Source organism: Talpa occidentalis, unplaced genomic scaffold (assembly GCF_014898055.3).
Source record: "Talpa occidentalis isolate TD23 unplaced genomic scaffold, MPIMG_talOcc4v2.1 talOcc4.4, whole genome shotgun sequence".
Classification (NCBI taxonomy): domain Eukaryota; kingdom Metazoa; phylum Chordata; class Mammalia; order Eulipotyphla; family Talpidae; genus Talpa; species Talpa occidentalis.
The window spans coordinates 44,003,634-44,242,288 of NW_023604295.1; the positions used below are offsets into that span (position 1 = coordinate 44,003,634).

The following is a 238,655-nucleotide window of genomic DNA, read 5'->3' on the forward strand; positions in this document are numbered from 1 at the left end:
GGGGAAGGGCCGCGCCGCGGGAGCCGGTCCTCGCCCCCGCCCCCTGCGCGGACGCGCGGAAGGCTCGGCTCGGCTTTCGCCCGGGCCACGCTCCACTCTCGCCGCCGGAGGTGGGGGATGCGGGCGACGGCCCCCCTGGGCTCCAGGACCCTCCCCCCCGGGGCTCGGGAGCCGTTGCTCCGCCCGCCGCCCCCTCCCCCGTCCTCTCCACCCCCTATCCCACCTCCCCACCCCTCGTAAGAAAATAATGCTGGCAGGCGCCCGCACCTCCCATTCGCTCCCAGCCCGCGGAGAGGGAAGGGCGCCCGCTCGGTCTCCTCGCCGGGACCCCAGCCTCGCCGCGCCGGCCGCCGCCTCGCCGCGTGTGCCGCGGGGCTCCGCTTAGGCGACTCCGCCAGCGCCGCGCCGGGCACTGCCAGCCCCGGGGGCGCCGCCCGCAAGGACACCTCGCCGTCCCGCCTCGCCCGCAACTCCCGTCCTCGGCGAGCCCGACGCGAGTCGGAGTCCGGACACCCCGGGGCGCGCGCGCAGCAGCCGGAGCAGTCCCGCCGCCCCGGCTCGGAGCCAACTCGCCCTCGGACCTGGGACGCTCGACGCGGATCCTCGGCCGCCCCTCACCTCGGGGCAGCGCCCGCCGCTCCGCTCGCCCTCCCGCCGCCCTCCTCCTCCGCTCAGGACGGGGGTGCCAAGATGCCCCGCTGCTGCGCAGGGCCCCGGGCCGCCCCAGACGTGTGACCCCAGCCTGGTCCCCCTGCTCGGCCGGCCGTCGTCCCCTTGGAGACCCCCGCCCCGGCCCCCGGGGGAGGAGGAAGACGACGAGGCCGAGGGGGGGATGTCCGGCTCCAAAAGCGCGAGCCCCCCGGGCTACGCGGCGCAGACCGCAGCGGCGCCCGCGTCCCGGGGAGGCCAGGAGCACCGCTCCGCGTGGGGCGAGGCCGACCCCCGCGCCAACGGCTACCCGCACGCCCCCGGGGGCTCCACCCGCGGCTCCGCCAAGAAACCCGGGGGGGCGGTGACCCCGCAGCAGCAGCAGCAGCAGCAGCAGCGCCTGGCCGGCCGCTGGCGCGGCGACGACGACGGCGACCCCCCGCTGAGCGGCGACGACCCCCTGGCCGGGGGCTTCGGCTTCAGCTTCCGCTCCAAGTCCGCCTGGCAGGAGCGCGGCGGCGACGACTGTGGTCGGGGCAGCCGCCGGCAGCGGCGGGGCGCGGCCGGCGGGGGCAGCACCCGGGCGCCCCCTGCGGGCGGCGGCGGGGGCTCGGCGGCGGCGGCCGCGGCCGCGGGCGGGACCGAGGTGCGCCCCCGCTCCCTGGAGCTCGGCCTGGACGAGCGGCGAGGCAAGGGCCGAGCGGCCGACCATCTGGAGGCCGGCGCCGTCGAGGGCGAAGACCGGCCGGGGGATGGCGGCAGCTCGGCGGGCTCCGGCGGCGGCCCCGGCGCGGCGCTGTCCCTGGGCGCCTGCTGCCTGGCGCTGCTGCAGATCTTCCGCTCCAAGAAGTTCCCGTCGGACAAGCTGGAGCGGCTGTACCAGCGCTACTTCTTCCGTCTGAACCAGAGCAGCCTCACCATGCTCATGGCAGTGCTCGTGCTCGTGTGCCTCGTCATGTTGGCCTTCCACGCGGCGCGGCCCCCGGTCCAGCTGCCCTACCTGGCGGTGCTGGCCGCGGCCGTGGGCGTGATCCTCGTCATGGCCGTGCTCTGCAACCGCGCAGCCTTCCACCAGGACCACATGGGCCTGGCCTGCTACGCACTCATCGCCGTGGTGCTGGCCGTCCAGGTGGTGGGCCTGCTGCTGCCCCAGCCACGCAGCGCCTCCGAGGGCATCTGGTGGACGGTGTTCTTCATCTACACCATCTACACGCTGCTGCCCGTGCGCATGCGAGCTGCTGTGCTCAGCGGGGTTCTCCTGTCTGCCCTCCACCTGGCCATCGCCCTGCGCACCAACGCCCAGGACCAGTTCTTGCTTAAGCAGGTAGGGGCCCCACCGGCCAAAGGGACTGGATTGTGGGGCGGGCAGGCCTCTGCCAGACTCAAAAGAAACATCCCACCTTCACTTCCTTTCAAGTGCTGGAAAAAGTCAGAGACGTGAGTTTCACCTGTGTGGTGCCTAGGAGCCTCTTAACCCTCTCTGAGACCCAGCGTCTTCGTTTACAGGGCATGGCCTTGTGTTATGTGTAACATGCATGGCCTTAAACTGTAGCCATTACTGTTAGGTTGCTAGTTAGGAAGGGTGGTGGAGGAGATAATTCTGTGGAGAGGCCCCCTTCTCTCCCTCCCTTGCTTCTGTCCCTCTGCCTAAAGGGCCCTGGTAAGAGCAGTGGCACCCTGCCTCCTGAGAGTCACTGCTGGCTTGTTAGCCCATCCTGGGTAGAGGGTTGTGGAGTGGACCCTGGGCACCCCTTGTTTAGTCTTAAGGAGGGGAAATGATAACCCTACTGGTTGTCTGTGACTGGGGATATGGGAGCTGCAGATGTCCCTGAACCTGAAGGAAGACTGGCAAGTTTGATTCTGTGACCAAAGTACCCTGAACCAAAATGCTGCCTTCCACAGGATCGGAAAGAGCTGCTGAGATGTGTGTGGTGTCAGCCCCCACCTGGCCTAGGTGCAAAGCTTGTGTTGGATGTCATGACCCATTTGGGTGCGCCTGGCTATTGAGAGAGAGAGAGAGAGAGAGAGAGAGAGGTGTTATCTATGGTGAGCCTGGAATGGTGGGCTCAATAGAAAATAATCCTTCTGCCTGGTTAGCTGGTAACTAACTCCACTGAAGGCTTCTGGGAGAAGGGTGTGCTTGACATCACCACCTGGGGATGAGCCCCGCCCCTTTGGCATGCACACCTTCTCCCTTCAGCAGTCCCCTTAATTGTGGCTCCATGGACCTCTTGCACTGACCCTTGCTGAGATTGCTTGTTCACGTGAAGTTCAACTGTGAGAGTCAAACCGGCTGAGTCCCTTGACTGTGGACCTCATTGCCCAGCCCACCCCCTCTCCAGTGTCTGCCTTCTCTATTAGAACCTCTGAACATTATGTTGCTGTCATTGCCTTCCTTTTCCCCACTTCTGCATTTCCTCAGATTTTGCTCTTGTTGAGTACTGCCTCTTTCTTGAGGGGTTCCTCTGTGCCCTCTGGCTTCCTGGGAGCGGGGCACCAGCTGAGTGTCTAAGATGCTCTATGCGTTGGAAAGAGACTCTCCCTGCCAGTTGCCCAGGTTCCAAGTTTTGTTTGCTGAGAAGGAGAGGATTGTGTATGCCCCTTCCAATTCTAGCCCCCTCTATGCCATGCCTCACCTCCTGCAAGCAGCCCTCTCTGACCATTCCAGCCAGCTGGCCTCTCCCTCTTCTGCATGGTTAACGGTGAAGTCAGAGCCACAGCCAGCGTGGAGCTTCTGCTTACTCTCTAGTGCCCATTGGTGTTGCTCTCCATCCGGCTGTAAGCCCCTTAGTGCAGGAGTCCTGAGGTGTGTGTGTTTCCTCCTCTACCATCTCTCTTGTCCGGCACCTTACAGGATACTTAGTAGGGATATAGTCACTGCTAACCAATTTGGTTGGGTTCCGATGAGTGGAGGACGTGGGGTTGTTGATGCTAAATTAAAGATTTTCCTATGTGAGATTAGAAAAAAAAAAACAAATCTTTAGAGATCAGCTTTGAATTTGAGAGAAAAACCTACTGAGACGTGGTGGTTTAAAAAGTTAGCTACTATTGTTATAAAGATGTCACCTCTTTTGACCTGACCGGAGGACCCCTGCTATCACGTGGATGTATCTTTAGGGATTATTCCTGGCTTGGGTGGGAGGTATGTTGCTGGGGTGGGTGTAGCTTTTCTGCGGAGGGAAGGGCATGTCATTCACATGGAGCAGCAACAACCTACAGGACCATTCAGGTTCTTTTCCAAACCAGACTTGGGACACAGGTCTCATTGCAGCTCTAGGGAGCCTGGATTTGTGCTTCCAGGAGGCCAGCACCAGGTCCCAGACAAGGACTGCTGGACCGGCATGGCTCTCCAGCTCCACTAGAGCAGACGGTGCCCCTGCCCTTGCTGCCACTTGGGGAGTGTCTTGCTGACTATCCGCTTCCCTTTCTCTCACCTCCACTTCTGCTCACCCCAGCCCACATGACCTTTTGACCTTTGCTTGCTATAGCTTTTGGGTGGATTGACTTTTCATGATCTGTTCCTCCTGGTCCAGGACAAGGGAATGCAAACATTCTTTCTATTTGGTTTCAGTGAAACCTGTATTTTTTTGTATGTGTCTGCTTTACCGTTCTGATTATGTCTGATATAAAATTCATATTTCTGGAGCAAACCCTGGTTGCTGGTAGAGGATATTGGTGGGACTGTCCAGCTTTAACTTCTGCCTCAGGTTACCCCACAAGGCAGGTGTTTGAGAATGGTTGTTCTTTCCTTTGATGCAGAGAAATAGGGCAGCAGTGTGGTTTCTGTCGGGTCTGTGGGGATTCCCCTCAGTGGTGCACATAGGCCCTGTTTTTCTCTCCTTTTCCTGTGAGTGTGTCCCCTTGTCCCACCACTCAGGTCCTCAACATCATTATCTGACTTGGTATTTTGTGCCTCACCAGCCTCTCTTATGTTTGGGGCTCTGCCCTTTGCTCCAATTAGGAGGAGAAACACTTGGTTTCTTAACCCAAGCCTTCTGATGGTTTTTCCTCCAGAGAGAATGAGAGGCAAGGTGGGGCAGCCCTCCCTGGCGGGGGAGAGGGTTCTTCCCTCTCTACCTCTTTCTTTTGCTCTTCCCCTGAGATCTGGGGGGGGGGTACCCCGCCCCCTCCGCTCATTCTCTCTCCTGCTTTCTCCTTTTTCTCCTTTCCCCTTTCACTTCCTTTCTCCTCCCCCCCTCTGGTCCCCTGTTGCTCTCTGACCACCTCTTCTGTCCTCTGCCTGCTTGCCTGCATGTTCTGCTTCTCCATCCCTTACTCCCCATTTGCAACCTCTCAGCCTCCCCTTCTGTGCTCTTCTCACCGTTGTCTCCTCCATGGGGTACAGGAGCAGCGTCACGGGGTTGTTTTTGTCTCTGTCTTTGCCTGTTACAAGTCCCTTTGCTACACCCATACCATAAATAACACTCGAGCATCTGCCAAACACATTCCTCACTTGTGTTAATAGGCTGCAATGATGCCGGAGCCTGTTGCCATGGCAACCTCATTTTTGTTTGACTGTATCCCACCCTGCTACATAAAGCCTCTGGACGCACTCACACACAAACAAGCGTGCTCACACAACTATTACATATGCTTAGCTATTAAAAAGATTTTGGAGAAAACATCTTTGGCTAAGAAGATGAGCATTTCCGCTGTCCAGTGTCACTCAGTAATACTCTAGGATGGAAGACCTCTTTTAAAAAGTAAGGAGTTCTGTACAAATGTGGGGTATGATTATTCTGCAGCCACATTAGACCTGCCTGACATGGTTTCTGAGAATATTCTCAGGTCCCAGTGAGCTAGGGAGAGCTGTTAGAGGTGGCCCTGGAGAACTGTTAGAGATTGTGCTTGCAGGATGACCCACCTCCCCTACCTGACCTGTCTTGTAGGACCTTGGCAGTTTCCTATCTTTCTTCCTTTGTGCCTGTTTGAACCTTTTCCTTTGTCACCAGTTGTTCCAGAGATCAGAAAGGCACAGGCGCTGTGTGGGTGATGTTCTCTGACTGTGAGCACGTGTGAATATCTGTAGCAAGAAGGCTGGGCATGGATGGGGGTGGGGATACAGACCAAGAATCAACTCTGTGGCTGCTGAGTTGTGTGTGTCTATCCTGTGGGCCGGCCCAGGGAATGGAGGTGGGCCCAGGGAAGCCTTTGTGATGACTTTGAAAGGAGATCATTGTAGCTCTGTCCTGTTTATTCTTGGCTAGTGGCTGGTTTCCTGTAGCTGGTCACCTTTCTGATTCTTGATCAAGATTTCTGACCTTGACCTCTGGCTCTTCAGGGAAGTACCCTGGATACGTATGCCCCCTCCGCATAGGGAGGCTGGGGACTAGACTCAAGTGGTCAGCTCTCCTAACCCCACTGAGTTCCACCCTTCCCTTTAACAAACCTTCTTCTGCCCACCTGCGCAGTGGCCTGGTGATCCCTGCCAAGTTGCTGCCGTCTGGCTCTGCAACTTGGCCCAGAGGCCTGCGCATCCATGGGGCTGCCCCACGTGCACTACTGGCAGCTGCTGCCTCCCTACCCCACTGAGTGGTGTGGAGGAGGGCACACTTACAACAGCCAGGAATTGTCTGCCACCAATTACTTCCCCCACACCGGCATTTCTGAACAGGAGAAATCTGGTCGAGTAAACCAGCAGCAGGCTGGGCTTGGCTCTGAGTTTGGAGCTGAGGTGGGTCTGCTTGACTTGACTCAAGGCTAATTGTATTTGCCAATTATGTTTATAATTGTGTTTGATTATGTTGTCTCTTCTAGGCAGCTGGGCAGGGGGTGCTGAAAAGGAGCAGAAACCTCTGTGGGTGGGGTCCTGCAAGGCTTCTGGATAGGGGGTCATCTTCAAGACCCCAGAGCTACCTCAGTTCCTGTGGGGAGGACTTCAGGGATGGCTGAGACTCACCGCAGAGCAATCAGCTGCTGCATTTGTGGGAATGTTCACTGTTAATAATAATTCAATCTAAGTTTTGATCTGGAGCAGGAGCTTGAGGTCTGTGTGCTGTGGACATAGAGCAGTGTGCTCGTGCTTGTCTACAAAGAACACAAGCAGTGTTTTAAACCCCATCAAGAAACCCACCCAGCCTCACAGAAGAGTTAAAAATCAGCATCAGAGGCCTGGGCAGAAGCTTTCCTCTGTTGCCAGGTCCAGTGCACGAGTCACCGTGTTAGGGGGTGCAGCAGGCAGGAAAGCAGGGCTGTGTCCTGTGCTGGTGCTTATGCAGCTACTACCTGGTCCAGACAGAGATGGGAAGGTTTTGGGGGGAGGGAGCTGAAGGTGGGAGCCTCTCTGTGAGTGCCAACCTCTTGCTGGGTGACTTCTGTTCATGGCTGCCTGCCTGGCACCTCTATTAACTTTATTTATGCTGTGGTGGGTCAGCTCCTGGTCCTTTACTTCCCAGGAGCATACCCTGTATTGGGAATGGAAGCAGTTTGCTCGAGAGCTCTGACATGGTTGTCCCATAAATCCTTTGGGTAGAGTTACATAAGGTACGTTTTAACACATTCTCCTTTCATCCATGTGTGTCAGATGGGGGATCGAACTAGTGGAGGTCAGGATTAGCCTTCATTTCCTCTCCCCAACCCAAAACTTCATGGAGATAAATGGGAAACTGTACTGTGTTTTTTTTTTCTCAAGGCAATGTTCAAATGCAAGACAGAGGAAGATCTCTCTTTACCACATTGTGAACAAAACCTGGGGTTTCTAGTGGAGGACTGTGAGCTCAATGTGAGCCAGCATTTGGGGCTGGTTGTTAGAAAAGACCCACAGTGTCTTGGTTAGGCTAATGGGCATATGCCGCTTATAGGAAGCTTGAGGCCCCCTCTGACATACTATTTGATTCTGGAATTCAAAGGAGGGTACCAGTTGGTAAGGGGACCAGAAACACTGACTTCTGAGAGGGGTGGGGGATATTTAGCTGGGAGGAGAGGGCCAAGGCATTACTGCTGGGATCCCTATAGTTAATATTAGAAGAGGGACTAAGTTGACTTCCAGTTATTCCCAAGGGCCAAATTGGGGCAAATGGGTAGAAACAGCTGACATTTCAGCTCTGGGAAGCTGATACGCACCTTACTGGCTGTTGATGTTGCAGCCATCAAATCAAATGCCTCCCTGTGTCTGCTGTGTCAATGGGGTGTTCAAGTAGTTACTGGATGGCTGTTCACCAGGTTTGTTACTGAGGACATGGAAGGTTCTGCTTCCAAAGGTCTGGGATACAGCAAGCAATGCATCTATTTTTTTTTCAATTTTTAAAAAATGTATCTTTTTTTTTATTGAGGTAATGTTGGTTTACAACACTGTATGCGGTTTGAGGGTATAAGTTCACACCTCTTCAGCTGTAGGTTACCACACCCACCACCCATAATACTCCACCATAGTGTGTTGGGCCCCTCCTCTCGTCTCTGGTAGCCTCAATTCTACAGTCAAATTTGTAGAGGTTGTTTTGGTTTGGTTTTGCCTGTTCCTTTGCTTTGTTTCTTTATATTCTGCACATGAGTGAAATCTTCCCGTATCTGTCTTTCTTCCTCTGATTTATTTATCTCATATAACCCCCTTTAGTCAATCTGTTTTTTTTTTTTAAGATTTATTTATTTATGCATATAAGAGCTGGGGTGTAGGCTAGAAGTGGGGGAAGGGGAGGTGAGAGGGTTCACCAGAGACAGTGGTGAGCAGAACAGGCATATTGACTGAAATACACTGCTGAGGGGAGCAGCATGGAGACAGGAGAGGTCTGTTGTACCATGTGGGTATCTCCCTGGCTGGGGATCGAACTCGTGCTGCAGAGGCTGCGGGATAGCGTCACAGTGCTGAGACTTAACCCCTTGGGCCACCAGGGAGGCCCAGATCTGTTTTTTAAAAACAGGTTGGATCTAGTTTTCAAAGTTCCCCCTGTGAGCTTGATGACCAACTTTTATCTTAGGTTGGGAACATTGCTGATCAGGTGTTCACCCCCCAATCCTAGTGTCTTGCAGCAACATGACTGCCTCCTAAAGTCCATTGGGGTGTCCTGTCATCATTGCCATTCAGCCTCTGATTGAAAGAAGCAAAGTTGCTGCAGACCTCATGCCCACTGGGAGATGTCTGGGTGGGCTGTTGAGAATGTACTCTTTGGAAGGATCTGGAAGTGAATTGTTGATGGTGAAACAGGTGGGAAGGATGGCCCAGACTTAGACTACTCTTCTCATTCTCCAAACCTGCTCCTCCCACCCCACTACCTTCCTATTTGACACAGAGTAATTTGTGGTTCACCACTGGTGAGTGGTTAAAGGGTGGGTCAATAGAAAGACAGACCTAAGTTTGAGTCCTGGTTTATTCATTCATTTTCTGAGCAGTGGATGTGAAAAATAGGTCCAGAATGGATGGTCTAGAATGTGGAGAATGAGATCGGTATGTAGAGGAGTGAGGCATGGATAGGGAATTAGGAGATGATTGATTAAAGGAGGAGTAAGACTTGAGGAGAGGAAGATTAGAACTGTGAGTGTGGAGAGGGGAAGGGCTTGGAAGTGAGAAGAGGGAACAATGGGATATAGTCATCAGTAAAGGGGGGTAGGCAAATAAACAGGGGGAGACAGTACTGGCTTTATTCTGCAGGCCAGTCTCATGTGTCAGCGTGAAATTGTAATAACTCCCTTCCCCCACCGCTTGCTCTACAAGGGTTATAAGCTGTTATTTCTGAGCTTGAGCCATCCTGACATCATACTTGGGTGTCCCCCTGTCCCTCTCCTGAGGGTCTCCCTGAACTTTACCCAACACAGCTCATGCAATCCCCCTTGACTTTTGGAAGGGATCCTGAAAAACCCCGTGTCTGCTTCAGTAGGTAGGTGTTCAGTGAGAATTTGAATGAATGAATGAATGAATGAATGAATGAATGGGTGGAAGGTGGAAGGTGGGTGGACGACTGCAGACAGACTCTCAGCTGTGCCAAAGCGCTAGACCAACACCTCCACAGAAGGAAGTGATGCAGCTCAGTTTGTAAACCTATTTTGGTGGATTGTAATCCTAAACTCTGAACAGGCCTTCCAAAATCCCTCCTGCTGCAATTTAAAACGTGTGCCTTCTTGGAAAAAGAGCTGTTGCCTGGCACTGCCGATACTACATCACTTCACAGATTTGAAAACCATTATTAAGTCATCCTTCCAGCTTTCTCCCCATTCATTCAGACAACAGCCATTTATTAGGTACCTACTGTGTACCAGGCACTGTGCTAGGCCATGGGGATTCAAAGATGACTCAGTCTTCCAAGGCTTCCTTTAGTCCAGGCGTCTCCGTTAAGTGTTCTTTGGAGGGATATAAATAAATGTCTCACATACACAAGTTTGGTTCTGTGTCAGAAAAGTTTAGGAAATACTGGATTAAACTAAATTCTTTACCATGGGACTTTCAAGCTTTTAATATGTTTATATGCATGAAAAGTTGCCCAAGAGGGGGAGATTGTATGAATCCTTCGTCAAACATATTTTACCCCCAAATCAGTTTTTCAAGAAACATAATGCGAGGGGGGTTGCATATAACACACTGTTTTATGGACTGGGAGAAGCCTTAAGTTTCTAAGGGTCCAGGCCCCAACTCTGGGGTAGGCCCAGGTAAGGTCATTTAGACAGGGGCAATTTGTTTGATGGCTTTCCTCACAGAAAGGAGACTGCCTGCATTGGCTGGCTGCCTGTGTTAAAGTCTCATTTCCCATCTGGGTCAGAAATCCTTTATAAAATAAAATGATGGGCCTGCGAGGGATGAGGGAGATATCTCCTTGATTTAGTTTCAGTTTCTTTTAGGGTTTTTGTGGGTTTTTTTTTTTTTCGTCGTCGTTATTGTTTTGCTATCATTAGACATTGGAGCAGTTTTCGTTTCTGTGTGATGACCTTGGTGGTTCTGGGGTCCATGAACTGTCTTTCCAGAGCTTTTGCTTCAGGCACAGGGTGTGGCTGCCCATGGGAAAGTAGTGAGGGGGCATTCCAGATCATCCTGCTTCCCCAAATTTTGTTTCCTTCCCACCTCCACTTTACAAAAGGAGGAAGCCCATAAAGAATGTTGATTATAAACAATGAATATATATTGAGTCTTAACTGCATGTCTGGTACTAGGCTAATCCCTTATATACATATCCTCATTTAATCTTCATATCAACATTATGAGAAAGACATTTTTATCCCTATTTCAAGTCTGCAGAAAATGGGATAAGAGAAGGTAAGTGACTTCTCCAAGGTCTCACATAGCTAGTGAGCATAGCAAGTGGTTCAGCACCCTGCCCATAAACCTGGGTATGGACCTATGCACTGATGGATAAATACCCCATCTCCCTTGCCTCTGGTGTGAGAGGACTGTAAAGCTAAGGTCCAGTTCTACATTGCTCCGTCCCGCAGTGGACAGTGGTAATGGACTTGATAGCATTCCTCTGTGTGTGTGTGTGTGTTCTTCCCTCATCTTGCTTCTCCATGCCCCTTCTAGTGTTTCCTTGGGTCACCAACCAGATGCTCAAATCCTTGTCTCAGGATCTTTTCCTAGGGGAATCCAAAGAGAGAGTGATGACGCTGAATTTGTCTGGGTTTGATTTGAACATTGGGACGGGGTGTGTGTGTGTAGGGGGGCTTCAGAATTCTGGTGGCAGGCTCCAACTCCTTGTCAGGAGCCCTCACTCTTATTGGATAACATGTCTGTCACTAGCAGAGTTGTTGCTAGGCTAGAGGGATGATGTGAAATTTACAAAACAATTTAATATATTTACTACATATATGTTTGTATTTAAGGTTTTTAAAAAGTCTTATTTATCTTCTTATATCTTTGTTAATTTTTGGACAGCATTTGATTTCTCCCCTCCGGTGCAGTCCCTGTAGTTCTCTTACGAGCATAGCACCCGTGCACCATCACCACAGTCCCTTGTGCTCTTACCTCCCACGTTTTGACCCCTCTTCCTCCCCCTTCCCTGATGGATGCCTCAGGTCTGTGGTCAGCTTGCAAGTTTTGTCTTCTTTTTTTCCCCCTGATGTTTTGTTTGGGTTCTCTATCTTCTGCATATAAGTGAAACTATCTATCATTTAATTTTTTTTCCTCCCAAGTTGTTTTTTTTTAGGATTTATTTATTTATGCATATAAGAACTGGGGTGTAGGCCAGAGGTGTGTGTGTGGGGGGGGTGAGAGGATTCACCAGAGATAGAGTGGGGAGCAGAAGAGGTCTATCTACTGAAATACACTGCTGAGGGGAGCAGCGAGTAAGACAGGAGCAGTCTGCCACACCATGTGGGTTGTTTCCTTGGCCGGGGATTGAACTCATATTGCAGTGGCTGGCGATAGCTTGATGGTACTATGTCTTTAACCCCTTTGGCACCAGGGAGTCACTTCTCTTGACTTGTTTTGCTTAGTATAATCTTTCCCAGTTCTATCCATGTTGCCACAAATGGCATGAGTTTATTTTTTTTGATCGCTGAGTAGTACTCCATTGTGTATATATACCACATCTTCTTGATTTCTTTCATCTGTCTTGGGGCAATTTGTGTTGTTTTAATATTTTAGCTATTGTAAATAGCGCTATAATAAACATAGGAGTGCAGGTTTCCTTTCAAATTTATATATATTTAATTTTTTGTCCTTAAAAATGTGTTATTTTCTGTTCTCCGGACAGTGCCTCAAATACCAGCAGGAAGACTCAAATACTTTCACATTAGATTAGCATTTTATCAAAGACAGAGGACAACAATACATGTCGTCTCATTTGCTTCCATGACAGCTCTGAGGAAGTGATAGGTTAGGATGGGGAAAACTTGGTTTTTTGGCCCAGAATCCCAGGAGAAAACCCTGGGATTATATACTTCTGGCTGAAACTGTCTCAGTCAGTTTCCTCTTTGTAAACTGGGGATAATAAGTCTCTCATAGGAACAGGATAGTATCTGCTGTTTTGGTGGCCCAGACAAGTTAATGCATATGAAGGCACTCAAAGTTACAGGCCACTGTTGCTGGCTGTTTTGGAGAGGAAAACATAGCAGTTCAGAGAGGTTAAGGGACCTCATTCAGGTGACACAGCTAGTCAGTCAGTTTAGAAGCTGAGCCACTTCACAATTCCAGGTATCTGACTCCAAATCCAGGGTTCTTTTCACATTGTACCTTCAGAAGCTGTAAAGGCACAGCTGCTCTCAAGCAGCTGTTTGATTTTGGAATGCATGTTTTTTTTTTTGTGGGACCCTCGCCAGAGGCCTGGGAACGAACCGGCGGCAGCCTCACAACCCAGCGCTCAAACGCTGCGCCACCAGGGGAGGCCCTGGAATGCATGTTTTTAATTTTTTTTTTTTTTGTGATGGCCTTCCTTTCCTCATGGTGTCTGGCTCCTGTGGGCATTAGATGAGTTGTCATTTCCTGAATTTGCAGTGATCCTGAGAGGGAAACCAGTGCTGAGGTGTTCAGGGGTCACCTGGGGTCAGATGTTTGCCTATGGAGTCTCTGAGTGGTTTCATGGGTGCACGGGTCAGGCCTGAGTCCAGAGAGGGGTCAGAAAGGACACTAGCACAGCTTAGCTGGGGGCATGAGGCCACCTCACAGCCAGTCTCTAGTGGCATATGTGAAACAGGGGAGGGATGAGGGTGACCCCGTCAGGGTCACCTCAGTACAGTCTTGGAGGTCAGGGCTGGTTCTCTGTGGAGAATAAATCCAGCATTTCTAGGATATATTGAAAGCCTGGCTCCCTACAACCCTAAAAGTACCCCAAACATCCTGCTTCAGACCCACCTCTGTCCCTGTTGCTCTTATCAAAAGAACAAAAGGAAAAGTAACTCATATCTGTATACCATTCTTCTGCTAAGTAGGCTTTTGAGACTTTATTTTTATTTTCTTTTGGAATGGGAAGGCTGTTCATTTGTTCACTTAACATGCCTTGTCCCCAGGTTTCCTTTGACCAAGCCCTCTCTCCTGATAGCATTTCGCCATGCTGTGTGGAAGGGACCCTTCTGTCATCCTCATGACTGGCGCCCAGTGGGCCACATCGTTTAGGAGACTTGGCCGTAACGTCTCAGCTCAAGAGGCTGCTGGGGGGAGGCGCAGAGCTGGATCCCAGCAAGCAGGATGGGCTTGGGTCCCTCCAGGGCCCTGACTTTGCCACACCTGGCACTGTGCAGCTAAATGAGAAACGCTGGAATTTCATCTTGCTGAGTCTACCTACCTGTCTTTAGTGGGCAGTCAACTCTAGAGGTCAGGGGCCTTGTCTGTTTTAATATCCAGATATTTAATGAATTTTACTGACTTTGTGCCCCTTACTTGCCCATCACCATGGGGAGAAAGTGGGCTCTTCCATCTCAGGCGCTCAGGGAGTTCTGACTATCAGCAGAGAGAGGATCCTCATGGTGACCCCTCCCTGGACCAGAGCCATATTGTCCCCCTTGGGGAGAGGACTAGGTTCTCCAGGTCCTGGACTTTGATAGCTCCACTTTTCATCTGGACCCCTACCCTCTCTTGGCTTCCCTGCAGCTCTGTCAGGTGTCAGGTCATGTCTGGAAGGCACCTGTCTGCCTTCCTGCCCATCGTTTCTCCCTTTGCTTCTCTTCCTTCTGGTCTCCTTTCTAGCTCCCTGAGCGTCTCCCCCTCCTCCACGCTTTCCATCTTTAAGCTGTGAGAAAGACCTGAAAGATTCTTAAAGAGGCAAGTCCAGGACCTCCCCTGGTGGCACAGCGGTTGAGCACTGGGCTGCGAAGGTGCCTGCAGCCTCTGCAGCGCCGGTTTGTTCCCCGGCTGCCGGCGAGGGTCCCACATGGCGCGCAGACCTCTCCTGCCACCCGCTGCTCCCCTCAGCAGTGTACTTAGGTGCTTCTGCCTGCTCTGCTCCCCTCTCTGGCTCTGGTGAATTCTCTCACCCTCCTGCGCTTCTGACTGTACCCAGTGCATGTATAAATAAATAAATAAATCTTTAAAATAAAAAAAAAAAAAGAGGCAAGTCCAAACTGGAAGGACAATGCACATAACCGTGGGTGGGGTACCCCGCCAAGTCTAAAAAGTGTTCTTCATTCTTCCAAGCAGCTCCATGCGCTCACTGCTCCCGGGGCGCGCGGCAGCTGGGCGCGTGGCGGCCTGAGCCTATGCGGGCTCAGGTTTTTACTTCAACCGCCTAGACCTGAGACTTCAGCATTGGGGCTGGGTTCGGCTCAAGTAGCCTGACAGAGCTGAAGGGGTGGGAAGTGAACGCGCATCAGTAGTTTTTACAGAAGACCCGTTTCTCAGCTCCCCTGGGGTGGCCTAGGTCCCAGCACCAGGCCTCCCTGGTGATCCTGACACGCACCAGGGTTGAGAAGCACTGCCCGAGCCGCTCCTCTCTGCCGAGGGGTCATGTGGATGACACCGAGTCTGATTTATAGCCGTATTGAGAGGCGAGCTGTTTATATCTTGAGGATTTATTGTGGTGATTCAGTGAAGAGTGATGGCCACTAAAAATTACTGCCAGTGTGTAATAGAGGAAGAAAACTTGGTTGGTGGTTGGTATATAAACCCTTGTCAGGCAAGGCTGTGGCTGAGTTTATTTATGTTGCTCTTATCACCAGCAATTAGCCCCAAACGTGGCTCGATAAGTGCCCGAGTACAGCTCTGTAATAACTGCAAGAATATTTTACGAAATGACGGCGATACCATGTGCTCTGTGGAGCCATCTTGGGAGCGCAGCAAATCTCCCTGGACATTCCTGAAGGCCTGTAAGCTGCAGACAAATGCCTATTGATCGGTGTTAACTCTTCCCTTCTCTCTTTTTATGTGGCACTTCATGTTTGAATGTTGAGAAATTGCACAAACCCTGTGGTCTTATAACCTGCGGCAGCGTTCATTAGCCTTTGTGAATCTCTCTGACTAGAGTGTAAATTGGAACAGTGTCTGTAGTAGATGCTCAATAAATACTTGGTCTCCGGATGACTGCATTTCCTCAAAGTTACACAGCAGGCAAATAGCAATGTTAGTCTAGCTCTACCACCACTATTACCTTTTCTTCAACTCTTCAACTCCTGAAAAGCAAGGAATCATGTGGTTAGTAACTCACCATATGTATTTGCTATCAGCATGTGTGGCAGAGGCTTCAGGGAGTAAAGAGCAGTGATGTGCAGGGTGATGATGAGGTGTACCTGAGAGGATTTCCTTCCTGTCCACTCTGAGGTGACTTCTTTTTAGCACCTTTGGATCAGGGCAACAAGCACGGGGATCCTCCTGCAGCCCCAGTGTCCTGGGAGGACGGAGAGAAGCACATGAGACCAGGGTCTGTCTAAGGACGGAAGAGATTGGGTGTGTGGGACTGAGGCCCTGGGAAGCATCTTCATCCAGGACAGGGAGAGGTCCTAAGGTTCAATTCCCCACAATGGCCACATGTGGATTAAGATGTGGTCTTTTTTGGAAAGGGGTTATCTGGGGAGAGTTAATTTTGGATTTCACTTTACATTTATTTTTAAAGTGGAATATTTCTCCAGCATTGGTGACAGTGGCCTAGAAAAGCCAGTTAGTCACCATCTGACATCTTCCCCTCTGTGGGTGTTGCTGCCCCTGCTTCTTTCCCACCTGATGTCTGAGGGGCTGATTTCAGTCCTCTCTCTCTCTGAGGCTATTTCACTTGCAAACAGGACTGTGGAGAACTCTGCAGGGTCTGAAGCAGCCTCCTCCTTTGTTATGATCCTCAGGTATTGGGGGTGGGATGGGCAGGTTTGAAGGGGTGGCAGGCTGCTCTTTGCTTCTCCTTGAAGGAGGTAATGGCATCCAGGTGAGGCCTGTCTCTGCCAAGTCCAAGTGTGTAAGACTAGCTCCAGCCTTCCTTCCCCTGCAGTCTTTTTGTTCTTTACTTTTGCTCTGTATTTTCTTCTGGGAGTAAAAGAAAAATAACCCTATGCCTGGAATTAAAAAACAGACCTGATTTCTCTTAAGGGACCAAAAATGTGTGGAACACCTCATTCCCCTTCCCCCAGGGTTCTCTCCGGTTCCACTGGGGAACAGGGAAACCCTGGAGCCTCTGTGCTGTGAGGTGGGAGGGAGGAGGAGGCACTGGCAGAGAATAGTAAAGGTCTTGCTGACCGCATGTTTAGTTGAAAGGTGGAGTGAAGGGCTGAACCTGGCCTGGAGTGATGTGGGGCATTTACTCACTGTAGGCTTGGCTGTAGCCAACTCGGACTCCTGCTGGATCGCCACCCTCTCCACCCCCCCCCAGCTGTAATTAGCCCAATAGGGACAACTCACAGGGACTACCGGGAGGGGGGCAGCAGCTGGAGGCAGGTGAGCTCAGGAGGAGCAGTTGCAGTTGGGTGCAGGAGTGAGGTGTGTGCTCTTTCCCAGTAAGGAGTGCAAAGGCTTTGAGCCTTGGGTTTCCCGAAGCCTCTGGGATGGTCACACATGGAAAGCACCACCCTGTTGGTGCCCACACTCACCCACTTGCTCCTGCCCCCTCACCCAGCCCCGTTCTTCTCAGGTGTGAGTAATCAGATAGTCTCTGAGAAAGGTGTCTCCATCCATGTTCATGTGAACTATGACCCTTTGGACGCCTGGAGTGAAAAGCCTGGGGAGCTGCCTGAGTGGCAGATGTTGAGGGGGGGCAGGTGCCTTTATGTCCTTCTGCTGATTTTTTCATCTAAGGCTGGGGAGAAGCTGAGCACAGACACTCAGAGTGGGAGGGGGGACTCCTCCTTTTCCCCAGCTTCCCTCTGGATTTGCAGCCTCCTGACAGCCTGGTGTGGGGCGGGCTTCCTTTTGGAAGAGCATCTCCACTACCAGCCTTTTGCCACTACCAGTCTTTCCACCTTCCAGCCTTTGCCACTCTCCTTATGAACCTGTAGGTCCCTGGGACGGAGAGGAGAGAGGAGGCTTTATCCTTCCCCTCGGGGAATGTGCAGTCAGTTGGAAATCTACCTTTTGAGAACCCAGCCTAGAGAAAGAGCAGCACTACCAATTCTTCCCATTTGTCATGCTCTGACCACGTGCCAGGCACAGCACTGAGCACTTAGTGACTTATTTGACCTCCGTGATCTCCCATAAGGTAGGTATTCCTTTTTATTTGTTTGTTTTTGGATAAGAACATTTTATAGATAAAAAATTGAGGCCCACTCCCTGGTGGCGCAGGGGAGTGGGACGCAATCTATGAAGCTGTCCGCAGCCACTGCAGCACGAGTTTGATCCCCGCCCAGGGAGCAACCCACATGGTGTAGCAGACCTCTCCTGGCTCCCCCGCTGCTCCCCTCAGCAGTGTATTTCGATCAGTCTGCCTGTTCTGTTCCCTGCTCTGTCTCTGGTGAATCCTCTCACCCCCCTTCCCGCCTCTGGCCTGTGCCCCAGTTCTTGTATGCATAAATAAATAAATCTTTAAAAAAAAAATTGAGGCCCAAAGAAGCTAAGTGACATGCTTAAGGTCGCACAGTTAGAAAGTGGTACTATGTGGGGCTCTCATGTTTATTAGCCACTATTCCAGCAGCTCCCTAACTTGTATGGGCAACAATCCCTGAGGAAGTCTATTTAAAAATAAGGCCCCTGGGTCCCTTGTCAACACAGTGTGATCCAGTAAGTCTGGGGTAGAGCCCAGAAATCTTCATCTTAGACACCCCTAAATTTGAGGCACCCCCAAATTTGAGGTGCCCAAGGGGCTCTGTTCTACATGACAGCACCCTTTCCAGGTAGAGAAAGGATTGAGACAGATCAGGTTCCCCTTCCCCAAAGTGGTGACCCCTTGTGGATTTGGCTGTTTCTGTGTCACCCTCCCCAGGAGGTAAGCTGGGAAGGCAGAATGTGACCTGAGGCTGGGGCAGGGGGTGGGGAGGTGGGGCTTTCTGCTGAGCCTGTGCCTTGTCCGTTCTCAGAGGGCAGAGCTGACAGACTTTTGGAGGAGACAAGGGGGGGTGGAGATGGGGAGACTCTAATCTGAGGGCAGGAGCTAGGGATTGGCCTAGTAGCAGAACATATGTCAACAGCCAGAGAGAGGAGGGACAAAGGGATTTGCAGGTGACTGCAGGGACACTGGCTGTGATGCTGCAGTGTAATAACCACAGGCGCAGCAGCCCTGATAGGGAGATGTCGCCTCTGCCTCGGTTTCTTCTGTACAACACAGATCCGATGCTCTCCAAAGGGGGCACTGGGGCCAAGAAAGAAAGAATGTCACTCCAGAGACCTGGGGAGGGAGTGTGTGGGGACAAAAGTAATATAGGACATGCTCACATTGTCAATAGGTCCTTGGAAAGGGAATTTAAGCGAAACAATGTATAACAAAACCGTTTCTTGAATAATGTCACTTTGTTTAGTGTCGGCTGGGATTTTGTTTTGTTTTTATCAGTGTTATAATAAAACAACTTGAACAGAATGATGTTATTTGAGGACCTGCTGTGCAGTCTTGGGTGGGGGGGGACCGAGAGTCACAACCAATGAATGTGTACTTCTCAGACATTGCTTTCCTGTCAAACACGGGTCCCGGGTCCCCGTCCCTTGATCCTCCTGGGGAGAGTCCTTGTGCCGTCTTCCCATTAAACTCAGCATATCCCAAACCAAAATTCACCATCACCCCTCAAGTGACTTCCTGCTTGGCAGTGCCAGTTCTCTCTGTCTGGGTACTGTTGTCGAACTGAATTATTTAACAGATACCTACCAGGTGCTAGGCACTGGGCAACAGAGCTGAATACACTGCAGATCCTGCCCTCAAGAGCAAACCTGTAAATGGTGCCTCCTATGTGCCACCTTCCATTCTAGGTGCTTAATTGTATTAACCCCAGATCAGTCCTGTGGGGGATACACTGCTCTTGTCATCCCCATGTTGCAGATGAGAATTTTGAGGCATAGCTGAGTGGCAGGTATGGGGGGGGGTGGCAGCGGGTGCCTTTGTGTCCTTCTGTTATCTGTTATTTATCTAACCAGTTAGACTGTTAGACTGTTATCTATCTAACCAGTCAGGTTAGATAACTTGCCCAAGTCATCCTACAATGACCCAGGCAGCTTGGCTCCATCTGGGATCTTACCTCCCAAGTCCACTGGCCAGGCTCTCAGGCCTGGAGGGCACCCGGACACCTGCATTCAGCAGCAGAGACAAAGCATGCCTGGGGAGGGCATGGGAAGAAATGCGCCCCAGGCCTTGCGAGTAGCTGGGAGCAAGTAGACAAGAGTATGGATTTCTGGGTCAAAGTGGTTGGTTTGGGGGAAGGCAGAAGAGGTCTCTAGAAAGGTTTGATGCAGGAGAGAGAGTGGCCACAGCATTATCTGTATTTAGGAAGGTGATTATAGTTTCTGTGAGTGGAGCTGTAGGGAGGAGCCTCCAGGTAGGGGAGATTGCGGAGTTGGTGCCAAGTGGGGGTTTGGGGAGGCTGCTGCCATTGTTTGTGAGGCTGGAGAAAGAGAGTGGGGAGGCTTGAAGGTTGGGGCTTTCAGACAAGGGGGAGAGTCACAGGAGCAGTCGGACCTTTCCCTGTTTGTTTCTTGCTTTGTTTACCAGCGGTGCCAAACCCGCCTCCTCATGCCCCCAACCAGGAGACCAACTCCCCAGCCTCCAGGGAGCTAGATGGCAGGGATGCGTGTTCACTGCTAGATTCCTGCACCTACACAGTTCACATCCCAGCTCTGCTGCATCCCAGCTGTGTCTCCTTGGCAGGCAACTTGCCCTTTCTGAGCCTAAGTGTTCTTCTCCATAAAATGGAATGTGAAAAGAATTGTTCCCCCTGAGGGTTGTAGTGGACACCGCAGTGGTGTCTGCAGAGCACTCAGCGCAGGGACTGCTGAGTAAAACACCTCCACAAACGCCCCATGGTATGTCCCACTGGGCATCATTTGTGCTTTTAAATCCCCACACATTATAGGAGAGCCTGGAGTTTGTCTCCAATGCCTGTGTCTGACTGGCAGTAAACAGGGTAGGAGAAGATTACAGCACCTCCCCAAAAAAGGCTGAGTGGAAGAAGAATCAGATCCTGGATCTGGATTTTGTACCCTAGCCCTGCTTTATCCTTAACCTGGCTGGTGGCCACCAAGTAACCAGCAAAACCTCCATCAGCCAGGCTGCCTCCAGAGCCCACTGGGACCAGTCAGGGAGCTGGGCCAGGACTTGGCCTTGGAATGGACTGAACCTGGCAATGGACTGAACCAGCGCCCCCTGAATTTGGGGACTGCTGAATGGTCAGGTCTGTGACCAACATCCCCTCTGAGAACTGGATTAGAGAGGCTGACAGATAAACTGAGGATGGTTTTGAAAGTGTTAGAGCCCCTGCGGAAGAGGGGGACACATCTGCTTCTCCCAGATGTGCTTCCTTCTGCAATTTCTTTTTTTTTTTTTTTTTTTTTTTTCTTTATAGAGGCATGCTTTATTTATTTGTTTGCTGGTTTGTTTGTTTTGTTTATACATGCACTGGGTACAGTCAGAAGCGCAGAAGGGTGAGAGAATTCACCAGAGCCAGAGCGGGGAGCAGAACAGGCAGAAGGACCGAAGTACACTGCTGAGGGAAGCAGCGGGCGGCAGGAGAGGTCTGCGCGCCATGTGGGACCCTCCTCTGGTGGCCAGGGAGCAGCCAGGGATCGAACCGGCGCCGCAGCGCGGGCAGCTTCGCAACCCAGCGCTCAACCGCTGCGCCACCGGGGAGGCCCCCTTCTGCAATTTCATTAAAGACAGGCACACATGCAGCAAAGGATAACAAAACCACCCGTCGACCACCAGAGGCCTCAGTCTGGGAAAGCACTGAGTTGTGTGGCCTGTTGAAGAGAAGGCCTGAGAGCAGTCACAGGAACCTCTTGAGGCCCCAGGATGAAGAACAGCTGGAGCACTGAGTCAAATCCTTCCTCCCCGAGTGAGTGTCTAGGTGGGGCAGGACCCATGCCCGAGGCAAGAGATTGTGATAATGTCCAGAACATTCCCCTGGATGGTTGGACATTTGGGGCTGGACACAGGGCCGGCCAGCTGGGTGGACGGTTGGAAGACTGCTGGGAAGAGGCCTGTCGGATTCCTGCCCGTTCATAACCTTGTGTGCCCCAGACTGGGCCCCTTCTCTCCAGTACTCAGTTACCCTCAGCGAGAGGCCCCTCCTAGGGCTGGGGCTGTGTGCAGGATGCCTGGGGAGGGGCTGTGCCAGTGCCAGAAACCACAACAGACCCTGACCCTGGCTCATGGAGGCGGTCTTGAAACGGACCTTTTTTTCTTTTTGGCTAAATTAACATTTGGCATTTCAGGGTGCTGGCCCCACGCCCAGCCACTCTGGCCTTCTGCCTGTCAGCTCCTTTGAGGCTATTTTTGCCATTCACTTATTTATTAACTATTATTGCTCCCCAGGACAGATGGGCACACACACACACACACTGACATGCGCGTACACACATACACACACCTTCACACCCTTCCACCTGGAGCCCATTGCAAAAAGGCCCAGTGCAAAAAGCCCATTTGCACCCGCCAGACTGAACGTGGAGTACAAAAAGGGAGAAATGACCAAAAGGATGGTCCCCAAGTCAGAGTGGGTGGTGGGAGGCAGCTACTTCCTTACTTCTCATTCCCCAGAAAGACCCCCCCACCCTACACCCTCCAAGGCATCTCTGCTGCTGAGCTGCTGTTCGTGCTCCTGCAGAGGATTTCAGTCCTGGGAAGGGCTCCTGCATGAGAGGAGTGTGGATTCTTCCTGAACCATCTTTCCAGAGAAATCAGTGGGGGGCCTGAGAGAACTAGGTGCCCTTTTGCTAGGACACGGGACAGTACTCTCTCCTCCCACAGGAGGCCCGAGGCCCTGCTTCTCTGCCCAGAACCACTAAACCTCCATCTTTTAGAGGACCACCAGCTTCTGCCTTCAGAGAGCTCCCAGCCCCGGTGGGGACAGACTCAGGCTCTGGTCAGGAGATGAACATCCCTTGACCCCGATAGGAGAGCAAAAGTCTCAGAAGAAACAGGCTGAGCTGAGGGGCAGCATGCACACAGCGCTGTCACCATCTGAGCCTTCTCATAGCAGGTTGCTGGCAGTGCAGCAGATGCCAGCCCTCTGGCCACAGGGACCCATGAGCCCTCCTGTGTGCAGGGCCCTGGGTGCAAGGGTATTGGAGTGCCCTGCAATGACCTCCACCTTTGTTTCTAGTCTCCTCATCTTAGGGCCAGCCCGTCTGCTCTGGGGCTGGGGCCCCAGGCCGTGTTCCCCTCACCGGCCTTGTCACCTGGGCCCTGAAGGCCAGCCTGGGACCACAGGGAGAACAGAGTGAGCAGCAGGGAATTTCCACCTTAGGGTATCTGAGCCTTAGTTTGTGCATATGAGAAATGGGAAAGCTGCTCCGGCCGCCTACCAGGCAGTGAGGGGAGGTGGGGCTGGGCTGGGGGGTGCCCATAGGTGATGGTGACCAGGCCTGAGTCCTGGAATGGCTCCTGACTTCCCCCCACTCATTGGCCAGTCCCACCCTTTCCATCTTAGGATTGTCTACTTTCCTGATCCCCCAGGGCCTTCTTCTCTGCCCCAGGAAGACAATGCACTCCCAGACTGGATGCTGAACTGCAGAGGGATTGCCCACTGCTCGCGGGTCCTGTGGGGCCTTTCTGCCTCGAGGCCCCTTGCCAGCCCTTTTCGGACTGATGACATGGAACTCCTTGAGGGCAGGGGGCTTGCCCATCCCATTAACCTGGATGTTGGGGGCAGGATCTGCATCTTCCCTCTCAGGCTCTTCAGGACAAGCGACAATGTCTCTCCCATCAGACTGGGAGCTCCCTGAAGAAAGGATTGGGCCCCTTTCCTCCTCCCCTCACCAGAACCCAGTTTCTCCTGTGGGATGATGCAAAGGTGCTCAGTCCTGGGCAGCTGGCAAAAGGGTGGGACACTGGAGGCCCTGTGGCTACAGCGGGGGATTCAGGAAGGGAGAAACTTCCCACCTCCCCATGGGAAGACAGGACCAAGAATTACATCCCTTTAATCTACTTCCCCTTCTCCCCAGGGGTGGGGCAGATATGGATTTTATAACTAGGGTGGGAGTGTGGGGGTCAGGATTTCACAAGCCTGATCGTAGTTGAGAGCTAAGGTTTGTGTGAAGTTCAGGGTGTGGGTCAGGGAGGAGGTGGGTGCAGGTGTGCGCTGGGTGAGTGGTTAGGACTCCAGACTAAGTGTGCACTTGAGCACTGCTGCTTCTGAGCGAGGGCTAAAGTAGCCCCTAAACTAGCCTGTTTCATCCCTTTGAGGTTAGCACTGATGTTCCTCCCCAGGAAGGACAGTTGGGAACTTGTCCTCTCTGCTCTGTGTGTCCCTGCTGGGCTCCTGTCAGAATATGATAAATTCTGTACTGGAGAAATGGCTTTCTTATTAATTTGTGTCCTGTGCCCTCTTTGAGTATGGCCACAGCCCCTGGGCTCTCCTGGAGCCATCTTGTATCTAAGGGCTCCCGACGATGAGAAGGGACACCAAGCCTGCTACTGGTGGCCCCATCTGGAATCCATTGTTATCTGGTCTGGGGAGAAGCAGGTGCTTATAGCCAGGGGTTCTGTGGGCGTGAGTGAAGGGGATTTGCAGTCCCCCAGTCACGAGCTGAGCTCACTGCTTCTGTCCTGTGGTCGTGACTCAGTGGCCCTGTGGTTTAATGCCAAGCACTTGGGCTTTGCAGTCAGGCTGTTCTGGATTTGAAACCCAGCTCTGCCATCTGCCTGTGTACAAGTGCCATGGAGGAATGATCACAATTGTCTGACCCTCAGTGCTCCCACCCAGTCGCACAGGGCTATTGCTCGTCACTCCACAGTACAGTTTCCAGGCTTGCATAAGAGTGTGTGTAAAACACCTAGCCCTTCCTCGCTGCCCGTGGAATCCCACGGGAAGGAGGTAAGTCGACTTAATGTCTAGCTCAGTGGCCTGCTGTGACCCTGTGTACTTTAACACAAGAGATGCTCATCTAAACCTAGACTCAGCTTGTGCGCTTTGTCTAGAGAAGGGGGGGCATGTGGCAGTGTTAGGAGTGTGCAGAACCCTACTAGGGCCCCTTTCTGTCCAGCAGGAAGCTGCTAGTCCCAGGGTCTGCACAGTATCCTGCCTCCCAGTAAGGACTGCATTATCATGAGCTAATGTCTGTGCTGTCCCCGGAGTGGCTGGGGAAGAAACACGGAGTAATATGATTACTACAACAGTAATAATAACAACAACAACACCAACAAGCACATACAATTATGGAGAAGGCTGACTTGAGGGCCTGGCTCCAGGCCAAGACTGTGGTTAGTGCACCAGGGACAGCCGTGGGGCTTGAAGCCAGTAGTTTCAGGCATTTCATGCACAAACTTCTCTCCCATAATCTTCCTCATTAAATAAAATTAAGTAAAAAGCCTCTGGACAAATCATAAAGTCCCTTCCACTATAATGCAGCAGTTGGGTTGGATGTGGTAGGGTCTTATACCCACTGGGGAGGGCTGGCAGAGAAGGTCCCAGAAATGGAGGCAGTGGGCGCCTTCTGCCCTCTGTGCTCCCTGTCTCCTGCTCTTCACTCACTCTCCCAGGCAGCACCCACTGTAGTCCTGTCCCGCCCTTGGGTGGTGACTAGGACCAGGGTGCGAGGGGCAGTTGCCCTGTGAGAACTTCATGGCTCAATCTGATGGCTGGAGTGGACCCCACCCAGGTCCTGATTAGAATGAGCTGTCACAGCGAGATAATATCTGGGCTGTTGAGAACCGGCACAGATGTTCATTCACACCGTGTGATATAATTATTATATAGTACAGTGGCTAGGGACCACCTGGGTTTGAACTCTGTCATTCACAAGCTGTGTGACCTTGGGTAAGTCCCTTAACTTCTCTGGGTCTCAGCTCTCTCCTGGGGAAGTAGAGATAATAAAAGTAACCTCCCTCAGTAGTGTTATTATCTGTGCTTATATTATAACATTGTGTGCTACTTGGGTTAAGTCCTAGAGCTCCAGTTGTTTTGTAGTTATTATTTCAGTAGGAACAATAATGGTACTTTTAGCAACTCCCTCTCTTGGGGCCTGGTATAGGTGGAATTGTATCTTCCAAAAAGATGTTGAAATTTTAACCCATAGCACTTGTGACCTTATTTGGAAATGGGGTCTTTCGCAGATAATCATGTTTGATGAGGCCCTGGCGGGGGGGGGGGGGGGGGGTCAGGGGTAATTCACTGTGACTGGTGTCCTTATTAAAAAAATAATAGACGGGCCCTCTCTGGTGGCGCAGGGCTTAAAGACAGCATCATCAAGCTATCGCCAGCCTCAAGAGCACCCAACATGGCGCAGCAGACCCCTCCTGTCTCGCCCGCTGCTCCCCTCAGCAGTGTATTTCAGTCAGTCTACCTGTTCTACTCCCCACTCTGTCTCTGTTGAATCCTCTGACCCCCTGCACCTCTGGCCTACACCCCAGTTCTTCCATGCATAAATAAATAAATCTTTAAAAAAAAAAAGAGCTATTTGGGCCCAAAGATAGACATGCCCTGAGGGACCATGGCCTGAAGACACAGGGGAAGTGCCAGCTACAAACTAAGGAACACCTGGAGGGACTGAGCAGGCTGTGGGCTGGGGCCTGCTGTCAGACCTGGGCTGCCCTTGGCTCTCTGGCATCTGTCTCAGATTGTCCAGGCTCTTGACCTTGCAGGTAAATGGGACCAATTGTTGGAATGGGGCATAGAGAGTTCACTCCTCACCTCCCACCCCTCCTTCCTGCCCCTGGCCTCTGCTTCCTGGGGCGCTTCCTACCTTACTTGCACTCTAAGTAGGAGGTGTGGAACTAATAAATCCCTGCTCAGGCCAAGGTGAGGTTTTGCCCTAACCATCTCTGTACCTCTCCTCCCTGGTGTCCTGGAGCCTTCGCTCTGATCTCTAGGTGGGAATGGTGTGCCTGTCTGGGGTTTATCTGTGTGTCTAGAGAACGCCCATCAATAAACTGCTGTGGGCAGTGACTCTGACTCATAAACGTGCCATCGTTCTGCACTGGACAGAGAAGACCCGACCCTGGGTGGGTGATGCTAGCCCTGGCGCAGAGCACCTTGGCAGCCGCCCTGACTTCTCCCTCCGAAGAACAGGTTGTTCAGTGTCATTTGAGGGGACAGATAGGTGCGGAGCACCTCTGTATGCATGACCTGGCTTCCAGATTTCTGGCCTCTTCAAAATCAGGAGCTTGGAAGTTTGAGCTGTCCATCTCCAGCACTCAGTGAAGTGGACATCTGTTGCTTCAATGAGGGAAGGGCAATGCCTAGCACACACAAATATTTGTTCAGTTAGAAAATTGCAAGGACTTAAGGCAGTATCCTCTCTGGGAACCTGGCTGTCCAGGGCCTGAGGGAACAGGCCTGCCTGGACTGGTCATTAGGCAATTATTCCCCTCACTTCCCTGTTGGGGAGCCTGGGAAGACGGATGAGGAGGAGAGGATGGGGAGGGAGTGGACTTTTATTTTTCTCTCCCTTTTTTTCCTTGGAAATGCAAATATACTTGTGGCCTTTTATGCTTCCTACCCTAGAACATGCCTGGTTGTAAGAGGTGTAGGAGGGGCCCTGTGCCTATGGAGGCACTTCAGCCAGACACTTCAGGTCTGCCTGTTAAGTCAGATGGACCTGTAGTGCACTTTGGGTTTCAGCTCTAAGGATGAGAATGTACAGGTCAACTTAGGATTCTCACAATTCTAGAGGCTAGAAGTCCAAGATCAAGGTGCCAATGGATTCTGGTTTTGCTGTGTTCTCTTCCTGGCCCACAGATCGCCACTTCTCACTTTGCCTTTTCTCTGCACATGAACTTGGAAAGAAAGAGCACTCTGGTGTTTCCTCTCGTAAGGGCACCAGTCCTGTTGGATGAGGGTCCTATCCTTATGACCTCACTTAACTGATTGGGGTTCCGTCTTCAAATACAGTCACATTTTGGGGGGCTTCAATCTATGAATTTTGGGAGACAATTTAGTTCATAACAATGTGAATGAAAGTCATGGATTGGCATCTTTCTCAGTATTTCTCACTGTCGGCATGACAGGAATGGTAGGAAATTTGCTCATAATCTCGATTTCTCTAGTAATTCCCAACTTACTCTCATCAGTAGATTCTTGGAAACTGGGGCTCTGGCTGAAATGGCTTGCAATGGAAGCAGGTCCCCCAATAAAGTTTCACTCAACTTCCACTGGGTTTTCCCCCCTGCTCATCCGCCCTTATAACGAAACAAGGTTGCTCCAGGACCTGCTGTGCATGTTTCTGTGACAGAATCATCACATTCCATCACTTACCTCTGATGAGGGGGCAGAGTCTGAATGTCCCTTATGCCTTAGGGCTGACTCACCTCCTTCCCAATCAAATCAGGGACAGGGAGGGGCCTCTGGGAGGTGGGCTAGGCTGCCTCTCTGTTGGGCAGCCTGGTGTCTTCCTCAACCCAGTTGGACACAGTGTCATGGTTATAAAACTTCCAGAGAAGGGGATTTTTGCCTAAGCCCCTTTGGGGGAGGTTCTGAAGGACTTCCTGAGGTATGCATTCTTAGAAAAAGGGCTATTGGGTTAGAGGTCACCTGTCCAGCCAGACAGCAGGTCCTGGTGGAGAATGCCACTGTCTGCAGACTACCACCATGGCTTCTGGCCCCTCCATCTTTATCTTCCTGGCCCTCATCTCCCTTTCTCCAACTGTGCCCCCTTACTGCCCCACACCTGCATTATAAATCCCTACTCCTGGGTGGGTCCTTGTCTTGGATTTTTTTTTTTAAGATTTATTTATGCAAACAAGAACTGGGGTACAGGCTAGAGTTGGGAGGGTGTTAGAGGATTCACCAGAGACAGAGTGGAAAACAGAACAGGCAGACTGACTGAAATACACTGCTGAGGGGAGCAGCAGGCGAGACAGCAGAGGTCTGCTGTGCCATTGTTAGGGTGTATCGGGGTTGCTCTACAACACCATGTGGGTATCTCCTTGGCCAGGGATCGAACTCGTGCTGCAGTGGCTTCGGATAGCTTCATAGTGCTGAGACTTAACCCCTTGCACCACCAGGAAGGCCCTGGATTTTTTAATATGAGACATTTCAGGTAAGAGAAATGAGCTCCCACAGGCCCATCACTTAGATTCAACAATTGTCATCATTTTTACCACATTTATTTCATTCCTTTTTTCCTTTTATCCTTTTGCTGAAGTATAACGGAGCAAATTCCAACCATCATATCAATTTCCTTCTAGACACTTTGTATGTATTTCTGAAGAAATGCCCAAATTTGATCTCTGCCTCTCTGTGCCCTTCCCAGGTCAGCCAGCAAAGCCCTGTTTCTTGCTGTGAATGTCCCCCAAGGGTGTGGTATTGGGTAAAAGAAAGGAAAGCAATGTAGTAAGAAGGTGCATTCTATTAAATCCAGAGGCCTGGGTTTTGTAATTAAACCGCGTTCTCCCTGGTTGGAGCTCCTCCCCAAGGCCACATAGGCCCTGTGGGACATGCCAGCCCCTCTCTCTGGTTGCTGGAAAAGTAATCATTTTCTAAACAGTCCTGCAGACATTGAAGAGAGGCTCATTAGTCCTCCCAGGGGCTGGCGTCACCCCTGGGAGGACAAGTAGCCCAGCTTGGAGAGAATCTGGGTCATTTCATCTTGTGCCATGAAGCCCGCCCTAGGGCTCAGCTAAGACACGCTCTGACCAGCAAGACCGCAGGCACGCTGGCACCCGGACGCCCTCGCCCTGGCCTGGCGTGGAGGTGTCCTTGTCCATGGTGGGGCTGGGGGAGAGGCTGGCGTAGGACTCTGACCAGGGCTGGTTCCACCCTGTCCCTGGTCCCCTGCTGAGCCAAGGAAGTTTAATGATTCTGTCTCATTCCTTTCTAACAAATGAATTTCTCTCCCTCCCTTGGCAACCTAAGCTGTGTTTACAGAAAATATCAGTCTAGAATAAACAGTTCCTGTCAGACCGGAGGGCCAGTGGGGACCGTGGGAGAACCTGTGGGTCTTCTCCCTGGTGACTGGGAGGGGACTGAGGGTCCTTCTGTGGCTTTTGAGACTCCTTTGCTCTTCTGTCAGAGGTCCCATGGGCTGGTGGAAGCTTTGGAGTGAGACAGCCTCACATTCAAATCCTGCTTTTGACCTTGACAGCCTGGGCAGTCTTGGACAGTTACTTAGCCTTGAGGGTCCTTAGCTTCCTTATCTGTGAATTCTCAGAAGGGCTTCTTCAGAGATGAGTCAGGTCATGCCCTAAGCTCAGTACTGGTCCTCAGAAATATTGCTTTCTCTTTCCCCTGGGTTGGAGCTGCCATGTTCTTGTCACATTCAGTATTGGGCATAGGGAATCATTCATCAAAGAAATCATTGGTTAAAAAAATAGAAAGCGGTCCTCCCTGGTGGAGCAAGGGGTTGAGCACCGCACTATGAAGCAATCTGCAGCTTCTGCCGCATGAGTTTGATCCCTGGCCGGCCAGGGAGCCTCCCATATAGCTAAGCAGACCTCTCCTGTCTCGCCTGCTGCTCCCCTCAGCAGTGTATTTCAGTCAGTCTGCCTGTTCTGTTTCCCACTCTGTCTCTGGTGAATCTTCTCACCACCCCCAACCCCCGCGCTGCATCTCTGGCCTATGCCCCAGCACTTGTATGCATAAATAGATAAATCTTTTTTTTTAAAAAAAAAAAAGAAATCACTGTTGGTACCATTTCTGTACATTAGGTCATTAGAACATCAATAAAGTAGAAATTATCATTGTGCCCATTTTACAGATTAGAAAAGTAAGGTTCAGAGAGGGTACGAAACCTGTACAAAGTTGCACAACAAGTGTGAAGGTAGGGCCTGGGTGTGACCTAGCTAGTGGTGAGATGATGTGGAATGGTAGAGGCTGAGGGGAACCTAGAATTCTTTACCCAGAGAAGGCTGGGGTGGACTGAGAAACGGTATAGGTTTTTGAAGGTTTGGTGTCCTTCTCAAAGTCAATCTTCATTCTCCCCTCTTGGCTGGATCCCTCAGCAGTCTATAGACCTTTAACTCATAACATATAGTCCAGACAACCTTATGGGTCTCCCTCCAACTCCCAGGTTTTGTTTTATTGAAATCTGAGCTGGCAGGGACCTTTGAGGTCACCTTTCCTAGCTGTGTCTGAGAATGAGGCTAAGTGCCCTTAGGTGAAATAAACTGCCCAGGGGCATACAATCCACAGTGGGGCTGGGACTCGGATTCCAGGCATTGCTGTGTCCTTTACACAGCCCTGCCCCTGCTTGATCTCCCTGGGCCTAGAAGCTCTACGCCCCTTCAGGACAGACATTTGGGTTTCTGTCTCTCACACTTAGCAGTCAGGCTTAATAAATGCTTGTCAAATAAATCAAGGGGAAGGTGAGCTGCTTTCTGGGCCCTTTCTGAGGAGAAGACAAGAAATGCTTCAGGTTGCAACCTGAGGGATTTAGGTTACAATGACAATGTGGCCATGCAGGTCGGCTTCCCAGGGTGCCCTGCTGCCCCGAGTCTCTGGAGGCTGTGTGGTCAAGTGTCAGTTCTGGGAAAAGCCAAACTGGTTTGGGATTTGTTTGGGAAGATCCTGTGCAGGTCTGGACAGAGTTGAACTGTGACCTACCCTCCCAACTTTAGGCCCAGGTTTCTGAGAGGAGACCCTCCCCAAGTCCATTTTTCTATGATTCATCTTCAGAAATTTTGTCTGGGAGGGAGCAGCTCTCTCCTTCCTCAGGCTGAGATCACAGGCCTCTGAGAATGGACGTCCTTCTTGGGCCGCAGTCCACTTGTGGGCCTGAGCTCATAGCTTGGGGATCTTGTTAGGGATGGGAAGTGTCCCTGCCTGCCTGAGATTAGGGTTCAGGGAAATATGTTTTAGGCACACTCAGTGCCTGCCTTTGGAAAGGTCACTACTTAAAAAAACAACTGGGTTCTTGGCTTGGCCTAGCCATCTGCCGGGAGGCAGGGGCTACAGCTACACCCTTAAACTAGCAAAATTTCCAAGATGAAAACAGGGAAAGAGAACAGGGGACAGAGGTTCCTTTTCTCTGGAGGAGCCTGTGTCGTGAAATCCGCGTCTGCTTCTAACACAGAGAACAACTCCAGTGGGCTCTGTTATTTCTTAAAAATCTAGATTTAACCAGGAAACAAAGTCCAAGGCTGGGCTGTGACGTCTGCCCTGTGAGGCCGTTCTGGGAGTCTGTACCAGGCAAGTGAGGTCCCCAGCCGTCCCGACAGGCGTGTTCAATGACAGGGCTATTTAGGGCACTCATTGAAGGAGCACATAACCATGACTGCCCTTTTTTTGTTGTTTGTTTGTTTTGTTTTTAGCCTGAGGAAGGATCCAGATGTTTCTGGTTCTCCAGATGTTTTTTGTGGTAGTGCTCAAGAACAGAGATAGGAAATGAGGGATGCAAAGGAGACAGGTTCCAGAACTTCCACAGAACAGATAGCCAGGTGATTTGCTTTTGCTGGGGCTTCAGATTCCTTTGTACAGACCCGTGCAGTAAGCCCCTCCACTTCTCAAGCATGGCCCTTTTAGGTTTTTGTTTAAGTTTTAGAGCTCTCTGTCACCACCAGTGATCATCTTCTGTAATCGCCATCTTCATATTCTTAAAATGTCACCCCAAGAACCATCTCTGGGGCCTGGGCCCCTTTGGGAATCATAGTGTAAGGGGAATTCTGGCTTTTGGAGGACACTTTGGTTACCTTATTTGGCATTTATTCAGTCAGAGGGAGACGTGTAGGGGCAGTCCTACTGGATCCTTTCTGTGTCTCTCTCTGCTCTATGTCTCCCATTCTGCCCTCCCCTTTTTCCTGGTGGAGAGAATGCCCTTCCTAAGGGCAACCTGGTGGCAGGAATCTGAACTAAGACAGGGCATCCAGATTGTACCCAGTAAGGCCCATTGGGGAAGCTGCCTTCTCCCCGGTGGTGGCATTCCCCTTCCTGTCAGGAAGCCTCTCCATGGGCTAGTTTCATTCCTTTCTATTGTTGCCTCTGATTCTCCCCTATGTCCAGGCAGATTTTGTAAATGGGGGGTCTTCTTGGGTCCTTCTAGAGAGGAGGCAGGTGTCCTGAGCTTCTGCATGCTGGGGCAAAGGCCTGGGGCTGGGAAGCCGTGCTGGCTGCTTGAGGAGAAGACATGCTCCCCCGGGAGTTCAGTTTGGCGGGGTTTGGTCAGTGGGCCCATGGGCTACAGGGACAGGAACTGGGCGGTGTGGGGAAGGGTGATGAAGGCAGCAGTCCATCCACCTGGGGCTGTGTTGTGCGGTCAACACGGGTGGGAAGCCCCGCGTGGCCCGCTCACCTGTATTGACATGTCAGCCCAGCTGTCCCATTAGGTTAAGCTGGTCTTGGGCAGGCATGCTGCAGTGCCCTGCTGCCTGGGCACGGAGTGTGAGTGCAGGAGCTGCTTTAACCCCCATCCCCTGCTTTGCTTGTAGGTGGTAGGTTGTGTATTGGGGGCAGAGTGGGTGCTCTGTGGGAGGTGGGACTTGTGGGAGGTGGAAGGTGGGTCTCAGCCCAGGGATTGGAGGCAGGGTGAAGAGAACAGGCAGACACTGGAATCCTCGGCTGGACTCAGGCCTTGTCCTCTGTCCCCTCAGGGCTGGGTCAGCATCTGTTGCTCTGGTCCGTCCGTCCTTCCTGCCTGCCTTCCTTCTTTCTCTCTCTCTCTCTTTCTCTCTTTCTTTCTTTGCTTTCTGTCTCAGGTTGGGAACCCTGGGACAGCCTCTCAGAATGTGACCTCCCCAGGCGCCCTGGACAAGGCCCCTAGCACCATCAGTCAATCCTGTGACCACTGTATCAGCCAGTGGGAGGGGCTCAGAGGTGCCTGCTTTCTCCTTGCTGGTTTAAGACTGATTTCTGAACTTGGAAGGATTTTTTCCATTCAATTTCCCAAACATCTGTTTTGCTCTTCTACTCGCTCGGCCCTCTGTGAGTGAACTCCATGATGGATGATGGGCTGTCCATGAAGTGGGCACTTATCACCTAGAGGCGCAGGCAGAACGCATGGATGGGGAGAAAGGGGCCATAGGGCCCAGAAGAAGACCCGTTTGAGAACAGGGCAGGAAGGTTCGGGAGGCAGCAGGGGGCATATTTGACAAGTGGGGAATGTGTTTGTGTAGCTGCTGGTTTGGAGAACAGTGGGATCCAGATGTCTAGTGCTGAGGAATTTGGGCCTTCCCCAGTAGGTGATGATTAGCCTTTGAAGGTGTTTGAATGAAGGATGGATGCAAAGGGGGTGATTGAAGAGCTTCCATTATTGAACATTTACTGTGTGTACTTTGTGTTAAGTCCTTTGCTTTCAACGGTGCATCTCTCCAAGGAGGGTATTATTATCCTGGTTTTCCAGAAAACTGAGTCTCAAAGGTCACCCTGCTAGTAGGAGGTGGAAGTGTGATTTCAAAGCCAGACTGTATGCAGGGTGTGGCCAAAGGCTTTGGAATAATAGGGGGTGAGCCTTCCCAAGCACAAATTGACCCAGGGATTCCGCCCCTGCTGTCTCTGCTGACACCTGGGAGGTGGAGGTGGTCCCAGCCTGCTCCCTGGAGGAGGAGGAAAGGAAGGGAACTCTTCCAGGGGCGGAGCTACCCTGGAGGGAGTCTTTGTGAGCTATTTCCTGGGGAGTTCTAGAAAGGAAACTCCTAGTCACTCTGCCTCCTTAAGAGTGATGAGCTATGTTCCCGCCCTAACTCCTCCCTTCTTCTTCCTCCCAGCTCTGGAGGGGTCCCGGGGGTGGGAGGGGACCTCCCGCTGGGCTGATGGGATCCCAGCACCCAGCTGTGTGGGGAGAACTGAGGGAGATCCTGTTGCCTCTTTCTGTGTGGGACCTCAGGGCTATGGGACCACTGCCTTGGGGAGTTCAGGTCTTAGGCTGGGAAATGCAAATGGGAGGGGCTGTGGAAAAACCTGGGGAGACATCAGCAGACAGATTTATTATGGCTCTGCGCTCTAGGTATTTGCCTTTCCCAGGTTGCTGCACTGGTGAGGGGAGGGAAAGTTAATCAGGAAACTTTCTCAGCTCAGCCAACTGGAGCCTGGAGGGTGGGTGGGACTGGGCCATGAAGAAGTGTCTTTCAGGGGTGGTTTTCACTTTTGGGGGGTGTGGTGGGGTCGAGGGAAGTGGGTGAGAGGGTTGGAGTGTAAGGGGAGGGTGGGGGAGGAGAGTGCTGTGCTTGAAGGAAGCAGGCGCTAGGAGAACAGCTCACCTGGATGATTACTGGCCTTGCCTCCAGAGTTTCTGCTCCTAAAGCCAGTGTTGTGTTTCTAGTCAGATCCAGGGGATGCTTCTGCTGCTGGTGTGGAGGCCCATGTTGAGAATATCGTGCTAGAGAATGCAGTGATGATTTATGGTGGCTTTCCCCCACGCAACCTTGCTGCTCGGACAGGTCGGTCCCCCTCTCCACCGGTGAAGGCCAAGTTCTGCCAGGCTCAAAGGACACCTTCCCAGTGACCACACTGACAGCAGCATGTGCGGGGCCATCTGTCCCCTTTCACACACCACCTAGCTTTATAGTACTCACTGGCCACTCCCTCAGGACTGGGTCTCACCCTCACTCATCCCTGGGTCCCCCACGGTACCCCCAGCAGCCCTGGCAAAGAGAAGCGAGGCCTGAATGAGCCTGGTTAAACTGGGCCATGGTCATGGGTAAGGCATTCTCAAAATCTGGAAATTGAGGTCTAGATGGGGAGGGGATTTCAGAGACCTCAGGCTGTTTCGAGGCAGAGCCTGAACTAGAAACCGGCTTCCTGGGCTCCTGATGTAAACTGGGTAGGCAGTTTTATGGGAAAAAATTCCATAAGCTTAAAACACCAATTTGTTCTAGAAGTCTTTTCTGTATCTACGGAGATACATTTTTATGTATGTAAATGGAGTCTGTACAGCTACAATTTTGTATCTGTTGTTTTTTTCTAACCAAACTTTTTTTTAAAAAATTGAGATGACTGTTTTGTATCACTGTATGTGCTTGATGCATACAGGGTCACACCTTTTCAAGTGAATGCTGTCTACATCATGCCCACCACTGAAGTACCAGTAACCGCCCGCCATGGTCCAGTGAACCCCTCCCACGCTTTGCTCCTGCCTACCCATTTGATAACTTCAGTTCTACAGTCAGAATCCAAGGGTTTATTTTGCTTTGGTTTTGTCTGTTCCTTTGCTTTGTAACTTAACATTTTGTATACTAATTTTCTTGCTGAGTATACCAATGAGTATCTTTTGTGTGATGTCCCTACATTATCTTAGTTAACCCTCATAACAACACTGAAGGTATCTCGACCACATTCATGCAGTCAAGCAGCCTGTGGAGATGATTTGTTTAATGTTTCCCAAGCATGGAACATGGACTCAATGTTTGGAATTTTCCTTGCGGGTTCAGAGCTCTTTGTACTATCCCAGGCCACCTCTTACATATATTTTTATATGCCCACTGTACATCGTGTGTAATTGATGGACTATTCAATCTATTTCTTTTCTTGAGTGAGTGAAATTTACATGACACAAAACTAACCATGAAAAATGTGTAGCGCAATAGCATATAGTACACTCACAGTGCTGAGCAACCGCCACCTTTGTCTAGTCCCATTTTCATCACCCCCACAAGGAAAACCCCCTCCACATTAGTAGTCACTCCTAATCCTCCTCTTCCTTCAGCTCCTGGCAGCCACTAGTCTGCTGCTTTCTAGATTTATCTAACCCAGATCTGTCCTATCAGTGGACTCAGGCAATATCTGTCTTCTCGTGTCTGGCTTGTTTCACTTAATGCGATGCCTATGCAGTTGACTCATGGTGTAGCACATCAGTATGTCATTCCTTTTTAATGACTGAATAATATTCAATTGTGTGAATAAATCATATTCCATTCTTCTTGGTGACCAGAGGAATCCAAGTGGCAATGCTGGATGTAACGGGCAATGCTAATGTTTGGAAAGAGAGCTGTTGTTGGGGGACTACCTGGGGCAGTAGGACAGTGGGAGGGTGTCTTGAGAAGGTCGAGTTGATGGTCAGAGTTGGGGCTGGGTATGTGGCTTTGAGGGATCAAGCTGGCAGAGCAGGATGATGAAGTTTGGCAGGGAGGAGCAGCTGAGGGGTGTCACCTTCCTAGAATAGAGGAGCAGTCAGTTCAGGGAAGTGGGATGGCTAAATGCCAAAGATGTCCCCAAACCTGGATGTGAGGCTTGGGGTTGGATGTGCTTCAAGTTGAGGAATTTTGATACAAAATCAAGTGGTGATCTGGTGCCCAGGTGGAAAAGGTCCTGACTTTCCCAAGAAACAGGAACAGAGCTGTGGCCTGACCTGCATGGAGGATGTGCAAGTGGCAGGCTGGCTAAGACGGCAGCATGCCCAGAGGAGCTGGCATAGGGGCAGAAGTGGAGAGAGCCTTGTAAGGAGCCTGGCAGGGTGGAGCTGTGGGAATGCAAACTTGCTCAACCCCAAGTCACCATGTGTCCTGGTTCCACCCATTGTTACCATTTGCTCTTTAAACCATTGTTTGTGCTATCTGACTGATAATGGATGAAATGGGGGAATAAACCTGACTCTAAGAAGTGAAATTTCAGGAGGAGAAATTTCTTTCCTCAGCTCCTCGTCCCGTTCAACTCAAATGAAAACACCCTTTTGCTGGTTTATGGCACCAGGCAGTTATTTTGTAACTGAAGACCCCTGGGTTTGTTATTATCCGGGGATGGTGAGGCCAACAGATGAGATGACCGCCATTGTAAAGATAGTTGATCACCCACAGTCCCCAAGAAGAGAGGACACAGCATGCCATGGAGGAGCCATCCTGGGAAGCACCAGGAGGTAGGAAGCAGAGGTTGGGAGGACATGGGAAAGAGTCTTTAAAGCAGTGACCTGGCCCGGGGTGATGAGGGCAGGGGAGTAGAGGCCCTGAGTGTGAACGTGGTCCAGCAGGTGGTTGGGAGTATGGCTTCTGGGTTGGTTAGTTTGCACAGGGAAGACATGCACAGGATCTGGAGGAAAGTCATTCACTGTTTCAAAGAATTGACTATGCCTTAGAATGAAGAGTGCTTTGAAACACCAAATAGTGAAAAAGCATGGTTAGTTCTGTGGGATGCCAAGGATTGTGTTTTTAGCGCTGTGCTACTCTGACCCAGCTTGGGCACATCGCCCCTCATACCCTGCTCATTTTCCTGCCTCGCTCAACTCTCTCTGGTTCTAAAGGAGAGAACAAAGTTGGAATCCCATCAGCTCTGCCTGCGTGGACTCTGGATCTAGAAGCATTTGCATTCAGAGAAAGAAGACTGGGAAGATAAAGACACTGTGGCCTGAGACAGCTTGTGTCTGCCGGTTCCTCTCCATCCGCTCTGCACTGGTATTCAGGGCCTCACCGAGAACCTCTCCAGGAGCACGCAGGGCTGCTCAGGGCCTCAATCCTTGGCCACAAAATCCAGAGCATGGCCAAAAGAGGACAGGAAGACTGCACTGGCTGTCCCCTCCTCCCCACCAGACCTTCCCAAAAGGGTCTGCCTTCAGGGGCTTTTTTCAGTCCAAGGGCTCCAATGACAGGTAACATTTCTGTCAGTTCTAACCTACTGACTCCCCGATGCCCTCGCTCTGTCAGCTCTGTGTCATGTAGCACCCCAGAGGCAGGGACAGTAGTTCTCTCTGTGCTACACAGGCTCAGAGAAGGCCAGAGTTAGTTGCTCAAACCCCAAAGTAAACATACCTACCAGCCCTCTCGACCAGGGGTCGCTGGGAGCCCAGTGAAAACAGGGAACATGGAAAAAAACACAAGTCTGTCTTTCAGCCACCTTCACATGAGTGGAGGGGATTCACAACCAGACATGTCCATGTTCAGCTGTCTCACCCAGGTGAGCTCTGGGTTTGTGACTTTCCCACCTGTTACATCTGACCTGAAAATTCCCTGGAGCTGATTTCATAATGCCCACCCCCCCCCCTCCCCACACACACACCCTCCCTACACCGAGCTTCAGGAACCCTTGTCTAAAGCGGGTGGAGGTTCTTACTTCTTTTCTAAATTGCCTTCCTACCCAGGAGGCCTGTGCAAGTGTTTGTTCTGGGCATAGTGCACATTCTTCTCTCCAGAGCACAGCTGGAGAGTTGGGACAAGGCAGAAACCAGGCCCCAAACCCGGCAGGGAACATGGGCTGGTTGCCGCATTCTGGCTTCCTCCTGCCGACCAGTCCCAAGCGGGAAGTCTGGGATAGAGGTGGTGAGACAAGGACAGAAGGTACCAGGAGGGCCTCAGCAGCCCGAGGGCAATGCTGTCTGTTCCTGCTGTCTGGCGAGGATAGTATCTATCCAAGGTCAGCCGCTGTGGGGATCTCATGTCTTCTTTTGGGTCTTGTGTTCTCAACACTGGGGTGCTTGGCCAGTGCTTATTAAGTAGCCGTTGGTGCTACATTTAGGTCTCCTTCCAGAGTCTGCAGATAGCCTTTTTGAGCTCGGCCAGGCGGGCCTGTGACTCAGACAATGTCGCTGTGCAGCGTCAGCTGGTGCTGTGCCATCCGCCATTCCACTTTCCTCAGTTTCCTGGGTGGGCCTATCTCTGTGCTTCCTCGCTGGATTTCAAGTCTTAGAGGGAAGAGACCTGGATCTTACTCCTTTCTCACAAACTAACCAAACTCGAAATATTTGTTCAGTCAGGAAGAGGAACACCTGCCTGTTGCTGACTATAATCAAAGCAGCTTGTGAAGAAGATGGTGGAGAGAGAATTCCCCACTGGCTAGAGGGGTCAGAGAATGCCCAGAGGAGGAGGGGCTCTGGATGGGGGTCGATTCCAAAGAGAAAAGGGGTTGGAATGGGAATGGACAGAGGGAAGATCCCAACAGGGCATGCAGAAAGGAGGGACCAAGGTGCAGGAGAGGGGCTGTGTGAGGAGAGGCCCTGCCAGGTTTTATTCTTAATCCTGTGGACCATGGGACCCTCTAGTTGCTTTTGATTGATGTGGTGGATTCATTCACATGGTGGTGATATGGGGGTGGATGGGAGGAAGATAGCATCCTGAGGAGGGTGGCATCAAGCTTGCTTCCTTGCCTCACCGGCTCTCTCAGGAACACTGCCTGAGTTTTCCCTTGTAGCAATTCTGTTAGGTGGGTGTTATTATCATACTCTCTGACTGTTGGGAAAATGGGCCCAGATTACATAAGCTGTGCATGCTGGAGCCGCCACTTCAACCCAGGTCTCTGTGCCCTTAGTGCTGTTTAGTCTCCTCAGTGGTGAAGAAATCTTTTGACTTAATTGTCCATCATAGCAGTATCGAGGGAAGCTTTAATGATTTTCTTTTTTTTTATTGCCTATCTTTAATTACATAATAAATATAACATAAATGCATTCTTCCTGCCAAAAAGAAAAAACTGTAGACATGACAGGAGGCCCTTTTGAACCTTCCTTCCAGCAGATCCTAATGAGCTGCTCGCCTTGGGCTGCAGAGGTTAGAAGAAACCCCTGCTTGTATTATGAGGCCCTCCTTGGCCTCCCACCATCCGGCCAGCTTTGTCAACCGCAGTGTCACCACGCTCCCCAGCAGTCCAGTGCTGTCAGGCAGCCAGATTTGATCCCAAGAATAGTAACTCTGGGTTAGAGCCATTTTTTGCAGCCCCAGCATTCCACCTCTGGGCCTGGCCCAAGAGTGTGTTTGGAAAGTGGCGGGTTGTCCTCTTTGCCATCAACCTTAAAAGGTCCTGCTTGTGGTCCAGGCATCCCTCACATCCTTTTCTAACCAATCGTTATTCTGCCTTCTCTTAATTTATTTAAACCCTGTATGAACTTGTATTGTTCTGACCCCAGCTCAACTCTTACATGAGCCCCGGGGTTCCCGTTCAGGTTGGTAGGATATACTCTCCTTTGTATCCTAGCTCTGTCTCCTTTAAGCTCTCAAGGGCCTCCACACTGGTCTTGGGGAAACTGGTGCATGAGTCTGCCTTTTCATGGTCCTTGTCCACGCGGCTCTTTCCTGTGGGCTGGCTCCAGACGCCAGGCCTCCGCTGAGATGTGACCTGGGCAGCTACTCATTGCCTCTCATTCCCCAGAGTTGGGGGGCAGGGAGCATGGGGTCATCCAGGGGTCATTGAGTCTCCTAGTAGTGTTTCTAAGGCCCCTTTGAGATAGGCCAGACTGTCAGGGCTGGGTTGATAGTAACCCCAAGTTACAGCACAGGCCTTGGAGAACAGCTGGGAAGTTTGGGATAAAGTTATTCCTGCCATAAAGAATGCTGACCAGGGAACAAAATAAGGAATCAAGATTTTTTCCTTATTCCCACGAAAAGTTGCCCCTTTTTCCACATGTTCTGGTGAAATCTTACAAAGGTGTCCCTAGACAGAGCAGGTAATAGTCACTTAGACAGATGTCTCCTTTGCATGCTCAGCTCCCCTACCTTGACCCCAGCCACTAACTGGGCCCCAGGGAGCACAGGGTGAAAATCATCTCTGCAATATAGCGTGCTCAGATATATGCTTGTTTTTATTCTAAGTGCCGTTAGCCACAGTAATGATCTTTTTTTTTTTTTTTTTTTTTAGTAGAGGGATGGACAATGAGTTGGTCATTCCCCACCAGGATCTGCATTATGTTGCTCCCTGGTCTCCCAGGACTTTACTTTTCTTCTCAGGTACTTGGTGTTTTCCTTGACCAGCCCAGCTTAGGTCTGGGTTTAGTGTCCAAGTGGCCCTCGCCCCTCTGTCCCACCCAGACCTGTTGGAGCCACCAGTGCTCTTTCGGAACTTCAAATCAGGACCCTTATTAGATTTCCCTCCAAATTGCTTGTGCATATTGGGAAAGTGAGAAAAGAGATAAAAGAGGTCCCCGTGGTCCCTGTTGGCATTGTGGAGAATGTCCTTCCCAGTTTTCATGAACTCATATGTATGTGCCCTCATGGGGTAAAAAATTTATTTTTCTTCTAAAAATTTTATTACAATTATGTAGTAGTAGCTTTTTAATATCCTGCTTTATTTTTTCACATGGCCAAAAGCACATTGTATGCTGATGCTCTGCTCTATTAAATAACTGCATAATATTTCATTAAGTGGATTTGCCATATCATTGTTTAGTCATTCTCCTATTATTAGACGTCAGCTTATTTCCAGTATTTTATGTTATGCTTATGTTATAAGCAGTGCTGCAATGAAGGTCCTTGCACATAACCTTTTTCCTTATTTAGGCTTATTTCCGTAGGATTCCCAGAAGTGGAATTACTGGGTCAAAGAGTTTGAACATTCTAAGGCTCTTGACCCAAATTGCCAAATTGCTGTATAAAAGGATCACGCTGGTTTGCATTCCTACTAATGGTGTGAACGAGTGCCTTTGCAGCTACATCTGGAAACATCCAGTGCCTTATATTACAGATGAGGAAACCGAAACAGGGATATGAGAGGGTGGTGGTCCAAGGTCACACATCTACTTGGGAGCGGAGGGACTTCTGGAACTCAGGTCCACAGGCTCCCATTTCAGGCCTCTTATCTGTCCCACTATTTTCTCCTTGTTTTAATAATATCGCCATATTTGGAGCTGTGTCTTTTTCTTTCCTATGGGGCAAGGAAAGCACAGGACTCTGAGGCTTCTGAGCCATGCCACTGCCCTTCCTGCATGTTTTCCATGCAGAGTATCTGGGTTCAGGGGGCCCTACTCCTGGCATTGCATTTGCATACTTCATTTAACCCCCCTATCTTCTATTTCCTTTTCTGTTAACTGAGGATATTAATGCCCGATCTTCCTGCTTCAGAAGGTCAGTATGCAAAGTAGCTCATGTTAAAAGCACCATAATGTGTAAGGAACACTACAGATGAAATGTACCATTATGACTATGCCTATTCCTACAGCATTCCTGGGACAGGAGATTCAGCATTAGGACACTAAGGGCCTAAGCAAATTAACTAATTTGTAATACCAGTTTGTTCCCGAGAGAACTTGAGGCGTCTGTCAAGGAGGCACACATACTAAAATAGGAAAAGTGATGCTGTACTGTTAGTCCTCATTTAATGTCATGGATAGGCTCTTAGAAATTGTGACTTTAAGAGAAACCACACCAAATTTGTCATAGGCTAATTGGTATAAATGAGGGTTAAGTTCCAACAGCATATTGCTTAAATAAAAACTCAAAACACTTCTGATACCATGCAATTATTTGTATTCATTCATTTACCCATTTTCAAATCTGCCTATTCTAGCTCAGGGCTGGGTGGCTGAAGCCTAGCCCAGCAGCTCTGGGACCAAGGTCATAATCAGTCCTGGACAGGAGCCATCCATCGTAGGGCACACTCACACACACCCCCACACTCACTCTGACTACTGGGACGATTTAGACACACCACATCTTTGGGATGTGGGAGGAAACTGGAGTATTTGGAGAAAACCCACGCAGACATGGGGAGAATGTGCAAACTCCACACAAACAGTGGCCCTGGCCAGGAATTGATTTTTTTTTCCCATCAAAGTTATAATGAATCAACGTTGAATGAAATGACATTATTTGAGGACCTGCCATACTACAATGTTGTAATTAACAATGTTGTACTGTATGCATAATAAATTGTCAAGGGATAGATTTTATGTTAGGTGTCCTTGACTACAGTAAGTAGTATGGAAAGGGAAGAAAAAGGATGGGGTGTGGAGACAGTCAAGAAAGGACACATACTATACCCTTCAAAAGTCAAAGAACATCAAGGATGCAAGCCATTCAACACACCCACAGCCCTGCAGACCACCACTGTCCAACAGGAACATGATGTGGGCCACGTGTATAATTCAAAATTTTTCTAGCAGCTGCATCGGAAAGAAACTGGAAAACTTATTTTTTAGCAATAGATATTTTATTTTGGGCCTCCCCTGGTGGCACAGTGGTTGAGCACTGGGTTGCGAGGCTACTGCAGTCTCTGCGGAGCCAGTTCGATCCCCGGCCACTGGCGAGGGTCCCACGCACACACCAAAAAAATAGATATTTTATTTTATTTTCTTTGAAGATTTTTTTATTGGGGCCTCCCCTGATGGCGCAGGCGGTTGAGTGTAGCGCTGTGAAGCTCTCCTCAGCCTCTGCAGCGCCGGTTCAATCCCGGTCAGCTGGCGAGGGTCCTGCATGGCGCAGCAGACCTCTCCTGTCTTTCCCCCTGCTCCCCTCAGCAGTGTATTTCGTCAATCTGCCTGTTCTGTTCCCTGCTCTGTCTCTGGTGAATCCTCTCACCCTCCCACGCATCTGGCTTGTACCCCAGTTCTTGTGTACATAAATAAATAAATCTTTAAAAATACCCCACAAAACCATTAAAAAAAGGATTTATTTATTTATATATACAAGAACTGGGGTGTAAGCCAGAGGTGCGGGGGGTGAGAAGATTCACTTGAGAGAGTGGGGAGCAGAACAGGCAGATCTACTGAAATATACTGCTGAGGGGAGCAGTGGTCGAGTCAGGAGAGGTCTGCTGCACCATGTGGTTGCTCCCTGGCCAGCCAGGGATCAAACTCATGCTGTAGTGGCTGGCAATAGCTTGATAGTGCGGTCTTTAACCCCTGTGCCACCAAGGAGGCCCCATCAATGAGATATTTTACGTTTTCTTTTCATACTAAGTCTACGAAATTGATATAATGAAAACTATGATACTCACATCACATCTCATTTTAGACGCATCACATTTCAAGTACTCAGTAGCCATGTGCTGCTAGTGGCCACTGTATCTGACAGCTCAGATATAGAACATTTCCATCACGGTAGAAAGTTCTAGTCGACCTAGCTTCTCTAGACTTTCATCCTTCAACTTGTATTGGAAACTACAACTGTGGTGTAGAGAAGTTGTGGGGGCTGAGGCCTGGGAGAGGCATAGAGGTAGCTCCCCCAACTCTGTCCCCCAAGACTTCTGATAAGGGGGTACGGAGCTTGAACGTCAGGAGTGCCTAGTCTGATGGAGGAAGCTACATTATAGGTCCTCTGGGAACTTCTGGTCTGATGGGGGAATCTTTAAGCTTAATGAAAGAGAACTTTCCCCCTTGAGGAGTTTGCAATAATTAGTTAAAAATTTGGAAACCATATTCAGGTGTGACTTATAGCAACCTCCTTTCTGGTAGTTGCATGTAGTTCTAGTGGAAGACTAGGGTAGGTGAAGGAGGTGACTGTGAGCCTGAAAGCAGAGGCATGGACAAGGGAGCTGATGGCCTGAGCAAAGAAAACATGGCAGAAACAAGACATTTGGAACAGAGAAAACATGGGCACGATGGGAGTAGTGAGGACCCGGAGTTAAGGTTGAAGTGTCTGTGTCGAGGTGTAAATACTGTAATGGTTTAGATGTGATCTGATAAGCCATGGCAAGCTATTTTAGGCACTTGAGCTGAAGAGTGAGTGGATAAAAATGGTATTTGAAGAAGATTATCCTGGTGGTGGCTGTGTGCATGATGGTTTGGAGGAGGGCAGATGGAATCTGGACGGGGTGACAAGGGGCCAGGAGGCGTGGGGATAATGAATGGGAAGGTGTCTCGTTCAGATCTGTTCTTACAAAATCTCAGGGAATGAGCACCTTTCAGTGTCCTGGTGTCATGTGGTATTAGCCCAGGGTCCCCGAGGCAGACCCCCAGGGGTGTGATGGTGTGAAGGCATGTATGATGACACGGCTGGGGAGCATCCTGCCCTCTCCACCCCCCTGTAGTTGGAATGTGTGGGTCCCAACCGAGGGGCAGGTTGGAAGCCTTGGTTTTGGAGGGAAGGGGGCTTTGTTAGATGTCATTTGGGGGCCTGGTTGCTGATGAGACCCGCTTTTCAGGTGCCAGGAGAGCTGGTTGCCATGGCAATAGGCACACGTTGCCAGTGCTCTGAGGAGGAGGGCAGCAGATGGCTGCTTGGGTGCTGCAGGGCTGAGGGGGTGGCACACCCCAGACAAGGGGGTGCTGAACCCTAAAATACCTGTGAGCAGCTTTCTCGGTGCCAGCTGCCCATTGGACTCATGACAAGACTTCCCTTCTTATTCTTCTCCTGTCCCTTCTTCCTCATTCTTCCCAGTGACCTCTTCATGCTGTCTCCCCCACGCACTCCCCTTCTACTGTCTGTGGAGGATAAAACAGAGCTTGAGTCAGAGATTTACTTAACTAAAACCCTCTTTTTCTCAGCCCTCTTACCTTCTGGTTTGAAAAAGTCTGCTTCACTTAAAATCAGAGGGGGAGGGCCTCCCCTGGTGGCGCAGCGGTTGAGCACTGGGCTGCGAAGCTGCCCACAGCCTCTGCAGCACTGGTTCGATCCCCGGCCACCGGCGAGGGTCCCATGGGGTGCGCAGACCTCTCCTGCTGTACCCGCTGCTCCCCTCAGCAGTGTATTTCGTCGGTTTGCCTGTTCTGCTCCCTGCTCTGGCTCTGGTGAATTTTCTCACCCTCCCGAACTTCTGACTGTACCCAGAGCTTGTATAAATAAAAATAAATCTTTAATAAATAAATAAATAAATAAATAAATAAAATCAGAGGGGAAAAACGGGTGCGAAGGGGAAAGGAATTCTTCCCCACCTGACAGCAAAAGGGACTTAAGCCAGACGTCAGGTCGAACTTCCAGACCTGCAGATTCAGTGCTGGATTGGATGAGTCAATCATTCCTTTCCTTGGCAATCTTTAACCTCGGGGAGACTCCTGCCTGGTAAAGTAGGAGAAAAGAAAGGCCTCGTGATTCTGGATGTTTCTGCGCCTCACCCTCTGCTATGCTGCAGCAAAGAGTAAGGAAAAAGTCAGTTAGGCAAGGCTCAGTGGAAATTGTTGGCAGGGCCCCCTTCCCTTCCACCTAGTTCCACCCATTCTCAGGAACACCAGGACAGAGACAAATTTAGCCCTTCTATTTATTGAGTTTATGGTGAAAAAAATTAGCATAAAATCCTTATTGGGCAAGGGGGAATTCCTTCCCAGCTGGACCTCCTTTCTTGCGTTTCCAATTCCAAGAGATCACAACGTATGTGGTTTCCTGAGAGTGGTGGGAGGGTGAAGCACGTATGTGGGGGTGTCTGCAGACAGGCGTGTACCCGTGTATGCTCTAGAAACCAGGGGCCTGGATCCGCTGTGGTGTGAGCTCGGATTTTCAAATCCAGCAGAAGTTTATCAAATGCGCTTTAGGTGCGCAGTGCTGTGCTGCTACTGTGGGGAGTCAGCAGGCGTGTGCTGTCTGCACAGGGCGTACTGTCTAGCTGGGCGGGGGCTGTGCAGGCAGCTCCACTCAATGCAGCACAGAAAGGTGCTCCAAGGGGAACCTGCAAGGGTGAGCAGTGGGACTGTGATATGGAGGCAGACAGTGTAAGGCCAGGGAACATGAGGGCAACTGAGGCTAGGCAGTGTGAAAGTACGCGGGTGTATTTCAGGGAGAGGAGGCAGACCGGAGTCAGAGTGTCAGTACGTATAGGGAGACCAATGTGGGGGACCAATGTGGGGCCATGGGGGAGACCAGTTTGGGGGCTATCACATGCCTTGGGCAGTCCACAGGTGATGCTGAGACTGAGATGTCCATCTGGACACTGGGCACTTGCCTGAGGGCTCTCTGAGTATTCGGGGGGAGATGTCTGTGTCTTTGAGAGTCAGGATCCCCTCTGCTCATCAAATTGCCCCTCGGGCAAATTGCCCTGCAGATGACAATTTTCACTGAAAAAAAAATGAAGCTTTTCACCGTAAGCCCTCTTCTTTCCAGAACCCTTGGAGAATAGACAGTTCTGTGTGTCCTGCTTTTCTAGATAATTAAGAATTTATGTCAGCATTTATTATTATAACTATTTCGATGGAAGTCTTCCTAAAATATGCACTTTTTCCACCTCCTTAAATAGTCACTGATGCTAATACAAACTTTTCTGGGTGACTCCGGCCTTGGTTGTGTAGGTTATTTATCGTCTTCCTATACAACACAGGTGGACCTGGTGAGGGTCAAAGGGATGTTTGCTCCTAAACTCAATAGCCCCAACTACCTTTTTTAAAAATAACCATTCCATACCTAAAGAAAATTATTTTCAGTCTTTTTCTCAGTCAGTAGGCTGTCACTTGTCACTTCTCAGAGTTATCACAGTGTCTGCCCAAGCAGCCCTTCACTTTTCCCACCCCTTCCTTCCCTCTCCACCCCACTTCTAATTTGCTATTTCTAAACTGCACGAGCTTGGCAGTTATATTATTAGAATTTGTGGAAACTAACAGTTGTCAGGTACTTAGTGATAACCTGAGATTATCACTTGCGAGTAAAGTTCATGAATGTGAGTGCATAGTCTAAGTGACATCTGCTTCATCCCATAGGGTGCCTTCTTGGCTATTTCTGGGTTCTCAGCTGTGCTATAGAAGGATGAGGTGCTACTGTAAATACACATTCTTTTTATTCATTCGAAAGCAATCAGGTCCTCAGAAGGGAACATGTAAACAGTTGACTTCTTAAGGTGGTTAAGATTGGAGGCAACGCCCTTTATTATTTCTGGCTTGGGTGAGGATTTTTTTAAAGATTTTATTTATTTATTTTTGCATAGAACTGGGGTGCAGGCCAGAGGTGCAGGCGGTGAGAGGATTCACAAGAGATAGAGTGGGGAAGCAGAACAGGCAGATCTACTGAAATGCACTGCTGAGGGGAGCAGCAGGTCAGACAGGAGAGGTCTGCTGCGCCATGTGGGTTAGCTCCCTGGCCGGGGATCGAACTCAGGCAGTCAAGGTGGGCCTTTGTACCCTAGGCCACCAGGGAGGCCCTAGGTGAGAAGAATTTTTAAAAATCAAATTGAGTTAAGAGAATAAAGGGAAAAAATGTGTTTTTTAAAGTTAGAAAAACAAATTTAAAATGCTACCATCTTAAAATGTGTTGTTGTTCATAGTTCTCCAGGGTTCTCAGCAGCACGGCTAGAGGGAAAGGAGGGAGAGAGTGCTGGAGGGAGGGAAAGAGGGAGGAGGAACTGGGGTGGTGCAGTCCAGGCTAGTGGCTGGGAAGGGGTGGGAGTGTGGCCCTGGTCTGCAGAGGGCCGTCCTTCATGACAACAGCTGCCAGCCAGTGAGCACCTGGTGAGGCCAGCCCCAACGGGCACTTTGCACTTGTTATCTGGTTCTCATGCGATACCACACCCATAGGGGTTAACGTCCTTGCCAGGGTTAACGTCCTTGTCCTCATTTTACACAGTGCCCAGCACAGAGGACAAAGTGCCCATGGCTGCAGAGCCTGTGAACCGCCCGAGTCAAGACTGTCTCTCTCCCAAGGCCTGTGCTCCTTACAGTGTGTGTGTGGCAGGGAGCGTTGTTAGGGAGGTTCAGGGGTTGGGAACTTGGGTTTTGGTACCTGGTTGCTCTCCTATTTGCCGTGTTTGTGGCCTGATTATAGGGGCAGAAGTTCTGAGTCTTCTCACTGGGTGCTATTGTCTAGACCCGGAATACTTAGTTGTGTTCCTTGACTCCTTGGAGTAGGGGAGACTTAATGGCTTCTTCCTACCCAAAAAGTGATGACCTGTGGGTAGAAGGTGGGATGGTTGGTGGGTAGAGAGGGGTGTGTGTGTGTGTGTGTGTGTGTGTATGTGTGTGTGTATGTAAAACACAGAGAGAAAGATACAGAGGAGGGAAATAATGATGTCTGTTGCCTGGAGTTCAACAAACTTCAGCCACCAAGGCATGAGATGAGCACTGAAGAGTCTCAGAAGTTGCTTGATGAGAAGGTCCAGGAACATCCTCCCCAAGAGGCCTGCAGCACCAGCCCCTCAACCATCCCTCAGACCTCAGCACCTGGCAGGTTTCATCCACCTCGAACTCAGTGGACTTCCTATTCAAGGCTTAGCAGAGAAAAAAATCTTTACTGCGTTAATAGTTCTCTTTTCTGATCATAAAAGCCGTATATCATTTGAAGACAATCTGAGGGTGTGGAGAGGGAAGAACATAGGAGAAAACGTAAAATCCCCCTTAATCTACCACAGTTTGATATTTCCTTCTAATCATTTAAAAATAAAATTAGTATAATACAGGATATACTGTTTTGTCACTGGCTTCCCCCACTCCTGCTGCTACATAGTGGATTTTTCTTAATTACATAAAGTAAATTAGATGTGAGGAGGAGGGGCTGCGGGAGCAGGCAGACCTTCCATAGCCTGTGTCCATAGCTATGCTTTTGTGCAGGCTCTGGGAACAACCCTGCCTTTATCCGGGAGTCCTGGTCTCATGGGGAGGCAATGACAGAAGGTGCTCTGGAAGAATTGCGGGTGCCCTGGGGTGCCAGACCCTGCTGTTAGAGCCCTGGTCTAGGAGCTGAGAAAGCTGATTGTGGAACCACAGGCCACCCGGGACCTGACTACTCTGAGCCCGCAGGACTGTGGTGCACAGGCCCGGATCCTCCCACCTAAGATGCTGGTGTAGTCGGCACTGTGAATGGCGTGCCCTGGAGTGTGCAATAGTGAGATTGGGCCAAAGCCTGAGGGGATAGCCTGTGTCACCACTCCAAGTTAATAGGAGCCCAGGCCCTGGAAATGGCTGAGCATATTTAATGGGGTGAGTTTATTTTGGTCCTGTTTCCATTCCGTGGCATTTGGACCTTGGGAGGGGGTGATGGCTGGAGCAAGGAGACTGGAGACAGCCCTGGGGAGTGTCTTTGCTCCTCGGCCTTCCTGACTGGGTGTGAGCTGCCCTGAAGGAAGGACATCCCTGTCACCCATCCTTAATCCTGAGCCCCAGAGTCTCTCCCTCCTTCTGGGTGGAAAGTCATAATTATAATTTATAGCCTCTCTTTCCCAAGAGATGATCTTTCACTTCATTTTATCCAAGCTGCACTTGCCATCCCCTGCGTGACCCTGAAGGACATCTGGAATTGTTCAGACCATCTGTGGTCATCAGGCAGTGGCCCCTCTGAGCAGCTGGGGAGGGTAAGTTTGGCCTAGTTCAGTGGCCCACTGGCTTCAGGGGTGGCATGTGCTTTGAGTTTCCTCACTCCAGACCCCACACATTTTTGTTTCCTTTCTCATCCACCCGCCTCTTATCCCCCCCACCTGGAGGGATCAGCACCCGGACACATCCTTCTAGCTGCCGGGAACCCCTGGTCATTCTGTTTGGGCAGCTGATCCTCATGCACAGGTGCACAGGGAGGGCACGGCCCCGCAGTGGCAGATGGGGAGTGTGCTTCCCTGCCCAAGGCTGGGCCCATACAGTGTGCTTGTAGTATTTGCAGACAAAATCAACTTCGGTCACCTCATTCTGGGAAGGAGAGAAATCTTAAATTGCCCATTCGTGCCCTCGTGAGCCTCTATTTGTCTTGCATGGGTTGAAGGTTGAACAAATACTCCCTCTCAGATGGCGATTTTGGGGGACCACCAGTGCACGCCTGTTAGAGATAAGCTTTCCTGGATGGACACCCCAGCCTGCTGCCCTGAGTGGGTAAAGCAGAGAGAAGGAGCAGGACAAGCCCATTTTGTGAGGTGAGGTGTGGCCCTGCCTGGGTCACACTGCATCTCCAGCCTTGATGGCCCAGGTCCGGCACGGGAGTGAGAGGGAGGTGCCTTACCCACATCCGCTGGAGTCCAAATCCGGCTCTTGTTCCTTAGTCCATGTTCACTGCTTATTCCCCTAAAGCAACTTATCCTCCTTTAGGTTTCAGTCCTCTGAAAATCTAAGACAGCTATTAACCTTCTTGGCAGGGAAATGCACTTGTGTGCATACAGAGAAAGACTGAAGCCATTTAGGGGGCCTGGACTCCAACAATCACTGTGCACGCCTCGGTTGGAGCCCCTGCCACATAAACTGCACAGAGAACCAGCCTGGCCCTCCGTGCCTCCTTCCCCCAGTGGGCACAAGAGGGACTGGACTTGATGACGCAGTGGGCGCATGGGGGGTGAACAAAGGCTGACTTGGACTGGGTCAGGGGCTGCTCCAGTCCTGCCAGAGCCATGGCCTTTGGGACAACCAGCTTCCTCTTCAGTCTCCCTTTTTCCACAAACAGCAGAAAAACTCAGGCTAGGCTGTGAGTTTTGTCCTCTGGGAAATGTTGAGGGGTGGGCTCCGTCCTCTGTGATGATGACTCAGAATGTCTGCACAACTTCCCAGCCGAGATCCCAACTGGAATCTTGATGGCCCGGGAATTGGTGGCCATCCTCACCCCATTACCCAGACCCACCTGCTCACTCCTGTCCCATCATGTGCACCTCAGGACCTGCACACCCCATGGTGTCCCCCTACACTCTTGAGAAAGGATGGGGCCATTTGCAGCTCCCTGAGAGCCAGGCTTCCTGGCCAGTCTGCACCTTTTGTTTCTTGTGGGGGTGGCTCAGCACCCTAACAGCTGTGTGCTTTCCCTTACAGCAGTGTGGGTCAAATGCACTTCACTCTGCAGTTTTTCCTGCTCATAGCTGTGGACAGAGAAGCACTTCTCGGAGAGTTGATTGACCCTGTGGTCAGCCAGGGGCCAAGTTACAGGTTTTTCTAACCTTGGGGTTAGTGTTCCGCGCATCTGCTTGTCACGTGACTCTGCATGTGGTGCTCTGCTGGGGGCATCACCAAGAGCAAGAAACAGATGTGGGCTTGTGGCAAACTGGGATCTGGCTGTGATGTCAGGAAGTGGGTGTGTAGGGAGGGAGGGAGGCGTTAGCTCTCCTGGGTGAAAACTCTTCATATACAAACAGACCCTATTGTATTGGGGGACAGGAGACTGAAAGATCTGGGACACGTCTACCAATCCTATTCCCAGGGAAACTCCTTAAGCTATGTTCCTGACTCTTCTGAATCCTTCCAGGGGTTTGGCCCCTCCAGGGCCAGAATTCCACTAAAAGGGTCTTTTAATGAGATTGGGGGTCTTATTCATAGCCTCCTTCCCAGTGGCCAGCTGGAGCCCTCCCCACTGTCCCTCTCTTGTCCCCTGACCTGTGTCACTACCAAGCCCCTATTGTTTGCAAATGAACTCTCTGCCTTGTCAAGGACCCCATCCTCATTCCATCTCAACTGACTTCCTGGGTGCCCTTCCTGCCCTCTCAGAGCCAGTCCTGTTCCCGTCCTTCCCAGGGCATCCTCCACAGGCCCAGCTGTTGCTTTAGACCTTCTTCCCCATCCCACTTCATTCAGTCTCTCCTCCTTTCTGCCCTGCCCCCACTTAAGGCGTTGAGCTTAGATGTGGGTTCTCCAGCACACACCCGTTCTCATTCTCGCCCAGGCCTGCCTCCATCTCTCACCTGTCATCACCAGCCCTCTCAGCTCTCACTTCTCCCTAAACTCACCAGTTCCCTCCACTGCCCCATGATTTCTGCGTATATTGGGGTCTCTCGGCTGCCTGATAATTGAACCATCTCAGTGGCTGGTCTCCTGCCTCTCGCTGTCCTGGCATAGCCTCCTGGTTCTCTCACTGGCTGCTCCAGCTCTGTCTCTGTTCCTGGTCTCCTACCTCAAGCATTTCCCAGGGCTCCATATCAGGCTTTCTTTTTCTGGCCTATTTTGCCCACCCATGATTTGGTTAGGCACTCCCCATATTTGTCCCTCCGTCAGACCTCTCTGGAGCTCATGCACAGATTTCTGGCTGGCTGTCACTCTCTCACTGTTGGGCTCCTCAAGGCCAGCATGTGTGCTGCCTAACTCATCAGCCTACTGTCCGGTGGAGCTTCTCCACCACTCACTTCTCTTGTTTCCTTTCTGGTATCACCATCCCTCTGTTATCCAGTTAGAAACTGAAAGTCATCCTTTCCTCGCCCCCCACTTTGATTTGTCATCTAATACTGATAGTTTTGACTCAGATATCCTCTCCGCTCTTCCCCCCACCACACACACACACCTCTCCTCCCAACCTGCCTTGTTCAACCCACGATGGTTGCATTAACAAGTCTCTCTCCCTGTTTGGGTCACCTGCCACACAGCTATAATGTTAAATTTTCATAACTCAGGGCTGTTAAATTTTCATAGCTTCTTGGCCATTCCTGTTCTGAATACTTGCTCCTTCCCATATGCCCTTTTACAGCTTCTCTACTACCTCTCAAAACTACTTGGGACATTTTTTGTGTTCCAAAACACAAAGTGCTTTGCCACTGCTCATTTGCATTCAGGAACCCAAGTTAAATATCTCCTCCAGGAAGCCTTTCTGGGCCACACCCTGACATACAGGATCAGTTCTTTGCTTTCCTTCTTTGATTCCCTCCATGACCACATGTACACCCAGCTACTGTACCTTTCTGCTTTTGTCTTTCCCTGTAGAGTAGATGCATCAAGATCTGAGACAGTCCTTATTTATTGCTGATTTCTCTCCAGCCTTAGCAGAGTGCTTGGCCCATCATTGGCCTCAGTACATGTTTGTCTAATTAATGTTGTATGAAGATAAATTCTCCCTTGCATCTGCTAGTAGGCCTTTTAAAGGGAGGTTGCTGTGTCACTTGGTTTGAATGTCACTTATTTGTGACTGGGCTGAGTTAGATGAATGTCCTCCCTCGCCAGAGGCAAGCTTCTCTCTGCACAGTGGGGAGACCATGCAAACTCCAGTCTGCAGAGAGACCATGCAGACCCCAGTCTGCACTGTATTTGCACTCTGGTTTACCCCAGCCTCCTGCAATGCTGGTCACATTGTGGGCCATTAATACATATGCCCAAATCGGTAAATTTGACTGAATTGATTTCTTTCCTTTGGTTAGGTTCCCCAGCCCCAGACATTTTATGAGCATGTAGAAGAGGTCTCAGAATCTAGGCTCATTTAAATAACACTGTAATATCCCCTGGGTTTAAGTATCACCAAGGAGGTAAATGTATTGAAAAAAAAATCACCAAATGAATTTCAAAACCCAAGTCCCGTGACTTTCAGATTATTCCCAGTATATCTCACAAGCCACAAACAGGAAGAACTTAACTCTGTATATATACATATGTGTGTATATCTCCATCTTAATTTTCTAGGTTTTATATATTCTAATTTTGTGGGTCCTTATACAATTAATAATGGGACATAGCCTTGACTCTGGTTAGTATTCAGTTAATTTTTTTTGAATGAATGAATGAATGAATGAGTTAATTAATAAAAAACAAACAGGTTAGAGCTTGAGGGAGTTCTCCAAAATGTAGCAATTTCTCATGGATCATGGTGTGTTCTGTTACCAGTGCTGGGTGGTAGGTCTGGCTGCCTCCCTTCTCTGGTCTGGTTGCCTCCCTTCTCTGGTCTGGTGTGGAGGGCTCTACTGGAGTTGCCTTCCACACTCACAGACTCATGTGTTGCCTTAGAGCATGCATCTGGGCTACTTCTAGAAGTCATAGGCATGTGAGCTGGCAGGCAGCCTGGCAAGAAAGTTCCTACAGACTGGAAATTAAAGGAGGTTGGTCAGGAGGTTCATTAGAACTATAGAACTTCATTATTTCTTGAGGTTCATTAGAACTATCCAAGGAGGGTGGGGATGTCCCCCTAGAGGGGTGTATTTGGACTTGAGGTTCAGGAGCTTTGAAGGAGTTTGGAGTAGAAGGGGCCATATAATTTAGCATCAAAACCAGGACACTTTTGAGAATGGAAGGGGCAGGGGCACTATTAATAAGTGCCCCCTGATGACAGGTATAAGCCAGAACTGTCTTGGACAAATATGAGTGGAAGACAGGTGTGTCTTCAGCTCCATCCAGGGAGCACCCTTAGTGAGCGGGAAGTCACAGGCAGTGTCCTGGGACGTTGAGAGACGGCCAGGTTGGAATTTAGGATCCTGGGCCACTACTGTCCTATACGGTCTTTCTCTCTGGAATTCAGGGTTCCTGACTGCTGGGACTCGAGGGTGACCTTAAAGGATGATGCCTTCTGCTGAGGGTGGGGACGCAGGGCTCTGGGCCCCAGGAGGTATGATCTGTCACCCAGTTTGGCAGCCAACCCTGTGCCCTCACACCCACCAGGAACTGGGACACCTGGGCTCAGCCCGTGAGTTCTGAAGAGAGCTAGGTCTCCTGAAAACCTGACTGTGCTCTCAGGCCTTGCCTTTTCTATCAGTCCTCCCTCGATCTGTCACTTTAGACCAGCGTCAGAGACTCTCTGAGTCTCAGTGATTTCTTTAAGGGGATGAAAAAGACTACCTGAAGCTCTACCTAGGGATTAAAGACCGGATGTTGGCCACGATGTGTCCTCTGGCCCATAAATGAAGTCTGTCAGGAGGGAGGTAAGAAAAGCAGAGAATAGGAGACTCTTCATGATAGCTATTCATCTAATCCCCAGTCTGGAATGTGGGTGCTGTTTTCTCCATGCAGATGAGACACTGAGGTACAGAGAGCTTAAGTAACTGCCCAAGGTCACACAGCAAGTGAACAGTGTGGGGTGCTGCAGTGGAAGTAGACTCCACCTTTTCTGGGTGAACTTGGGGGCAGACGGGGCTCTGTGTGTGAGTTCTGGGGGTGGGAGGAGGCTGGGACGTTGGCAGGTTTTCTCTCCCACCCTCTGTCCATCTCTGTCTCGCCAGTTAGGTCTCCAGAAAGTAGAAGAGTCAGAATTTCTGGCACTGAGACTGCGTGTCTGGCTCAGGCTAAGTGAGGCTTATTTATAAAAGATTTTAATAAAATAAGTATTTTGGCTCTATTGACATTCCCTCCCTCTCTTTTTGATGAACCCCCTCCTTGCCGCTCCCCACCCCGCACCATCACAGCACTGGTGGCGTGTGTCTGCGATGGACATTTTTTGCCCCTAGAAGGACGTGCTCTCCTGTGGGGTGAGAGTGTGCGCGCTGGCTCCAGGGTGACCTCTGCAGGAAGGGCAGCTTGCTTGGCTCTGGCATCTTGCTTGTTTATCTGTTTACTGGAGGTGGGGTGGGGCGCCAAGTAAGGAGAGGGGGCTGTGTTCACATTGTTCAGAGACATCTGCTGTTTGCGGTAACTTGCCAACCAGGCAGAGCTGGGCGGCTGGCTCCGTGGTGTTCCCTGTAAATATTATGACTTCGAGGACCAGGGCGGGGTCCTAGCGACTTCAAGGAGACTGAAGGGCTGGTCTTCCACGTGGTGCCTGCATCCCAGAAGTCCTGTTGTCCCCTCCAGGCTGAGGGTTCAGAGATAGAAGGGCAGCTCTAGGGGTAGTAAGGAGCCCCGGCTGGTACTAGTGACCTCTCTGCTCCTAAATTAGGAAAGTTCAGCTCAAGGATTATTCTAGCGCTGAGCTTCAGAGTGGGCGGTTGGGAGAAAAGAGAAGCCCTGGCTTTAAAACTAGTTTCTGCGTCTTTCCATGGAGAAGGGGCAAAAAAGGAATCACTTCTGGGGCAGTGACTTTTCTATGGCCCAGTAGCCCCCTGGAACTAGGTTCTAGGGTCAGAGAAAGGACAGGGCATGTGGATACACCTGGCTTCAAATCCCAGATCTCACCCATACCTGCTGTGTGACCTGGGGCAACACCCTCAACATCTCTGAGCCCAAGGCACTATGTAAGAAGAGCACAGCCAGTGGCTGTGTAGATATAAGCAGGTGTGAAGGGCCCCGAAAGCCGTTTAGGACCCTTGTCCATAGTGGGCCATGCTGACCCAGCCCAGGAGCAGTCAACTCTTTTGTTCTGCTTCAGAAAGAGCCTCTGTAGCTTCATGTTTTAGCTTTTCCCAGGTTGGAAAGTTCATCCTCAAGTCCAACCAAATTCCTTACTAATATGTACTGTTGAGCCATGCTGTTCTGTTCTCAGAGGAGACAGCTGGTCCCATCTGTAGTTGTGAGCTAAAGGTTGTTTATTATTAAATCTCCCTCAGGGTCTTTTCTTGGGACCTGGTGACCCTGAGTCCTCTGACCGGGCAATCTTAAGGGTCACATGGTTATTATTATTTGGTGGGGCCTTACTGGGTCAGAACTGAGGGAGTAAGGAGTATTTTGGGGTCCCCTCCCTCTCACGGGCAGGAAAGAGCGTTTACAAAGCATGCCTAGAGGAAGTGTGTGTGTTTGTATGTGTGTGTGTGTGTGCAGGCGTGCACACATGGGTGTTGGTGCATGCATGGATGTGCATAGATGTTTATAAATGGGTGTATGTACATATGTATATTTTCTTTACCTTCTGGGTGGCCCATAATTTAAACTTTCTTATCTGAGTTGTGCAGCAGGCTTTGGGCAGGGAGCTACCACTGCTGCTGTGGAGCCTAAAATTAGCCCCGTGCGCGGGCACTATTCCATCCTGCATTCCTCTCCCCGAGGAGCTTGTCCATCTCCTGGAAGGTGTCAGCCCAAGCAGCCCCACCCCACCCTGGTGTAGGGGCAGAGCACAAGTCTCTCAAATGCCCCAGGAGACCAAAACAGTCTCTCCCCTCTCAGCTTTGACAAGCCATGAAGGCAGAGCTGAGAGTGGGCCGGCGATCTTGCTTCCAGCAAAGACCTCCCTGACCCACTTCACGTTCCTAAAGGGGTGACTTGTGGTCACTGCTGAGGGAGTGAGGTCTCCTCCCTTCTTGCTGCACAGGTGGCCATGACATGCCTGTGACTTGACTTGACTGAAACTGTAGCCCTGGAAACAGAATTCTGTGTTTCCAAAATGCCTTGCCCAAGACTGCTTTTCCCTTTGAGCCTTTATTCACAAACTTGGGCTGCAGTTTGTGTGTGTGTGTGTGTGTGTGTGTGTGTGTGTGTGAGAGAGAGAGAGAGAGAGAGAGAGAGAGAGAGCAAAAGAGAGAGAGAGCACAGCAGGGACAGAGACAGGCAGAGACAGAGACAAAGAGAGGGAGCAATCCAAGAGTCCCTCACATGTAGTATTGTGAGGGGTGCCACAGGCCCAGTCACCTCTTCCACCCGGGGCAGGGCGGGGACTTGGCTGCCTGTCACGCAATCATCTGTCCCCTGGTGGCAGCGTGGTGGGAGGAGGCTCCACGAGGGCATGCGGGTGCCAGAGAGTATTTCACTCTCATGTGTCATTATTCCTTTTCTTTTTAATTGTGGTAAAATATAAACAACATAAACTGTATCACTGTTTAAGTATACATTTCTGTGGCATTAAGCACATTCACCAATTGTACAACTTTTGCCTCTCTCCATATCCAGCCTTTTCATCATACTAAGCAGAAATTCTGTTCCTCCTAATCTCTAGCTCGCTGTTCCTTCCCCCGCCGGCCTCTGGTAACCACTGCTGCATTTTCTGTCTCTCTGAGTTCTAGTCTACATCCCTCGTGAGGGGAATCGTGCAGTGTATCTGTCCCTTTGTGTCTGGCTTATTTCATTTAATATAATATCTTCAGGGTTCCTCTGTATTACGGCACTATTAGAATTTCCTTCCTTTAAAAAGACTGAACAATATTTCATTGCATTGTTCCACATTTATCCATTCATCCATCAATGGGTACTTGGTTGCTTTGTTGAAGAGAGATGGTAGGGACCAAGGGAAGAAGCAAGAGCCCAGTCAAGCATCAGGTGAGTGTTGACACTGGGGAAGGAAGTCAAAGGGAAAAGACGGGTCACCCCCTCAGGCTTAGGAGGAAGGTATTGGAGTATTTCCACTCACCCACTTGAGCTTGTTCTCCATCGACATGGCTTCCCATCGGTGCCTGTGGCTGATAATCACATTGCTGGTGTCAGTAACTCTAAAGGAGATTTTTTTAAACTTATTTTTTCTAACAACATGGCCTCAAATCTGGACTCAGTGTTTATACGAAGCAGGATAGTCCCCTGGTTACTTCGTATCAGGGAAGGGATTGTAATTAGAGTGTTGACCGACTGTTGGAAGGAGTAATCCTGCCCAGAGGTGTCTGGTTGAGTCCTTTGGGATTGAAAGGAGCTCGGCTGAAATTCTGACCCTGCGTTTGTTATTGATCTGTGTGTCCTCAGGTTGAATTGGTTTCTCCTTTACATTCAGTTTCTTCTCTGCAAAAACGAGGATAATAATCTAGAATAGAAAGAAGTACATGCTATTCCAGAAACCTTTTTAGGCTGGCATCTTACTTCTGTTCGGGTGAAGTCGAATCAGAAGTTGCCTAGGTCCCGAGTCTCCAATTGGGTTTCTCAACTTTGTATTTCCAAGCCCCTCCCTCTGAAGCCCCCGTGCCTCTGAGCCCCCGTGAGGCATCCCCACCTTCACCCACATGTCTTTCCCACGCTCTGTGCTGTCACAGAAGCCTCCTGACAGCCGCCATTGTCTCCTCACCCACTCTCCCCTCACACCTTCTCTCCCCTTCCCATCGCCCCCATGTTCCCCACCCACCAAGCAGCAGCAGCAATTGCTGTCCTGGATCCTCTCAAAGTTCTCACAAACCCACCAGCTTTGTGGGCCTGAAGCCTCTCACCTCCTGCCCTGTCAGTTCCTTTCTTAACTCATGAGGCTCCTCCCCAGCACATAGAGACTCAATGATATTTCAAAGAAGCAGAGAGAATTGCCTCAGAAGTCCTTAGGTGGGGAGGTGATGGGAGGTCACGGCCGCAGGGAAGGCCAGAGCTTGCCACCCCCTTCCCTGCTCAGCCTAATAGTGGCTACTGAAATCTAACCCCCTCCCTCCCACCCCCACTCTGGGTCCTCATACCAACACCCCCCCCACCCCCTCAACCCCATCCTGCAAATCTAGAAGCTCTGCCAGCAAAAGTCCAGGCACGATGGCAGAGTACCTCCTGTGTCCCTCTGCTGGGGGCTGAGCATGGTATGTGAGTGGGCAAGCGAAGCACCGGACCTGCGTATGAAAGTGCGCAGTAGCATCTGACGCTGTGCCCAAGCACCAGAGCACAATAGCCTGTACCAGGAACTTCCTTAACTTGGAGGGTCTCAGTCTGAGTTCCTGGAAATTGGGGTAGAATACTCTGGAAATGAGAGTGTGGACCTGGGCATCGACAACACCGGCTGATGTTGTTTGCTATTAGGACTATCCGAGAGATGTCACCTTGCAGCTGTAGGCAACTTTCTTTATTCTAACTGATGCCACTTGCATCTGAATATCATTTCTGTCCTCTCTTCTTCAACACTCACTGTGATCTCAGGCAATCCAGCAGAGTTGGTGCTGAGCACCTCCAGTTTACTGTTGGAGAAGCAAAGGCAAAAAAGGACCCAACTGGAGATATTTGTCCGCTCAGGGCCCGGGCCAGGACCTGAGCACAAGGCTGCTCTCCGCCAAGGCTCCCTCCCGCTGGCGGTCCTCCCATCTCTCTGTCAGATGACCAGAGAAGAGTTTCAGTTTCAACACTGTTGCAGGCTTCCCTCGGACAGTGTCAAGCTGCCCCGCAGGTCGGGGCGAGCAGAATCATCTGGAGCCTCTGAGGAATGAAGTGGGGGTGGTCAGAGCACTTGGGGGTGGTCTGCTTTTTATGCCTCCCTTCATCCATCTCTGCCCCCTACTGTCACCCCAGTCTGGAAGACAATTTACTGATCTCTGCCCGGGGCCTCTCTGCTGTGGGGAACTGGCTCTCAGTCAGTGTGTCACCTCAGGGTAGGAGGCTTTGTCCTCCCGGCAGGGACATGGGGCCAGGGGAGCCTTCGGGTCGCTTCAGGACTCTGGATGGAAGTAACCTTAATTAGGACCAGTGCAGCAGTGGCGGGGGTGTGTTCCCACATCATTCCCTCTTTATGGGCACTTGGAAGACTGTGTTCCCGAACCTCCCTCCCAGTTAATTTGGGGCCCTAAGACTGAATTGTGGCCAATGGAATGTGAGTGAAAGCCATGTATCCCATGGTGTATACCACTTCCAGGCCTGCTGGTGGAAATGGCCTTCTAGCTTCTCTTTCCCCCTCCATAGCGACTCCAGAGTGAAGGACACACCTACCCTCTGTCAGGTTTTTTTTATGAGCCAGAACCGAACCTATGTGGAGTTAAGCCCCTGAAGTTTTGGGGTGTGTTTGTTCCAGAGGTGCAGCCCAGCTGACTCTAACACAGCACCTTTGAATCAATGGGCAGATGTCTGTGCTGTCTTGTGATCTGGGGCCCTGGTCCTGTTTCCTCAAGTGAAGAAATAGAGTGTCAAGCTGCCCCAGACTCTGAAATTTGGTGAGACTGTGAAGATGAGAGTCCAGTGAGCACACTGGAGAAGGAAGGATTCTGGCCTCTGGGTGAAGAGGGAGCGGATGCCGCTCAACCCGAGTGTTGCCCAGCTTTGTCCTGAAGTGGAACATCTAGCTTTCACTTTGGAGAGCACCCAGAAACTCATAACTGGTTTGATTTTCTTGTTCCTGCATTCATTTATCCACATTCATTCGTGCAGTGTTTCTTGAGCATTTATTAGATGCCATGTGCTGTGCTAGATGCCGATGTTTCACTGGTGGGCAGACAGTTCATGCCTCACTGCCACAGTCTAGTGAGGAAATTGCACACTGAAGAGAAATCACAGGGTAAAATCTGGGCTGTCTGCAGCATTGAAAGGAAAGGAGTCACGGTTCAGTGGTGACTGTGCTGGGAGAAGTCACATTGGAAGGTCACGAAATGCTTTTTAGAAGAAATGAGTATGTGACCGTAGCCTAGAGGAAGAGTAGGGGTAACTAGGCAAAGTGGGGCTTTCTTGGGAGAGGGACCAGCACATGCCACAGTCCTGTGGCAGGGTGGAGCAAGAACTGAATCCAAGGGTAGTGATGGCAAGAGGTGTGTGGGATGAAGATGCAGAAGCAGAAGGAACCATAGAACAGAAACCCATGTTGTGAGCTAAGGAGATTGGATTTTATTCCAAGAGACTGGGAAGTGATCAAATTTGGAAGTAGAAGAGGAAGTGTAGTTTACATGATCACATTTGTGATTTGAAAAGATCAGCTTGGTGGCTGGGTAGCACTCCAGTTCTTGTCTGCTCTGCTCGTGTCAGCTGGAGGTGGACAGGTGTGTGTGTGCTCTGTGGTGGGTGAACACCTGTATGATTTTAGAAAGGCCATGGTCCAACATTTCCTTCTTGCTGGGACATCTCTTTGTTGGCTGCCTCAGCACAGATAAAAAGTACTCCATGCTTAAAACACCAGAGGTTGAAACTTCCCCAGGGGATGATGGGAATTCGCCGGATGCAGATCCCAATTCTAGGAAGAATGCTGATGAGAAAAGGAACTACTATCTAAAATTAGGCTTTGGGAATATTTCAGTGAAACATCCCCTTCCTGGCTCCTCTTGCTGAGGCGCAGGGGCTGTATCCTCCCTCCTACCTGCCCAGACTTCTGTTCTCCGGCTTCTTCTCTGGCCCATTCATCCTTTCAGCTCACCCAGACCCTGCTCTGGGGGGTACTTGGGCTAAGATTGAGGTGCATTGTCACATTTTTAGGCATACACAAAGCAAGTTGTTGGCCATTGCTGACTTTGGCCATTTATTGATTATGTCCTGAGGCTGGAGCAGAGGAAAGGCCTCTAGGAACAAGTGCCCTGGCCTTCTAATGAGAGTCAGACATGCCAGCCTGGGCTGGGAGTTCCTAGGCCTCTGGTGGAAAGTATTTACTGGCCCCAGAAGAAAGTCTGATTCCTTTTATGGGTCCAGCACCTGCCTTTGTCCACGTTAGCTCAGCTGTGGCCACCTTAGCTTCACTCTTGGCAGGCCCCCAAACTGAGGACCACCTTAGGCACAGTCCTGCAGAAACAGGCAGAATTCCATGTGGTCCTTGAGTCTCCCCTGTGCCCCACCACACCTCCTTGCTCTGAAGAACAGACATATTGAAGACTCCCAGGTCAGTTGCATACTTGTTCCTGAACCGCCACAGTGATTCAGCTTTTGCATTAAAGTCCCCATGTCTCTCACACCGTAATTACTCCCACACCACTCTAAAGGCTTGTATGCGGCCTACCTGTGGGCTCTGCAAGGCTTCCTCCCAGTGAACACCTAAGAATTGCCAGACCTGACACACTGATAACCAAGATGCTTGCCTCTTGGGACTAAATGAGACTTTTGTGGTCATCCTGCCCAGTCTTCCATCTAACCACCTGCTGTGTCAGTGGTCAGTGCCAGAGTGCCCAGTGCACTGAGTGGGCCCTGAGTGAACCCCGAAGAATGAAATCAGCCCTGAGTGTTACTGGCCTGCTGGAAGCCTCCTGCCCCTCTGACCCTTTATGCATCCTTGCGGCAAACTCTTAGTTGTGAACATTCTTTCTCATGAAAGCAAGATGGTGCCTGCTGACCTTGGGTGGGAAATATCCCTCTTTTTCCACATCACTCTAAAAACTGGGAACAGAGTGCACCATTTAGTTGGACGGCTGAGCCTAGATATGGGTTGGACTGGGTTGTTGGGGTGATCCCTTGACACTCGAGTGTCTGGGGCCAGTCTCCAAGGACACCCTGTGGAGAGCCCTCTTGACTGAGATACTGGCGGCAAGACCTGGGAAACTTCAACACCTGGTTTTTCTCTGTTTGTCATCCACTGAGGAAAAATGAGAGTGTGCTTCCTTCTTGGAGGCAGAGCTGTTTATATCTCTAGGATCTTGACACACACGTGCATGCTTTCATCCTCACAGCTTGGGAAATAGTAAGTCCCCCACTTTGGCCTCTGTGGCAGTGAGCAGACACTAACCAGATCCTGTTCATTTTTCCTGAGAACAGATGCGCTGCTGTGGAGAAAGGCTGTGGTGGGGGTGGGGGTGTCATCAGGTGATGGGATCTGTGGGGGAACGGAGTGGGAGGCAGCAGTCCCCTGGAGAGTCTCGGGCTGCAGGCGAGGCCTAGGTTATGTGGAAGGAGAACTACTTAACCGGGAGAGACATGAAAGTGTCCATCTTATGAACAACTCTCAATATTTCAGTCTGAACTCATCATCTGCCCCGTAATTGGTGCCCTTCTCAATATTCCCATCTCTGTCAAGGGTCCTTAAACGTTTGAGTCTCCTGGGCTTGGGGTGTGTAAGTCCAAATCTTGTGAATATTTCCCACCTGGACCTCTCGGGTTCAGCATTGCTTTCATGCCCCCGCCCCGTCTCCCAAAGGCAACAAGACTCCTAGGCTGCGAAGTCAACTTCCCAGTGGAGGCTTCTGCTCCTCTCTTCCCATCGTGTCCTTTTTTACAACTGCAGACAAATGATTTTGTTCTTCTTGGGGACTGTGTAGCATAGTGCTGGAGGGCTTGGGCTCAAGTTACAACTCAGCTTCTTCCTATTCTGTAGCCTGGAGTATGTTGCTTAACCTAACTATGCTCACTTTCCTTATCTGTAAAATGGGAATTCTTATTTCTCCCACCTCATAGGGTTGTCTAGACAAGGACTAGATGACGTTGTACTTGCGCATCGGAAGCTCTCAATACACAGTACCTGTTATTAAATATTTCATGGCGAAACTGTCCCTTCACCAACCTGTAATGGCCCTTGCCAAGTCAAGCTTCCCATTCTGATCGATAGTGGTTTGCCATCTGGGCCACTTATCACCTGTCACTCTGTTCCTACTGGGGCAGCCTTTTCTTCTACTCAGCCTTGCTGTGATCTTTGAAGGCTGTTGCTTTCATCTGAAAATTCCCCCTCCCCTTCGGTTCCTTTTGCAAACCTGCCCTTCCCTGCAGCCTGTCTTCCCCACAAAGGCATTTGCTGTCCGAACCCACCCATCTGGCTCTTCATCTGCTGCTTGTGCGCTTGTCCTGTGCTCTACCTTAACTGAGAGGGCTTTGAAGGCAGGGGCCATATCCTGAATGACTGTAGCATGCCCTGCAGGGCCCACCACACACCGACTTCTCTCTTAAAATGGAGAGTTAACTGTAATGATCATTAGAAACTTCTCCATCAAATATAAGGAAGTCTGTCTTGATTTTATAGGACCCCAGATGTCAAGAGATGTGTACAAATGTTTCAAGTAACCGTGCAGTAGAAGGGGATTGAACTCCAGCGCAGTGCCTGTGCTCCTCCAGGCATGATGTCTGCTAGCCTGGGGGCTCCTGGCCTGGCCAAATTCCACAGCTCAGCCAATGTCACTGATGAACACCGGGACTTAACTGAGAATGCTGGAGGCAGGGTTTGTTTTGACAAGGGCAATTTAGTTTAGATAGCTTGTGCTAGCATTTGAGGTGTTCACAGGGCTCTCTGCCCCAATTCCTCAGGGTCTTTCGGCACAGGGGGTTCACTGCTGTGATTCATGAGGGTGGGATGGGGAGAATCTGTCCCTCCCCCAGTGCTAGAGGGCTTGGGCTCAAGTTGCAACTCAGCTTCTTCCTATTCTGTAGCCTGGAATCTGTCCTCCATCTTACCAGCCCTGTTCTGGCTCTTGGAGCTGCCCAGTTGAGATGGGTGGGCTCCAAGAGAGTTCTCCCTTCCTCTGGGTGTCAATCCCGTTAGCTGCATTGAGCAGGAAAGCCGGCAGCATGGCTAATACCAAATGGCAGAGGCTTTCCAAATGCGCTGGATGGCTTGGAATGCCCTGGATGATTTGTAGCAGACTTCCTCTCTTAATTATTTTGGGCTCATGCTGAGGTCAAATCAGACTGTGTTCTTGTGTACATATCGACTGCCTGGAATGGCCATGGTTAGGGCAAACCAGTCACTCCTGGCCACGCTTGCTCCTTCTCCTACACACCCGCTGCACGCTGGATGCTGTGTGTGGTGCAGAGGCTCTATGAGATGCAGTGCCTACACCCAGAATGTGGCCTAGCTAAGTAGTCATTTGCTGTGAGTAATCCCCAGGGTGGGTGAGGACCTAACTGACCAGAACAAGGAGGCAGCTGAGTGTCACAGTGCCCGCCTGTCCAAGTGCCTCTGTCCTTTCCTCTGCTTGTCAGGGTTAGGTTGCCCCAGGTCAAATGTGGCTTTGCCAGGCTCTGCTCTCTGCTGTAACTATGACCCCATTGACAGGCATTCAGAATTGCAAGGCTGATTTATTTGGGGTGTGATAATTTGCTTTGGATTTGGCACTGTACAGGGTGCACCCCAGGCTCCCTTTCCATGGCAGCTCCAAGGAGCACATGCAGACCTTGATCCAGGGGATGTTAGGAGTGGTTCTGTTGCCAACCATGAGGAAGTGGGCTCTCCTGCCATGACTGGTGGTGGTGGGCATGGCACTTGGTGGTTTTGGTGGTGGGGAGGGCTGCTGTGTTCTCATGCTCTGTCATCCCAGCACATGCGTGTGGCGGGGGAATGGAAAGCAGCTGGTGTTGCTGGCTTGGCTTCCTCTGTCTGCCTTTCTGAGGACTTGAGCTCTTTCCATCCAGCTCTGAGCCCTGGGAGGAACTGGGCTTCCTCCACATGGGGAGGGAAAAGGACTCCCTTGGGTGCTCTCAGCTTGGGGGTGCTATGCATGGGCTGATAGCCTTCCCTGCAGGGCATCCTGCTGCTTTCCTATGTCCTGTGGTGATCCGGGGAAATGCTCTTCTGCCGGTAGTCAGGGTCAGAGCAGAGTGCTGCTCCCGAGTCCCTGGGGAGAGGTAAGGATGACCCGCTGGGAGTTGGGCCTGGGCAGATGTGAATGTAGAGCTCATAGGTGTTCTAGCAAGGAACATGGGGTAAACTGACGCGAGAGAAGAGGCCACGAGAGCTCACCTTTCAGGAGATGATGGAGACCCCTGGATACGTGCTGAGCTAGAAGAACACTGGCCAGATGGGTTGAGAAGCAAAGGGCCTGCATGATGGACTTGTCAGAGGATGCTGTGGGGCTCCAAGGCACAGCCTCCCGGGCCAGGCAAGACTGAGTGTGCTCTCCCTTCCTTCCACCACCTCAATTTTTTTTTTAAGATTTATTTATGCATACAAGAGCTGGGGAACAGGCCACAGGTGCAGGGGATGAAAGGATTCACCAGAGACAGAGCGGGGAACAGAACAGGCAGACTGAAATACACTGCTGAGGGGAGCAGCTGGCGAGACAGGAGAGGTCTGCTGCGCCATGTGGTCAGCTTCTGGCCAGCCAGGGATTGAACTCATGCTGCAGTGGCTGCGGATAGTTTCACAGTGCTGTGTTTAACCCCTTGCACCACCAGGAAGGCCCCACCACCTCAATTTTTGAAGAAAGAAAGGAAACTTGGATCGTAGAAGAGAAGGAGAAAAAGAATGCAAGGATGACAGGGGAATTGCTGGGCTAGAGCCCAACTCCTTCTAATCTCATTATAGCCCTGGCTTCTGCCTACCCCACATTTCCTCTCCTCACTCTGCCCCTAGATCTGGTCCGGCTCCCCTGAGGCCAGCCACGTAGGCTAGTTTGCTCTTCTGTGCTTGGCTGTATGGAAGTGCTGAGGGATCATCGGACAGGACACCCTCTGAGGTTCAAATGCCAGTGCTGTTCCCGGCCTGGCAGCTTGCTGAGAGCCTCCTGAGAAGCCTGGGTCTTTGCTTTCACTCCCAGGTGGTGGCTCCCAAACACTCCCCCACATCCCTCCTTTTAGGTGAAATGCACACAGACTCTGTGGCGAAGACTTGTTGTCTTCAGCAAGAACCCACAGAGGCCACTGGGATAAGGACAGGAGCTCCCTCTCCACCAGGGTAGTCCCCATCTCTGGAGGCCTCTGCCCCTTGTGGGGAGAGACCATGGGACACGATAGCCATAGCCATGCCCCCAGCCTTTGTCCAGCCCTCCAGGCCTGGGTGAGAGAAACCAGCTGCCTGTGCACAGCACTCAAAGTCCCACTAGAACCCTCGTGGGGCCGGTCACATGTCATTCTCCCTGGAAGATGCTCTGGGAAAAGCACCCAGCAGTGCTCCTGGTACTTCAAGACACTCAAAAAATATTGATCAATGTTCTTAACTGTCCTGCTCCTTTGGGGGACTGGAGTAGACTGGTTGGGGGTTCCCTTGTTTTCATTTTATCTAAACTCACGTAGGTGGTAGAAGAATAATTGTTTTCCTGACATTTGGTATCATTGCCCTACTTAGTTTATCGACTTAATCTTTACACAGTTTTTGAGAAGAGATGGTATCAGCTCTATTTTTCAGAAGATTCTGAAGCTTCCTAAGGCGAAGTCACTCATCCCATAAATAACTGAGCTGGGACCTGAACTCAGGTCTTCTGACACCAGATCCCATGTTCTTCCTCCGTACCCACTTTCACCTCCTTGAGCTAAGGCAGAGCCTGCTCCCCCTTTCATCCGGGCCTCTGTTTCCCAGCTTATGGAGTGCATCCACTCTACTTCCTTCCGCCCTGAGAATCCAGCCACTCTGTCTGCTTTGTCTCTGGTCTGGTTCTGGGCTCAGGCCCAGCTCTTGTCAGGACCACTGCCTCGGAAACTTCAACTGTTTTTGAAGTGGCCTTCCCGTTTTCACACCTCTAGCCCTGTCCTGCCTTCCCTCATCTTGGATTCTGTATGTGGTGCTTTCTCCCTTTGACACCTGAACTGGTGATGGGGAAGGAGGCAGAAGGATGGGATCTGGCTGCCATCCTTCCAGAAATCTCTGCTGTTGGCACCACCCTGGCAGATGTATCTACTGTTGGTACTTAGGGTAAAGGCTAAGCTATGTAACAGAGTCACCAAACTGCAATGGCTTTAAGAAGATGAGAGTTTGGGGTTCCCCGGTGGCGCAGCGGTTGAGCGCTGGGCTGTAAAGTTGCCCACAGCCTCTGCAGTGCCGGTTCGATCCCCGGCCACTGGTGAAGGTCCCACATGGCATGCAGACCTCTCCTGCCGCTGCTCCCCTCAGCAGTGTATCGTCAGTCTGCCTGTTCTGTTCCCTGCTCTGGCTCTGGTGAATTCTCTTACCCTTCCGCGCTTCTGACTGTACCCAGTGCTTGGGTAAATGAATAAATAAATCTTGAGAAAAAAAAAAAAGATGAGAGTTTATTTCTCTGTCATGCAGTTGTCTCAGAGTGACTGGGTCCAGTTCTGTTGACTTGCTCCCACCCCATCTCCCCACAGGCACATTGTCCTCATCTGTCAGTCAAAGCCAGGTTTGGGGCCTGTCCATGTTCCAGCTCAGAAATGAGTGTGGAAAAGGTGCAGGTCAGGCACAGGGTTTGTCTGATGATGAAAAGGAGATGACATGACAGTCACACATCACTCTACCCACATCCCTTTATCTGAGCATGGTCACGCGAGGGCCCTAGCTGCAAGGTTGGCCAAGAATTGTCTCTAGCTGGACAAGCATGTGCCCATCTGTTCTATATTGTTTTGGAAGAAGGGGGAATGAATTTCGGTGGACAACTGTCTCTACCAGAGCCTTAAAATGAAAAACAAATAATGAAAAGGCCAATCTTTTTTTTTTTTCCTTAAACTTTTTATTTATTTATTTATTTATTTATTTATTTATTTATTTGTTTGTTTGTGTGTTTTGTTTATACAAGCACTGGGTACAGTCAAAAGTGCGGGAGGGTGAGAGAATTCACCAGAGCCAGAGCGGGAGGGTGAGAGAATTCACCAGAGCCAGAGCGGGCAGCAGAGCAGGCAGAAGGACCTAAGTACACTGCTGAGGGGAGCAGCAGGCGGCAGGAGAGGTCTGCGCGCCATGTGGGACCCTCCTCCGGTGGCCGGGAAGCAGCCGGGGATCAAACCGGCGCCACAGAGGCCGCGGGCAGCTTCACAACCCAGTGCTCAACCGCTGCGCCACCGGGGAGGCCCGAAAAGGCCAATCTTAATTAACTACTCTAAGCAGGGAGGTAACAGGTGGTAGTATGATAGTGTAAGCCCACTAGGTGGACCCCAAGCTGAGGGTATGCTTCTGGGGTAGGGACGTGCAAGGAGCATCAACCCACAAATGGCCATTTGCCTCACACTTTTTATAGGTTTCCATCAGTGATGGCTGAGTTTCATGGCACCTGATTCCTCTGTTGGCTCTGGGGAAGGAGACTGGACTCTAATTCCTCATGCCTAAGAATTGGGGCCATGACCTGGTCACCCTTTCTACCCTTGTTCAGAAAGCCAAGAGTGAATGGAGACCAAGGTCCACTGTTGATTTTCTCTTTGGGAGGATGAGTCACATATGGAGATTCCGAGAGCCCCAGGATGCCAGAGCCCTCAGGAAGCAATGAGCTGAGCCTCAGAGTCACATTCTCCTAGTTTGCCAACATGGCCCAGCCTGTGAGGAGGGGTAATTCAGATTCTCTTCACCAGCCTCAGGTCCACAGGCACATCCGCTGGGAATTTCCCTCTGCTCTGTTCCAGGTCAGCTGCTAGTAGGGCTGCAGCAACACTACACCACGTCTCCCAGTTCCCAGCCCCACAGAGCTGTTCTCCGCACCCACAGAGACATGTGGACTTGTCTCAGGGTCATCCCCAATCTCCAGGCCCGCAGTGGCCATGGCACCTGTACTACTTTCATCTGTCCCTCTTGTGTGGTCTCATCTGTGTTTTGTTTAATTCTGACTTGGGCCTCGTCATCCCTGTGAATGGGGATCCTATAACCCCTTCTCGCGCCTTGTGCTGGATGCTCAGTGCCACTGGAGGTCTGGGCTGTCTTTGGATGTGAGCTGGAATATTCAGAGTCTTGAAAGGGCCCTGTAGCCCTCAACTTCCTTTTCATCCATGTGTTCGCTTAAGCTGTTGGTGGTGCTTGCTCTGTCCAGAAGGTCGAGGGTATGAGGGTGAGCAGGGGAAGCATGGCCTTGGGGGGCTTTCCTCTAGCTCGTAGCCCAGCCACTCAGACTTTGGTAGCCCCAACTTATACTGCTTTATACCTGTGACAGGTTTGCACTGGTACCTTAACTAGCAGGTGGTGTCAGCTCCATTTTAGAATTGAGGGCATTGAGAATCCTATAGGTTATATGACTTGCCCAAGGTCACATAGCTTGTGACTCCCTGCACAGTGCTCCTTCTACTGTAACTCCCTACCTCTCTCTCCAGGAACCCCTGGGGTAGCCCTCAAATCCCTGCTGCAGAGCTTGGCAGGCCTGCTGTGTCTCCTGAGCAGTCCCAGGTACAGGTGCCCTTCTGTGCTGGGCATCCCCCAGGTTCCTGGCCTGCCACACACACAGACACGCATACACATGTCCTGCACTCAGGCTGAGGTTAGGTCAGCAGCGTGGTGGCAATTTCGCTTCCCTTTATCAATCTTTCCTCCCTTTCAAATTCAGCAGGCCTAAAGCGGACTCCGAGGTGAGGGCTAGAGAGAGGGAAGGTGGGAGGAAGCTCAGGCAGTGGGTGGGAGAAGCTGAGGGGTGGGGAAGGCACGAGGAAAGCCACACTTCACCTGTGTGGGGTGGAAACCAGAACTCAGTGTTGGGGAGGGGTACTCTTTTCCCTCCCCCGAATCTGATTCCAGCATTTTGTCAGCCCTTTCCCTCCACCTACACAGCCCGGCATCATCTCAGCTGTCACCACTACTCACCTAGAACAATGGAAGCTTGTCTGACTTTCCTGGAAGGGGAGGAGGAAGCTGAGGGTGGGGAAGCATGGGGTGGGGTGGGGGGGGGAGTGTGATAATTGTTTTTTGAGATGAGATTTTTGGAGGAGAGGAACTTCATTGCACTAAGATTATAAATAAACTTTCAGCCCATAAAACTTCTTGCCAGGCCACAAAGCAAAGTCTTCTTCGCCGCAGAAGTCATAGCACAGCATGAGAAGCAGTTTATGGGTGGGGGAACCACCATCCAGCTTCTCTAGAAAACCTTTCCAAGCTTCTCCCTCCCATCCAGTCTCTCTGTCTCCACAATCCCTGTACCCCAACTCGTGTCCTTGGCATGTGTGGGAATGCTGCTGCATGTGGAAGCTGCTCCAGGCCTGTGATTCCCACGCCGCAGTGGGTGGGGCGGGGGCGTCGCCTGGCGGAGATTTGAAGGACTCGCTTCCTCTGGGGTTCCCCACCACTCCGCACGGGTCACACAGGACACATCGTCCTACTTCCAGGTTTGACTGGTTGTCTTGGAGCTGCTGCTCATGGGCTGCAGTGCTGAGCATTCCCCTGCACTTCAGGAGCATGGGGCACAGAATCCTTGAAATTAAAAATTTCCCAGGAAATCTTATAAGTGGCCTCCCCATTCATGGTACTGTGTCAGCACAGTTGTCCTCCCTAAGCAGTGGGAGACCCAGACCTTGGCCATACTTTGGACTAATTCCAGGTGGCAGAGACCTTGTCCATCACCTGTTGCCTCTTGTTTTAACAGATGGGGAAACTGAGCTTCAGAGAGGAACAGTGTCTTGTTCAGAGCCATGACGCTCATTTTTTTTTACCCCCTTCAAATCCAGGATGAGAATTTAGCTTCCTAAATCCTCAGCCCTTTTTCTACATGGTGCTGCCTGCAAACACTCCTTCACTACTCATGGGCTGCCCTTTCTCCATGGTTTTAAATTCACCTCTTTTCTGGGAGCCCCCAAGTTTTGTGATAAGTTAGAGAAGTTGACTTTCAGCTTGATGCGCCAGTCTAGACGATTCTAATACCGCCTCTGAGTCCCCATCTGAGAATTTCTCTTCTCTTGGGGTCTTATGGTTGAGCATCAGCCCCCAGGCACCCCCTTCCTTTTCTGTCTCCACCTTTCATGCTTCTAAAAGCCAGAGGGAGTGGCTGTGATGGGTGTGCCTTCTGAACCGCTTCTGAAGCTGGCAGATGAATTTCAAATGACCACCCCAAGGGAGTGGGGGGGGCGGGGGGCGGGGGGGGGGCTCTCTGTGGTTCTCAGGTGGGGGGCCAGGTCAACTCACCAACTGTTGATGACCTCAGCCCGTGGTCTGTCCCTTGTCCACTCCCTCCAGGTCCCCCCTGCCTTGCCTCCCCTTCATTCAGTGGCGGTGCTGTCTGACAGAAATACAAGAACCACGGATATAATTTTAACTCTCTCAGTAGCCAGAAAAGCAAGCAACAAAAGCAAAAACTGTGGGTGAAATTCACGTTAACATATTTATTTCACAACCAGAATATTATCATTTCAACACGTAATTAATACCAAAAATTATTTCAAAGTCTGGTGTGTATTTTATGCTTGTAGCACAACTGCGTTCAGACCGGCCACGTGGCTGTTCTCTCTGTTCACACGTGGCCAACTCTGTGAACAGCACTGTTCTCTGTCCAGTGGAGTCCTGCCTCCCTTTAGTCTCTCCCTTCTCCCTATTTCTGCCCTTCACCCCCTGATGCAGTATCCATTCAAACTATAACTCAGGCTTCCCCAAAGCATAATGAGAGGCCCCATCATGGTCCCTATGACTTACCCTCCTGTGGTCTGGCCTCCTCTTCCACCCGCTCTCTCCCACAGGTCACCTGTGGGGCCCCTGACAACCTTGGATTCATCTGCATCTTCTCAGCACTGTTGGCTCTCCACCTCTGCCTTGAATTTCTCCCTTCTGTTTCGCTCTCCCAATGCTCTCCTTCTTACTCATTCTGCTGCTCACCCTGAAACCATCCCCTCCCTAGACTTCCTGCATGGTTTAAGAACCAAAGCCCTTCCATTCGCCTGGAGAGGGCAGCTCTCCAAGAAGCCTTGCCTGGGACACCCCAAACACTGCCCAGCTCCCTTCGGAGGGACCCTGGCCGCTCGGACCCTGCTGGTCCTTCTGTCTGTGCCATTTCCACAGCCTTTTTTTCCGCCTCTCTACCTCTATCACCTTCCTCTTCGCTGCTCCTTCCCAGCTGTCAAATTAAGCTTCCCAAAGCTCTGATGGCATCCTCCCGTTGAAAGCCTGCAGCATTAGAAGTTGTAATAACAGGGAACATACGTACATTATAATGTTAAGTGATAAAAGCAGGATACCCAATTATATAAACAGTAAGATCACAGCTCCATGAAAGCAAAAACAAAAAACCATGAATAGATTTTAAAAGGAAAGACAGAAGGAAAAATAACCCAATTAACACTGGATGTCTTGGGGTGGTAAATTGACTTTTTTCTCTATGAATTTGAAATTTTCTCTAATGAATGTACAATTTATAATTTAAAAAATTAACAGGCTTTTTATTTGGGGACTGCAGCCATTAAACGCTTTTTTCAAATGGCTCCGGGTCACATACTTGCTCTTTACCCTGATGTGAATACGCTTGGTGCTCCAGTCATGATCCCCCTCCTCACCTCTGGCCAGTGCCCTGCTTGCTCATTTCCAGTCAATGCTGGCTTCCCAGTGTTCCAGGCAGCCTTGCCCTCTTCTCCCTCCAGCCATTAACTCATGTCTGTCTTCTGGACGCCCCCCACCCCCACGGAACCGTTGACTTCTGGGATCCTGCCCTTGCTACAACGGCCCATCTCTGGACACTTCTACATCCCACTGCCCAGACATGACTTCTTTTCTTGGTGTGGATCTCTTTTTTGACTTATTCGCCTGGTTTTGTAGGCATTTAAATTCTCATTTTATCTCTTTGGCCTTAAGTTCCTTCAGCATGCCATATTCAAAGTAAAACCGTGGGGTTTTTTTGTCTTTAATATGTGTGTCATTTTTCTCTTTTAAGAGTAATATATATGATAGAAAAGTTGAAAACGGTCTAAAGGGGAAATTAAACAATACTTATAAGTCCACCTTTTAGAGACATCCCATCATTGTTAACATACACATATTTTTAGATTGGGATCATGTTAGATATGCAATTCCATATCCTTTTTTACCCACTTGACATTATATATTTAAAATTTCTCTGTGATGTTAACTCTTCTTCAAATAAAACATTTGAAAGACCTAAATGTATTCCAGGGCATCGAAGCACTATCATTTATTTAACTTTCCTCCAGTTGTTTAACATTTAACTGTTCTTATTTTTTAATTTTATAATCATACTTGAATAGAAAGCCCTCTCCAAGCTTCTGAATTTCTGTAGCACAGATTCCCGGGAAGGGACTGACTTACGGGGTCAAAGCATATGAATATTTTTTAAGCTCTTCATAAACGTTGCCAAATCACTTTCCAGAAAGTTATTATACCAGTTCACATCCCTACTGATAGTATAGGATGCCTGTTCTTTTGCTTTCTTGCCAACATTATTACCATGAGAAAAGGCTTTGTTAGTTTAATGGGCAAACTATTGTTTTCATTTGTATTTCTTTTTATTTATTTATACTTATTTATTTATTTATATTTTACATCATTCTTCCTTCTTGTACAATGTATGCTTTCTCCTCTCAGGTGTAGCTCCCATAAAATCCCCACCACCAATTCACCCATGCACCATCACCATAGTCCCTTTTCATTTGTATTTTTTTGCTTACCAGCAAGGTCTCACACGGATCAAATCATGTCTATATGTCAATTGTAGTTTTCCTTCTTTGAATAAGTAGCTTGTTCATCTATTTTATCCATATTTCTGTTAAATTCTACGTATTTCTTGTTAATTGATAAAATGTTCATGTATCATCTCCTCTGACATATTTCTTGCAAACTGAGTGTCTGTGGAATTAACTTGGGGTTGGGTGCGAAGCCTGTGGAGTTTCCTCCCACCTGCTGCTGTGCATATGTAGGGCCACGTGGCCATGATGAGGGTTTCCCAGGTCCCCAGCCCAGCTCTGCACCGGTACTCGGGTCAGTGCTCAATGAATGAAAGTAAGAGGAGATCCTGCTCTGTGAAAGCTGGTTTTTCTCTTCTTGAGCATACACAAGGCCTGAGATCTTCCTAGGAAAATGACAGAACTAAAGTTCACAGTGTGGCCAGTTCTCTGTAGAGGCACGACAGAAAAAATGGCCTCATTTGCAATGGTCTCTGTTTGCTTTAAATTTCAAGGGAATCAAAACCACAAGGAGCACTTCACTCCCACTAGGATGGCTGTAATTAAAAAGTTGGACAAAAACAAGTCTTGGGGAGGATGTGGAGAAATCAGAAACTTCATCCATTGCTGGTTGAAATATAAATGGTATGACTATTTCTGAAGCAGAAACTGTTGGTCAGCTCCTCAGTGTTAAACATAGAGATAACCTTGACCCAGTATCTTAGACTGTTCCGGTTGCTATAACAAAATACCTTACGTTGGGAGGCTTAAACAACAAACATTTATTTCTCAATAGTTCTAGGGGCTGGGAAGTCTAAAATCAAGGCTCCACAGATTCAGATTCTGGTGGCAAGGGAGGTCCATTTCCTGGCTCATACCGTCTCCTCTCTGGGTCTCATGTGGCGGAAGGAGAGCTGGAGATCTCTCTGAGGTGTCCATTAGAAGGGCCCGAAGCCTGTTTGTGAGGACTCCACCTTCATGACATCTCCTGAGACCTCACTCCTAATTCATCACACTGAAGCTTAGAGTATTAACATATGAATTGGAGCAGCAGGGCCGCAAACATTCAGTCAATAACAGCAGTCCCCCTCCTAGAGATTTGAACACATACATGTCTACAAGAACTTCTGTGTAATTGTTCATAGCACTTATCATTCATAATAGCCAAAAAGTGGACACAACCCAGATGCCCATAGCCAATGAATGGATAAACAAAATGTGGTGTATCTCTACTGTGGAATATTATTTGGCCGTGGGAAGGGCTGAAATGCTGATATATCTTCTAACACAGATGCATCTTGAAAGTTTTTATGCCAAATAAAAATAGCTAGTCTCAGAAGGTTGCCTGTTATATGATTTCATTTGCATGAAAAGTCCAGAACAGACAAATCTGTCAAGACAGATAGTAGATTAGTGGTTGACAGGAGCTGGGGTGGGGGTGGGAAAAAGGCAATGATAAATGAGTATGGAGTTTCTTTCGGGGGTGTTGAAGACGTCTGGGATTAGATAGCGGTGATGGTTGTATGACCGTGTAAGTATACCAAAATCTACTGAATTGCTTTAAGAGGGTGAGTTTTATGGTATATGAGCTATATCTCCACGAAAAGAAAATTAAGCCAGACTAGATTGTCTTTCCCTGATTTATTTTCTTTTATATCGTAACGGGATCCACCGAGGTCCTGCCAGCTTCCCACCACCACAGTGTAAGAGCATGTGTTTGGAGGCAATGACTGGGAGTCAGTCCCTAATCAGCAGCATTTATGTGACCAGGATCTGTGAAGAAGGCCTGGGGCGGCTGGGACAAGGGTGAAAGGAAGCTGAGTGTTTTCTTTATTAGATAGAATAGAACAGAAGTGGGCCTAAATTAAGTTGGGATAAATAACAGCTCAGTGCAGTACAGTAGGATGAGCTCTGAAGTCAGAATGAGAACCTGTAATTTTGTTGCGCACTGCCTTGCTGTGCCAGGGCTTCTACCTCCAGCCTCAGTTTCCTCATCAGCAGGTGGGAGGGGTGGTAATATCATAGACTTGCTTATCTTACAGGGATGTGATGAGGATGGAACAAAATAGTACATGTGATAGCATTTTAGAGACTGTAAGTTGCTGTACCCAGTCATTCCTAGATACTTGTCTTTCTCCATATTTTAGTCTTCCTAAAAAGGTATTGCGCAGATGCTAATTATTGATTTGTTAGTATTTCCTGCTCAGATTTTAGTAATAGTAAAAATGTTTTGACTAAACAACATACTTTCAGAATCACATTGAAGGTTGGTGTTTTTCAGAGGCAGTGAGTTGTCAGGATGGCTGGGGTAGGTGATGAGAGGCAGATATGGTCTATGAGAAGATTTGTAGAATCTTAATGCCAATGCAGAAGTTCGGGGCGTATCTTACTGGTCCTAGGGAATCGTGGCTGGCTTTTGAGCAAGAAAGTGTCAAGATGTAAAGGATATCATGTGAGGAGCTCTGGCACAGAGGATAATTTGCAGAGGTGGTTCTGGGGCAGGAGAGATTGACAAGCCCCAGCAGCTAGATGGAAGGACAGATGTCGTCTGGGTGGGACCTTCCTAAGAATGGCCTTATTTCTCCAGAACCTTCGGGATAGACTGGCCACCTTATCACAAAAGCTCCCAAGCAGAAATAATGTGACTTTGATCACCAAAAAAAGCACTTAGCAGTCTTTATTCTTTGTAAAGCAAAAATTTTAAAGAGGTGTCACTGTGATTAAAAAAGAGTTAGAAACATAATATTTTTGAAAAGCCATTTAGCACCTGATTGAGCATGGCACAATAAACAAGGGCCCATGCCAGTATGCCTGCTAAAAGTAAATGATTTAAGATTGTCTTTCCTTGATTTATTTTCTTTTATATCATAACGTGATCCACCGAGGTCCTGTCAGCTTCCCACCACCACTGTGTAGGACACAGTGGATCCAGGGCAGGGGAAAGAACTCATGTCTGGTTTGTCAGCTCCTTTTAGTTGGGATTCATTTCATTACTAGTTTTGTGCATTTATAAACAGAAAAAAGAGACCAGAACGGGAAGGAATTGGTACCTGCCTTTAGGACTAGGCTCGGGGACACACCTGTAGGAGAAAACCCCCACCCCTTCTCTTCCTAGTAATCTGGGTAGTGGGAAGCTGGAGATTTGGAAAATCAGATCCCAGCTTTGGCTTGCACTTGGCTGAGGTGGTGTCAGACTCTGCTGTGGAGAAACCTCTGTGGTCTGACTATGCAGGAGCCACGAGCGTATAGGAGGATCTGGAAGACGCCTGGCCAAGGGGGAACTGGAGCTGGTTCACTCTTGCTGTGCTGGGTTTGGGCCAAGGGAGAAGGGGCTGCCTGAGCTGGGGGAGGGCAAGTTTGAAAAGGGTTGCCAGGTAAAATACAGGTCACTCAGTTAAATTTGAAATCCAGATAAAGAATAAATGATTTTTTACTGTAAGTATATCTCAGATATTTTATACAGCACATGCTTATATTTATTTTTAAAAATTTTTAATTGAAGTACTATTGGTTTACGTCATTATCAATGTTTTGGAATATTCCTCTCTCAGGTGGTCACTGCAGCTCACTCATCACCAAATCACCTCATCACTATAGTCCAGTATGCTCTCACCCCTTCTGTTCTCACCCTCTTCCTCCCTTTGTCCCTCTGGATGTCTCCATTCTATGATCAGGGTTGGTTTAAAAGTTTGTTTTTGTCTGACCATTTGTTTGGTTTCTCTATATTCTACATATTAATGAAACCATTTATCTTTCTTGTGGTTTACTTCACTTAGTATAATCCCTTCCAGTTCCATCAGGTTGCTGTACATGGCATGAGTTGATCTTATCTGATCACTGAGTAGTATTCCACTATGTATATACACATCTTCTTGATCTACTCATCTGTTTTTGGGCACTTACTATTTCCATAGCTTGGTTATTGTAAATAGGGCTGCAGTGAATATAGGAGTGCAGGTTTCCTTTCAAATTAGTTGTTTTCTTTGGGTAGATTCCTTGGAGTGGGCTTGCATGGCAGATCCACTTTCAATCTTTTGAGAAACCTCCATATTGCTTTCCAAAGGGGCTGGACCGGTCTATATTCATATCAGCAGTGTAAGAGGATTCCTGTTTATATATATATATATATATAATGAATACTTTTATATATGTGTATATATAAGTATATATACTATATTATATTATATATGTATGTATATATAAAAGTATTCGTTCTATATCTGAAATTCAAGTTGAGCCGAACATCCAGTCTGTCCACCTACCCCCACCCCCAAATCACTAAATCTGGCTTCCTGGGGAGTTCTGCTTCCCCACCAAACATACCTGTGACCAGCCCTGAAAGGGCGCACTGACTTTCAGGGAACAGCAGCCACACAACTAGCACATAGTCTTCCCCAGCTTATCTCCTATTCCAAACCCATTCATTCCTAGTATCTCTTTGCCTCGTAACCTGCCTGGTCTGGCCGAGTAACACACCTACTGCAGTGGGCCTGAGGTTGGCTGCTAGGGTTTCTTTCACCTTTGGAGAGTCACCGCACAAACCCAAGCACTGGAGCTTCACTCCTGGCCAAACCAAACCTGCAGCCGGAAGTGCTGGGGCTTTAGAAAAATGCCATTGGAGTTGTAAATATTCATAGGCCTCTCCCCTGGGTTTCCACTCAGAGACTAGAATTCCAAACATTATCCTCTAGCAGGGCTTCTCCTGGTGTGGTCCTGGGGCCACCTGGACCCAAACCATTTGCAGGACCTGTTTTAAAAGCAGATGCTGAGGCTGCCTCCAGGGCTGAGGTTCGCTGTGTGGCTGGGTTCTCCTTTCCTCCAACCCGTTTTTATATTGGGGCTGCTCCGTAACAATTCCTGCACACGTGTGCACACACAGGCACACACCGTGTGGCTGGATGGGTCCGGTGAGGTTGGCACTGGGAAAACCAATAAACCCTTAATTAGGCCGTGTTTACCTGCTGTTGTGAATGATACCTGTTATTATTTGCTAATTAAGTCTTTGACATAGGAACAGGGTGATACTGTTACTGGATCTGCCTCTGTGGGGATATAGGAAGCGTGCTCAATAGTTGCTCATTGTTTTTAAGTGAAGAGAGCCAGTTGGCATTTCTACCCCTTATGCTCAAGGGGTGAGATCATTAAGTTAAAAAATTCTTCCCAGAACTTTTATAAACTAGAAGCAGAATTCCATCAGATTTGACTGATGGCTCTTCTCTATAACATTAGCTTCTGCACAGGGACCTTACCATCTATTTAGAACTGGTATGCTTGTTATAGGACAGGGAGAGGGTTGGGCGCCAAATCTGTTATAGGACAGGGAGAGGGTCAGCCCAAGCCCCGCAAACCTGCCTATTCTAAATGGGTTCTGCCATCCGCCGCATCAACACAAAACATAGGAGACTTTAATGGGAAGGAACTTTAATAAAACTAGGAAACAATACAGGTAAGGCAAAGAGTCTAGTTTCTAAATGAAGCACCTAAAGTTACCCGTCCCCTCGTGGGTAAAAGTCCATCCATATGGGATTGGCCCAGAGCAAGGCCCCAAAGCCTGCCACAAGTCTAAAGCATCTTCCAGTGGGGACCCACAGAAAAGGGTCACAAACAACTGGACAAGCCCGGAAGGAAAAGAGCAAAATCAACATCAAGATAAAAGCTGCCATTGTCACCTCCCCACGGGTCTCACCCACATCTGTGTCACCCAGTCCACGACCAAAAGACAAGCGCAGTTTCTTTACATGTCTCTAGGCTCCATGCGCCTCCTCCAGGTCTCCTGGCTCCATCCTGCTTCCTTCCTCAGTCTCTTCTTGCAGCTTCTTCTCTTCCTGCTCAGCTCCCCCCTCCCTTGGGTGGGGCAGGGAAACTCCCCCTTTCCTGGGGACCACCCTGTTGCATGCTGACCCCTGCTTTTAGAGAGACGGGCGAGGAGAGGGTGTGTGTGTGTGTGTGTGTGTGTGTGTGTGTTAACACATCAATCCCACTTTTTCACTCTCAGGTCCAATTTGCTGAAATCACCCTTTCCAGCAGCCTTGCTCAAGACCCCTCCTCACAAGCCAGCACCCTGACTTCCTCACCTGGTTTTGTGTTGAGTGGATGAGAGGGAAGAACACTGAGGCACACTAAATTTAGCAAAGCCATTTGGACCCCTATTGGGTTACAGAAATTTATTTCACCTGGATTTGCACCGTCTGCTGCTATTGGCCTTCTGGCTGCAGGAGGAGTCAGATTACAGCCTGAGAGGCCGGCGGGATTAGTGCCCCGATGCTGCTGCGGCCCGGTTGATAATTACCTCGGGAATCAGGTCTCAAAATAGACTCTGGCCCCTCTTTCTGCCCTTTTCCTGCCCTGTCAGTTCATCGCATTCTCTCTTCTAGTCACTCCTGGGTCTTACTCCTGGTTTGGTTTTGTTTTTTAATTAGGTATGATTTTCATACAGCAAAACTCACCCTTGGAGGGCACAATTCTGTGGGTTTGACAAATTCATGTAGGTGTGTAACGCCTACACGGTCAAAATAGGAAATAATGTCCCCTGAAATATTTCCTGACACTGCCCCCTTTGTAGCCATTCACTCCACTTTCCCTTGGAAACTTCTGATCTGTTTTCAGTCTCTATAGGTTTGCCTTTTCCAGAACACTGGGTAAATGGGATCATATAGTCCATAGCTTTTTGAGTGAGTTTTCTTTTAGCAGAATGTATTTGAGATTTGTGTGTGTTATCGCGAGTTTGTTCCTTTTTGTACAAGAAGAATATTATATAAACATTCATGCATAGATTTTTGTAGCAACATAATTTTCCATTTCATTTGGGCAAATACCTCAGAGTAAGGTTCTGGGTCAAACAGCAAGTGTATGCTCCTCTTGCTCACCAGTACCAGTGTTAGCAGTTCTTTATTAGCCAGCCTAATTGTGCTTAGTCAAATATCCTTTTTTTTTAAAGATGTATTTATTTATTTATTTATTTATTTATTTATTTATTTATTTATTTATTTATTTATTTATTTATACAAGCACTGGGTACAGTCAGAAGCGCAGGAGGGTGAGAGAATTCACCAGAGCCAGAGCGGGCAGCAGAGCAGGCAGAGGGACCGAAGTACACTGCTGAGGGGAGCAGCGGGCGGCAGGAGAGGTCTGCGCTCCATGTGGGACCCTCCACTGGTGGCCGGGGAGCAGCCAGGGATTGAACCGGCGCCGCAGAGGCTGCAGGCAGCTTCGCAACCCAGCGCTCAACCGCTGCGCCACCGGGGAGGCCCTAGTCAAATATCTTATTGTTTTTTTAATTTTCATTTCTTTGATGGCTAATAATGTTGAGCATCTTTCTATGTGTTGATTTGTTATCCTTATGTCTTTTTTTGATGAATTACCTACCCAAATATTTTGCTTTTTTAAAAAGTAAACTGTTGGGCCTCCCTAGTGGCGCAGGCGGTTGAGCGCATCGCTGTGAAGCTGTCCACAGCCTCTGCAGTGCCTGTTCGATCCCCACAGGCAGCGGAGCAACCCACATGGTGCCACAGACCTCTCCTGTCTCGACCTCTGCTCCCCTCAGCAGTGTATTTTGGTCAATCTAACTGTTCTGCTCCCCACGCTGTCTCTGGTGAATCCTCTCACCCCCTCACCCTGTGCATCTGGCCTGTACCCCAGTTCCTGTATGCCTGTAGTTGACATATAACATATTGGTTTCAAGTGCATAACTTAATGATTTGTTATTGGCATATATAGTGAAATGCTTGCCACAGTAAGTCTAGTTAACACACACCACGACATTGGTAAAATCTGATGGAATTCTGCTTATGGCCTGTTGGGATGAAGTTTGTAAATAGCACCTTGCCCTCTCCTTTCAAACAGTGATCCCCTAGAACATACTTTGGAATTCCATGTAATCTGCACCTTCAGCCTTACCCCTCTTTCAGTGGTCCCCAGTGACATTCCAGACCTGAGAACCTTGCTTAGTGTCACTTCATTGGTTAAGACTACAGGCCTCAGTCTGTGTCTTCCTGGACTTTCTCTGTGGTTAGGGACCCTTCCTTCTGAGTCACACTGCTTTGTGCAGTCCCTAGCTTCATGCAGGTTTTTGTTTCCTCATTATTAGGCTTCTGTGGCAACCTCATGACCTATCTCCCACTCCCTGCACTACTCGGCCCCTGATGAATCTTCTCAAAACCATAAGCTCATCCTGCTATTATTTAGTTCAACAAGACAACTCCCACTGGATAAGGATTATGCCAGACCTTCTCAGCCTGACTTCTTGATTTGCCTCTAAACTGCCTTTCAGCTCTGTCTTCCCTCTCAGCATCAGAGAGCCCACAGTATTTACTCAAATGTCTTGGTACTTTGCGGACTTGAGCTTCCTGGATCTTCTCCCTGGATAGGGATGCCCTTTCCCATGCTGCTGGCCTGGCCAGACACACCCGGACCCCAGACCCACACACTGAGCCTACCCAAGGGCTCTCACTCCTCTCCCCCTTGTTGGGCAGACTCATTGTGCTTCCTATTGCCAGTTCTTTGTCAGTCTTGACTGCTTATCTCCTCAACCACATTGTAAGTTCTGTAGACTTGAGGTCTTTTTTCTATGTGATAAATAGGCTGGGTTTTTCCTCTGCTGTGTGTTGACATAAAATGACAACAGTAGGATTCTGTAGTGGTTGGGGTTGAGCAGGGGATTGTGGGAGTCATCAGAGTTGGTGGAGCTGGTATTCTGAGCTTGTCCCTTCTCTGAAAAGACACCCAGGAGGTTTCTGGGAGGTGTCCAGGAGGTGCTTGGAGGGAGCTCAATGCATCCTTCAGCTGTGGAGAGCCAGACTTTGAGATGAGAAAGAGAAAGTTTCTTTCTGCTCGTGGGTGGGTACAGACATGATACAGGATGTCTCAGGGGAAGATGGTACCACATCCAACAGGAGACCACTTGGTGTCCAAACTAGACTGACTGAAGATCTTAGTGCAGGTTGGGACCACCTTAGAGCCAGAGTGTGGGAAACCTTCAGGTAGAACGAAGTAAAAGGTGGGTCTTGGCACTTCCAGAGACAAAGAGGCCCCTGGAAGAAGAGGGTGGGAGTCATCTGGCAGGTCACTGCCAGGAGGCTGAAGTATCAGAGAACCAGATGGACAAGTGCCTTCCTCACCCCAGACTAGGGACCAACGCAGGGCTCTTGGGGGCCTGATGAGCCATAGAGGAAAGTATAAGGCAGATCTAAGCTCCTCTTCTGCAGTTGGCACTAAGAATTATGGTTTTTGGGGGGAGAGATTAAGACCTAGAACCTGAGCATCTTTGTCTGGCTTCTGTCTTGTGTGATTTGGGGCAAGAACAGCACCAAGATCAGTTTACCCAGAGAGCTCCAGAGCTGCAAGGAGAAGTTTTGACTAAACAGTACTTTCACCTAGACCTTGAAATATTTTGTGTAAAGTTGTTTTTGTGGGTTGTGGTGTGTTTGGTTTATCCTTAACTTTTCAATACCTATTCCTTTCAAAAGAATTCAGCCGCGTCTCTGCTATCTGAAGGGACAGTGGTATTTTTCCACACAGACATTTCAGTGCACATAAATAGTATGTCAGTGAGGAGCAGGGCCTGATGGCAGACCCTCGCCAGCAGGTGTGGTGGGGCAGTCAGGGCCATGGTGTTGATGCAGGGAAAAATGGAAGCCAGGACAGAGAGGAGATGAGACCCGCTGCGCACGCTGATTCCCTGCTGCCAGGGGGTCTTTTCCTTTTCTCCTTCTGCAGACACCTTGTCACAGTGCCAGGTGACTCATGGGTAACCAAAAGTCCAGTGGACCCTTGAACAACATGCGGTTGGGGCACCCACCCCTGAGGCATCAAAATCCACATTCACCTTTGACTCTCCCAAAACTCAACTATAGTTCTCCCTTGGTATCCTGAGGGGTTGACTTCAGTCCACAGATGCTCAAGTCCCTTCACCTCTGGTACTAGGGACACATTCAGGATGATTATTCAGTGATTTGGCGTCCTTAGAGCCACACCCTGTCACAGGCCAGTCAGGCTTTGGACCTTAAGGACAGCAGGGAGCCTGACTGATTACACAGGGCTACTCCCGGATGTCGCTGGCTTTTGTTTCTCTGGCAGCTCTGTGTGTGTATATGCTAAGATGGGGGCTGGACGCTCCATGCTTTGGGGCATGGAGGGGTCAGGATTGAGGCTGCAGTGACTGGCGCCTGCTCCAGGTCTGAGCTTCCTGTCCTGTCTCTCCTCTGCAGCTTGTCTCCAATGTCCTCATTTTCTCCTGCACCAACATCGTGGGCGTCTGCACCCACTATCCGGCTGAGGTGTCCCAGAGACAGGCCTTCCAGGAGACCCGGGAGTGCATCCAGGCTCGACTCCACTCTCAGCGGGAAAACCAGCAACAGGTGAGTGAGGCCTACCCTCTGGGCACTGGGAAGAAGCAGAGCCTCAAGACTGCCTCTGCCCAGCTCCCGCGGGGGCGTGGCCCTCTCCTGGCCAGCCTTGTTTACTGCAACTGCCCCTGGGGAGTGTTTCCCCTGGAGGGAACCCAGATTCCTGGCTCTCTGGGAATGCTCTAGGAGAAACTCTAGAGAGAGCACTCCACCCCTGTCCTTGTCTATTGCCTCCTCAGTCTCTCCCTGTGGTTTACAAGCAAGCCAAGCCGTCTAGGCCTTAAGTAACAGGAAGATGCCCCATCCTGCCCAAGGCTGATGAGTTGGATTGGTAAGAGCATCAGCATTCCCACCTGGGATTAAGGATTCCACCCCCTCAACCCTTCTCCCCCTCAAGAGAGGAGGGAGGGAGAAGGAAAGGAGGCCCCAACTGTCAGCCTCTTACTCCCACATTGGGCACATTGTCTATGAGTTCTGAAGTTTGGTTGCTCCAGAGTAAAGAGTCCTTACCCGCAGAGGACTCCTGGAAAGGGAAGCCATTTGGGGGCCACACGGTCAGGAAGACTGGTGAGCCCTACTGGGGACCTACCACTCAGTGTTTCTCTTGGGTAGGAGCAGGGCAAGGACTAAGGGCTGCATCAGGGCTTCTTGTCTGCTTGAAGTCCTGGGGGCATCCTATTTGGGGTCACCTTGACCTCCTTTCTGATGTGAACCAGATAGAGGTTTAGGAACTCTGATGGGATGGAGCTGCTTAGCTCTTAGATGACAGGCCCCAAGAAGGGTGTGAAACCCCAGGAGAGAAAATGGCTGGTCAGCAGGGTGATGGGGCTCCCACTGGACTCAATCTAGGCATGGCTCTTAGAGATGAGGTTACTCCAAACCAGAGGGTCCTCCTCTCTTCTTGTGTTAGTTTCTCCCCAGACCCTAAGCCAACAGGAGTGGTGTGTGCCACACAACACATCAGGCCTGATGGCAGGGTAAATATGGGACGCCTACCTGTGGGTGTGGGGACAGGGGAGATAAAGGCCTAGACGGCAGTGGTTACTGTACCCTCCTGGCTAACATGGAGTGCGTGTGTTCTGTGGCTGCCTCAACTGACTGCAGTTTTACCACAATGTGAGGGTGTCTGTGGCTCTGTCTGTGTTCATCCTAAGGGAGTTATAGTGACATAGGCTAGAGACATCTAGATAGCCTGGGGGCCAGCTCTGCAGCGTCTGGCCTCAGTCACTGCCTGCCCCTTCTTGCCTGCTGCCTGTCTCTGTGACCGCTGTGTCCTGCCAGGTCTGTAGCTCATCCTGCCCCATCTGAGACCTGGCTGTCCCCATGCACTTTTTCAGCTTCTTGTCCAGCTTCTTAAATGAAACGGTGTCCCTGGAGTCCTCCTAACAATTTTTCTGGACACATTTACTGTGCCTCTGCACCCTGCATCCTGCTCACCTCTAAGCCCCTCCAGCCTCCAAAGCCCTCTCTTCCAGGCCCAGCATCTTTCTCCTGATGTCAGGATACTTCCTGCCCCTTATATGTTGGGGAGTGGCCCCTATCCCTTCGATGCCTTGTCCTCTTTCTAGTAAAATTACCATTTTATGGCTCATTAGTTTACTTGCTCTGACACTGGCTAGGCTGGACATTCCACCAGATCCACAGGGACTTGGGGGAGAAAATATTTGCTATACCATGTTCTGGGCCTAGACACTGGGGAGGAGAGGCTCACTTCCTGGGGACAGGCCCCCCTCACCCAGCCAGCCCCACCAGCTCTCCAGTGTCCTGTTCCCCTGCAGAAAAGGCTGCTCCTATGTCCCTGGGGGATGCTCCTGGGTGCCACACTATGAGGGAACTCAGAATTGTCCCCCAGTATTCCTGCCCATTCCTCCTGGCCCTCAGCCCCAGAAATAGATTCTCTTGTGAATCTAAGCAGTTTGAACCCCCTTCCTGTCAGTTCTTCTCTATCTTCACAGAATTGTCCTTCATTTGTGTTTCCCTCACAAGTAACTGTTTACTGAGATGCCAGTAAATATCCGATGGCCTTCAGTGACTGACACTTGTGGAGACAGGCAGACCCATGGAGGTACTAGCCCTCACCAGTTTGCCAGTGTCCCCCAGGTTTAAGGCTGTCCCTGTAAGGCTCCCATCTTTGGGGGCCTGTCACACACACACTTCAAGGGAGACAGACCACTGAGATGCAGATTGGTTGGAGAGTACAAGGAGGCTGGTGTTGGCAGGACCAGGACCCTCCTCCTGAATGGAGTGAGCTCTTGGATGGTTAGGAGCGGCACATGAGGAGGGTGATGCTAGCTAAGGATCTGTTGTGCAAAGGCAAGAAAAAACTACCAGAAACTGGAGAAGTGTCCCTGGGTTTTCTCTGTTGGGAGCAGAGCAGAGGTTTCAGTTCAGAGAGTGCTAGGAAAGGGCAGGGAGCATAGAGGCATAGGGAGGAACCAGAAGGTGGTATTTGGGAGTGTGGGTCCATCCTGAAAGTTTCGGGAGGCCTGGAAGAGTTTTACACAGGGCAGCGATAAGGTCAGGTGTGCTTTAGAAAGGTCCCTCACAGCTTGCCGTGTGGCGCATAGGGCAAAGGCGGCAGGCCTGGAGACAGCCTGACTCAGAGGCTGTCTAGTCATCCAGGCCACACTTGAAGGAGGCCCCAACCTGCTAGATGGTGAAGCTGAGGTGGTGGAGAGGTGCTTCCCAGGCCGAGGGTGGTGGGAGCAGGCCAGGCACAAGGAGGGGTGGCTGCGGTGACAGCATTGGGCTTCAGTGGAAAGTCAAAGGATGTGGGCTCAGGTCCAGAAGAGTCCACATTGGACGCAGCTGGTGGAACCCCGGAAGGCTTTGGAGGTTTTAGCAGGGTGACATGGCAGGTGCAGGGTGTTAGAGAGATTGGGGCCTACTGGTAGCAGTGGGGGCTGCAGAGAGGTAGACTGGCCAGGACTGCAGGGCCAGAGTCCTGCTGTTGGGTGGGATCTGTCTATGGGCAGGCAGGAGGGGCATGGAGCAGCAGGGACAAACCTGAGAGCCATGTCCAAATCAGCAGGACTCAATCAGTGCTGCCCAGGGCCCCCCGAGGGGGAGAGGGAGCCCCGGGGGAAAGTTCTGAAAAATAAAAGCAGTTTGCGTGGGCAAACTGAATGGTTTTGGTGATCAGGAGAATGAAGGTGTTGTGGGCAAAGGCAAGGACAGAGGGCCAAGTGGGACAGAACTGGGGGCAGGTGAATGTGGTTCCGAGCATGGTGCCAAGGCGCCAGGGGCAGGACATCCGGGTGGACAACTGGACACTCAGGATGCCTGGATGCCAGGCAGGGATTAGGAAGTGGGTGGCATGGGGATGTGCTTGATATGAGGCTAGGAGGAGGGAGAGGAGCCAGAAGACGCAGGAGCATGAGAAGATCATAGAGCCACCTGAAGGGGTGGCCTGGTGTATGGTGCCAAGTACGGGACAAGTGATCGAGGAAGGTTGGCAGCAACCAAGAAGGCTCGAGTTGAGAGCAGACTGTGAGTGAGCCTGGTCAAGGGCCCGGTGTGGGTAGTGGGCTGCGGAGGGTGCGGGTGGTGTCTGCCCAGTCAGCAGGCAGCCAGGTCTCTTGGAGCAGGCAGGCAAGCCCAGGAGGACCCCCAGACCCCAGCCTCCGTGATGTGGCCCTGGCCCCTCTCCCTCTTCTCTCCCATCTCCCCTTCTGTGGGTCTTAACTGCTGTGTTTGCCAAAGTCAGTGTGCTTTCCCTGGGCCACTGCCCCTCTGTAGAAATGGAGCACCCTCCTCTATACCTCATCCTCCGTCTCCGCGAAACCTCATCTGGCCACTCTGCTTCTCCCAGTCTAGGTCAAGTAGCCCTTGCTCAGAACCCCTGGTCCCCAAACCCCCAGGAGACTGGAGCTTTGTAAGGGGGGAGTTTTGCCTGTCTCCTTCCTGCTTGAAGCTCCCGGCACCTCCCAGCATGATGCCAGGAACATGGTGGGGGCTCCACTGTGATTTCACAGCTGAGCAAAAGAATATCCTTTAATACTCTCAACAACCCCATCCCTATCTGCGGATGGGGAGCCCGGGTCCTGGTTCAGTAATCTAAGTTCGTACAGTCATACAGTCTCAGATGACATCCAGAATTCTACCCAAAGTGCTCAGTTCCACAGGGTCACTGGTATCTCCCCCATGTACACCAGAGAACCAGGAGGTGTCCCAAGAAGCGGGGAGTGGGGCTGAGGTGGGGAGCAGGGAGCCCTGGCAGCATGACCTCAGTCCCTACCCCACACAGCAGTGGTCGCCACACAGGTTTCAGGAGAGATGAGAGGGTTTCCAGGGCCCTGCAGGTGGGGGCACAGGTGTGGAGGAGCAGGGCCTGGGAGGAGAGGAGACTGCCAGGCAGGTGGAAGGAGCTGTGACAAAAGCATCTGCTTCCCTCCCCAGGAGCGGCTCCTGCTGTCTGTCCTTCCCCGTCATGTTGCCATGGAAATGAAAGCAGACATCAATGCCAAGCAGGAGGATATGATGTTCCATAAGATTTACATCCAGAAACATGACAACGTGAGGTAAGGGTGGGGCCCGGGGGGCAAGGGCAGGGTGGGAGGACTGAGCTCCTAACATCCCCACACAAGGTTCTTTCAGGGGGGCTCAGCCCAATCTGTGGCCTTTTGGGTTTGGAATGTGTGTTTTCTGGGGCCCCCAGCCCCACCCCTGTAGGTCTGTGAAGTGAATTGTTATTGGGGGAGGAGGTGAAGTTACGGAGTGAGGACATAGAAAGGAGGAGGAGAGAGGAGAGAGCTACACCAGCAGCCACTGGGGAAACTCCCAGCCTAGCCAGGGAGACAGAAAGCCTAGCTCAGGATGCAAATGTCACCATCATCTTCACCCTCCTTGCCACCTAGCAGCTTCCATGCTTTCCATGGAAAGCCATTTTGTGCCAGGCACTGCACAAGGTTTTATCACTAATCTTCCTGACAATCCTGCCAGGCAGGCACCCGTAATAGCACCCCTCATTGAGAGGTTGCATTCAGAGTGCCTAAGACCCTTGCCCAAAGTCACTCAGCCCAGAGTGCTAAAGCTGGAGTGCTCCATGGTGGCCTGCCCCAAAACCCATGCTTGTTTTACTGCATATTAGCTGCTCCCCTAGGCAGAAGCTGCTGACAGCAGGGACATGCAAGCAGATGTAGATTAATAGAGTGCAAAATCTGCTTATGAGTTCCATGGGGACATGGAGGGAGAGATACAATGGCCTTCATCCAGCATGGCTTCCTGGAGGGCCTGCTAATCCTCCCATATGCCCAGAAAGGTGTGGCAGTGCTTCCCTTCAAGGGAGTTGCTTTCTCACTGGCCAGTTTTCCTAAGACCAAGAGTCCTCTAAAGTTGGTATAAAGAGAACCCTTTGGAAGCTTAGGCTGAATTTTCAATAGCAGTATTAACTTGAATGATACAAATTATTGCAATCATGCACACACAGCTGCACACACACACACACACACACACACACACACACACTACTCCATTCATGCCCCTGCCTTCCCAGATGAGGCGGCGGGGGTGAGCTGTGCTTTTATGCAGAGCAAGTAGAACTGCCCAGTTCCCACTAGTCATGCCCTAGAATCCAGGGAGGTTGCTTGTGCCTGTTTGTCCTCCACTCATCTCCCAAAACAGATTGCAAGTCTTTGGGAGAAAATGTCCCTGCACAACATTTTTGTCCTCAATTTTTAGGGCATCTCGAGCCCCCTGAAGCCCACCCACTCTCCACCATCAGGCGGGGACAGTGCAGGCAGCAGGGAGAAGGCTCCCCTCACCAAGTCTTTCCAACCTTGAGGTCTCTGGAAGGGCTGCAGACTCGGCAGGGCAAAGCTCAGCAAGGAAAGTGGGGTCTGGGCCTTGGTAGGCAGTGCTGACATTGCTGGTTTCCCAGCTTCTCCTCCTCATGCCATCTCTGTCCTCACGTGGTAGAAAAACTGCTAATTGTAAGCTACATATAGAGTTTTCTCAACCCAAACACTGTTCTAAGTGCTCGCATATATTCTTCTAATTCCCACAACAAAAAGAGGTTGATACCATTATTACCTATATTTTATAAGTGAGGAAACTGAGGTATAGAGATTAACTCATCCACGATTCCTTAAGTGGACAATTACCTCCAGAAAGCTTTTAATATTGGGGTTTTTATCTAGTCTAACTAGGTAAAAATTTCATAAGCCGAGGAGGAAAGGGTTTCAATGAGGATTCTGTGGGAAGAAGCCTTGGAATCCCTCAGATCAAAAAGAGACTCAGGGAAGGGAGAAGTGTGTGTGTGTGTGTGTGTGTGTGTGTGTGTGTGTGTGTGTGACTGAGGAGCCACCGGGCCTTTCCTCTCTGATGGCAACCTTAGGACATGGAAAGAAACAGCCTTCCTGTTTTAACAAATCCCAGAGGCACGAGGTCCAGGTGGAAAGGAGTGCCCCACTAAGTGGTCCCAACACATATGAACCCCTGAGCTCCCCCTTCTGGGATTTTCCCTTTTGGTCCTGTCCTTCCCACCTCATGGTCCTGGCATTGCTCCAGGCAGAGCAGGGACAAAAGGTGCTTTCCTGATTGCTCTTAGCACAGGAGAGCATTCAGTAAATAAAATAATTTTTTTTTAAAGTGAAACACAAAGGAAATCCAGAAAATCCACTGCTCCGAGACAGCCCAGCATTCAGGGTCTCAGCCCGACCCGTGTCTGACCGCCTCTCATCTCCACCCAGGCCCCTGCCTCTCACCCTCCTGCCCTCCCATGTACAGCGCCGTCTCACTTCCCATCTCTCTGCTGCTGCTCTCGGGCTCCCGGCCCTCCAACAAGAGGGTTTGGTCAGAGGGGGTGACTCAGGCCTCTTCCACCATGGGAGTGGCCCACCCTCACAGGCGTGGCTCACCCTCACCCCAAATCCAGTATCCAAATCACACAGTGTCCCCAACATCCACGCGGCAGGAATTGGTGTGCAGCCACAGAGAGGGGGTGGATTCTGCTCTAGGATGTGCCCAGGATCAATGATGAAAGGAGAGAAAAACCAGGGTGCCATGGGGACACATACCATTGTTACCCTGAAATTGCCAGGGCTAGCAGTGTTGCATCGGTGCCCACAGCAACCAATCACATGCAGATACTCCGGGGCCCTTGTTCTGTTCCATTAGCCCTGGGTGCAGCTCTTAATGGAAGCATATTGCTTGCGTTGGTCTCTGTTTTTGGGTTGAAACTTTGGCTTGGGTTGGGGGTTGAGTAGTAGGTGGAGGGGTGACTTCATAGTGTAGAAACGCACTTTGGGGCTGGGCTTGTGGCGCAGTGATTAGGTCTGGGGCCCTGGGTTCGGCAGCCCGGCATGCTGGCCGGGCTCCACTGTTTCCTGGCTGTGTGACCAGGGCGAGTTGCAGGCAATGAGCTGCTCTGAACCTCAGTTTCCTCATCTACATAATAGAATAGGAGGAGCACCTACTTAATAGGGTGATAAAGGGTAAATGAGATAATGCGAGGAAAGCGCTTAGCACAATGTCTGGCACATAGCAAGTGCTCAGTAATTGGGAGCAGCTATTATTGTTGTTACTGTTATTATTATGATTATTATCACACTGCTATCAACAAAGAAAGGCCTGGGGATTCTCTAGCTGGAGAGTGGAAGGGTGATGAGTCACATTCGTCAATTCTCCTCGGAGCTGTAATATTTAGAGAGGGTGATGACATGCTGTTCTCTGGCCCCACTGAGAGCAAGACCACAAGAAAAAATAAATCAACTCTGCGCTGTGACAGATAGGGCCCCATCTACGGATGGGGAGAGACAAATGGGTGGGGGCAGAGTTTAGCCTGAGCAGGGGGCGTGACAAAGAGGCGCCACCCCTCTCAGAGGCCTCCTTTTGCCCCAAGAATAGTTGCACAGCATACAGTTCCTGACACTCAGATGCTTCAGAGCTGAGCCACCACCGGCGATGGGTTGACGCAGACCAGAGGCCATGAAACCCCTGGACTACCCCAGATGCCTTTCCTAACTGACGTGCAGTGACAGCTGGAGATGTTTCAGCCCCTTGGGGAGACCTTTGCTTGGATGTTAGAGAGCCTTTCCGTGCAGCCCCACCTCCCCACCACATAACTGCCCCTCCTGCACCAGCAGTGCCAGGGTCAGAGCTTTGCTGTTCCCACTCCTGGGACAAGGGCGTCAAATACACACCAGCAGACTGCTTGGCTTGGGGCTTCTGATGTTCTGTCTTGGGGTTGGAGAAAGGGGCCAGCCAAGGAAGTACCACACCAGGGGAAGGTGTGGCCCCATGGGGTCACAGTAAGAGTTGCTGCTATAGGGCAGCCCCGATATTGAACGGGTTGCCTGGCTGTGGGTCCTCACCCGCGCGCTTAAAAGGGACTTAATAATACTCCACTACAGACACACACAAACGGTTAATAAAAGGTTTATTTTATGTACAACTCAGGGAGAAAATAGGGAAATAAAGTCTTTAATGCGTCCTACCCGATCCGCCGACCTGGAAACCCAAAGAGCACTCTCAGAGCTGGCTGGACGCTGTGAGCTGGTGGAGAGCCAAAATGGGGGACTCCTCCAAAGCCCTCGTGTCTGGCTTTATACCAACCTGGCTGCTTAACCCCACCCTCAGGTCCCAGCCACCTTCCCTTTGGTGGTGATGGGATTTGGAGTTCCCAGTGTCTTTGGCTTTGACCTGGGGTGGGGGTGGAGTCCACAAAGCCTGTATGGAATTAGCTTTAGGACATCCTTTTCCCCCTAACATTACCTTTGCCAAGAGGTCACATTGTGGAGCAGGATGAGTGTTTGTGTTCACCAGACACTTGTCCTGCCAGTTAGTGGCTGTGGGGGCATAAGTCACCTAATCTGAGCCTCAGTTTCCTCATCTGTAACATGAGAATAGTGATGCCCATTCATCCACCCATTCAGTGGTGTTTTACCTCTGCCTCCATCGGTGGGGATCATTAGACACAGCTAGAGGCAGGGATGATGATGTGAATTAAGAGGGGTGCTCTGTCTGTCATTTTGAAGCTCAACTGTTCAGGAAGATACATACTGAACACTGGGTTCATGAATAAACTGGGAATGTAGCACATACAGGGATGGGGGTGTCTGGTGGGCTTTGCGCCCTAGCAGGGCATCCATGTTAGACAACTTAGCTCAGTCCTTCTGTTACAATTGCAACACAGAGCAGCAGATCCCCCCTGGGGCTCCTGGCAGGGTGCTGGGAGGGCAGATGATACAGAGTTGTAAAGCTTCTGGCTCAAGAGGTGGCTCAGATCACTGGTTCTGTGCTGGCTACCAGTGAGAGTCACGGTCAGGTAACCCAATACCCCAAAGGTTCCAGGGCAGAGAAGTCCCCAGCCAGGCCTGAGGGGGCCCTATAGGATCCTGTTTATCCTATTGAATGAGGACAGCCACGTACCAGATTGGTCTGCCCCCCACCCTGGAGCCTTTAGGATATAAAGGTTGTGGGTGGCGGGAGGCCAGAGACTCTGCTGTCCGTGTGAATGGAGAGCAGACCACCTCCTCCAGGGGATGCCTGTCCTCTGCTGAAGAAACATAGTCCTCACAGGCTCCATCTGTTGGGCCCCTGGGGGGGTTCAGCATTGAAGAGTAGGTCTCCGTGGCTTGATCACAAGCTCATTCTCCCCGTGGGGTGGAGGTGGGGAGCCTGGCAGAGGGGCTGCTGACCTAGGTGTGGAAATGAGGTATGAGGTAATGCCCCTCCCTGTTTGGGGTGGGGTGTGTGTGTGTGTGTGTGTGTGTGTGTGTGGGTCTGGGTCTGGGTCTGGGGAGGACTGGCCTATGCTCACACACCCCCCTCCTTTCCTCTCTCCCAGTCTCTCCTGATCTCCCCCCTTTTAAGGTTATCACCTCCTCTCCTGTCTCCTTCAAGGACTTGGCTGCCTTCCCCAGGTCGCTCTGGCGTCTGGCTCGGCTACAGTGTGGTGCTGCATTATAATGACCATGAGACAATGTTGGCGATGTTCAGATGCCCGTGGGCAGATTGTGCGCCCTGTGGGCAGAGAGGGAAATGTTTACCTCCACTCGCGCCCACAGGCTGCCCGAGGAGTGGTCCATGAACCCCGGTCTGCCTGCCTCCAGGCTGATAGTATGAGAATTCGGAACCAGCTCACATCTATTGCAGATATACGTGGGCTTTGTGTTATCTTGTTCATTCCACAAACATTTATTGAGCTGCTGCTCTGTGCCAGGCATGGCGAGGAGTAGATGGAACCAACACCATCTTGATCCTTGGGACACACCCAGAGAGGCAGAGCCGAGCCTGGTGCTGTGGGCGCAGCGGCCAGACAGTGCATACTGCCCTGTTGGGGGATGGGGAGAGAGCACTGGGATTGGGGACATACTTTTTAATTAATTAACTAATTAATTAATTACTTTAGTTGTAGTAAAATATACATACTAAAGAATTTACCCTGTTAACCATGCTTTAAGTGCGCTGTTCTGTGGCACTCAGTCCATTCAGTACACATTGTTGTGCAACCATCACTACCACCCATTTGCAGAAGGTTTTTCCATCTTGCAAAAATGGAAACTCTGTCTTCGTTAAATACTAACTCCCCATTCCCCCCACCCCCGGTCCTGGCGTTCACCATTCCACTTCTGTCTGGACTTGAGTGCAATGGGTCGCTTATAGAAGTGGAGTGTTGCAGTACTTGTCTTGTGACTGACTTCTTCCACTTAGCATGATACCTTTAAGGTTCATCCATGCTGTGGCATTAGTTGAATTTCCTTTTTAAGGCTGAATAATATTCCATTGCATGTATCAATCACATTTTGTTTATCTGTTGATGATGCTTGGGATGCTTCTTTTTTTTTGGCTATTGTGAGTGATGCCACTGTGAACATGGGTAGACACATAGCTCGTTGGGTCCTTGCTTTCGATTCTTTAGGATAATACCAGAAGTGGAGTGGCTGGTGCATATGGTAATTCTATGTTTATTTTGTTTAAATGACTGTCTTATGATAGTGGTTTTTTTAATGGAAACATTAATTTTCTTAAATTTCTTTTTTTAATTGAGGTAACATTGGTTTACAACATTGTTTATGATGTAGAAGTAAAGGGTCACACCCTTCATGTGTGTGATACACACCACTCCAGAGGTGTGTATCACTCCTCTGCCGCTGGCAGAGGCACTGAAAGTCTCTGCCGTGGTCTCTGGTGTTTCATTCTTTAAGGCCAGGAACTCCATGCTTTTTTCATGGTGGTTCACCTCTTCACCTTTCTGCCAGCAATGCACGGTCGTTCCAGTTTCTCCATGTTCTTGCTAGGGTTGGGACTGGACAAAAGACCTGCGTTTGTCCTGGGACACAGAGTGGGGAGAGTGAGGATGGAGGCAGCAGTCAGGAAGGACGTCCTACTTCAGCTCCCAACTGGGGAGGTCCTGGGGGAGACGGGAAGAGGAAAGTGAGGGTGCAGACTGGTTGACTTTGTCGGGAGATGTTTTTGAAACAACTGATATCAGTTGTGATTTGTAATTCTGATTTCAGTAAGAATGCAGACAGAAGAAGACTTGTTCTGGGCAGGGTAAGACATTATGAAGATGGAAAGATTACAATCGGATTCTAAAAGAATGTGATTTGTTTAAAAAAAAACATTTTTATGATACAAAGGATGTATGTTCTTTGTAAGAAACTTGGAAAATAAAGAGAAGAAAATAAATCGCACCCATGTTCTCACTGCCCAGAGGTCACTAACCCTGCTCAGTCTCCGTGCAGCTCCTTCCTTCCTCCATGGGCTTCTCCTTTGGGAAGCAGGTCCCTGACTCTTCCAAGACTGCAGACAAAAGGCCTGGAGGTGCCATGGTGCAGTGTTGCCTAGTGGTAGGCATAGGGCTAGGTGTGCAGAAATAAGATGGAGGGACCTGGGCATCCCCAGGGCATGCGGCTGACAGGTGGAGTCCAGAATTGCTGGACCCCTTCCTGATGGTCAAGCGGCAGGGCCCCTTCTTTTGGACTCTACTTCTGAAGGATGGTAGAGTCTTCTCCACTGTGACAGTGGAGAGGACATGGCTGCCCCAGGGACGGTTCTCCTTATTGGTGTGTTCAGCAAACTCCCATTGGCCTGTCCCCCGTTGCCTCTCCTAGCTTGTGGCCACAGACAGTTCTGCTCCTCGTTCATAGGCCTTATTCTAATCATTTTTTCCTTCACCCCTTGGAAAACACATGTTGTCTGCTGTCCCTTCTCAGCCTGGTGCGAAGACCACACCTGCCGATGCTGCCTGCTAGTGTGAGTGGCAGGTCCTGCTTCTTTCTCCCCCCAGGGGCTGGGACCCAGGTATCTCTCCAGTTGTGTAGCTGGGAGCCAGTGGAGGGCACCCTGCAGGGAACAGCCTTGTGGTCAAGAAGAGACCACTGGTCTTTGGCTGGGCCTCCTTGGGCTACCTGCCAGGGGCCTCCAGGTGCTTCTTCCCTGCTGGGCCTGCTTCCTGAGGATCTTCAGTTCTGACTGGGTCCAACATCTTGGGATTCATGCCTGTGCCATGCACCCTTCCCGCCCCTGCCCCCTGACCTGTTTCCCCAGGACCCCTGCTCCTCCTGAGCCGACCTTGACAGATGGCTGGTCTCTTGGCATTTCTTGAGTTCACTCTCTGCAGTGCTGAGGGAGCAGGAGCTAGGAAGAGCAGGCCCTCGGCACTGCCAGATCGAGAAACTCAGCTCCTGGGTATTCGAGATGTGTTGGATGCGCCTCTGTGCAGGAGCAGGGTCAGGCATCAACAACTTCAAGTCCCAGGGCCTGCTGGCGGTGAAAGGGAGGTTAAATGAGGAAATGCATTTAACCAAAAATGCGTGTGGTAAAGCAGAGCTGGAGCTGCAATAGAGAGCTGAAGGGCCTATTGTGGTAATTGGGATGAAGTGCCTTCCTGCTCTTGCCTCTGGAGCACAATGTAGGCAACCCTGAGTGATGGATGGCAGGCAATTAGGGAGGAGCACAAGCCGGAGTGGGCCTTACCCAGCTTCTGTGTGCTGTGAAGACCTGGTCACATTGCCAAGTTGAGCTCTCAAGTGGGAGCTAATGGAGGAATTAGCACCTGACTGCGTGTCTGGGCCCAGAGCTGGGTTGCAAAATGGCCTTCAGAATTACCAAGGAATGGATCAGAAAGTCTTGGCCCACAGAACAGACAGTCTGCCTTTGGGTAGACCTAAAACAGGGGCCTCCAGAAGTGACAGTCACTACGCAAAATCCTCCTCCAAGGTGGCAGAGAAGTGACTTTGTCCCTGACAGAAGATGGGGGCATGTGGTGGTGGCAGAGTTGCCATGAATGTGTGGGAGAGGCTGCAGGGTTCAGCCCTGGGTCCTCAGAGACCTTGGCCAAGCTTTTGCTCCAGTTAGAAGGCCTGCTTTGAGCCACCTCCTCCCTGGCTGGCTGGTTGCTCTGTTGCGCCATCCGAGGGAGTCAGCAAACTGCCCCTCCCTGATTCTTCAGCAGCTGTTGAGAGGCCAGAGAGGGGACAAAAGTAAGATCGATCCCAGGAGACTGGAGGGAGGGTCAAGTTTTCCAGGCTACCTGGATCTCCCACCCCCCAGCCACTGTTGTTCCCACACTGCCTGGCACAGACCAGGAGTCTGCCCCTGACCTGGGATCATGGCATCATTGATCCAGCCTCGAACGCTGCTGGAGCATCTGCTGGGCACCAGGCCTGGGGTTCCCCAAGCTGAGATGACAGGCCTGGGCCCCCAAGAAGACCAGTGGATAGAAAGAGGAGCTACTGGAGTTACTGGTTCTGCCTCTTACTTGCTTTGAATATTCTTTCTTGTAACAAAATGCATCTCAGGCACTGTTGTGGGTAGAATTGTGTCCCCCTACAAGGTATGTTGAAGTCCTAACTCCCGGTACTCATGAAAGTGACCCTAGTTGGAAAAAAGGTCTTTGTGGATGAAAACAAGTTCAGATGAGGTCTTGCCGGAGTAGGGTGGGCCCCAATCCAATGTAAGTGGTGTCCTTATAGGAAGAGGAAAGTGCCATGTGAGGACAGAGGCAGGGACGGGGGTGGTGCGGCTGCAAGCCGAGGGGTTGACAGTCACTAGCAAAACCTACAGAGGCAAGGACCAGAGTCTCAGAGGAAAGTCTCATCCTGCCAACTCGTTGATTTTAGACTTCCTGCCTCCAGAACAGTGAGAGAATAAATTTCTGTTGTTTTAAGTCACCCACTGTGCTGTAGTTTGTTTTAGCAGCCACAGGAAACTAATACAGACACCTACTATGTGCTAGGTATTGTGCTAGGTGTATGTGGGGGCAAATAGATGGAGCAGAGAGCGAAGTAGATATTCATTCAGTCATTCAATTTCAAGTTTTAGTGAGCACTTACTCTGTGTGCCAGATAGCGTGTGTGTGTGTGTGTGTGTGTGTGTGTGCGCGTGTGTGTAAGCTGGGAATGTAGTGGTGAATAGAATAGTCAAAAATCCCTCCCTCAAGGAGTTTGCATCCTAGTAGGGAAAGACAGATAAGAGCATAAAAATAAATTACATATTGAATGGTAAAAAATGCAATGGAGAAAAATGCAGTAGGGAAGGAGATAAATATATCAGAGGGATTGTAAAGTTAAATAGAATGGTGGAAAGCTCTTGGAGAAGGTGACATTTAAACTAGTACAGTGCTTCTCAACCCTGACTGCACATTAGAATCACCAGGGAAGCTTTAAACAGAACAAAGCAGAACAAAGACAATCAATAGCAGAGCCCACCCCAGGCCAGTTGAGTCAGAAGTACTGGAGGTGGGGGCTTTGGGATCCTCCTTATCAAAACTTGGGTGATTCTGACAGACACCAGGTCTAAGCACTACTGATCTGGCATGAGGAGAGCCATAGCCGAGAAGGTGTTCTGCACAGTCCAGCCAGGCCACGTGGGAAGGGCAGTGCTGGTGGGGCCTATCAGGTCCACTCAAGCCAGGCAGAGACCTGTCCCGGCCTAGTGTCTAGGGAAGCTCAGGCAGGTGCAGGCTCAGTGAGTCCTGAGCCCCTCACCCACACACGTGTCATCATGTTTCTCGGGGTGGCACATTCACTCCTGGACTTGGTACTGTGGGTTGCCTTTCCATGCCAGGTTCGAGGTCTTCCTACCCAGGGAAGGTCTTCCTCCCAAGGGAAAGAAGCCCCCAAAGCTAGACATTGGCTGTGTGGTCTCAGACCCAGGATGGAGCAGTCATTAGGCCTGATGTCACCGGCTCTGCATTTGCAACACTGGGGCCGGCCATGCTGACCGTCACTGGGAGAGTTCCTGGACTCCACTGTAGCTGATCTTGACCCCAACCTCCCTTGACTGATTCCTGAGAGTTAAAAAATTTCCAGAACAATGGCATCTTGGAGGCTTTTAAAGAGACTGGTAGATATCTTTTCCTCCTTGCCAGAGGAGCAAGAGAAGTGGAGGTGGGCCAGGAGTACTTACTCATGGTAGGGAGCCATGTCCACCCCTTGACTGATTCCTGAGAGTTAAATAATTTCCAGAACAATGGCATCTTGGAGGCTTTTAAAGAGACTGGTGGATATCTTTTCCTCCTTGCCAGTGGAGCAAGAGAAGTGGAGGTGGGCCAGGAGTACTTACTCATGGTAGGGAGCCATGTCCACATCTGGATAGGGCAGCCTTCCCCACAGGCGCCTCTCTCACCCAGCACTCTGGCTACGCATGCAGACTCCCCCTGGGCCTGTCTGTTGTGTCAGACACAGGCATCAAAGTGTGATGGAGAGTCCCGACTGCCTTTCATCTTCCAAGTCCCTGACTCCCAGGAGCCCTGGGCCATGGGCCCCGGCCACTCTGGAGCAGTGTGGAGAGCGGTGACCTGACAAGACAGTGTTGGCTCTGCTCCTCCTCCTTACCTATTCTCCTTTCCCCTTGTCTCACCTTGCCCCATGAACCCCCATTTCTCCCACTCACTGGCTTTCCTACTGCCATTGTCTTGGCTGATCCAGGTTGGCATCAGTGAGCGTAGCTGCCAGCACTCAGAACCCTGGGCCTGGACTCTGCCCTTCTGTGCTATTCCTGTCGGTGAGACAACACGGCTGAAGCCCCAGGATGCTGTGCCTGTGGCCCAGTCAGTTTCCACTTCGCTCATGTGAACTGCTGTCCCCTCTCCAGAGGGCCCTGACCTGCCTGTGTGCCAGCCTGCTGAATTAGGCTTTGATTTAAGATGACCGGGGACCAACAGGCAGCAACATATTTTTTGGTTCAGTTCTTGGATTGTGGGGCCAGGTTGGGTAGCTGACTCAACCTTTCTAAAACCTCAGTTTTCTCACTTGTAAAAGGAGGTTAGTAACCTCACAGGGTGATGATGACTCCAAGTGCATTAGTACATCTAAAGTGCATAGAACAGTGTCCAAGTTTTCGAAAATGGAGGACTATTATTATCCAGGTACAGTGAGGCCTACAGATGAGGAGGTGGCTGCCATTGAAAAGATCATTTCTTACGGTTCCCTAGAGGAGAGGGCACACCATGCCGTGGGGGTTGTGTGGGGGCACAGGTTGCACCAGGGCCAGGCAGGGGGCAAAGTGAGGTCTTCCTCACTTTGAGCAAGAGCTTTTATTGTGGTTTCTGCAGGAAGCAACAGGTGGGCAATCTTTGAGTTATTTAGTTTGAATAGTTTCAGTGGATTCTGGGTGTGGGGACTATGCTAAGCTTCCTGGTACCAGTCCCTGGGTTGAGTTCCTGGGCAGTAGTGCCCATGTGAGGGCCTGTAGGTTTGGGGCTCCAGGAGCTAAGGGGATTATTGACTGTCTCGGGGACTCGCAGGCCTGGGAGGGATAGGCTCCCAGGGTCAGGAAGACCCCAGGTGTCTAACCTCTGAAGGAGAAGACAGGTGCACAAATACACCAACAGATTCTGAATAAAATGACAAAATATGCTTAGTTCCACATTTTTATTAAAAAATTAAAAGAGAGAATGTGGGGCCACAGGAGCCCCTGGTGCAGTGGGAAGAGCACAGGCCCTGGCGGAAGAGCCCTCCACGCAGCTGTCTCCCACCTCTTGCCTGAGGTTTGGCCTCCTCATCTGTGTAGACGCCCAGTGCTGGCTCAGGGCTGCCGCAGGACCGGTGAGGTGATGTGTTGCAAGCTCCCAGCTCAGCCTTGGCCACCTGAGCATCCCCGTAGATGAGAGTTCTTACATCTTTGTGTCCATTTTAAGAAAAAAACTCTAAAGGGTCCTACACATTCCAGCCTGGGGCCTCACCTCTGGTAGTCGGCTCTGAAAGGAAAGGAAGGTATTTTCAGTTTCAGGAACATAAGCCACAGAACGGAATAAAAAATTCCAGCAGAAGTCATGCAGGGCAGGTGATGCGTTTGATGGTGTCCCAGGGGTTTGCCGGACGAGTTGCCGGCAGGGACTCCTGAGATGCTAACTGGCCATGTCTTTCTCTCTCCTCCCCGGGCCTCCTTTAGTCTGTTCCTTCCAGAGACAACTGGACATGGGGAGGGGGGAGTTAGGGCTGGAATCCCTTGTGAATGGGCCTGGGAAGTGAGATCTCTGTACAGCCACCATTCCAGCCTGAAAGGCTTTCAGAGCAGATGAATCAGCAGCCCCTCCTCGCCCACCCCATCCTCAGGTCCAGCTTCCTTGAAAGGGCAGCTCAGAGTCTAATGGGTAGGTCCCGGAGGTGACTGAGAATTGGGGCGTCAGGCACTCCCAGGACTCACACAGCTCCACCCTCCCTTCCTCCTGAGTGGAATATAGAAAAGAGGACTGGGAGGGTGTTTGCCAGTCTGCAGGGAGATGCCCCCATTCCTGGGTCTCCAGTGCTGGTGCTCTTGACCCCCCTCACCCCCAGCAACCATTTAATTGTCCCAGGACTCCTGCTGACCTTCTGCTCTCTGAAGCCCAAGGGTGGGTCCTGGATCTTCCTCTCTAATGGGGTTTCTTTCTCCATGTGTGTCCCCAGCATCCTGTTTGCTGACATCGAGGGCTTCACCAGCCTGGCATCCCAGTGCACTGCCCAGGAGCTGGTCATGACCCTCAACGAGCTCTTCGCCCGCTTCGACAAACTGGCTGCAGTAAGTCACCCTGCCCTCTTCTCTTGGGCACCCATGTGCCCTAGCCAGGTCCAAAGGCTGCCTGATCCAGGCTGAACCCCAAGAACTGTGCCAGCATGTGCCCTGCTGGGAGTCAGCTGTGGGAGCTGGTAAGGGCAGAAGACCCCACAAGCTGTGGCTGGGCTTCCTCCTACCTCATGTGGAGTTGTCATAGTCATCAGGTCAGCTGGAGGTGCTTTCATAGGGTGAGAGGGAGGCGGGAGGGAGCAGGTAGACCTTCTATCAGTGGAAGGGGAGTTGAGGCCTGCAGGTAATACTGCCCAGACCCCTGAAGATTTCTCTTAGGTGGGACCAATGGAGTATCTTAGAGCCACTTTCCTGTAGAGGTTGGCGGGAATGATAAGAAAATGAGTTTAAATCCCAACTGGCTGCACACAGCCATTGCCCTTCCCTACAGGTTTCCAGAATGAGAACTCTTCAACACTGAGGCACATTGGAAGTGACACCCCTCACAGGGAGGTGCATGACATATTCATTCATCAAGTCCTGCTCCCCTTCTGTCATTGTATCCCTACTTTTGTGGCTTGGAGTGACACTGTGCCTTTGTAGAGTGCCACTTATTGCGGTGTCCCCCAACATTCGGACGTGTTCCCCTTTGCTCTCACACAGGACATCAGATCAGATGGGCTGGCGCCAGTGAGGACATTAGATGTCGGGCCTCCCACCTTCCTAGTTGTCTTTTTAATCAATGAATCCAGGTGAGGTGAAGGGGTACAAACTAGGCCCTTGGGCATCGAATGGGCCTGGAATGTGAGTCCAGGCTTCACAGACAATTGAGTCCCAGCACCCCAGCTTCGTGAGGTGACTCCTGGAAGGCAGATTAGGACCGTGTGGAACTGGTGATGAGTGACGTTCCATCTCAGCCCAGTCAGTTAAGCCGGGCCTGCTGTGACTCTGCTCTGTTACTCAGAACTGCAGCGGTTGGCCCTCCAGCTCTGTGGGCATCGAGCATTCTGCTTGCTGGTCTAGAACTCTCCTCAAAACTCAGCGAGGCACAGGGTCAGGGGAACTTGTGGCCAAATCTCATTTGTGCCTCAGTCTTTTTGTAAAAGGAGAATCAGAAAACTGATCCTTGATCCTGAGGCCAAGAGTCAGAGCATGCTCCAGGGGCTAGGAGTGGGGCCCGGTTACTCATGCTCAGCTAGGGCCTCCCTCATGCTCACGAGGCTCCCCTGCTTGCTGCCACCGCGGACCAGCTAGATCTCATTGGGCCTCAGCCGTGGCCAACGTGAGTTCCTGAGCCTGGGAGGCTGGAAAGCCTCTCCAAAGTCTGTCCCTCCCTCCCCCACAGCCCCTTGATAAGCCTGTCCTGGCTAGGGCTGTGCATCCTCCCAGCACTGGATCTGTACGCACTACCGTAAAAGGCAAGTTATTCCAGGCATGGGGTGAATCTGTTTGCTTCCCATTTGCTTCCCTCCCACTTCTCTTTCCTACTATTTTTAATTTTTAAAATTAATTTGCTTTCCAGGAGAATCACTGTTTACGTATTAAGATCCTGGGGGATTGTTATTACTGCGTCTCAGGGCTGCCTGAAGCGAGGGCTGACCACGCCCACTGCTGCGTGGAGATGGGCATGGACATGATTGAGGCCATCTCGTAAGTGCTGGTCTACCGGGGGCCTGTCCATCTGCAGGGGGCCTGTTCATCAACAAGGGGGCCTGTCTATCTCCAGGGGGCCTATCTCTAGGGGGCCTTTCCATCTCCAGGGGGCCTTTCTCTCTCCAGGGGACTTCCTCTCTTCTGAGCCCTGTCCCACAATGCCCTCCTCCCACCCTTAGCCATTTTGGAGGGTAGATTTGCACCTCTGGGTTTTAAGCATCCTCCTGGGCTCTTTTTACCCACAGCAGCCTGGGGAGCTCTCCCAAAGGAGTGTGTCCTATGAGAAGAGAGGACTTTGTGGACTCCAGGGTAGCAGGGGCTGCAGGCTCACCTCTCCTGGGAGGAAGACAAGTAGCATAGATGCTGTGCCCTGTGTGGTGTGGGGCCTTGCACTCCCCCCTTATTGCTTACCCTCCCCAGCCAGGGGTGCAGCACACCAACCCCTTTTCTTCCCAGATGAGATGGTTGGACTCAAGGGTAGACAGCTCCTAAGGTACTACTACTAGGCCAGAGGGTTCAACACAGGCGTTCCCATTTAAGTAAACCCATCCTTCCTAGAAGCAGTAGCAAAAAGGATCTTTGGCCAGTTCTGGGTGACTACTGGTCGAAAAATGAGCCCAGGTCACTAAAAATATGGATAGTCCAAGCCCACATGTTAGTCAGGGAGCAGGTCAGAGATTGCATCTGGGTTTAGCAACTTAGAACTTTACATGTATCCTGGCCAGAGTGGCCAAGGCCAGGGTCAGAGCAGCTGGCAGGGAAGGTGGCTGGGCCCCCCTGTTTGGCTCAGTACCATCTGCAGTGTTTGCCGAGTGTCCTGCCTGCCCAGGCCAACCAGTGAGTCCCTGCCAGAAGCACAGGGTGTGTTGAGGGAGGGACGCCAAGACTCCCAAGGCTCTGATACCTGGAATGCTGAGCAGACTTCACCAGTTAAGAGAGGCAAACTGGTGGGAGGACTGGGCAGAGGGCAGTTGAATACAAGAGGGGGACTAAGAGTGGCTTTATAAAAGAAGTAGCCCTGAAGTTAAGCCAAAAAGATAGAATGAGATTATCAATCTAAGCAAGTAGCTAGAGGCTTTGTGATGAAGAAACAGCTCCTATAAGGTTCTTGTAGAGGTGCTCCCAGGACAAGATGACTTGAATCTTCCTCGTGGTGGGGGGTGTCAGCTTCTCACTGATGGCGCAGGGTGAGTTTGGCCAATCCCACAGTATCAGGAAGCCCAGGTTCCTAAAAGTGCATGCTCTAGACCTGCCCCCAGAGCACCTGCACCTCTTCCACAAACCCCAGGCCCCAGGCCATACCTGGAGATGTACAGCTTCCTCTGTAACCCTGTCTCATGAGAACTCGCCTCTGTGCTCTGGACCTCGGTGCATGTGATGGGCTAGGAGCCTGTCTTCTAGAAGATGGGGCACCTTTAGTCCTCCTCACCTGCCTGAGTCCTCTTTTTTCCTGAGCAGGACATGGGTCCTCTCTTGAAACTCAGTTGATTGCCTTTCTCCATCATCCTGCTAATGAAGAAATAGCAATGTGATGAAGTCCAGGAGCATTATATGAGTGGGGTTTGGAGTGGCTGTCACTTACCTTTTTGGCTCAAGTAGCACTCATGTGCATTTGCATTGCGTTTTCTGCTGCATTGCGTTAACAGAGGCCAGCAGCCTGGGTGCCCTAGTTGGGGTAAGCCCCGGGGCATTGTTTTTAGTGTGAGGCGCCTCGCCACCTTGTGGCCAGGATGGGAAACAGCACCTCTCACTGTTTACACCTGAGCACCAGAACCCAGCCCCTGACCTTTCCGTGGACACTCTGAGACTGGATTTGGGCTGGAGCTGAGAGGAATGAGGCTTTGACTCCTGCAGCTCCTAAGGTGTCCCCTGACTCCCTGCTTTCCAGCCTCACCCCCACTCTGTGTGCCTGGCCCCTGACCCTCTCCCAGGCTTACCCCTGCTCCATCCCCAGGTTGGTCCGGGAGGTGACAGGGGTGAACGTGAACATGCGCGTGGGAATTCACAGCGGGCGAGTACACTGCGGTGTCCTTGGTCTCAGGAAGTGGCAGTTCGACGTCTGGTCTAACGACGTCACTCTGGCCAACCACATGGAAGCTGGAGGCAAGGCTGGGTGAGTAAGGGTCTCAGGCAGGCCCCAGTCTTAGCTTCTCACCCAGGGTGACAGTGAGGAGTGGGCGTGGGGTGGGCAAGTTGGGGTAGCTCCCAACCCCGGGGTTGGCAGACTCTAGATAGAACTTCTACTTGACCAGTGACTTATCCACACCATGGTTAGCTTTGCCGAGCATCCCTTCAACCTGCCCTGAAGATATTTACACAAAATAACATGACTTGAGGGAGATGTGATAGGTAGGGCAGAGCTCTGGAGGAGGGGGGAAGCAGGGATAATTTCCAGGGTAGCCAGGACAGGGCAGGATTTGGACAGGTGAGGAAGGTGGGGTGGGAGAGTGTGCCCTGCAGAGGGAATATAGAGTAAAGGAGGGAACAAATATAGGAAACATTTCCAAAGAATGGGGTAGAGCAGATGGCCTTTTAGGGACCAATGGGAGAAAGTGTTGGATAAGAAGGACCCAAGCCCCAGGCAGGGGAACTTGGACTTAATTCTATAGTCAGCAAGAGCCATCGCTGTTGCAAAGTGTGAGAGACTGGAGGCTAATAATATGCTATCAAAATAATAAGACAGAGATGTGACATGGCATGGTTGCGTGGACAAGAGCTAGGAAAGGACCTGCAGTCGCCATCTTGAAGACATTGGAAGAATACAGTATGTTGAGGAGGGAATGGAGGTTTGACTGAGCATTTGAGCCAGAGTTTGGGACCCTGGGATTTGAATTGTGATTGAGGGGTTGCGGTTTGGTTCTGCCTGACAGCCGGAGTCTGAACTTGTGTTTTCTGGCCCCCTCCTGTAGACGCATCCACATCACCAAGGCCACGCTCAACTACCTGAATGGAGACTACGAGGTGGAGCCAGGCTGTGGGGGCGAGCGCAATGCCTACCTCAAGGAACATAGCATCGAGACCTTCCTCATCCTGCGCTGCACCCAAAAGAGGGTCAGGGGCCCGAGGGGGGTGGGGTGCGGCTCAGGGGCTTCCCTATGGGAGAAGGAATGTTTTCATGGCCTGCTGCTTCCTTCTCTTCTACTCTTTTCTTGAGGCAAGTCGTGAATTTCTTACATAGCTGTGGTTCTTGCATCTCAGGAGGACATGAGAGTTACAAGGCTTTGCACAGGCTGATGGCAAAGAGGCAGTGCTTTCATTTTGCTTGTTGCAAAAATGCAGACTTCAGATCAGTTAGCAACAATCCAGCAGAGGGCCAGGAGGTGGACATGAAGGGTCAAGGAAATCTGTGCACCATGATTTTATCTCCATCCCACTCCTTTTCTGTTGCTTAAGATAGGTGGGCAATTGTCTCCCCCACCCCCACCCTCCCTCCCTCCCTCTCTCTCTCTCTCTCTCTCTCTCTCTCTCTCTCTCTGAGTCCATCTCTGCCTGTACCTATCTTCCTCCCCACTTTTGACTTTCTGGTCTCCTACTTCTGCCTCCTTTTGTCTCAGCCCACACTTGCCAAAATATAAAACTGAATGATTAGCAGACTTCACTGTTCTATTTTTAATAGTGTCATGTTCCATGTTCTTAAATTTTTAAGGCAAGTGAAGAGCACGTTTTCTATATCTCCCCAAACTAAAATGCCTTTTACTTAGAAATCTGTCCACTGTTGGCCAGTCCTTTCACAGAAGAACTTCCAAGTTTCTTTCCTAAGAACTTAGATAAAGACAAATTAAACTGTGAGAAAAGTTCAGAGAAAGTCTCGGATGACAGCTAAAGTTGATATTGTAAAGGGGGCAGGGCCTTTCGGGTAGGTACCCCCTGGAGGGCCATCTCGGAGCACCCTGGCCCGCCTGGCAGCACACCCAGGAGATAGGGCCTGGCTGCTGCAGCCTCTGAAGGAGCTTGAAGGAGCTGTGTCAGGCCCCACCACAGACACCAGGAGAAGGATGGAAGGGTTTGGGGGAGCTTCTAGTATCATAATGGACACACTTTAAAATTTGCTTGTTATGTAGTTAGAATGAACTGTAATCCTTCCAAGCCCTACTCCCATGCCCTGGCCCACCCAGGCTGAAGGCTCGCTCTCTGCCCTAGAATCTCTAGGTGTTGTTTCTTCCAGCCTTACAAATGGTCCAAAAAGGATGAAATGGAGATACACAGAGAGTGACATCCCAGCCACCCACCAAAACAGTGTCAGCTGAAGCCAACTCCCCCCCCCCACCCACCCCCCCCCCCGCACCCCTCCGATTTGACAGGTTCCCTTTGCAGGCTCAGCAAGGGAGTTGAGAAGGCGCCCCGGGCCCCCCAGAGCCTCCCCGCCCTCCATCTCTTGCACCCATTTGGATGGCAGACACACAGGCAGATAGAGACCCTGGCTGCACGTGGGCAGCAGGTGGGAGCTCTGTGAGAGCAGCTGTGACTCTCCCATTCTGCTCACCCAAACCCCTGGAAGCTGTCTTATGGGCAGCAGGTCCTGTCCTACTGCCCATTCTGCTTGGAGATCCCTATTTTGACCATGTTGAGTGGAGATTAGAAACATCCTCTCCCTCCATCACCCTCAGGTACCTTCAGACCCAAGCTCTGCCCAAGCTCTGCCCTCCCATGTGAATGAGAGAGGTTTGTGCCCCTTTCTCACGAGACCAACCTCATCTTGCTCTGCCACTCCCACCTGGGCCAGCCAGGACTGGCATTGGCGGGCATGGGGGACTTAGGATGCTTGTTTGTTCGGGTGAGCTCTAGGATCTTGACAGACCTCTGGGCTCCAACTGTGTGGAGAAGAAAGGGGCAGCTGCCTTAGTCCCTGCCCAGCCAAGCACCTGGGGGGCAAGAGCAGCTCCCCACTGGGGGTCCTCTGCTGATATGTCTGTGTGCTCTCCCAGAAAGAAGAGAAGGCCATGATCGCCAAGATGAATCGCCAGAGAACCAACTCCATCGGGCACAACCCACCGCACTGGGGGGCCGAGCGCCCCTTCTACAACCACCTAGGCGGCAACCAGGTGTCCAAGGAGATGAAACGGATGGTGAGTGGCGCATGGGGCACTGTGCGGTTGCCCTCTCCAGGGCTAGGGCCTTCCATGGATGTGAGGGGTGCCCCAGGGAATATGAAGAGCACAGAAGGAAACATTGGAAGGCTCACCCCAACTTTGGACAAGGATCCAGAGCGCCTGACTTCTGGCCCCAGGGTCTCTGCGTGAGCCCCACCATCTCTAGGCATGCCTGATTTGGCTTCAAAACAGTGGCAACACCCTTCCTCCTTCCCTCTTGGCAGAGCTTGCTGGCGCAGGCTGTGAAGAGGCCTGTCTGGCTGGACCAGGGTCCAGTCAGCCTCCAGCGGTCTCTCGGCTATTTGGCGAGGCCCTGGGGATTTGGGTGGGCACCAGCATGTCAGACGCCCTTCCAGCACCTGCTGCTTTCCCCGGGCAGCTGAACCACATCCTGCAACTTCAGCTGCTCGGAAGCCACCCCCGTGCTCTTTGGCGAGCGCCAGGGGATGGTCCCTTTGCCCTGTGCTAAGAAACACTCTGGTAACTCCAGCCTTCCTGTGGGAACATGCAGGCTGAAAGGGTGGGGTGTGGCAAGGGGGTTGCCTCCATCTCAAGAGGCCTGCCTGCCTCAGGAGACACCCCCCCACCCCAAGCCATCACTGCACACAGCAGGGTAGAGCTAATTCAGGATGTACAGCCTGGGTTCTCTTGGCAGTGGTAGAGAGGGAAATTCAGAGGGTGGGGGGAAAGGAAGAGGGTGATAAGAAGTCATATGAGAGCAGCATGTTTTCTTTCTTTTTATCTAAGAGCTCGGCTTCTCTGACCAGGCACACTCCTCAGCTCACGGGCGGCCTGGTGCCCAGCCCAGAGTCGCCCACGCTGAGAGAGGGACGGTGCAGGGAGCAATGTGTGCCTGCAGCCACTGAACCGGGTAGAGGAATAAGGTGGGGAGGGCTGGCTCTAGGATCCCCAAGTCAGGGGGGTCAGTGGATCAGACTGGGTTTAAGCTGCAGCAGTAGGGACTAGGGATGGGCTGCAAAGAAACAGCAGGCAGAGCCAGGGGCCTGAGAAAGGGCACAGGCTAGCTACCAGGTAGCAGGTGACAATAATTTAAGGAAAAGGTACAGAAAAAAAATTGAATTAAGACCTCCATTTAAAATGTTGATCGTAAAGAAGCAACTTGTGAGACACTGAGGTTTTAGAGGGCAGAGAGCAAGCGCCAAGAGCCCAGCTTCTCCCAGGGCTTTAAGGACGTGGCTGTCCACGCACCTGGTCAGCTGCAAGGGCTCCTGTCAACACTCCCCCTGCCTCAAGGGCCCGTCCTGAAGCCGAGAGCAGTTGGCAGACCCCTCCCTCTTGTCAGCAGCCTTTTTGTTTTTTCCTATATCATTGTTCACTTTTTTTTAAAAGATTTATTTATTTATGCATACAAGAGCTGGGGTACAGGCCAGAGGCACGGGAGGCTGAGAGGATCCACCAGAGACAGAGCAGGGAGCAGAACTGGCAGATGGACTGAAATACACTGCTGAGGGGAGCAGCGGGCGAGACAGGAGAGGTCTGCTGTGCCTTGTGGGAATCTCCCTGGCCGGCCAGGAATCGAAACCCCACTGCAAAGGCTGCGGACAGCTTCACAGTGCTGCGCTCAACCCGCTGCGCCACCGGGGAGGCTCTATCATTGTTTATTTTTGTACAATATTTGGTTTCTCCCCTCATGTGTAGTCCCCTTATATCTCCCCCCACCATGTAACCCATGAACCTTCCCCATAGTCCCTTGTGCTCTTCCGTCCCTTGTTTTGACCCTTCTGCCTCCCATTCCCTTGCTGTATGTCTCAGATCTATAATTTGCCTGCTAGTTTTGTCTTTTTTCTTACCCCTTGTTCGAGTTCCCTATATCCCTCCTATAAGTGAAACCTTCCTAGATTTTTCTTTTTCCTTCTGACTTATTTTACTGAGCATGATCCCTTCTAGCTCCATCCATGTTGCAAATAGCATGAATTTATCTTTTTTAATCACTGAGTAGTATTCCATTATGTATATATACCACATCTTCTTGATCCAGTCATCTGTTCTGGGGCATTTCCATATCTTAGCTATTGTAAATAGTACTGCGATAAACAGAAGGGTGCAGGTTTTCTTTCAAATGAATGTTTTTGTGTCCTTTGGGTAGATTCCTGGGTCATAGGGTAGCACCATTTTTAGTAATTTGAGAATCCTACACAGTTTTCCATATGGTTAACAGCCTTCTATTAACCTCCTGCAAACTCTGTACCCACACAAGCAGGCCAATCACAAGGTGGGGTGGGGAGGCACCAAGGAGAGGGGGAGTATTGAGAGCAGGATGCAGGAGGAAAGCTGGCAGGCAGGAGGAAGTGGGGGGCAGAGGGAGAGGAAGACAGGAGGCAAAAGGACAGAGTTGGTAAAGGGGGGGTTTGATCTGGAGCCCAGGAGAGTGGGGGGAGAAAGATGGGCAGGAAAGTGGGGGAGAGGAAGAAGGGCACTGCAGCGCATGGAAAAGGAGCCTGGTGGCACCTCACTTTCTCTAAAACCTTAGGGCAGGTTTTTTTCCTTTAGTGATGCTTGGTATAAGCTGAGTCTTCAGTTATTTCAGAGTCTCAGAGGAGGAGGCTCGGACTATAAGCCCTGGTTTGGCAACCAGATTAATCATCGTTAGGACAACAGACCTTGGTAGAATTAGCAGAAGCGCTGTCATTGGGGAAAGGACAGTCTCGAGAGAGAGGCCAGCTGCAGGGGCTCCTCCGCGGTGTTAATTGCTTCACCCAGTGGGGAGGAAGGGAATGCACTGGGGAGAATTGGTGGGCACTTCTGCAGGAGTAGAAGAGGAGAAGAGGCTCCCCATCCTGGCCAGGCAGCCATCCTGACGCCTGGCCCTGCCTGGCCCCCCAGAAGCACGTGCAGGCAGGGATGGGTGACCCCATTGGCTTGTGGAGCTGAACTTACCTGAAACCCTTGAGAAAGAAATGCAGGCGGCTTCCATTGAAGACAAGGTGCAGGGCTGAGAATTCGAGTAAGCGATGACTGAGAACTGTTAGAGAGGTACAACTATTAGAGAGGAAGTTAGCCATTTATTTCTTTTAATCTTGTTCCAGCTTTATTCAGCCCTGAACAGGTAATGGTGAACTGCACTGGTTTACATGTAGTCAGCAGTGTTGGGGGGTCACTAGTTTATTTATTAATATTGACAGTGGGAACTTACATGGGCTCCTCTCATCTGCCCAAGTCCAGGGAAGCTCTGGACTGCGGGTTAGACGTGCAAAAGGGAGCCTGGCACTTGAGTGTGGAGGAGCTGGTGCCACCGCCTCTGTTCTTGCTTCAGGTCTGAGCAGGAAGAATCGGGAACCAAACAGAACCAGAACAGAGCTGCTCCCCAGGAGTGCTGAGGCCCAAACCACAGGGACACATCTGAGGTGCTAGATGAGCTGGGATTAGTGAGCAGGAGGGGGAGCTAAGCTGAGCCCCACCTGTGTTCTTAGTGACCCTCTGTCATGCCTGTGGACCAAAGGCGTAACCAACATTGTCAGCTAGCCCCCCGCCTGCTGCGGAGCGCTGCGCGCCAAATGACACCCGGGCCCCTGACATCAGCCCCAGAGTGACCAGAGGAGGACTGGAGAAAGTCAGAGGGGTCATTAAAAATTGTTCAAGTTATTTTTGAGTTGTAGAGACCAGTATAGGCATAACACAGCTTGGCTGTTCTCAGTCCCCTAGTAAAATGGTCGCAGGCCCCTGTGATGGCCTCCTCTGGCCAGTGCCTTGCCAGTCCTGGAGAGCGCAGCCTGTTCCGGCCCTGTGCCGCCCACTCAGGCCTGCCCTCTGAGGCCCCTGGAGCCTGCGCAGGCTTCTCCCCCTCCACGCCCAGGGACACCAGCTCCTCCATTCTGGGCCTGGGGCCACGAAGTGGGCACGTCCTGCTGCCTAGGCAAGGGGATTCTCAGAGACTAGAAGGATCCTACTTGCCTGGACAGACAAGCGCTAGGCCATTCGGGCTGCAGGACAGCGTGGAGGGAGCTCAGAATCCACATTTGACACTTGAATGTGTCACTAGAGGTTGCCGAGACCCCTGGAAACCCTCTTTGGGAGGCTTAGAACAAAAACAGTATATCTTGGACAGGTAGACAGACACCAAACCTGTTTTAGCACTGGATCCTCTGGCTTGTGGAGAACAACACAAATCCCCCCACTTTGTGTTTCCTAAGTCTGTCCTCAGTGGGGGGAAAGAGAGGGTGTCCGCTGGGGTTTGGGTTCACCTGCTGACTGCCCTCCTGCCCAGCAGTGTGCTCCACACTGGGCCATGGAGATGAGAGGACATTCTCTGTCCTTGTCCTCACCACCTGAGCCTTACCTAGAATTGCTGGCTCAGTGCCCCCCAAGTCCACCCTCTTCTTCCTGCCACAGCTAATCAGACCCCAATATACATTAGTCCTTTTGTGGGCTTTATAGATTAACCCCAGGTAGGGCTGTGAGACAGTAACCAGTAGGGGCCTCCGCTCCCCTCCCTGTGTATGGGAACCTCAGGGCGGTAGGCAGATCTGTGGCGGGCGGCTCCTCCCTCCCGGGCCCCCAGCCACCTCTGACCTAACAAGAACATGTTGATTCTCAGATACCAGAAAAGCTATCGCAGGTAACCTAAGTTTAATTTTCTAAGTGCAAAGCTTGTGAGCGCCAGGAGGTTCCCCGTGTACTCCATGGGGGTGCAGGGTAAGTGTGCACAAGCATGGGCGCACACCTGTGGGGACTGGCCAGCTTCACAGTGTCTCTTATTTCTAGCCAAGTAAGTGGCACAATTGGGAGGGGACCTGCCCAGACCAGCATCCAGAAGCAAGATGAGGGGATATTTAGGGGACTATGACAAGAAATAGCATGTGGGCAGAGAAAGAGTTCAGACACATGGATTTTGCCTGTGAGTGGAATAAAATCACAGGCATCCCCAGGCAGAGGAGCCTGTCCCAGAGGAAGGAGGGAGGAAGGAAGGGAAGAAAGAGGAAAGGGAGGGACAGATAGACAGATGGATGGATGGACGGATGGAAGGAACAAAGGAAAAAGGCGCGAAGGCAGGAGGTCCGAATGACAATCCTCTTTCTGTCCAGGTTCCTTGGCGAACTACAGAGAGAAAATGAGCCACAGTCTCCCATAGTCTCCCCTCCCCTAGAAACCTTTGTTGTCAGTCCTCTCTGTTCTCATCTCCTCTCCTTCTCTCTCTATCCCTCTCTTTTAGGGCTTTGAAGACCCCAAGGACAAGTGAGTAATGTGCCCTTCTTTATTCCTGCTCCCTCAGCCTGGGGGTGTCTGCAAGTCTGCCTCATAGTTGGGCTCCAGAATCAGTGGGGAGGGGAATGGAGTCACTGCAGGTGGGAGAAGGCGGCAGAGGGGCTGGGCCCATTCCACAAACACAGTGTGTGCAAAGGCAGGCATGCTACACATGTGTGCACACACACACACACACAGGAGCGCAGCTCTCAGGAAACAGCCCTGAAGCACTGGTTGCCTGTGCCTGGACACATCCCAGTGTCCCGAGGGGCTGTCTCCCCCTTCCTCCTCCTCTGCCCAGTTCTCAGTTTCTGGGCTGCACCCTGGGAAATAGGGGTTTTAGTTTAGCACCCAAAGAGTCCTGCAGCCTGCTTCCCACATGGTCCTCAGCCTTGGTAAAGATACCAAGGGGTTCACAGCCCCTGTAGCAGATACCTTGCCCTAGCCCCATCTTCCAGGCCATGGCGCAGCTGGAGAATGAAGAGCAGAGACTGTTATAATCTGTTGGGCAAAAACCAACCAAAGCCTTGATAACATTCATATTCTTAGTATAGCATAAGGTATCAGTAGGGTCAGAAAAGCCTTCCTGTCAGTGAGGCCCTCCAGCAGTGGGTCTGAGGCTTGGTCCTTTTTCTCACCTGTGTGTCATTGTTAAGAGAGAGTCTGGTGCTTCTGGACCTCCTGGTCTCAGTGCCAGTTCCCCGGTCCTTTCTAGGACTAATCTTGGGGGGTTGCAGGGTCTCTCTGAGGATTGGGGTACAAGGGCAGAGTCACTCCTCTCCCAGTGGCCTTGATTAGCCGACTTGTGTCTGTGCCTCTTGCTCCCCCAGGAATGCCCAGGAAAGTGCAAACCCTGAGGATGAAGTGGATGAGTTTCTGGGGCGAGCCATTGACGCCAGGAGCATCGACAGGCTGCGGTCTGAGCATGTTCGCAAGTTCCTCCTGACCTTCAGGGAGCCTGACTTAGAGAAGAAGGTACAGCATCCTGGTTGGAAGGAGACCCTGGGCAGAACCAGGACCAGGGGCATGAAGACCCCTTTCTTGTTTCCTCAGTTTCTCTAGCTCTGATGCTGCACTACCCAGGAGATGGGGATTTTAGGGAGACTTTTTAAACCCTTTGTGTCTCAGTTTCCGTATCTGGAAAATGGGGACATTAAACATACCTTACTCACAGGGTCAGAGTGAGTATTAAGCACGTCCATACATGTAAAGCACATAAAAGTATCTGCCACATAGTAGGTATCCAGTGTTAGTTGCTGTTTGCGTTGTTATTGTTATGCTCTTGTTTCCATGGGCCACTCAGCTGCATTTGGCACACAAGGACCTTGGGGCTGGAGGGAGCAGTCAGGAGCTCTTGGTCTCATCTCTTAAACTGTGGCCGAGAAGCAAAAACTCAAACGTAGTTGGCAGCTTGCATGAGGCCAGCCAGCGAGGCAGTGACAGAGCTGGAACCAGGTGCTGGTGCAGGGTCTTGCGCCACAGGGTCTCCCTGGTGTTCCAGTAAAATCGGCTCATGTGCTCATGTCATTGTCAAGTGAGGCAAACCTAATTGGGAGGGTGAAAGTATGGGGAAGGAAGAGTGTGCCAGCAGTGAGTGGAACTGACGGGGCTGCGCTGACTCTGGGCCAGCGCAGCCTCTGTTTGTGCAGCTAGTCATGTCCTGGGGGATGCTGAGGCTGGAAGTCAGAACCTGTTGGTGAGCTCTGTGATGCAGGACAAGTTGCATGACCTTGCTGAGCCCCAACTCACTCAGGTCTAAGTAGAAACACCAGCGGTCCTACTTCCTGCAACACTCATGGGGGAGCGTGGTGCTGGCAGACCCCAGCCCACGTTCTAGCATGTTGATGGGGCTCAGTTACCTTAGCCGCAGTCATTATGAATTACTCACAGTGACCTGGTTGCAGAAACTTTGACCCTACCGTCCCTCTTTGAACATCCTCCCCACTGGCGCCACCTTGTGGTGGTTTGGAGGGGCTACTTGAAAACTAAGCACTGGTTCTGGGGTCTTCCCTGTCCTGGGAGTGGGCCCGCCCTGGGGGTTGGGCCTAGGACAGTCCTGCAGGCCGTTGGCTCCAGCCCTCTGACCCCAGCATATCCTCTTAGTACTCCAAGCAGGTGGATGACCGATTCGGTGCCTATGTGGCGTGTGCCTCGCTCGTATTCCTCTTCATCTGCTTTGTCCAGATCACCATCGTGCCCCAGTAAGTATCTCATCCCTCCTGGCTCCCGCTTCTGGCTTCAGGAGCTCCGGGGAGAAGGGAGGGCAGAGGTGGGGTCTGGGCAGCCTCATGGTTTGTAGCACTGGGAATCCAGCGTCCTGACACTCGGTGACAGGGAGGCTACATGGTTGTCTACATGGAAAACCTCTCTCTGGGAACCGACTAGCCCATGAGAGACTGTCTCACTGCTTATCCTCTCCTGCCATTTCAACCCACACCACTGTTGCCCACTGATTCACCCAAAGGGGTCACCTGGCATGTTGCTGCATGACCTTGGGTTCTTGTAAAAAATCAATACCTCTTCAAGAAATACAAGTTTTCTGCTACTCTGGCTATTTCAAAGAATGGATTTCAGGTTCTCAAAGGCTTTTCTCAAAGAGGCACTCCTTAACTCTTCTGAGAGCTGGTCATGTCACTGAGAGAGGCTTATGACTTCCAACAGGACCACTCTGAAGTGGGCATTCAGCCTTTGGAACTAACGTGTCTGTTCAATAGTCATTCTCAGTGGGGTCACATCTAAGGAAGATCTGTGGATGTATGTATATATACAATGTATGTATGCATTTTTTTACTTTTCATGATACACTATTTTAAACATATAAAAAAGCAACTATCCCCTGGATATAAAAATTGTCAATATATTGCAATATTTGTTCCATCTTTTTTTTTGAGTTTTTAAAGTAAATTTTTAGATGCAATGATATTTAGCCTCTGCAAAGCTCAATATACACCAGTTTTAAGGACATTTTCCTCCTTGGCCACACTACCTTATATACCAAACAAAAATAACACCAGTCATCTAATACCCACTCCATACTCAGATCCCCAAAATTGTCCCCCAGATGTCTTCTCCTCTTAATTTATCCATGGCCAAGATCCACTGTTTCCATTTGGTTGTCTGGTAAGTTTAACTTAATCCAGAAGAGTCCCTCACTCCAACACCCTCTAGTTTGCATTTTGAAATAATTGTACATTTACAGGAAAGTGCTACCGTTCCTATATATCCTTCATCCTGCTTCCCCTAATGTTGACAACTTACATAACTGAGGTATAAGTCAAAACCAGGCAGGTGACACTAGAATGAGACTATCAACTTATAGACCTTACTCCATTTTCATCATGAGTCTCCCCCCAAATGACGTTTTCTGTTCCAGGAACCTGTCCAGGAGCCCACATTGCACCCAGCTGTTGTATCACCTCAGTCCCCTCCAGTCTATAATGCTTCCTCAGCCTTTTCTAGTCCTACACAGCCTTGGCACTTTTGATGAGCACTGACCAAATGATCTGTAGAATGTTCGTTTAATGTCTTCTCATGATCAGGTTGAGGTTATGCAGTTTGGTACGAATCTCCCAGAAGGGAGTGGTGTTGTGTCTTTTAATTGACATTACTGAGGAGCTGGCCCTTGCTTTCGAATCTACTCTGACTCTCTCAAGCTATCATGGGTGATAATCAGCCAGCTCCACCCGACACGGCTATTGCCCGCTGCCCCCCGTCCCCTGCACTGAGGTTGTGCAAAGCCGGAGGGAGTGTGGGTCCTTATGGGCCTTGGATCTCATTTTCCTGCATGGAAATGGAGCTACAGGTGTCAATAAGCCACTTAGTCTCTCTGTCCCGTTGCAGCTCACAGCCCTCTTCGTTGAGCTGCCTCATCTTGCCTCCGCCACTTTTCTTTTCTGAACATGACTTGGGAGCTGCGTTATCACAGCTTTGTTCCCTCCTCTGGCCACAACTCCAACTTGTTAAGGCATTGATGGAGGTCATTCTCTAGCCTCCTCTCTCTGGGGAAGCCTTACAAGCTGCTTTAAAGGTCTTTCTTTTCCTCTGAAGAGAATTCTCTTCCCTCATTGTCTGTGTAAAGCAGCTAAGTGCTGGCTTCTGGGGAAGCCTGAACAAAGACTCCGTTGAAATGCCTCCCTAGAGGTGTTCACCTGCCTCTCAGTCCACAGGCCTTTAACCTGCTGCTAGTGTCTGGCATCTCCTGCTACTCTTGCTCCCTGAAAGGGAGAAGGGCTTTGCGTGACCTCCTGGTGATCCGGTGGTGTGTGCAGTACCTTGGCCAGACCCTGCCCGATCAGGGCGGGTGGGGGTTCTTGATGTAAAGTCTCTTGCAGTTCTTTTGTCTGAGGGTTCTGGCCCATGGTGGATGTTAAGATCACCTGTGATTTGCCTCTGAAAAGAGGGGCAGAGGTAGATCTTCTCTTATTGTTGTTGAGCTTGCCATGAACAGGGGAGCAGAAACTGAGTAGGACCTGTTGCGGGGCTTGGCGGTTTAGGATTCTGCCCTCTGAAGAACTCATCACTGATGGTTCTCAGAGTGGCTGGAGGGGCTGCCCACAGATGCACGTCCCTATATCAGGGCCGTTTATCAAACCAGCCTTCAGCCTTCATGGTTGTTTATCAATCCAGGAGTGACGACTTGAGGGGAATAACAGGCAGTTCTTCAGTGGGTCCTTCCAGGCTAAATGAAGCAAGTCCATGGACAGCTAAGAATTTGGCAGAACATTGAGCTGCTGTCACCTGGTTCTCCATTTGTCTCCCCTTGGCTGCTGCTCCCCCCGGAAGGTGGCAGGAAAGTGGGAAGCGTGGGAGCCAGACTGTTATGTGTATGGGGCAGGAGGTGACTGAATCGGTTCTTAAGCCTGTGTACGTCCTTCTCAGTGAGGCTGCGGTATAGGTGACTGGACAGTGGGTGCAGGAGAAATGAAGAAGCTTCCACCTCCTTCCCAGGGACTTTTAGCGCCCCAGGTCCTCTGGACCTGGAAAATGGGCCCTGGAAACCTGAGACCCGATAGCTCAGGAAGCTGCAGAGCCTCCACCTTCATCCGGGCCCATCCAGGACTCCCCACCTCCTCTCTTCTTTCAGCTCCATGTTCATGTTGAGTTTCTACCTGACCTGTTTCCTGCTGCTGACTTTGGTGGTGTTCGTGTCCGTGATCTACTCCTGTGTGAAGGTGAGTCTGGCGCACACCTGAGCCCCTCCCTTTCCAGCCCACTCATTGGGGCCCTGCTCAGCAGCCCAAGCATCACCCCTGGAATCAGAGGTGCTGAGTCACAACTCTTTTTTTTTTTTTCAAGATTTGTTTAAAAAGATTTGTTTATTTATAAAAACATACAAGAACTGGGGTCTAGGCCAGAGGTGTGGGGGTGAGAGGATTCACCAGACAGAGTGGGGAACAGAACAGGCAGACTGACTGAAATACACTGCTGAGGGGAGCAGCGGGCGAGGCAGGAGAGGTCTGCTGCGCCATGTGGGTCACCACCCTGGCGGTGAGGTAGATTTCCCTATTCATTGATAAAAGAACTGAGGCTCAGAGTTGCTAGTAATTACCCCAGGATCACCCCAGGATTGAAGTCAGGCCACAGTGGCAATAGCATGATAGCTCTGAGACTTAACCCCTACACCACCAGGGAGGCCCTGGGTCACAACTCTTAATTGGCATTTGCATGAACTAGACTGTTTCTGGCATAAGCTAAGAGTTTCTTAAACTTTTTGCCATCAGGTTTTATCACCTCCTTTCACCCCTTACACCATATCACAGGCATGGAACCAGGGCCCCAGGGTCACTGACATGCCTGGAGACTCACAAGAGACCAGGATCAAACCACCCCTACCCCCAGTCAGTAGTTGTGTCCCCACTTCTGTTTTCAATGCTATGTTGATTTGAATTAATCAGACTGGGAATGCACTGGTTGAAATGTATTTTTAAAAAATTGATTGTTTTTCTGAGCTCTGATTGAGAGCAGGCATTGAGCAATTGGTTTACACAAACACAAGTATCCTGCAGTAAAAATTCTTCCCAGAATTTTTTTTTTTTTTTTTTTTTTTTTGCTGCTGTGGTACAGCCCCTCCAGGAGACTGCCCCAGGTGAGGCGTTTTATCATCCACCCTAGGGTTAGTGGGGATTTAGGGCCAACATACGGATGAATGTTTTGATCACAGGAAGTGAGCCAGTCTTCTGGAGACTTCAAAACAGCAGCAATTTCTTAGTTCCTGCAGAGGTTTTTAAAGCCAAGAGCAGGTCTTTTTAAAGCGTGACAAGGGAAATTGGCTTATAGCAAGCCAGTGCATTAAGAGTCATTCATTAGATGTTACAGCCACATTCCAGGTTGAATTTTTCTAACAGCCTGCAGTTCTTCTCCTGGTCTCTGGGTGGCCCATGTGGAGCTCCACGTCCGGCAGTCACTAGGAAGTCCGTTGCCCCACCTGCCTAAATCAGTTAGTACACTAGGGATTGCAAAATGATGGCAGTTCTTCAGTTGCTGAATTGGGTGATCTAAACTGAAACGGTTTCAGCAACATGGCGGCGGGCACGGGTGGGGGGTGGTAGTGGGAGGTGTGGCGGGCCGGGCACCAAAATGGCAAAATTCTAAGCAGCCAAACATTAGAAACCATCTGTCATACCATTTCAGAGTAAGATCCTCATGCGAGTGCCAAAACACTTTTCCCAGCTGTGAAACCAAAAATTCCTTTAATGGGAAACAAGAACTTTCATTCTTATTAGCAACATAGTTCTTTAAAATGCAAATATTAACTAAAATTTCTATGAATTTTACAGCTTACAAAGCACTTTCAAATGTATCATTTCATTGTGGCTTCAAAACCATGCTGAGAGGTAGATTTCCCTATTCACTGATAAAAGAACTGAGGCTCAGAGTTGCTAGTAATTACCCCAGGATCACACAGCTAATAAGAGACTGAGCAGGAAATTTTAAGTGCTTTATTGAGATATAATTCATGTACCATAAAATCACCTTTATAAAGATGGATGAAATTGTAATTCAGTAGTTACTAGTATATCATAAAGCTGTGCAACTATCACCACTAATTCCAGAACATTGCCCTCAGCCCCAAAAGAAATTCCATAATTATTAGTCATTCCTCATTCCCCGTTCTTCACAGACCCAGGAAACCTCGGACCAACTTTCATTTTCTGTGAACTTGCCTGTTTTGGACATTTCATGTGAATGGAATCATATATGGCCTTTTGAAACTGGCTTTTTTCACTTAGCATAATATTTTCAAGGTTCAACCATCTTGTACCTTGTAATATACTTCGTTCTTTTTTAGAGCCAAAGAATTATCCATTGTATGGATGTGTTACATTTGGTTTATCGGTCAATTGATGACCATTTGGGTAGTATCCACTTTCTGGCTATTGTGAATAATGCTGCCTGTGAACATTTGTATACAAGTTTTTATGTGGATTTGTTTTCAGTCCTCGTGAGTATATGCCAAGGAGAATAATTGTTGGGTTATATGGTAACTCTGTGTTTAACCTTTTATGGAACTGCCACCTGTTTTCCAAAGCAACTACAGTATTTTAATTCCCACCAGCAGTGTAGGAAGATTCCAACTTCCCCACATCCTCACCAACACTTGTTATTATCTGACTTTTGATTATAGCCTTCAGAGAGGGGATGTGACTTGCTCAAGGTGACATAGGAAAAGCCACGCTTAGAACCCAGGCCTCCAGGTCCAGCACTTTTTCTGCCACCCTCTCTGCCCTCAGGGGTGGCCACAGGACCACTTGGCCTGTATGCACCACTGCAGCCTCCACAGGAGGTGTTGAGGTGGGCGCCGGGGCTCTGCTTCTCTGGTGGGCATCTTTTCTTTTAGTCTAGCTGTTGGGAGGTGAGGACATGATGAACAAGGCCAACTATATCAAATTTGGTGGAGTCAGATCATTTCTCCACCAAAACCATAGTGGGTCTTCAAATATACACACAGCATGTTTAGTTGAAGAAATAGAGAGGGTTAGGCAATGGAAATGGCAAATCCTTGAGAGTCCTGCTGAAAAAAACTCATTGAAAGTACGTATCCAGGGCCCTGCCCTCCTGCTCGCATGCTGGTCTGCCCCTTCTCACAAGCCCACTGCCTCCCTCAATAAATCGTCAGACCCACAGCTTCCTACTTCTTGCAGGAAGCCTTCTGATTGTCCCTGGGAAAGTTCTGGGCCCTGAGTGACTCCTTAATTGCTACCTACTGCCCCTCCATGACTGTAACTCCCAGTGGCCCAACTTTACTTCCCTGTTGGGGTCAAGATGCCTCTTCCCTTCTGTTCTGCCTCTCTCACCAATGAGCTCCCTGCTGCACTCCTGGCCAGCTGCATCGTTTCACTCTTGTTGGCCTAGAAGCAGCAGTGCAGTGGAGGAGGACAGAGTACTGTGCACCCGGAGGGACTTCGGCCAGACTCCAGGGAAGCAGGCAGGAGACAAGGGGAGAAGGGGAGGCCTGGTTCCTCCCAGCTCCTCTGTGGTTGTTTGTGATGTCCCCATTGAATTCTGTCATGTCTCTCTCCATCCTTTACCCTGGGACAGCTCTTCCCAGGCCCTCTGCAGACCCTCTCCAGGAAGATCGTGCGGTCCAAGATGAACAGCACCTTAGTCGGGGTGTTCACCATCATCCTGGTGTTCCTGTCGGCTTTTGTCAACATGGTGGGTGGCTGCACCTCCCGGCACCTTCTAAGCCCCTTTGGGTGAAGCCTAGGTTTACACTGGGAGGGCAATTCCCAGGCCTAGAGCTCCTCCTTCCCGGAAGTTCTCACTTGGATCCCACTGTCTGGGATCAGATTTGATGCAAAGCTTCTCACAGACTTAGTTCCCCACTCTCACAGCTCTGGAGGAGCCAGAGAGACTGGGGGAGGTCCCCAAGGGAAGTTTAGGAGCCCCGCCTTGGGCGTCTGGGCCGGCCTTCGCCATTCCTCAACCTCTGCCAGGCTCCTCTTTGTCCCTGGTCAGCGTCAGGCTGTGCCCGAGACAGTGTGTGGATGGGCAACCCTGTCTGTAGAGGTGGGCTGCCTGGCCTGGCCCCCAGGGGCTGACTCTTTTCCCTTCCCCCCAGTTCATGTGCAACTCCAAGGACCTGTTCGGCTGCCTGGCATACGAGCACAACATCAGCACCAGCCAGGTCAACGCGTGCCACGTGGTAGAGTCGGCTGTCAACTATAGCCTGGGTGATGAGCAGGGCTTCTGTGGCAGCTCCTGGCCCAACTGCAACTTTCCTGAGGTACTGGGGGGGCGGTGCTGGATGCAGATGGGGGCCCTCCTGCCCCACCCCCTCTCTGTCCTTGGAATAGTTGGGCCCTTCGGTTCACTTCTATTCCAGAGACCTCCATCCCCCAATCTCTCATTCTGATGTGCCAGATGCTGGTGAACAGAGCTGTCTTCTCAATGTAACAAGAACAGTAATAATAATAGCATGCCTATTGTTTAGATAGTCCTTTCCATGAGTCAGGCGCTATGCTGAATGCTTTACGTATAGTTACATGTTTAATCCCCATGATAACCTGATGACATAGATACTATTATTATTTCCTGTATACAGATGAAAGAGAGGTTAATTAACTTCCCAAGGTCACACAGCTAGTGAGTGACAGAGCAAGAGCTCCCACCCAGGTCATCTTGCTCCAGAGTTTGTGCCTTTAGCTTGAGGGCAGAACTCTTGTCTGGGTCCTCAGCTTCAGTAGCAGCCCCCACTCTGCCCCCAGAGAAGCTGCCTGAACTCCCCCCTCATGCTGGGGGGTGGATTGCTGCAGGGAAGCAAAGGGAAGTCAATCCCAAGCCAGTACTACCATGAAACCCACCCATTCAAAGCATCTAATTCAGTAGTTTGTGGTGTATTTACAAATGTGTGCAGCCATCCTTATAATTTAATTCTAGAACATTTTCATCACTCCAAAAGAAATCATGTACCTACGGTTATTAGGTTTAAAAAGAATGCATGCATTAAGCGCCTGTAGTATGTACGGGCTTCATACACCTCGCTGTGTTTTCTCAGGGAGCCGTGTGCCAGTGAGCCTCAGGTCCAGGCTCCCTGATTCTCCCACCCCAGCTCCTTGCCAAGGCTCACGTGAAACCTGGGAGATGGTGGCAGGTTTAATCCTTTTGTGGGGAGAGGCCAAGCATTCATCTAGTCCCGAAAAAGGTGCATGACTCACCATGAGGGATGGGAACCACAGTGCAGCCCCGTGCTGCCGCCCTCCCTTCCCAGGGTAGGTGCCTGGCTCCTCCGGGCAGCACATGGGCAAGGGAAGCTCAGCAAAGAGTAGGGGTTCCTGGGTGCTCACCTAGATGAGCACTCCCCCTCCACCTGTCCCAGGGCCCAGGCCAAGCTCTCCCCCTCCCTGGCTCCATGCTCCCCAACCCCTCCCACCCCCACCCCCCACCACCTCTGTTCCCTTTCACATCTGGCCCAGAGCCCACAGGAGCTGCTTCCAGAAAGCTGTTTGCCGAGAAATAGGCAGTTTTGGGATCACACTTGCCTCTGGTGGTTGCTCCAAGGGAGAAACTAGGAATGGGGGAGAGAAGAGCAGCAGCAAGGCCTGCTTCAGCCTCTCTTCTGTGGGAGCTGGTAGGTCCGCACCTGCAACCCTCACTAGCCCTGAGCCCAGGCCAGCTGACCCCACCTCACATGTGTTGTTTTTATCCAATAACTCCTCTCAGACCCCACGGCCCTAGGGGGACCTCAGGATTAAGCCTTGGCTTCCTGGTTTACTGGGCTCAGGGTCTGAATGCGAATCTGTTGGCTCTAGGAGCACCTTTCTTGTCCCTGAGGGCTGGTAGCTGGGGCTCTGGACGGGATTGTCTGGGTGTGCCCTGCCCGCTCCCTCCTCTGTCCATTCCTGGTGGTGACTTGAGTTTGTTCTCGCCTCCTTCCCGTCACCACGCCCTCTGCGGTCCCTCTCGGCCTTCAGGGGCCCAGGCAGAAGCTTCACTAGGAGCTACCCCACTGCCATGTAGCCTCCAGTTTGAGGCAGAGGCAATGAATAGTAAGAGTCCCAATGCTTGACTCAAATAATGACGCTGAATTTAAAAAAAAGAACAAAATAGCAGATGCTGGCATGTCTAGGATCAGTGCTGGGGGGCAGCAGAACAGAATGGGTCTGTGAGGTCCCTGCTTTTCCCCTCACTAGTTGGAGAAGGAAACTGAGACTCAGATGGAAGGGGCTTCCCTAAAGCAAGTCATACAGGGCCACAGTCCCTGGAAACTTCTGGGACACATGTACTCTGAACTTAGCAATTTTTCAGATTCAAGGTTACTTTATGTACCCAGTGGCTTCTGGGCAGCACCTGGTACTAAAACAGTCATATTTCTCCAGCAAAACGTATAAAGAATCATAGGAAGCAGGATAAAGATAATTAGCATCACATCAGATGGGTCAGGTTTTGCCACCAGATAAAGGTCCGTTCAGGTGTTGCCACCACATCACTTTTGAAAGCAGTTTTCAGAGCTTTAGATTTATTTTATTTTATTTTATTTTTTTTATACAATAGCTGGGGTACAGGCCAGAGGCAGGAGGGTGAGAGGATTCACCAGAGACAGAGCAGGGAGCAGAACAGGCAGATGGACCAAAAGCACTGCTGAGGGGAGCAGCAGACGTGACAGGAGAGGTCTGCTGCGCCATGTGGGTATCTCCCCAGCCAGCCTGGAATCAAACCCGTGCTGCAGAGGCTGCGGACAGCTTCACAGTGCTGCTCTCAACCCGCTGCACCATCAGGCAGGCCCCAGAGCTTTAGGTTTAAACTTGCCAATCAGGGGCTGGAGCCTGTGCTCCCCGCAGTTATTGAGGAGACCAGGCACTGTGCCAAATGACTGAATCTCTTGGTATTGTCACAGCGAGCACGAGATAGGCCGGTTCGCAGATGGGAATGCTGAGGCTGAGTCCATGGCCCAGATCACATAGTGCATGGTGAATGGGGGTCTGGGGGGAGCGCCCGTCTCCCTTAATCTGCACCTGGGGGCCCCACTACCGGTACTAGCCAGCCTGGGTCTGGACCTCCTGATTCCTAAGCACCCGTCATCACAAGTTTGCATCAGCAGAAGCGTCTCCAGAGGAGGCGTCACAGGAGACCAGCTCAGGCTGTGGGAGTGCTCGGGGAGGGTGGGGCGGCAGAGGGCAGGTCCACGGCACTGACGTCCGGCCCTCTCTCCACAGTACTTCACCTACAGCGTGCTGCTCAGCCTGCTGGCCTGCTCCGTGTTCCTGCAGATCAGCTGCATCGGGAAGCTGGTGCTCATGCTGGCCATCGAGCTCATCTACGTTCTCGTCGTCGAGGTGCCCGTGGTCACTCTCTTTGACAATGCTGACCTGCTGGTCACCGCCAACGCCATGTACGTGGCACCTTCCTCATGCCCCCGGCTAGTGCTGGGGCACAGCAGACAGGCGACAGAGCAGGAGGCTGGGGTCCTGGGCTGCGGGGGACTTGCGAGGAGTGTCTGTGGCTGCCCAGCTCTGACCATCTAGGCAGGGGCCAGAGTGTCTTATTTCTTTTCCTTCTTCCCTTCCCCAGCGGAGGGCAGCCCGGATCCACCTCCACTTTCCCACTCACTCCTGACCTCGGGCCTCAGTGTGTTTTTCCTCACTTGTGCAGGCCACTGATGAGCTGTTTCCACTGAACTTAACTGCCTGTGGCACTCAGACCCCAAGCATCGAGGCTCAACAGAGCTGAGTCACAGTGTCTGTGGAAGCAGTGGAAACAGCCTCGGTTATTCAAGACTCGGGCTTGGCCTTGGCCTAGGCATTCAGACATACATAATCCCTTCTCATCCTCTTAGCAACCCAGCAAAGTGGGCAGGATTGCCAAGGAAGGTTGGGGGGGCGGGGCGAGGGGAATCATGCACTGCCCAGAGGCTTTGGCTGTGATGGTGAGTAGTTGCGTCTCACACCCAGGAGGTGGTGGGCCTGGGGTTGTGTGCCAGGCTAGGTGACTAGGACATCAGCCTGGTCCTCTAGTGACAGATGTCAGATGTCCAAAGGAGGAGGTGGCTTTGTGTGGTTTTGGGTCAAATTGAGCCCCAGACACACATTTGGTCATTTTCCTGAACCTCGTTTTTTTCACAGTAAAATAATAGTCATGCCCATTTTACAGGAGTAAAATGTATATAAATTACCTAATGTGCAGTACCGGTTTTCCCTTTCACCACCCCCCTAGATACGCATGCACACACACACACACACACACACACACCAGAAAAGGCAGAAAAGTGTGTTCTAGTAGGTGTCCCTGAGAAAGTGCAGCTAACTGCTTCCTCCGCGGCGAGGAAGGAATCCACCATCTACCAATTCATGCACAATCATTTGAGGTCCTGCTGTCTCGTAGGCACTGAGCTGGACAGTGGAGGTACAGGCGGATGACACAGGCAGTGTCGGAGTATCAGAAATGTTACTTTTTGTGAAGGGAGTGTCAGCTGAGAATAGAAGGCTCTAAGTCAGCTTCCCAGAGGACCCTCTCGGCAACTGAGCGGGGCTGTGGGCGGATGTCAGGGAGGCTGTGGCATCAGGAGCAGTGCAGGATGGGGAGAAGGGCCAGGAGGGCCAGGAGGGCCAGGCCTTTGCCAGCCATGGATCAGGGCTAAAGCGGGGAGCTTTCTTGTCCACTGTAACCCCAGCCCACCTCTCCTCTCCTCCTGCTGAAGTAGCAGCAGAGGATCGAGGGCATTTCTGGGCTGGGAGACCCTGAGCCGGCTGTAGGGGAGCACCATCCAATAGGTAAATAATTCAGCCCACATATGTCATTTAAAACATTCAAGTAGCTATTTTGAAAAGGCCAACCTACAATTATTTTAATGACATTTTCATTTAACCAACATATCCAAAATATTTTAATGTCAGTTACAATGAAATAGTTTACACTTTCCCACACTCATTCTGTATAATGGTATATATTTTACTTCCAGGACATTTTAACCCGCTGTAGCCACACTTTGAGGCTCAGTCGCCACATGTGTTTCGTGGCTACCATGCCGGATAGTGAGGTGCACTGCTCCTCTTCCCATGCCAGCAGGGGCTGGGGCAGGAGAGGTGGGCAGGCGCTGCCCAGGTGGGCATACAGGGGGTGCCCAAGGGTCCCAGGTAAGGGCTGGGTGATTTGAGGTCATGGAGATAAGATGCCAGTTGGGGCTGGGCTTCTGCCCCTCCTGTGGATGTCCTTTCTCAGCTAGGGACCATGGGTGCAGTAGCAAGGGACCCAGACACAGAGGGTGCTGGGGGTGGGGGGCCAGGGGGAAACAGGAGTGAGGGCAGCAGAGCTGCGTTGTGCAGGGGTGCGGAGCAGGGTGTGGGGGAGGCAGAGCAGAGCCGATGGGAGAGTAGGGAGGAGGGAGGAGAGCAGGGCATGGGGGTGACTGCAGAGCAGGCATGGAGGCTATAAATATGCAGAAGAGCGGCCCTGAACACCTTCCCCAACTTTTGTTCACAGAGACTTCAACAACAACGGGACCTCCCAGTGGTGAGTTAATGCTCTTTCTCCAAGTTCCCTGCCCTTGGCACTGAGCAGCCAGAGGCCAACAGCCCAGGGCTGAGCAGAGAAGGCAGCAGTGCCCAGGTGGGAGGGGGCCTTTGTGGCAAGGTGGGCGGTGAAGGAGGCAGCCTGAGAGGGCGAGGTACCCTTCCTGGGTACCAAAGATTCCTCTTTGGGTAGATGCCTTCTTTCCTTTTGTGATCCCCGCGGCTCCATGAGCTACAGACTCAGCAACCAGAGTCATCAAGACCTGCAGGTCATTCCACAAGCCTCATCTGAAAGCACTTAGCCTCAAGTTCTTCCCCAGAGCATGCATGAGACGCAGGCAAGGGAGAACAGGAAACAGTTGCCCCTGCTCCTCGAGGGGTGGGGCAGAGACGAGGCCTGCAAAGATTGTAGGGGCTACTTCTAAGCAGGAAGCCTGCAGCGTTCAAGGCTTGGGCTCACTGCTGGCACAGAAAGCAGGATTTGCAATAGCTGCTGACATTAGGGCATTTGTTAATAATGTTATCAGATTTATAATTAGACAATAGTGGCCACCCACTATTGGAGTGCTACCCTTTGTCAAGTACTTTGGTAAACATCTTATATACAGTCTCTTTGACTTTTACCATACTCTTGACACGTGGGTATTGTTATCCCATTTTACAGATAATGAAACTAAGGCTCAGAGAGGTTGAGACTTGCCCAAGGTTGCCCAGAGACGGTCAGTACAGCCTGCCCGGCTCCCTGCTACTGCACCCACAGCCCCTGACTTGTCCAGGGACAAAGACCTGGGATGTCTATACTGCCTTGTAGAAGGGCTGACTTCATCCCTTGAGGTGACCAGAGGAGAACCCCCCAGTGATGGAGGAATAAGGCCTCAGCAGAGGAGTAATGGCGGCTGAGCTGCAGGTGTGAGCAGAGGCTGAGAGGGGGCTGCCAGCTGGGAAGGCTTCCTGGAAGAGAATGCCTTTTCTCAGGCAAAGTTTGAGCAGAAGGGTGAGGAGGAGGGGGAGCGGTAGCACGAGGAAGTTAAAAGGACTGAGGGAGTTTGAGAGGTTCCACAAGGTACCAGGGCATCTACTGCCCTCTTGCAGTCCCGAGCATGCGACCAAGGTGGCGCTGAAGGTGGTGACACCCATCATCATCTCGGTGTTCGTGCTGGCCCTGTACCTGCATGCCCAGCAAGTGGAGTCCACCGCCCGCCTCGACTTCCTCTGGAAACTGCAGGTGGGTGACCCTGGCGCTGAAGCGGGTGTCTCAGGCCTCGGGCATTGAGCATGAGAAAGTGCTTCTCCTGGACTGGACATGGCCTTAGTCCTGTACTGACCAGATGTCAGGCTCAGGCCTCAACCCATGCCCTGTATCCCAGGAGGTCTGCTCCCTGTTCCCTGGGGCTAAGAGCCAAAACGCAGGCACTTTCCCCAGATGAACGCGCCTCGACAGTGCTTGGGCTTCGGTGGACCCAGGAGATGTGCCCTCAGGTCAAATCCTGCCTGAGCACTACTGTGCACCTCCAGAGGCAAGGACAGAGGGAGGCATGAACAGGCCTAGCTTGGTGGGGTGGGAGGGGGCCGTGGGGAGCTGGGAGTCAGGAGGTCTTCCTGGCACTGTGCTCTGAAGCCTGATCTTGTCCCCCTGGAGAACAGGATACAGAGGGTCTCTGGGTGCTGGCAGAAGCCCTGGGCTGCCTCAGAATGTCCAGGAGAGGGCGCCCAAGGGCACATATTTAGAAAGCCTGATGTTCCAGGTGGGCAACCTCAGACCTGTTACTGCAGCCAGGGGCCTTGCAGGGCCCCTTAGCCAGCCCTCTCTGCCTTCCCTGGCTGGCCCTATCTCTACACCACTTCTCAGGCTCATCCGCAATGTGCGTAGACCACCTCCAGCACCAGTTTCAATTCTGTTGAGGCTAAAGCCTCCAGAGGCAGGAGGCCCTGGATTTGTTTGGATGCTAGTGTAGATGGGGGCATCTGGTTGCCCCTGCTTTGGGTGTGTAGATGAAATTCAGCTGAGATCCCCACTGATGTCTGCATGTTTTCTATGCAGAATGCCCGCCTAAGCTGGGAGGGAGCTAGTTCTTCAGTATGAGGCCATATCTTCTCTGAGAGCTGCCGTCAGCCTCCTACTGCTCTCCTGTGCCCCACTCCTTTGGGGAAACTTCCAGGAGGTCCCAGCTCTCTCCTAAAAGCTGACCAGGCTGCAGGGATCTGGAGCCAGTGTCCTTCTATTTCTCTACTCATACACTCCCCACCTCCTCCATGCAGCGCAGGAAGCCCCTCCCAAGATGGCTGCCGCTGTGTGTCACAGAGGCCTCAAGGGCTGGAAGCAAGGGAAGCACAAACCTGCCGCTACCACTCTTTTTGTGACTGCACTTTACTCCCGTGTTGTGTTTTCCCCAAGCCCCAGAGTGCACAGGGTAGACTATGCCCACACAGGCTGAGCAGAGGGACCCTGCCAGCTTCCAAAAAGCCCACCCGCCAGGAGAGCCAGGCCCCGGGAAGTAGTCCTGGCCCTTTGGGAGATTCTAGTTGCAACCAAATGGATGAAATGGATGTTCACATTTAGTTAGAGAAAAAAACCCAAGCCGGCCAGCTAGATCTTTTAAATGGCCCTAATGAGCCTGCCTGCCAACACAGCCACTCCCAGCTAGAGGGGCCACTCTGTTTGGCATCAAGGGGGAGGAAGTCATCACCCTCAGCCTTGTAACCCCTGCATCCCATCAACACTCTGGTCAGATGGCCCCTTGCCACACTTTGATACGTGACCACTTCTGTGTTTCGCCTGTGGGCTGCGATTGGCCTCTTGACCAATTGTTCAGACCCAGGACTCAAACCAGGGGAGAAAGTCAAGGATGATGTCCCATTGGCATCAGGGACACCTGCACCCCCTGGCCCCACCTGACTGCATCTGGCCCTGGAGCTCCCTGCTCTCATGGGAACCTGGGATACTGGGCAGGGCTTCTGGCCATTTCCTTGTGAGGTCAGTCTGTTAAAGTGGTATTTATCAAACTGCTTTTCCTCTTACATTTCCGGATCTAAAGAGAAAAATGGAAAGTTGAAGAGCATGTCAGTAGCTGGCAGGCCATTTTGGGGGTACTGTTTGGATGATCCCTTTCACTTAATTTAATACTAGTCAGTCTCTCCTCTGGGGCCTGTTTTCCCTCCTTCGAGAAAGTAACCCTCATATGCATCACTTTCCAAAAGGCAGGGAGGGGAGAGTTAGACACTTACAAATCCCTTTTCTGATGGCAAGTCAGATATGTTCTTCATAGGAAACCTGGCATGAGACGGTACTCCCTGAGGCCTTGGGCACACATGGGTACTTGGGCAGTTTGTGTTGTCTTTTTCTAAGTAGCTTGTCGCTTGTCCCTTTCTCACTGGGTGCTCTGTGCCAGGCCACGGAGGAGAAGGAGGAGATGGAGGAGCTGCAGGCCTACAACCGGCGGCTGCTGCACAACATCCTGCCCAAGGACGTGGCGGCCCACTTCCTGGCCCGTGAGCGGCGCAACGACGAGCTTTACTATCAGTCGTGCGAGTGCGTGGCCGTCATGTTCGCCTCCATCGCCAACTTCTCTGAGTTCTATGTGGAGCTGGAGGCCAACAACGAGGGCGTGGAGTGCCTGCGGCTGCTCAACGAGATCATCGCCGACTTTGACGAGGTGCGGCTGGACCCCCAAATGGGAAGGTCGTGAAGGACCTCACTTTCAGATACAAATGCTGATGCCGGGGCCCTATGTGTGACCCAGCCACTGTTCTGGGCCTCCTGACTACATTTCCTCCCCTACACCTCATCTTGCTGCAGATAAGGAAACAGTCATAAACTACATGCCTAAGGTCACTGCTAGTAAGTGGTGAAGCTGCGGTTTCAGACCAAGCTGCCTGTCGGCTCACTCACCAACCGCCCCCACCCCCCATCATTCCTCTTGTGCCACAGAGGGTAGGACAGGCCCCTAGGCTGGGACAGCCCCGTGTCAGTGCCCAGGACATTGGGACAGTCAAGGAAGAAGTAGCTCCCGGAAGAAGGGAGGAGGCAGGACAAAGACGCAAGGTGCTGAACAGCAAGTAGAGGCAAAAACAAAGACATTTTTCCTCGTTTGTTTATCAAACCCTTGTCGAGCACCTACTGTGCCAGGGGCTAGAGACATGGTGCTCAATGGGGAAGTCTGGATCCTGGGAGCTCACTGGGTAGAGTGTGAGGGGGCAGCCCTGGTGGGAATATGTGGAGCACAGGGTGGAGGGTGGAGAGGGATGATGGGCTGGCAGTGTTTGAACAGTCCATGAGACTCCCAGGTAGTGGGGTGGCTGGCGTTGGCTACAATGGTGTGGCAGGCTTCCAGCAGGTCCTGGAGATAGAAAGGTGTCCCACTGGACAAAGATGAGGAATTTTCCCTGGGTGGGATGGGAACTTGAGCCAGCAAAGGGGAAGATGGCCACCAGGCTCTATTGGGGGCCAAAGACTCAGAAGGAACAGGTGACCTGCCCCCAGGGGCTCTTGCTGTGGGGTGGACATAACAGTCACTATACGCTAGTGGGCACCGGAAGAGACCTAGCTCTGTCGGGGAGCACTGAGGCTTCACACGGAGTTGATGGTGGAGATGGTCTTCCTGTGTTAAGTGGGTAGACATCTGGGGACACCCCATCACACTGCCCTGTTGACCTGGGTGCCCCGGACTTAGGGGTGACCAGGTTTGGCTTCTTCTCCAGATCATCAGCGAGGATCGGTTTAGGCAGCTGGAAAAGATCAAGACCATTGGCAGCACCTACATGGCTGCCTCAGGCCTCAACGACTCCACCTATGACAAGGTGGGCAAGACCCACATCAAAGCTCTGGCCGACTTTGCCATGAAGCTGATGGACCAAATGAAGTACATCAACGAGCACTCCTTCAACAACTTCCAGATGAAGATTGGTGAGTCGGGCCCTGGGGAGCACCAAGGGCTGGTAGGGGCTTGCACCTGGGCCCCGTCCAAGCACAGGTTGATGCTATAGGTGTTCCTGCCCCCGGGGCTGGGGGTGGGTACCCAGAACTCAGAGCAGAACCGGCCAAGGTCTGTAGGTGCCTCCTCTGTGCTTTGGCCTGCATGGCAACACAGACAGGATGCTCTCCTCTGGTTTCCCACCTTGCCCACTCGTTGGGAAGTTCTGGTTGGAACAGGCTGCACCTGCCCAAAAGGCTGCATGGGAAATGCTGTGGGCCAGGGCATAGGGCCTTGCGGTAGCTGCCTCCCGAGTAGACAGTCCCATTTATTTCAAGTAACACTAACTCAGCAGCAGCGTTTTATTTAAAAGTGTTCCAAATTGGTTCAGTAAAAATAAAAAGTGGTAAAATGAAATAGATGTTTTAAAACCAATATATTTAAACATGATACAAGTCATTATATTTGCAAATTTATAAAAATCCTGGACATATATTCTATAAAAATTGACAACAATGATTTCAACTTTTTTTTAAAAAATAGAATAATCTTAAAATACAAAATGGGTTTGGTGAGGTTATTATTGAGTTTCAAGTGACTTCTCTCTTGGGTTTGGGGGTGTGTGTGTGTGTGTACACAAAATCTAGGTGCTGTGAAACCCTTTTTAATCTTCACAAAAGTGATAAGCTGAGCGCATGTATCTTCCTTTATCGAATGCCTGGGCCGTGTCTGGATGACTTTGAAGATGCTGTAGTGACCCAAGGTGGGCTGCTGCAGAACAGAGTATGGCAGAGGCCATGGGTCAGCTTCAAAATCATCTGGCTGTACTCTACTCATTAAGAAAACCTTTGAACCAAAAACCTATCTATATTTTTCCCTTTTTTGTTTTTAATTCTGTAGTTGCACTATCCCAACTTTCAATTTGAACAAGTTTTAACTCTACAGAACAGTTGAAAGTATAACATGATGAAACCCATGTACAGTTTTTATAAATTTGCAAATGTGCAGAGGGCTAGACACCCTCCCGTGTCTACAAATGATTTTCAAATTACAATGTTGAATTCGTTGCCCCATAAAGTTCAAGGTGTTTCTGCAGTTTGTTCTGGCATTAGCGTGTATGATGGAGGTGGTCCAGGCCCACAGAGTGAGAGTTGCGTTTCCAGTAGAAACTTTGTGAGTGTTGCTCTTCCCCCTCCTGAGGATTGTGGAGGTGAAGAAAGCTTTCTGAAAGAGCAGATCTTTGTTCTATTCAAGATTTTAATGCATTATCAACTCCCTGGGTAGGTCTCAAGCTATAAATGATTCAGATTTCAAATTTAAAAAAAAAAAAGAACCATAATTCACCAACAAAAATACTGGTGTTTCAATTCTCAAAATTAGCACATTAAACCAAAATATTGGATTACTAAAAATCAATATTATGATCATTAATGTCCTCGGGAGACATTTTGTTCCAGCCTGAGTGTCAGGAATTGGGCTTTCCCTGAACAAGCTGGCTTCTTTCAGCCTGCGGCCCAGGCTGAAACTGGGACTGGACTGGTTTTTCATTTTGCGTGGACCGCTGGTGAGCCTAGACCAGCCCGTTGGGGGTCTGTTTTCAGGAATGGGCAGCCTAGAATATATGCTAACTTCACTCTTGGTTTCATGTGATGTCATTCTTGCTTTCCTTTTACACCATCTTTTTCACCTACATTGATTTTTATTTTTCCTGTTACGTTTTTGTAAGCTGCCTTCACTCTTTTGCTAGGCCAGGCCTGGGGATTTAGGGGTGGGGGTGGTCTATGAAGAGATAGATAAGTGGTTGGGCAGGCAGTGTGGAGCCTTGTGTGGACTCCTACAGACTCAGGAACATCTTCATCGTGGAGTTGGATTTTGGTGAGTGACTGGACAGCCAGCTTGGGACTAGCATGTGGGGTAAAAAGCTCCATATGGCTTGATAGGACCAAAGAGGAGGACCGTGGAGGGAAGAGTTTTGGAGACTGGTGAAATTTCTGACTGAGTGACCCAAGAGACCAGTTCAGGAGCTTCTGCTGTGTTTGTACTGCTGCCGCTCACATCCAAGGAACAGTTAAGCAGCAACGAGGCTTCACAAGGAACAGTGTGAGCAAGAGAGTTTATGTAATAGGAGGAAGCATCCGGGGACTTGGAGAGACGGGTCAGGTCTAGAGAATTCAATTGAGTCAGATGTATCAGGGAAGGACTTCACCTGGAGAGGAAAGTGGACACTTCAGATGCACAACCACTACAACAAAAGCCAGAGGCAGGTTGCTCAGTGTTGCTTTGGGCAAAATTGGGAAGGTGGGCATATTAGGGCAGAGGGGCGAGGATCAAGATAGAGAGCCCTTGTGTTCATGCCTCTCAGATTGTCTCTGTGGCATCCCTGCCCAAGGGCAGAGGCTGGAAAGGAAGAGGACTTGGAGAGAGGAGAGGTCAGGGCAGTGAGGTGGGTTAGGAACTAGGTTCTAAGAATGAGAATGGTGGGTCCCTGAAAGAAACAGGATAGGAAAACTGCAATTCTGCTATGTTGAATCTGAATTGTTGGTGAAAACGTAAATGCCATCAGAAGAGGCCATTAAGGAATTGGAGATGCAACAGATCACTGGTAACCTTGAAGAGGGCGATCCTGGTGATAGACTTGAAAGAGCTGGGTAGTGACAGGAAAGGAGGAAAAATAAAAACATCCACAGGAGTAGTGGATTCTCTGAGTTAGTATTTGATGGAAGCAGAGAAATGAGAGCTGCTGGGTTAAGCACAACCTCAGGAACGATAGCAAGGGCAAGCAGGACAAGCATTGATGAGCATGCTCACTTCTATCCCCTGCAGGACTCAATATTGGCCCCGTGGTGGCTGGGGTGATAGGGGCTCGCAAGCCTCAGTACGACATCTGGGGCAATACAGTGAATGTGGCCAGCCGCATGGACAGCACTGGTGTGCCCGATCGTATCCAGGTGAGTGCAGGAGTGGCCATCACCCACCTCACACATGCCAGGGGCCTCTGTTTGATACTAAGTGATATAGGGGGAAAACCACCCATAGCTCCTGGTCAAAATTTCTGCCACCAAATTTGAGGGTGATGGGGTAATCAGTGCTAATCTGGAAAGTTTAGAGAATGGGTTATGATTCAGGCTCTCAGTACCTTGGACAGATCTTCAGGCCTGTACAAAGCCCTCTGCTGGCTACAGAAGGAACTGGGGGCTTAGGAGTTTGGGAATGACAAGGGAGGGCAACCACTCCAGCCAAAAGATGAATGCTGATGGGGAACCTCAGCATCTCCCCCACTCCAGGCACACAGACAGGACACAATCAATCACAGGGAGCAGGGTCTTGCCAAATGTCTCTGGCATGGTTCAGAACCAGACAACATGGGGCCTGACCAGAGGCCCAGGAGCTGTCTCTCTTCTTCATCCTTTGCAAGCTGGCTTGTGATTCTCAGGCCCGCAACTATTCAGCTGCTTTTCTGTTCGTCTCAGAGCTGCCTTGATTCTCCCTACACCAGTCTCTGAACAGAGAGGCCTAGACTGTACTCTTGCATGTCATACCTCAGGTCCTTGCAAAGCTGCACCACCACCCTGGCTGATCTGAGGGGCCTAACCAAATGGCTTTCTCTCTTCCAGCCCTGTGCCAAGGGGAGAAGAGACAGAAAGATGGGGACTGGGGGTCTTGGAGGAAGATGGGGGAAAAGGCATGTGTTTGCAGAGCTTCTAAACCCACCTACAGACGGTGTGAGGGACTCGGTCAGCAACAGCTGACAACCCAGCTCCTCACCTTGCACAGGGCTTTTATCATGTACAGAATACACTTAGCAGGGTCACTTCCCAGAACACCCCTGGCCATTCCTGGTCCCCTTCCTCAATGACTGCCAGGTGGGGCCAGGACACTCAGTAGTTGTGTTGTGGGTAGGCTAGAAGGAGATAGGGGGTGCTGTTTGTACTCAGACATGGCTGACGGGTCACCCTGGGAGGCCTTTTCCCCACGTTCTCCTTCTTTACCCCGCCATTGTACCTTGTAATGACTGTAGCACCTGTGACTTCTCCTTTTCCGAAAATTAAAGCAGGAAGAGGTAATAAGATCTAGAACGGAATCCCAGCTCTGCCATTTATTAGCTATGTAACCTCAGACTTAGGTTTTCTGAGCCTGAAGAACAGACCCCACCTCATAGAAAGATTAAATGAGACTAGGAGTGGTTCCCAAATTATATGGTATTGAAAAATCAGTTTCCAAAAATACTTCTGATCTGTCAGGGAATGAGACTGGTCACACTGATAACATGAGTGGATACTGACAGCTCAGGGTTTGATTGCTCTGCAAGCCCCTCTGCTCTTCTCTCAGCTTCTGCCCTCATGTGGACATGGCACTTCCTAGGAGTAGCCCTGAAATAGCACAGATGAGGTGCTCACCACACTGACTGGCATGGAGGTGCTGCCATCCTCATTCCTAAGGGGCACTTCCATGAACAAGCAGTAGTTAGTCTGGAACCCCACAGAAGTGTGCCACCCATCCTTCTGTGTCGGGCAGCTCTGCCTGTCACCAGACTCATAGCTCAGGTCATCAATGGCCTTTCCTCTCACCTCTTTTTCCTCCTTAGGTCACCACGGACATGTACCAAGTGCTGGCTGCCAATACCTACCAGCTGGAGTGCCGGGGTGTGGTCAAAGTCAAGGGCAAAGGCGAGATGATGACCTACTTCCTCAACGGAGGGCCCCCACTCAGTTAGCAGCTGCCAGTCAACAATGCCAGGCAGCCTGGCCTCCAGAGAAATGGAAACGGCTTCTTTGTGTGCCGGGTGGGCAGGTGGAAGCCTGCACTCCAGCCCACATGGCCATGCCGGTGAGATTTCCCACTTTGACTCCAGAAGCAGCAGCTGCTTTTGAAGGTGGGTGGCAGCCTCCATCCCGGGCCCTGGGGTGCCAGCGTCCTGCGAGCACCAAGCTGACCAAAGATGTTTCCCTCTGTAGAAGACTCAGTTAGACTCGATCTGAATCTTGAGTTCTCTAATGGGTGCTGCTGTGTGGGTGGAAAGGAGCTGCTGGAGTGTTTATGGGTGTAAGGCAGCTCTGCTCAATGTCAGGGCTCAGGGAGAGGCCTCAGCCTCGGGTGTGTAGGCCGGTGTGACTCTGGCCAGGGGACCCAAATATGTGAGGGTCTGCTTTTCTATGTGAGCCTTTAAACTTCAGAGGCTGCAGCCCCTGCTCCATGGAAGGAGCTTTGGGCAGGAGTGCTGGCTTCAGAGGGACTGTGGCCTTCACCGTGATACACCTACACACACAGACAATGCCCCTTTGAGGGGAACAGAATTATGAGGGGGAGGCGAGAGGACTTGAAGCAAGGAGTGGTGGTTCTGAGAAAAAGAAAATATTTATTAAATAAAACAAAACAAGTTTTCTGTGCCCTTCTTTAGAATATGCTAGATGTATGCGTGTAAGAGACCCACAAGCAAACGAGGATGTCACTGGGGAGGGAGGGTGGGGACCCCAAGTTGTCTTTTTTGTATTTTTTATTTTGTATTATTGAAAAACCTTGGAGATCTAACAAATATACCAAATTCTATATTTTGTAAATTCTCTATATTAGAAAACAGCTGTGCACAGCAGGGTGTTTGTGCTCACTTGTACTGTGCGTATGTCTGCGTATGTGCTGGTGTAGATGCGCGTGTTCACACTGTGGAACTGGTCTCCTACAGGATGCCTGTTTCCCTCACTTCAGATTTGGCAGTTTTTGGCTTCCTCTGGTCTAACCAGAGCAGTGAGCATGTCTTTTTGGGGTACCATATGTTCAGATTCTTAAGTAGGAAGATGGATGAACACATTACCCCCATCTCTCACACACACCCCAGTTCCCCTGAGGAAAATATAAACGGAATAAGGAGAAAACAAAAAGTGGCTTTCCCATCTCAGGGTGAGCTAGAACCCAGGAAAGTGACCTCAGCTTCAGAAGACTTCATGGCCTCTGTTCACTCCCTGAGATGTCAGCCCAGCCCATGCAATCTTGAGAGCTCAGGTGACCAGACCCTCAGCCGGGAAAGGTGGAAGGAAGCTTACCTGGCTTTTCCATTTAGCAGAGGCACAGGTGGCGCTCTCGGAGAGGATTCCTGACTTGGGGGGAGGGGGATGTAATGTGGACTCCTCAGGTTTAGGGAAGGGTCTGGCCTTGCCCTCCAGTGCAAACCAGAGGAAAGGACGAAGCCCAGTGTCGGAGTCCCCAGTGCAAAGCTAGCAGAATTTTTGTGTGTGTGTGATTTTGTTTTGGAGGGAGAGAGCAGTAAAATATGAACTATCTATTTTTTATACCCTAAAAGGGAGGCCTTGGAAAATGGTAAGACTCTCACAGATATACTCAAACAGAATCCTTGGGGAATGTGCCTAGATCTTCTCATTGCTTCTCAGGGCAGAATTATTCTCACCTCCAACACAAGTTTGAAGGAGGTGAGGTAGCAGCTGTATGCCAGCTGCTGAAATGTTACCTTGATGCCCAGCTCACTGGACACTAGCACCTCCCACCCAGTTTGAACACGGCTCTGAAAGGCAAAGCTATGGACCTAAAACTGCCAGCCTGGGTCTGTCTGCACTTTTTGCTGCTCCATCCTTTAAGTTCTGCATCAGCCCTTTGCATTGTATGTGAAGGGCTGGCTTTTTCCATGTGGTGTTCTCACGCCCCTTGCCTCTCCATATTGCCCGCCAGTGGTGCTGGGTTTTTGTTTTTCTTCCAACCGGAGTATCTGTGTGTGTGTGTGTGTGTGTGTGTGTGTGTGTGTGTGTGTGTGTGTGTGTGTGTGTGTGTGTGTGTGTGTGTGTGTTGAGTTCCCCCCATGTTACCCTTGTTGGTCATGGCCTCCCGGCCTCATAGGGGGCCTATCCTTCCCACCCTGCAGTGACTGGTGACAATGTGCAGTGCTAGCTCTTCATTCCCTCTAAGGGGTGTGCACTCTTTTTATTCCTGCTCTTGCAAAAACGGATACAATTATGATTTCCCATGGAAATTGAAAAGTCTATTTAAATAATTTAACTATTAAACACTTTCACTGGTAATGTGTCCTGGTCTGATTTGCAACTTGGGATGGGGACCCGGAGAGTAGTGCACTCAGCCTTTGGTTAGTCATTAGGAGGGAGCCTCAAGGGCAGAGGCCTCCAGAGTTAGGAGGACAACACTTAGTCTCTATGGCAACCAGTTGGGAGTATACAGGCGAGCTTGGCAAGAGCTGGCTTGTTGGTCTGTGGAGCAAGTGTCAGAGTACAGGAGGCTGAGGAATGAAGAGATGCACAAGAACCAGGAATGAAGGGGACAGGGATTGAGGATAGAGCCAGAAAAGATCTAGAGCTGAGGGGAAGATGTTTTAAAACAGGTGAGCCAAGCTATTCTATGCTAAGGAAAAGTTAGAAACACAAAACACAGATCATTAAAAGAACTAGAGGTGGGAGGTGAACTGATCTGACCTGGAGAGCTAATAACAACGGCTACTATTCACTGGACACCATGTCCCAGACACCAGGATAAGCACCAGACATCCATTAACCCTCCTGGCTACCTTAGAAACAGGCACAGAGAGGTGGCTTAAAGCCACACAGCTGGTAATTAACAAATGAGATTAAAGCAGGCCTCTCTCCTAAGTCCATGCATGTACCTTCATGTGAACCCTACCACCACCCCCACCATCCCACAAAAGGAAAGAAAAAGTGGTAGGAACACAGTGTCTTTCTCAGCAGTTTCTGTCACTTCACCCATCACATGCAAGGTTACATTTGGTTTCATGAAATAAAATCAAATTGAATTTAGTGAGTGAAAATGAAGGAGCTAGAGAAAAAGACTTCACTGGCTTCACTGCAGCACTGACCCCGCAGAAACAGCTGCTCTGGTGGCCCTGGGCAGGGCCGGCCTGCTCCAAGAGAATGGACATCAAGAGGACTTCAAATGTACACGGTGAGAGTTATAATCTTAGAGCTAGTATTTAACTCTCAGAACTTTACAGATACATTTGGAAAGGATAAAAAATGATAAAGAAGGTCAACTACTAGGCCTATTGGCCTATGTGAAATGAACCTCAACTCCTGAAGAACCTCCACTCTGCCAAGGCCAGTAGAGACCAAGCCCTCAGGCAGGTCTCATGAAGCCATGGATGCTTGAGCACACCCAGTGCACACAGGGACAGAAAAGGAATCAAATCAGTCTCTCCGCCCCCATCCCCATCAAGCTTATCCCAGGGACTAAATTTGTCCCTTTTTAAAGAGGCATATTTTTTTTCTAAAAGCATATCCACATCTAGTGTGTTAACTAGCAAAACTTACTGGAAAAGACCACTGATAAGTGGGGTAAGTCTTGAAGACCATTTTAAAGCCCCTACTGACAGCAAAGACACTAAAAGCAACACCAGACTCTGCCAAGATGGTAATGATTGATCATAGCAGGGCATCAGCCACAACTTGATGGGAGGCAAGTTGTGCCTTGGTGCGACAAGGAATCTAAGGTTTAGGACTCACCATTTACAGGAATTTCCCCAAAGTAAAAACGATGCCCAGAGCTGTCCGTAGTTTTCATATGATAAAACATGGGTGTTTTTCATAGTGCTACAATGGAAAATGAGCTTCCCAGGGCCTGAAAATGATGCTGAGCCCACAGCATGGCAGGAAAGTATTCGTAGGCGCTGGGAAGAAACATGTGAAAATGTAGCATTGAGCAGATACTTGCTGTCATCCGAACAGGAGAACCACAATGGCAGGATTACCCAAGAAAACCCACAGCTTTTGCATTTGTCTGAATTGAAACAATTCCATACACTGCATGTCACTTCCAGAAGGCAGTGACAAGGCTGGCCATGGTGAGTATCATTTAGTACAGGTGTCGGGGAAGAGCTGACAGGCTGGGTTATCTGTGAGGGTGGGACAAGAGGCAGTGAGAGACTATCATGCTCCCCCACTTGCAAGGATTTTGGTGAATAAACAGCAAAGCAGCACATACAACAACTCACTTGAATGTGCCCCCACCCCCACCCCTACCAGGCCTGGGACTGGTTCATCCCCTGTGGCTGTACCTCTGTCCAGTGTGCTCTGCTGGCTGGTACTGATGGTCTTGGCAGGAAGAGGGCTCGCACATCTCAAAGATGACAACAGATGAAGTGAAATCCAATGAGAGCCAATGATTACAGTAGTATTATGGCTTTTCTTATCCTTCCAAAATAGCCTGTGGTGGTTTTGTCCCTGCCTTAGGAGGGAAAATATATTTGCTGTGCTTTGGTCTACCTTCCCTTCCCACCTGCAGGGCTGCTGCTTTGCCAGACACAAGCACAAAGCCAAGTGAGGCTGTTGGAATGGCTGATCTCCCGGGTCTCTTCCTCTTTTGGCAGTCTCAATTCTAAATATCCATGTTACTTTATCCAGCTTCAAGTGACAGACCACATGGATGGTGGAAATGTAAACACAGCAGAATCAGGATTTTGAGGTTTTAGACCAAAGGCAGAGACACAAATGAGATGAGAGTATCATGCCAAGGGGAATCTATGGGAAGACCACCTTCAAACCAAAGCCAGAAACAGCTCTGTCCTCCAGAAACCAGCAGTGAAGCCAAGAGTCCCTTTCTATCAAGGGCCCTAATCCAAGGGGCGAGTGGAATTCAATCTAGGATCCAGAGCAAGAAGAGGGGCCAGAAGGGCAAAGGATGGGGGAGAAAGACTGTAAGGAGTAGGGAAAGGATTCACCTAGTATTGAGGGTAAAGTAGGCATCCTGTTCCCTTTGGATTGCTGGCTCTGACCCTCACCTCCCACCCATTTCTATGAGCAGAGATGAGCCACCCTCTTACTTGGTGGGCACGTATTTACCACCAAGTCTCCTTTCATATCGCTGGTTTATTATGTCGATGAATTTATAGAATTCTCACTAGAATTCATTAGATGCCTCATTACTTTTTTTTCTTCTCCCTCAGCCAATTTCTAATTTAGACCTGCCTGGCATCTCTGGTATGTCAGCATCTCTGGTTATTCTAACTTAGACTATTTTTCAGTTTTGTAAAATTTGCTTCTCTGATTCAAACTTGCTGGTTAGTTAGAGTTCCCATGTGAATTAGGCACTTCCCTGGCTCACATGGGGATTTTTTCGGGACGGTGCATTTCATTTCAGACTAGTCTTTTTAAAGTCATGCTGCATTTGGGCTTTTTAAGACTGTGTTGAAGTTCACACATCCCAGCATTGCCTTACCCCACTTCTCACTTCCTATCAAGGCACAAAAACCACACCTGTGTACATGCTCCTGGGGGTCCTTACATAATGGGAGCCACTCAGGTGGCTGCCATCCAAGACTACCCAACAGATCTGATTAGAATGTTCAAAGAGAAGAATGATGGGGTCAGCGTGTTCATGCCACACTGGAGAATGCCAGGTTCCCAGGGGCACCTTCCCCATTCATCAGCATTCCAGCAGTGGGGAGGCCATGGGGTATTAAGAGAGCAGTCTACAACTTCTAGGCTGCATGACACAAGACAACTTAATCCTGTTTACCCACCTTAATGGATTCTATTAAGCACAAATAATATTCTGTACATAAAACACCTGATATACAGTAGGCACTTGGCAAATGTGAATCCCTTAATTCCCTGCTGGCTGATACATCCCCAGTGCCCTGCCCAGAAGTCTGCACACATCGCTTTCCAGGGCAGGGCAACCTGCCTGCTAGACATTTCAACAGGACCCTCACTTAACTGGCAGTTTCTGAAAAGCTTTAGTTAATGATATATTATATTCGGATGCATTCACAATTTAAAAGATTCTTAAAACCTTTAACATCAACAAGAAATCTGATGGAAAATGATGCTTAATACTATTTTTAGGCTCTGTTCAATGTGCTTTATATTTACTGACTCATGTAATCCTCATGATTTTTTGCCAAAGGTACTATTATATACCCACTGAGGCAGAAAGATCACATCACTGGCCGAGGTCACAATGTCACCGGAAGAGAGAGACAGGAATCTGCCTCCCAACACAATCACTGTTTGATACAGCTGCCCTCTAATTTTTGTTTAATGCTTTCAGCTATGTGAGCCACTTACAGTGGAATTTCCATGGAGTTACTTCTTAACAAAGAACCAATCCATTCTGGCCTTCGGCTAGAAAAAACAAATGTTTGCAACATATGAATAACAAAGCTTTAACATTCTATAGCAAGAATTATTTAACTCATGAGTTAGCTTTACTACAAAGATTAAACTGTATAACCTCCTTGCTCTAAAATCTAAGATAGACTAAAATTTCATCATAGCTCTTGTAGTCATCTGTCTTACATCACCCTTACAGATGTAGGAATTTTAGGAAGCCATATTATTTAGTCTAGGACATCTACACGGCAGGAATTAGCACTGACCTCATTTCTTTTATTAAAAAAAACAAATAACTTGTATACCTATTCCAACATATACACTCTAACATTAATTTCCGTGTTGCCTACACATCATAGCAAATGGTGGTAAAGAATATGAGTTCTGAGTAAGACTGATTTGGATTGAAATCCTGGTGCCATCACATGTGACTGTAGTCAAGTTTCTTTACCTCTTTAGGCATGAAGTGATTTGTCCATAAAATATAAATCCTTCAAAAAGTTTTCTGTGAGGATGACATGCACAGCATAGACAGTGCTGCTTCCCCTCCCACATCAGCTCATCTGACCTCACTGCAGCTATAAGCCTAGTGATTGATACAACCACACACTCACACACACAGATAGAGACAGAGACAGAGACAGAGAGAGAGAGAGAGAGAGAATTCAGTTTTCTGAGAGGCCCTATGGCATGGAAAAAAACAAACACTAACTCTGAATCATTTAAACCTGAATCTCAGGTTTGAACCTGAGTCTTTGTTTCATGTGCCTCCACCTCTCAGGCTGCCATAAGGATGAACAGTGTAGGAAGGAGGACCTAGCACTGGGTCACGAAAGACACTAAAACAAGCATTCTCATCATTAGACCTAGTCCCTAGAGGGATTCAAAGTGCAAGAGCAAAACATTGTTAGTTCATTTTTAGGCAAGGTCTTTGAAGGCAGCCTTGAAGAAAAGCATGGTAGAAAGTAGGCCAGCGACCAAGACAGAGGTGGGGAGGGACTGCCAGAAGCAAGTGAGAAATGTATGAGCCCTGTTTCCTACTGTCAGAGGAGCCTGAATATGCTTTCTGCTGGGTGATGCTTGCACTGCTCTGCTGTGGGATGTAGCAGAAAAGGGCAAATGTGAACCGTGGGTGAGGTCAAGCTGAAAATTCTGTTTGTTGCCAAGGAAACATCAAGAACAACTTGCGAAACCACAGTACTGGTTTCCGAATCTTGCTGAGAACTAAACTTCTGTCCTTGAGTTTTCTACAACCTCCAATTGTGCTGAGACTATCTAATATATACAGGCACTGCCAATGCAGAAGTAACAGTAGCAGCCCCAGAGCACTGTTGAAGATGATCAGACATCTCTAATCCTAATGAGTACATACCAGAAGATTAGGGCCTCCCTGGTGGTGCAAGGGGTTAAGACGCAAACTATGAAGAGATCCACAGCCACTGCAGCATGAGTTCCATCCCCGGCTGGCCAGGGAGCTATCCACATGGCACAGCAAACCTCTCCTGACTCAACCACTGTTCCCCTCAGCAGTGTATTTCAGTCAATCCGCCTATTCTGTTTCCCACTCTGTCTCTGGTGAATCCTCTCACCCGCCACACCTCTGGCCTATACCCCAATTCTTGTATGCATAAATAAATCTTTTAAAAAAATAGTAGAAGATTAAATTCTCAGCTAACATTGCCTTATACACAAATTCATTCATGACCCTTAGCAGTAAAGGGTTCTTTCATTAACCTTTCACTAGGATGTTACTAAAAACAATGAAAACCTAAAATCATCATTTTGGGGCAGAAAGAACCCTTTTCTGCCTAAAACCCTTATCTCCAGGAGATAATAAAGTAGAAAAGATACAAGGAGCAGTGTATTGACAAAAGACAAAGAATGGAATTCTTGACATATAATTTGAGGTAAGGGTAAGTGTTCAATTTGGTCTGAGTAGTAGCTATTTTAGAAATAATTTGTTCTTTTACCACATGCTCCGTGATAGCTAACTTTTAAAGTGAACAAAAAGTCTGTTAAAATAAGAAAAGGCCCAACCACACTTTCTTGAATCTCTTGGAAATCTAACAGCTAATCTAATTTACAGCTACTTAGTAAACTTTTTGAAATATAGGCTAAGCAATTATCTTTTTTAGGGAGAGGGTAGCTAACCTTAGGTAGAAGCACATCTTTGACATGGACTCTCATAATACAAATCTGGCCTCTGTAGAGCCTGGACAAATCAGGACTCTGAGATTCCAGATGTAGCCTAACAGGAATGGAACAATGTTTCTCCAAATTGATTCCACTGTGAAAATGACCACATTTAATAAACAACAATGTGCTACCCATGGAATAGCACATTCACTTTATATAAATTATGAAATTAGAAAATCTAGTAAAGGTTCTCCCACATATCCAGGCACTGGTCTCAAATGGATTTTCAAGCTTTAAAACAGATACCTGTTATTACCTAGGGGGAAAATTCTCTATTAACCATAAAAAAAAGTCCCAAAATGAAAGCCTATATTGAGGATCCAAGGCACAAATACAATATATGTGTGCAAAACAATTTTGATTTTGTTCACTGTGGCATTTCACAGGACTTCAAGTATACATTTTCAACCAGAATTCATCAGGAAGAAGTCTCTTCTAGGTAATTGGTTTAATTTAGTGAAAAAGCAATGTGAAACTTGTTTCACTTCTTCTATCCTTAACTTCTGGGAAGCTCAAAAGTCAAATTTTATACTCAACAACAAGCAGTGTGTTAACACTTCCTTCAGCTTTCTTTGATCCTGCCTTTCTCTCCTTCCTGTTCATATTTTTGGTAACATTATTGCATTTGCCTTTTCTTGGAATGCTGTTTCAAATCCTTTTGGAAAAAGGCCAGGTATAAATGCATTTCAAATACAGACCAAAAAAAAAATCTAGCAAATATTGAAAGTAAAGAGTATATCTTTGCGTGATCACAGCAAACATTAATCAAAATGCAGTCATATCTCCCCCACCTTATAATGGTAGTATGTCCCAATAAACTCTTCTCAAGTTGAAACTATCCTAAGTCAAAAATGCATTTAATAAACCTAACCTACTGAACACCATAGCATAGTCCAACCTCTCTCAAATGTGCTTAGAATACTTACACTCACCTACAGGTGGGCAAAATCATCTAACACAAAACCTATTTTATAACAAAGTGTTAAGCAGTCCATGTAACTATTGTATACTGTGCTGAAAGTGAAAACAGTGTGTTGAGTAGCAGTTATTTACCCTTGAGGAGATGGAATGGCTGACTCACAGCTGAGGCTCCCTGCTGCTTCCCACATCATAAGAAGAGTCTGGTACCACTATCCCTAAAGATAACAATTCAAAATTCAATGATCTCACCTGTATGTGGAAGACAAGGAAATAAAGTGAATAAAACAAAATAAAAATCATTGCTCATTTACAACAGAATTGAGGTTTTGAGATGGGAACGAAAAGGGAACAAGTGTGGAGAGGGTCTCTTGTGGATGGTAGATTTCTTTTTTAATGTTTTTGTTTATTTAATAAAAAAGAAAAAGGTGAATATATCCTAGGAAAAACCTCATTCAAACCTTAATCTTACTCCCAAAGTATTTTTTTAATTACATCCATAAAAGGTTCACCACAGTATTGCTTTAACAGCGAACAATTATAAACTCAAAGAAAATATTAAACTTCTTCTGTATAACTGTGATGGAGTATTACAACTGACACTTACCAAAAAAACACTGAAGTCCACTCACTATTGAATGTATTGTTTTCCACTACCATAAGGCCAAAAAACTGTAACTCAAACCATGGCAAATCAGGGACTGTATTTCAGAACCACCTCCAGATAATATACACCAAGATTTGAAAATAGCTGGCCTGTGCTCATTATGAGAAGTTGACTTTCCTTGATTTTACCAAAAACAGACAGATTCCCTCACTATAATCTTAGTTATCTCCATTAGTTTCTACTCTAATGCAAAGAGCCCACCTTAGAGTTTAAAAGTTTGTGCGCTTAGTTCTGTGACCCTATGTAAATGATTAACATCTGATTAACTTAGTTTCCTCCATCATAAGTTTGCAACTGCTGCTTCTCTTCCATCATAAAACTCATTAGGTCATGCACACTTGCCCTTTTATAAAAGTAAAAGTGCAAGATTTTACTATCAGGTATATCAGAGGTCCAAGTGAGTCTTCAAGAACTTAAGGACTTCTTTCTACTCATGACAAAAAATTCTTGTTCCAAATTTGGCATTTCTTTGGCAACAATATTATAGAAGATCAGAAGTTATATAGTCATGATACAAGCACCAAATAATGAAAGAAAGCATTTTTATACATAAAATATTATTTATACCTATTTTCATTTTTTACATTAAAATGTAAACATCCACTTATCCACAAAATAGTTTGTGAAAAAACAAAGCAAAAACAAAAACAAAAAATTAAGCCTTTAAAGATAGCTGGTGAATTTTCAAGTGTCCTTGCTGAACAGGTCAAAATATTAAACATTATAACTCAATAATTCAATGATAAGGAGATCCAAACTACTAGGGGAGCTATAAAATATCAATACATAACAAAATCACAATTAACCAGATGCTCCAACTACCTGGTTAACTACTTACAAGAAAATTCTTTTACTTTTAACCATTAGTTTTGAAAAACTGTTCTAAATTGAACTACTTTACTGTCTTGCTCAGTAAGTACAAAATGTCAAACATAAAAATTTTAGTTTGATGACTTAGGAGCATGTGAAACCAGAATATACACAATTTCTGCACAGTTTTATTATAGATAAAAAATTGGAGTGATTTAAGTTTCTTATTTTAAATAAATCCCTGATGTCATAAACTTATTGTGTTTTCCTTTTGCTTCGTTCTTTTAAGAGGCGCGCACAGCAAAAAGGTTCTAGTTAAGTAAGATTTTATAGTTGTAGACATACAGACATATTGATTCAGGTAAACAAAGTAGTTCAATGACTTTACTCCTCTATTTCTTCTACTTAATAAATATGTCCACTAACATGAATTATATGTAATGGGTCCACTGTTTTCCTGGATTTCAAATTTCAATAGCTTATGAATTCCTTATTTGGAATATTTTCTTTAAAAAAAAAAAAACAAAATAAAACCACTCATGAAGATAACTTCCAAAACCAGGAGCATTCTAGAGTTTGCTATTGGAATTAAACTGTGCTTCCTATATTATTAAAATTCATATCTGCTTAACAATCTTTATAATGCTATCAATCAGCAAGAACTTCTCTAGGATACTAGGTGCTTAACTCCTCAAAGTCATTAAATAATGAATTGCTAGAAGTCACCTTCAGAGCCTGAACCAGTGATGGCACATAAGATGACTTTAGGTGACACACAACACAAAATTAAATAATGCTGAATCACAGTGTGAATGTCATTTCCTTACAATTTTCTGTTAATTCCACAGAGAGCGCCCCCTTTTGGTGATGGGCAACATCTCTCTCAATACACAAAGAGTGAGCAGAAGTCCTGGATTCTTGGCAGGCATAGTATCTTGCTGTTAATGATATGTAATAATAATACTAGTTTTAATTTTATTTATTTTGTAGTTACCTTTTATTTACAGTACACTGATACTGGTTTTCCACTTGGAATAGAGACTAGTTTCTTTTAAAAATATTTTAAATTTTAAAGGATAAATGTTATATAAATAGTAGTATATATAGTATTCAAGTGATTGAAGTTTGGGAAACAAGGGGTACAGTCTAACGAATCATATTTTTAAGATGTGGTTTCAAAACAATGACTAATGGGGTCTAGAAATGTCACTGTCTTTTTAATACTTGCGGTATTTCAGAGGTGAATAGAAGTCTACAGACTTCTATTATCAGGTGATTTCCAGAGTTAAGATTCACGCAAAAATATTAAGGGGAAAAAAGAAGCAATTCTACACTATCCTGGACTTTATAAATTCACAGAACCAGGTGCAAATAACCCAATATTTGGCAAGTGATCTGTTTTAAATATAAACTATGCAATTTACTGTCACATCTTTTTATTTGGTCTATTCTAATGCCTCACAAAGACAATCCCAGGTTGTAGAGCTCCTGCTTGGTCCTTAGAGTAAGTTTTTCCATGTATATTTTGATAGAACTCTTCAGCAAGGATTCAGAACTGCTGATAAGTCTTCCAAAGGTGTCTGACTTCTTCCACTGTTATGGCCCTGTAGAGAAAAGTCTTCTCTTCCTCCTTTGAATAATAATCCCACGGCCAATATTCTTCTGAGAGGAGTTTGCCTAGCAGATATTGCATGCTCACAGGCATGCCATGCTGATGACTTAAAACAAAAAGGAGAGTGGAGAGAAAGAAAGCAGAGCTTCTCAGTTGTGGTGAGTTTCTTCATCACAGTGGCAGTTAAGATATGCTCTCTCCTTTACCCCCTGAAGCCAAGACATTATATCTGAAGAATGGTGTCAGACATCATAATCAGGAGCCTTGCCCTGGGCTTGCCTTAGCCAGATCTGTAGTGTGACAAATGCTGCCACAGTCACGTGAAAGAAAAGCTGCCAGAGGTTGCGTAGTTCATAGAGATACATGTTGCACAGACAGATTAAACCAAGAGTCAAAAAAGATTTGACATTCCGCCAGTTGGTGTAGTAGACAAGTAAATAACACTGTTCAAAATATAAAAAGGAAAAATGATTAGGGTTATAGGAAAAAAACAGATGCTTCTACTATAAAACTGTAATAGGACACAGAGTAAAACATGAGTGTGGAATAAGGGGATTTTTCATCTACAGATAAGATAAAGAAACTCAACTATGAAATTTCCACAGCCTGAAAGGGAAATAGATTTTTCCTTTTCATGTTTTTCATTTTTCAGAAGGAAAAGCATTTTGTATTGTATTTAAAATGGAGGTACAAGTGATACAAACATGCTGGACAAATTCCTCAAGGTGACAGGCAACCAAGAACCATTCTCAGGGTATTTTGGAGTTCCATCTCTTATTCTCAGCCCAGAAAAGTAAAAAAAAAGCTCACACAAGCTACTTAGCAAGATGGACTTATATAACCTGATATGGATATTAATGATATCAACAATATCTAGTCATCCCACATTGAGTGCTAGATGTGAGTCAACATTTGAGGGAGAATTCATTTAATAAGCATTTATTGAGGGCCTGCCACAACACAGGTACTGTTCTTTAGCTTAAAATAAAGTACTTGGGCCTCCCCTGGTGGCGCAGCGGTTGAACGCTGGGTTGCAAAGCTGCCTGCAGCCTCTGCAGCGCCAGTTCAATCCCTGGCCACCAGGTGAGGGTCCCACATGGCGCGCAGACCTTTCTGCCACCCACTGCTCGCCTCAGCAGAGTACTTCGTCAGTCTGCCTGCTCTGCTCTCCCCTATGACTCTGGGGAATTCTCTCACCCTCCTGCACTTCTGACTATACCCAGTGCTTGTATAAATAAATAAATAAATCTTTAAAAAAAAAAAAAAAGAAAAATTCTATTAAAAAAATAAAATAAAAATAAAGTACTTGTTCATTTATATTCTAGTGCAGAGAAAAAGATGATAAACACTTTATAAATAATATCAAGCAGTTATGACTTTAAAAAGATGAAACAGGAAAAATGGACAGAGTGCTATTTTATAAGCGAGTGAGGAAAATACTTCCCTACCCCCAAATGCTGGCACTAACCCTTTCCTGCTTTAATTCTGCCATAACATATTTTATTTTATTTTTTTTTATAGACGCATGTTTTTGTTTTATTTATTTATTTGTTTGTTTGTTTTTTGTTTATACATGCACTGGGTACAGTCAGAACACGGGAGGGTGAGAGAATTCACCAGAGCCAGAGCAGGGAGCAGAGCAGGCAGAAGAACGGAAGTACACTGCTGAGGGGTGCAGCGGGCTGCAGGAGAGGTCTGCGCGCCATGTGGGACCCTCCTCCAGTGGCCAGGGAGCAGCCCGGGATCGAACAGGCGCCGCAGAGGCCGCGGGCAGCTTCACAACCCAGCGCTCAACCGCTGCGCCACCGGGGAGGCCCTGCCATAACATATTTTAAATGTACTTTAAAAATATGCTTATTTTGTTTGTCATCTATATTCTTCCAAAACAATGTAAGCTTCAGGAGGGGAAAGATTTTTCATTGTTAACTTATTAACCCTCAGTGCCCAGAATAGTAAAAGCTCAATAAAAAAATTTTAAATAAATGAACTATTATCTAGATGATATCTAAAATTTACAATCTGTTAAGTCTAAAATTCACATTTAATCACAAAGTCTTAAAAAAAGCACAGGTCTCAATGTGAAATTGTATCCAGACTTCAAAACAGGAAAGACATTAGGGTGTTTACAATAATACAGAAGTAATGTGGAAATGTTGAATTAAATCTCTTTAGTTCTTATACAAATTAGGACTGCACTTACTTGAAAAGACTGCTATCAAGCAAAATAAGGTGGAAGCATTTATTTAATCTGAGGGATTTGTACTGTGCAAAAAAAAAAGGCTGAAAGAAACATCTTTGTGTAAGTCACTCTGTAAGACTGCTGGTGGGAATGAAAACTGGTCTAATCACTATGGAAAGCAGTGTGGAGGTTCCTCAAAACACTAAAAATGGATCTTTTGTATGACCCAGTTATTCCACTCCTAGCAATCTATCCAAAGGACACAAAAATACTAATTTGAAAGGACTGCACTGCTATGTTTATTGCAAATACACATTCTGTTCAAATGCCAAGTAACATATACCAGACACACAATATTTAGGATCACAGAACAAATATCAACAAATATGAAGGAACTGAAGCCGTACAAAATATGTTCTCTAACCAAAATGGAATCAAACTAGAAATCAATAATGAAAAGCAAAAAATCTCTAAATACCTGGAAATTAAAAAACACAATTTGAAATAACCCAAAGTCAAAGAGGGAGCCAGAGGGGGGAAAAATACTGAATTAAATGAAAAAGAAAAGATGACATATCAAAATTTATGGAATTAAGCTAATAAATTGCTAAGAAAGAAATTTATAACACTGTCATAAAAAAGACACCTGTCATCACAAAGACACCCTTCATGCTGCCCATTTACCCATTTTCCTCCTGTCCCAACCCTTCTTTAATCTTTGGCAACCACAAATTATGTTCTTCATTAATAAAATTTTCTTATTTTGAGTACATTATATTAATGGAAGCATATAGTAATATACAACCTCTTGTGATTATCATTTTTTTACTCAGCATAATTCTCTGGAGATTATCCAAGTTGTTGCATGTAACAATGTCTTATTTGTTACTGAATAATATTCTATGGTATGGATATACCACAGTTTATTAATCATTTACCTAGTAGAAGAACATCTGAGTTTCCAGGTTTTTAACTATTATACAACTGCTATAAACATTCATGTATAGGTTTTTGTGTCATTACAAGTTTCTTCATTTCTCTGAGATAAATGTCCAGAAGTCCAATTGCTAGGTCATACTGTAGTTGCAATCTTATTAAGAGACAAACTATTTTCCAGACGAGTGTACTATTTTTTACTTCCAGTAGTGTCAGTGAACCAGTTTCTCTGCATCCTTCACAGCATATGGCATTGTCGCTATTTTTTTATGTTAGCCATTGTGTGTAGTGATTCCCTCACTGTCATTTTAGTTTGCATTTCCCTTGTGGCTAATATTGAATATCATTTCATGTGCTAATTTATCATCTATAAATATGCTTGTATGAAATGTCTGTTTATGTCTTTTGCCTATTTTCTAAAGGGTTATTTGTCTTATATTGTAAAGTTTTGAGGGTTCTTCATGTTGCATTCTTGTGTCTCCTAACAGTGTGTCCTGCGAAATGTATCCTTGGGTAATTTTTTCATTGTGTGAATGTCATAGAGCGTACTTTCACAAATCTAGATGGGATAGTATACTGTACACCTATGGGGAACAGTGTCATACATGCAATCCATTGTTGACCAAAATCTCATTATGTGATGCATGACTGTAGTCTGCAAATATCTTTTCCAGTCTTGGTTTGTCTCTCATCCTCAACAAGTTTTTTTCCCCAGTGCAAAAGTATTGAATTCTTATGAAGTTCAACTGACCAAATTTTCTACAGAAAAGAAATAGCTTCTAGTTTCTTCAGCAATCCTTTGACTATTTGAAATGTTTCATATCAACATTACTCCTATCTGGCTGAGCTCTATGTGTTCATAAATACACAATCTGAAAAAAAAAAAAAAAAAAAAAGGCAACAAACCATGTAAAGCTCTGATCTAAAGGGGATTAAAAAACATCCTGACACTCAATAAACTAATTTGGAAAGAAAAAAAAAAATCCTGACAACTGGAAACAGAGATTATTATATGGTAAAACGTAATCACTTATGTTTTACTGTAAAAAAGGCAACATTATCACTCTACTCACTGTGTCTGGAAAGTATGCAGTTTCATGCCTTGCTTTTCTTTTTTAAAGCATGAATTTGTTTACTTATCTTAATAAAAGAATACTTCAGTGATACTGCTCCACCAGGAGGCAACTCCTAGAACTACAGTGAGGTGTTCTGGGAAATATAACAGAGGTGTGCCTATCTACAGCCAGGAACACAGACCTGGTTTTAAATCACTGACTGGCTACAAGAACTGCCCAGGCCTCTACAAAAAAAAAAAAAAAAAGAAAGAGAAAGAGAGAGAGAGTATGAAGGAGTGATAATGGAATTAGTGTGGGACTTGCTGTAAGGAATTTAATGGCACCAGGAATATAACACAATGTAAAAGGTCAACACATTTTGCTATTATTAATATTTAAAATTATTTCATCAAAGCAAAAAAGCCCTATGTATATTTTACAAGAATAATTACTAATGAAATAAATTTAAAGTTAACACCTCACATTCTTTCAGAATCACAAGATAATGCATATGATAGTTATAAAAGTATAACTTTACAGCATTATTAAAATTATAGAAATACAGAATTTTCCTTAAGACATCATGCTATAGTGAAAAGAACATGATATTTAAAATTATTAAGATTCAGAATTAAGTCTTGACTCTATGACTTACTGGCTATAATCTCAGGATAGTACTGGAACTACCTTAGATTTCTCTTTTTTAAAAATGAGATACTACTCAGCAATCAAAAAAAGATAAACGCATGCCATTTGCAGTAACATGGATAGAGCAACAAAGGATAATGCTAAGTGAAATAACTCAGAAGGAGAAAGATAAATACCAGATGGTGTCACTAATATATGGAATATAAAGTAACTAAATTAATAGATAAAGATAAGCTGAAAAACTAACCCTTGAGAGCTTACTATAGAACTGAAACACCAAGAGGACAGCAGGTGCAGGGGAGGGGAAAAACAAAGAGAGAAGGCAGCATAATGGTCAATGGTGGTGGAATATGGGTAACTTGGTGTTGGGTGCACATTGGTGGTAATACCTGATGGAAGTATTACCCTATATTACCCCAGTTAAAAATACATAAAAAATAAAAGAGGTAATATCCCATGTGACAGAATTATAAAGTTGACAATATACAAATACTTCATAAAATTTAAGCACTTATAACAAATATAAATTTCCACAGCTCCCACATGAAATGTCATTCATTATAATTAAATCTGTCAAATTTGACAAGAGAAATTCTAAAATAATATGATTAAGAAAAATTAGATTTAAAAAAAGTAGTTATAAACTAATTTTCTATTTTATCTTAACATAAAAGTCAAATATATGTATCTTAAATATTTCCCTAAAGATTTTTACTAAGTTATAGGTGGGTTTAATTTGCAGTCCTAAGTTTAACAGTTATTTTATGCAAGTCAGAGAAAGTGTCACTTATAAAAGTTTGAACAAAAGGTCTTGCTCACTTTAACATTGTAGCAAAGACATTTTGAGTTTTAGTAAATGGCACAGTCACCCTTTATTCCCTACAGATTTCTTCTCTTCTTAGACATTCAAGTGCCTATGTCCAACTTACTCAGATGCAAAGCCTTCTCCCTCTCAAATTTCTTTCATTCTTTTTTTTTAATATCCAAAAGGGCAGATTGGGGCCGCCCCGGTGGTGCAGATGTTGAGCACTGGGTTGCGAAGCTGCCCACAGCCTCTGCAGCATTGGTTTGATTCCAGGCCACAGGGCGAGGGTCCCACATGGCGCGCAGACCTCTCCTGCCGCCCTGCTGCTCCCCTCAGCAGTGCACTTGGTCAGTCTGCCTGTTCTGCTCTCTCCTCTGGCTCTGGTGAATTCTCTCACCCTCCCGCACTTCTGACTGTACTCAGTGCTTGTATAAATAAATAAATAAATCTTAAAAAAAAAAAAAAACAAACCCAAAAAAACGAAAGGGCAAGTTTATTATAAAAGGGAAGGAAGGGAAAAGAATACTTGCACAGGCACAAACGGACAGAAAGATCTGCCCTGAAAGGACAGACTGCTAAAGAGAGGATATATAATGCAGGAGGGCAGCCTTGGTAGGAGAGCTACCTCTGCTGCTTTGCAAAGGGAAAAGGTCAGTGAAGAAAGGCACCAGCATTGTCACAGGTGGGCAGAGGCTGCTGCTCCTGCTCTACAAGAGGAAAAGTTTGGTAAAAAGAAGCACCTACAGGGGCTTCCCCTGGTGGCGCAGCGGTTCAGTGCTGGGCTGCAAGGCTGCCCGCAGCCTCTGCAGTGCCGGTTCGTTCCCCAGCCCCTGGAGAGGGTCCCACAACAAAAAAAAAAAAAAAAAAAGAAGCACCTACGTAGGCACAGGAGGGCAGAAGGACTGCTGCCCTCCTTAAATTTCATATGTGTTCTGCCTTCAAGTCCTACTCTTATTTGTCAACATTCCTTTTCCCCCCATCACCATTACCATTATCAGGTTCTGTAACTTTCTGCCTGAAGTAACAGAATAACTTTCCAAATAATTTCTTTGTGGTCTCCACTCTGACTATCCATCCTATTCATTGCTGATAAATTAAATATCCTATGACTTTGCTTTTGTAGTTCACTATTCAAAGACTTTCCCCAAAGCACAAAATCCTCAGCATGAAACATTAGCAAAGCCTGGGAGCTGAAAAAACAGTCACCAGAAAATTAGAAGTAGCCTTTACTGCTACAGGCAGATGACATTACTGTTGAAGGCTGGCACAGGAGAAGGTTAATATTAAGTCCACTAGAAATGGAGATACCAATCTCAAGCTAACAGAGGAGCAAAATGAGAGGCAAAGAAAAAAACTAGAGAGACAAAGATACCAGATGTCATTTTCATTTGTTTAAAGTGCATAAGCAATTATTAAAATTGATACTGAGACAAATAAAATGTGTCCCAAAATGGGAGAAAACCTACCTGGTAAAGGCAGGCTGCTGTGCCAAGGAAAAATGCAATGATGTAATTAAAATCCTCACCATCGCTCTGTGAAAACAAAATGAAAAATAAATTTTGTTTCTAGTGGAAGCTTATTTCCAAAAACAATGCAGTGGAACAGAGTATGATGTTTATGCGCAAATGATCAGTTTTTTTCATAAAGTGATATAAAAATTCTCAAAATGGAAATATAAAATACATCATTAGAATCATGAAGTGTGAGGTAGAGGAAGACTACCAGTATTCTTCTGTGCCTTGATCTTCCCATCAACTCATTTTATCCCAGAGAAGATGAAAGTCAAAGGGAAAGGTTTCCACGTGATGCAGCAAGCCTCTTTTCCACTGAAGTACCACATACAAATGCACAACACCCCTGAGCGCTAAGGCAACTATTAGACTCAAATAAATACTGACAAACTCTACTATCTAGTAAGCACATTACTGATTTGCTTAATACAGTTATTTGACATTTAAAAAAACACAAAACCTGAAAAGCTATTATCCACTAGGGTGTGCTAAATCCCAATGAGAAAAGTTAGCCAAACGAACTGCTAGGAAAACAATCAACCAGAGGAAAAACAGAGACAGATCTTCATAGACTATTTCTTTTAAAAGGAAACTAATAATGGACACATGTAACAACCCATGTTTTCTATTCTTTTTTGGATGTTCTTAAATATCTAATCACTTCTTTCAATGTTTTTTATGAAGTAGAATATAAATCTTCTAGGCAGGAGCATTAAATTTGGCTCTCATTTTAGAAAAAAATATATTTATAAAATGAAATTTTCCACAAGACATGGGAGTGTCTCTCATGACATGTTTTCATGAAATAATATAAAGACAAAAATCTTTTTCTACTTGTTATTGGACAAGAGAAATGACTGTAAGGCAGAGGGAGAGTGACTTATCTTAGCAAGATGATCTTAAAATAGGAACCATTAATCTGTCTGGGATGCTTAGGCCAGTTCTACCCCAGAGGCAGGGAAAGTCAATATGGAACCTTTATACTTTAATAATTCTAAGACTTTAAATAAAATCTCTTTGGTTATTTTTTCGTTAGCCTTTATTTTTTCCCTCTTTTTAAGTTGATCTTTTTTTCTGATTATACAAGTTCCATCTCCATCTAAGACTTTAAATTAGTTCTGCTTAATTTTTTTTCTTAGTCCTTACTTTCTGATTTTTTTTTCTGGTTATAAAAGCTCATTTTCATAGTAGAGAATTTGGAAAAGATTGTTACAAAGAAGAAATTCACATAGTCCATAATATCATCACTCTGGCAGAATTACTGCTAGTTCATACTTTTTTTCCAGTCTTTTCTGTACAAATACATATGTACATTTAAAAAAATTAAATCATTCTTTTATATACTACTTTTAAGTACTTCACATTGTATCATAAATACTTCCTTAAGATACTATATATTCCTCAACTACACAGTTTCTTGATTATATAATCTTTTGTTGAGGGACTACACCACAATTTTTGTCCTACTGTAACAGTGTAATCCTGATAGAAAGGGAAGGTTCCTGGGTCCCTCTCCCACCTGAGGAAGGGTGTAGCTAAGTGCAAGGGAAAGCTAAAAAGGACTTGAAAGAAGACCTGGAGAAGGAATGTGGAGCAGAGAGACATGTAAAGAAGAAGCTGTGCTTGCTTCTCAACTGTGGAAATTTGAATATATGGCTTATATTAGATGATACTGTGTTGATCTTACTCTCTTTGGTATAATAAAAGGTATTGCAATTGTTTAAGAAAGATATCCTAGTTCTTAAGACACACATCATTCTGAAATAAACTGTCATGGTATCTATAATTTTACCTTCAAATGATTCAGCAAAAAATAGAAAGGAAGAAAATTAGGTAGATACATAGGTGAATGCTAATTTTATTATATTTTATACTTTCTTGTGAGTTTGAATTCTTTCAAAATAAAATGCTGTGTTGGGAGGGGAAGAATGAAAGTGGAAAAAATGCTATGAAGTCTCTAAAAATGGATGTAAAAAAAATCTCTGTATAATGATATGAAATTATTTTCCACATATGTGAAAATGGGAAAAGATGCAAATCAGAATTAAGATTATACTGCATTTAAATACTTTAAAAGAATAATTATTTAAGTATATAAATAATGTATTAGCATATACATATAATCTCTCTAGAAAGATCAGTGATTGACTCTGGCAGAAGAAATGGAAGAGAATTACTTATTGTGAAAATTATAGGCTTGAAATTGTAGGCTTTGAAATTTACCATGAGCACATTTTTATGTGTATACATGTATGCAGATGTTATTAACTTTTTAAAAAACACCCACTATGAAAATACCTAAGGAGAAGATGTAGTTAGAAGAAAACAAAGCCAAGGACAAAACACTGGAGAATGCCACTATTTAAAAGGCAGATAGAGGAAAAAAGTTTACTAAGTAAATTGAGGAAAAGAAAGATAGAAAAAAAAAAAACCCACATACAACAGGAGAAAATTGTTGGGATGAGAGAATTTCAAGAATAATGGAAATGAAGGGATAAGAGAATTTCAAGAATAATGTTTCACATCAAATCATTAATAGTGATTTTATTTGCTTGTAGATTTTCTAAAACATTATTTTTGAAGTTAAGCAATGAGTTATCGATATTTTTTTTTAAAAACTGAACATGAGATGAGGCAGAATGGGCACATAAGAAGAGGCCTCAAGAGTAGGTGCAATATTTGGCAATCAGAAGACTACTGGTTAGCATAATGGTTGGTGTTTGAAAGAATTATCAGAGCAGAAGAGAGATCACAGTAAACAACTAGAGATAAAGGAGCAGGACAACAAAGGTAGTAATTGCTTTAAAAACATTAGAAGGAAACATAAATCGAGGGTTTTTTTTCAGTTTTGTTTTTTTAAAGAATGGTAGGCTACAACATGCTTATGGCTGAGAGAAAAGTGCCTACGAAGCAGCAGGTGCAATGTAGGTGAGGGGATAGCCAGAGGCTAGAGGAAGGTGGGGCAGAGAAAGATGGTACAGCAGTAAGGAGTTAAAAACTTTTTAAATGCCACATTCACTTTTGGAGGATGCTAGGGTACCAATATGTTGCTTTGAAAACTAACCAAGGGGAAGAACTTTTTTTTAAAGGTGAATATGAAGAGGTAAGCAGAAGCTTCATATAATGGCCACACAATATATTTATATGATACTGTTAAAATACTTGTAATAATTTTGGGAAATAGGCCTCCCTGATGGCGCAAGGTGTTAAGACGCAACCTATGAAGCTGTCTGCAGCCACTGCGGCACAACTTTGATCCCCAGGCCAGCCAAGGAGCAACCCACATGGCGCAGCAGACCTCTTCTGTCTCGCCCAAGCTCCCCTCAGCAGTGTATTTCATTCAGTCTGCCTGTTCTGTTCCCTACTCTGTCTCTGGTGAATCCTCTCACCCCCTACATCTCTGGCTTATACCCCAGTTCTTGTATGCATAAATAAATAAATCTTAAAAAAATAATTTTGGGAAATATTCCCTTTTTTAATCTTAAGTGAAAAAAGGGGGCAAAATTATATAATGGATATAACACATACATGCATATACACACATTACTATATACATAAATATGTTATGTAAGTGTATTATGTATTTTATATACATATAAAATACATAGGAAATCTGAGGGTGATTTTTTTTTCTTCATGCTTTTTTCCCCTAATTCTTTTTTGTTTTTTTTAAAGATTTATTTATTTATTTATACAAGCACTGGGTACAGTCAGAAGCGCCGGAGGGTGAGAGAACTCACAAGAGCCAGAGTGGGGAACAGAACAGGTAGACTGACGAAATACACTGCTGAGGGGAGCAGTGGGCATGACAGGAGAGGTCTGTCGCACCATGTGGGACCCTCGCCAGCGGCCAGGGATCGAACTGGTGCCGCAGAGGCTGTGGGCAGCTTTGCAGACCAGTGCTCAACCGCTGGGCCACCAGGGGAGGCCCTTTTTCCCTAATTCTTTAGCAATGCACAGAATCAGGAAAACAGTCATTTCTTTTGAAAGAAAACACGCACCACATTTTAGTTCAGTTATGCCACTTAAAAATAGTTTTAATATGTGCAATTTCTTTAAACTGTATTAATAATCTATGGGAAATAAAGTACTTAAGGAATAAAAGCAAGTTGATTACTTCTGCTTTGTACTAGCCATTACAAACAATTTTAGAATCAGTTTTAGTATGTTAGTACTGAGTGGTCCTTGAATCTATGAAGTCTAAAATTTCCACCTTGCAGAATACAAAAATGAGATCCACGAGGTTAAAGTAACCTACCCAATGTCACAAAATTAGTTAGTGGGCGATAACCCCCAGGTATCCTAACGGGCCAGCATTTCTACTGCTATATCAGAACACTCGATTTTTTTCTAAGGCAGCGCATGGAAATTACTTCTAGGTTGGCATCAACCTAATTAATATCATTGTTTCAGGGTGAATCATTAAAGGAACACAACCAATATAAACCCAATGTGATAAAAGCTTAAGCGTTCATGAGGTGCCAATTCACAATAAACTTATTAACATCTTGAAACTCAGAACAAAGTTAAGAAATGGGTGAAAATAATCTAATTTACACATTACTGTGAACACACCAAATCAAATTTATCAACTTAAGAAAAATTCTACTCACCCTAAATCTATCCAGTTTGAACTTAGGTACCAAAGACAAACTGCAGTGCTATATATTTTATAAATCCCTTGTTATCACCCTAAGAGGCAATTATTGATCTGAAAGAAACAGGCTTATATTGAATCCTCAAACAACATTCACAACAGATAGGAATGTTGATGTATGTGGGTTCTCAAATTTAAATATGCCTCAGTCACCAAGTTACATACTAGAAGAGAAATGTGGCTATCATTTTTAGCACTCAAAAAGTATTTAGAATTCATGGCCTCAAAAAAGCAAACTTTAAGGGGCCTCCCTGGTGGCGTAAGGGGTTAAGACACAACCTATGAAGACATTTGCAGCCACTGCAGCACGAGTTTGATCCCCAGCCAGGGAGATACCCACATAGCACAGCAGACCTCTCCTGACTTGCCCGCTGCTCCCCTCAGCAGTGTACTTTGGTCGATCTGCCTGTTCTGTTCCCCACTCTGTCTCTGGTGAATCTTCTCACCTTCCACACCTCTGGCCTGTATGCCAGTTCTTGTATGCACAAATAAATACATTTTTTTAAAAAAAGCAAACTTTAAGGTTAATTTCAGTATGCTGTTCACACTAAGGAAATATACTACATATTTCCAGCTATATCTAAGAATATGATTCTCAAGTAGATCCTCTACATTTAAATCACACATGAGAAAAATGTTGAGGTCACTTAAGCTGGGTACTGCCTGTCTCCTCTATCACTACCAGGGTATGAATAATTCCACTTCAGGTAACTTAAAAACAGATCAAGGTTTAAGCACTATGTCCTAGAATTTGTACTCACATCTACATAGCAGATCACCTAAAAAGAGATTGGTGGTTATTCCTAACATGAAATATAATGATCAACCAAAGAGAAGACTAAGAGTATAACTTAAAACTCAATGGCTTTAGTGAGAATAAAGAGGGCCTTTTATCTTGTATAAGATGTGGACAATGCTAAAAGAGACTCTAATTAAAAGTGCAAAAAAATTAAAAGTGCAAAACCTTAAGTCACCAATTTTTTATATATTTTCTTTCAGGTTAATTCAGACTACAAAGCCTATTCTTGTTAAAATAAATTTAGCTTGCACTGCTAATCTTACCCTGCTTAAAGTTTATCACAACGCCCCTCTGCATTCTGGTATTTCATTTTCTCCTTTTTTCAGATCTATCTTCCATTTTATCCTTTAGGGAACCAACATCTTCAGAAAGCAGCTCCTTTCATGTAGATCCTCTTGCTACACGCTACATATTGCTCCCTCATTTACTCTCATAACAAAACAAAGTATTTCCAAGCACCAGTCACCTGCCAAACATTTTTCTCTATATAGCTGTAAAATTCCCAATTACTGGAGCAATGAGAATCTCTAATTTTGGCCCAGGAATATCCACAAGTAGTGATTCTCATTTAGGTGAGAGGAACAGAATCTGCTGGAAAATTTTTCAAAAAAAAAAAAATATATATATATTGTCATATATGACAAACTAGCTATAGACTACATTCCCCACAACTTTGTACTCTGTTGTTTCCTCATTCCTCTTCCTGAGCACCACTGCTCTAAGAACTTAGCTACTGATTAGGTATATGTGGGCTATGTCAAAACAATGATTTAAAACAATGCTAATCTGAAGAAAATTAGGCAACATGGCGGCGAGGAGACGCTGCGAGTAAGATCTCCCATTAAAAAAAGTTAATAGGGAGGAAAAGCGGCAGGTCCCAGTGAGAACTGGGACACGGAAGATAAACGGGTGACGCCAGCGAACTGCCCGAAGAAGAAAGTGGCCATAAAAGAGGACTAGAAGGGAGGGAAGCGCAGAACCCTGCTCCCCTCCCCCGCCCACAGAGGCGGCACTCTCCGACCTGCAGAGAGGAGGAAACAACAAACCAAAACGGCCCACAAGAACAAACGACGCAGCAAGCTGGACTGTGCGTGGAAAGGAACTATTGCAGCCACCACACCCCGTGAACGGGAGCTGAGGCGAACCCTGCAGGATCCACCGCGGCGGTGAGGGAACGGATCCGGGCGCCATTAGAGAAGAACAAAGACTCCGGGAGACACGCACACAGCCCGGGCTGCCGGTAAGCTTGCGCGGAAAAGCGGCGCGCTTGAAAAGCAAGTGCAGACCGGAATCGCGGCTGCCCAGGTACCCGCGCCTGCGACCTAGGCTTGCGGGGAGACGACCTAGGCTTGCGGGGAGACGCGCGGAGGTCCTCACTGAGGTGAAGGTCCCTCCCTGAGTGAGCAGGAACCAGGCGCCCAGGCACGGGAGCTGTGCAAAAGGCGCCATTCCCGCGCCACTGAACTGGGCTACAGCCCGCGTCCTGGAACTGAGGGCTTTGAACTGAGACCCGGGGCACGAAAATTCGGGGCGTGGGTTCTCCACGACGGTGGGGCACAAGGCAGACACAGCACCCCAAAGCTGTTGAGGTGTACCCTACCATTCCCGCTCTGTTCTCTGTCCCACGGGGTGGGGGGAGGCGAAAAACAGCCCCCCAAGGACAATAGGAGAGATCTCTGGCGCCACCTAGCGACCAGGAAAAAAAAAAGTCACTAACACCCTATAAAACAGGACATTTCTTAAGACTGCTTGAAAAGGGCAGAAGGTTTCTGGAGGACCCAGTGGCCAGCCGGGAAGTTATTCCACGCCAGGCCCCTTCCGACCAGCAGTCTGAGCCCACAGAGGGAGCAGGCACCCACGTCCGGGGCAGACCGGGTGCGCAGAAGAGTGTGCCTGAAACCGGAGGCGCAGGGACTGCATCCAGCTTCGCCATTTGAGAACAGGGACATTTCTTCAGTAAAAACTGCCTAAAACCAGCAGAAAGCTCCCCCAGAAGACAGAGATGGCTCCTGGAAGAGCCAGAGGGGAGCGGAGAAGTTCACCCAAGATGTCAGTCAGTCCGAGCAACACAGTGTCCCAACGCATACGACAAATTAGAAAACAGACAGTAGGGAGTAGAAGAACCACACGCAACCTAAAAACTCCTCAGGAAAGAAGCACACCACAAAAAGAAAACCACTCCCCAGATTGCAACGACAGCAACTTGGAAGAACTTCTGAGCCTTCCAGAAAGAGAATTTAAAATTGCTATGATTAAAAAGTGATAGATCAGAAGAAGGAAATTGAGTCCCTAAAGAGGGAAGTAAGAGAAATGCAGGAGATCAAAGAATTAATGGAGGAACTAAAGAACTCTGGGAAAAGCAATGAAAGCAGAATAGATGAAATGGAAGAACGAATAAGTAATCTTGAAGACACAGAAATAAAAAGAACCAAAACAGAAAAGGAAAGAGAAGTACGAAGGAAAAAGAATGAAGAAAGACTTCGGGAACTATCTGACTCCATGAGGAAAGGAAATATAAGAGTTATAGGAATTCCAGAAGGAGAGGAGAGAGATGTAGGAACAGAGAAAATATTCATGGATATAATTGAAGAGAACTTCCCAAATGAGAAGAAGGAGCTGAAAATTGATATACAAGAAGCAAGAAGAACACCAAACTTCCACGACGAAAGGAAAAACACAGCAAGACACATAATAGTAAAGCTCCCAAGAATCCAGGACAAGGAAAAAATAATGAAGCTGACAAGAGGGAAGAAACAGATAACATTCAAAGGAAAACCAATCAGGCTGACATCAGACTTCTCCGAAGAAACACTACGGGCAAGGAGAGAGTGGAGGGACATAGTCAACAGACTCCAAGAAAACAGATGCCAACCAAGAATACTCTATCCCGCAAAGCTCTCTTTCCTCCATGAAGAAAGAATATGGACCTTCCCAGACAAAGAGAAACTCCGGAATTTCATTGCGACTAAACCCCCACTCCAAAAAATACTACAAGGAATCCTAAAGCCAGAACCTCAGAGGGACGAATAACAACGAAAGAAGACCAAAAAAAAAAAAAAAAGTTATTAAAAGAATAAATAAATAAAATCAAAGGAAAGACAAACATAATGGCAAATACAGATGCTAACATATCAATATTAACTCTAAATGTAAATGGACTAAACTCTTCAATAAAAAGACACAGAGTTGCAGCCTGGATTAAGAAACAAAACCCAACCTTTTGCTGTCTCCAGGAAACACATTTAGCTACAAAAGATAAAAATAGGCTCAAAGTCAAAGGATGGAAAACAATCCTACAAGCAAATGGGCCAAAAAAGAAAGCAGGAACAGCTATACTTATATCAGATAAAACAGACTTCAAACTCAAGAAAATAAAAAGAGACCCCAATGGTCACTACATTATGATTAAGGGGACAATACTTCAAGAAGAAATAACACTCATTAACATATACTCACCAAACGAAAGAGCACCAAAATATATCAGACAACTGTTGTCCTCTCTGAAAACAGACATCAGAGAAAACACATATGTAGTGGGAGACTTCAACACACCACTATCAACAATGGATAGATCAACAAGACAAAAAATAAGTAAAGAAACTAAAGCTCTAAATAAGGACCTAGAGCATTTGGGCTTAACAGACATCTATAGAACACTAAACCCAAAAAAAACGGAGTACACATTTTTCTCAAGCGCACACGGATCATTCTCCAGGATCGATCACATACTGGGGCACAAGACAAACATCAACAGATACACCAAGATTGAAATCATACCAACCATCTTTTCTGACCACGAAGGCATCAAACTAGAAATAAATCATAAAAAGAAGGCAAGGAACTATCCTACCTCATGGAGATTAAAAGCCACACTACTGGAAGACCACTGGACTAACGAGGAGATCAAAGAAGAAATTAAAAAATTCTTTGAATTGAATGACAAGGAGGACACCAATATCCTAAATGTATGGGATGCAGCAAAAGCAGTAATAAGAGGAAAATATATAGCAATAGAAGCTCACATCAAAAAACAAGAAAGAACTCAAAGAAACAACCTAATCTCGAAGCTCAAAGATCTAGAAAAAGAACAACAAAAAAACCCCAGAACCAGTAGAAGAAAAGAAATAATAAAAACCAAAGCAGAAATAAATGAAATTGAAACTAAAAAAACAATCCAAAAGATCAATGAAACCAAGAGCTGGTTCTTTGAAAAAATCAATAAAATAGACAAACCCCTAGCCAGGCTCACAAAGGAAAAAAGGGAGAAAGCACAAATACACAGAATCATAAATGAAAGAGGAGAAATCACAACGGACACAGCAGAAATCAAAAGAATAATCAGTAACTACTATGAACAGTTATATGGAAACAAGTTCAACAATCTAGAGGAGATGGACAAATTCCTACAACTCTACAATCACCCAATGCTAGATAAAGAAGAAATAGAACACCTAAACAGACCAATTACAAGCAGCGAAATTGAAATGGTAATTAAAAACCTCCCCAAAAACAAAAGCCCAGGACCTGATGGATTTACAAATGAATTCTACCAAACATTCAGAGACGAATTAATGCCTATCCTTCACAAACTCTTCCAAAAAATTGAGAAGGAAGGGACAATACCAAACACGTTCTATGAAGCCAATATTACACTAATACCAAAACCGAATAAGGACAACACAAAAAAGGAAAACTATAGGCCAATCTCCCTAATGAACACTGATGCAAAAATCCTCAATAAAATTTTAGCTATCAGAATCCAACAATGTATCCATAAGATAATTCACCATGACCAAGTTGGATTCATTCCAGGGGCACAAGGATGGTTTAACATCCGAAAATCAATCAACGTTATCCAACACATCAACAAAAAGAAATATAAAAACCATATGATAATATCAATAGATGCTGAGAAAGCTTTCGACAAAGTGCAACACCCATTCATGATAAAAGCCCTTGAAATTCTTGGGATACAAGGAACATACCTCAACATCATAAAGGCCATCTATGACAAGCCAACAGCCAGTATCATTCTCAATGGTGAAAAGCTGAAAGCAATTCCATTAAGATCTGGAACAAGACAAGGATGTCCACTCTCACCACTGCTTTTCAATATAATACTGGAAGTCCTAGCCAGAGCAATAAGACAAGAGAAAGACATCCAAGGAATCCAAATAGGAAAAGAAGAAGTCAAACTATCACTATTTGCAGATGATATGATAATATACATAGAGAACCCCAAAAACTCCACAGAAAAACTAATTCAACTCATCAATCAGTTCAGTAAAGTGGCAGGATACAAAATCAACACGCAAAAGTCAGTAGCCTTCCTATACACAAACAATAAATCTGAAGAAGAAGAAATCAAAAAAACCACCCCTTTTATTATCGAAACAAAAAAAATCAAATATTTGGGAATAAATCTAACAAAAGAGGTAAAGGACCTATACAAAGAAAACTATAAAACACTGTTAAAAGAAATAGAAGAAGACACAAAGAAATGGAAAGACATCCCCTGCTCATGGACTGGAAGAATAAACATTATTAAAATGGCCATCCTACCAAAAGCAATATACAGATTCAATGCTATTCCAATCAAAATCTCAATGTCATTCTTCAAAGAAATAGAACAATTATTGATGAAATTCATATGGAATCACCAAAAACCCCGAATAGCCAAAGCTCTACTGAAAAAAAAAGAAGGAAATGGAGGCATCACACTCCCAGACTTCAAACTATACTACAAAGCCATAATCATCAAAACTGCATGGTATTGGAACAAGAACAGACATACAGACCAATGGAATCGAATAGAAAATCCAGAAATAAACCCACAGATTTATGGTCAACTAATCTTTGACAAAGGAGCAAAGACTATGCATTGGAGCAAAGAAAGTTTGTTCAATAAATGGTGCTGGGAAAACTGGGTCGCTACATGCAAAAGAATGAAGCTTGACCACTACCTCACACCATACACAAAATCAACTCAAAATGGATTAAAGAACTAGACATAAGACCTGAAACCATAAAATACATAGAAGGACATATAGGCGAAACACTACGTGATTTGCACATCAAAGACATCTTTACAGACACATCACCCAAAGCAGTGATAGTGAAGAGAAAGATAAACAGCTGGGACTACATCAAATTAAAGAGCTTCTGCACAGCAAAAGAGACAATAACAAAAACAAAGAGAAACCCCACCAACTGGGAGAACATTTTTGCACCCAACACTAATGATAAAGGACTGATCACAAAAATCTGCAAAGAGCTGATGAGACTCAGCAACAACAAAGAAAATAATCCAGTCAAAAAATGGGCAGAAGAGCTAAAAGAGAAACTTCTCTGAAGAGGAAATGCAAATGGCCAACAGACATATGAAAAAATGTTCAACATCACTTGTAATCAGGGAAATGCAAATCAAAACTACCATGAGATACCATCTCACACCAGTGAGAATGGCACATATTAAAAAAACTAGCAACAACAAATGTTGGCGAGGATGTGGAGAAAAAGGAACTCTTGTGCACTGTTGGTGGGAGTGCAAACTGGTCCAACCACTATGGAGAGCTGTGTGGAGATTTCTGGACCTACTAAACATAGAGCTTCCATATGATCCAGCAATTCCACTCCTAGGTATTTACCCAAAGGACACAGAAACATCAATTCCAAAGAGCACCTGCACTCCTATGTTTATAGCAGCACTGTTTACAATAGCTAAGCTTTGGAAACAACCCAAATGCCCAAAAATAGATGACTGGATCAAGAAGATGTGGTACATATATACCATGGAATATTACTCAGCATTCAAAAAAGATAAACACATGCAATTTGCAGCAACATGGATGGCACTGGAAGGGATCATGCTCAGCGAAATAAGCCAAAAAGAAAAAGAAAAATACCGGATGGTCTCACTCATAGCAGGAATCTAGAAAACTTAAATAAGGGACCAGGAAAATGAATATAAGAAAGTGAAAATAAAAATCAACAAAAAACTATGAACCAGAGACACTTTTTGGGGGTGGGGAGCGGGAGGGGAAGGATTGGGGTCAGAATGGGGCGTTTGCAATTGTATGGGGAAATATAAAAATAAAATTTAATATTTAAAAAAAAAAAAATAAAAAAAAAATAAAATAAAACAATGCTAATCTGACAACATAATCAGATGCCCCTTGTTTTCAGACAGTTAAGAATTCCTGGACCAATATATTTATGGACCATTTAGTTTTCTGGATCAAGTGAGAGAGAATTGTTGTTGGAGAAAAGAGTGAAGAAAGGGTCCTGTACCAAATCAAGAGAAAGACACCCCTTCAAAGAGACAAGCATCGAGAGTGTCCCCAAATTAAATTATACAATATTTACATATTATATTGTGGATATATAATAAAAAGATCACTCTAACCTTTTCCCTATTCATAATTTACCCTGTGCTGCTTTCATACCTTACTATCAATATTTTAGAGAACTGTTTAAAACCAATCATGAAAGTTCTAGGCAACTTAAGACTCTTGATAGGCAAGAAGCTATAAAAGCCCAGGCAAAATGCTCAGGCTCTCTTTGCACTCCACAAAAATATTTATCTACACTATGCATAACATTTTTGTTAATTAAAAATATATTCAGTTGTTTAACAAAAGTCCTTTTTTCTTGTTTATGTAGGTCATTTTTATTACTTAAGATCTAAAAAGCAATATATTCATATAATTAAAAAATAAATATAAAAGGTATATAATGTGAAGTCTCATTCCCTCTCTGCTTTCTATCTTTCCAGTTCCCACCATGTTTATTAATTTGTTATATTTCCAGTTTTCCTAATGCAAATTAATGCTACTTGAAGCACACTGTCATCTTCCCAGGCCATTTTTGTTGAGGGTAGCTCAACAAAGGGGCTGAGCTAAAAGAGACTGGGGAGTGCAAGCACCTGGTCTGTATGTCTTTCATTGACTTTCTCAATGTTCTCAAAGGGCAAAAAACTACGTCTCACCTTAACATAAATCACATTCCCAAGCCAGGATCCATTCTGGTTGGGGTTCTAAGGTCTCCATCTGGCCTATGTGAAGAAGACCAAGCGCCTCCATGAGAAGATAAGGCCTCGGCCACCACTTCCATAGTGAATTGGATGCAACAGTCCCTACTTGAACTCTCAAGTGGAGTCCTTCTTAATGAAAGAACATTAAAGTCCAAAGAATGTTCCTCCTTTTTCTAGTGTTTAATGCTATGTGTATGTGTAACAGATTTTTATCTTTGAGTGGTTTTAGGTCTACAGAAAATTAGTTAGATGTTAAAGAGAATTCCCACCAGCTCTTTCCCCTGCTCATATTTACATTCCATGGATTTTGACAAATGTATAACATGATCACCACTTTAATAACAAGGAAGATAGTTTCACTATCCTAAAAATTCCCTGCTTCAACCATTCATCCCTTCCTACAAATCCCTGACAATGACTATTTTTACATATTGTCTCTATAGTTTTTCTGACTTTTCTATAATGTTATAGTAGGAATAATATGGCATGTAGTTATTTTTCAGACTCGCTTCTTTCATTAAACAATATGCATGTGAAGTTTAGCCATATCTTTTAGAGTTCATTTCTTTGTATGACCAAATAATATGTTGTAAGGATTGCCACAGTTTGCTTACCAGTTCACCTTTTGAAAGACATCTCAGCTGCTTCCCACTTTTTAAAATTACAAATAAAATGGACATATGTGTTCTTGTGCTGTTTATGTGGATATAAGTTTTCATAGTGGGGTGCTTAACCCCTTGTGCCACCAGGGAGGCCCAGAATATATTTTAAAACATAATACAAGGTGTATTAATGGCTTTTTATGAATGGTATTCTGAGCTTAATGCTGACCTGAAAAAAAGAGAACTGATTTATAATGTGGGAGTGGCATCTTCAGGGGAAATGAGTAGAAACAAGGAGAGGAAAGTTGTATAGCCTGAAATGTATTAAACTTTAAGAAAGGAAGTTTCAAAAGCTTACCAAAAGATAAGAGAGAAAGTATGTTCTGACAGCTGCAGTCTCCAGAAGAAACTTCAATGGAAAATAAAACAATTGCAGTGTCTGAAAGAATTAGTGTCTCACAGATAGCACCCACATTGAAGCAGTGAGAGCAGATGACTAAGAATCACAGAGTGGGACAGAAACCATGGACCCTCCTCTTTCTTGTGCTCCTCCCTACCTACTCAGACCCTTCCAGGTCCAGCTCACCTTCCTCCACAGAACCACCTTCTCCTATCCTGACTCACACTGACAATGCCTCTTCCAAATTCTGTGTATTTGTTAATTACCTGTAACTTCTTCACCTTTCCAATTCAACTCTAGACTCTGAAACTTCATGTCACACATATCTTGGGGGGTTCCCAGAGAAATAAACAAACATGTGTTGAGTCAAAGAATCCAACTAGAAGTCAGTATTTTTAGAAAAAAATAAGGTTAGTATAAAGAATACAGAATCTGAGCATGTACTGTAAGTTGTATTAGTATCCAAATCAATCCAAATCAATTGTGAAACAAGTAGAATCAATAGGCATATCAACTGAAATTGCAAAAATAGCACAGTACCTGCAGGAGACTTTCTATGGCATGAAAGCCTCGAATTAAATTCAGAGCTCCACATAAAAGACTAAGGATAAAAGCCACTATTCCTGACAGACTGGCTGGTTCCAGTCGCTGGTGAGCTGGAAAATAAAAGAAATGGTTAGAAATGATTATCAATAACTCACATTACTACCTAAATGTATACAAGATGAAATTCACAGCTCAATTTAAATGGGAACAAATACAGATTGGTCTTGATAAAATTATTTAATAACATTAGTAAAAATATTTTTAATGCAAAATGTTTGACTACATGACAGCCTCATTCCCCTGACTTCAAGTTAAATTAACTTTTTTTCTCTACATTTTTAACAAAGACATGTAATGTGCATTTGGGGTATATAGTGCTAAGGAGTGCTCACATTGAGCAGTAACTCATGTAGGAAAAAACCTTATTGCCTAAATATGTCTACCATTTGCAAGTAGCTGCAAATATTTGCAAAGGTGACTTTGCTTGGAAATTCATTGTATAATCCTTATTTTTTTCTGAAAATGCTTAGAAAACATTTTTAAGGATACACATAGTTTGCTTTCAGCAAAGCTCTTCCTTATTTGGGTTCCAGAGCTATATATACCACAGGAAATGAGAAAGTTCATATGTAATCACCATTCTGAACTCCACAATAGAACGCAGCTATGAAGTTCCTGATCTCTGATGACCATTTGAAAGTAAAAATGATAAAATGTCAGTTTATGAAATGACCAGTTTATCGTCACAAACACATTCCCTTACCTGTCAGGGCTTCGGCAGCAAAAGACATTTAGTTACACAATAATTTCCCTCCATTATCCTCTTATACTTAATAGAATTAACAAGAGTCTAAATGAAAACACAAAACTAAATATACAATCATCTATTCCTCAAAAAGGAGACAGAGGGAAACAGAAGGAGACAGGGACAACAAAACTACATTTAGATCATTTTATTTAAATCTCTTAAGTATAAAATCCCTAACAATGAAGCTAATGAGGTGGAACATTAATATAAGGAAGGGTTTAAATTACTGCAACTTATATTTAGTCATTACAGCAAAAAGGTTTCCCTAAATAATTCATATAAATACAAAAAAGTATTTGTTTCTTAAGTTCAGCAGAAAATGTTACAGGGTAACAGTTTCTTAAATTTCTTCTATGCCTAAGCTGTCTGCGTGTTCTCTCAATTTCCTTGAGATTTTGATATGAAAACAAAAATTAAACATCTTTGTAAAGTATTAATACCAAGTTTTATCTCAGTAGAGAAAAAAAATCTTACAATTTAAAAATGTATGCAATAGTTCTACCAATTAGTCATGTTTTGCATCCCACCTGCATCCCTCCCCACTTCTTTCCAGCAGTAGGGGAGAACTGGTGTCTAATAAAAAATTCCTTGGGTCTCTCTGGTGGCACAATGGGTTAAGACGCAGCCTATGAAGCTATCTGCAGCCACTGCAGCATGAGTTCAATCCCCTGCCAGGAAGATGACCCACATGGCACAGCAGACCTCTCCTATCTCGCCCACTGCTCCTCAAAGAAGTGTATTACAGTACATCTGCCTGTTCTGTTCCCTACTCTGTCTCTGGTGAATCCTCTCACCGCCCCCCCCACCCCAGGCTTGTTCCAGTTCTTGTATAAATATTTTTTAAAAACCCTTTATATGGGCATCAAGTATAAAATCATCTAACAACTGTACAGATTACATAAATCACACTTCTAAAGTATACCAAAAAAGTCTACCCTGCCCTAAATTCCAAATAATATACTGTAAGATAACTAAGTCCTTAGGTTTTTATGGTCAAGTAAGGTATGGCCATTCTTGAATGGAAAGATATTGCCATTGAAATGGGTTGATCAATATCTGTCTAAAAAATCAATAACGTGTCTAATAAAGTCTCTAACACTTGCCTCTTGGCCTTGAAGACCCTCTCTATAATGATAGCATACCACCTACAAGTCATCTAAAAATGACCAGAAGAAGTATTTGTAAAGGCATGAAAGCAAACAAAAAGCTTCCTTTTACAAGGACAAGGCATGCATTATGCTGAAGGACAAGCTGAAGTCATGCCAAATCACTGTGGGAAAAAAATTCTCAAGTGGAACTTCCCTTACTCCCGCCCCACCTCTTTCCCAGGGCCTGTGGGAATGATTACCAAGAGAAAAGTCCATTTATGCACAATATGAGGGTGACACTCCTTAAGGACAATGTCTTGTTTAACTGAACAAGGTATTCAATCTACTTGAATTCATTAAGTTATGTTATTTTTTATTGCAGTAAAAGCAGATTTTAGATCAATTATTATCTACGAATGTCTCCTTCATACTCCAATTTGGCACCATGATTGATGCTACCTGGTATACAGTAGATGTGATACAATAACTAATGTCTAAAAAATAATTTTGCTTAATTCAAAGCATGCCACCTGCTCAGTTTTTGTTTTTGCTATTACTGTCTTCTGTTATAATAGCTTTTCTTTAGTCTCCTTAAGCCCAATAATGGCATTTTCATGACAAAATTAAATTTTTTGAAAATATACCTATGATTAATGAAGATTTTACAAAAGGGCCTAGAAAAGTGAAAGTGGATCCCTTGGAACCAAAGAGCCGTTTGGTTAATTAACATATTTATTCAGCAAATACTTTTTAGCACAATTCTGTATAAGATACTATGCTTTAGAAGATACAAAATATGAATTATACAATTCAAAGCACTTTCAGTCTTCTAAAAAGAATATGGACACATTAAGCATATAAAAGTAACAAGCATCCTAAACTCAAAGACTTAAAGAATTCTGAAGAGGGAAAATAGGGAGAAGCAGGTGACACACACAGGAGTAAGAGAGTCAAGGAAGATCTTTAAGAGGTAAATAAAATTCAGACAGGTACAAATAAGAAAGAACATGCAGAGAAAAGAATGAGCATGGGGATGGAAGAAACAAATACATCAACAACTACTATTACTTCCTATTAACAGTGGTTGCTCTCAATGATCAGGCAGTTTGCCAGGCACCAAATGTTTTATACACACGATCTCCTTCTAAAAGCCCAATACAGTGGGCACTATAATAATCCTGGCTTTTTTCACACCAAAAACTAAGGCTTAGGGAGATTAAATAATTTGCCAAATAAGTACCTGGGATTTAAATCCAGGTAGCCTGGGCCTCCCTGATGGTGTAAGGGGTTAAGTTTCAGCACTATGAAGCAATCTGCAGCCACAGCAGTACAAATTCGATACCCGGCCAGGGAGCTACCCACATGGCGCAGCAGACCTCTCTTGTCTCACCCACTGCTCCCCTCAGCAGTGTATTTCAATGGATCTGCCTGTTCTGCTCCCCACTCTGTCTCTGGTAAATCCTCTCACCCTCCTGCACCTCTGGCCTACACCCCAGCTCTTGCATGAATAAATAAATACATTTTTTTAAATAAACAAACAAATCCAGGTAGCCTGACTATTCTCTTAACCAATTTGCTACTGGGCATTGTTAGTGGTTTTATTTGGCTCAAGTGGATGTTTACAAAGGGAAAGAGGAAATAAGGTCAGAAAGGGAGGCTGAAGCAAATTAGTAGATAATCTGAAACACAAGGCTGAAAATTATGGGCAAATCAGAGAGTGGGAGAACATTAAAGAGCAAGAGAATAATAGATTAATATTCTTTAAGCATAGCCTTACTCATATGACCAGGCTAGAAAGATATAAAAAGTAGGGAGAGGGCCTCCCTGGTGGTGCAAGGTGTGAAGACGCAGCACTATGAAGCTATCTTCAGCCACTGCAGCCCAACTTCGATCCCCAGCCATGGAGGTGACCCACGTGGCACAGCAGACCTCTCCTGCCTTGCCTGATACTCCCCTCAACAGTGTATTTCAGTCCGTCTGCCTGTTCTGCTCCCCACTCTGTCTCTGGTGAATCCTCTCACCGCCCCCCCCCCACCCCCATCTCTGGCCTGCGCCCTGGCTCTTGTATATATAAATAAATCAATTTTTTAAAAATAGGTAGGGAGAAATATTATCACAATGCCTTCTCACTAGGTACAAGTCATCCTATTTATCCTTCAAAATGAGATAGTACATGAGGTAGAAGTAACTACTCTGTATCTGGAATTTCTCATCTGTAAATTGAGGTTAAATAATTTGCTCTAAGTCATACAGCTAGTAAGTGCCATCTTCACAATTAGCACTTGGGTATGTTTCACTGCAAAATCCAGGCTCTTTTACAATTCTACATTAAGGAGTTCATGAGGAAGTCACAGCAAAAGACTGACTGAAATAAGGATAGTGACAGTAGAAATAGAAAAGAATGAGGTGAGAGACAGTATAGAAGTTAAAATTATTACCCTTGGAAACTAATTGGATATGGGAAATAAAGGGGGAAAAAAATAAAAGAAAATGCCAAGGTTTTAAATGTGAGTGACTGGAAAGGGAAGAGTGCTACCAAAAGACCCATTGGGGGAAAAAAAACAACTAAGTTTGACTGAAAATGGGAACATTTTAAACATATCACACTTGAAGTAATGGTGAGGAATGTTTAACAAGCAATTGAAGAATGGAAGGGCAGTAGAACTGGTGAGACAGATGGAGTCTGCATCTGTAGCATTTGATGATGATTACTAAAATTATGAGATTACCAAGGGAAAAAATGAGTCAAGGACAAACCCTTGACAAATATTACCTTTACAAGGAAGAGGCAACAGGGAAAGACACTGAAGAACCAAAGGAAGTAAAAGCCACAGAAGCCTAAAAAATGAGACTATCAAGAAAGACATAGCTAACAGTGCCAACAGATAGGTCAAAGACAATCTGAACTGAAAAGGAAAAAAAAAATGTTTATTATGTTTATTGACTACATGAATGTTGATCCTTTATAAACCAGTTTCAGAAATATGGTTGAACGTAAAATCCAGACTGATATCTCCAGTAACTAAGATGTAACTAAGGGATAGTCAAACTGAAGAGATGTACAGGGCAAGGTATGAGGGAAAGGCATGGAGTTTCCTTGTCTTCTCCAGACATTCCGTTTCTCCCCAAATCTCCACATGTTCACCAACCTGAAAGCTCTATGAAGTATCTCCTTTTGGGTTTTTTTGGAGATTTCAGCTTGGCTATCCCTCAGTTACATCTTTTGTAATAAATCAGTGATCTGCATGCTGCTCCAACAAATTAACTGAACTTTACCAGGAATCCTGGGAACCCTTGATTAATGCAAGTTAATCACAACTGACAGTGTGGGCTTGCAACTGGCATCTAAAGTATAGGACATCTGATGTGATATATATGGTACATATACACAATGGAATATTACTCAGCAATCAAAAAAGATAAACTCATGCAATTTGCAGCAACATGGATGGCACTGGAAGGGATCATGCTCAGCGAAATAAGCCAGAAAGAAAAAGAAAAATACCAGATGGTCTCACTCATAGCAGGGATTTAGAAAACCTAAATAAGGGAGCAGGAAAAGATTGCAATAAAGTAAAAATTAAAATCTACAGGCAACTATAGACCAGAGACACACTACAGTGGGAGGCGGGGGAGGAGAAGAGGGATTAGGGTCAGAAAAAGGGTGTGGGAATTGTATGGGGAATATAACCAAAATGAAAGTGTAAACATTATGCAAAAATGAAAAATGATGTAAGAATTATATAAAATAATTTTAAAAAAGTAGAGGACAGTCTTGAAAGCGTGAGCCTTTACTCTGTGGAATCTAACACTGGCTCTAGTATATAGTGTCAGAATTCAGTTGAATTCTCTGTCAACTTGCTGGTATCCAAGAACTGCTAGTTGATGTGGGGAAGTTTCCATACATACCCACTTTGGAATTTTGCTACAGGAATCTCTGTGTAGTTGGTGTCACAAAGGATTGAGAAATAATTATTTTCTCCTTTATTGGGGTGGAGAAAGAGATTTTAATGTACTTGGTGGTGGGAAAAATTCAGTGAAGAAGAAACTGAAGAGACAAGAGGGAAAACTAATTGATGAAGTATTAAGTCAGTCACAGTAAAGATTTTAAAAAATGGTAACATTCTAAAACTCAAACTTCACCATAACAACACAGTCCCTATAGGTACAGTCATATAAAGATGTCCTAAGTATATGGAGAAACATGTTTTGGAACATAAAAGATTTCAGGTTAATCCTATCTAAATGAGCATAACTTAATACTGATTTATGACTGAATGAAACTAATTGTATGGTACAAAACACATTATTCTTTCTACCAGTGAGGTTCTTTCTTACCACCACTTCCTGCTAAAAGCCTGCTTGTCCTTCAAGATCCAAAGGCCTGAAAGAGAAACTTAGTTTTTAACCTCTTTAGAACTTGTATCACATTTTACCTTATATATTACTAACTTGGCTTATATTTCCTTTTCCCAATTTGAAAGCAGATAAATATACTATTTTTTATAAAATGTCCCCCAATATTTTGCACAGATCTTTGGAAGAAAAAAAGCAATAAACACCTGTTAGACTATAAGAGGAGTGTGGAGGGCAGGGGAGAAGGGGAGAGAGAATTGATTTTCCTTGTGGGGCACCAGAGTAGTGTTTTCAGGCATATGACAAATTGTCCAGAAAATTATATAGGTGAAAAAAGGCAAAGTGACCAATTATTTATCCATAACTGCCTTTCTTAGGATCTAATTCATAGAAATAGCAAATAACTCACTTGCAAGAGTACCTTTCATAAGCAAATCCACTTATGCAAAGTCCATATTCTTAACTACCTCCCCTCCATGATGTTTTCATACTCATGGCCACTATTAACCTGCTTGAATGAACTCAGGCCAAGTATCAGATTATCAGATGACTAAGGACAGCTCCTAAGTACCAGAGCCCACTGAAATTGCTCAAAGTGGACAATCCTAAACCTGTGTACCCTGCCTCTCCTCTTCCTTCCTGGAGAAATCATAATAAAAGCTGCTGTCCACATTTCCTCCCATTTCTTTGCCTCCTGACCAACATTGCTGCTCCCCCATGTGGTCCCTCGTAGTATGATGTGCTCCCTTCTTTTGGAAATGGCAGTCATTCCCTAATCTGTTGGCCTTGCCATATGTGAATAATAATAAAACCTATCTTTTAAAATAGAGTGTGGCTTATACAAATGTATTCATTTGTCAAAACCTTACAGCAAAGTACATGAATATTTCCCTTAAAAAAGAAATCAAGTGAATGAGTGGGGAATAAGTATAAATGAAACAAAAATCACAAAATAATGATATAGTTATTGCAGTTGGGTGACTGGTTCATAAGGGCTAATTACACTATTCTGTTTACTTTGTATATGTATATCCATTAAAAAAAAGTTTAAAAAATACGACAAAAAAGGTAAAGGTGGGACACAGTATTGAACACACTGACCTTGTGATAAACAGCATGGTATCTGTAAACTTCAGAACACAGTAACATGGAGGAAAAACATTCATGCCAGATTACAGGGAGATGGGTAAAAAGGTTAAAAAGAAAAAAGCAAAGAAATGAAAAATAAGATATAATAGAGAAAAAGACTGGAAAAATTATGTCTATCAAATAGCTATTAAAGAGATTCCAAAATAAATAATTTTATCTAGAAAAACAAAACAAGAAAACATACCAAAACTCAGGAACAATGGAAAACATTACACAGATTTAGTCTGAATTAAAACAAATTTGAAGTTATTATTAAAATGGCTTACATGTGAATTTGTTCAAGAACCTCCATTTCTTAAAACTTTTCTTTCTCTTTCTTGAAAAAAAAAAAATCCCACATTCTCTCATTTTCCAAGTGCCTGCTCTAAGGTGATACAAGATACCACTGTAGTCTACAGGTCAGAATGATGACTTATGGAGTCAAGTAATATCGTGGAAGTTTCTAATTGAGTCTGCCTCATGCTGGGTCAAGTGAGACCCCAAATCTGAATTAAGATTGTTGCATGAGGATGATCGAGAGGTGACCTGAGGACAGGGAGAGGGCTGACCGAAACGTTTAAGAAAACTCACATACACCAGGGAGGAAAACCACTCAGGAGGGACACCCCAAACTTGCTTTGTCCTTGGGAGTCTCCTCAATCATTACCTAGCAACAGAGGCTCACTAGGGCAGACATGTTCAATAAGCTCAAGGCCTCACATATGCAGTGTATGTATGAGCTCATGTACATAGCATGCGAGGCAAGGCTGTTTTGGCTTTTTCTGACTTATGAAAAAACGCAAATGTCTTTGTTCATGATTCCTATATAACCATGCTGAGAAAAACAGAGAATCACTGCTTCTTGCTCACAGCAGTCCCCCGTGTCCGATTTCCTTCACCATCGCATCCCAGGTCCAGGACTCACTAGAAGTCCACAAAGATTTCCTCCTGGATTCAGAATATGGGTTAACAAACAGACATTCTTAGCAAATTAACTATCAGACATATGGAATTTAACCACTAGAGAAGGAAAGGACAGCAGAGGTCTTGTAGTATACCCAACTCAAACATCATCAAAATATTAATCCCTAGGATAACTACCTGTGACCATCTAAGGCTTAAAAGATGCATGGATAGTGATTCCAATTAAATACCCATTTAATTCTTCAAGTCTCCAAAATGGATACATCTTAGAGGAGGATGGCAGATTACTATAGACCCCAATTGCACATTCTTTTCCAAATGCAGTCTCCTTATGGAACAAATCAAGTCCATGACATGTATGTACTAATTTGCTAGCACCTTTTTCTCTATCCTAATAGAAAATCAGAAGCACCTGCTCTTAACTAATAGCGACATCAGTGCATTACCCTGGTGACACAGGTGATACCAAATGCAATGCCAGATATTAGTCTATCGCAGGTTTTGGCAAACTAATGACCCACAGGCCAAATCCAACAATCCAACCCATCATTTATTGTTGTAAGTAAAGTTTTACTGCAACTCAGGCTCACATATCCTTTAATATACTGTCTATAGTTTAGCATCAGAGTTGACTAGTTGCAACGGAGATCATATAAACTGTAAAAACCTAAAACAGTCACCATCTGACCCTTTACAGTAAAAGTTTGCAGAGACTTTACAGAAAAAGTTTGCAGATTTGCAGAGCCTTTACAAAAAAAGTTTGCAGAGCCTTGGCCTATAAAGACTTAACACACTATAGAACATTATACTGATCTACTTTATTGATGACCTCATGTTGATAGGATTTGAAGGTCATCACAAGTCATCTAACTTGTGATGTTTGTCATACATGTTTGTCAGATAATGAAAAATAATTACAATATTATAGGATCCTATTGCTCCAGTCAAGTTTTTGGTGGTTAAAAGACTAAAGTAAAGATCATGTTGAAGCACCTTGCAACCCATACACTAAGAAAAGATACAATATTCAATATGCTTTTCTAGATTTGAAAAGCAACAGATTTGGGTATGCTATGCCAACATATTTACTGGATAACAATGGTTGAGGAATAACAATTACTGAATAACAAAAGGATAGTCTACATGACAGTGTCCTTTGTCAGTCAACCTATGACTTGTGGATCTAGTGTCACTCAAAATATCTGTGGCAGAATGATTATTTTGAGCCAGTAGAAAACCCAGATAAATGAGGCTCCAAGGGGTTCTAAAGCAATGATAAGGCCCTTAATCAAAAACCTGTTCATTTTGGGGACTAGTTCCTGGTCTGCTTGTAGGTCATGGCAGAACCTAATGACCTTACTGTGAAATATCTGGCATATTTTATGCTATAAAACTCAAAGCCACCACAAAAACAAAGAAAGAGGTATAATAAGGAACAGGATATATATTTTTTAAACATCAACACCAAAGAAGGTACAAAAGAGAAAAATGACAAAAGCCAGAAGAAAAAAAGAAAATCACAGCCAAGATAGATTTAATTCCACTATATCAAACCACATTAAATGTAAATGTTCTAAACACGTAAATAAAAAGGCAGATACTGTCAAACTGATTTTTTAAAAAAGACCTAACTATAAGATATCTAAAAGGAACCATTTTAAATAAAGACACAAAGAGGCTAAAAGAATAAGGATGGATAAAGAGACACCATTCCAACACTAATTTTAAAAAAAGAAAATGCAATGATTATGCTAATAGATTACAGAGTTAATAAGGAAGGTAATTTCAAAGTGATAACAAAACACTTTTAAATATATACCACTTAATGACAAGTTTTAAAATACATGAAATAAAAACTGATAGGCCAACTAGGAAAAAGATATAAATTCCCTAGTCAGAGATATCAATAACCTTTTCTCAATAATTAATAGAGGTAGACAAAAAGAGCTTATAAAAAAAGATTATAATACTATCAGTTAACTTGATCTAAATGACATTAGATCACCCAACAGTAGAATACACATTCTTTGCAAAAGAAACAGAAAATTGACTAAGATAGACCATATCCTTGGAGAATAAAACAAGTCTCAATAAATTTAAAAAGCTTAAGACAATACAAAATTGGTATCTAGCTGCAATGGAATTAAATTAGAAATGAACAACTGGAAAGTACCTAGAAAATCTCTAGTTAAACTTCCTAACAAATTTCTAAATAACCCATGAATCACAAAGAAAAGCAAAATTAAGAAGCATTTTGAACAGAATTAAAGTGAAAAATAGTATGTTAAAATTTATGAGATGTAGATCAAGCAATATTTAGTGGAAAACTGTATAGTACTATCTATATTAGAAAGCATGTTATCAAATTAATGACCTCAACTTCTACCTTACGAAGAGAAAAAGAACAGCAAATTAAGCCCAAAATAAACAGAAGGAAGCAAAAAAAGGTCAGAACAAAAATAAAAAACAAAAATTTAAAAAATCAATAAAAGCAAAAGTTGATTATTTAAGAATATCAATACAAATGATAAATTCTAATAAGAGCATTCGGACAAAAATTGTCAGAAATGAGAATGGTATAAACATTAAAGGGATAACACAATCCAAAATTAAAAAACTTACAGTGGGCAGATTCCTTAAAAGAAACAAACTATTAAAAATCACTCATGAGAAACTGATGACCTGAATAATCTTACATCCATCAAAGAATTTTATTTGCAGTTTAAAAACCTTCCCACAAAGGAAACTAGAGGCTCAAAAGACTTCATGGAACTAAACATTTAAAGAAGAAATGAAAATTCAACAGACATATTTCCCAATATTGAAGAAGGAACACCTCCTAATTTCTTCTTTCAGTTTTATCCTGACAGCAAGATCAGACAAAAACATTTTGAAAAAGGAAAACTAGAAGCCAATTTCCTCACGAACACATATATAAAATATCTTAATACTTCAGCAAGTTAGATATGAAGATACATAAGGGATAACATTACAGAAACACAAGGTTGATTAAACATCTGAAAAGCAACCAATGTTATTTTCCATATAAAAAATTATACATTGCAATAAATGCAGACCAAGCATTTGAAAGAACACAACTTCCATTCCTGATAAAAACTACTCAATAAATTAGAATATAAAAAAATCTTCTCAACCTCATAAAGAAAGTTTTACATAATCCCCAAGTTAACATATTTAACTGTGAAAGACTAAATGCTTTCCCTCCTGAGATCAGGATCAGGAACAAAACAAGGACATCCACTCTTGTCACTTCATTCTTTCAGGTGTTTTTGGTAAGGACAGAATTCTACATTTGCAGTTACTTTCTCTTATCCTTTACATATCATTGCCTTCTGGTTTCCATGGTTTCTATGAGATCTTGTATATGTGTTTATTTCTAATGGTTTCCACTCATATAGTTTAATCTATTCAGGTGCTTGGTTATGTATATTTGTTTCCCAAGTATTATATTTTAAATATATTAGTTATAAGTTGTAGCTTATGAGAATATATCTTCCAGGTAAGCTATCTGTTTGCTTCTGCCAGGATCTCTTGAGCATAATACTATGGCATAAGCTCAAGGCAATTCTAGAGACCAAAATGACTCAAAACTAAGCCGCAATAAATTCATGTCTATTCCATTCCTAAGGGCAGACATCTAAGCTATCCCTCCCAAAAAGGGTTACTCGTGAGGTTCATCACCATGGTGGACCCTGCTCTCTAATCCCTGCCTCCTTTGTCTTGAGTTACTTAAACTATTCTCTCCAGAATTGGTAAAAGCCCCATGAAGTAGATCCAAATATTAAGTTCATCTCCCTGGGCCTCCATCCAGTAATTCATAATAATCTTGTTTGATCTCCAAAAACTTCAGGAAGATTGTATTTTAGATTAAATTCTATATCAGGGGCCTCCCTGGTGGTGCAAGGGGTTAAGCACCACACTATGAAGCAATCCACTGCCTCTAAAGCACGAGTTCGATCCTCGGCCGGCCAGAGGGAAACCAACATGGCCCAGCAGCCTCTCCTGACTCTCCCACTGCTCCCCTCAGGAGCATATTTCAGTCAGTCTGCCTGTTCTGTTCCCCACTCTGTCTCTAGTGAATCCTCTCACCCCACCCTCCCACCCCCGCATTTCTGGCCTGTACCCCAGCTCTTGTATGCATAAATAAATCTTTAAAAAAATATAAATTGTGTCAGACCCCTGTATCCTACACAATATATACAATATATGTATTTGGTTATCTAGCATTTTGCTGAATACAAAACTGATATTTATAGTGATATTGGTTATAGTTTTCTTAACATGTGATGTCCTTATCTGGTTTTGGTGTAAGGATCTCCTATCTGGATGCAGCCTCAAAGAATGAGTTGGAAAGTGTTCTCCTCTTGTATTTTTGTTAACAATGTGTAAAGAACTGGTTAATTCTTTAACTGTTTGGTAAAGCATCTGAACCTTGGATTGTCTTTTTAAGTGAGTTTTATTAATTCAATTTCCATACTTGTTACAGTTCTATTCATATTATCTTTTTTTTTATGAGTCAGTTTCAGTAGTTTGTGTCTTTCTGGGAATTTATTTCTAATTAACTGTCATACAGTTGTTCATAATGCTCCTTTAAAATCCTTTTTAATTCTGTAAGATAATTAGAAGTGTCCCTACTTCATTTACTTCATTTCTGATTCTAACAGTTTCTCTCCCCCCCCCTTTTTTTTTAACATGGTCAATTTATCTAACCACTTGTCAAGTTTGTTAATCTTTTCAAAGAACCAGCTTTTGGTTTCAATGATTTTTCTATTTCCTTTATTTCTATTCTAGCCTTTTCTATTTCCTTCTTTCTTCCTGCTTTAGGTTTCATTAAAATTTCTTTTTCTTCTTCTTTAATATAGGTATTTATGGCTATAAATTTTCCACTAAGCCCAGTTTAGGTACATTTCATAAACTTTGATATGTTGTCTTTTTTCAATATTCTTAAAGTACAAATTCCCCTTCTGCTTTATTCTTTGACCCATTCAATATTTAGGAGTCTATTTAATTTTCCCATATTTGTGAGTCTCCAAATTTCTTCCTGTTATGAATTTCTAATTTTATTCCATTGGGGTTGTAGAACTTACTTAGTATTATTTCTGTCCTTTTAAATGTATGAAGTGGTTTCTTTTTTAAGCTTATAAACAACAGAAGTTTATTTCTCACAGTTCTTACTTGCTTGTTCATTTGTTTTCTGAATTATTTGAATTATTTTAGTGAAGTCTATTTCACCATTTCTTCCATAGTTTGTATTTATCAAACCAAAAGTGAAGAACTGTGTTCAGTCCTGAGTGCCACTAAAACATACAGAGCTTCCAGGATGGGGTGTGTTTCAGGATATCATAGATATTTTATTGAGATCAATCAAACTAACAGGATAGAAAGCATGGCAGAGTTGCTAACTTCAACGTTCTAACATGCTATACTGGTACAACTGAAGAGGTCACAGAACTTAGACAAACTGGAAGCCATTATATAGAACAGATATTAACTCAAAGTATAAGAAAAAAAAATTTTAAGCAAAGAATGTAGCAATGGCATATACTACCTTTTAAAATAATTAGGTTTCCAGTTTTAAGTAGTTTTCAACATGAGGATCATGGTATTCCTTGTTTGGGCGGGGAGGTTTTGATAGATGATCATATTTTCTGTGATAGTCAAAATCTCTGGTCTTCAATGTAATCATTTTGACATAATGCAAAGAACTTTATATGCCTATAAACATATACTACAGATAAACTATTACTCATTTCTAGAAAAACACTTCACAAAGAAACTTTAAATGTTTCCCTAGCAAGAGTTCCTCTAAGACTGTTGTTTAAAAGTATTTTCCTGGTTAGCTATGTATCTGGTAAATTACTATATAAACCACTGGAGGATGGGATTACTTTGAACATCTACATTCTCTCATGTACATGCTTTACAAAATCAGAATAAAGTAATTCATTCTCAAGAGTTCATGTCTTACAAAATATTTTTAAATGAAATATCGAGATCCAGAACTCACCAGAAGAAATCTTACCAGCACCTTTATAGTCAACAGAAAATGCAGATTTGACTCCATTGGTTGACCCCAGTTCACACATGGAAATTTGATAAGGGGGCCTCAGCTTGATTTCTGTCTGCATGTCAGACAGATTTATCTTTGTTGAAAGAGACCTGGGATTATTATATCGCTGCTTGGTCCTCTGAATGAAGTTATCTATGTAAAATAAAAAATACATTTCCTTGCAGTCATTTGTTAAGTAAATCATTTGAGAGTGTGATGTTTATGGACAGTAAATTTTATAAATAGCTTAATTTGTTATCCAAAACTATTCAATTTGTCATGGAATGTTCTAATGTTATTTGTGTTTAATGGCTAATATATCATGGAGTCATTAGCTTTTTCACTCTAGAAATTAATCATTGTAAATAAATTAAGAATTTAACACTACATGACTGTGAGAATATTACTACTATTATATCTACTTGAAGGAATTACAAAAACAAACTCTAATTTTAAGTCTTAATTTTTATAAGGATTCATATTTCATAAAATATTGTCAGTATTTACCAGTTATAATTATGTCAGAACACACAGTGTAAATTGCATGTTCTTATAGACCTGTTTTCTTATTTATTGCTTACACCATCAAAATGTTTTAAAGAATAATTTAGTGAAATCAATAAAAATATTTCTAAATATCTTCCTATTTTATTTTCATTATTTACAACTTGATTTTACTTTCTTTTTCTCCTACATCAACTGTCAAGCAATGCCTACAGGCCAAATTTAGCCTGCTGTTTTTTTTAAAATAAGGTTTCATTATAACTATATCCATTAATGTACTGCTATGGCTGCACTCAAGCTACCATAGCAAGACTGAGTACCTGCGACAGAAACCACAGGGTCCTTAAAGCCTAAAATATATATACTATCTAGTCCTTTCTAGAAAATGTTTACCAACCTCTGTTCTACATAAGCAGACTTTAAAAGACTATCACATAAGCAAAACTCTGAATTTCTGGCTTGTAAGTTTATCATTGAGGAACTATCCTCCAGGATTAATTTTTTGGGCCAATAATTACAATTCCCACCACAGCTCCAATACAACTTTTCCTAATAAACATCTAAATGAAGATGATGCCATAATTTATAGACCATTTGTTAAACTATTCTATCAAAATCAAGATAGCAGAATTTTTGAGTTTCACCCCTGACCCCCAGTATTAGATGATGGAAACAGGATAATGAAAACGAAAAAAAAAAAATCAGGCCCTTACCAAATTCAATGAAACAGTATGGTCTGACAGCAGTATTTGTCTTCGTCATGTTATAAGTAGTAATGAACTCCTTCTGAAGCTCATCCAGGAAAGAGAAGGCCAGAACATTTGGGTAATTTTCAGTGCACAACATCATGTAGCTCACTCCCAGAGAGCTAATAAAACTACAGTGTAAAAAACATTGGTTTAAAAATTTCAAATTAAATCAAGGTAATTCGTTGCTTCACAAGGCTGGTTCTATATACCATAAACTGCTGCTACAGTGGCAATGACGATATTAACATTTATTATATATTCCAGCAAAAAATTTTAAAGGGACCATAATACTATTTTCATTTGCAATTTAAAAACAACAGCCTAGAGACTGAATGTACCTACAAGGGGACACACAACTATGGTTTGAAAATTTCAGTTATCAGTCAGGGGTAGAAAGCAAGACAAAGAATATTCAAATAAATATATAAGGTTGACAGATAGCATAAGGTCTAATCCTTCAACCTAGTAGAAATGAATCCTATTTCAATCAAGAACTCTATAGAATATTTCAATAAAAGATATAGACAATCTCCCCCCAAAAGATATCCAAACAACACAAAAGTTAGCACCAAATTTCAAGGTGGTTAGACCTCTTGAGGTCATTCATTGATTCAGAGCAAATCCTCTACATGGTAATGAAATAAAAGCTGTGAATGTTTCTGATAAAAGAAGGCCAAGGACAATTAAATGCAATAACTAACTCTAATGTGGATCCTGTACGAGGATGGGAAGGTGGATGTGGGGGAAGGAATGCTATAGCATCCCTGTCCACATAGGACACTCCTGAGTCAACTGACAAAATGACAGAAACAAAAAACAGGCAGAAATGTGGTATAAATATTAAATTTACCTGAACTAATAACAGTACTACAGTTTAGTAAGAGATTGTCCCTAACCGTAGAAAACATAACTTGAAGTCATTAGGAATAAAGGGACATGGTATTTGTTATTTATAAGTTTCTCTCAAATGGCTAAAAATAAATCAGATAGGTAGATAAAATGATAAAACAAATGGGATAAAATGTTAGGGTGAATTGGGGAATAAACGTAATTTGTATTTTTCGTATTTATAAAACTTCTGTAAGTTTGAAATTATTTCTGAGTAGCAAGTTAAAAATTAAAAACAAAAACCTTCTGCTTAAGTACCGAAACATTTAAATTATGTCCTAATGCGGGGAAAACTTTCTAGAACACAGTATATACCCCCTCTAATAAGGAGAGAGCACAAGACACAGGTTTACCCTTTCAGATCCTTTCATAGTACTGTGAACACAGCTGACTGAGATAAAGGACAGAGCATAGAGGCCACTTCCTGTGCCATACACTACAACCTATCATAACAATCCTTACTGCCAAGTGCTGATAAATATTGGCATTCCCCTCCTCGCATTTCTTCTCAATATATAGTACTTATTTTAAATTTTTAGGATATATTCATATAATTCAAATTTTAAAAGAATGAAAAATGAAAGGAAATACTGTACTTAAACTGCCTTATCCCCACCTCCACCCACAGGTAGCCAATTCTCTATCCCTCAAGTAATTCATATTATTTTATTAATTTCTTATGTATCATTTCAGTGAGTTTTTCTTGAAAGACTATCCTTGTCTGGCAAACAATGTAAGACTCGCACCTATCAACTACACTTTTTTTTTTTTTGGTTTTGTTTTTTTTTTTTTAATAGAGGCATGCTTTATTTATTTATTTGTTTGTTTGTTTGTTCGTTTTGTTTATACAAGCACTGGGTACAGTCAGAAGTGCGGGAGGGTGAAAGAATTCACCAGAGTCAGAGCGGGCAGCAGAGCAGGCAGAGGGACCGAAGTACACTGCTGAGGGGAGCAGCGGGCGGCAGGAGAGGTCTGCATGCCATGTGGACCCTCCTCCGGTGGCAGAGCCAGGGATCGAACCAGCGCCGCAGAGGCCGCAGGCAGCTTCGCAACCCAGCGCTCAACCGCTGCGCCACCGGGGAGGCCCCTATCAACTACACTTTAATACATGGGATATACCACTGGTAAAATTGTGTTGTCTTACTTAATGCTCCTGGAATTCCTTTCTGAAGTCATACTTAATACACAGTCATTTGATACCACATTTTCCAAACTGCAAGGAACAACTCTATTAGTAGGCTGTAAAATTAACTTAGAGAATTACACAGAGCATTTTCTTAAAAACTCAAGATAGTTAGGATCCTATTTATATGTAGATAGCGTTTACAAACTAAAAATGCTCCTTTTCTTATGGATCAATATGTTTACTCATAATACTGCATTTTTCTACAAAATAATTAAATTTAACTCTCAACTAAATTAAGAGTCAAGGTACATTTTTCCCAAGTAATTTTCTATTTCCAAAAAAATCTTCACTGTCATCAAAATTCTTTGACCTGTCATTAACATTCAAAAATACCCTGCAGTGGGCCTCCCTGGTAGAGCAAGGGGTTAAGCACTGCACTATGAGGTGATCCGGAGCCACTGCAGCACGAGTTAGATCCCCAGCCGGCCAGGGAGCAACCCACATGGCGCAGCAGACCTCTCCTAACTCGCCCACTGCTCCCCTTAGCAGTGTACTTCAGTCAATCTGCCTGTTCTGTTCCCCACTGTGTCTCTGGTAAATCCTCTCACTGCCCGCATCTCTGGCCTGTACCCCAGCTCTTGTATGCATAAATAAGTAAATCTTTGAAAAAAAAAAATACCCTGCAGTAACTTGAATAGGGGGAGAAACACAATTGGTGATTGGCTTTCATATATTTGGAAGTCCCAAGTGGCTAACTAGGAGTTATTTCATTATCCTCCAATAACATGACTTTAGTTTTGGGACTCAATTTTTGGTGTTATGACAGGCTTTTACTAGATTTTCCTATTACTAATAGAGTGAACCAGACACCTTCCTGACAGTTCATCCTATATGGTTTCTCTTGTTTGTACTAAATTTACCTTAAGAATTGCATGTGATATAAAGGAAACCTATGTTTTTTAGGATTGTATGTTAGGATTTTCAAGCAATCTTTATTCCAAAGTCTCTATTTTACTATAATTGCATAATACTGTGGAAAGGCTATAAAGTATTCTATAGTATAATGACATTCCATAGTGAAAGTAGCCTTATGATGCTATCTTTGAAATGCAAAATACAACTACCACTGGGACAGAATGAAAGACTCCCACCATTTCATAGAGGACTAATCCTATGAAATAGTCTAAGTCGCTACAGGCATACCAGTTTGTGTATGCGTTAGTCTGTTCATTTAGTTCACATTTTATAGACAATCTGGCCATTGTCCTGCTTTGCTGAGCAGGAAGAGTAGTAGCAGTAATAGTAAGTACTGAAGGTACAGTTTACTGAAAACTAATAATAAGCAAAGCCTTCTGCTAAGTGCTTTACATACTACATCTCTGGTTCCCCATCACTGCACATACACTAGGAACTTATTTAAGTCCTTCCAGCACCAAGTGTCTTAAATCAGTTAAGTTGGCAAAGTTCAAATACCAAATATGGGGGAATTAACCCTCTCAATCACTTAATTAAAAAGTTAATTCAAAAAAAAAGTTAGTTCAGTCATGTATCTAAGGAGACAATACCTCAAATGATTCTTAAAGTTCAACAAAATGAACAGGTGGTTGTACACATTAAACTTTTTCTGCTATCTAATTTTATCAATTGTGAAAGAAATTTCATACACACCAATTAAACATCAACATTATTAGGATAATTCTGATCTATGGCACTAAACTAATTAATGAAAGCAATGATCTTCTCCAGGGCAAATAGTCAAGGATCTAGCATATGTCTAGCATTCTACTTTACTGGCTCTTAGATTACTGTCTTTTTCTGAGAGGCGTGGTACTAGAAATGCTAAAACAGATGATAAACAAAACAAAGAAACAAACTGTATTTTGTAGCATGCTGAATGACAAAGTACATAAGTATTTATAAATTGAGGTAGCAATAATATTTGTATTACAAATAATTTTCATCTGCAATTATACCATTATACATAGGAAAATCTGCTTATATTTTGTAGCCACATTTGCCCAGTGAATACCTTTCCTAAGTGAAGAAAAATTCTCCAATTGGACATTCCATGTCTAATCTACTAAAATTACTAAAAGAAAAATATTGTTTTAAAAATAGAACCTTCCGGGCCTCCCCGGTGGCGCAGCGGTAGAGCGCTGGGTTGCGAAGCTGCCCGCAGCCTCTGCGGCGCCGGTTCGATTCCCGGCTGCTCCCCGGCCACCGGAGGAGGGTCCCACATGGTGCGCAGACCTCTCCTGCCACCCGCTGCTCCCCTCAGCAGTGTACTTCGGTCCTTCTGCCTGTTCTGCTCCCCGCTCTGGCTCTGGTGAATTCTCTCACCCTCCCGTGCTTCTGACTGTACCCAGTGCATGTATAAACAAAACAAATGAACAAACAAATAAATAAAACATGCCTCTATAAAAAAAAAAAAAAAAAAATAGAACCTTCCATACTGAAATTCCATTCTCAAAAATAAAGTGTTTAAACTTTTGGGCAGGGAATATTAGAATTGTTTTTATGGTAACACTGGCTTACAACATTGTAAATGATAGACTCACCCTCGTTCAGGTGCATATTACCACATCACACCCATCATCAAACTTTTTTTTTTTTAATTTTTATTTTTTTTAAGATTTATTTATTTATGCATACAAGAGCTGGGGTACAGGCCAGAGATGCAGGAGCTGAGAGGATTCACCAGAGACAGAATGGGGAACAGAACAGGCAGACTGACCGAAGTACACTGCTGAGGGGAGCAGCAGGCAAGTCAGGAGAGGTCTGCTGCACCACGTGGGTTGCTCCCTGGCTGGCCAGGGACCAAACTTGTGCTGCAGAGGCTGCAGATTGCTTCATAGTGCAGTGCTTAACCCCTTGCACCACCAGGGAGGCCCCATCACACTTTTAAATATAGATAGACAGACAGATAGATAGATAGATAGATAGATAGATAGATAGATAGATAGTTTGATTTCCAAACCCTATCAAATCATTGGAAATCACTGTTACACTAAAAAAAAAAAAAAGTTTCCAAATGTCCCACCCTTTGTGCACTAACCCACTAGTACTTTAGTATTTCCTGTGGTTGGAAGATTCTGCCCTGTAAAAAAGTAGAAAGGAAGTTTATGATATCACCAGGTCTGAATAGGAAGATACGTGACATACAGGCACTTAAGAGTTTTAAAAAAAGTTTCACCTTATGAAAGTGAGTATACCTTACGGGTTTTATTACCAACAAGTTATGTTTAATAGGAAACACAATGACAAGTCTTTGCCATTAGTGTGACAGTAAGGAGATCAGAACCAGAAAGAGAACTCAGGAACAATAGTGTCCACCAGGAACTTTCTTCCAGGAACTTCATATTTTCTCACAGCTCCTCTCTTATGCAGCCTATTTCCAATTATCCTCCAATAGTAAAGAACTAAAACATGAATAAAAGAACCATTTTAGTCACTAAGTCACTTAGTCACTAAGTAAGAAAGTAGTAATATGCAATACGCCATGTGATAGAGACTTGTAACAGTAAGGCCATGGAGAATCAGATGATTTTAAGTGGTCAAAGGTGATTACACTGCCAGAGGTTTGGATAAAACACAAAGCAAGCCAAATTTGCCTTTGAAATGCTTCATTTTCTTTTCTGCAGAGTTAACCTACTCCTGATTCACTTTTGGCCACTAACCCTAAAGAACTTCATATACCAGAGTACGAAGATCCTGGCTTTTTTAGATAACCAATCATAGTAATCACTAATTTATCTGTTGGCGTAGTCCAGAAGCTTACTGTACCTAGAACTCAATTCCCACAGAAACTACTGTAAGTGTAATTAGGTTCCTTGACCAGTTCATAAGAGCATACTTAGTATATACGGTGCTGAAATCTGGAGATTTTACAGTAACAGTAGAAACAGCATTCTTCTGCCAAGCTCCCTCCCCATCAAAACCTGTCTACGATGAGACAATAATTCTCATCAAATTTTTTTTTATTTTATATAATTCTTACATCTTTTTTCATCTTTGCACAATGTATGCATTTTCATTTGGTTATATTCCCCATACAATTGCACCTCCCCACTTATTTTGACTCTAGTCCTTCTTCTCCCCGCCCCTCCCTCCCCCCAATCAAATTTAGACTTCATTCATGTACTGTTCCTCATTATTTCTCAACCATAAAAGGGGGGAGGGGGTCAGGTCAGTTAATTCTTTTCCCTGGTTAATTTTATTTTCCATACAAAATGAAGAGAATCAGAATTAGGAATGTGCCCTGAAGAGAAAAGGTTAAAGGCAAAAGGAGGCAACTCTCTCTTTTACCAGAGAATAATTAATGTGAATGCTGAAACCAAATGACTATTGATCTGATTTAGCATTTATTAGCTTCGTAATTCTGAACAAGTTTCTTTACATTCCTGAGTCTCAGTTTCCTCACCTGTAAAATAGGGTTGGTGGTATTATAATGTCTATCTGCTCAGGATCCCATCTCGTCTTCCCTTTGGGGAATTATCTCCAGCCTCACTACTTATTCTATATGGCTTTGATTAAAAACTCCCCATCAAAGGGGTGGGCATATGATCCAGGAGTAGCCAACTAAGAGTACCTCAGCCCTGTGACCACAATGTCAGTCCAGCAGTGGGTCCGTACAGCAAGACCAACTAAAGGAGAGGGGCTGCTCAGCTAGAATGAAGTACCGAGTTTTCTGCATAGCATTTTCCAAACAAGGAAAATACCCATGTGCAAAAAAGAAGAATGGAAAAACTGGAACTAAGTCCCTGGCTCCAATTAATTGTTATCCCTAAACCATCTTACCCTTCACAATATCCTTTTTTGCTTAAGCTAGTGTAAGGTTATGTTTCCACCCTCCACAATGGAGAAGAGTTCAGTTATTAACCATTCATTGAGCTGTTGCCAAATTTAATGATAATGTAAGTAAAGTGCCTGGCAATTGCAGCTACTTAATAACTGGATCACTGTTAAAGTTGTTACACCTATAATCAAAAAATATCAACAAAGGGTAAAAGGAAAGCACTGCTAGAAACTAAACCCAAAAGGTAGATAAGTCTAAAATAGCATTCCTGACTGGAAGCAGCAGTTTGGGGAAAAATATGTAGAAAGTAAATCCTTCTGTAATGAGAGAATCAATGGAGGCTCACAGTCATTAACAGACTCCAAATGAATTTGCAGTAGAAAAACTAAGGAATTTAATTGCATTAAAATTCACAATAGAGTAGGACCTTTCCAAAGGAGTTTGGCTTTTTATAAGATCACTGTCTCAATGTTTAAAGAAACCTCAAGTTTACCACTATGATTTTTAAACACCTCCAAACCAATCTCAAAGTTTTAATAATTTATGACATTCTTCATATGGCTTGTAACTACTGCTTTAGTCACTGCTACTTCTAATAGCATAAATTTATAAAGTATATACTACAATTTAAGAAAAGTATCCTTCAACTTAAGAAACAGATGGATTCCTTACAATTGTATATAGAAAGAGCTTCATTATGTAACAGGAAAACACACACACACACACACACACACACACACACACACACACACACACACCCGACCCAAGTGGAAGAATTTTGTAGAAAAATGAAGATTTACCTCCATGGCACTCTGAACACTGCCACATCCCCAAAATAACATCTCTCAGTTAGCTGTTACTACGATATATAGGCTAGGCATTGTGTCCACACAAGCCATGCTCCACAGGAAATACTCCATTAGCTAGACTGAAGAATTCAACCACTACAACCTATAAAGTTCATTATTTTCCCAATATACTAAAAGAATTTGCCCTATTTTAAATGGGACTCTCCTAATGTTTCCTTCAACTGAAAGGAACTAAAATGTAAAATGAGGTGTCATCTGACTTAGCAGTAACTATACACTTACTTTGTTTTGGTTCTCAGTACTATTCTGCAAACACCTTGATTTCCATACAAATTTAAAAACCACAATGCTAAGAGATAAGGAATCAAAAACAATATAAGCTAAGACAAATCAATTATTTCTATGTTACAAACTAGTCACAGAGATAGAAATTTATAAATAAAATTTTTTTAATTTTTAAAAAGATTAAAAAATCGGGGCCTCCCTGGTGGTACAAGGGGCTAAGATGCAACCTGTGAAGTTCACCGCGCCACTACAGCACAAGTTCAATCCCCAGCCAGGGAGGTGACCCACATGGCGCAGCAGACCTCTCCTAACTCACCCGCTGCTCCCCTCAGCAGTGTATTTCAGTTGATCTGCCTGTTCTGTTCCCCGCTCTGTCTCTGGTGAATCCTCTCACCCCCCAAAACTCTGGCCTGTACCCCAGTTCTTGTATGTATAAATAAATAAATCTTTTTTTTTAAAAAAAAGATAAAAACATCAAACAAGTTCTGCAGGTTATTTGTGAAGGGAATAGGATGATTAAAGAAATGAAATAGTGGTAATGAGAAAGATGATGATCCAAAAAGGCAGGGTTCTGAAGGAAAGATGAGCTCTTAGAAATATGATTAGGCAAGCAGATGGGCAGTCTGGTTCTAGTTTCAGGCTGTGCTATGCTACTACTGAAGATCTGTAAGTTTTTCTGGTAAATTCATGGTAGTGGTTAGAAAAAGAGGTATCACATGAAAATTTAAGTAAATCCAGAAACATGAATTTCTAATTTTATATGTTTTACATATAATTTTATAATATATCTCAATTATCATATACCATAAATACCCTCAATGAACTAAAAACCAACTAACAAGATTTCTAATAAATGATTAATAATAAAATCTAGGTTCTTGTCAGGAACTAGAACTGAAAATTTTCTGTTCAATCCTTTCTTAAAACTTGGCTACATGGGCCTCCCCTGGTGGCGCAGCGGTTGAGCACTGGCCTGCGAAGCTGCCCGCAGTCTCTGCCCGCCTGTTTGATCCCCAGCTGCCGGCGAGGGTCCCACATAGCACAACAGACCTCTTCTGCCATGCATGCTGCTCCCCTCAGCAGTGTATTTCGTCAGTCTGCCTGTTCTGTTCCCGGCTCTGGTGAATTCTCTCACCCTCCCGCACTTCTGACTGTACCCAGTGCTTTTATAAATAAACAAATAAATCTTAAAAAAAAATTAAAAAATAAAAACTTGGCTACAAAAACAACATGCATGGAGAGCCTTTACTATGCATGGTTATGAAAGCTATGTAATCTATTTATTCCTTTACACATCTAAATTGTATTCTTAGACCAGGCCAGATTAGACCTTATCACGCCCCTTGCTTACACTAAGCAATAGTATAATAAAAATCACAATTGTTATGCACATTGTTATGCCTGCCAGAAGAATGTTATCCAAACACTGTCTTTCATTATATACATTAGGTCTCAGTAACAGAAAAGTAATGCTTTTATTCAAAGGACATTGTAAATCCTATAAATTCCATTAGCACCCTTTGTTTTGGCCACCAGGAAGCTCAGAGCAATATTTGTAACCCCTTTCTAACAAATGAATGGACTATTTAACTTGCATTTCTAGAAGGAAATGTTATTACTCTAAATTTTTTTCCCTTCACATGATTCTCTTAACATGTATTTTTTTTTTTTCTTTTTTTTTTTGGTAAAAATCCCTCACATCCTTTATGGAATAAGATGGAATGCAAATAAAGAATCCACAACAAACAGAATTGGAAAAGTAAAATTGGAAATTTTACTTCTTTTTTTGAAAGAATAAGGTAAAGGAACAAAAAAAGATTTGCAAAAAAAAATTTTTTAAGTCCAGGCTAGCTCCACAATTTATATTCAAGCCAATATTCTAGAATGTTGACATCTGTCTGCAGCACTATAAAATAACTGAAACTCGAATGACCATTGCCACTAAACAAAACTGACTTTCAAATAAATATTTCAATTTTTTCCTAAAAAAGAAAAAGAAAGCAAGAAACAGGCTAAGAAATCATTTCTGGTATATTTAAATACAATGAACACATTTTCTAGTTTAAACTTTTAGGAACCCCAATGAAAGATAATAACTCATTACCTTACAGATGACCCAGGTGATCTAAGTAATTACAGATCTTCGCTAAGGTTTTATTCTGAGCCTCTGAAAGCATCAGTGGGCATTTCTACCCTCACAGTTTCAACATCTATGCTAGATTCCAAAATGTCTACCCCACCTCAACTGGACTGCCTTGTGAGCTCTGTTGTCTTCCTCACCCTTTGTAATCAAAGACATTTCCAAAGACCTCATTTTATCCAATTCCAAGGCTTCAGTCATCTTTGTCCCATCCTTCTCATCATCTTTGATATTTAATCATATCAGACTTAACGGTCTTTTGAAGTATTTTTCCAGGTGGTATATTTTTATTTGCGCTCGTATTTTATCAGTTCAGGCCATAATTATAAGTTGACATCTTTCCTCCCAGATTTTCCATTTCACCTTATATTCTACATATCAGTATTGTTTCTATTACTGAGTCACTTCCATCAAGTCTGTAGTAACACCTCCCTATATCATATTATATCAAAGTGACATCCCTTAATATGAACTTTCAGGTAAATTCAGGATCTGGCTCCATACTAATTAGTTCACTTTTCTCATAAACTATCTCTAAACCATCATTTCACTACATCAGGCCAAGCAGATTAATGCATCTACATGCTAAGTCACAGGGTAGCCTGCTTTCCCACATCTGGAATGTCTTCCTCTCTGTCTTACCCAAAACGTACTAATTCTTCAGGACATGATTCATATCTCATTGCAATATGAAGAATCCTATCATAATTCTTATAAATCTTGTTCTTATCTGACAAAATGTATCAGTATCAAAGTGCTAAGGAGTTGACTGCTCTCTGATTGTTTGTTATGCTCTCCAAGGTTGCCTTATCTATGCCCATGGTTTTAATTACCAGCTGTAAGCTGATGCCTAATCTTAATCTCCATATTTGTCTTTCATCACTAAGTTTCAAACTTATACTGCCTACCCGACAGTGCCTCGTGGATGTCTAATGGGTATCTCAGACTTACAGAACTCTCTAATTTTATAAGTAAAATATTAATCTTCCAGTCTTATTCATTTCATCCCCATTACCCACCCCAGCACCTTAGGCCAAAAATTCGAAGATGATTCTTGAGTCTCCTCTTACTCTCACATCCCACTTTAATCATTTGGGTAGATTTGTTGGTGCTACTCCCAAAATATAGCTTAAATATATAGCCACCTCTTATCATTATCACTATCACTCAAGTTAGAAGCATTACCTCTACCTGACCTTCTCCAGTAGTCTCCTAAATGACCTTTCTGCTTTCACCCTTAGAGTTCATTTTTCATAGAGCAGCCAAGATTATTCACTCAGTACCAAAATCAGAATATCTAACTCTCCCTCCAGTTTAAAACTCTCTAATGGTTACCTATTAAATTAGACGCAATTCAAACTCCTTATCACAGCCTACAAATTCCTACATAACCTGTCCTATTCTTAACTTTCTAAGTTCATCTTCTGCCACTCTGTTAATAATCTATATTGACTTTCTTTCCATGCCTTGATCTGTATTGAAGGTCTTCCGTGCTGGCTATTACCTCTGCTCCTCAGGCACAGCATCCTTTCCATGACTGCCTTCTTTCTCACCATTCAGATCTCTGCTCAAATGTCACCCTCTCAGCGAGGCCTGACCACTATAAAGTGACTCTCCATTCCATTGCCCAGTTTTACTCTTTATATATAATAACCAGTGATGTGTGCTATACTCTCTCATTAGAATGCAACCCTTATTAATTTCTCTGAGGACAGGTATCACATAAGCTTTTAATATTTTCCATTACAGTGTGCCCTCACCTATAAGATATCCAATAAATACCCAGTAACGAACTTATAAGGAAGACTATCTGCAATCTGCAAACCTTAAAATTTTCTAAAACCAGATATAAACACAGAATAGCTGCACAAATGATGATAAAATGATGACTATTTAGTTTAAGTTCAGAACCATGCAATTCTTGAATGGGACAAGTTTTCTTAAACTAATCAAATACTAGTTTCTACTGCAACCACTTATCTTCGTTGAAATTACAACCACTTAGCAACTGATTCTAATGGAGTAAACTGAAGTCTTACTTAATGTTATAATGTCCCGTTTTCAATGTACATCTATCAGGAAGCTGAGCAAGTTTCTTCGAGAGCATTTTAAAATATTTTCTGCACTCTTGCACGCCTGTGCCTTGATCATAGTCAGTAGAAGCAGAAAGGGGCAGTCCATCTCTGACACGAATGACTGAAGCAGATAAAATCATAGACATTTCAATCAAGAGAGAAGACCTAAAACAAAACGAACAATTTGGGTTAGACAATAATTAAAGCCAACGTTGATAAACATAGCACAAAAGTATACAATCCACTAATAATCAAACACATAATAATTACAACAATGACATACTATGCTTTCCCTATTACTTTTCAAAAATAATGCTGCTTTCTGACATTCTTACAAATGTGCATAGAAGTAAATATTGGAGTAAACATCATTCTCAAAACAATATGGTGATATTCAAAAGGTTAAAAATATTTATGCCTTTTGACATTAGTAAATTTAAATTGCAACCCAATTCTGAAGAAAGTAATCAGAAACAGACAAAAATTTAAATAAAGACATTCTTTCACAGAAATAACTGGAAACAACCTAAACATCCAGGGGATGATTAAATAAATTATAACCAAAAGGCAGATCATGATGCAGCAACTCAACACTGTATTTGTAAAAAGTAATTTAATATTGGCAAAATTCATATGTTTGGGAGGAAAAACATCAAGACAGAATCTTTAAATAATATTTTCCATAAATCTAAAGAAAAGGAAGGAGAGAGGGATAAATGGAGAAACTGATACTGAAAGGAAACATGCCAAAATAAGATTTATGCCTATTGCTAGGAACTAGCATAGTGGTTATTACAATTTTATAATTCCTTAAATTTTCATAATATCCCACAATAAGCATGTATTTTATAATCAGAACAACATTTTTATTTAAAATAAATCATAAAGTCAAAGGATATTGGTTTCAATATTGTTCATAATTTTTTGGTAGAAAATAAATTATAATGGCTGCATTTACTAGTTTATAATCATGCTTTACAAAAATAGATAAAAGAACTTCATGTTTATAGGCCTGGGTTTGGGGGAAAAAACAACAGATGCAGTTCAACTTTGACTTAAAAAAAATACAGTATTTCTCAGTTTATCTTGTGTAAGGATCATTAGAAGTTTACTTAGAAATGAAGATTTCTGGGCCTACCTCCAAAAATTCCCCATTGAGTGGGGGCCGAGAATATTTCATTTCTAACAAATCCCTCAGGTAATTGCAATGTTTATTGTCTAATGTTCACACTGAATCTAAAACACTGAATTAAAATATGCTAACAGTTTCAAATTAAATAACTTTTCTGCCAAACCACAGAGTGCACAATGTCACCAAATGCTTCTCCCTCACTAGCACTAAGGACAAAAACTGGAAATTTTGGTAACAATTTCACAGACTTTTTTCAATATATTGTATATCAGGGACTAAATTAACCCTTACCTACCAGTTTAGGTAGGTCAACATTATCTCATCCCAAAAAGGAAAAACTGAGTATGCACACACACACACACACACACACACGTATATGTGTATATCACAAAAAGTCATAAAAAAACAATTGATACCAAATTTAAATTAGATCTTAATTTTCATTGTTGTGTAAAGGTGAAATCTGACCATCCATTCATGATGGCAACTGAGATAACAAAAACTAACCCAAATAATAAATCTAATGTATTAAATTTATTCCCCACATTTCCTCTTTGCATGACGAAATGAGAGAATAGCTAGGTATCAATGTGTCATTACTGTTCAACAGTTTTCTTCTCCATTCATTTAAAAGGAAAAAATCAGGAGGAATTAAATTAGCTTTTGTCATAATGGAATTTTCAAATTAAAATGCCAACATGACATATCCAAATCTTTTTTTCTATAAAACCAGTTCCTCTTAAAATAGTAGCAAAAGAAAGTTAGGATCGGGCCTCCCTGGTGGCGCAGCGGTTGAGCGCTGGGTTGCGAAGCTGCCTGCAGCCTCTGCAGCGCCGGTTCAATCCCTGGCTGCTCCCCGGCCTCCGGAGGAGGGTCCCACATGACGCGCAGACCTCTCCTGCCGCCCGCTGCTCCCCTCAGCAGTGTACCTCGGTCCTTCTGCCTGCTCTGCTCCCCGCTCTGGCTCTGGTGAATTCTCTCACCCTCCTGCGCTTCTGACTGTACCCAGTGCTTGTATAAATAAATAAATAAAATCTTTAAAAAAAAAAAGTTAGGATCCCTCAAGGAATAATAGCTGTACTACAAAGCCCTTTTTAAAACTGTTACCATGCTTTATTTATTAAAGCACAAGGGTAACATTTAGCATAAATGTAAGGAAAATGCTTACTTCATACCCTTCAGCATTTATTATGAAACTATAAAACTTTTGTCTTTCCAGAAGTTTACTGCAACACAATGACCTCTCTGGGAATTAATAGGAGGCAGGGTTATGACTGCAGCCAAACAGCTATATTCTTAGTATTTAAAAGCATTATTTTATATCTGCTCTTTCTAGGATCCTAACAGAAGTATAGGAACAATCTTTATTATAGGGTAGCAACTTTCCTGTAATCTTCAAAATTATTCTTTTCTCTTTAATGACCTGAAGGACAGAAAGATATGATTCATTCTTTCTAAAATATATGCTAAGTGGGCCTCCCTGGTGGCTCAGCGGTTGAGCGCTGGGTTGCAAAGCTGCCTGCGGCCTCTGCGACGCCGGTTCGATCCCCGGCTGCTCCCCGGCCACCAGAGGAGGGTCCCACATGGCGTGCAGACCTCTCCTGCCGCCCGCTGCTCCCCTCAGCAGTGTACTTCGGTCCTTCTGCGTGCTCTGCTCCCCGCTCTGGCTCTGGTGAATTCTCTCACCCTCCCGCGCTTCTGACTGTACCCAGTGCATGTATAAACAAAACAAATAAATAAATAAAACATGCCTCTATTAAAAAAAATAAATAAATAAAATATATGCTAAGAATACCAATCTGTGAGTTCCATTCACTTAAATTTATTATGTTCTATGTCAAACATAATGGATTACATACATTTGGAATACATACTTCTCACCATCAAGAAGCATCAGTCCAGAATTAAAGAAATTCAAATGAAAAGAGCAAGCACAATGAAAGCTGTGTTGCTCACCGCATAACTAACTGGGAAACCATAATTAGACAAACTTGCATTTCAGATATTACTAATATACACCTTTCAGCTTCTAACTAAAAGCACATCATACCAGTGATACGCCCTGTTTCAAATTCTTATAAGGTTGTCAGAGAACTGTTTGAGATTTATCTAATGAGATAAAATTAAATCCTCTTTTCAGAGTGATTTAATCTAGTTTGTGAACTAATGGAAGAAACCCAGGTGACAGTTCAATAAACAACACTAGGCTTGACTAATTTATAGGCAGATTTCCATCACCTTAGGATAAGCAATCTCTCTTCAATCAACTCAATAAATATACCTCCACCCTTTTTTCATTCTACCTGGGATTCTTTTTTTTTTTTTTTTGGTAGGCCCCTCGCTGGTGCCCGGGGAATGAACCGGCGCTGCAGAGGCTGCGGGCAGCCTTGCAGCCCAGCACTCAACCGCTGTGCCACCAGGGGAGGCCCTTACCTGGGATTCTTAATACAGTCCCTTAAATGTTATCTGTACTGTGCTAGTACAAAAGGTATCTTTCACCTCAATGCCAAGTTAGGATTAAAGTACCTTAGAATGTAGGAAGTGGAGGAAGCAATGGAAACTGCGAAGAGGTTACAAAACTGCATGGAAAATTTTAGGAGAAGCAGTGGTTTTATCAAGGCCATAGGTATGCTTTTTAGACTACTGGTTCATTTTTCCTTTTCTTTAACATTGAAAAAACATGACATAAGACTTTAGTCAGCATCTCATAGGGAATCTGATTACTTGCCTATATATCCTTTCCCCAAAACAACTGCTGGAGGAAAAAGCCTAAATAAAAATTTAGGCAGGTCTGGGTAAATATTTATGTACAGGCTGTTATGTACAGGCTGAGGAAAATAAACTCTTTAAATGACAAACAACTACAGCAATGATTAGCACCATTTAGACACAATATAATGAGAGGCTAACCTCCCTTCTTCAGAACTTTGTGGAATAATGACTGTGGGCACAAGGTACCAGGGAAGAAATATCTCAAAAAGCAAAGAAAATTGAATGTATAAGTAAATTTTAGATATACTTTCCATCAAGATGCTTTCACATTTTAAGATAAAATGCATTTTAATTATTTTCCAAATGCCAGTCTTATCCAAGTACCATTTTCAGAGTTCTTACCACATCTGCATTCTACCTGTCCTATTATTACTTAATATAGGTCTCTCGATTGATTTTTTTTTTTTTAACCTATCCTTACCAACAGTATGGTGAAATTAGTTTTGAGATATTATGTTTTTCTCCTAATTTATATTAAAATAAATTTCTTTTTGTTTCCTTCAAATGTGTATGCACAAAATTTTTTAATGCTCATCTGCTTATTCAGGTTATCTTGCATATCTGATAACAAAATTTGGGAGCCACTATCTTGGTACATTATTTTATTAAAATGCTAAGATCTGTGGGAATTGGGGATGGGAGTTATATGGGGAAGAAAACCATACTAATTATGAGACACAAGGTGGTGACAAAATTGAGTGAAAAAGGAAGGATTTTTCCACATCATGATTAGCAGTAAGGTACTCGGGAGACAAAATTTAAAGGGGAAAGAATAATAAGGGTAACCAGGATTTATTTCGTAGCCTTGCCTGTGCCCTTTACCCCATCAGCAGCCTTTACTACTCCTATTATAGGTGTTTGCACTGCACAGTATACATAAGACCTCAAGGTCCAAAGGAGATCATACCCATATCCAGGCACAGGCCCTTCAACATATGCACAAATGTGTCATTCCCCAACATTTGTGAAGAACCTAGCTTAAAAATAGTGAGGTTAAGTATAATCTCTTTTCACCGGTGAGGAACTGAGGCTTTCTCAATGTCACATTGCCAGTATGGCAGAATTGATACTGAAACCTAAATTTGTTACAACTCTAAGTCACTATAATACATTAGCCTCTTACAGCCAATGAGGGGTAAAAACCCAGTGATAAACTAAGTTACTCACTTTGAAATAATAATAAAATACTAGCTTACGTTTTCGTTAAGAGGCAGTTCAGTACAGTAGTTAACAGGATGGACTCTGGAACCAGTCTGCCTGAGCACCAATTCTGGCTCCACCTTGTATCAGCTGTGTAACCTTGAGCAAATTTTGCCTTTCTATACTCAATTTCCTCACCTGTAAATTGTTTCCACTAATAGTATCTATCTCAAAGGGCTATTTTAAAGATTCTAATAGTACGCATCTCATAGGAACAGGTAGACACAAACAATGCCTCACAGACTAAAAGTGCAACATTAAATGCTATTGAGTGCTCTCTATAGACTAGGCACTTTACACACATTCCCTCAATTAAATCTTACAATAACCTGTGAGGTAGGTATTTTCATTCCATTTTACCTTTGATGAAATTCAAGCTCAGAGGGGTTAAGTAATTTATTCAATCTTATTATTTTACTAACCTTGAGGTCACTAATTCAACCCTCTATTTGATCTATTTTGCTTACATAGAATTCTGCAGAGTTTTTTAAATTTTTACTTTAATTTTGGGGCTTATATTTTTGCTCTTCCATATGTGCATATGTTCCACTCACCTTCAATCAAATTTTTTCAAGCCGGTCAGCGACAGAGTAGGAATTTAAGCTCTCGGCTACCCTGTGAAACATTACCTCTCAAAACAACGAAGGTTCTTACTTAACTATATGGAAAGGAATGTCACAGGAACCAAGAAGTCTGAGTGTCGTTCATACACCAATATAAAATTCACTCAGATTTTAAAAAATGAATCATACACCAGAAAAGCACTAAACTGACGTCACAGTTCTCAATATAGGAAATGCCTAGATAACAGATTCTAATACTGAACTAAAAGCTTCATACACCAGAAAATATAGGTATCGCGTTAAATACTGCCTAATTCCTTCTTATCTCAGCACCTGAGCAAATGCCTGTAAGGGGACTGTGATTCAGAGTTTTTAAAAGTGGCTAATCCACCAGTGTGAAACACTATAACTCAGGGTTTTGGCTTGGCTGAATACGCACAGGAGGGGCTGGTTTTCAAGCTCTCCAACTGCTGCCTATGAAACTAAACAGCAAGAGAAAAGTCGAAAGCTGGCTTCATTGGCAAAAAGATTCAAATCGTCTGGGGCCCGGCCTCCTACTTTGGAGCCCTCTTCCACCTGTCGTGCCAATCGCTCGGGTCCCTGAATGCCATAACGATCCCAAAGTGCCACTAACTGGGCCTCGTGAGGGTTCCAAGTCTACGCAGGCAAATCTCAATGGTCATTCAATTCCCACAAAGCACAGAGTAAGTCACTAGTTCCAATCCCACACTGCTACAAGAAATAGGAAACGCCACCTCAAGTTTTCAGGACCACCGAAGCAGCCCAGGTGGATCTCGGTGTTACTGACACCTGGGCGCCAAGAAATGCCCACTAACTCCGGCAGCCCACAGCCACCGTCGAGCTTCTTGCTCTGGGTGTCCAGCAGTCAAGGCAGGGTAGCAGACGGGGCAACCGCCGCCCGCGCGGCCCCACGGACCCCCTCAAGTGGGAAGGGAAAAGGTCCCCTCAAACCCGCCCCATCAGAGCTCCGCGGCTCCCCCCCCCCCACCGCACAGGCTTGGTTCCCGCCGACTAGGAGTCTGTAGTAATGATGGCGAGGGCCGAGGCCGTGGCCGGAGGTGAGGAGAGCCAAGGGAGCGGCGGGGCAGGGCTCCAGAGACCCCACGAAGGGAGGAATGAGGATTGAGACGGGCCGAGAAGTACCTGTCGAGTCGGGACTCGCCGCTCCGAGTGACGCGGCCGCGCAAGGCATTGTGGGGCCAGGGAATGCTCTTTCCGCGGAGCTGCCCCACGTCCTACGTGGCTGGCGCACAGCTGAGTCAAGCCCCGCCCAGTTCCCCTCGGCTCGCCCAGGCCAATCAGGTTCCGGGGAAACACGCAGACCCGCCCCTTCCCAGGACCTGAGTTAGTCCCGCCCCCTTCAGGATAGATTGTAGGTTCTCGCGCACCTGCGCCGAGCTATTGGAAAATATCTGGTGACAGCCATGCTGTCGCTCAGAAATAAGGCTCCTTTCTCCCTCCTGCCGCTTGTATCTGGAGGCAGTTTGTCTCTCACAAGCTTCCCTACAGCAAACATATCCAGGGGAGGGAAGCGAGGAAGCTTCTGTGAGTGAGCAGGTGAAGGACCTGTCCCATCTACCTCCACACATAAGGTAACTTTGCCCCAGAAGTGGTAGATGGTGGCCCTGTGGCCCCTTCCAGCCTTGGCATTGCTTGCAAAGTATTGTTAAACACTCGCTGACTGTCTTCGATGTGCCAAACACCGTGTTAGGCATTGGGTTATAGGAGTGAACATAACAATAGGTGGAATCCAAGGTGTAATAGAAGGAAGAAATGTTAAAGCATATATCATTACAAATCGTGATCATACTATGAAGGAAAATTAGTGCTTGGGATTATGGATTAATTCTGAGACTCTCAGGGATGAATACTTTGAAGAAGTGTCATTTAGGCTCCAGTCACATGAAAAAGCCTTAATGATTGTTCCAGGCATGAAAAAATTTGGCGTGTTCTAGGAACTGAAAGGGTCTCGGTATGATGGAGTGTAAGCTTGGATTGAGATGAAGCAGGGGCCATTCCCTGCAGGCTCTTATTAGTTGAATTATAGATTTTAGACTGTATTTTGGAATGCATCCTAAGGTCAGTGGGCAGTAGTAGAGAGCAGTAAGTAAGAGGTGATTTACATATGTAAGGCTCACTCAGACTATTTGGAGGGAATAGTTTGGAAATGGAAGGCCAGTTTTACAGCACTTCCATTAGTTAAGGCCAGAGATAATGGTGACTTGAACTAGGGTAATGGCCTTAGAGACAGATCATTTCAAGACATAAAATTGGAAGGTGGACTCAAAGGAACTTAATATCAGATTTATTTGCCAGGAAGGGTAAAGAAAAGAGGAGCATTAAAGATGACTCCTTAAGTAACTAGATAGATTAATAAACCATTTACTGAATCAGGGAATATGGAAGGAAGAGAAAATGTTTTTTGATATGTTAAATTTAAGATATTTAAAAATTATGTCAAACAAATATGGATACATAAGTCTGAAGTTTAGAAAAAGTTCTGGACTAATTACATAAATTTGGAGATGATTGTAGTTAACCTAGCAATTTCATTCATAGATATATATATATATAGATAGATATATATATATCTCTGCAACAGAAATGTAATCATATGTTTACCAAAAGACATAAAGAATGTTCAGAGAATGAATAAATTTTAGAATATTCACAAAGTGGAGTAGTATGTAAGAAAGAGAATGAATGATCTACAAATGCATACAAAACATGGGTGAATGATAAAACAGTAAAAGAAGATAGACACAAAATTGAGTCCATTTATATATTGTTCAAAAATAGACAAAATAATATATGCTAATAGAAACCAGGATATCAGTTACCCTTAGATAGCATTAACATTTAGAAGAGGGTACTAGGGAGCTGGAGTTCTAATAATATTCTTCTTTCAAAAAAAATTATTGAGGTAATATTGTTTTATAATATAATATAGGTTTCAGGTATACAGGTATACAGCATTATAAATCACTGTATGTACTATATTATGTTCACCCCTAGTAGTCTAGTTTCCATCCTTCACATATGATTGACCACTGTTGACACATTTACCCACCTCCACTCCCCCTTCCCTTTTGGTAACCACTATTTGTCTGTCTAGAAGTTTGTTTGTTCATTAGTTTTGTTTCTTTATCTTCCACACACAAGTACAATTATTCAGTGTTGTCTTTCTCCACCTGATTTATTTTACTTAGGATAATACCCTCTAGATTAGTTCATATTGTTGCAAATGGCATCTCCTATTATTTATATAGCTCCTATTATTTATATATTTATATAGTATTCCATAGTGTGTGTATACCACATCTTTATCCAATAATCCATCGATGGGTATTTAGGTTATTTCCAACTCTTGGTTCTTGTGAACTGTAATGAATATGGGGTGCATATATCCTTTTGAATTAGTGTTTCTCTATTCTTTGGGTAAATGCCCAAAGAAGAGGTATGACTGGATCATATGGAATTTCTATTTTTAATTTCTTGAGTAATCTCCATACTATTTTTCATAATGCCTGTACCAGTATACTTTGCCATCAACAGTGTGAGGGCTCCTTTACCTCCTTATCCTCTCCAATACTTGTTTTTTGCTTTTTGGTTAATAGCCATTCTCTCAGGTGTGAGGTGATAACTCATTGTTTTGACTTGCACTTCCCTAAGAGATGATGAACATTTTTTTCATGTGCACACTGACCATATATTTATGTCCTCTTTGGAGAAGTGTCTATTCAGGTACTCTATTTTTAATTGGATTGTTTGTTTATTTTTGTTGTTGAGTTGTATGAGTTATTTATAAATTGTGGATGTTAGCCCCTTGTCAGATTCATGATATGAAATTATCTGCTCCCTTCAGTAGAATGCCTTTTTGTTTTAAATAGAGTCTGGAAACATTCACATTCTGGCCAATAGTGCAATCTTATTAAACACTTGGGCAATTGGTAGAGAGACCTCAGAAAGCCCAACCTTTAGGTAAAGCTAAATTAACCAAAAAGTAAAGGTGATTCTGAACCTACTCAAACAAGCTGAAAAGGGTGCTCTGCAAGTAAATTAACTACTTGTTTGAAAGAAGTAGATTTTAAAGAAAGGCAATAAAATCCAGGCACTAAAATATGTAACCCCATATTTTTTCACTATCCAATTAGAAAATACTATGAAGAATGTAGAAAATATGAACCACAGCAGGAGAAAAATCAGCTAATAAAAACAGAACCATTGGGCCTCCCTGGTGGCACAGGGGTTAAAGACTCAGTGCTATCAAGCTATCACTAGCCACTGCTGCATGAGGTCAATCCCCTGCCGGGGAGATGGCCCACATGGTGCAGCAGACCTCTCCTGTCTCACCCACTGCTCCCCTCAGCAGTGTATTTCAGTAGATCTGCCTGTTCTGCTCCCCACTCTGTCTCTGGTGAATCCTCTTACACCCCACACCTCTGCCTACACCCCTTTCTTGTATGCATAAATAAAAATAAATCTTTAAAAAAATAAAATGAAAAATAAAACCAGACCCATAAATGACAAAGATGATGAAATTAACATGTAAGCACTTTAAAGCAGCTATTATAAATACAGTAGAAAACATAAAAGAAACAAATATGAGAGATATGGAAACAATAAAAAAAACTATTTTTAAAAACCATATTGATTTTCTAGAGTAGAAAATAGTGTCTGAAGTGAAAATTTCATTGGATGGACTTTAAAACACTTTAGATACTGCAAAGCAGAGTTTCCATGAATGAGGAAGTAGTGCAAAAGAAGTATCTACATCAAAGCATGGAGAGAAAAAAATTGTTAAAAAGAATGTTGTTGATCTGTGGGGCAATATCAAATTATCTGATTCATGTATTGTTAGAGACCCAGAGAAAAGTGAGGAGATAAAATATGTATATATTTGAAGAAATAATGGCCAGTTTTTCTCTAAAATTAATGAAAAGCATAAACCACAGGTACAACAAAGTGAACAAATTCTAAAAAGCATAAATACAAAGAAAGGCGCACCAGGGCACATTATACTCAAACTGCTTTAAACCAATAATTAAAAGTAAGTATTAGAAGCAACCAGAAAAAAAGAGTCCACTTTTTATGTAGAGAGGAAAGACAAAGAATACCACAAACTTCACATCAAAAATAATACAATCCAAAAGATAAAGGAATAAAATCTTTGCAGTCCTAAAAGAAAAAGCTCTACTAATTTAGAATTTATATCCAGTAAAAATCTTTCATAAAATAAAGGTGAAATAAAGGCATTTTCTGCCAAAGGATAAGAGATTATTCTGCTAGCATACCTGAATTATAAAAAATGCTGAGAGTGCTTCAAAATTGAAAATTTGAATTTGCACAAAAGGAGCACCATAAATGATGACTGTGTAATTTATATATAAAGATATTTCTTCTTTTAAAATTTTCTCTAACGGGCATCCCTGGTGGTGCAAGGGGTTAAGACACAGCACTATGAAGCAATCCACAGCTACTTCAGATGAGTTCTGTCCCCTGACAGGGAGGTGACCTACATGGCACAGCAGACCTCTCCTGACTCGCCCGCTGCTCCCCTCAGCAGTGTGCTTTGATCAATCTGCCTGTTCTGTTCCCCACTCTGTCTCTGGTGAATCCTCTCACCCCCATACCTCTGGCCTATATCCCGGTTCTTGTATGCATAAATAAAATAAATCTTAAAAAAAATAAAGAGTAATATTTTGTTATGATACAGGAGTTAATTCACAAAAAGCCATAATATAAACAGATATGCATATAGTAATAGAGTTTCAAAGTCCACAACTATAGTTCGAGATTTCAACACTTTTCGTTAAGAACGTGATAAACAGAAAATCAATACGGCTATAGAAGACATGAATTAACAACCAGCTTGATACAACTGACATTTATAGAACATCCTGCAAACAATAGCAGAATACACGCTGTTTTTAAGTGCATATTCAATATTCACCAAGATAGAGCAAAATCTGAGCCATAAAAATAACTCCTTAAAAATATTGCCAAGCAAAAGAAATTAGACACTTAAAAGTACATTCTGTATTTTCCATTTAAATGAAGTTCTAAACAAGTAAATTTAATCTGCAGTGAAAAGAAAGTCATAAAATTTGTTACTTCTAGTGGTTAGGTTGATTAGAAAGAGGTATGAGGAACTTTTTGGGGTACTGATAATATTTTTTATTTTTATTGGGATTTGGGTTGCACAAGTGTGTGCATTTTTCAGAACTCTTTAAGTGGTGTATTTAATATTTTTACTTTTTACTGTGTGCAAATTTTACCTCAAAAGGAAAAAAGGCAATGAAGTCTAATTAGCAAATCTGAAACTACTTTCTGTGTTTTCTAGACATGAGTGAATGAGTGAATACATTGAAAAAAGTGGAAAGCAGTCTTTTTGTATAAAAGAATGAAGTTAAAAATAAGGGAGTTGCTTTAAAATAAGGGAGTTATCTAAAAATAAGTGAGTAAAATGCAATTTCCATCAAAAGGATCCAGCAGTCTTTGAGGAAAAAGTTGGTCTCTGACCTGGGGCACAGAAAGAGCAATGTGAATCTGGACCATCTTGTGTTAGAAAGCAAATAATTGCCAAAGAATGATAGGGCTCTATGAAAAGGACATAAGAGCCAACTTGAAGGAATTCCCACTGATGTGATCTGGAATTTCATCAAAGTAAACAATGAAAAATAATGAGTTAAATGAATAATTCATGAGTTCACACTGATATTAAATTAAAAAATAAGTAAGTAAACAAATAGGGAATGCCTTTCTTTATAGTGGCACATCAAGTATTAAATAGAAAGGGAATAATGGAATTAGAAAAATGTTAATAGATGTCAGTGCCAAAATAAGGAGACAAAGTTTAATGAGGTACAGGATATTTGTTTACTTTCAAAAATATCTCCCTAAATTGACTATTAAACAACAGAATATCAGGAAATTTTACGGTGGAGAAGACTGTCAGAAAATACCACATAACGAAGGTTAGTGTCACTAATTTTGGAACAAACTGACTTTATGTGCATCCTGACATGACTCACTAGAAAGGAGGCTGTAACAGATTGAGTTCTCTGGAGGCAGACACTAAGAGTTTGGAGTACAAGATAGGATTAACATCTATGAAGGGAAATGGAGAGGAAGTGGAATCGAGAAGAACTTGTACTGCAATGGAGACCTGACAACACCTCCCCTAATCAAGTGGGGAGCTCTGGCTGAGTGTTGATTTCAGAATTTCTTATGTAGGCCAAAATGACCTAGTTTTTACAGGCCTCCCTCATTCAGTGACCAGATGCAGGCTGCCTGGGAAGGGAGAGTGAGACCTTGGACAAGGCAGTACTCCACAGCTCATGTAGATCTTTGAAGGATCAACACCCCTTAAACCTGGGCATCAATTCCTTTATTGAAGTGATGGGGTGGGGGGGTGTCTCTAGGAAGTTTAGTTCCATGTCCACCACGGCTATTGCCTTGTGTTGTTTGAGTCCACTTCTCCAGGAATCTGGTGTGCCTCTGCCTGAGGGGAAAATTTAGAGGAGGGAAGGCAATGAGACAAGCTACTGGTGGTGCTGTTGGTCTTAAGGCTACATTGTTACTTATCACCTTGCCTCCTTCACTCATCCATCCCTCATCCACTCTAGATGCACTCATACTCAATTTCCAACTCTGTTTATCTCAGTGGCTTAAAGGGAAGACCCAGACTCTCAGCCCCTGGTCATCATGCTCTCCTTTGGCCATGATTACTATTCCCGATTTTTTACAGTGACAGTTGGGTGAGGGAATACAATGAGGGTACTGAGTAGGTCACCTGGGCTCCATATATGCTCTTCCTGCTCTCATCATGTCAAAGCAGCCATAACCCCTGCCAAGACAATGACCTTCTTGCCTGGTCCCTGGACACAGGAGCCCAGAGTGCTCAGGCAGCAGCCATAGCCATAATCCAATGAAACTCTACTATCAAAGGTATGCCATTTTTAGAGACCAAGAACTGAAACCCCTTATAGTCTAGAGCTTTGGAAACAACAAATACAAAGTTTCTCATGGGTCACTACTAAAAGTAACAATAAGAGAATGCCACTGTGCTTCCACCACTTAGTACCATGTATTGTTCCCATTGGAGATATAAAGGATTGTGGGTTTTATGGTGTAAGTGCCCTCCATCATTCTTAAGACAATTGTTATGTTGAGTTATGAAATAGCAAATAATATTAAGAAATTATTAGTGATTACTAATTTTATTAGCTGTGATAGTTTTTGACCATGGACAGAATGTCCTTTCATAAATTACAAACTGAAGGAAAAATTTAAGTTTTTTTCAATTACACTAACAATCAAATATTTTTACTTATTTAAATTAAAAATTAAACCACTGGTCTAAGTAAGCTGGTCAAAGCTTCCTTCACTCTGATCCTCTTCTGGTAAGAGAACAGATTAATTCAGCATTTTCAGGAGTCAATTTGGCAATAAGTATTAAGTCTTTATTATTCTTGCCAATATTACACTCCTCCTTCTTTTTCTAGAAATGTATATTGAACAAATAACCAGAGATGTAATGGAATATAGGTATTTCTATGTACACATTCTTTATAAGAACAAAATTTAGAAATTATGAAATTATTTAATGTTAAATCACCCATGGTATATCCATAATATAGTATGTTCTACAACTACTAATATTCTGTCAGAAAATGAATAGTAAAATGGGGAATTGCTCATAATAGAATGTCAAGTGAAAATTCAGTATATAACACTAAGTATAATTCTAATTTTTTAGAATTTATAGAAAAAAGACTGGAAAATAATGTCACAAATTATACACATGGCTTTTTTCTAGAGTGAGATTAGTATTTGTCTTTGTTTTCTTTGCTAGACCTTCTGAATTTTGCAAATTTTCTTCAATAAATAGATACTCTTTTATAATTAGAGGGGAAAGTTGCTAATATAAAAATTCTTCCTTAAACTTAGAGAAAAATCCAAATGAGGAGCTTGGCCTGTCACTGTGTGGAGGACAGGGGAAGAGGTAGTTGTAAACCCATGGCTATATAAAATTGCATGCTATTTTAACTAAAAAAAAGTAACTACCTGTTTAAAATTTTAAAGTAGAAGTATAAGGTTAGAAAAAGCCATCTTTTCACTTTTTTACAATTCCTCTTATTTATACAAGCACTGGGTACAGTCAGAGGCGCAGAGGGTGAGAGAATTCGCCAGAGCCAGAGGGGAGAGTAGAGCAGGCAGAGTGATGAGGTACACTGCTGAGGGGAGCAGCGGGTGGCAGGAGAGGTCTGCATGCCATGTGGGACCCTCGCCAGCGGCGGCGGGGGATTGAACTGGCACTGCAGAGCCTGAAGGCAGCTTTGCAACCCAGCGCTCAACTGCCGTGCCACTGGGGAGGCCCCCTCTTACTATTTTATACGGTATCTTCCACACCAAGCTTTTTCAGATAATGCCATCATATTCAACATATTGTTCTACAACCTGTTTTTGTGACTTAATATTTCATGGACAGTTTCATTTCTTACCCCATCTATCAGTATGTGTGGATTTACTTCTTTCTCTTTGACAGTGGCAGATGGAAACATGGATGCACTATAAGATATTGAATCACTTTCTACCAATGGATGCTTAGACTCCTTTCTCATGTCATTGCAAGCTTTGCTATTGCAAGCACGGTCACAGGTGCTCCTTTGCCTACTTTGTGCATTTAGGTAGAACAGATTCCTCAAAGTGGAATTTCTTGGTCAAAGGGTATACACGTTTAAAATTTTTAGATCTACTACCAGATTGCTCTCAAAAATCCTAAAGTAACATGCTCTCTCACCAATAATGTGTGCTTACCCTACACCTTCACCAAAACTGGACTTGTATGATATCTTTTCATTTTTTTTCCAGTTGAAAAGTGGGAAGGGGGAGGAGTTACTGTCTTGTTCGGCTTGCCAATTTTTTATTCCTAGTGAGGATGGTAATTTTTTAATGTGTTTCTCAGACACATGTATTTCAACTTTTATAAATTGCCCACTCAGTTTTCTCTTTCCCTAATTGATGTAAGAGCACTAATAATTTGATGAAATAATAGATTTCAAGTGGCTTTTTCCAATATTACAGGCTCTGTTAGCCAAGAATAACATGTTTTAGGCTAAACAAGGGTTCTAATTTCCCAGACTTGTGTTTTGAATGTTGGTCTGTTTGGATTCAAAAGTCCAAAAATCTTTTGACAGTCTCCCTTTAAAAAAAAATAGACTCTCATGCCACACTTTGCTGATAGTTATATTATCATAATCTTCCAGGTGGAGAATCAGAGCAGGGTTGAATTTAGTTAGAGCCACAAAATGGTTCAGTGCCAGACATGCATCTCAAATCCATTGGTCCATCTTATTTTTCAATTATGTACCCCACACTTTCCTCCTCTATTTCACTCCCCACCAGTCTCATTTATTGGAATAAAGAGCCAGTTAGTATTCATAGGTTTTATTCAAACACATAAATATGTGAGTTCATGAAAGAATTAAATGATTGCACATAAGCTATAAATTATTTCTTGTTCCTGTTTACAAATAATGTTTTAATTACAGTACACTACTTGGCTAGGGGAGAAATTACTTAGAAATAATATTCCCTCCAATCAAAATTCAGTTAGAAGTGTTTTTTAGTACAGTTGTGCTTGCGCACAGAGTAAACTCAATGTGACATTGCTGCTGTGGTTTAAGAAAAAAAAAAATAAGTCAAGCTTCAAGGAAAGGACTTTAAACTTTTATTATACAAGAGGGTATTAGGTGGGGAAAGTTCTCCAAATCCAAAATACAGTTTCCCTAACTGCTATAAATAGACCCATCATTTCTTCACCGTCTCCATATAGCAGTGACCTTGTTGGATAGAAGGAGTGGGGAGAAAGGCCTAGTTCTTAAAAATGTACGTAATAGTAATGCCTCTTCTTTAACCATTTTCTGGGAATTTGAAAGTGTTATTAACACTGGTAATAGTAATTAAAAATAACAATTAGCTTTTATGTATTATGTGCTAAGTACTATGCATGCATAATGTTTTTCCAGAAACTTTGTGCCCTAAATATTACTATTATTTTGTAGGGCTAACCCTCAGAAAATCTGGCCAAGGTCCCACAGTTAGTGTATGTAAGAGCCAGGATTTAAATACAGGCCTCAGACTACATGTGGTTCTTTTCACTATAGTGCTTTACTGCCACTCCCAAGTGGTGGTTCTGCAGCACGAAGGCAAACTGGCCATTTTAGTCTTATCCTCTCCAGGCATTCACATGTCTTAGGGATCCAGTCATGTCTAGGTTTGCCAACCATTTTGCAAGTACAGAAAGCCAGAGTTAAATATCTACACACAGGCATACACACATGCACACACATGTGCACACATGGATTCTGTATCCCTGGAGAACCCTAACTAATATACAGGCAGTGATGGATAACTACTAGTAGTTTGTCTTTTTAGTCTGTATGAGTTAGGGCAATTGCTTCTAATGTCTCAAGCTCAGAGAAAACAGCACGCAAAACCACAAAATAGGATCTATTACAAAATACCCCTTCTCTTGTCTATTAAATCTCATTAGATTCCATTTTCAAGAGTGACTTTCCTGACCTTATCTTCATATTCCAACTTAATTCAGTGTTTCAAATAGTGGGAATATATAAATCCACCAGGATATTACTTGTCATGCTTTAACACCAGCAATAATAAGTACTGATTTTGGACCTATATTATTTAGCACAACCACAAATCTCTATAACCTCTATCCTCACACTAATGTCACTGATACCTGCAAGTGCCAAAGAAGATATGCTAATTTGAAAACTTTTATTGGCTGTAATTTGTTTGAAGATGGTGAACTGAATAACAAATCAAGCTAAAGGAGTCTTCATACTCTTCATTAGTATACAAAACTGTTGGAAAATGTGTGGGGAGGGTGAGCCAAAGATGAAGCCTCAGATCATTCAGTCAATTATACATATTCTATTTTGAAACACTTCCCTCAGTTTCAGGCAACCAATAGGTTTTTTTGGAGTGAAGAGTGGATGGACATTATTCATTAAAATTGTACTATGAGTTTTGTGCCAAAGGACACTGATATTATTTTGATGGCAGAATGGCCATATTTTAATAAAATAAAGTTGGTATTGATAATAAAATTGTATCTACTCCTATGTGTTTCAAAATAAAAAGGAATATTTATAAATAATCCGTGGGCTGAAGGAAAAATTTTAACAGAAATTGTGACCTTTAAATTTGTAGAACAATGAAAACACTCCCATATGAAAACTTGAGTAATAGAACTAGGACAAATAAATATATCTTATGACTGCTTGCATTAGGAACCAAGAAAAATCATAAATTAATGAGCCAAGTATTCAAAAAATTAGAAAAAGAATAATTGAATGAACTCCAAAAGTAGAAGAAAAAATGAAGATAAATCCAGAAATTACTAAAAATAGAAAACAAACAATAAAATGATTAATGAAACCAGATTATTTGAAAGGCTATTTTAAAAAGACAAATCTCCTGCAGTCCTGATCAAAGAAGAAAACAGAATGGGAGAAAGCACATATGAATAATATTAATAATGAAAAGGATAGATATTTCAAAACATATTGGAGGATAGTATAAATGAATATCAATAATTCTGAACGCATAGTTTGTGTCTGTCTTTTCCCAAAAGAAAGTTCTTGAAATGAGGCCCTCCCCAGTGGCGCAGCAGTTGAGCGCTGGGCTGCAAAGCTGCCTGTAGCCTCTGCAGTGCCGGTTCAATCCCCAGCCACAGGCAAGGGTCAAACATGGCTCGCAGACCTCTCCTGCCATGACCGCTGCTCCCCTCAGCAGTGTGCTTGTCAGTCTGCCTGTTATGCTTCCCGCTCTGGCTCTGGTGAATTCTCTCACCCTCCCGCACTTCTAACTATACCCAGTGCTTGTATAAATAAGTAAATAAATATTTTTTTTAAAAAGTAATTGAAATGAAACTTTCATAAGGGTTAAGATAACTAGAGGAGCCCAAATTTAGAATAAGACAACAAATAAATAAGATATTTGCATAACAATGAGCCTGACAAACAACTTACAGGTGCTTTTAGCAAACTAGTGAGTTTAATTTTCAAGTCTTTTAATTTTGACTAAAAAGCCAATTTCTGTGCATCTTTAAATATTTACTCCTTTTCTGACTTTCCCAATTTTAACTTCTTATTTCATGTTTTTTGGTGCTATTTTAATGCTTAAAGTTCATTTTAAAAATTTTCCTTGAAAATCCTAATTATGGGCCTCCCCGGTGGCGCAGTGGTTGAGCGCTGGGTTGCGAAGCTGCCCGCAGCCTCTGCAGTGCCGGTTCGATCCCCGGCTGCTCCCCGGCAAACGGAGGAGGGTCCCACATGGTGCGCAGACCTCTCCTGCCGCCCGCTGCTCCCCTCAGCAGTGTACTTTGGTCCTTCTGCCTGCTGTGCTCCCCGCTCTGGCTCTGGTGAATTCTCTCACCCTCCCGCGCTTCTGACTGTACCCAGTGCTTGTATGTATATGTATAAATCAATCAATCAATCAATCTTAAAAAAAAAAGAAAATCCTAATTATTGGGCAATTATTCATTTGCATATCTGTAATTACAATGCTGGAGAAATCTCTTGTCAGTCCATTACTGTAGCACACAGAAGAGTTGCTAATGGTCTTTAGGAAGGTAGAGTGCAAGCCTGGGTGCCAGAGTTAGAGAGGGCACAATCCAAGGATCTGTGCATGCCAAGGAGGACCAGAAGGAACATCACCTTCCGCACTGAGCCTCATGGCAGCTTCTTCCTGTGAATGGCTCCTTTCCTCAGGGGGTTTGCCCAGCTGGCTGCAAGAGACAGAAGAGCGAGATGCACCAGAAAGAGGATAAGCAAGGAAGGCCAGTCAGGTCTGCAAAAGAAGGTACAGCAGAGCGCCCTTCCTCTCACTTATCAGCATCATGTGTACCGAGATGCTCAAGAATGTTTGCATCAGTGTTGTTGATCACAGCAAAAGTAAACTTCAGTCATGCCATAAGTCACATGGCATCGGAATGTCAATGAATTGGAACCGTGTATGTTAACAAGGGACAAAATCTCCAGAAATAGCAAGTTGTGTGTGTGAGAGAGAGAGAGAGAAAAAGAGAGAGAGAGAGAAATGGATAAAGGGAGTCAAAAGGTACACACAACAGGGCCTCCCCTGGTGGCGCAGGTGGTTGAGCCCAGCACTGTGAAGCTGTCTGCAGCCTCTGCAGCACCGGTTCAATCCCGGCTGGCCAGTGAGGGTCCCACATGGCACAGCAGACCTCTCCTGTCACCCCCACTGCTCCCCATAGCAGTGTATTTTGTCAGTCAGTCTGTTCTGTTTCCTGCTCTGTTTCTGGTGAATCCTCTCACCCTCCCGCGCATCTGGCCTGTATCCTGGTTCTTGTATAAATAAATAAATATATCTTTAAAAAAAAAGGTACACACAACTATAAAATAAATAAGCCATGGGTATATAATGTACAGAATAGTGACTCAAGTAATAAAACTGTGCTGCACATTTGAAAGTTGCTAAGAGAATAAATCTTAAAAGTTCTCATTAAAAGGAAAAAGGTAACTGTGAATGGTGCAGATGTTAACTAGACTTTTCACAGTATATACACATTTCACATGTATACAAAATATAGACATTTCACATTATATACAAATATCAATCATTATGTTAAACATCTGAAGCCAATGTTATCTGTCAATTATACCTCAATAAAAAAGAAGAAAAATGACAATATTTTAAAAAGTAAGTTACAAAAAGAATGTAAAAATACGTTATATATACTTTCGTAGAGTTATGTAGTTATGTATATGTTATGTAGAGTTTAATATCTGCAAAGCAGTATTATCATTTTGGATGCATATACAAATAGTCAAAATGTACAGACTTATGGGAATAATAGACATGAAATTCAGGATATTGTTCTTGGGATGGAAAAATAAAGGAGACTGGATTCAGGGAGATGCATTCAAGTGCATTTGAAAGAACTTCAGCTGAAGAGTGGACACAGTGATGCTCTTTATGTTATTTTAATATCTTTTCATATATCTGAAATAAATTATTTTTAAAGAAGAAATTTGGAGACTTGCAGTTATATTATTCTCTCTACTTTTCTGGATTTTGAAGTTTTTTGACATTAATAAAATAGCATGGTTTAATATAAACTCTATATGCATAATTTCCCCCTTTTTGTCACCTGTATTTTACTACTCAAATGAATTGAAGGGAATATGGAATGAGGAAGTGATATTATTTAAAAGTGTGAACCAAGGCTTCCTCTGCTGAGAACCAGAACTTGAAATAAATTAGATTTGGTTCAGTCTGGGGTATTAATTGGATTTAATTATTTATGAGCTAAATGTCATAAGAGTCCATGATCCTTAAAAGAACTAATCACATTTCAAAGGGCATTGAAAACCATATAAATGCAATAAAGTTGCATAGTTTAATCATTAGCACATTACCTGAAAGTCTGGGGAAGAAGTCGTCTATTTAACATTCTAGAAACTGACTTAGAATTTTGCATCAAATTTTGTGCAATGTCATTTAATGCTCATGGAGAAGAAACAAGATTTTACACACACACACACACACACACACACACACAGAGGCAATAATAATTTGCTATGAATCAAGAAGTAAGATAGCTCAGCTCTCAGCACTTAAGATTAAAAAGAGAGACAAAAACCAAAATCTGGGCCTCCCTGGTGGTGCAAGGGGTTAAGATGCAACCTGTGAAACTGTTCCCAGCCTCTGCAGCACGAGTTTTATCCCCTGCCAGGGAGCTACCCACATGGCACAGCGGACCTCTCCTGACTCTTCCGCTGCTCCCTTCAGCAGTGTATTTCGGTCAGTCCACCTGTTTTGTTCCCCACTCTGTCTCTGGTGAATCCTCTCACCTCCCACACTTCTGGCCCATACCCCAGTTCTTGTATGCATAAATAAATCTTAAAAAAAAAAAACAGGGACTCCCTGGTGGCACAAGGGGTTAAGCACTGCACTATGAAGCAATCTGCAGCCTCTGCAGCATGAGTTCGATCCCCAGGCAGCCAGGGAACAACCCACATGGTGCAGCAGACCTCTCCTGGCTCGCCTGCTGCTCCCTTCAGCAGTGTATTTCAGTCAGTCTTCCTGATCTGTTCCCCGCTCTGTCTCTAATTAATCCTCTCACCCCCACAATCTCTGTACCCTACCTCTTATATGCATAAATAAATAAATCTTGAAAAAAAAAAAACAAAATCTGGTCTCTTGACCCTAAGATTACAAATTAGAGTGGGAAAAAGATTTTAAGGATCTTATAAATGTGATAGCTTGTAAATTGCTAAGAACTTTTGGATTCTTGGCACAAAAAAAAAACCACAACAACAATATGATTCCCTCTCACTTCATGAATTTGTTTACCCTAGCACATTAATAATTTGGTTACAAAACAATTTTTCCAAAAGGGGAAAAATACTGTGATAATGTGCTCAGTGAAAGGTATTTCATAGAGTGTACTATTTTTCATGGGAACATCTTTTGAAATGTTGCTTTTGGCCACAAGTGAAAACGAAAGCATGCTAGTTGCAGAGAGAAGGCATGGGGAGATGAGCTGTGGTGAAGGATGTCACATTCCTGATGTGGTAGACAGGAGCCCTCTTTCATGTTAGAGTGAAAAAAAATGAAAAGCTAATATATCCAAATAATGCTATATAACACATAAGGATGCAGGCTACATGAACACCTAATCTTAGTTTCATCACTAAAAACAATATATAGTAATCACAGTTAATGTGATGTGACACCAATCCTCTTACAGGAGGTTTTGAGGATTTTTGTGTTGAAATACAGTTTGCTTTTGACAGAATAGGCTTAACACAATATTAAGATTTATTCATCAGTCATATCACAGTCCACTGTCTTGGGCTGTTCCCTCACTGAGTCCTCTCCAAAGGGAGACTCACGGATCTTGGTTCCTTCATCTAGATCACAAGGCATCTAAGGAAGAGAGGAATGGAGGATCATACAGGATGTTTTAAGAAACAACCCAAAGGTGGTTTACACCCTGGTGGCACCCTATCCAAATTTCACTGGATAGAAATGGATTGGACCCTGCAGCATAACTGCCAGGGAGACTTGCCTGAGTGTCCAAGAAGAGCAGGCTGATATGGGGACAAAATGTGCTGCCTTGGCTAGACAATTGGGATCGTGAAAATTATTGAATAAATAAAAAATTGCTAGCTTTTGAAGCTAGCGTCTATAGACAATATCTGACCATTCACGGACCCAGAATGCAACCCATTAAAACAACTCAACATCAAGTCTTAGTTTAAAAAGAAACAAAATCCATCTTAATTTTCCCTAGTTGTGCAAAAAGCTTAGTAAGATTGTAGAATTTATGATGTTCCCAATGGGACAGCTCTGATAGTCATAAATAAACTTCATATTCCATTAAGGTCCATTACTCTGTGTCTCTATCTGTTACAAAGTGTAGATTCTGAACCCAAGGTAATTTCATTTTTTTGAAAAAATTTTAAATTCAACCCTTTATTTGAGAGTTAACTTTTTTCAAAAAGAAAAGGAACAAATTAATTTTACATAACAATAAAACTGAAAAAATTTCTCTAACACTGGCTAGACTCCCTCTTGGCCTCCACAAAACTCCAGCCAGTATTAGGAATTCGAAATGCTCAGAAAGGCAAAAGCATGCTTTTCTCAACATTTTTGGCAAAGACCCTGTGAGTTGGGGAAGTGGCCTCTTGGCCTTCCTCACTTACAAAAGCCAACCAACCTGCAGAAAGAGGGCCTTGCAACTGTGGTGTGGTCTGAGAGCAGTGCTTCTTAACCTTTATTGCATTATGGATCTATTACTAATGCTCCTGTACTAATGCTACTGTCATAATCCCTGAAACTAACTGGCATTAATTGAGAGTTCATCACATTCCAGGCATTGTGCTCTGCACGAATATTCTATATTGATGCTCAAAACAATGCAGTCTGGAGAAATGATGTCCTTTGTGCAGAAAGAACTAACCTCAGGTCAGGTGACTTGCTCAAGCTAGCACAATTAGTTAATGGCAGCGTGGAGAAAGTGCTGTTCCCAGATCTGTCTGCTTCAGAGCTTACTTAAATGCTTAGCAACTCTGCTTCACTGGCCTTCAGATAATAGATAACTGTAATTATAGATACGCTTTATTAGGTAAGGCCTGTTAGCACCAAAAAAAACCCCAGAAAAGATGAAAATCACCTGTCATTTTCGTATCAAGAGGTAACCACAACTTATTGCTGTATTTCTATTAGCCTCTTTTCCGTGCCCTTGGGTGGAAATAGATGCAAAGTTTTTTAAAAAAACTGTTTTGCTGAAATACAATTTGTAATATATAATGCACCCATTTAAAGCAGATGGATTCAGTGGTTTTCAGTACCTGTAGTGTTGTATAATCATCCCTCCCATTTACTTTTAGGATATTTTCATTTCTCCAAAAAGAAACTATATCCATTCAAACTACCTCCCACCCCTGAGTAACTACTAATATACTTTCTGTCACCATAGATTTGCCTATTCTGGACATTTCATAGGAATCATGACATGTGGTCTTTTGTGACTGACTTCTCTCTCTAGGAATGATGTTTTCAAGGTTCATCCATGGAATGGCATGTATCAGAACTTTATTTCATTGACTAATATTGAATAACATGCCACTTTCGGTTTATCTGTTTATCCATTGATGGATATTTGGGTTGTTTCCATTTCATGGCTATTTTGTATAATTCTGGTTTGAATATCCACGCATAAATTTTGTGTGGATATGTATTTTCATTTCTACTATGAATGGAATGGTTGGTTTATTTGCAGTTCTCTATTTAATTTTCTAGGAACTTCCAAACTGTATTGCAAAGCAGGTACATCATTTTACATTCTCATAGCAATGAATGAGAGTTTTGATTGCTCCATGTTTTCTGCAACACTGTTGTTGATTGTCTTTTTGGGTGTGGGGTGGTATCACACTGTGGTTTTCATTTGCATGTCCCTAATGACTAATAACATCAAGCAACATTTTTTTAAAGATTTATTTTTATTTATTTATGCATGTAAAAGCTGGGGTGTAGACCAGAGGTGCCGGGGGAACACAATGCCTGGCATGGGTGTGTGAGAGAATTCACCAGAGACAGAGTGGGGAGCAGAACAGGCAGATTGACAGAAATACACTGCTGAGGGGAGCAGCGGGCAAAACAGGAGAGGTCAGCTTTGCCATATGGGTTTCTCTCTGGCTGGGGATTGAACTCATGCTGCAGTGGATGCCCACAGCTTCAAAGTGCTGAGACTTAACCCCTTGTGCCACCAGGGAGGCCCCAACATCGAGCATCTTTTTATGTTCTTTTTTTTTTAGAGATTTATTTTTATTTATTTATACAAGCACTGGGTACAGTCAGAAGCGCGGGAGGGTGAGAGAATTCACCAGAGCCAGAGCGGGGAGCACAGCAGGCAGAAGGACCAAAGTACACTGCTAAGGGGAGCAGCGGGCGGCAGGAGAGGTCTGTGTGCCAAGTGGGACCCTCCTCTGGTAGCCGGGGAGCAGCCAGGGATCGAACCGGCACCGCAGAGGCTGCGGGCAGCCTCGCAACCCAGCGCTCAACCGCTGCGCCACCGGGGAGACCCTCTTTTTCTGTGCTTATTGCCTCTTTGCATGTTTTTTTTTTTTTGATAAATATCTATTTAAATCACTTGTCCACTTAAAAAATTTGGTTATGTGCCCTTTTTATTGGAGAGCTGTAAGCCTTCCTTATATATTCTGGATACAAGTCCCTTATCTGATCCCATATCTGATTACAAATATTTTCTCCCATTCCTTGGGTTGTCTTTTCACTTTCTTGATGGCATCTTTTAAAGAACAAAAAATTTGAGGTCCAGTGAGAACTGAGACAGGGAAGATAAACGGACGACTCCAGCAAACTGCCCGAAGAAGAAAGTTGCCATAAAAGAGGACGAGAAGGGAGGGAAGCGCAGAACCCTGCTCCCCTCCCCCGCCCACAGAGGCGGCACTCTCCGACCGGCAGAGACGAGGGAAACAACAAACCAAAACGCCAACAAGAAAAACGGATGCAGCAAGTGGGACTGTGAGTGGAAAGGAACTATTTCAGCCACCACACCCCGTGAACGGGAGCTGAGGCGAACCCTGCAGGATCCGCCGCGGAGGTGAGCTCCAGGCGCCAGTAAAGAGAGCCCCGCCCACCAGGAGGAGCCCAGCACCAGCACACAGCCCCGGCCGCCCGGTAAGCTTGCGCGAAAGCGGCGCTCGGATTGCAGCTGCCCAGGGCCCTGCGCCTGCGACCTAGGCTTGCGGGGAGACGGCGGAGGCCCTCCCTGAGTGAGCAGGAACAAGGTGCCCAGGCAGGGGAGCGGGATTCAAAAGGCGCCATTCCCGCGCCACTGATCTGGGCTATAGCCCGCGTCCTGGAACTGAGGGCTTTGGAACTGAGACCCGGGCTGAGGCCCTCCCTGAGTGAGCAGGAACAAGGCGCCCAGGCAGGGGAGCGGGATTCAAAAGGCGCCATTCCCGCGCCACTGATCTGGGCTACAGCCCGCGTCCTGGAACTGAGGGCTTTGGAACTGAGACCCGGGGCACGAAATTAGGGGCGTGGGTTCCCCACGACGGTGGGGCACAAGGCAGACACAGCACCCCAAAGCCGTTGAGGTGTACCCTACCATCCCCGCTCTGCTCCCTGTCCCACAGGGTGGAAAATCAGCTCCCAAGGGCTCTAGGAGAGATCTCTGGTGCCACCTAGCGACTTGACCCCAGCACAGGCTACTGAAGGAGCTAGTGGCCAGCTGGGGAGTTAGCCCACACCGGCCCCTTCTGAACAAGTAGTCTGAGCCCACAGGGAGAGCGAGCACCCACAGCCGGGGCAGACCAGGCGCGCAGAGTAGTGTGCCTGAGACCAGAAGCGCAGGGAGTGTGTCCCACATCACCATTTTAGAACAGGGACATTTCTTCAGTAAGACTACCTGCAGAAGGCTTCCTCAGGAGCCAGAGGTGAGCGGGGGAAGTTCGCCCACGCCAGACCCCCTCTGGCCTGCAGTCCAAGCCCAGAGGGGAGCAGGAACCCACCGCCGGGGCAGACCAGGCGCACAGGGGAGTGTGTCCCCACATCGGCATTTTAGAACAGGGACCTTTCTCCAGTAAAGGCTGCTTGAAACTGACAGATGACTCCTGGAAGAACCAGAGGGGAACAGAGAAGCCCACCCAAGATGCCGGCAAGTCCCAACAACACAGTGTCCCAACGCATACGGCAAATTAGAAAACAGACAGTAGGGAGGAGAAGAACCACACGCAACCTAGCAACTCTCCAGAGAAAAAGCACACCACAAAAAGAAAGCCAGCCCCCAGATTGCAACGACAATAACTTGGAAGAATTTCTGAGCCTTCCAGAAAGAGAATTTAAAATTGCCGTGATTAAAAAACTGACAGAAGTCATAAAGGAAAACAATGATAAGGGAAAAATAATCAACGATCAGAAGAATGCAATTGAGTCCCTAGAGAGGGAAAACAATGGTCAGAAGAAAGAAATTGAGTCCCTAAAGAGGGAAGTAAAAGAAATGCAGGAGATCAAAGAATTAATGGAAGAACTAAAGAATTCTGGGAAAAGCAATGAAAGCAGAATAGATGAAATGGAAGAACGAATAAGTAATCTTGAAGACACAGAAATAAAAAGAACCAAAACAGAGAAGGAAAGAGAAGTATGAAGGAAAAAGAACGAAGAAAGACTTCGGGAACTATCGGACTCCATGAGGAAAGGAAATATAAGAGTTATAGGAATACCAGAAGGAGAGGAGAGAGATGTAGGAACAGAGAAAATATTCAAAGAGATAATTGAAGAGAACTTCCCAATGTGAAGAAGGAGCTGAAAATTGATATACAAGAGGCAAGAAGAACACCAAACTTCCACGACGAAAGGAAAAATACAGCAAGACACATAATAGTAAAGCTCCCAAGAATCCAGGACAAGGAAAAATAATGAAGCTGGCAAGAGGGAAGAAACAGATAACATTCAAAGGAAAACCAATCAGGCTGACATCAGACTTCTCCGAAGAAACACTACGGGCAAGGAGAGAGTGGAGGGACATAGTCAACAGACTCCAAGAAAACAGATGCCAACCAAGAATACTCTATCCCGCAAAGCTCTCCTTCCTCTTTGAAGAAAGAATATGGACCTTCCCAGACAAACAGAAACTCCGGAATTTCATTGCAACTAAACCCCCACTCCAAAAATACTACAAGGAGTTCTAAAGCCAGAACCTCAGAGCGACGAATAACAATGAAAGAAGGCCAAAAAAAAAAAAAAGTTATTAAAAGAATAAATAAATAAAATCAAAGGAAAGACAAACACAATGGCAAATACAGATGTTAACATATCAATATTAACTCTAAATGTAAATGGACTAAACTCTTCAATAAAAAGACACAGAGTTGCAGCCTGGATTAAGAAACAAAACCCAACCTTTTGCTGTCTCCAGGAAACACATTTAGCTACAAAAGATAAAAATAGGCTCAAAGTTAAAGGATGGAAAACAATCCTACAAGCAAATGGACCAAAAAAGAAAGCAGGAACAGCTATACTTATATCAGATAAAACAGATTTCAAACTCAAAAAGATAAAAAGAGACCCCAATGGTCACTACATTATATCAAGGGGACAATACTTCAAGAAGAAATAACACTCATTAACATATACTCACCAAACGAAGGAGCACCAAAATATATCAGACAACTGTTGTCCTCTCTGAAAACAGACATCAGAGAAAACACATACGTAGTGGGAGACTTCAACACACCACTATCAACAATGGATAGATCAACAAGACAAAAAATAAGTAAAGAAACCAAAGCTCTAAATAAAGACCTAGAGCAATTGGGCTTAACAGACATCTATAGAACACTAAACCCCAAAAAAACGGAGTACACATTTTTCTCAAGCGCACACGGATCATTCTCCAGGATCGATCACATACTGGGGCACAAGACAAACATCAACAGATACACCAAGATTGAAATCATATCAACCATCTTTTCTGACCATGAAGGCATCAAACTAGAAATAAACCATAAAAAGAAGGCAAGGAACTTTCCTACCTCATGGAGATTAAAAACCACACTACTGGAAGACCATTGGACTAATGAGGAGATCAAAGAAGAAATTAAAAAATTTTTTGAATTGAACGACAAGGAGGACACCAATATCCTAAATGTATGGGATGCAGCAAAAGCAGTAATAAGAGGAAAATATATAGCAATAGAAGCTCACATCAAGAAACAAGAAAGAACGCAAAGAAACAACCTAATCTCGAAGCTCAAAGATCTAGAAAAAGAACAACAAGAAAACCCAAAACCAGTAGAAGAAAAGAAATAATAAAAACCAAAGCAGAAATAAATGAAATTGAAACTAAAAAAACAATCCAAAAGATCAATGAAACCAAGAGCTGGTTCTTTGAAAAAATAATAAAATAGACAAACCCTAGCCAGGCTCACAAAGGAAAAAAGGGAGAAAGCACAAATACACAGAATCATAAATGAAAGAGGAGAAATCACAACGGACACAGCAGAAATCAAAAGAATAATCAGTAACTACTATGAACAGTTATATGGAAACAAGTTTAACAATCTAGAGGAGATGGACAAATTCCTACAACTCTACAATCACCCAAAGCTAGATAAAGAAGAAATAGAACACCTAAACAGACCAATTACAATTAGCGAAATTGAAATGGTAATCAAAAACCTCCCCAAAAACAAAAGCCCAGGACCTGATGGATTTACAAATGAATTCTACCAAACATTCAGAGACGAATTAGTGCCTATCCTTCACAAACTCTTCCAAAAAATTGAGAAGGAAGGGACAATACCAAACACGTTCTATGAAGCCAACATTACACTAATACCAAACCGAACAAGGACAACACAAAAAAGGAAAACTACAGGCCAATCTCCCTAATGAACACTGATGCAAAAATCCTCAATAAAATTTTAGCTATCAGAATCCAACAATGTATCCATAAGATAATTCACCACGACCAAGTTGGATTCATTCCAGGGCACAAGGATGGTTTAACATCCGAAAATCAATCAACGTTATCCAACACATCAACAAAAAGAAATATAAAAACCATATGATAATATCAATAGATGCTGAGAAAGCTTTCGACAAAGTGCAACACCCATTCATGATAAAAGCCCTTGAAGTTCTTGGGATACAAGGAACATACCTCAACATCATAAAGGCCATCTATGACAAGCCAACAGCCAGTATCATTCTCAATGGTGAAAAGCTGAAAGCAATTCCATTAAGATCTGGAACAAGACAAGGATGTCCACTCTCACCATTGCTTTTCAATATAATACTGGAAGTCCTAGCCAGGGCAATAAGACAAGAGAAAGACATCCAAGGAATCCAAATAGGAAAAGAAGAAGTCAAACTATCACTATTTGCAGACGATATTATATTATACATAGAGAACCCCAAAAACTCCACAGAAAAGCTAATTCAACTCATCAATCAGTTCAGTAAAGTGGCAGGATACAAAATCAACACGCAAAAGTCAGTAGCCTTCCTATACACAAACAATAAATCTGAAGAAGAAGAAATCGAAAAGACCATCCCTTTTGTTATTGAAACAAAAAAAATCAAATATTTGGGAATAAATCTAACAAAAGAGGTAAAGGACCTATACAAAGAAAACTATAAAACACTGTTAAAAGAAATAGAAGAAGACACAAAGAAATGGAGAGACATCCCCTGCTCATGGATTGGAAGAATAAACATTATTAAAATGGCCATCCTTCAAAAGCAATATACAGATTCAATGCTATTCCAATCAAAATTTCAATGTCATTCTTCAAAGAAATAGAAAAATTATTGATGAAATTCATATGGAATCACAAAAAACCCCGAATAGCCAAAGCTCTCCTGAAAAAAAAAGAAGGGAATGGAGGCATCAGACTCCCAGACTTCAAACTATACTACAAAGCCATAATCATCAAAACTGCATGGTATTGGAACAAGAACAGACATACAGACCAATGGAATCGAATAGAAAATCCAGAAATAAACCCACAGATTTATGGTCAACTAATCTTTGACAAAGGAGCAAAGACTATGCATTGGAGCAAAGAAAGTTTGTTCAATAAATGGTGCTGGGAAAACTGGGTCGCTACATGCAAAAGAATGAAGCTTGACCACCACCTCACACCATACACAAAAATCAACTCAAAATGGATTAAAGAACTAGACATAAGACCTGAAACCATAAAATATATAGAAGGAAATATAGGCGAAACACTACGGGATTTGCACATCAAAGACATCTTTACAGACACATCACCCAAAGCAGTGATAGTGAAGGCAAAGATAAACAGCTGGGACTATATCAAATTAAAGAGCTTTTGCACAGCAAAAGAGACAATAACAAAAACAAAGAGAAACCCCACCAACTGGGAGAACATTTTTGCACCCAACACTAATGATAAAGGACTGATCACAAAAATATGCAAAGAGCTGATGAGACTCAACAACAACAAAGAAAATAATCCAGTCAAAAAATGGGCAGAAGAGCTTAAAAGAAACTTCTCTGAAGAGGAAATGCAAATGGCCAACAGGCATATGAAAAAATGTTCAACATCACTTGTCATCAGGGAAATGCAAATCAAAACTACCATGAGATACCATCTTACACCAGTGAGAATGGCACATATTAAAAAAACTAGCAACAACAAATGTTGGCGAGGGTGTGGAGAAAAAGGAACTCTTCTGCACTGTTGGTGGGAGTGCAAACTGGTCCAACCACTGTGGAAAGCTGTGTGGAGATTTCTGGACCTACTAAACATAGAGCTTCCATATGACCCAGCAATTCCACTCCTAGGTATTTACCCAAAGGACACAGAAACATCAATTCCAAAGAACACCTGCACCCCTATGTTTATAGCAGCACTGTTTACAATAGCTAAGCTTTGGAAACAACCCAAATGCCCAAAAATAGATGACTGGATCAAGAAGATGTGGTACATATATACCATGGAATATTACTCAGCATTCAAAAAGATAAACACATGCAATTTGCTGCAACATGGATGGCGCTGGAAGGGATCATGCTCAGCGAAATAAGCCAAAAGAAAAAGAAAAATACCGGATGGTCTCACTCATAGCAGGAATCTAGAAAACTTAAATAAGGGACCAGGAAAATGAATAACTATAAGAAAGTGAAAATCAAAATCAACAAAAAACTATGAACCAGAGACACTTTTAGGGGGCAGGGGCGGGAGGGGAGGGATTGGGGTCAGAATGGGGGCGGCAATTGTATGGGGAATATAACAATAAAATTTATAAAAAAAAAAAAAAAAAAAAACATGATGTATGCAAGTGAAAAAAAAAAAATCAACAAAGAACAGGGTTGATTGATGGGGAATTCACTCAGAATAATATTATTGGCAAAGATGCAAAAAAAAAAAAAAAAAAAAAAAAAAAAAAAACAAAAAATTTTAATTTTGATGAAGTCCAATGTTCGTATTTTTCTTTTGTTGCTTATGCTTTTGATGTCAGATATAGGAAAGTCAAGAATTACTTTAAATAAAAATATTTTAAAACAAATCAGGATCATATTAGATATTTTATGTGCAGATATTTTTCCACCTTATACTGCATGAGTATTTTCACCTGTAAGTTATCTTAAATTTTCCCCCCGAATTTTACTTTAAGGCTATGTGATCTAGGTTTTTTTTTTTTTAACTTGTTAGGTTACTGGCTTATTACAAAAGTATTTAATTCGGGAACAGCAACATGGAAGAGATGCTTAGGGTAAAGTATGGGAAGTGACACAGAGTTTCCCTGCCTGCTCCATTTTTCCCAAACCTGCATGTGTTATCCAACCTGATGTTCTTAGAATTCCATCTTTTTTTTTCCTTTTTGGTTTTTATGGAGACTACATTACATAAGCATCATTGATTAAATCATGGTATAAGGTGCCTGATTCTATACTTTAAGATATGCCTTTATCGGGGCCTCCCTGGCGGCGCAAGGGGTTAAGCACCGCACTATGAAGCTGTGGCATCCCCTGCAGCACGAGTTCGATCACCGGCTAGGAAGCCACCCACATAGCGCAGCAAACCTCTCCTGTCTCACCCACTGCTCCCCTCAGCAGTGTATTTCAGTCTGTCTGCCTGTTCTGTTTCCCACTCTGTCTCTGGTGAATCCTCTCATCCCCTGCACCCTAGTTCTTGATGCATAAATAAATAAATCTTTAAAAAAAGATAGCTTTATGAAGTCTTCAAATATGTATTGGGATTGGAGAAAATGTTGGGAAAAAATTGCCAAACAAAAACTCCAAACTAGCAAATCTCAATCCCAAAATTTAATAACATGCTCACTTATAAAGTAATATAATCAAATCATAAAAAATATAGAAGGTAAAGAAAAGAACTAAAATAACAACAGTCCTCACCCCAACACCCAGACATTATCATTTTAATGTATTTTCTTCTGGTACATTTTTAGCATATCTTTGAAGAATTGCAATTATACAGGCTATATAAATTTGCATTCTGCTGTAAAAATTTAACCCACCATAAGATTTCTCCCATGTGTCTCCCTAGTTTTTGTAACTATCACTTTGACCAGCTGCAGACTATATCAAATGAATGTACTATAATTTACATAACTATTCTTTAATTGAATGTTTGGTATTTTTTCAGACACCTCTTCCTTTTCCTTTCTGTTATGAGTAATGCATAGATAAATATTTTCTTGCTTGTAGCTATTTACATACTTGCGATTATTTCCTTAGAATATATTCCTAGAAATGGAATTACTAAAGATATAAATTACTGAAAGATATAAATTTTTTTGTGCTTCTCAGTATATATTGCCACAAACCTTTCCAAAAGGTTTGGATCACGGGCCTCCCCTGGTGACGCAGCGGTTGAGTGCTGGGTTGCGAGGCTGCTCGCAGCCTCTGCAGCACCAGTTCAATTCCTGGCCACCGGCGAGGTCCCACAAAAGGTTTGGATCACTTTAAAATGCTATTGGTGATGGTTGATAATGCATTTAAAAATTACTTTGTTAATTTAAGTGGGGAAAAAAGATTCCTTGTTTTAATTAATTTGCAGTTCATTTAATTACTACTTAAGTTAAACATCTCTTTGTAGATGGGACTGTCTAGTTTTATTTTCTTTTAAGCTAATTTTTATAGATTTATTTTTATTTATTTATGCATACAAGAAGTGGGGTCTGGGGGGTGAGAGGATTCACCAGAGATAGAGTGGGGAGCACAACAGGCAGATCTACTGAAATACACTGCTGAAGGGAGCAGTGGGTGAGACAGGAGAGGTCTGCTGTGCCATAGGTCGGTTAGCTCCTTAACTGGGGATCGAACTCAGGCCTCAGCACAGGTAGCACTGAAACTTAACCCCTAGGCCCCCAGGGAGGCCCTAGTGAGGTGTTTATTTGTTCCCCTAGACAGAAGGGTAAATGGGATGAAAAGGTAGACTAGTTTAAAAAAAAGAACATGTTCATTTAGATAGGGTATTATTATATCTGATATTGCTAATGTTAAAATTTTATAGCCAAATTCCCATCATTTTGTAGACTTAGTATGTAATTATTTTAAATATAGCCTATTATTTTAATTATCTCTTATTAAAAGTAATTTTACATATCAATGTGTATTCTAGTAAAAAGGAACTTTGAATTCCTTTCCACTTTATAATGCAGTCCCTATTTCTCTTTAAAATAATTTCATATGTGGGTAATAAGTTCCAGGGGGTTCCTTTAGATAAGCTATGAATTTTAAAACTAACCCACATTTTTATTTTATTGTGCTACAAAAATAAATGTTAAAGGACTTTTCTCTAAGTGTTTTTATGCCTTCACTAAGTACTTTTCTTTTATCTGATTAGTCACATGCTGCTTTCAATGAATACTAACTACTTCTATTTGGCATTCTATTTCATAGAGAGAAGGTAGATTCACCATGTCCTAATTATCATTATTATTCCATTACTGGGATAGTCCCCAGAGACCTCAAGAATGTGTACTGTTATTTGCAATCATGGTCCATCATAACCACCTGGAATTAATGCACAATTAAATTGAGTCATGAATATCCCAATTCAGATGCCTCTTGAAAAAAAGAAGACATTTGGGGCAATTTCAGAATATATTTTTTTCATTGCTTTTAGAGAGTCTACCTGAAGTTTACAAATTGATATCTATTTACTTGCCACTTAATTTTGGATTTTTTCCAAAATTAGAAAGCTCTGAGGGTGAGGACTTATTTCAAAGAAATCAGGGAAAGTCCAGTTTACTTTATTTGGAGGTCTTATTCTGTTCCCTTCTCCTCCTCCATTATCTTATTCATCCCTCCTGTGGTTGCTTCCTTCTTTCTTTCCCTATTACTATTTTATCTTAACCTCATCAAGGTGTCCGTGCCCACCTTATTCCCTCCTTCTGGGTGCCCTGTTTTTTTTTGTTTTCTCCTGCCTTTTCTTGGAATACCACAAATATCCAGATGTATCTCTAGTTAAGGGGACTTAATTTTTAATAGCTCCTGTACTTTTTATTTTATGTTGACATTGTTTTAATTTTTGTGGATTATCAAAGTAATTCATGCCCATTATAAAAACTGTAAAAAGAAAAAAAAAGCAGGAAGACATAAAAACCATGTGTTATTCCAACTTCCAGATGTAACCACTACTATTTTATTACTGTGTGTTATTCAATCTGTTTTAAATTTAAAAACAAAATAGGACCTTATTAGATACATTTTTATAGCTAGTTTTTCTCACTTCACAATTCATCAGAAGTGTTTCACCTCTAATTCATCTAAAATTTTAATAGATCATTGAAAAGAAATTGGAATACCTAGAAAAGCAGAATAAAGAAAATGAAATCACCTATAATTTTATCATCCAGAGATACTCTTTATATTCTGATCTGTTTATTTCTAGCCTTTTCATATGCATATGCCTATGTATATTATTACAAAAACTAGGTCAAACTCATAGAGATTTTATAAAATGTTGAATTCTGTGTGAAATTAGTCAATAATTACTCAATAAACATTTATTGAGTATTTGCCATGTCCTGGCAAAATGGAGAAGTAGACAGAATATGCCTTAGCCTTCACAGAGTTGCTAGTCCAGTGAGGATAAAAGCAATAAGCAAATTGGGCCTCCCCTGGTGGCGCAGTGGTTGAGCACTGGGCTGCGAAGCCGCTCGCAGCCTCTGAGTGCCAGTTCGATCCCCGGCTGCCGGGTAAGGGTCCCACATGGCGCGCAGACCTCTCCTGTCGTCCGCTGCTCTGCTCAGCAGTGTACTTCTTCAGTCTGCCTGTTCTGCTCTCTGCTCTGGCTCTGGTGAATTCTCTCACCCTCCCGCGCATTTGACTGTACCCAGTGCTTGTATAAATAAATAAATAAATCTTAAAAAAAAAAGCAATAAGCAAATAAACAAGAATAGATATGACACCCTGAGCAACAGTTCTATGAAATAAAAGAAAGCAGGGTGAGGAGATGGAGACAATTGAAAAGGGAGCTGGCTCCACTCTAAAAGGGTGTTGAAAGAATAGGACTTCCTGAGATGATATTTCAGCAGATTACTAAAAGAAATAAACACCTAGAATTACAGCGTTATTTTCTGGGTTTTGGATATTTGTGTTTTATTGTGCTTTTTATTGTTGCATCATTTGTGGTTTCTCTTTTTCTTTCTAAGCAAGTATTTGTGCTTGTCACTGGATGTCATTTTGATGAGAAGAGTGTGGAGTCCTTGGGTTAACTTTGAGAACAATTTCGTCAGAGTTCCCCTTTCAATTGCACACAGCAAGTTTACCCCAGAGCTGAAGACATTTGTACAGACATAGGCAGGGAAGGTTCCATTTTAAAAGAATAGGTTTATTAGGAAAAGGAGAAAGAAAAGAGAGACACCTGCATAGTCACAAGGCAGGCAATCTCAGGGAAAGAGCTGCATTTTGCTAATGAAGAAATTGTTCTAACACAATGTTCTTCTTTTGGGGAGGGGTTCATTCATTTACAGAATTGTCACCTGTTGTTAAAGTAATCACCTTTCAGGTGTGACTGGTTAATTTGTAAGGATGTGTCATTCTCTAATGGT

The 238,655-nt window shown here is 45.4% G+C and overlaps 2 protein-coding genes across 2 annotated transcripts; one reads left to right on the forward strand and one right to left on the reverse strand.

The window, feature by feature from the left end:
* The first annotated feature begins 649 nt into the window (after positions 1-649).
* On the forward strand, positions 650-140,020 carry ADCY5 (adenylate cyclase 5). The gene is made up of 21 exons (XM_037525432.2): positions 650-1,972; positions 85,258-85,407; positions 89,794-89,915; positions 103,233-103,344; positions 104,852-104,979; positions 106,937-107,095; positions 107,892-108,033; positions 109,908-110,048; positions 115,243-115,265; positions 116,105-116,249; positions 117,378-117,475; positions 120,358-120,445; positions 123,813-123,929; positions 124,336-124,500; positions 127,430-127,605; positions 129,693-129,722; positions 130,814-130,946; positions 133,111-133,374; positions 134,420-134,624; positions 137,455-137,579; positions 139,217-140,020. The coding sequence occupies exons 1-21, from the start codon at positions 833-835 to the stop codon at positions 139,343-139,345; spliced, it is 3,792 nt and encodes a 1,263-aa protein (XP_037381329.1). The 5' UTR covers positions 650-832; the 3' UTR covers positions 139,346-140,020.
* An 11,659-nt stretch (positions 140,021-151,679) lies between these two features.
* SEC22A (SEC22 homolog A, vesicle trafficking protein) lies at positions 151,680-208,748 on the reverse strand. The gene is made up of 7 exons (XM_037525433.2): positions 208,659-208,748; positions 201,792-201,992; positions 189,674-189,837; positions 188,415-188,609; positions 174,077-174,192; positions 159,002-159,067; positions 151,680-152,355 (listed from the first exon to the last, which is right to left on the reverse strand). Exons 2-7 carry the CDS (start codon positions 201,971-201,973, stop codon positions 152,155-152,157), a joined length of 924 nt encoding a protein of 307 aa, XP_037381330.1. The 5' UTR covers positions 201,974-201,992; positions 208,659-208,748; the 3' UTR covers positions 151,680-152,154.
* Positions 208,749-238,655: the final 29,907 nt, after the last annotated feature.

Bases quoted from the DNA above. Each gene is read 5' to 3' on its own strand.
- SEC22A (XM_037525433.2), bottom strand. From the start codon at position 201,973: ATGTCTATGATTTTATCTGCTTCAGTCATTCGTGTCAGAGATGGACTG. The intron at 189,838-201,791 runs GTAAGACTTCAG...TTTACACTGTAG, and splicing joins ACGGGACATTATAACATTAA to TTTTATTAGCTCTCTGGGAG. The intron at 174,193-188,414 runs GTGAGTTCTGGA...TTTATTTTCCAG, and splicing joins TGCTGGTAAGATTTCTTCTG to CTCACCAGCGACTGGAACCA.
- ADCY5 (XM_037525432.2), top strand. From the start codon at position 833: ATGTCCGGCTCCAAAAGCGCGAGCCCCCCGGGCTACGCGGCGCAGACC. The intron at 103,345-104,851 runs GTAAGTCACCCT...TTTGCTTTCCAG, and splicing joins GCTTCGACAAACTGGCTGCA to GAGAATCACTGTTTACGTAT. The intron at 129,723-130,813 runs GTGAGTTAATGC...GCCCTCTTGCAG, and splicing joins AACAACGGGACCTCCCAGTG to TCCCGAGCATGCGACCAAGG.